This window comes from Pithys albifrons, chromosome 2 (assembly GCF_047495875.1).
Source record: "Pithys albifrons albifrons isolate INPA30051 chromosome 2, PitAlb_v1, whole genome shotgun sequence".
NCBI classification, from domain to species: domain Eukaryota; kingdom Metazoa; phylum Chordata; class Aves; order Passeriformes; family Thamnophilidae; genus Pithys; species Pithys albifrons.
The window spans coordinates 67,009,071-67,267,582 of NC_092459.1; the positions used below are offsets into that span (position 1 = coordinate 67,009,071).

Here is a 258,512-nt window from a genome sequence, read left to right on the forward strand (position 1 = left end):
AAGCACCATCTATCCCATAGTGAACAGAAGTTCAAACACTAAATGCATTTCCATCACTGACAGGAATTAAGAGTACGTGCATCACATATACACTGAACTTTCTTTTATGGCTGTACTAGATCAGGTGGTCTTCTCAGATCACATCTTTAACCTCATTTCTTCTAGAACATGTCGCAAATCCTATGAGGAAATTCTAAGCTTATTTCCAAAACACTCAAAGAACATCTGTCTCAATTCTACCATTTAACTGTAAGTTAACTGAATGGTCCTGCCTTGCAAAAATCAAAATTACCATACTAAACTAACTTACAACACCAACTTCATGACAGCAGCACTTCCCATATGCTTATGGAATTCCATGAGCACACAGGCTTGAAGTTTAGTTCAGGATAACACACAGAGTACTTGGAGTTCCTACATAACACAGTACTAAGCAAAAGAACTTTCACTGATATGAGTGATTTGATACTCCACTGATAAGACATACAAAGCCCTTCATCAGCAAGACAATAACTATACCTCACTTGAGAATATTTCATTAAAGTGTACCTAAACAAAGGAATTCCTGAAAAAGAAAACATGCAGAGTCTGTTTGTATTCAGAGAAGTCTGAAAGCTGGAAATACACCAAAACCCCCCAAGTTAAAGCACGTTCAGCACTTAATTGGACACTTTGCTGTACAGCGCCAAGCACAGCAAGTCATTCTCAACTGAATTTTCATAACCCTAATCCAGCTATTCCAGAAGAGTCATAAGAAAGGACACCCACACAAGATTTCTCACAGAGGGGTGGTTTCTAGACAGAAACATTCAGTACACCTTCAGTTCTGTTACTTGCCTCTAAGTCAGTATTCAAAAATCTTTCAACATGAGCAGGCCTTCTACTTCCCCTCCTCTGTCTGCTAGTCTTGCATGTCTCTGGCCAACATTATCCTTAAGTAAATTTTCTCTTATGAGGTTTATATTTAAACATGTGTGAACAGGAAGGATTCAGAAATTAAGTCAGAAGTCTTTCAGGTCTTCTTCATGCGTCTGTGGAAAAAGTCACATAACGGATTCTCCAACCCTGTCTAGGAGTTTTCTGACCTGCATCTCAGCAAAATTACAGCACTCCCATCTCCATATGAAGGCAGCTACTCCTGGAACCTTCATCACTGTATCAACTAGAAAATAACTTCAGAAAACTTACCAGTTTCTGAAAAAGGTCCGAGCTCCAAGTTCTGCATACATTTCTCATGCAGTTACTTATGTACATATTTTTTTACTCATAAGGTCTTTATAATGGTGAGTGAAAAAACCCCCACAGCTGGGGGCAGGTTATACCTAGATTGTCCTGCTTCCACCCTGTGATCACTCCTACTAGGCACATAGCTACGCAATTTTTTTCATGGTTTCTTTGCAAGAGTTTCCATTTTAATCCCTTCAAAATGTGTTGTGGGTAAGAACAAGTTGTTACAAGAAACCCTTGACTACCTTCAGAGATTACTGCCTCCAAGCTCTTCATATTTAGAAGAGACTCTGCAATGCAATTAGAGTACAGGTCTCTATGGCACAGAGTTGAATATAGATAGGAAATGGCAGAAGTTTTCTGCTTGCTCCCTACAGATTTTCAGGGATGCATTAACATTGCTTAAGGCTTGCTTTAGATCTTTTTTAAAAAATAAGTTAAATCACTCCATAATTAAAGAAACAAGTTAATGACCTAGTACACAGGAGCAACTTGGCAGCCTTATGACATGCCAGTGGCACAAGAGCAGACTGAGAATAACTGAAATATAGAGCTGTTTGAAACTAAGGGTTTTCACATGGAAGTACACTCTCTCACACACTGTAACGACCAGAATGCCTTTGAAAGTCAGCCACATCCACAGTTTCCTTCACGTTTTCCCATTTCTTATGCCTTTCTATAGGTAAGAGTAAGTTAACATTCTAAAGAACTTAGAAGTTTAACATCAATTCATATATCTAATACTCTTTTGTCTTCATAGAAAAGATGGGTTATTTAAGCTCTTCAACATAACATCTAGCCAAAATACTTATCTGATTTCTCCATTCTCTTGGGGACTACTATACACCTATAGTTAGGAGTTCAGATCTTCTCAAGGAGACAGACAAGAATTTAGCAACAAATTTGCCTGCTACAAGTCTTATCATTCAACTCCTGCAAGCAGGTAGAGCAGATTTAGAATACCAAAGTACAGTAACTTCCCTTCTGTTTGGCCAGTGTCATAGTCATGCTCTTCCAGTTAAAGCATTACTTCATTTGTAATAAATATTTTTACAAAGAAATTCTAATAATGTCCTGGAGGAAAGGTGCTATTACTCTGAAGTTAATTCAGAACTGCTCAGTCAAAGCTTTAAAACCAAATTTGTCTACCAGTAGCCATTAGTGACATTCTTCATGAGAAGCCAAGCTCAATCAGCCATCTACAACCTTTACCACTCCTGCCCTCCAGGAAGTTGCCTGTTCCTATAGGCTGATGTGAGTGACAGTGATAGTCAATGTGATCATAAAGCAGCAGCTAACACTACTCAGTTGCTGGTCTTATTAGATCAGATCAAAAGTTTCTATGATACAGAAAATCCTCCAAGTGTTCTTTCAGCATCATTTGACTGTTTCATCAATGTCCTACATACACCTCCTGAGCACACTGTGGTGAGTGTAGTATATTCATTAAAACAGCATGCTTGTAAAGTGGGAATCTCTAGCGTATTGAAAGAGACTATAAAACCACTTCTCTATCATTACAAATCCTTTGTTTTGCATCTCTTTCCCACAATGACTCATTCATATCTGGTATTTATTTTGCCAATCATTTATGCCTTTTGATCAAGGTGGTTAACCTGGTTCTAATTCTTTCAGATTTTATTCAGAAAGATATTCATCATTACTTCACACATTAAAATTAAAAAAAAAAAAGAAAAGAAAAAGAAAACAACAACCAAACAAACCCCCCAAGAGTAATACCTAAGGGTAGCTAAAGTTTATAAGTTTTGCTCCTGTATGAACATGCATGTAATCTGTTCAGGTTGGGGGAATACATCACAATATAAGCAAGGTAATTTGAAAGTGACTGATCAGTCGTACTTACAAGCTTTTTCATCTCCACTATTCAACAAGTTACAACCAGTGTCTAAACACTAAACTGCCTGAAGTCTGAAATATGTAAGTCTAGGCACAACAGTACCCTTCCTTCCCCTTCATGATTTCACATCCCCTCCCCTCTGATGCTACTGCAAAAATTTGCATTACTTTGTACCTTATAACAAGAAGGCTATTTTCACCAGAAAAATAAACCACAGGCAGTGTAACACTGTCATGCTCTATTTGATAGAATTATCTAATCATGAAAAAAACCCAGAACAACCAAACACCAAATCCAAAACACAAAACCCTCAGCTAGTGCAAGAATTTGAAGTCACCCAGAAACCTGCTGCATTCATCATTTTTCCTACAATCACATCAGAAGCCAGCAAAGTATCTGCGTTATGATCTTTAGCTGATGAATGAACTGCATGGTCAGTTTTTAATGACTTAGGTACAAAACCTTACATTGCAGCACCCAGCTCTTTAAGGAGAGCTTTTTATGATCAACTGTTATGTACTAGCTTTGATCTAGTGAAAAATAATCTCTTTCTATGCTTAAGGGTTGACTTTAATTAAGAAGCCTTTTTAAATGCATCAAAATCAATTCGGAATGCCAGCACTATACTGCTTGCAGGGAAGTCACATGTAACATTACTTACCATAAGATTCAGATCTCTTCAAGAGATCTAAAGCTGTTTGTCTGCATACACCAGCAGACAAAATTATCTACATGAGCTGTTGAAAGCCAGAAGACAGCTGGGCTGATGAGTTAAAAAAGAATGACTATCACATGCTCAGACACTGTGCTACACACTTTAATAAAGAATATGTTCTATGACTATATAGGAGCCATCTTCAACCTGGTTCTTTAACTAATATCTTCAATATAAATCTGTTAACACCCTCAGGTAGTTAGAAATATTCCTGATTGTATACGTAAACAGCTGCAGAACACAGTCCCAGGCCGAGGACTTCAGCAGTTTTAAGACCATCAAATAACCCTTATGGATACTAAAATCCTCTTTATTTTAACTATTAACCCTGAGATGTCAAGTGCTATAGGAGTCCAAATTGTTGCTCTCGCACTGGCTAAGCATAGCCCAATCAAAAATTACTAAGGCTAAGATTACTTCTCTTCTTGGTCTTTTTTTTTTGATTGGGGAAGAACCCCTAGCCCCTGGGAAACAAAACAGCCTAAACTGCCAGATTAGACTAAGAGTTTGGAGTGCAAATTGCAGAACAGTTGTATCTTCCTTTGTCATTTTTGCTAGGGAAAGACTATTCAGGAGTTTCACACAAAAGTACTATGAAATAAGAAAAATATTTCAGTGACAGGAAAAAATTTAATTTTTCAGTCTATTGGAACTATCAGCACAAGAGTCCAGAGATTTATTAGAAGCTCGTAACTCAAGTCTTCACTCAGCAGTGTCAAAAATACACTAAGGGCAATAATCAAGAGTGAAAAATACTGTCTTCTGGATCTCAAAATTGACACACAGATGTATTGATAGAACTTCCCAAAATGCAAATAGGTTCTGTCCAGACTTGGTTACAAGTTACAGCTAAGTTTCTGCACATCCTGTTGAACCAGATTGCTTTGGAAAAGCATACAGCCTATCCCAGTTTTAGTAACTAAGGACTAAGAAGTCAAATGCAAGCATGGCAGTCCGCCAAACCCCAGGATCCTGATAGTCTCCCTTCTTCAATCTCTGGAACCCCAAACTTGCTAAAATATACCCAGGGGATTGCAGCAGATTGTACTAATACTGTTAAATGATTTACAGAAAGTTAAAGCTCTATGAAAGGAGCACATTGGAAGAGAAAGCTTGCCAATATTTTACTTGCCTTTCAAATCAGCAATTAGAAAATATTTTCATTTGCCCTACAGGTCAGCAGCAGAAAGATCCATGGTGTGTCTCAGCATATGGCAGTGAGAAGCAGGCTTTTTAGTCTGAGGAATCGCATTTGTAGTGTTTTACAGCAGAAGGACCAGAAGGTGATGTACAGCTGGTCTGTCACAGGGCTACAGCAGCCACATGCTACACTTCCTCATTTCTGAGCTTCCTCTGATAGAGTTCATGGAAACAGTAAATACCATTTGTTTTCCTTGTGTCTTCTAGTAGCATAAGTTTAAGCACCAGGATTTGAAATACAGTCTACTTTTTCATATTCAAAATTGGATATATTCTGAACATGGTGGACAGGATGAAGAGAGTTGCAGGTTAACACCTGGGCTGCACACAACACTAGACATGCAGTATCAACCAAGGTGATGAAGAAGCTGATGGGACAGACCTTTTACAAGGCCACAGCCAAACAGATTGCTCTGTTGTATTTAACACTGCAGCATAAGCAAAGCTAACCACGGTATGTACACAGCTGGAGTCTGAAATGGTGATGTTAAAGAAGAGTTTTGAAGTTACATAGAGGAAAGGAATGATTCAGTTTAGACAAGTGAACAGGGATTTTCTGCTTCCATGTGCTCAGAGTACCTTTTTAATATACAAACTCATGATTTCAATGTAAAACTAAGCATAAGTTCTATTCCCTCATTCCACGTTTCAGGGACAAAGTTACTTTTAAATTAAGCAGGTGACTGCAAACATGCAAAATTTAGCATACTTCCTCCTATTTGAGTTACCTTTAACCTGTAAAGCATGTTTACTAAACATTACCTGCTTGGAAAAGTGATTTATTTCTTCTAGATACATTACAGAGCCATAACCATGAATAAATTGCAGCAGTAGCCATAACCAAGGCCACCAGCACCCGGACAAGCAGGTCAGGAGGAGCAGTATAAGCAGGAGCCCTCCGGGAGTCCTGGATCAGAGCAAAGCAGCTGTTTGAGGACTGTTACAAAACCCTGCGCCAAGCCAAGAGCTCCACAACATAAACTAACAGGAGCAGGCAAAGCCTCTAAAAAGTCAAAAACTTCACTCCCACATCAAGGCCTCCCTCTACTTATGCCTCAAAGGGAGGCAAGAGAGGTTGCAGGTAACAGGAGGAAGGAGAAAAACAAGGCAGACCTCACAGTCAAAACACACTTTCCGCTGCAGAGGCCGTGCTCCGGGCCCCGACAGCCGGACTGACAGGCCCCTCGGGGCTCACCCTGCAGGGAGAAGCCCGCCTCGTCCCCTACCTGCTATATCCCAGAGCTGCAGCCGCACCAGGGTCTTGCTGTCCCAATGGATGACTTTGAGCGCGAAATCCACGCCGATAGTGGCCCGGTAGTGCTGGGAGAACAGCTGGTGCACGTACCGCTTGATAATGCTGGTTTTACCCACGCCCAGCTCCCCGATCACCAGCACCTTGAAGAGATGCTCCCGGCACTCCGGCGCGCCGGAGCCCGCTCCTTCCCCGCCGGCCATCCTTGGCCCTCCCTCCCGTGGAGCAAGGCGGAGAGGCCGGGCTGCCGGGGCCGCGGCTCTCCCGCTTCGAAACTTTTCCAGACAGCAACTTTCCACCAACTTTCCCCGACCGGCTCCCCGCGGGGCCGGCCCTCGCCGGGAGGGGAAAACGGAGCTGAGACGGGAACCCCGGCCACCACCTGACTGCAGTCACAGGACACGGAAACTCCGCGGGCTTATACGAGCGCGGGGGAGGGCGGCGGGGAGGGGCAGGGGGAGGGACCCGGCTGGCCCCGCCGCGCCGGGACAGTGGAGAGGCCGGGGCACGGTCGGGTAGGAGGGTTGCTGTTGCTGTTGCTGTGTGTGCCCCTGCAGCTACGCTCTCGCCCACCTGGGAGAGCGGTGCGGGGCAGCGGCCGCGGCAGGAGCTGAGCCTCGAAGGAGCGCTCAGGCCGGGGAAGTTTAAGCTCCCTGTCCGTGCCATCCTCTGCCCCCTTCTAATGGTATTGGCAGCGAAGTTTTCTCCCACTGCAGGGTCTGAAAACACTCGTGTGGTCTCCCCGCTGTTCGGCAAAGCGTACTATGCAGAGAGGTCCGTGGGACCAGAAGGGCTTTATTAGAACGCATGGCAATCGTAGGGTTCCAGTGGCCCATGTTCGCACCCAGTCGCCTCTCCATGGTCAGGAGCCGGCTTGGGGCCCCGTGGGTGCGGGGTGTTGCACCCGCAGGACCTGCAGGAAGGGCTGGGGTTGGGCATGGGGAGGGAGGTGCTGAGCTCATCGTGTGCAAACAGGCAGCGGCGACGTAGCCTTGTGCGCAAAGGCTCAGGCAACCGAGGAAGAAAATCACCTTAACTGCAGGATTCCCAACAAACTCCTACAGCTAAATTTGCTTCCCTTCATTTCTTTAAATTGATCTAGTAAAATACTTTTTGTCACACTCTAGTTGTTTCAAAAATTATACCAGACATTATCACAGAATGGTCTGGGTTGGAAGAGACCTTAGAGATCAGCACATTCTAATCCCCCGGCCATGGGCAGGCACACGCTGCACTAGAGCAGGTTGCTCAAAGCCTCATCCAACCTGACTTTGTACACTTCTAGGGATGGGGCATCCACAGCTTCTCTGAAACAGACACATTGTTAGAACCCAACATAAAATAAGTTTCCTATCCTTTGGACCATGTAGCACCATGTATGCAGATTGTAGGTGTCCGGGAAAAAATATCGTTGTTAACATACTCTCCAAGTGAAACACACGAGCCCAGGTGTTTATGCTTGCAATAAGAAGATGTGTGTCTAAGTGGTACTGTTTCCATGCTGTGATACTTGTTTATCATATAAATGCTTTAGCAGAACTATTTTGTGCTGGAGAACAATGACAGCCACTCCAAAAGGGAAGTATTATACAGTTATCTGGACAGTGTGTGTGCACACAGGGTGGATGGAAAGCCAAGTGAACATCCAACTAGCAGTGAAGGGATGCCTCCAATGAGAAAGAAAGTAGTGGTTAAAATATATGGTAACTGATCTGTCAAACAATCATCAGTTATTCCTGATACTATAGACGTTTATTGCAATATGCTAATTTCTTTGCTATGCTTTAAATCAGTGACTTCAGTAAAATCACTCAAACTTCTTCATATGGTTTGGAGAATGCTTACTTCCATGTCATACAAAGATGGTGCATGCAGTGTAGATGGGAGCGGGTGAAGAGAACAGCTGTTTGGCAAAATAAGGCAAAACCTCCTTGCATTATTGGACAAAAACTTGTGTTTAGAGATTCTGAGATAATTTTGGTAATTTAAATTGTCATGCTATATTAGCTTCATCATAATTATTCCAATTAATATTTACTTTACTGCCAGTAATTACATCAGAATATAAACTAGGGAAAGTCTGTAACTCAAAATTAATTTTTTAATTGTTTTTATGGAGGATGGCAAGGGTAACACAGGTCCCTGTCAAGACATGGGTCAAACAAAAGACATTGTCATTAGTTGGGAGATTGAAGGTGGTTGTGAGGCTCTTATTTGATATTATAAAATGCTACTTTAAGCACTGTGGACTCTGGTAAACCTCTCTAACTGTGTCTAGTCTGATGTCTGTCTGTTTACACAGATGTGGTCCATTCAGACAGGGAATTTGTCTGGCATACACTGAAGATCTCTGCCAAAGTTTCACTTTTCTTGCAAAAAACAAGGTGGTATGGAATTGTCACACTTTCACGTAAGGGTGTTGCTGGGGTATAGTATGGATGCAGATGCTTTCTTCTTCAAGCTTACATGTAGTCTTTGTGCCTTCATTCCCTACCTCTCAAATGGCAATTACAGTACTTCCCTCCTTACAGGAAAGTTATGTTAATTGATTACTAGGCACATTCTGCCATTGTATGGCAGGGAGTGGAATGCTTACCTTTTCTACTTTCAGGCTTCTCATAAAATTAGAAACACAGATATTCTAGTTTTGGCTGGGATAGGGTTATCACATCAGACAACTAAGTGAACAATTGTACTATTGTTAGTACACTGAATAAAAGTACTTCAGGATACTTCAGGTTTGGTTTCAACAGCATAAAAGAAGCCTGTAGGTTAATTTCTTTTCTCATGTACTGATTTTGAGTTATTAGAACCAACCAAAGAAGTCAATAAAAGTTGTGATTTGTTCACAGAAGAGTCACTAAAGGAAATCAAGGGCAAAATATGACTGATAATTTGCCATGATTAATAGTTTGATCAGTACTAATTACATTGCATCATGCCAAACATACAGAACTAGATCTCTCCTAAACTAATAATTTGCCTTAATTTCATTAATATTAATTTTGTTCAAGCTGTCTGATGTCTGTGTGGAACAGCTTGGAAAAATTCAGTCATTTGCAGTCCTATCTCTCTGGTGCAGTGAAATCAATCATGGATGAGATTATAGAATAATCAACACCTGCCCAGTGCAGAGCAGGTTATCTTCATATTCTGAGCAAAATTTCAGTGTCACTTGGTCTTCTACTGGTATTTCTACTTTTTAACTGACTTCCTTTCGTCAGCTGCATGTCAACAAAACCCCTCTGTTGAACAAGGGCTGTTGACATTATGATATGGTAATTGGGATTACAACATTGTATTTTACGTTCAGTTGCCTGCACTGGGAGACCAGGAAAGGGTTATTTTGGGCCACATTGACTACCTTATCTGGTTGGTTGCCTACAAATAAGATACCTGCTTCATATTTCAAATATGAAATAAAAGCTATTTGGTTTGGGGTGGGGGGGTTTGTTGTTGTTGTTTTTTTTGTTGTGTGTTTGTTTTTTTTGTTTCTCTGCACTTGGAGGTCTCAGGAATGAGGAAGAGAAAATGTGTATCTTACAAAACAGGCTTTTGATATCCTCTCAACCTGAAGGATAAAGTTTGACCTGACTAATATCTATTTAGTTATTTTAATAGTTCCTGTTTCTTGGTATTGACTAGCCCATCCTTGGGTTTATTTTCTAAATTATCTCTTCATCCATATGTCAGAACTTTGTCTTCCAACTGCAGCTGAGTTCAAGGAACTGGCTGCTCACTGGAAATGCTTCAGAACTTTTAATAGACTAATGATCATTACACAACAAACACCAAAGGACTGATGAAATAGCTTAGCTTGTAAGACAACACTGTAGCTTCCTTTTTTTTCCTGATCCACCATGTCTTTTGTATCGCTCTTCCTTCAAGACTGTTTCTTCTAATCTTTCCCATGTTAGTCTCTCCTCCACTTCCTGTGTGGCACCATTTTGCCTTATCTCCCTTCTATTTTCATCATACCAACTGTAATTCTTCAGTAACAACTTCCCTTTTTTACCTTCTTTTTCTTTTCCCCCACCCCCTCCCGGCTTTTATTTCCTTTTCCCTCGAATGTTCTTCTTCACCTGACCTCTCTTTAGGCCTTTCATTTGTTTAACTTTTTTTTTTCCATGATTTCTTTCTTTCATACTCACCATCCTGTTCTTTTGAGCTTTTTCCCCCTCTGAAGTAATTGAGAGATTTTTCATGTTTCTACTTGCCAGCCTGTGGTGAGGAATGGACAGCAAGCAGCAGGTTTAGCCAGTTAGACCAGGAAAGCCGCAGTACATTATTCCCCAAATCAGAGGGATGCATTTCATTTACTCTTCCCTGTAGATGCATTTGAAGTGAAATTTCTAGCTGAAGGGGTGGTGTGAGTAGCTGAAAAAGGGAAAGAAGTACAACACATGCCAATTTCCCTGTGTGCATATGAGGAAGCACAGCTGTTTGGGCACTGTGACTGAGCAGATTTGCGTGCTATGTTATCCATCTCTATGTGCTTCTCTGATCTGGTGGAGGATGTACAGAACAATTCTTCTGCTCTACGTAGAGTTTCTCAAAAGTCAAGGGCAAGAAAAAAGTCTGTGTTGTAAAAGAATACTGTCACCACAAGCAGTGTACTGCTAGAGCAGCATAGGTGACCAATTGCTTTCACTTAACAGTGGTAAGAGAAATATCCCAAAGTACTGCTTTTGGTGAGAGTAACATAACAAACAATAGACACCAAGGTAAGAATGGAAGGCTGGGGATCTTTTGGAAAATGCTTCTATGGTCAAGTAAAACCTTGGACAACAAAGCATACACACAAGAGGACTGAATTGATGTTACTTGAAATTTATGTGTGAGTTTACAATCTAAAAATATATGGCTAAATTTTGCCCACTGAAAATATTCTCCATCAGTAGTATGAGAGTAACCATGAACAGAAAGCCAAGATTATATGTTAGTTTTAGCCTGCCTGGGGCTACACTTCCTGCAAGGCAATATGGTACACCATTGTTTCCTGACCACAAATTTAACTGAATTATGTGATCTTGAACATATATACACAGCCTACATATAGAACAGTTCTAGTGGTACTTGAAAGATGTGGTTGGAGAAATACAGATACTGTTTCTGTGTTGCTTGTAAAAGATATCTTAGATGCCTGCATGCAAAACTATTATTAGGCAACCATAAATATATATTAGAAAATCCAGAAAAATAAATATTAATTTTTATTAAAGACAGTAAAATAATAGTGTATATAGTGAAGTAACAGAAGAATCCTTGTGTGTGGAAGAGGAAAAGAAACCAGCCATGAAGAGATCATGTCAAATAGTGACATCTGCCAGGCTTGGGCAAATGTCTGGAGAGACCCCTGATGATCTCAGACAAAAGCTTCTTTCATAAGGCCTGATTGTCTTGCATAGACATAGGATAGTCTTCCTCAACTATCTCATCGGTAATCTATACAAGTAAATGATGAACTTGGACTGCTGTCTTCACATGGATATCAAGCTTACTTGTTCCCCAGTTACAGGCTTCCTGTTAAATAAATTCTGGACTGTATTTGTTTTATCATTATTTCTGTTCTTTTGAAAAGTATTTTATGCCTTTTTCAGTTTTCAGGAGGTGAATGGATACTATACTGCTGAGGTGCTGAGGCACTGAGAGACTCTCATCTTCTGGCTGTGACTGCAGCACATAAAGTAGGGGCAAGTGGTATTGCAAGCGCTAAAGATCTGCTGATCTCTTCCTTGAATTCTTCTAGTAAATCTACATCTGTGTAGAAAATGGACTGGGAGAAACAGCTTTTGAATTGTCTGCACTGAAAATACTTATTTTTCCCTCTTTACTTTTGAGAATGGTAAATTCTTTGCCTTCATTATCAGCACTCTGAAGAAAATAATAGTTCAATACTCTAGTATTGAACCAGAGGAATGAGCCCTAGGAGTGTTGTTGGCAGGCAGATTTGTGGCAAAATTGGTAAAGCATTAATGCTGGTCTGAAGACTGAGGGCCAGGAGCCAGGACAGCAATTGATTGGTATTCAGTTAAGCAAGATGGAATAGTTGTTAAAATACTGAGGAAATTATTCTGGTAAACTTTTTCTTCCTTTACTAGCTGCTGACTCCAGCTTGTACGTGGACTTTATTTCAAAACATTCCCCCAACACTTTTTCCCACATTCATTAGCCAGGCCCTCATTGTTCTCCCAAATACTCCCAAGCCATGTGCTAGGAAGGGAACAGAAGCTCTTACTTTCCAATCACTGTAATTCCATTTGATCTCTTCCACAAAGTCAGGGTCATTTTGTTCTCTCATCAGTATAGAAGACTAGACAATTACCTACATGGTGATGATTAACTAATAGCACCTATAACAAAATATGAAGGCTGTGAGTATCTGAAGGTGAGGAGAGGTGAAGGGATTTATTCTAGCAGCAAACTGTAGCATCTCCAGCTGGGTAAAGGCAGACTCTGCAGTAGGCACCAACCAGACATGAGCTGCCCTAGTGAAACAGTTTTGTGTTTTTTAAACATTTCTAAAATAGAAGCACTGGAAAGCAAGTCCTAATTATGCTTATGTTGAAAAGGTACCATAATGTTTTGTGTCATTCTTGTCTAAAATCCTTATCATTCTTAGCTTATCTTTGTTGAGAAGTGTACTTTTCCTGTACCACACAGCAGTATCTGCAGCTACGGAAGTATGACTAAAGATGTAACTTGGAAACATAGATACCAAATTACATAGATACTTAGAGTGACAAGAGTGAAAACTGGATACTATTGTAAATAAATCCACATTGATCCACACATTTCATTTTAATTAGTTAAAATTTATTTCATTTGTAGCCACCCTTTAAAGCAGCAGCATTTGTTGTATCGTATGTGTTGAGCAAAGTATGAAAATTGAAACAAAAAGCATTTTGTGCCCTTCTGTAAACTGTGTTACACTGAGTCCCCATTCTGCTTCCATATTTAAGCAAGTGTGGAAGTTCAGACACCATGAGTCATCCCATCCAGTCCACTTTTCAGAGGTCATTCATTTGCATGAACTTTCTCACATGCAGACAGCTTCTGATTTTTTTGTGGTGTGACACAGAATGGAAAATATCGATATTACAAACCTGGAAATACAGCTAATATGCATGTAAATATAAACATACATCACACTTATACTAATGTACAAAGGTTTGAGCTGAAAATCTAAATGGTATGTACTATATTCTTTGCTGCACAGTTTCACAGCAATGACAGGAGACATGAAGGTGCCCTGTCTCTGTTCCCATTCAAAAAGGCAAGTTTCTCTAACAAAGTTTATGAATGACACTAACGACACTTACTGTATTTTATGTTGACCTCAGTGCTACTCTGTGCCCTAAACAGACCATGAGCCCACCTAATGGAGCAGGTTATATTATGACAAAAATAAATAAGAGTTTCAATCTATTTCATGTGAAGATTATGATAGAATTTAGTTTGCAACTATGTGTCTTCTTTTGCAGCTGATTTTAACTGTGAATTGCTAAATTAATGTTTGAACTTAGGTGTCTAAAAGCATCCTGACCAATTTTAAGGTTTTTTTATGGATATGTGCAGTTTGATCTCTGTTACTCCTGTGTCAGGTTTCAAGATCCTGCTGCTGAGCATGGGAGTTCAAGCTTTTCGATCTAAAGAAAGGCTTTTTATATTTGACTTGTGACAGTAATTTTTTCCCAAAACATTTGTTATTGAGAAATGGCTGAACAGGTCTTGTTGACAAGTTTTGGAGCTTTTCAGCCTGAGGCCAACACCTGGCATAGATAAAGTTTGCTTAAGTTTCAAGCAGGCTAAGAAACAATAATGGAGATTCCCAGTCCTCATAACTGGGAAAGCAAGTAGCTTCCCCACCAATACTGTATCACTTTTTCCTCATTGCTCCTCTATTCTGTAGGTATTTGGGCAAAGGTTTTATAGGTATGGCCCTGGTCTCAACCATTAAAAAAGTTATTCTGTCTGTTTCCATAGTGGTGCATTCTCACCATCTGACATACTTTTTTCTTTAACCACCTTCAGATTTGATGCATCTGTGTCAGCAAAATGTATTTTGCTAAACAAAACAGTCAGATTTTTTCAATCATCATTTTTCAAGGGAAAGTGGGGAAATAGCATATCTAGAATACAAATACAGTCTGTGACTACTGTGACTGTGTGAGAATAAAGCTGGGTTTAATGTCCAATCATTTTACCTGTATTTGCAGATGGAACAGTCTTTAGGTTCATCATTCACTGGTTCATCGTTTCTTGTTTTGTGTTTGTGGTTTCTTGGTTCTTGTTTTCTTTGTTTTGTATTGGTTTTTTTTCTTTGAGATTTTTTGGGGGGTTGTTTGTTTCAGGATTTTTGTTTGGGTTTTTTTGTTGTTTTTTGTGTACATTCACAGAATTAGAGCAACCATTGAAGCCATTTTCTTTTTTGAGTGGGTTCTCCATCACGATGTTCCAGTTCTTGACCTGCCCCCGGCTGTATGTGCCTTTTTTTGCCAGGTCCTTCCTGAGGAGCAGCACTACTCAGTCCACGGAGAGCTGGCAGACAGGGAATTGGGGCTGAGCACTTTTGCCAGCTGGCTGATCAGCTGATGGACAAAGACAATAGCTTATCTATCCTTCCTCTGGTCAGGTCCCAAGACATTTTTTCCCTCAGACTGGTAAGACTCTTGGGTCAGTGCCAATTTTCGCCACTGTGCTGCTGTTCTATATACACTTTGCTCCTTTTTACTATAGGTATATATAATTTTTGAAACAATTTTACTTTAATTTCTGGTGATCATCAAATCCACCGCTGCCTGTTTTCTGCTTTGTTAGCAACAGCCAGTTAAACCTAAGCTACTGTTAGCTGGATCTAGCTAAGCTGCAGCTTTATTCCCTCTACCTCTACTCTGTGGAGACTTCATTGCCTACACATCTCTAAACTGTCTGAACAGAAAAGGAAATAGAATTCACTCTAGGCATGAGTCTCAGAAACTGAATGTCTGTGTTTATTGCTTTTGACTCTTCTAAAAAATAGCTGCAGGTGTTTTTGTCAGTATATAATTGCACACTTGTCCATACCTAATGTCTCAAAAGCCCAGGTTCATTGGGTTTTGCTTGTTTGCTTTTTTAATCTGTTGAACTCCATAGCTAGTGAGAAAGGTGAAGTAATTAAAGAAGTTGTTGAACCTTACCCATATGAAATGGTGATATTTGGAAACTTTTGCTAGCTGAATAACAATCAAGATGAACATTAGGATGTAAATGTTGCTAATTCCGTGAGCACCAATGAGCAAGGAAAGGAGCATCTGGCTTATTGTCTGCTATCAAGTTATACTAGAGATTATTAATGAGTGATTATTATTTGATAGTTTTCAAAGTACTGCCAAGAGAGTACATAAAACTGCCACTGGGTTACATATTTAGGCTCAGTATTGTTCTTTCAACTGGAGTACTTGGAGTGCAGTTACAATCTTTATCTCACTTTCCATCTCACCATGGTAACATGAGTTATGTACCAAATCTTTCTACTTCCAAGTGCTTCATTTTGTGAGCACAGTCTGTTTATGTCAGAGATATTATTTTCAGCCCGCACACTTTAGATCATTCAGAAGCAATTAATTCAGCACAGACATCTCACAGTCTCAGTCATGAAGAAAATTGTTGTAGCCTAAAATGAAGTGTTTCTACTGATATTCTATCAGTACCTATTTATGTTTCTTCAATACCTCTTTTTATTATTTTCTGCTATTTTCTCCTGGTATGACATTCTACTAAAGAAATTTAATTTCTCAAAAAATGTTTTTCAGATACTCTGTTACATTTACAAATCAGACACCATTAGTTTGTCTATAATTTAATTTATAAGAACAAAAACTACCTAACTACTTCAGAAATGTTGCAATCTGCAGTTTGTTCCCTTGTTTGTTTAATCTGATCCTCTAACTACTGATATTGATCTCAACAATTTTAAAGGTGTCTAATCTCTTTTGTCATAGAAATAATTCTTAAATGTTAATCTGGTCTCAAATATCCACACAACAAATTCAGTGGGATAAAGTATCATGGACCACGAAGCTCAAAGCCAGTCCTTTTTCTTGCTGTTGCAGCTCTGAGTTAGTGATTTGTCTCTGTGACAGAGATGCTAAGTTCTTCACACATAGCTTCCTGATGAAAGACATTTTCTTCCTAACAACAAGCTGCCTGGTTGTAGAGCTCAGGATTCATCTCTTCTGAGCTACTTTTGCATTTCCTTGCTCTCACAGAGGCAAGACACCAAAGAATCCAGTTTCTGGGAGAAGGAAATTCTCTTGTAGAGCATAGTTACAGATTACATGTACAGGAGTTCCATTTAGAACAGAAGGTGTTTATTTTAAATGTCCCAAAGCGACAGTTGACATTACTTCCTTTTGCTGGACCTCGCAAACACTTCCTGTCTTACATGTGATTGTATGTGTGCTACAGATCAGAGAGCTTTCCTTTCAAAATTGGTTCTCAGATGTGTATGAAGTTTTAACAACCATAAACAGTCTTTTCAAATAGCAGCTTGTCACACGACGTGTATGAATAGCAACCAAGGTTTTTTTTCTTTTTTTTTCTCCTAAATGAAAGCATTTCTTCCAGCAGCTTCTCATAACTACTTCAAAGAAGTGTTCTGAAGTCCTTTAGTTTTTTCCCCAGATGACCTACTAATCTGCTTTGTCCCTCCAGAAAATTACTCAAGATATTTGAAATTTGAGAAGTTTGACCAAAGAGCAATTTTGATTTTTTTAAACCAATAATGTATTTCAAGAGTCCTGATTTTTTTAATGATTATTTAGTTTATATCTCTTAACTACAGTGAAGATGTATTTATTAAGGGATGAGGCCTGGCACAAATTTAGTAATTTTTGAAAACTGCAAGACCGACAGAAACCTAATCTCAATCCAACACAGTACTTAGTGTCAAACACATGAATTAGTGTAGGAAAGCCGAGATTCCTGCTTCAAGCCTAACATGTTTAAGTGCCGTATCAAATGACTGCTGAGAGAGTCAAATCTACAGGTTACCTACACAGATGGGCCACATGCAGCAATGGGAGTTTCTCATTTGCTGGACTGAAGAACCCACCATCCACTGGTCTCTTTACCTCGTTCTTTAATATGCCAACAACTACTGCCCATTCTGCATAGTGCAAATTCTAACCATGTGGTTTGGTGCGTATTTTTCGTATGACTTTTTGCACAGTACAGGGGACTGGAACTGCCTTTTTACTTAATTAAGAAATAATGCTCCTCTTGAAAAGGCACATTTCAAAATTATAAAATGATGGAAATTACGCTCTCCATCCAGCTTTAATTTGGCACTGTGTATGTGCCAGTTCTTAATAGCACAACTATATTCTTTCTCTGTTCCCAGTTCCATTCATTGTAGTGCAGTATGCTTAGAGAATCCAATATCTGTTCCCTATTTTTATCCTTGTTGCTTAACTAGTGGCTACACCATGGAAAGAATGCAGAATGGTTTCTCTCCTCATGATCCTTTCTAGAGCATACTAGAGCACAATGGTGACCAATTGAATCATGAACTTTAATGATCATATGACTGCTATGAGATGACATGCATCGTTATCTCCATTTGATGTCTGTGGAAGTGGAACAAAATTCTCTCTGGAGGCCATGCAGGGAACCAATGCAGAACTGGAATTTGGAACCTAATCCAGTGCTCATTGTCTCTCTCAAACCACTTTCCTCCAGGAAGTGTCGAGCAGCCTCACGTCTCGTTGACTCTGCAATTTTGAATATTTCTCTTGCCTGTTTGCCATCACAGCACTGGTAATCTTAAAAAGCTCAACCAGAAAATAAAATCCCAAACAGATACAATTGTTCCTCCCATGAAGCAACAAGAACAAATGCTGCAATTAAACAAGCTTTCAATTACATGGTGAAACAAAATAAAACTGAATATTTTTGTTACCCTAATGCTCCCCCCTTCTCACTTCAAAACTCACATTTCTTCCTTTGACTTCTTCAGCATACCCACTGGGGAGATACAGCTTGTGCCTAGGGATAGCACAGAGCTACACTTGGGATGACTATCAGGCCAGAACTGGTGTGACCACTCATGGGCTGGCATACTGCTGCCCAACTGAATATGGGATGGACAGATTTCATCTGCTTTCCTCTGGTGGAATTTGGGCACATATCATAAATCCAATTCCTTACTTCTTTGGAAGTTATAAGGACTCAATTAAGGCTGGAAACCTCTTACGTATGACTGAAATGAATGAGCTTGTTCAACACCTGGTATGGGAGGGACTGATGGGCAAACGAACATGCATCTTTCCTTAGCAAACAAGAAGCCATATCCACTTCCTACAAAAAATTCTTAACAAGAGTAGGGTTTCTAGCTCTGAGAAGGCTCTTTCAGCCACCTTTAGATGACAGGTCTCACATATTTGCAGGAATAGTATCAGTAAAATATGTTTGCACAGGTAAATTAAAATTACTTTCTTTTATCTCTCATGTTGCTAAGCTTAGACCATAGAGTGCTACTGTTTTTCAGACACAAACAAGTATCTAAGTTGCTTTTTAAAAAATCCCTAGAGACTAAAAGCTCTACACTTTTATACAAGTGCCTGGGGTCATGTTTCTTTAGATTTTCTGGCAAAATATACATGTTGGTAAATATATTTTAGCTCAGTTGTGCTTGTTAGAGAATAAAGTTAATATATCCTATAAGATTCACTGTATGATAAATGCATAGTGATTGTTCATTTTTTTGCTAAAAAGTCTTCCTTGCTATGTTTGGAATGCATCTTTTTCAATAGAAATTCAGAAAATGGACTCATTTCCTGGGCTTGTCTAGAATGTACATTACTGGATAATTAACAAACTCTTAACCTTTTCAGAAACAGATAATGGGCCTTAATGTGGTAGATGCTACACAGAATTTTCAGATAAGACTTTAAAACCAGATCGCCTGTGCTTTGATTTGCAGACATTTTGGGCAACAGGGTTACATGCAAGGAAACTCTGGCCTTTAACAGAGATTGGCAGACACTGTAACAAGTCTGTATGAAACACATATTGTGCAGTCAAGTCTTCTGGATCTCCCAGTTCATCATGAACTAGCATGTGCATTTGCTATCTCTATCATGCTAGGCTCACTTCCAAATAGTTCATGATAATCAAAACATGCCACTGAATTATCAGAGAATTGAGTGCTTCTTGTGCCATTGTGCCACTGCTCAAAGTTTGGATGAGAACTCACCTTCTCTGCCTGCCCTAAGCTATCACTATATTACACCAGTGTTTTCTGTTTTGCATCCTCACTCCATGAGAACTCTGAACAGTTGTGAGAACAATCACCTGGGGGATTCTTGTATCTGGTATAATCTTAAAATTAAATACCTGAGTCATTGGTTTCTAAGTTGATGCAGACTATATATAAAGATTGAAACCAGAGATTGTAGAATATGTGTGGCATATAATTAAGTCTCTTTAATGACACCCACAAAGCTCTCTGTGGAGGAGCACCTCACAGCGGTGGAAATATTTGCAGTTACAAGGGGAAATTACTGTCATTGTAACCATCAAAAACTTGCAGCCAACTTGCATATAGAGAAGACACCAAGAAAGGCACTTCTACACTGTGAACTTCACAATCTAAACAAGGCCAATGGGCAATTTTAGCAGAATTATAAAGTTATGCTAACCTAAAGTAAACTGTCTATTAATCTATTTTGCTTTTTTTTGTATTTCACAAATGAATAAGACCTCACTCCCCTGAGTGAATTGGGCTCATGGATACAATATTAACAAAGGACTTCTAAAAAGGAAATGTTCCCAAAGCATTTAAGGAGCATATTATTTGGAAAGAGATCATGCAATAGACTTGGAAGCATTTGAAAACATTTCCACACAGCATGCCATGCTGCTAGGTTGTTATTCCATGAGAGCTCTCCTTATTTGCAGTGAAACAAATCCATTCTACAGCTAATGAACAGGATGTGGCTCTCCTTTGTTTTTACCTCTCCTTTCTTCTAGGAAGGACTAGCAGGACTAGGAATGACTTCTCTTGTTGAATTACAAGCATTGCTTGATGTATTCTTACTTGCTTGTCAATGAGTTTCTTGAATTGTTGGGCTGCTGTGAAATGTAATATGCAGACTGTGCATATAAGAAACTTCACACCAGAGGATCTAGTTTCATTATGTAATCATGCATTTCTACTCTGCAAGCTTTTGCTTGTACCCTCTATTTATCAGCTTTGTCACCCTTAAATTAAAAACAAGCCTGCAGGGACCTACTTGCATTTAATAATGATCCCAATAAGATGAGTCTCATAAAGTATAAGAAGTCTATAGTGTAAATTTTTCTCACATTTCCTTATTTCACTTGTTGGAACATGTAACTATTTGAATAAATCAATTGCTCCCTTAGTTCTAAAAAGTGATAATCCTTGTTCTTAATATAAAACTGCTTACACTACAATTTTCACCAAACAGCATGAAACATAAGGATAATATGTCTACTTTCAGAAGCACAAATCATTACTTGTATGGCTCAAGGCCACTGTTCTCACCAGGTTTTTTTTCACCCTTTTTGAAATTCACTGTAAGACCAGGTTATGATAATTTTTCATTCAGTGTCAGATTTTTTTCCAGTAATGTGACATCTTCTCACTATGACCTGATTTACAGAAGACTGAAACATCAATGATATATCTAATTATCGTGTTATTATTGCACATTGTCACTTTCTTACTTTTGTTTAAAGTTTTTGTGTGCATGTCCAGCTGTTGTGTTGTAGTCAAAAGGCAGGTAAGGAGAGAGCCATAATATTTCTCATTAGTTTTCATGTTAGAGGTCTCAGACAATGATAATTTTTCAAATATCTGAAACAGGTGAAAGCAAACCTTTGCCTAAGCATTAAGAAATGTAGGCAATTAGAATCTATTTTATAAAGTTCCAATTTCTGTGATACTTTTTTCCCCAAGAGCAAAATGATGTTTAGACAAAAAATAATTGTAACACTAAACACACTCCAGTTTTCTTCCATCTTTGCCATCTTTTTGCTGTCTTTTCTTCTACAAGTATTATGACAGCTTTTATCTTTTTGTAGAGGGTTTTGAGATCTTTTGAGTACAGAGTTCAGATTCTTTTTTCTATGTATTGGCAATTTGCACAAAGGGATATCCCCACCCTCATTAAAAAAGACACAAGACTTCCAAATAGGAGGAAGATTCTACTTTTATGATCAACTGTAGCAAAACCTACTCATTGTCAAAACCAACACATTTATAACTTCCTATTGTACGTGTGCAGACAAAAAGTGTTTCTTGTCCTTTGTTTTCTCACCATCACTTTTATGAATTTATTTGCACTGCACAGCAGTATAGGTTTTGGAGAGAGGAAGGATGCCAACATTTCTGTTTGATTAATGAAGACCTTTCCTAAACTATTATTCTCCCTCCCTGAGATTCTTGCCATTGACTAAAATAGGACAAGGATAAGTCCTAAAATGGGACCCCAAGGTCAACCATTGCTGGGCTAAACTGCACTCAGGATAGAAGTGTTTGAACTGAGCATTTCAACAAATCATTTGGCTTCTTAATGGGATAAGTTCTAGTTTCACACCAGTCAGGTCAAATACTTGACAATTATTCTGAGAATGACTAATCAATTACGGTTCCTCTTTTTACAGGCTGACTTAACTTTTACTGTGAGTTCCAAGGTTAAAGATGGATCTGAATCCTGAGAATGTGTGCAGACTGAATGCTGCTCCTTTGGCGGGTGCATCTAGCATGAGCTGCACAGGGTAACAGTGTCAGCTGGTGCTGCAAAGAGTTGTGTCACCTTACTGGATGACACTATGCAACCAGCCCCCCCTGGCAAATGTAACTGTACAGAGGGAAGGCAACTTTTGTCAGCTCTACTTACATTATCTGTGTGGCTGATGGAACCAGGCCTGCAGGGAAGCTATTCATATATGGTAACTTTCCACTCAGGAGCTTTGCAGAAAAAGCCTCGTTCTCAATTAAAAAAATTTTGGTGTTGCTTTTTCCATCAAAATCTGGATGTGTGAAACAATAAGGACTGACATGTCTAATCATGTATTCACAAAGTAATTTTTGTATACATCAAGCCATCTGTTCTGATAAGTTTTCCACCTATATGTCAATATTGAACAATTACCCCAGTTCTCTCTAGCCTTGCTGACATCTGCTTGTTCTGATACTGCTTCCCACAATGTAAATTAGTTACAGTGGTGGAGTCTTTGTAGTGCAAGCACAAGATCTTGCCGCACCACTCCCAAATGATAAAGGGTGTGTAAGACCAGCTCAGCTGCCTCCTCCCGGCCACATCTGGAGGGGAAGTCCGAGAAGCCAAGGCTGTAGCCCCTGGGTATCCTGTGGGAATGAGGCAGGAGCTGGAGTCAGTGTGGTGAGGAACTCTGAGCCCAGTGGGGCTCTGCCACACAAAGATGAGAGTCAGAGATCTAGATCAGGTCATTGCCTTTGGTTTGGACTCTCTGATTACTTAAATCTTTTGAATAAAATTACATACCGCTCAAAGTGAGAATAAATATTTGACCTTTTTTAATTTTTAGATTTCTCCTGGACTCAGAAAACACAACAAAAGTATTTTAGGAAGAGGATAAGGAGACAATGTGCCACGGGCACTTCAAAGTGAAAGGGAGAGCAAAGACATGACAAGAAACAAGTATCAGAAAAATGAAGCTGAGACTGTTTGAAAGAGGGGAGTGGCTGAAAGGATTTAATGGAGATGCAGACTGTAATCTAAAACCTATGTAGTCAGTCTTTGCACTGAGCACTGAGATAAAAATGCTTTGGATCATGACCAAAAAGACGAATTGTGTACCAGGTAACCCTCATCCAAAGTTTTTACACAGGCATTTTGATCCACTCAGTGAATAAGGTCACCCAGCAATATCCCTTCTGTTTTGGGAGTTTATTTTGCTACATACTGTGTGTGTCTTTTTCAGAATTCAAAAAATCCATTTTAGTCTACAGATACTCAGGAAATTTCAATGGACACCTTGAAGAGCTGTATCTCAGGTACAGTCAACAAATACAACACTTCACGACCAAGTCTGATTCATTCACATATGAGTTAGATTAATTTATATAAAACTATAGTGATGTACTTCTCCGGGGACACCCCCTTGTCGCGGGGGAGAGCTTGCGTGCCCTCATGAGGTTGAGAGCTATACTGGAGGTGGTTTGTGCCGCCGGTAGGGTCTCCCATGCCAGACAGGTCTCAGCTGAAGGGTCGGACAAAGTGTGTCCATGGGCAGGATGGGCTTGCTAGCCGTCTGGCAATCATCCTAGGAGAAGGACAACTCCAACCTCAAACCCGGGCAGATGGAGCTCGTTTAGCCCTGTAAGGCCATCCATCTAAGAGAAGGATACTCTAACCAAACCTACATCCTGAGGTTTTCGCTGTCACTATCCAAGCTCGCTAGGCCGTGGCAGATGAACCTTAGGAGTAAAGGGTGGGGCCATTTCTGCGCACACTGTGCCTCGCCTAAAAAATCCATTGTGCAGGCTTGAAGGGTTCACCCACATTGCAAAGCCCTGTAGCAACAGGTGAGGGTCGAAAACGGCAGGTGATAGGAAGCAGCTGGAAGCCGCAGACCCAACCCTGCATGCAGGCGGTTCAGGATATGGGTCATTAGAGACTTGACCCCAGAGATGACAGTTTCTTGCAGCAGCATCCTGAATGACAAAGCAGCCTTTTCTAGGGACAGCACTGCTTGCTCCACATGGAGAGGGGCCTAGCAAAGGTGGCCGAAACAAAGCTCATCTCCACACCCGGTTGGATAACCGCAGCCAACCGGCATCTTCCATGCAATCAAACAAAAACAAAGAGATTTCAAAGGCATACACCTGGCTGCAAAGGTGTGCTCAAACTAACACTCGCATGTTGGAACATCAGAACCATGCTTGATACTGGGGATAGTGGACATCCTGAGCGACATTCTGCTCTAATTGCCCACGAACTGTCACAGCTCAGCATTGACATTGCTGCTCTCAGTGAAGTTCGTCTTCATGAGGAAGGCAGCCTTAAAGAACATGGTGCTGGCTACACACTCTACTGGTCAGGCAAACCCAAAACCGAAAGACACCTTTCAGGAGTTGGCTTCATGATTAAAAACTCCATTGCCTCCAAACTTGAAAATCTGCCGACAGGTCATTCCAATCGCATTATGTCCTTACGCCTCCCTCTACACAACAAGCAACATGTTGTTCTTTTTAGCGTATATGCCCCAACTCTGCAAGCTGACCCAGCGGAAAAAGACAAATTCTACACAGACCTGCACCGCCTCACCCAAAATGTTCCTGCAGATGATAAGATCATAATCCTTGGTGACTTCAACACCAGAGTAGGTAAGAATTCTGAAGCCTGGAAAGGAGTCCTGGGCAAGCATGATGTTGGAAATTGCAATGACAACGGACGCCTCCTGCTAGAGTTTTGTGCAGAACAGCAGCTCACCATCACCAACACTATCTTTCAACAGAAAGACAGCCTGAAGACAACCTGGATGCATCCTTGATTCAAGCACTGGCACCTCATTGACTATATCTTAGTACAACAGAGAAATGTCAGTGATGTCCGTCATACTCGAGTGATGCTGAGTGCAGAATGTCAAACAGACCACCGCCTTGTCCGCTGCAAACTTAACCTCCACTTCAAGCCCAAACCTAAGAGAGGTGGCATTCCAAGGCGGAGGCTCCAAGTCAGCAATCTTCAAACAGCCACAGTGAGAGGCAGCTTCCAGGGAAACCTTCAAACTAGACTTAAAGATAATCCCATAGATCCCTCTCCTGAAGCGCTTTGGCAACATATTAAAAGTTGCATCCTGCAGTCCTCTGAAGAGTCCCTAGGTTTCTCCTCCAAGAAAAACAAAGACTGGTTTGATGAGAACAATCAAGAGATCCAGGAATTGCTGAAGAAGAAGAGAACTGCTCACCAAGCACACCTTGCTCAGCCATCTTGCCATATAAAAAAACCCGCCTTTCGTCTTGCATGCAGCAAGCTCCAACAGAAACTTCGAGACATCCAGAACAAATGGTGGCTCGACCTAGCAGAAAAGACACAACTATGCATAGATTTGGGTGACCAAAGAGGATTCTATGAGGCCCTGAAATCAGTATACGGACCCACACACCAGGTTCAAAGCCCCCTACTCAGTGCAGATGGTCAACTGCTTCTAACAGATAAAACCTCCATCCTGAACCGATGGTCTGAGCACTTTCAGACTCTCTTCAGTGCCATCCGTGTAGTCCAAGGCTCAGCAATTCAGCACATTACATAACAACCGGTGAAACATGAATTGGATGCAGCCCCTACTATGGGAGAGATACTCAAGGCCATACAACAGGTGAAACCTGGCAAGGCAGCTGGGGTTGATGAAATTCCACCTGAAATCTGGAAGCATGGAGGTCAAGCACTCCATGCCAAATTCCACGAGCTTGTTGTGCGTTGCTGGGAACAAGGGGAACTACCACCAGATCTCCGTGACGCAGTCATTACCACCCTGTACAAGAAGAAAGGAGAAAAATCAGACTGCTCAAATTACCGAGGTATTACTTTGCTCTCCATTGCTGGTAAAATCCTTGAAAGAATACTTCTGAACAGATTAGTACCCACTATTGCAGAAGATCTTCTACCTGAAAGCCAGTGTGGTTTCAGAGCCAATAGGAGCACCACAGACATGGTGTTTGTTCTCAGACAACTGCAAGAGAAGTGTAGGGAACAGAACAAAGGTCTCTATGTAACCTTCATTGACCTCACCAAAGCTTTCGACACTGTGAGCAGAAAAGGCCTGTGGCAGATCCTGGAACGTTTAGGATGTCCCCCCAAGTTCCTCAAAATGATCATCCTACTACATGAGGATCAGCGTGGACAAGTCAGATATGGTGATGCACTCTCTGAGCCCTTTCCAATAACCAATGGTGTGAAACAAGGTTGCGTTCTTGCACCAACTCTATTCACAATCTTCTTCAGCATGATGCTCCAAAGAGCCACAGCAGACCTCGATGAAGAAAACAGCATCTACATCCGATATCGTACCGATGGAAGACTCTTCAACCTAAGGTGACTGAAGGCCCACACCAAGACCCTGAATTACCTTGTCCGTGAGCTGCTTTTTGCTGATGATGCCGCTCTCGTTGCTCACACAGAAGCAGCTCTGCTTTGCAGAGGCTGCTGAGCTTTTTGGGCTGGAAGTCAGCCTGAAAAAGACGGAAGTTCTCTACCAACCTGCACCTCAAGAAGTCTTCCATCATCCTCACATCACCATAGGCAATTCAGAGCTTAAGTCAGTCCAGCAGTTCACCTATCTGGGAAGTATCATTTCCTCAGACGGTAAGATTGACAAAGAGATAGACAACAGGCTAGCAAATGCATACAAAGCCTTCAGAAAACTCCATAAAAGAGTCTGGTCCAATAAACACCTGAAGAAAAGTACAAAGATTAGTGTCTACAGAGCCATTGTACTGTCTACTATTTTATATGGGTCTGAATCCTGGGTCATCTACCGCCACCACATGCGGCTTCTCGAACGCTTCCATCAGCGCTGCCTCCATTCAATCCTAAACATCTACTGGTCTGATTATGTGACCAATGTGTCTGTTCTTGAACAGACAGGGGTCAGCAGTATCGAGGCCATGCTGTTGAGAACGCAGCTGCGCTGGGGAGGGCACGTCTCCAGGATGGAGGATCACCGCCTTCTGAAGATTGTGTTCTATAGTGAACTTGCCATTGGCTGCCGCAAGAGACGAGCCCCAAAGAAGAGATACAAGGACTCCCTGAAACAACACCTCAGCCTTGGCCATATTGACTGCCACCACTCTGGCCTCCAATCGGGATTCATGGAGACACACCATTCACGATGCTGCTGCTTCCTTTGAGAATGCACGGAGAGTCAGTCTTGAGGAGAAAAGACAACGCAGAAAGAACCGTTCCTTGCCAATGTCACCTAGGGAGACGTTCCGCTGTGCCTTTTGTGACCGGACCTGCCTATCCCGTATCGGCCTTTTTAGCCACCAGCACGCTTGCAGCAAGCGTGGGTAGTGCCCTTCTCAAATCTTCGCTCGCGAAGCCTAGCCATGAAGATGAAGTATAGTGATGTAACAAAGACTGCAGAGCAGGTCCAAAGAAAACTTAGGAGAATGCCACAGCTGTGTGTTGTAGCCACTGAAAGATGACAAGAGTATTCAAGGCTAGGCAGCACTTGTATATTTAGGTGAGCAGTGTATATATAAATGTCTTATGGTGCTCTTTTTAATGTTGCTGCTCTTACTTTTAAGAAGCTTACTGCTAAAGCTGCTATGGAAGATGCTAAGAAACTGCTTTTTTATCACTGGAAAGAATTTTAAAATTATTAAATAATGAAATATTGCTCTGAGCACAAAGAAGTCAGTTTAATAAGGAAGTATTCATATGTGATTGTAATTCCTTTCTTTCTTAACCTAAGGGAATCACAGTTTAATAAAGTGAGGACTCCATGCAGTTTAATGAAAACCAATATTACTAAAGCTTTACTTAGTTATGAAAATAAGGTCAATATAAAACAGTTTTAATCTGGAATGACACCCTCATAGGAGTAAAATGAAACTTTTACTCAGTTTTAAACATATTGAGAACCTCTCTAAAAATACTTTATCCTGCCTGTAATTATTAGGCAAGAAAAATAATATTTGGTTCCATTACAGTGATACTATATTAAGTCCAAGAGCATTTGGAGGATGGGCATTCCCTGTAATTCTTAAGCACAGTGAGGGGATTCTCTCCTCCAAGACACAAATAAAGAAACAGGATTATAAAGGATTGTTGTTCTCATTTGATAGAAGATAAACTGAACACCAGATGATGTTACTTACACAAAGTCAGGTATCAGCAGAGCAAACAGTGGTAAACTGGGTTTTCAATTCATTTCACATTGGATAACCTGAAAATTGTTGTCCATAAAAATACTAATACAAAGAAGATTTTTAAAAAGAGATTTTTGATATTCTGAATACTTAGAAAACTAAGTAGAAGGAATTTTAGTTAAAATACCTTTACATCATAAAGTCAAATTATTTAATTATCAGAACATTGAGAGAAGTATTAACACATACAGAACTAGGAGTTTCTTGAAAAAGATTGTATAAAACGCCTAGGGTTTGGGTGTGCTTGGTTCCCCCCCTCCCCCCTCCCCCCCTCCCCCCGCCAAGTATTTCTACTTGCTTTTTTCTCTTGGAACAAATAACCAAATAGTTAAACATACATGTGTTTAAAACATGGATATGTACTCCAATCAAATATTTTTGAAAAAAAGCCATGCCTTTTTGTAAAGAGGAGGTAAACTTCAGAGGTAGGAGCTAAATGCAGCACCAGTGCCATACTGACCCAGTTCAGTCCAAGGCTGTCTTACAACTCTGCCCTTTCAATTCTAAAGCTTTAATTACATTACCTTAAATTTGATAATATTAATTTTTGGACAGGAATGACTGAGAAGGTATTTAAGGAAAGGGTTTTGATTGGAAACTAACTAGTAGAAACTGTAAGAAATCAATGAAACATTTCCATATTGATGAAAATTTCATAAAAAAGTAGTTGCATCTACAGTAGTTTTTCTGTTCATGATCTGAATAATATCACTGATGTATAATTGCAAGGGAGTAAGTAGAGGCAATGTGATAGATTGGAGAACCTCTTGATTCAAACAGGACCTTAAATGAAGGTTTCTTGTATTTCTTCCTATTGCAATGTGACTTGTAGCCAAGGACTCATCTGGAAATTGATACATTTTGTATAAAAAAAATTCACACACCAAATGACTAGAGTTAAAAAATGTCTTGAACTTATCCTATACCAAGTCATATAGCTCAGTACACTATATGTACAGCTCAGAAGGAAGGAGATGGCATGCGTTATATGATGGATTTCAGCATGATACTCCTATATGCTGAGTTTTTCATCCAAATACCTTGTGGAGTTCATTCAACGTGAGAATATCTCTGTCAGTGCTTTCTGTGAGCAGCTCCTAACACCCACTCAAGATGAACCCTTGAACACACTGCAGCATCCTTTTGGAAAAGCAATAGAGGCTAGTTACGCTATAAAAACTAAAAAGACCACTGGCAGTGCTCCTTCTAGCTGAAAATACCAGGTACTTATGCAGAAGGGTATAAAAATCACAACAAAATCCAGTCTTTCCTCTAGCCTTGCCTGCTCTGGTGCTCACATGAACAGGGTGGGGTGCCAATGGCTGTGCTCCCCCAAGTTGGGAAAAGCACATTCCAGTCTGACCACTTGTAAATAATGCTGCCATGTACCTGCCTTCCAGTGCAATCACGTTCACATTATACCTGGCACAGAAACTGACTGCAATTTTATGTTTGGGTTGAAAACTTCATCATGCTGATAAGAACTGTAATGAGTTTAAGGGCACAGGAAGATCAGACAAGTTCCCGAGGGGACCATAGTGAACATTTCATCCAAGCACAAGGGAAAGCAGGAGGATCTGAGAGCTGTTTTTCCTCAACATCTGGTTGGTGCAGTCTGCTCCGTGCATAGCCCATCCACAGCTGTTGTGTACTGCTGCTCTCTTGTCTGTGTTGTCTCCTATCCGTGTCACATGCAAGGGATAATATGTTATGCCAAGCTTTTTTTTCCTGCACCTGCCTCCCTCTTTTATCTACGATGTCTCCTGAGTTCAGGAGCTTTGTATCAAGCTAGACACAATTTGAAGAACTCCAGCCTCGTTGCAAACTTTGGAATCCTGTAGTTTCAAGAACAGCAACAATAAAAATCAACAGTCTCCACAAAATAAAAGATTTACAGACTTTTAGGATAGAAGAGATTATTTTGTCAACTAGACTAGTGCCTATGTAGCATAGCACAGGTCACAGCACCCACTCGGTACTGAGGCCAGTAACCAATCCTGCCTGAGTGAGAAAGTAATCTGGTTTACTGAGTTGTTTCAGAAGCCTGGAAGAGCACTGAAGCATATACGTCCTCTCAGGAGGGAAGAAAGTTTCAAACCAGAGAGGACTGGAAATCTTGGAGCATAAGTAAGCAAAATCTATAGCACTTCCATCTGTCTGTCTGTCTTTTGTCTCCAGATGTCTGCCACTCTCTAGGTCATTCTGTCACCCTTGAGCTTGAAAATATGAAATTTAAAGACTATCGTTTTGAAATAAAAGTATGCAAATTATGTAGTACCTGAAACTTGGGCCAGTGCCTGAAAAGAGTATTAAGCAAACGACCATCTGTACAGCCTGATGAGTAATAACACTGAAGTGCTAATTTATGGTTTGGTGTTGCTATCTGCTGTGGTTTCCAGCAGGCTTTCTTTGAATTCTTTGCTGCAGCTGATACCTATTGTCATGTATTTTCTAAAAAAGGCCAAGGCTCAAGACTGAGCAGAATTCAATTTTGGTTTTGTGTATGGTGCTAAAATACACAGCAAACTCAAGAGTGTCATGTTCCTCCTACCACTCAAGTACAATCCTGTGTTCCATCTAGCATTTTTTACATTTCTTACATTTCTAAATTTTTACATTTCTTTAGTTTGTCAACCTCAAACTAATCAATTTCAAGGAATAAGGAACTTCCTGAGCTGATCTGTTAATATTTTTTCTTACGAAAGAGTAATTAAGGAAGATGCCATCTTGTTTTCTGGTGCATGCCTGGGAGGATCCTCCCAAACTATTCCTATGTATTGGTCAAATACCAGTATTTGACAGCAGCCATCCCCAAAGGCAATCCAAGTATGACTAGTTTTTGCTGGAAAGCAATTTTAACTGTAGATGTTCAAGCTGTGCCATACCAGTATGATTCAGGACCAGATACTTGATCTGATTTATGCTGTTAGGATCCCTGTAGCCACTGAGGCTCCTGCATACAGCAGCACACTTTGCGCTGGAGCTGCAGAAGTCTCTGCCCCTTCCTGCTGCACAGAAAGCTCTTGCAGCAGAAGGCTTTTGTCAGCCTGACACTTGGACCCAACTACTGTCCTTGTCACATATGCTGCATTTTGCAGACAGCCTGACTGCAACCAGTGTGCTCTGAACGCTGCTGACATGCTCCATGTAGTGGCTGTGGTGAATATGAACTGAATTTGAAAGTTCATACAGTACCACATATGGGTAAACCCTGTGCACTGGAGAAGAAGCAAGGCCTAACCCACATCACCTTTTCAACCTTCCTGTCAGAGAGACTTGTCAAGGAGAAGAGGTCTATAATGCTGAGCCACCTTCTCACCTGCAACTGGCTTTACCCTCACCCAAAATTTGGTGTGAATCTGAAAAGTCAGCTTCCAAACTCAAAAAGAAATTGTACTTTGGGTTAACATAGATGGAGGAAATATGATGAAGAGCAACAGCATGGACAAACTCAGATTTGTGGATTCCTCTAGTAGTCTTATGAAAGCAGACTGTATGCAAAATCTAATGGCCTTTTTTCTATCAAAAATCTGTTTGTTTTTTGTTTTTTTTTTTAACTTACCACTGTGTGCTCTTTAAATCATGTCTTATATTAGTCCTGTGTTTGGAATTACCTTTCAAAAAATACTGATATCATTAATAAAAATGACATTACAAACGTCAGTGTTAATTGTCTAATTTGATCTGTGACATTTGCATATTCATATTGCAGTCTGTTGAACTGACATCAGAAGGACAAAAGCTTTTGACAGCTGATTTTGCACAGCTTAGATACAAATGGTACTGTGCTTTATTAACTATCCAGTGAGATCTGTGCCTTTTTCAGTCCTCCTGGGAAATGTTGTCTTTTATGTAGCAGAAGCTCATTTCTGACTCCTTCCCTGTTTCTTTTTTTGTTTGTTTGTTTTGCTTTTTGTTGTTGTGGTTTCTTTTTTATCTAAACACTAAAATAGTGGAGTGGCTGAAATAAAAATTGCTTGAATTGTGGTTCAAATTACAGCACATAATTAAAGCACACTCACCTTTAGTGATTCTAGTATTAAAACATGTATTGGTAATAATTTTTTCTTTTACTGAATGTGTTTTTCAATTATTTAATCTAAATGACACCACTATTTTGAAAATTTACTTTTTAGACTAAAAATAGAATGCAAAATGTATTCCTCTCTACTCATTATGCTGTCTCTAGACAGGTCTTTTGATATATGACTCAGTATCTCACCATCAAGATCTTGTGGCAATTTGGAAATACAACCAACAGTAGCTGGGTGTTCCAGCAGTTCTAAGCTAATCTCCAAAAGAAATAACATCATCCTTCATTTTTGCAATAGCCTTGTGTTCAGTCTAGACTGGTCATTTATCTTGGTCCCAACAGGTGTTCTAGATAATACCCTGTCAATAGTGTCTTTATAAATCCCAATTTCAAAATGTGTACTCAAAGATCACAAACATCTTACAGCTTCTTATGTCTCCTAGATTTTATCAGAATTTCACCTTCTGCAAAATCTATACAGCCTGCCTTGGCACCAGCAGTGCAATCCTGTACATCCCAACCTGGACTGCTGTAAAATAGCATACTGCTTCTGCAGATGGTGAGAAAGATACATCAGGAGGCTGCCTTTAACACAAAATGTGGAGAAAGGAAACCACGGCACAGCAGGAAGATACAGAGCTTGGTAAGAAGGTTTGCCTACAGAGGATAAACTCAAAGCTTTCAAACTACAGCTTGCATCAGGTAGAGATAGGTGCAGATTAGTAGCCAAACCATTCTAAAACAAAACTCCCCTATAGTTTCTTCATGGAAAGTGGTGATAGCCCCTCAGTGCTGAGGGATATTCCATGTGGACAATTTTAAATGTGCTGAAAATTAATTTTCCTCAAATTAAGCAAGACACACTGTTCTGAGCATCTTTATCCAGAGAAACTAGCATGTACACACTCAAATTCTGAATAAATGTGTGGAGTTTCTCAATTAGACATTTTAATGGAGTAGCCAGTGCCCTACTTGGCCTAGAGGCATGGAGAATTCTCTTTCTTAATTATCTTTTCCTTTAATTCTTTAAGGTATGATGTGTCCTATGATATAAAAATGTGGTAATGTATCTGTGCAAGACACACAACTGGTTAGTACAGACTTCCTCTCTCTCTGTCTCATCCTGACTTATTGGCATGGAGCTTTTAATGAAATATGTATTCAGGAGGAAAAGATACTGCTTTGTCAGTTCCAGGTCCTACCCTCCTTCATTAAATCCCTGTTCTCTCTCCTAGGTTCATAAGTCAGACATTTAATAAACAATAGGAGGTGTTAAATCAATGGTCATGACCACCTGGACGCTTGCCGAGCTTCTGGGTTAGTTTCGTGTTATAGCCAAAGACTTGTTTTGATTAGTTACCACATTTAGTCACACTTACTATTTAGCTTCTTTATTACTAAGAGAAGAGCCATCCATGCCTTTAGAGAGTATCCCTTTGAGAGATATTTATGGTGTTCACTCCCTTTTTGGGAAAATAGGATTTTTCAGATGTGTCATAGGAAAATGGCACTAGAAACTGGGTAGTGGTAAAAGCAATAGTTGCCTTCAGAACAAGACCAGTAAATAAATATTAATTAATAAATTAATAAAATCCCAGCAAGTTTCCAGAATTACTAAAAACTAATAGCTGAAAAATGGGTTCACCTGTGCTTGCAGTTTCCCCGTTAGTCTAGGAAATAATGTGTTACAAGGTACATGGTGCCCTAAATCTAAAAAGAAGCTGTAAGTCTTTCTGGAAGAGGTGCCTCCTGTGCTGTGGCAGTAAGGCAGGAGATGTGCCTGGAACTTGAATTTTTATAGAATCTCATGCTGGCAAAGTTTCTGCAAGCTTCATGCCCAACATCAGCAACAGTTACTGAGGGATTGCCATCTTCTCTAAAGGCTTCATGCTTGTGCCAGTTTGAATCATTTAATATTATTTGAATAGGTCTTTAGACACATATTGAATATGTTTGTGTCTATGTGTGTTTGTGTACACGCACAGATATTTTTATCTTATTGAAGACTTAATACTTTGGCAGTCAGCTCTCAAGTGCTTTGGAGCACAGCCAAGATAATACTTTCTGAAATCATTTTGAAGTTCTTCTTTTTAGAACTGTGAAAATGCTTCAATTTTTTCACCTCAGACTATTTTTTTAAGAGGATACTGCCAGCTTTGTCAGCCTTGCATTATGTTTCACCAAGCATGCCTTGTGAATAACTCCAGATGAAAAGAGGTCTGGCATTTAACTTCAAGTGTACATTGGCATCCTATGGAGAGAATGTGCTCAGGGGTCCCCAGTGGATGACTAGGGTCTCTGTGTATCACTGTGGAATAACAAAAGACTAGCTGCTTGGTGACAATGTAAGACCACAGCATCTGATCAATGATCTTTTTATGAAAACTGTTGAATAGGAGTGATTTACCTGTGTCTCCCACTAACCCTGTAGACACAATGCTGATTAGATAGACCAGTCAAAATGGATTCATACAGAAGACACTATTTCTACCTTCCAATAACAGAAACCTTACTTAGGTTCAGGAACAATGAACTCTGTATTAATGGAATCCAAAAAAGTGTCAGGTTCACCATCTGGAGGATAAAAGTTTGCAATTCAGAGAGAATCACAAAATAAGAGAAGATAAGAAAGAAAGGAGCATTTAAGAAAAAGATGCAAGCTGTACCACAGCACTTATTGTTTCTTCCTGATTGTCCCGAGTGCCACCTGCTGTGTTCTTGCAAATAACATAAAATGCCTATCATCTATCATCTATCTATCTATCTATCTATCTATCTATCTATCTATCTATCTATCTATCTATCTATCTTACCTATCTATCTCTCCTACCTAATGGTAGATACATATATTTCTTTTAAGTTCAGGTGAGTGAAAGAGGGAAGAGATGGAATATTTCTAAGCTGATGAAAGGTTTACTAAAATATTTAAGAATTTTGACTTTTTATCCTTTATTTCCAATACATTGCTAAAGCTATAAGGAAATTGCCTAAGATAACCACAGTTTACAGCATTTTCTCTTTTGTTCTCATTTTTCTTCACTGAGGTGCTGGCCTGTCTTAACATGAGATGTTTTTTAACCCATTGTTGAACCATAGGTCTATTTGATTTTTTTTCTTTTCACATCACAGATGGGAAAGTGTTTTCTTACCATGGAGAAGCTCACTGAATTTTATTTCAGATGTGAGAAAGAAGAAGCTGGCAATACCAATTATCTGTCATTTGTTAATGATTTATTAGGGACTATTATGTTACATCTTACCTGCATTAGGTAAGTAGTGCCTTTTCACAAATAATGTGGATTAGGATTTAAAATATTAGAAATTTTTGGTGTTCTTATTAATCTATCTTTTATTTCACCAAAACAGAGACACCAGAGACCTGATGGCTCCTCTGTGAGGAGCAACTTATGCTCCCTTCCACAGAGTGTCTCATGAAACACCACAGCCCCACTGCACATGCACATAGTTAAACCAAAAAGAAGTGGACATGCTGTCAGGTGGAACAGGACTGGATGTGCGTGGCTGCCAATGTCTGTATTTGCAAGTAGCTATGGGAAACAAGGAGCTTCCTCAGTCTTTGTTCCAATTTTTTACATCCTTCCTTTTGTATCTTGCCCACTAACATCTGAGCACATGAAAATATAAAAGCTACTGCAGAATATTTTTTGCTAAATTGATAAAAACGGCCCTGTAAAGGGACAGAATATCAAAATTAACACTGCCTGGCAAAGGAAAATATCAGATTTCTTAGATGAACTGTAGCATAAGCAAAAAAAAAAGAAAAAGTGACTGCCTCTCACTTGATTAATTGTAGTGGCAACAAAAGCTGAAAATAACACCATTTATATTGTCAAGTGATTCCCAGATGAACAACTTTTCTTTCATTCAAATAGCATATAGTCACAATAAACATCAGAAGATAATGGATGCCTCTAGATTTTCAACCAGACAGACTTCTTGACAGTAGTTTGGAATTGCAAAAAATATGCTACTGAACAGGAATTAGAGCAGCAAAAGTGTTTTTCCTTTACTTCTGAATTTGGCTGATGGTCTACCACAACATGTGTTGCTGAAGAAAGTTACCTTGGCATTGCCATAAAGCTTTACAGCATCTCCTGCTGTAAAATTTTGTTTAAAGCTGCTTGAAACATTGTTAAGTTATTTGAGCTGTGATTTTCCAGCAATTTAACCAAATTCAAATTTTAAAAGGGAAAACAAAAGATTTTGTTTCACCTGTTTAAAAAAAAAATATATATATATATCCAACATCTTCTTTAACAAGCACTGAAATTCAGTCCGAATTTACTATGGGGATTAGGCCTGTGATGTGTCTGCCCAGGGGGTATGAGGTACTGGGCATGGAGGCTGAGACCCTCTCCTTGCAGCAGGGAAGTTGCAGGAGATCAGTGAGGAAGAGGACACATCTGATATGGAGATTACTTCTCTCAGAGTAAGCCAAAGATCCCAACACATGCTGTAAACTCACTGGCAAAGCGTCCCACTGTCCTGAAGCACTGGGCTATCTTGGGGGTGAGTACCCCTTATCACCACTCAGGTACTGTAGGGACTGTGCAACGAATCAACATAGCCCAGACTGTGAGCAGCAGCCACGAGACTGTTGCAACTCTGCTGCTGAGTGCAAATCCAATCTGTGTTTCAGCTTGAAAAAAAATGGTAAATTCTACTCATACTAATAATATTAACATGCACTGGCTGCAAATAACTTTGTTCTGTTCCTTTTGTGTAGACAAGTAAAGACAGCTTTAAAAGATGGGAGCAAACACCATTTTCCCATGGGCCATTTTTCTGTACAATAACAGGATGGACTTGTTTTAGGGATGAATCAGGTTCATGTGGTAAATGAAAATTATGTGGTAAATGAAAATCATATAGCAAATCAAGAGTGGGATTGAAAAACAGCATATGACTGTCTTTGATCAACTAAAACATTTGATTTTATTTCCAGCTTTGGGCAGTCCTATATGGTATCAAAGTAACAAAGCTGTGGTCTCATGTATGACTTCTACATAATATGTTATGTAAATTGATGTAGCTTGCCCAAAATAAGGAGTCACAGTTAATGGTGTGATCCTTTTCTCTCTCTCTCAGTTTTATATACAGCTTTGTGGGACTAAGTGTCCTCATGTCTCACAGGAGAGTTAGAACATTAATATGATTAATTTGAATGATTCTTAGTAAAGAGAGCCTTCTCACTTTCTCATCAGGGAAAAATAACAAAACATTGAGAAGCTACTCACTCTCTGAACACAGACCATCCCTCGCACTGAAAGAGAGGGAGAGCTGTAAATGGCAAATGGTTGTGTGGTGACATAATTGAAGACTTTGACCTAAGGAATGTCTAAAAAGAAATCCAAACTACAGATGAATAATCAGTCGTACTTTGGGCATTCCCTATTGCAAAATGCTACATTTGAGGCTAAATGGTACCAAGTGACATTAGAACAGGTTTTTATGTTCAATATGAGTATAAATAAATAATCATTACATAGAAAGAGGAGAATTATTTCTCTTTTTACTTAGTGCCTTAGATCCCCACTGTGCTACAGGATCTTTCCCTTTGAGCAATAGTTTTAAACATTTTTTTTCCAAAGGGCACCTAAATCCATTAGAAGTGAGATCAACAGCTCACATTTTATATATATGCTTAATATCTGGAGCTGTCATTAACTTCAGGAGATGAGAACAGAAACAGGCTATTTTTTTATTTAAATGTCAAAATAAGAACTTAGTGCTTAGCTTTAGGAAAATATTTGCAAATGTTGGTGTTAGTATATGATGTGTCAGCCTCCTCACCTGCCAAATGGGGAGGACAGTGCTACATCCTACACAAACACACTACATTACAGACAGGCTGACTCCACAATCATTTTATGCTCTGTAAAGCTCTAGGAGAGGCATGCTCATAGACTTGCAGAAGCCTTTGAAGAGCTGAAGTGTCTTCTACCAGGGTGAATAATGACATGAATCTCAGAGGCAGAAAGGACTTGGGGCTAAGCCGCTTAAGTGTAAATGCAGTATTCTGTAAGATGCCTATGCCATCAGTTTAAAAAAATTTCAGAAGTGCTTGTAACAGAGAGTGCAGATGTTCATGAGGCTTAAATGTTTCTTGACTAACTTTAGTGTTTCAGTGGGCATGAGAAGGTAAGTTTGTTGACTCCTTATTTTCCAGTGAAAGTGCTGCTTACAGGTAATTAAAAGGTGGACTCATATTTCTTAGTTATTGGGTTAAAATCACTAACCACCTTTTCTTTGTGGCTTGACATGATTGTCAATGACAAAGATTGGCCACAAAAACATTAACAGCTGTATGGTCTTATAAATATCAGGCTTTCTGTCAGCCTGACTCTTTTCCCCCAAGGAACAAGCTTCACACTGTTTCCTTCCATAGGGCAAATGTATTTCGGTCTTTTGTTGAAAATCACCTAGGGAAAGATACAATACAAACTGTAACTTCTTTAGGGGCATATGCAAAATAAAGGAAGCAAATCAAACCTAGTTTTCTGTTAAGAGCTCTTTTTCTTTGTCTGAACCTGGACAACTGCATAATAGCCACTCACAGCAGGTATGAGTTGCAAATAAGAGAAAGAGCTTTTGGAAAATTTAGTAAAACTGATCTGACTGGAGTATTAGCATCAGGTTTTAGCACACTATATTGGGTGTCCAGCTTTAGTCAGGCAACATGGAAACCCTACATCACTATATGTAGTTGCTTCTGTAGAAAACAAAACATGATGAAATACTTTAGGAAAAGTGCTCATAAACTGGAGAATCCTCTCCCTTTACTTCTTTAGGTCAGGTAGTCCATAACATGATCCCCAGCTGATGTGAGAGCTATGATGCAATTTTTTATAATATGGTAAACTAAATATTAAAATTAATATTTCACTGCCTATATCCTGTAATTTTTATATTAGAAACTGGATCCTGATTCCTCTATCCTGGTCATTTGACTTTAATCACCCTTGTGAAATTTTGGTGTTTGAGTACCACTTAAAATTTTTTTAAAAGGGTTCAGATTTTCTTGGAAAAGCAGAAGATGGAGAAGTCCTTGTCATGGAATTATTATGAGACTTCTCATTTCTTCATACTCTGCTAAGCATTACTCTTAGCCTTTGGCTTTGCCTAAAGCATTAGTAGAAAAATCATGAAATAACTTGTAGCATCTCAGCTATTAAATTCAGTAGTTGATACATCTCTTTTAAAAGTTAGCTCTTCTTTCTGAGTGTTGCATTTGTTGCCTGATGCAGCTTCTTCTCTTCTATGTTTTGCTTCTGTTGTCTTTTCCAGTGTGATCCACTGTGACAGTGGGTACAAAGAGAATTCTCAGCTGACAGGGATGTCTGAGCTTGGCCTGCTCAGGAACAAGAGATAAAGGTCTAACAGACAGTGCACTTCTTTCATCCAGCCCAGTCAGAATTCTGGATTTTCATTATTTAACCAGGATTTCATAGATGTCAGAGTGAAACAACTCACAGAAGCCAGTCCTGAAGCTTTATCTCCCTTTGTTTCTATCACTGTGTGCTGTGTATGCAACATGCACACCACTGGGTTTTGGCACTGTTGCTCGCCTTTCCCACCCAGGACTGTGACAGCAGACCACCCCTGACTCCTGCGCCCTCAGGGACAAGCATCAGTTTGATTTCAGCTGGCATTTTCCTTAAATGTCAGGTAAAATTGCATCCACAGAGACATCTGGAGCAAGCAAAAAATATAGCCAGAGTACTGCAACTCTCTGCAAGCTTTTTCCCCTGTGGAAACAGAGAAACCACTAGGAAGAGCTCAGGAAGGTCTGGAGGTGAAGGGAGGCTGAGACTCTGTGGGCTGTCCCAGACACTGCAGCAAGTCCTATGCTCACATAGGCACCATGACCTGAGTCCTTTGGAGGAAGATGTCCTTGCTCTTTTCAAAGCGCTTTGTCCCAAACTGGTCCCATATACATATTGATTGCATTGGCAAACAGACCTGTGAAACTCCTGTGGTCTCCATCTGACCTGACATTCTCAGACAGTGTGAAAGTGTGGGCTACTTGTCTACTGTGTACTTGGGAAACCCTCCTGTGGGTTGTGCCTGGCCTGTGTAAACCAGTGGATATCTGCCTGTAGCACGGAGAAGCCTTTGCACAGAAAAGTGTCTTTCTCCCATTTCTTCATTCAGACTTGCTCCTTTGTGTCACAGGTGACAAGTTGTTTATGACAGGAAGATGGGTCATGCATAATGGAAAGTCCTAGCAACTGAGCTGGGGAAGTAAGGTAAAAAGGTAAATATTGCTTATTGCAGTGTTTTCTGCCAGCTGTGTATTGTTCATGCTGCTGTGAACAGAGGTGCTGAGGCTCCCGGCAGCCACTAGAGCTCAGAGAGCTACTGCAGAAGGAAAACACAAGCAACACAAATGTCCCAAAGCAGTGTACTATGCAAAGCAGCTTTTGCTGCCTCGGTCCTAATCCTGCTTCTCTCTGCCATGGACAGGATGTGCCTTGCATTGAAGTTGCTGACACCTATCTTGAAAAGCACTATTAAGGAAAAAAAAAGGCTTGGAATGTTTTGGAAGTGGTGGGGAAAGGCCTGTGCACAGCAGCCACTGAAGGTGATGATACCTATCTTAAAAAAAACCCCAACCCAGCAATAAGAAGAAAAAGGTTCAGAGTGTTTTGCAAATGGTGTTATTACAAGCTGACAACACAGCACTATGCTGGAACTGAGCTCAAAGCCAGGATCAGAACTCAACACTGATTCATTTACTTTGAGGATTTCAGCACTTAAGGGCTTCAGCTTCTAAATTAGTGTCACACAGATGCACATGAAAATCCTGGCACAGATAATAATTTTGCTAGGTGTTCCAGACATTAAGCAGAAAAGAAAAAAAGCCCAACAACCCCAAACCAAGTCCACTCCCACAAAAAACTCCAAAAAAAAAAATCCAAACAATGCAGTTTAATTGTTCCATGTAAGTGTTCAAGCAAAATATGTAAAATACATCCCAGGAAAACACACTTGTTCTTGCCTCCTTCCCCAAATAAAATGATGCTCATTTTCAGTCCATTTTTAAGTCCAAAAGGCACATTAAAAAACTGCTATACTGTAAGTTTCTGAAAACATTGCTCAGATTCAGCTTCCATGAGAGACATCACTCACAGTGGTGGTATTAAAGCATTTTGCTTCGATAATTCTGCAGTTTTCTATTTTAGCGTTACATAAAAATAGTAGCTAAAGAATGAAGGGCCAGCTTTTCGGGTCTGTCAAAATGCAAATCACAGGAGATGTCACAACTTTGTCAGAAGGCAAACTCTAGCTGAAGCCTTTAGGGAAACACTGCTGTCTCCACAGCACAGACCAGCCTGCCTTTCATGCAAGATAAAGGCAAGTTACTCTCTTTTTTTTATACTCTTTCTTTGAGTCATTAAGGACAGTGAAGGCTACAGTGAGCCCTTAGTGCCACTGAGACCTCTGCGTGCCAGCAGCTCAGGAAGAAACAGTGGTTAAGTTTCTGGCAAGCACATGCTTGGGGGTTGCACACACAGCACAGGCATTGGGCAGCATGTGCTGCTGGACATTCTAGAGAACAATAGCTCATCACCCCCTGGATTATGACCATTGGGTTGGCAGGTCTGTTTAACTGTAGTGGGGGAGACCTCACCACAGGCTGTTGGAGGGGAGCAGGGGAAACAGCTCTAGTTAAACTGTTGACTTATTTCTAGGCCTTCCATGGCATTGAAATCCACATGCCAAGGTGATGCCTGCAGAGAAAGTTCATTGCAAAGATACTCTGTGTTAGGAACACAGGGAGTCAGAGGGAACTGACCAGAGACTCACCTGCCCTGAGCCAGTTCTCCAGGCAAGGTACCTTTCCAGCAAGGAAGTCTCGCAGATCTGTTCCTGGTTCAGACTCAGTGCAGCACAGGGAGGTAGGAGTCCCACACACCATACCATGGAGTGGGTGGGGGAATGGATCTCATGCCACCTACATATTGCACGGTGTGAAATAAATAAAGTGGGTGGATTGAATGTCATAGATGCATATCACTCCTAAATTCTTATCTGTCTGCACTGCTATCTGTGCCAGCTGCATCTCCACCTACCTGGAGGCCTTTTGGTTATGCAAACCCACAACTCACAGTGATATTTTGCTTCTGCAGAGATATATTGCTTATGCCCACTTTTGAAACTGAGGAGACAACAAATTACCTTACTTGGTACAAAAGACTGACCTCTCTCTGAGGTGGGGAGCAGTGGGATCTACTGAGACCTGGTAGTTTAATTAGCGAAGGCAAGGAACACCTTGATTGTTTTTTTGAGTTGGCTACAGTTTATCTGTAGCACTGGAAATGGCAGCTGGTCACTCCTGCTCTCTTTTACTATCTCTCTTTGTGAGCTTGAACGATTTGCTAAAATGTGAGTCGGGTCCAAATATGGGGCCTGTGGTAGTGCCATGCACTTGGCTGCATGACATTCCCTATCTTCCTTTTTGCTAATATCTGTGTTGGGAATCTTACACAGATAAAAATAGGCCTTGATATTCACTACAGCATCTGCTTCTCCTTCCCAGTGATTTGCAAAGACTTGCCAAGTGTCTAGTGACTCAATTATTTGGGAAAAAAAACACCACAACAATACAATCTGCAAAGCCACACTTATCCCACTCCCATGTAAGAAGGATTTTTAACAGCCACTCACACCATGTGTAGAACAGCTATTAGCAACTGCTTCTCTATTTTAACCCAAAGAGTAATGAATACAACTCCAGGGGCCCAATTTCCATTGCCTTTTTCCTTTGGTTGCCACTTACTCCATGGGAAGTGGATATGACACACTAACTTGGGTTCAGAAACCTGACTTACTGAGCAGAGTTTGGGTGGGCAGGCATGGGCTAGGCTGGTGGAGCTGCCAACACTGTCCTTGGCAGGAGGCTGGAGACTAAATCTCCAGTATGCTAAGATGCTTTGGTGCTCTGTGGTCCTGGTCCATTCATCCATTTGCCTAGTGTAAAGCTACTTTAGATGGGTTTTTTTATTAGCTTGTGCAACACTGCACTGGGTGCTCGGAAGAGGAGTAACAGTAATTGCTGTGTTGGCCTGAGGATGTTTTTGTAATTGAATGTACTTGGTCAGCAGAACCTTTATTAAGAAAAAGAATAAATTTTGAAAAAAAAAAAAAGGAGGGTTAAAAAAGAAACATCTCTATGAACAAAGAGACCAAACTTTTGGCACTTACCACCGATTCTCTGTATTCCAGCTGTGCAGTAGTTGTAGGTGAACTGAACCATCAGATGTGGGCTCTTGCAAGGCCAAATCAAATCCAAGGAGCCACTAGAAACAAGCCTATTCACAAGTGTAAAGAGAAAAAGAGCTAGATTCTCTATGTTTACTGCCACTTGTGACTGAAGACTTCAGCAGCACTTCAGGAAAAGCATGTCCCTGAGGCACACAATGGTTGAGGAGTCACCAAGAAGCCACAAGTGTCTATGAGTCACAGAGCAGGAGTCAAGAGTCCCAGTACTTTGCTCTGTACAAAAGCTGTAAAGGTAGGAGGCACAAAATGCTTGGGATGGATCAATGCCTATTACTTCTCGCTTATATTACTTCAAATATGCAAGAAAGCATATTTGAGTTTCCCAAATGGAAGAAGCAGACACCACCAAAGAAGGGCTGGCGTTTCCCCATGTCCTTGGGAAGCAAATTTTCCTGTAATTTCCCATTGAATTCTCTTTTACAAATTGTCAGCCTGAATAAATACCTATGGTGCTTATGATTTTTATTAGGAAGCCAAAATCCTGAGGTTTGTTCTACAAGCAAAAGTCCTCCAAACCTCCACCATTTCACTACATGCCACAATCTAATCAATACCTACCTCCATTTGAGTATCCCATCATCTCTTATTCATGATGCAGAAAATCTCTGGAACAATTAGTTACTGTACATAACTTTTTTCTACTCAGGAAATAAAAAATTAAAAATCTTAGCATTCTATTTTTAAATAATGAATAGAAAATATTTATTTTACAGCATTTTCAAGATCATTTTGACAAAAATGCATTTTCATCAAGCGTTTGACAGACCAAAAGGAAGAACTTTTACAGAAAGCTTCATAGCTCATACAACTGCATACACAAGGTGAGTTCTTGCTCTTTAGATATATTTACGTATGTGTATGTTTCCAGTTTTAACAATTACAAACTAAAAGCTAATATACTGAATTTCAAGAAAATGCCTACTTGTGATATAATTACATTGCAGTAATAAAATCAGTGCTTAATATGTTCAAAACACACAGATATGAAAACAGTATACTACCTTGCCCCATTGCCATCTCTTCATTGATACAGATCTATTATGTTTCTTTTTTTTATTTATTTCAATTCTTCAAAGACTGGCTTCCTAGTATCAGCTCTGTCTACTGACAACATATGTTTTTGGAAAAAGCACAGTGGATCTTATACTATGATTATTAGAAGATAGAATTCATTGTCAGTTTGGTGATCAGCAAAGAAAATCTGGTATTTTTTTCACTATCTTAATGGACAATCAGCATTTAAAAAAAAAAAAGAAACAAGAAACAAATATCCCCCTAAAAGCCCCAAACAGAAAAAAAAAATCAACAAACTGGCCCTCAGGCATATTCAGTTCATTATACAGACACCAATATAATGACAAAGATATAACCTTGTCTTTGGGAAAAGTCATTTCATGCTGCCCACATCAGGACTATGATAGTAATTGGCCACTAGTCATATAGAAAAGAGCAAACATTGTGAAAAGAGGATGAGGAAAAAAGACTCTATCTGGTTTTGAGCACCAGCTAAACCTTCCAATACCAATATTGTATAACCAAGGCAAAACTATGAGATTTGGGGCTTCAGAGAAGAACTTAATAACAGGACTTCTTAAAATTCAAGTGAAAAGCATGAAAAAGAATAGAATTATGTTGAATTTGGAAAAAAATCTGATATTCACATGGAGCATTGTTAAAATCAGGTTTTGCCACTGTATTAACAGGAAGAGATTCTTTTAAAATATTTTTGGATAAAAAGTATCTATGGGAGAGAACCTCAGCTGAATTCAGCAGCACAAGCAAATGTCGTAGCATCTAAAATCCTGACCTGCACATGTATAATAAGAACATTTATAAATAGGGTAATAACCATTATAATTAAGTTAAAGCCACAGCAATTAGACCTGGACTTTGATCATGCCAGTCATTAGGGACCTTTGGATTAGGTCCATCTCTAGGAAACACATGAAAGATAGAGGAGGAGGAATAATAAATGATTGAACTACAACTACATAGAAGTGATCTTTAGGGTGCTATATTGTATGTTAAATAGGAGAAGTGAAATCATATGGAAAGAACATGCAACTAAACATCATAATGAGTTTAAAGAACTGTCTATAACACAACCTGGGAGTTTATGCACACATTAAGCACTGATGAAATTTCCTGTCCTGATGTGATTTTATTTTTAACTATCTGAGGCAGTGAAATGGTTGAATTACTTTAATTACTTTTCCTGTCTCACCTGCAAGATTTCCAAAACAGACTTTTTTCTTTTTGTGTTTTCTTTTTCCTTTCTTTTTTTTTTTTTCTTTTTGGTTAACCACACTTGCTGCAAACATGTAAAATAACAAGTTCTCAGTGCACTGGTTTAGTAATAGCATATGTCTGCTTCATAAAATATCTGCAAAACAAAGCACCCTAAGATAAGGGTAACAGCTGTCTCAGCTTGTATATGAAAAAAGAATGCGTTAGCACAGCATACAAACCTCCAAAGATCTATCGAATATTTGTAACAACATGATATAAAAACATGATTTTAACATAAAAATATTCATAGTATATAAGACAATCTTCCAGTGGTAAGTTATTGGACATTACTCTTCACACATACCATATGTACGCATACAGATACGCAAACGTATGCTCACTCCACTCTCTTGTCTGGGGCCAGCTCTACAACGCCCAGTATGGAATTGCCTTTCTTTCAGGTTAGCACTTGTTACTCTAAGTATACAGCTATTTCGCAATGTATTTGATTCCAAAGTAACACAGAGGAATGATGCAATGACATGGCAAATTATGTTATTTTATGAAAAGATAGTCAGTAAATATTGTTCTGCTACAGGAAACATTGTGTAACAGTTTAGCCACATGGTTTGCAATCTTATACAAAAGGGCAGTTTTTCTAAGTCCTTGTCAGATTAAAGTCCTACAGTGAGGGCTTTCTTCAGAAACATCTTGATCATATTTCTCACTCAGTTTGCAATCCGCATTAAAAAAGCCCAGATCCCCCCGAAAGCAGCCTAGTGTGAAGAACAAATCATGCAGACAAAAGTCAGTAAGAGTCATGCGCTTTCACACTATCTCAGCTCCTCTCCCCCAAGACACATTCCACAGTTATGCCACCTGTAGAAACCAGGAAAAAATATTTATGCATATATGTCTCATATACAAGTAGCTTCGTTCCCCCTCACCACACTCCACCCTTCCAGCTCCTTGGGTATGTTGCTTCCATAGCAGACAGACAGCAGTCATGAGGTTGTGTTAATGACTTCTCCAGGTCACACTTCCCAGAGTTCTTTTCAAGCATTGCCAAGAGAGAGTGTGACAAAGTGTGATTTTATTTTTTTCCTGTGTCTTTATTAATTTTTTTTTTTTGCTATAGAAGTTGTCTCTTGGATTTGTGCTTTGTTATGGTTTCCTAACATTTTCCCAAAGTACATTATTTTTATTTTTAACAGATAGAGAATCTTGAGCCCTCAGAATGCATTATTATTTTCTTTTTGTTTCCTTTCAGTTATTTAAGTGCAGGATGAAATTTTTGCCCTGTCATTTGTGACTTTGTTCTCTGCTCTCACTGCCCACAGCCCTGGGAGACTTGTCTCCTAAAGTCCTCCCAGCGGGCAGCTGCCAAAGTCCTTCCTGCCTTGTTTCTTGCAGCATCTACAGGGTGGATGAGCTTTGCTTATAATCCCTCAGGATGACAGAGGCATAGGTCACATCTGGGGGTGTGCAGAGCACCGACTCTGAGACAGGGGAGCTGGGCACAGAGCTGCCCGAAACCACTGAATCCCGGAAAGGGGACGGGGGTGTCAGTGCCGGAGAGTCTTCCAGAGACAGTTTGCTGGTCACTGGCTCCTCGTCCTCCTCCTCCTCTGTGTTTTTCTCATACACATATCCCTGAATAAGCTTCACCTTCTCACTCTCTGCTTCCTCAGCTGGGGGCGACAGAGCCTCCTCGCTGAAGGCAGCCACCTGGAAAGGCTGCAGGGGTTGCTGCTGTGGTGGTGGTGGCTGGTAGGGGGACCGCACGCCGTTCCCTGAGCCGGGAGTGGGGAGGACAACATTGAAGTCAGGGATGCCGGTGGCAAATTTGTTGACTGCTCCTTGCAGCTGGTCCATGAGTGACTGTGACTGCAGGGGTGGGCTCTTGGGGGACTGCTCAGGCAAGAAGAGTTGGGTCTCTTCTGCTGTGGCCTGCAGCGGGGGGGTCGTTGCCACACGCCTGTGCACCACCATGGAGGGGCTGCTGGACTGGTTGAGGTGAAGGGGCTCTCTGTCTTCTTCCTCCACCACATTGTACAGAGTCTTACTGCTGATGTCGGTAAAAGTCAGGCTTTGACCGTGGTAGTCTTTAGTGAGGGGTTTGATCACCGCTGTCTGATTGCACCCTGTCTCCTGGTTCTTCACATGCACTGAGAGTCTGTGCCATGTATGTTCCCCTTTGGGATCTTGTCTTCCACCTGGTTCAGACCATGACACAGACTTTCCATTAGAACTATGAATAAAATAAAGATGGGTTTATTTGTATTTACATTACACAAACACAGGCAGTATAACAAACAAGTCTACAAAAATACTGATTGCTTTGCCTTATTAATAAGCCTCCCCCTCCAGGTCTTCGTGTCCTCCCAGAAAAACTGCATACGGAAACAACAGAGTCTTTTAACAGCAGCAATTACTTTGATTTTCATCCCAAAGTGATTACTTCCTGATGGATATCCATGTTAAAACCAGCCTGGAAAGGCTAGCCTGTGGGAAGGACTCTGGGAGGGCTGGCTGTGATTTGAGGACTTAAGCTATGTCCTTTTGAATCTAAGTTTGCTCACCCCACCTTGCAGGGGGGAAGGAAAAAACCGAGGGGGGGGAAAAGTCACAGAAAGAGCTTTAATTAAACCCGATTTAGAGCTTATAGGAAACATTTTCAAGCTGTTGGAAGAAAAACAACCCACAGTCATAGCCTTTGGCATACTGGGTAAAGAGAGGAATTCTTGCTAACCCCTCCTTTCCTTTTTATTTTCTCTCCCCCTTTTTCATTTAGGAACAGAATAGCTATCAGAGAAGTGAAGGACTCCTGGGGCCTCCATCAGGTAGGAGGCAAATGCACTTCTTCCTGGGTGATGATTATTTACAAACCAGGATAAAGCGCTGAGACTGAAAACAGTTGGTTTGTGTGGGTAGAGGAACAAGCAGCAACGTGACCATGGTGAGTCAAACCCTCCGACTCCTTGGACAGGCTGGGTCCCATCAAAACGCTGGGCAGTTTGGTTGAGTGAGGATCTGAGGGTCAGACCTGCCCCTGAGGAACTGTTGGTTTTTTTGCATTTCCTTGTGCCCCTTAAGGGAGCAGCACACAGAACAGGGTGGCAGCTTGTTAGCAGCTGGTGAGACAGGGAGCTGAGCACTGCTTAAGAGGATCAAGCAACTGCTTAATTGCAGGTCAGGCAGCAGCAATCATTGACAAATTATAATATACATCACCTGTGTGGAAAACAGAGGCAGAGAAAGTCTGAGATGATTTATTAGAAGCAGTCTTATCTCAGGGTTTTGTCCCTCAGGGGCCAGGAGCAAGCAAAGGATTCAATTTCAGACTCTGTGATTGCCCTACAGGTGGGAGCAGCCTCACCTCCAGGGGAGATAGCTTTCCTTTCAATATTGCAGCATTGTTCTAAGTATTTTGCTTTTTCTTGCTCAGATTTTAGCAGTTCTCTTTTTCAAGGAGTAAATAATTGCCAAATGAATTTTATTAAAAAAAAATTGACTGACTTTGTCATAGCTGGAAGAGACTGGTACAACACTGATAGTGTTGTAAATCTGTCAAAAAAAGAAAAGAAATGTCATGACATATGCCATGTTTCTGCTGAGCAGTAAATATTCCTGGAGAACAAAGTAAAATCTTTTGAGATTGATCCAAGCTGGAAAGTTCATCTCCAACTGCAGACTCCAAACCTGTGACTCACCACCTCTGTGGGAACTGGGGCACAAGAAAGGGCAATATAAAAAATTCATAGCTCCCCAAAGCATGTAGTGGGTAGGACCTGGAGTTGTTTGGATTTAGAGCTTTAACCTAGAAAGTAAAACAGACAAGTTTCCAGCTGAAGAATGAAAACTCTGTATTATAATGATCAATGAAAAGATAAGAATGAAGGTTTAGAAGCATTCCTTGATCAAAATGAGCCGTAGTATGACTTTTTTTTTAAAGTGCTATAGAGATAAGTAAATGAATGTAACTGTTGGGTGTGAAAGATTTTTAAAATAAAATTTTAACATGCCAAGATCTGCAAACTCCTTGCACAGAAACACATTTTGTCTGCTTTAACTTCAAAACAAGTCTCTTCTTGTAGAGAGGAAAATAAGTCAAGTGCTCTTATATTGTATTTTGCTGATGCTGTAGCTCAAAAATACCGCAAAGGACTTTTCTCCTTATCTGTTTATCTGCTGCCTTTTATGCTAAGTCCACTTCTGCATAATTTATTTCTTCATATCTAGTTCTGGTGCATCATCTCACTTTTAAATCCCTCCTCATGCCATCTGTTTAGTATCTATCTCATTTTGTTCCCAAGATTTTGTATTTTGCATCAAAGGCAAGCACTGCTATTTTAAGGAACACACTACCTCTGTCTTCAGATCTTGCTCCTATTTAGTTCATTTCCCTCTCCCTCACTCTGAAATGCTGCTCTTCTGACTTCTTTCTTCCATAGCACTCTCCATAATGTACTTAATTGAGCTCAAGTCAACAGCCGTGGTTAGACCATGCTGGGATTGCAATATCCAAACGTGAACAAACCACTTAATCAGTATTTATCTGTTACCAACTTGCTCTGTAACTCTCCGATTCTTGCACCAGCAAAGTTACAGCCTGGGATCCAGAGCATAGAGAATTACATCAACTTTGAGTCCTGTGTGCCTGAGACTGTCTTTTTTTTCCTTGACCATTTTATGCATAACAATCCCTAACTGATACCACTTGAATCAGAGTGATATGTGCTCTGATGAGGTTAACTTCTGGAACCCACAAGTTGGGAAATGGCTTCAGGTACAGTTCAACAAAGTGCTTGAGAAAGAGCCCTTCCAGTCAAAAGAGCAAGGGTAGTTTCTTGACCTGGTAGATTTTGTGCCCTGTTTCATCCCTTTAGGATGCTAGAGTGGTGATCTCCAAATGGCCATGAGCTGAGGGAGGATCTTAAGCTTGCTGAGATGAGGGATACAGTCATTTGGGCCAGGCCTGGTGATGTTATAGAAGATTTAGAGCATATGACATTTAACCAGAGGAAGAAGTTATAAGAGAAATAATAAATGTTACCATTCTTTCTTTGTCAGACTGATGCTTTGTCCCAACCTACCTCCTTGTAGTCACTGTAGTAACTGAAATGCCAGACTGGGGATACTGGGGTAACTTGGCAGTCCCTTCTGTGAAATACAATCTTAGTAATGAACGTAAAATGCAAACCAAGAAGAGCCTACCAACTTTTTCACCAAAAATTAAGTCCAAAAGAAACCCTAACTATCAGTGACCAGATGAGGTCAGTGTCAGGTACTGCTCAATTGGCAAATGATGCTCCCACGTTCACAGGGTGGGGACCCAGTTACAGACACCTGAGAGCTGGCTCCAGAATGCAGCATGCACAGGGCTGATCCTGAGTGCTGACACAGATCTGGCCAGCTTTTGGAGGCAGTGGGGATGCAGTTCAAAACTGCATTGGACAAAACTTTCTCATCCCACATAGCAGTTGCTGATGGATGCCATCTTAGGGACTGGTGGAGTAATTTCTTTCTGCCTTGCCCACAGAAAGGCAGTTAGCCAACTACAAGCTTTCTCCAACCCTGCAGCCACATAAGAAGTGGTAATGAGCCTGAGCAAAACTGTCCTGCTGCCACCTCGCTGTTCCCAGGGCCCAAGCTAACAAGCTTAAAATTTAAGGCTAGTACCTGCACTGCAGCACACTGCAGGTGCTTAGCTTATATCTCCAAGTTCTCTTCCATCATCATCTCCATTTCAGTAAGGCCATGAAATTTGATTAAAGGAGTGAGCTGATTTTAATCCAGGGTAGTGATATCTCCCTGTACTCAACAGCCCCTTGTCTCAGAGCTGCTGCAGCAAGTCCTGCCGCTCATTAGCAGAGCAAGCCACACTGGTTAGTGTGTTTCTGCAAGCCTAAGCTCTGAAGCATTGCTTCAAGGGACTCATCTCTTAAACCTAGGTTAGTCAAACTTGTCTACACTCTCTCATGAGTGAGGGAGCCATTGTGGACCGCAGCCCCTATCTAATGTATGCTCAGGATTTTTGCCTGATATTGTCACTGAAATGAAAAAGAATCACAAACTAATTTCAGCCTTAGTCCTTTTAAACTATAATCTCTGTCTTGCTGATAAGAGGAACTTAGAACAGTTCTCACAGCATGACTCCAATGCTTTCTCTGGTGCTGTATAATTAGAGCAAGGTTTAACCTCCCACTTGTGTTTCTGGAAATTTAAATTACTGAACTAAGTTTTCTTTGTTGCTCCCTGCCACCCCACACTCCCCCTTTTCTTTGGACGAAATTGCTGTGGGTATGGGACACAGTATTCTATGTAAATTAGAGTGCTGCTTTAAATGTATGATGGAAACCGCTACACAAAATATAGGAAAGCATAACCCTGTCATGCTGTCTCACCAAGGCAGAACCTGATGATACTTAGGGGTGTTGTGAGTGAACACAAGGCCAGAGCTGCCTTTCTAACTCTCTGTCTTGCCACTGGCTTATTTCAAGTAAATTTAACATATTCATCTCTTTCATAAGTTACTTAAATGCAAAAGTTAAATAGTACTTTATCTGAGTTACATATAGACTTTCTAATGTACGTTGACCCTACCAGTAACTGTTTTTCTGTTGTTGTTGTTTTCTCTTTTGTGTTTTTTTTTGTTTGGTTGGTTTTGTTGTTTGTTTGGGTTTTTTTAATTGAAATGTTAATATTATACAGCCTGTAAAGTGGATGCAGTAGTTATGTCTAGTTGAAGTACTGTATGATGTGATACAGGTTTCTATCCACAGGGTTTCCAGGTTGGGGTCAGAGCCTTGGGGCAGGATCAGAAGATGTCAGCCCCCCTCACCTCCATGTCCTGGTCACCTAGATGGGGAAAGCTGGAGCCAGGAGGAAGGGGGGGGGGGGGGGGCACATACTTTATGCTTGTGCTACCATGGAACTGGATTGCTGCTCAGCTCATACCTAGTCCTAGGGGCAGGGAAGTAATCCCAAATCCAACAGCTCAGATATAGCCAAATATCCCTAAATAGATTTTTTCACTTTGAGACAACAATAATATTTATATCCATAAGCACTTTCATAAACCCCTGTGAATTTAGGGGGCTGGGGGGTGGAGAGAGATGCTAATGTAGTTGAAGTTCAATGTAGCTGAAGTCTCACAAATTCAGCATATATCACAGGTGTTACTTGCTCGGCTCAGCTAAGGTGTGACAATGTTGCACTGATTATGAGTATGAAAGTCTGACTACTGATTATAATTACTACTCTAAATTTTTAGTCTCATCTAAAATATAAAAGCTATGTCACAATTCAGTTGTCTTTCTAATGATTAGTGAAAAAAATTTGGTTCACCTGTGTGTTCATTAGGTATTTTGAAAAATATTATCAAATAACTACTAATGTGTTGCTTTGAGAAAACATCTTAATCTAATAGATAATAAAGAGTTCAGGATAATAAAAAAATTGTCATGAACAGCAAGAAAATTCATCCAGTGTTGAAGAATGGAAGACAAGAAATCTGCAAATTAAAGTGAAATGGAAAAGCAGTCTTACTAGACACTAGCTTCTGTTTATTTTGTTGTAATTTATAAATAAACCCCACTAAATATTCAGAATTAATTCATCCTATTGAATCACTTCTGTAATTTTTTTAAGGATAATGAAGTTAATGTATGGAAAAGAATGGTGTAAATCATCACAGATTATCTGTTATCAATGGAGAAGTACATTTGTACTATCTGAAGATGTCTCATGCTGCACATTCAAATAAATTTATATGACAGTGCAGCCAATGATAATGTCTGAACTGAAGCATTTATTCTGAGAGGCTCAAAAAGGAGCACAGTTAATAGAATCTGAAAACTGAAAAGTACAATTCTTTGCACCAGGAGACCTGGAAAGCTTAGGAACATAGGAAGAAAGTGCTGGAATTAAATTCATTTAGAAAAAGTGTAGGTGGATGCAACTAAAGCAAAATAGTATGTAGGACTGAAAGGCTATGAAGATCAACAACCTTCAAAAAACATTACATCAAATGAAATGCTATGGAGCTGCTGTTGAATAACACTAATTAATGAACTTAGAATATAATAAAACCACAAAAATTGCCCATGAATTCTGTGTTCCCCACTCAAAAGCACTGCATTGTGGGACAGAGATCAGGAGGTCTTTCCTATGACTGCAAGATAGTTGGAGGTTTTTCTTTGCTTTCTGTAATCCTCTCTGGTTCTGATGGAAACTTCCTTGGGGCACCATGTTTTTTACCAGAAAGGTATTGATAAGCTGAAAGCTGTATACTGAACAGCAACAGAAAACACTGGGGCCAGAGAAAAGACTCAGATAAAACTAAAATAGCCACATATATTCAAGGTTTTTTTCAAACATCTCAAAGACATTACCACCAAGACTGGAGGGTATTTCATGTGGCATATAGATACACAACTGCGACCCCTAGATGAAGCTATAAAAGGGACAAATTACACTGAAGATCCATATTTCGTAGTCAATAGCTGTATCAGACCAGGAATAAATTCCTAATGTACAGAAAAGCCTTTTGCCCTGGATATTTGCTGCCAAAAAGTGTGCAGCCCTTGCAGAGGTAGCAGTCAAGGAGGTCTTTCTCCCACTATAACTTGCCAGATTCTCCGGTATACTTGAGAATAAAATAAACTCCCAACAGTTTGAACAGTTCTCAAAGAGCCATCAGACTTGCCTTAACATGCCAACATTTTGAGTGCAAACTTTACCCTGTTGCCACAGGAAGCTTAGTCATGAGGCCCCTTGTTTGTAATATACAGCTCTCCATAATATGCTGCAGCAGACAGAGCAGCCTGTAAAGCCTGTGGGTTTTTTGGGTGTAACTGAAAGTTTCCATGGTAACGAATGTGCAGCTTCAGAAGAAAAGAGCCCTGAAACTCAGAGCTGTTTCTTGAGTTTTTATATACGATAATGAAATTTTATTATTCTATATTTTCACAATTCTGTATTTAATCCTCTCCAGGATTATCAGGAGAATGGAGAATAACATTAGTGAAAAAAACCTGATGCTATGTATTGTGTGCATCAAAACACAAGACAGTTTCAAGACTCTACATCTAATTGCTTGTAAATGGAAAGTGAGGGAAACCATAGATGATTTCTAGCATGTTGCAATAGTGAAGCAGGGTTTTCCCAAGAAAACATGGATTTGCAAACTGCTGTAATTCTGGTGAATGAGACTGAGGCATGAGACCAGACAGTGGTATTGGGCAACTGGTAACATGACAGACACGCTTCTACTGCTCAAACTGGGCTTTGTGGCCATGGGGAGCTTGGGCAGCCGGTTGCAGATAGAGGACATGCCCTTCCTCAGGACATGGTACGCCACGGCCAGGGCTCTGAATGCGTCAGCCCTGGCTGAAGCAAGAAGGAAGCTTGATGGGTAAGGATGGGAAACCAAAATAACTTCATGCTCAGCAGGTCTGAAAAGTTCCACCACTTCTTAAAGCTTTTCTTATCCGGGCAGCTGCCACAAGCATTTGTAGTCCCATTGACTGGTTGAAGTCCCACCAGAGGTGTTTCTCAGGAACTCATGTGGATGGGGATTTTTTTCCCAAACTGAAAAAAAAAATCCCAAGCATTGTCATGCAAAAAGCAGGAGATTAAGCCTTCCATGTGCTCAGGAGTTTCACAGCTTGCACCCATGCTTTTTTGAAGAGAATCAGTTGTTGCATTCACCTTTGCCTCTTAATAATATGTCTGTGTTGGACTCCCATTTGAATTTCCAGACAGACAATTGGTGATCTGTGCCCTGGGAATCTGCAGCGCTTGTTCCAGTTCAGAAAAGAAGGGCATATTGTTCTGACTAGAAGCTAGTAACGAAGTGTTTGTACTGCTCCTTACACTGCCTGTGCATAGTTTGCCTTTCAGGGTGTCAAATCTGGTTGCTGCACAAGCCCTGTAAAAGTCATCTCTACTGCTCCAAATGTATGATGCACTTTATAGATTTCTTCTGATCTGCAAATCAGGGGGTAGATGTGATTGTACTAACACCACTGATAACTTTGCACAAATCTCACAGACTATCAGAGACATACACAGAGCTAGAATGCTTTGCACTGATTAGAGCAGAGGAACAGCATCTCTGGCTGTAGCCAGGCAGCACTGCTCAAACTGCTGTGTCAGTGGATCACAGGCGGCTTCCCACCTAGTCACTGCACAACCTTCCCTGGGGCAGGGAGCAGGACTGTTTCACATCTGCAGTTTATCAAATGGAAATGAGCAAAGATCTGGAAGAAATGAGGTGAGGCCTTTCAGTTTCTGGAACAGCAGCATGTTTTCTCCACTGTGTTTGTGTTTGTGTTTGTTCAGAGAGGGCAGCATTTGCACATCTTGCTTCTGAAAAGTTGAACTTTGCTATTGTTGATTGAATGCAGAATATGCAGAATTTGAACATCTTTCAAAAATTAGAAGAAAATTTTCTGCTATTATTTTAAGATACTGTTTGTTCCTAGGCCAAATCCTGATGGTTTTATTTTCATTTGCCTGCTCATGATTTCCCTGTTCTGCAAATCCCACCAAACAAGTTTTTTCTGTATTCCATCTGCTGGCTCTGCAGCCACAGTTCACTAAGTACAGTTAGCAAGAGCTGTGCACAGCAAAGGTGTCTTGCCAGGAGTCAGCCACTAGGCTGTTCTTTAAAGCATACAGGATAGTGTCATCTCTATGCAAAACTGTAAAAAAAGAAAAAAACCTGTTGGCTAAACAGAAAAGGAAGATAAAATTAGTACAAAAAAGAGGATGTATCTGGAAAGTTGTAGGCATTTAGAAATAAAAATTAAGGCTTAAAAAAGTGTAAAACCTGAAAAAATAGTCAATGTCTTCTTCATCACATCTGGACAATTAGTTTAAGGCATTGTCTGAAACAAGGGGACATAAACAAATTTCCCATCTTTAATGGCATGCACCACGTTTGTCCCATCATTATACATGATAAACCAATGAGGAAAAGAAAGCAAGGGGTAAAACCCCTCTTTGTCATGCAGCTTCTCTTACACATTCACAGCAGTGTGGGATTTTTCAAAGCTGCACATGTGCCGACGGACACTGGCTGGTGGGCGAGAACTCTGGCTGCCTCTTCCTAAAGATTGAAAAGAAAAAGACACCCAGTGAGTGGTTATACACTTGTGCACACATGGTGGCTATACCACTCAATAGGTGCCTGACCTACATCTGAGGGCTTTCCCATCTTTTCTCCTCATCACCTCAACTTCCACATAGATTTCTCCTTGGCTCCAGCACACTACTGTTTAAAACAGGTTTTCATGGTGTTCATTCCTGCTTCCTCTGCTGAGCCTTGATGTACTTTACATACCAGATGGCTAGGGCTGCTGTGCATCTAGCTGTCAGAGGGACTTTGCCCCTGGTATTTTCAACATAGGATGAAATGATGAAAAAGGAGCATCTGCCTTTCACATCTTATTTATGAAAGTATCACCAAAAGTTTTAGTTGGTGGAGTTTTTATTACATACTCAGCTGCTGCTTTTCCCTTTGTTTCTTATTCCCCTACTCTGTTTTTCTAAATGTTTCCTTTCTGTTACTTTTGGAGCTCTAGCTGAATAGTCATTAGCTTTCATTATATGTGATTTCACTATTGTACTTTATTTTTATGCAAGGAAACATTTGCCTTATTGAGGTAGACACAAAATGAATAGTCTCCTAAGCGCTCTATCTGCAATGGTAATTCAATACAGGATTGCAGATTGCAGTTTTGGCCATTAATGTAAGACAGTTTCCACTTCATTTTCTCCTCTTCCTTACCCTATCAAGCAGATACAAATTCTCATTTGTCTTTCCTAGTATCAATAAAAATAATATACACACACGTGTGTGTGCTTTGACAAAAATCTCTGGGGTTTTTTTGCACATGGAATGTATCAATGAATTTCTGCAAAACAAAAAGTCATTGTATTGCAAATAAAATGCAAGTCAAAATCGAGCATTTCTCACCATCACACAATCATAGTGCATGCTTGCCACACTTTTGTTTACCTTAAAACAACAGATTCATGGATGGTATGTGCATGTACTACATACTCAGTACAGCTGCTCATGAGCGAAACAAGCCATTCCTCTCCCTGCATACTAAAGCATGGGAGCACACATGGAATACATGCATGCCCATTTTGGAACAGTAGATGCCTTGAGATGACTTCTGAGTTATTATGAATAAAACACAAATAACACATTCTGCTGAGCAATTTTGCAAACCTACTCACTTTGAAGTCTATAGAATAATACTCTTTACCAGGTGTAATGAGATCTCTGAGATTTGAAAATTTAAAAGTGATTATGATTAGGAACTTAGCTACCATGCCCTCTCCTACACCGTATTAAAGTTACAGAGATCATTAAGCTTCTGATTAAATGGAATGTCCAACATTTCTACAGATTTCCAGGTTTTTTCATCAATGGAAAGAGTAAGAGCTTTCTATTCCATTTGTGCTTTTTATTTAGTCACATGAGGTAATTTTGCAAAACAAGTAGCAACATGCAGTTGATTATCTGAGAGAAAAATCCAGTTCTTAATGTATTTCACACACATGCAGTGCTGTATGCACAACAGAGGGCACACAGCCACAGAGAACCCTACTCGGGGACCCTGGAAAAGGTGCAAGACTTGTTTCAGAGCCCTCCTTGAGACTTGGGTCTTTCTGAGTCAATAGGCTTTGCCAGTCATCATCCGTCAGCTGCTGCAGTTGGCTGCCGCTTATGGCTTGCTTAGTTGCATCTGCTCTGTATTTCTTCTTATTAATATGTATCTCTGGAGTGAGTTCAGAGCATTTTGCTCTCCAAGCTTTGGACATTTTCAGGTCTTGTTATGAAATCCTGCTGAGTGAAAGGAAGAAAGAAACCTGCTTCCTCAAGCAGATTAAAATGCCTCAAAACATGTTCAAAATACAGCAAACTCTTGTCCTACTGTGACTGCAGTTGTGCTCCTCAGTGAAAATCAAACACAGATATTACATGTGATAGAGTACGCAACCCCCAAATGCCTGGCCAGGTTTGCATTCTGGAGGAGGCTGTTAAAATGCTGCCAAGCAGTGGTCTGCCTTTTGGTCAAGGTCAAGGGCTATCCACACATGGTGATACACAACATATATACACTACAGAAATCAGCTCTAAATCTCAACGTCCGTGCTTCAGTAGAATTGGATTTGGATTTACAGTGAAATTTAGATTTATAATTGCAAGAAATGTAGTGCATGAGTGGGTTTATTTTCAGTTAATTATTTTCCAATTATCAAATCATTGTTGACTGTATAAATAATAATAAATACTTTTGAAACATTCAACTTGAAGTATCCTTTTAGGCTGACTTTATCTTACTAGTAGTGTGTACTAATACTGCAGAGCTAGGATTTGGAATTAGTGCCCAGATATCTACATATTTCTTTTTTTCTTTTATTATTAATTATGTCAAGGTATGCCCTCTTCCCCCTCCCAGCCTTCCAGGCAGTGATGGCACTTCATGTACATTTCTCTGGTTATCAAAAAATTAGGTAGCCTGCCTGTCTTTACAATATGAGGATTAACGCGTCATTTTAGGGCTACTGTTCTCCAGGGTAACTCCTACTGAGTGATTATTTGTATCCTGAGCCCAGAGGCAGGATGGATCTTCTGTGTGTTTGAATAAGGAGCTGGCATACCATGATGAAAGTGTCTGAACTGCTTTATAACAAACCCCTGGGTGCACTAAGAGGGAGACTGGGAGAGGAAGCAGGGTGGCAGTGCAGACGGTTCCTGAAAGAAGTGCATTAATTGCTTTACTTTATGTTCTTTGAAGCAGAAAAATGCTTCCAGCTAGTCATTCAGATCAGGGTAGGTAACAGGCCTGTTGAAATCTGCAGTGAGGACTATAAAGAATCTGAAGCAAGAGTCATTCTTGCCACTATTTTTTCTCTTAAGGGTAAATGAATCATCCCATGAGGCAAACAGCTGTGTCAGGATTACAGGAAAGTGTAAATTGCTATCTTCAATGTTTTATATCTGAACAGCTGCGAAACTAGAAGCATTCACCTTCTGCTCTGAAATTACTCTCTGCTCAATCAAACTCCCCAAACGAAGGCAAACTGAATGAATTTGTCTGATGTCCACAAAAACTGAAGTGCAGTACACTGTGTTATCTGCTATCTGAAGCCACAGTCAGAGATCCTCCTTGCTAGATGTTTTCCAAGCTGTAAAACAATCTTTCACATTCCCCCAGCCAAAAAAAATACAGAATAACACAGTCCCAGATTTTATGCAATCTCATGTGAAACAGCTGACAAAGAAACAAGTTGGGGAGAAGATTCAAAAGAAGTGATGATAGAATCATGCTAATACTTGGAGTAATAGCCCTGAATCAACTCCTCATTTTTAAGAACATAGGTATAACCCTTAGTTTTAATACAGGAGAGGCCTAGTACCATGTGCCCATGCATACTGCCACACACTGAAGAGCAGCTACTGCTCCAGCACTCAGGCTGATTTCCCTGTGCACTTCCAAGGGACAGCTCAGAAACACCACAAACTTTCTGGCCTGCTTTTCACCTCCTCAGTCCTCTAGCAGTCTGCAAGATGGCTGGGGAGGTAAGCATACTTAGTCTCTCTGTAGATTCAGATCAGTAAGGTGTCCTACTCATCCCAAATCCTCTTGCCTTTCCAGTTGTAGCATCTTCCTAGGCAGAAGCACATTCCTCTTCAAATGTTTGTGGCCTTAAAAGGTCAGGTTTCAATGTATGGATGTCATGGCTGGATGAAAAGACAGCTACATATAAAGAAGCAGGCTATATCCTTTTCCTGGAGGACCAGGAGTTGAATTTTCAAAACCTTTTCTATAAGTCAGGATCTGAGAAGATTTCTAAGCCAATAGATGAAGTTGGGAAGGTGGACAGGTTTTCAGTACAAATTCATTTTTTAAAAAATAAGTCCTTCATTCCAGTCTAAATGATGGCTAGAAATAATTACTCTGTGTTTTAAATCAATGACGTTAATCAACGGCACAGTGGCAGGCTTTGGAGAGAAAGAAATCATTAAGAACTTTGGAGCAAAGAGCTGTACAAGTAGGAGGAAGGTTATAGGGTCATTCACCCCTGCCCAGCAGAGTGAGGCATGCCAATAATTATCATCAGTGGAGGACTGAGGAGCAGGAGGGATTTTATCACACACCCTCTCTGTCTGAGCATCTGCCAAAGAGGACAGGAGGGTCAAGATAACCAAGGAGAATACAGTACCAGAAGGATGCCCAGAAAGACCTGGCTCTAAGCTGCATGGTGAAGACACAGCAAAGGCCTTGAGTGCTTCAGGTCACCCCAGGGCAGCAGTAGCCAGCTGTGTATCTGGGGGAATGCTCTGGCCCTTCCTGGCTTCTCCCTTCTGTTGCTCTGCCCTCCCCTCTGTGTCAGCACAACCTGTGGTGCAATTGGTCAACCAAATGGCAGAAAATGTCATCTGGGTCACAACTATGCCAAAAAAGGATAGGGAAAAAAAAAACCCTATCAGTTCCCAGTTTGAGTTCACAGCATGGCTGTCCAGATTCTTTTCCCTGCATAGCTGAAGTGATGGCATGGGGTAAAGGAAGGCTTTGGGTATCACATCTGTCTTAGGGCAGCTTAAAGCATTTGTGGATTTACAGGCTATGATAGCCCAAAGTAGCTGCAAGCAAATCTCTTGGCTGTCTGGGATGGTAACAGAAGAGATTTTTGAGATAACTTATATAACACAAAGGATTAAGATACATGTATAGCCTTATGTTTCAGAGGTTTTGGGAAAAATAAAGAAGGAAGAACTGCTCACTGACTGGAGAACAGAAAGATGCCTGGGGCCATACTTTGTTCTCCACAAGAGCCTGTACTGCCCAGACATGTGAGCTCCCTCTGCACACACACGCAAGCCTCTGCTACATAATCTCCCACACAATTTCCCATTACACCCTGTGAGCCCAGGCTGTGTATGCAGGAGCCCCCAGGGACCCTTGTGCAGTTACTTGGTTGCCCAAAAGTCCTCACAGAATTAATCTGCCATCTGGGGTACAAGAGCCCAGGGCTCAGTAGAGTTAATGTCACCCAAACACCACATCTGCTCACTGGGCACGTTTTGCTGTTGTCTTGTGCTGCAGCTACACTTTCAAGTGTAGCTCCTTGTCAGTCTGCTCATGGTAGATAATCTCTCTGTCGGGATTTACACAAACTCTGGGATTTGCTTTTTTGGTTTGATTCTTTGTTTCTGGGATATGTTGCTGCTGGCTGGCTGGTTAGTTAACTTGTTTGGAGGGCTTTGGGATGCAAAGTCTGAGTAACATGGAGTAAGTCCCAATTTCCAAACAATTCTCTCTCTGATAATGCAAAGCTTGCAAGCCAGTCAAACCAGGCTAGACTGAACCATCTGAAGATTTAGCTCATGCCCGAAAAAGAAATGGGCAGATGACATTATAAACAAAAATAAATTTCATTGCAGTAGAGGGTAAGGCTAACAAGAACTTGAAGAAAGAAGGAGCAAACATTCTTGGATTTAATACACTAAGGATGAGGAAGAATTAATAGTGTTGGGTAAGGAGGAGGATATACTACCTAGAAGGCAGCTTGCAGATGGTCTCTTAAACTGCCCCTGTGATTCTGTGGGGCTGATCAGACTGAAACTGCAAACACCAGCACACCATCTACCAGTGGGGGGTTGCTGGAGTCAGATCAGGGGTTCTTTTTTTGCTAGTTTAAGATCAGCTTTGACATCTCCAGCTGTGGTATTGCAGCACAGCTGAGCTAATCTATTGATTTGCTGCTGAAAGGGTCAACTCTCATTCCTGCTCCCCAAGACAGAGGTATCAGGGACACCTTCTCTGGTGGTGATGTTAATGTTTATCAAACCTTGAGGTCTGGCTCAAGGAATTCAGCAGACAGTAATTAATCTTATTCTCTTTTTTCGTCTCTGTAAGGTTAATTTTACAGGGTGGAAGAAAGTCACATCTTGCACACCACAAAAGAACCACAGAACAGAGAAGTGGAAGCAGTTTAAGAAGAGATAAACTGAAGCAGTAAGCTAAAAAATGGTAAATTGTCTATAATGCAGTAACAAGAAACCTGGAACTTCTAATTTTCAAGTGGGGTTTAAACTGACAAATTGTGTGATTACTTTAAGCCTGCACAACTGTTTGCTGTTTACAGTGATAATGACTTTTAACCTATGCTTGTCAGGTGTGGGAGGCTGAATGCCAGAGCATATATATGCTCTGAAGAATTAGCTGACTTGTTATTTCAAAATTAAATAGTCTTTAACAACTTTAATGTGGAGGCAGATGTTCTTCTATCGATACAATATATTTTTCAACCCACACTTAAAGAGATTTCCTAGAGTCTTCTGGCATAGTGGATAATGTAACTTCTGAGGCTGGGCATGTTTATTAGTGACTATTTGAAAGTGCACATCTCTATGGAGTCTGTTCTGGAGATATCCACAGCTTGGTCTGGAAACCCTAAACAAAGATCTGGCAATGATGAACTTGCCCTATCAGAGTCCTTTGGATACAGAGCTGAGAATGGGGAGAACATAGGAGAAGGTGATCAGATCTCTGTTCTGAATGTGAATGGTTCTCAGTGTGTTTGGGACAGATGAAAAACAGTCTCATAAGATAGGAGAAAAAAGCATGCTACCTAAAAAAAATGAATCAAAGTCAAGTAGAAAGCAGAGATCTTGAAATTCCTTGATCTTCCCTTTATAAACTCTTAAATCATCAAGGACAAAAATGCAAGAAATCAAGTTGTTCTATTATACACATCTGTGGGACAGGCATTTAGCAAAAACTACATCCAGATTTTGGACTGAGTAGTGCACCAGAAGTTAACCTTTGCTTTGCCATATCCATTAGATCCATAATATCCATAAACAGGTATTTGTAAATGAATGTGTCTGAAGTTGAAGGTATTTTTAAAAAGATAGGCTTCTTCAGGTGCCTGGCTAGTGTGCTGTGTCCTGTCCCTGCTGCTGACAGCGTGGCTCAAAGGTGTGCAGGTTGTAGTCTCGCAAGGGCTAGTGCAGTCAGGGAGTGGTTCATGCTGTTGAAACCTATGCAAACTGAAACACCTGACTTTTGTTTCCAAAGTTTAGTAAAATTCCCATTGTCAAAAAGACTCCCAGCTCTGGAAGCACAAATGGGGGAGGGGCAGGAGACAGTTAACCTGAGCTATGAGGTAAGCTGGTGAGAAATTTTTCCAAATCCTTTCCAGGATACGGAAGTGGTGCACAGAGCATTCCCAAATTACAGTAATGGTTTCAGTCAGGATATTAAGGTCTTTGTGCCTTGTTGAGAGCAGCATCATCCCCAAAAATTGTTTTGAAGCACTCCACTGTCAGACCAAGAGAGGAATGTTCGGGCCTCTTCCCGTTGCACATAGAATGTATGTGCTAGTGTTATCCACCAAGACCTTTGCAGATAAATATGCTCTGGCATGGGAAAAGATTAAATAAATTATCAGCATTTCACATCAGTAACTTTGCACTAAATTACTGGGATGAATAAAAAATATTTTTAAGACATCTTAATTTGAGGAAAATAACAAAAACCAGTGTTAACTGTCCATAGATATATATAATACTCGTGCTGTTTTATAGCCTTGTCCTTATATAAAGAATATCAGAGATCTGCATGATATCCTTCAGTACCCTGATTTTTGTTCATGTCTAAATTAGCTCAAAGATGTATGCAGTCACAAAATAAACATTTGCAGAATATCATGTGTGTGTATTCTAGAAAGGATTTGTAAATGAATTATCATGTGATATGAAATGTCACAGCTCTGATTGCTTCTGCTGAAGGGAGTGAACAACAGAGGCATGGGATGAAACATCACACCTTTGAGGATAAGGAGTCTCAATGCATTCTTGACTTAAAAATATTAAAGTAGCTTTTAGGAAACTTGCATTTTAGCTCTTTATTTCATTTCCATTTTAAAATGCTGAGTTAAATAAATAAATGGCTGTTATATATTTAAAAATTATACTTCAGACCATCCCCCCTAAACATAGGATGGTTTCGTTATTTCCTTTTTCCTGAGTACATGCTTATGAGAGTTGAAATCTGACTTCTATATGTATTACAGAGAAATATCCAGGGGTTAGGTGCTTACCTGAATGCAACCTTTAACACCTCTTTATTTACCAGACACTCTTAAAAGGTGAAGCTTTCTTCCTTACTTTTCTCACAGAGACAATTCTAACCAAAACAACATGAGATTATAGTGCCAAGCAGATAAGCAACGCTTGCTTATCCCTACATGTGAACGCAATTGTTTGTATCACTCACCATTGAGTTGGTGTACTTCTGTAGCATCCTAATAAATAATGTATACAAATACTAAAATACAAGGAAGTGCAATAAGTGATCCAGTCAAGCAAGAAATTAAATTACAAGTGGTGTTGTTATTCCTGTGGTTTATGGGAAGAAAGATACTAGCTTTTCCCAGGGTTCTGTAGTACTGCCTTAGCATCCCCTCAGTCAGAAAGCAGAGATTATGGTACATAACTGTAAAGCTCCCCTCTGATGTGATGGTCTATCTCTGCATCAGCGTGCCTATGTATTGAGACTCATACAAAGCTTCCTGGTGCTACAGCAGTGCCCCTAAGCAAAGCAACATTTTGTGATTCAGCATCTTGACAGCAGCAAAACAAGAGCAGTTGTAAAGTGAAGGTTTCCGACAGCCCTTTGGTAAGAACTAGGCTGCCCTCAGAGACCATTCCTTGGATTTATGTCCTATCAAAATCCCCCGAGAGAACAAACTTATGTCTATACATGAAAAGAAAGTGGCAAAACTGCCCTGGACTGGGAACTTCTGTGAAAGAGAGGAAATTGCATAAAACCTTACACCGCAGCCCTTTCATTTAAAAAAGGACCATACACATAAAATATGACCCTAACTGGTGACAAAGAAGCAGAATTCTGGATGGGAGCCCAGGGTGCAGGCAATGTATACTGTAAACTTATTCAATATAACCTGGGTTTTGTCTGAGGGGAGTCTATCCCCACTGCTTTTACTGCAGAACCTCATAACTTTTCTAAGTTATTTCTCTTAAAGATAGTCTCAGGCTGCCTCTGTTTGGCCATGGAAGCAAACCCAGAGGACTAAGCCTGAACTGCCAGACCCCTTAGCATGTACTTGGCAAACATCCGAATCATATGGTACACCTGTCCCTGCTCCTTCTCAGCTTGCCCTAGAAGTGACATGTGATCAACACAGTTATGCATGTGCTGGGGCTCCCTTTAGCCGGTATAATTTGAAAGGAAAACTTCCCGTGCCTTATGTAACCATGCCCCTACTCATTAGAAGGATAAAAAAACCTCTCTAACACCAGATTAGTTATTTTGCACATATATGCATAGAGAGACATTTTGGTGTGCAATTTTGTATACACATATGCTATGCCCAGGTTTTGAATAAATACAATTTTTAGTAGCTATTTAAATTAGAAAGAATATAAGTGTGGAAGTGATATCTCAGTCTTTTACCTATTTTGCAATTTTTTGGTGTATGGGCCGGAACTGCATTATATATGCAACATAATCAAGTGCAAATTCAAGGCTGTGGAAGACAATATTACATATCATAGCTCAAATTTAATGGACAACCCTGCAGCAGGGCTAGAAGAGATTTCTATGGGATTGTTAAGTTTCAGACTCTCCTCTTATTTTGTGCTTTTTCCCAGTTCTTTAATATCAGTTCTAAGAGTCCCTTTGAAACCCTGTAATTGTCTTCTGGGTGTTTTAAATATTCACTTAAATCAATATACTGACAAGGACTGAAAAGCTTGACTGAGTTCTTTGCATTTTCTTGTGTGAATCTCACATCGCACACACAAGAGAACTGGGTGAGAACCGTCACATGTCAAAGTGCTATGTGTCTACAAAATCATTCAAGGTTTAAGACCAGTAAACAGCCCAGCAAAGTGAGCAAACATACCAACTGCTGAGAGAAAGATGTTTGGCATTAACACCTTCAGCTATCCTTTGTCAGGGTACAAGATGCTTTCCCAAAAATGCACTGCAACCTCAGAGAAGGGTGAAGGACTCCACTGAATAGAGAAGCTGGGCTGGCAGCAGGGAGGGCTGCAGTAGGGAGATGAATCAAGGCAGACTAGGGTGTCACCTGCCTTCCCCGTGACAGCTGTGTTACCAGGAAACCATACGAGAGATGACATATCTGCATCCACACTGCAAAGGAAGCAGATTCCTCCATGATATGCCTGAGGCAGATGCAAGGGTAAACCAGATGCCCAGTGCTTTTGGAGCCCCATGCCCTGATGGGGAGCCAGGAGCCTCAAAGCCATGGACCAACACAGTACCTTGTGCCCCTTGGTGCCACTGTTCTACAGAGTCAGCCCCAAAAACAGGGCATGGACATCAACATTTTATTGTTAGGACAATGTAGAGGTCAGATATAAACCAAGAGATTATTTAAATAATCCATCTAATCTGTCCTGCACAATTTTTTTCCCACTTTTTTCTCTTTTTTTTTTTTTTTTCATTTTAATCTTTGTATCACTTCCCACTTGCAGGAGCTGACATCCTTTCCATACTCTCTTTCCATCCTTTTCAAACACTTCCATAATAAGCCATTCCTCTCTGGGGTAAACCTTAGCAGGATGGCTGTGCAGGTCCAGCAGTTTTAAGGGTCTTCTTGAGTGTAACTTGGAATGAGATATTTTCCAAGGTCTGTAATGGTAAAAATAAAGGGCTGTCTTACTGTGTGTGCAATTCTACTGCAGGACATGAGTTTACCCACTGCATCAGTTTTCTAAATTGCAAAGTTGTTTCCTATTAGATTCAACAATTGTGTCTACTGTTTTGGCAATGCTGTAAGAAGATAAAACTGCACTAGATGGTAATCTGTGTAACAAGTATTTAAAGATAATTCTTATATGCTGCAGGTTAGGGGACACACTTCAGGACCACAGAAAATACTTGAATATATTGTAGATTTCTCACATTGAGCTCATGTCCCAAAGCACAGGAGTTAATATATTCTCTTTTATAAGAGAAGGTGCAATGGTGACCTGTTATTATGAGTCCTCCTTGCAATTTCCACTGTATTATCTTGTTTCAAATGTTTTGATGCATTTCAATGAGACAGAAAGAAATATTCCCTGGGTGGCTGGGCCAGGCTCAGATAGGTTGGTTTGGCTTAATTTCACATAATTTAGTCTGCAGAGATCAGGACAAAAGCCATTGTTTTACTTAAATAAAAAATGTTTCTATGTCTTCTGTTCCCTTTTCTCCATCCCACCCTTGCTTCCATAATCCCTGCTTAAAGACAGAGTACTGACTACATGAAGTAATAACATAAGAGTGAGAAGATGGAGTACTCCTAAGCATCTATTCCTATGACAGGGCACTCAGGTTGGATCAAGTGAGAGGCTGTGAAAGTTCTACATTTGAACAACTGCAGTTGAACATGCTGAACATTACTCTCTGTTTCTGGAAGCTCCAGCACTTGCAATGCTGCACTGTGCATTTGCCTCCTCCCACCACTACGAAAACCAGTGAAACAAAATGTCCTGCCTTCTGGATGTACTTGTGCTAAGAATTCCCTCACCCTATTTCACAGAAAGGGAGGCTTTGAAAATGATGGAGCTGAACAGCCCAAAAGTCTTCGTGGGCTGTGAGGTACCAGTGAGTGTGAGAAAAACATGGCTTGGCAGCACAGCTTGCTCAAGATGAAAAGGCAACTCATCAAGGCAGTTTAAATAGAAAGAGTAACTTAAGAATACCTGGAGATAATTTTATAACTGGCATAACAAAAAACCAAGTGGTTCCCTAAGCCATGCTAAGGGAACAGTTGTGTTACTAGAGGTTACTGAGAATTCTGATTCCCAGTTAAGAAACTATATGTAGGGATCCAGCACAGAGGGAGAAAGGACAAAGGACAGGAATAGGCTCTTGCAAAGGAAGCAGGGAGAAGGTACTAGGGGATATTAGGTTTTCTGAAAATTTTTATTGGAATAAAATAAAGCCATTTTGAGAGATCCTTGGCCCACATGACTGCCTGGACAGTGCTGAAAGTGGATGCCTGTGACAGCAGTCTAGAGGCATGGACTGCCAAACCATGTTAAAAAGATAAACTACATCTTTGGAAATATTTAAAATCAACTATTCATTTCTGAGGGCAGACAGCTCTCAGGAGGAAAAATAATTGAATGCAAATATATTAAATTTACAGGGGGGAAGAAGGTGGCCTATGCATGAATGTGAAGTCCTGGTCATTCAGTGAGTCTTGCTAGTTGACCTCCTATCAACTTAGATTTTGCTACAGAAGTTATATTGAGAACTAAATCTTTACTTACTCTGATTCAAAATGCAGTAAAATGGTGTCCAGACCTGGGATCTCAACCATAAATTTAAATTAATTTATATGTGACTACTGAGGCAGCAGCTAATCATCACTGCCAAACCTGGAGCTAATTACCCAATAGTGTAACATGAATTTTTACCCCTCCTGCAACACTGATCCTTCTCATGCTACTGCAGCCCACAAGAAGTGTGGGAGAACAGGTGAGCATTGGTGTGTAGGTCAATCTCTATTTGAATAGTGAGTGTACTACAGAAAAGCAACTCAGTAGACCTTCAGGCTTAAAGCTTGGCTTCAGTGTCCTGCACATTGAGTTGGGTCCATTTGAAGCAGTGACTGGGGAAGGTATTTCCTGAACCCTTATCAGAATTATCACCTTAAGTGTCACTGGATACTTTTTTTCTGCATGTAGTACAGAAAGGAGCACTGCCTCCTCAGGGAAGTGATCAAACAGATACTGTACAGGAGTGCTACTCTTCAAGCTCATTAACCCTTGCAGACTAAACATTTGTGGTCAGGAACAAGGCTAATGATCACAGCAAGATCCATCTCCAAAAGCTGCAGTCTTACAGCTAGGTTAAAAAAAATAGATTCAAAAGGCTTTCCTAACAAACGCTGCCATATCATCATCCTGTAACAGCTAGGATCTCATAATACCATCAAGCAGCAAACTAACAATAAATGTCCCCACAAAGCTTCAATAAAAGCAGCATATATCACTCTCTTTTCATCTCTCCTGGTGGAGCTGCTCTATTTTTCATATATATTTAAATATTCATTTGACAAGAGGGAAAAACTGACAGTTCCTTGGTACTGAAGACACTCACGAGGGATCTCTCAGACCCAGATTCAAGTTCTCTTGCAGAATAATACAAAGTATCTCTCTAGGATTTGCATCAGGATGTTTTTCCTCTGTTCCAAAACACTGCTGGATGAAAACAGAGGAAGAAGACTTCCTCTGGGACACTGCTTAGTCTAGTTATAGAGCATTCACCTGGGAAGTGAAGGAGATGCTCTTAACCTAATTGAGTGCTTTAACTATTGGGTGAAGTTCCCTCATGCTTTCCCAATGCCTTCATCTCTCCATGGGAAAAAAACAAAGTCCTCAATGCCCAGGGAGTATCCCTACCATTAAAGCCCAATTATGTGATACATTTTGAGTGGCTTTTCAGAGGGAAAACCTATTCCACTGGAGAATTTCCAACCAGCTCTACTGAAAACAATACCTGCTGTAATTGTTTGTAGTTTAATTAAATCAAAGTAAGTGAGAGTTCAAATCTTCAACTTCACATAGCATCTTAGGGGTGTAACAGAGCAGTAAAGGCAGTGTGCATTGTTATTTAAGTGAAGACCAGTGCTCCTAAGCAATTTATTTTCACTGAAATTCTGTTGGCAATGATGGGACAGACATTTTTCAGCAGGACTTTTCTAAGCTTTATATGAGCAGCAGGGTAGCAGAAGGTTTTGAATTGACTAAGAGATCCTGTTAATAGATCTCCCAGGTTAATTCTTTTGCTTTACTATGGGAAGGAGAAAGGAAGAGTGCCTTTGCTTACTCTGGTTCCTAAGCTATCCTAGTTAAACTAGCAGCACAACATTACATATGAGTATTTTATCAAGGCTTATATAAGTTAGACTTCCCTTTGTAAATGTAAAATAGTTTCTGTTTTTAATCTTATATTAACCCTATATCTGCATACCAATTTAATTTAGATGAATGCCACTTTTCTGTTTAGGAATTGGAATTCACTGGATTAAGCAAAGAGGTTTGACACAGAAAAAGAGATGAAAATTGAAAAGCAGAAATACAAACTTGGAAGAGAGAGAAGGAATAACAAGAAAATAGATGAAAAGTTGGTTTAAGACAGCTGGAAATCGGCTGGCCAGTTATAGACAGAAAAATGTGGCCATAGAGAGGGACAATTGAAGAATCTAGAAACAGAATGTGCACGCCGCCGTGAATCTGACTCACCGAGAAACTGGCAAATAAATCCCACACTTTGATAGGGAATGAAAAAAAAACCAACCCCAAAACCACCATAGAAAATCAGTCAGAAGACCATTCCTTTGAGCATTAAGCATGTGCCAGTAGTTTCAAGTTCTGTTTCAGGAAGAATCTGGCTACACATTTGAGCCACTTAGGTGCTTCAAAGGCTGCAGCAAATTCCACTTTTCCCTTTTTGGTTTCCTCAGTGACTCACACTTCTTTATCTGTATTAGCACAAAGTCCTCATAAGTTTTGCAATGGTCTCGGCTAGGAATTAAAACAACCTTCCAAAGCCCTGAAATTAGTTTTTGTTTTGCCTTGTGACTTTAGTTCCAAAGCTGTATGTTTGTACAGTAAACTGCTTTCTGTTCTTCGTGCCCATGTACAGGGAGTACACTGTCCTTCTCCATCAGCAAGCCCCTGCACCTCCGCTGGTTTAGGTGAAGAATACAACAGTAACTGCATGAGAGTTTTAGGTTAGAGGTTGGAATTTGGCTGTGAAGATATGAAGACTTAACCTGAGGAAAAAAAGCATATTACCTGATATTGAGCTTTGAGTTTAGAAAAGCAACTTAAAACTTTGTAGAGCTTTTTTTGCTTCATAACACTTATGCAAGCTCAATAGAGAGGTAAAAAAAAAATCTTACTAAATTTATGTAACAAATTGCTAAAAAGCTCAGGTAAACCCTGTTGTGTTTCAAAGGTGACAATATTGAGGAGAAACCTCAGGTTTTGAACAGGATGAAATATTTTCTCATATTAAGATGGTATTGTAATGTATATTGCATTCAGATATTTTAAATTCCTTTTCTTTTTTGTTTTGTTTTGGGATTTATTTTTTTTTGTAAAAGTAGAAGAACAGTGGGGACAACTGTAAGAATTAGTGGCTAAGTTTCTCATGATCTGTAATGCTCAAAAGTCCCTTTTTTTTCCTTTTTTTTGTCAGACATCATCTTAGAGACACCAACTATGTTAGCCAGAGATGACACTGCAGAGATATTGCACTAATTTCTAGCAGATATCTGAGTCTCCATCCAACTACCATAGAGTAGAGGAAGGTAGATCAGGCTCCATCTTTCTATTTAGATGGAATTCAGACTCTTGAGCTATAAAGATTTTTTGCCATATCTGTGCGGGGAGGCCTCCCAGAGCTGTTTGTCACTCCCTGGTCCCCCTCTCTGGCTCAGGAGCCGGCAGTCACATTGTGGCCTCCATGACATGGTGAGCTGTGTATTTGGGTCAGTTATGTCTCCATTTCCTTCTGTTCTCACCCCCTGTCTAGCAAAAAAATAAAATAGAAGTAGCATAAAGACAAAATTGCTCACAACATGGGTTTTCTACAGTATTACCTCCATCGTCAAGACAGATGAAAATCATTCTTATGCAAACTGAATCAAAACCAACTCGAGTGACTCAGATAAACCTACAGAACCCAAAACCCTGTGGAAATTACTGAATTTTACTTCTGTTTGGAAGCTCAGATGTGTAGGCGTCACTGGTGCTTTATTATTTTGATTTTTTTTTAATTGGGATAGAAATAGTCTAAGCTCATGTGCAGCCCTATGGTGCTTCTTTAAAGATTAAAAAGCAATAAGATAATAAAGAATGCAAATTTTCAGACAGCTCCTTACAGGAAGATACTGTTTGAAGTAACAGTTCTCTCTCCCCCTCTGCTGCATTTGTATTGCTTTTAATTATTAGCAAGGAAAATAACAGGTTCAATAGATGTGGATGTAAGTTCATTTTCACCATTAGTTGATTTCTGCAATTCCACACCAATGCTGGGTTTGAAACTTGTAGAAATTTACATTAATGGTGATTAAGAGCATGCTGTCATAATTCTGAGTATTAAGTAGAAAATAGTAGTAGTATGGAGGGTGATTTTTAATCACAATCATGAGAACTGTCACAAAACACTACCTTAAAAACTAATTCAATCCCCAGCTTTCACATACACAATTCCGGTGGCCTTGGACAAGTACATGTGATTTACAACCACTCAGACATAGATTTCTTTTTCTGTTTTCCAAAAGGCTACAATAGAACCTCAGTTTGAACATAATGCAGAACAACTGCACATCAGGGCATGAAATCCCTGTCACATGCACAGAGAGATGGAAGAAACTGCAAATGAGGCTTGGTTACTCTGCCACTGCCTGACCTGCCCCAGTGGTAGAGGGAGTGGTGTACAGGGCTGCCTTTAGAGCAGGAGAGAAGGTAATAAGCAACATGTCAGTATCCAACCAAAGCTTAGACCTAAAGGCTCATTTCCACCTTTTTTGCCAGGTGTGAGATGCAAAACTGTTACATACCTTACTATTCAGCAGACTACGGTCAACCAAGAGGGGATGGCAAAGAGAGGGACATACACAGATAAAAGTGTACCTGCAGTCAATCCACTTACTTTGGATTTCCAGCCCCTGGCTTCTTTCTCCGGAATATGTTGAGGAAAGTGTTGGATTTGCAAGGTGCCTTGCCATCCCCGACATGCATACGCACCACATCTGAGGTGGTGAAGGCACTGCGGACGTTTCTCTCAGGCTTGGCTATAATGATGTACATTTTAGGAGTGAACATGCACCCCAGTGCCACTGTCACGCTCAGGCTCACTGCAAAACAGGTGGTAATGATCTTGTAGTTGCTTCCAAAATAGATAGGCACAAAGGCCAGCCAGATAATACAAGTGGTATACATGGTGAATGCAATGTACTTGGCCTCGTTGAAGTTGGCAGGCACATTGCGAGTCTTGAAGGCATAGTATGTGCAGCTCATGATGAGGAGTCCATTGTAGCCCACAGGAGCCACGACACCTAGGTTGCTGGTGTTGCAGATAAGGTAAACTTCCTTGATGCTGGGGTAGGAGAGGATTGGCATGGGGGGCTCCAGGATGATCAGTGTGATCACCAGTGTCAGCTGCACACTGATCAAAATGGAGGCAATGACCACTTGAGCCCACGCACTCATGAAACGTGGCTTGCGGGTGCAGATCTTCTTTTTGCTGCCTGCCAGAATACGTGCAATGCGGTTGGTTTTGGTCACAAGGGCAGAATAGCACATGGCAGAGGACAGGCCCACCAGAAGGCGTTGGAGGTAGCAGGATGTCGTGGTGGGTTTAGCTATAAGGGTGAAAGGGCAGACATAACCCAGAAAGATGCCAGCAAGGATAATATAGCAGAGCTCCCGGCTGGAGGACTTGACAACGGGGGTGTCTCTGTAGAGCACAAAGATAAGGGTGACAAACATGGTGACCAGGATTCCCAGGCAGGAAAAGACCACAGCCACAATAGACTCTATATTGCTCCATTGGAGGTACTTTACAGGGATGGGTTCACAGCCTGCAGTGTACAGAAGAGAAACAGAGTGTTAGAAAGGTAGCTGCTTGAACAACTTTTTCCCTGTATGCCAATATAATCCAAACATTAACATATGTGTATGTGCTATGGGTTATTTAAGCCATTTTATAAAGGAGTGAACTGCAGCATGAGAAGTTTGGATGAAATATATTCAAAAAACAGCCATCAGTTTTGGATGTCTCAAACATTTGCTCATGATGATATAACTGGAAATGTGATTTAGAATTTTTTTTGTAATTTTTCTTAAGATACCTACTTACAAGCCCAGCATAACAAAGGCAAAGCTGGGAATGGAATCCAGATGAACTCAGCAGAATCCCTTCATTTCAGTCGGAAGGGATTGTTCGAATCAGAATGGGTAGCTTTTTGACCTCCTCAGATTAATTTATTTTAATCTTTACCAAAATCATTATATACATTATACATTTTTGTGAGAGTGACTTTATACATGATATAAATTAATTAGATATCTATGAACAGAAAAATGATAATAAATCCAAATTTGTAGTGGAACTATACCATGGATACTGTATCTTCTTAGTATATTTCTGCTTTGTTCATTTTTAGATTACCTGATTTTGACAAAACCCATGCTCATTGTGTTTCCACTATGCAATGCATTTTAATTCTCTTGAAAAAGTCAAAACCACAGACTATGCGTGCCTTCAAAAATAACTGGAAAGGCTATCCTCTGTGACTAGTACAGGCACGCAAACTTCGGTATCTGTTAAGATGGTAATTAACTGCTCTCTCCAACATGCAAGTTAAGAGTCTCTAGATACCTTCCTCACTGTGCTGAAGAAGTAATTCCAGCAGTAAGCATTACAGAGAAAATAAAATCCTTTGTGTTAATAAGATGTTATGGTTGTGAAGCTGTTACTGAAAACCTTCATTCTGGCATTTTCTAATTTCTCTTCTTGACTAAATGGTTCCAAAATGCTTTTAGCATGTTTCTTTATCCAAAGGAAAGTATCCATGTCCTCTTCTACTTCTTGTTTCTCTCCTTCTCCAGTTTTCCCTTGGACCCAGTTCACCTTTTGTGACTTTCCCCCACCTCTCAAGTATCTTTCCTCCCAGTCCCTTGCCATCCCCATCTCAGTTTGTCTTTGAGTTCATCTTTTTCTTAGCCACTTCCTCACACAGACGTCTCCATTAGAAACTGCTGATCCACCTTTTCACAGCCTCATCTGGCTGCTCATCAACTCTGCCTGTCTGAGTAGTAGGACAGAGCTGAGAAGAGCAGGGAAAAGGTGTTGATGTCAACAAGATTGTAAGAAATGCATTTTTTGTCTCTCAGTTTTGTTGCTAAATCTTAGCAAGGTCCCTGACACTATGATGGGGAAGTCATGCTCAGGCCCTTCTTCCACCATATGGAGTGTATCTGCAGAAACTGTCTGTGAACTAAAAGCCTCTGAGACCCACAGTTTGGCTTAATTCATGTGCCTCTTCCACAGGATGACACAAAATTACGAACTGGTAACTCTACTGTAACATAAAGTCTTTCCTTCCAAATAATAGAGGAGGAAGCAGAGGTAAGTGTCAGGGTGGAACAGTTTTACTGTAACCTCATTTTGAGAAACAGAAGGAGAACAAATTATTTTAGTTGAAATTAAAAAAAAAAATCAGCCCAAGGCAAAGTCCTGACATGGAAAATTTCTACTCAAACTTTTAATGTCTGCCAATGTCACAGGAACTGAAAGAAGGTCTTATAATTCTGTACACTTTGTCTCTAAGAATACCAGACTGATGACCACAGATATTGTTGTTACATATGCTTGTAAAATCAGAAATAATAGAAATTATAACAGTTGGAACTGGAGGTATTACTTTATAAAGAAAGGAATTATGTTCTGTTCAGTGTGGTCTGTTCAAGACCTAGATAGGTGAGGAAACATATACTTCCAGACAATAATTTTTTGTGAAATATGAAGGAAAAGTTTTTTAATAGAAGTGAGAAGCTCTGGCCATTGTACTCAGCAGCCCTGAGGGGAAGCTGACTCCTATAATTTAAAATAAGACTAAGGATCAGAAGCTCCTGCTAATTGGCTAATACATGTGAAGCCCTTCTTAAACAAGAACAAACAGTAAGTGTTGGAAGGGTTAAGTTTAAATATGGGGTTTAAGCTCAGTAACATCAAGACGTACTCACACTATTACATTTTAAACTATATTTTCAGAGCCTTAGCCCAGATCCAACATGGTAGTTAAGCCTATCATTTGCCTTAAGCTTATCCTGTGTAAGGCCTTAGAAATCTGTTTCATTAAATCAGTGTAATTCCTGTACACCAGCAAGCCCAAGAACCACATGTTATACAAACAGTGCAGAAAGTTTCCTACACTGCTTACTATCAGCAACAGTCAGTTGTCAGCACCTGTAAAGGTGGGTCATTGACCAGCTAGGAGAAAATGGGGTCTGGAACCTTGTTGAGACTGGGGAAGGATACCCAGGAAATTGTGTATGTATGACTTTAAAAAAGCAAACCAAACCAAAAAAAGTTCCCACAACAACTAACTCAAACTTCAAACAAAACAGAGAATTAGTGACAAAAGCTTCACAGTTAAAATTCTCTACTACAAAACTGTCTGACAGCTTTCATCTACTATTTTCCCTGCACTTTAACCATGAATAATTTCCAAGATCAGAAGACTAATTGATTATTTTATTATTATTATTATTCTATTCATAGTGCGAGGCTAGTAAGAGAATCTATGATGTTTTCTGAGGTCATTAACACATCCTAGGTAACTGATGGCCCCAAAACTTTATGACTAATTTCATAAATCTATAAAACTGTTATGCCTTGTTTTATTGCTTATTTAAGATGATTTATGTAAACTGGGTTTACAAGTTTGACATTCATCCTTCTTATTTTCTAGTACTATAAAAGATATATTTTCTCTTGGCACAAGGACTAAGGTACTGGCTTTACTGACTTTTTCAGGTCAGGTTTTCATCATTTGCGGTGAGAAATCCTTTGTGCCTGCTGACTCCACTGAACTCCTGTTTAGGGGAAGCAATCTTGAAAAAAATTGTTTACGTTCAAAAATAAAATTGAAATGTCAGGAAACGATTGCTCAGCAGCAGAGACTGATTTCAAGTGGAGAGAATGAGCACCTTGAAAAACATGTCATAGGAAATGGGTTAGTATGTGCTTCACGTTTCTTAAAGGGACTAAGGATTTTAGAGCCTCCATCTGTGATGCAAAATGGGACTAAAACTGTACGTGTTTAGCATTTAAGATTTAAGGCAAAGGGAAAACAATCTGAACTGTGAGATGTTACCGTCTGTGTCTAGATTACTGTCAGAGCATGAATACAACACATAAAATCAAGCTATAAAAAGACATTTTATGGGAGTCCTGGCAAGAAAAGAGAATTCCAAATTAAATTCAAGCAATGGTGACTCCCACCAAGTTCAGGAGCCAGAGTTCAGCTAGCTCAATCACCCTTTTCTAAGAATTAGGATGTCCTCAGCTTCTCTTCACAGCTTTGTACTTAGTACTACAGTTCACATAAATAAATTTCAGGGGTTAAAAATAAGATTTTTTTCCTCAGTAAGGCAGACTGAAGAATCTGTGCAGGAGCAGACTGCCATTTCAATGTTCTCCAGGAAACCAGTCAATGAGTATGCTGTCATTTGGCTGATGCTACTGTGATTTTAGAACAGCAGCAGTCCAGTCCCCTTGCTAAGAAACACAAATCAGCAGGTCATCTACTGATTTCATTAAAAGTTAATAGATTGCAACATGCCCCTGAGATTTTTTCCAGCACTGATGCTTTCTTCAACTCTTTTCACTAGTGCCTGTCAATTTGACATGACCCCTTTTGAGCTACTTTGAGCAGCTGGTAGCACTGAACCATATTTTTCAAATGTACATTGATCTCTCACTAGGTTCTTGTTCTGTCTTATTGATTAAAAAGAAGTCCCAATTTTCTTCCCTGAAGAGTAGATACAAACAATTCCGTGAAACTCCAAGATGAACAAAACCTTTTTGTCTATGGATATCTCCTTTAAATTAATGGACAGTGGTGTCCTGTGAGGTAGGAGTTAAATATGAGCTTTTCCAATAATCAGGGTATTTCTGTGCCTTTTCTAGTTTCTAGTAATACAAGATACTTTTCCAACACTGGGACCCTTATGGAAGTTTTCATGCACTCCTTTTCATACAACCCACTTACATGAATCTTGAAGGAACTAAATGATCACTGAGATTTTTATATCCTGACAAATCTGTTTGTACGTGCAGCTGCACAGCAGAGCAGGGCTGGGGCAGGTGTGGGACTGGGAGGATGGGAAAACTGAGTGAGAGTAATGGCATACAGACAGTTACTTACACATCTGGAACATGACCGTAGTTTATTTTCCATGGAAAACCAAGATAGACAATGGGGTCAAGTTTCCCACTTTATTGTGATTAATAATATATTTTTAGCTGGAGAAGTGGCCAGCTTTCCCTCTCAAAAGATCCTCTGAAAGCTCATTTGGCTTCAGGGACTAGCTTAAAGTACCTCTTGGAATGATTTAATCAAAGTTTGAGGACTTTATGTTAAATGTTGCAATAACATCTAGTTGCCAGAGAGACAAAGATATGATAAGTTGCACATTTGATCTTCAGCCAGGTGATCAGGTTGTTCTTCTGACTAAGAACCTTGCTCTGCTGAATACTGGCATCCAAGATTTGCAGAGGTGACATGGGGCAGAGGTGCCAGTAGTCTTTTACAGTGACACAAAGTAAATGATAAGGTCAGGGTTATGCTTCTCAATGTGTTATATCTATTTTCTTGGGGTAATGGTTGCTGCAAAATCCAGAGCAGGTGTGGAGGTTGACCTTGATAGGTACAAAATAAACAGAAAGATGCCATAGCATGCAACTCATCCAAAGCATATACACAAGGGAGACCAATTCTAGCTCTTTCCAGCCAGCCTTTCTCAGGATTTTGTTGAAATTCCTCTTGCTGGTGGGTACAGTGAGAATGTTCTTCATATGAACAGGATTCCAGTAATCAGTTACTGAATGGCCTGAAATCCCAAATAAACTATTACTAATTGCATGGTAGAATGATCAGAAAGAGTATCAAGTCAATATGACAAGAATGTACTGAACTCTTGTGATAGACACTGCTAAATTGCAGCAATGTTGCTGAGTTCATTAGAAGCCTTAACACTTTATTAATGGTTCTGCTAACTGAAGGGGAGGAACAGACTATGACATTTCTTCTTGGTAGAATTTTTTCTATCTTTACTATTGCTGCTGTTGCACTAAGCCAAAAGAAACAACACTTTTCAGTCACCCTAAACTGCACTGAAATTTGTGTCCAAGTATGTACCTTCAATATCTCTACATGCTGCCACCTTACTGTCCACCACAGAGCATTGTCCTAGTGCCCTGTAGGAGGGGAATGTGTTTGGAGGGACACATCCCTACCTGTCAGGTCAGCATTTGGCCACCAGCCAAGCTCACAGGCTTTACATGTGAATTCATCCTGAACAAATTCATTCTCCTTGCAAGCAGTGCAAATCCAGCAGCAGCTCACTTCTCCTTTCCTGATCACCTGCAATGCAAAATACATCCTCAGTTATAATCCTCTATAAGACAATAAAGAAGCCCCTCCAGCAGGCAGAGATCACATGTACTCTTTAAAATACGACAGGACTCCTGTGTATGGCACGTTTCAAACAGCTAAAAAACATGAATCATGACTTTGCATCCATCTCTGCATACTAAAATTTGTGTTTAGGAGTTCAAGGATAATCTCTGGGGACAGACAATTCTATTTTGTTTTGAGGAGAGCGGTTCTGAGTTAAAAGTACAAACAATTTTCCCTTTGGTACAGAAGAATGTTGTGTCATATTTTCAATCAGACTTGAGGCTCAGCCTGCAAGGTGGTTGAGGTTAGGACCACCTTGCTCAGCCCACACTTAATATCTATTGTATAGTAAAAAACAGTAAACAAAGTCAAAGTTTAGAACACAGAGTGATATACGTAAATATGTACATCTACACACAAGCACATTCACATACACATAAATTCCAATTTACATGGAAGTCTCTTTGTGGCTCATTACACAAGTGTAAACAGAATTTCAAATAAGAGCAAATTAAAAACGATACTGCTAAAAGGATGTATTGGGTCCTAGTAGAAAATAAAACCATCATTCAGTGACCAAGTGCATGCTTCAGAACTGCTCTTTTATACACAAATATCCCTGAAAGCTTTCTTTCTTCGCTGCAAATGCGGCTACCTGTAATGATCCAAAGCTGAAAAGATGTTTTCCTTGTCTTGACTCCTAATTTTGTTACCTTGAGATTGAAAGAAAGATTAAGGACACCTCCAGCTCACAGGGCTCTGACAAAAGTTCTGGCCCTGTTTGTCAGCAAGGAGGAATCCAGCCTTTTCTTCAAGATCTTCCTATCCAACTATATGCAGAAATAACCACAGTCATGAAATGAAAAATGTTTGTTTATTGAACACTGGCTTTGTGGGCTTTTTTCGTTAACATTTCCTCCTGCAGTCTGTGGAGAGAGTCCAACAGACTTCAGAGAGATGAAGCTGGCATTTTGTATGCATGGTGTTTATATATACACACATACACAAACTGCACAATCTCAAAACCAGGAAAAAGATGCTTTGGAGGGTGGTAAATACCAATCATGTATCTTCTCCAAGACTGTTGGATTATAACACTGCCTTTGCCAAATCATCAATCACTTATTGCTTAGAGTAGCAATATAGAAACAAAAAGCTGCAAATGTGCTTATTAAATGAAAATAGAAAGGCAGTTCTGATCTAAGGAGACTTTCCTCAACGAGTGTCTCACCATTTTAAACTTACTGCATCCATATCATTTTGATAGTGGTGGAACATGTCTTTATGTCATCTAGACATGACAGGTGGCAAATATTTGTAGCCTGATGCAAGTGCTACTGTTTGGTAAACACAGGGTGATTTCATTTGTGTTTCCTTACCTCCTATTGTGAACATGAGATACAAATAGATGCCTTTTTTTGTTTTGTTTTTGTTTTTTTTTGTTTCTTGGTTTTGGTTTGGTGTTTTTTTTTTTACTTTTCCTTGCAGGTGTTATTGCTGGAACAAAATACTGGATTCCCATGGGTCATGATATTTTCAGGATCAGCCCCCAAGTGAATCACAGCCACTGCATGTTGTAGGCAATGACTAAGTGAAAATCTTGTTCTCTCTTACTTAAGGTGAAATTCAAATCCTGTCACACAAGAAGATTCAGCATCCCTACAAAGGGTAAGTTTAGAAAACATGGTCCTGTATATGGGACCATTAAAGAAAGATGTGAATTTAGGAGCATTTCTGTAATTTTGGCTTTCCTGAAGAAAGGAGGTCCTATGCCTTGGCTTAAAAAGAAGCTTGCTTGGCTTTAAGGAAAAACACTGACTAGATATCCACATTTCTATAGCAGAAAGCAAGTGTCTGAGGCCCACCTTAATCTGACCCTTCAAGCAAGGCTCGCTGCACACCGATCGGACCATCCCACTCTTGTTCATCTGGATCCTGTAGTCGTCAATGTTAAGCACTCCCTCGTGCCAGGTCCCAATGAGGACATAGTCATAGCGGTTGGGCTCTATGTACTGCAGATTCATTATGTCATACCTGCAAGGGAAAAAAGAGAAAGTGAGTCACTGTCCTTCAACTCAAAGGACAAAATTTACCTTGCCCTACTCCCTCTGCCTCCAAATATTCATGGACCAGGGACGTAACACCAGGGACTTAAGTTTCACAGAAACACCAAATCCTGTAGGACTTGCAGCAGAATCATGGGAAATGACACCTCTGATTGCCACACAACTGCTAATTGTCTCCTCTGCTTGCTTGAAACTGTGAGTAAAAATTCTGTGTCTGGGAAGAGCTGCACATTGAAGACAACAAGCTTTGCTAAAGGTGCACCTGAAGAATAACCCTGGATGGTGTGTTTTCAAACCATTTTTCAACATACCTTTGCCATTTGTTTGGTGTCTGCATACAGTCTAGTTGTAGTATAGCCCTTCATGGGAGTTCTCAAGTAGAAATGCTCAAACTGAACTAGTTTGCCATAAGTTAACTACAAGTGCTAGTTCAAGTATTTTTTGTTACCCAGTCCAGTGAGATGGTCAGGCAAACTTAGCAGCTCAGTCACAAAATTTACTTCCATACCCTAGGCAAGTAAGAGAGAACTTCCCAAGGCTAAGGTAAGGGAAGCATAAGGAACTCCTGCAATAAACATCCAGCCTCCATCACTGCCTTCAATGTGTTGGACATGATGCATACACATTCCTTACAGTTTATTATTCTGTTCCTTCTTTTACCCACAGAATGTGGCTTGTTTCTTAGTAGGAAATAACTCAGAATGGAAGAATGAATATTTGAGTGTGCACAGAGAGGAAGAACCACAAAAGAGGCTGAACTTATTCCCTGGTCTCTTAAGATGAGAAGGGGGAGGGTTTTGTTTAAAGAAGGACAAGAGAAAAACTGCTGAGAACCAGAAATCAGTGCTGGAGTTGAAAATATTAAAGCATCTTCCATTTTCCAAGCCTGAGAGTTACTGTGTTGCTTTTCTTTACTGGGCTGTCTCAGGTTCTGGGATTATTATTTTTTTTTTAATATCGAGTATTGCTAATCTGTATGTGCTTAAGGAATGAAGGGTAAGGTAAGCAAGGTATGAGCCATAAATAAAACTGGGATGCTTGGTAGTGAGAGAAGAGAGACATCTATTTCTTTCTTATCAATTCTGAGGTTCAAACATGCAGAATTTCAACTCTCCTTGCAGTTCACAAAGGAAAGAAGTGTTAGAATCTCTCTCTAGACCTGGGGTTTTTTTTCTTAACTTCATCTTTGAGGGTCTCTCTAGTTAAAGATTATTTAAAGAAGTGCATATTTATAGCTGTAATTAGACCTCAGTCTTGCAAATATGTATGCTCAGATAATGCCGGTGCCACTGCAGAGCTCCTATGAACCACAGGTGAAAAGGGATTCCTGACACAGAGTTCAATGGAGATCTAACCAGGAGGCAGCTCCACTGATTGACATTTGGCTCCTAATAAAGGCATTGATTAGAAAAGGGGTAAATTTCAAATTTATTAGGGAAAAATAGCTTCTCATATCGCAGTTATTGTAATGGGAGAAGATGAAAAAAGGAATGCTGTTTCCAGACTTGTGAAGAATCAGGATAGCAAAAAGCAGTGACAGTCAGGCACTTCATAATGGAGACTCAGCAGACAGGAGTAAAACTCATCAGGAATGTACATGCCTCTACCTAGCAAGAAAAGTTTACTTGGATTTTAGTGTGACCTTGTACTAGACTGACACAAAATCAGTTACTCTGGGCTGGAAAATTAATTCAGGAATGGAAATAAAAGGATACTAAAACCTCACATTCCCTTAATGGAATTTTTGAGCCTGCACATATTGTTTTCCTTTTTACAAAAAATATATTACAAGGCACAAAGTGGCATTAATGCAATATCAATTAAGAGTTTCTTGTGTTTCCTTGAAATATTATTCCCTTTGCTATAGGTTATCTGTCAAAGAATAAAGTATGCAGACTAAAAGCTCTGACACAATTTTGTGTATGACAAGTTGTACAATGTTTGCAGCTTTGATATGCAGCTTGAATCTTAAGTGGTGAAAGTGTGGTCTAATACACTCGGTATATGGAGACGTGCTTAAGTTCTTTATCCTTTCCTTATTTTTCCTTAATGAAAAATTTCTGCTTTGAGCAAGTTCAGTGATAGAATACTTCCCTTCATCCCCTTGCTCACATATGTACAACTTAAAAAATTTTGGCCTGTGTCCATGGTAAGAATTATTATTCCAGAAGGAATGGATTTGACAAGAGCTGTGAAACTCTAAGAGAGCAAGGACCATGGAGGCAGCTGTATTTCACACACATATGGCAGCATTTACAGAAGCCATTAAGGCATTCTGCATGTAAGAAAATATACCCTTCTTTTAGTATAAGGGCATGGTCTTCAGTGTATTGGGAAACGGTGTGATCAAATAGGAGGTATCATATGAACAATCTACTTTTAAGCTGAGCCAGAATGTTAGTCAGCTGGCCACAGGCACACTCTTACTCTGATTTGTCTGAGATCGCTGAAGTTACATTTTTCCATAGCCATAATACCAGAGTGGTCGTGATGTTTGCTGTCCTGGAAGACAGAATGGAAAACAGCAATACCAAGCAATGCTGGGATTTAAATGGACAAAAAACGCACCCACAATCCAAACTCCAAAACAGCAATGCATATTTGAAAAAAAAAAGTACTTTACATACAAGTTTAAAGTATTTGCAGTTGATAATTTTGTCAAAGCTTTAGAGTTGGCAGAGTTGTCATGACTGAAGCCAGAACAGCTACTGGAAATTTTGAACCAGATAGATTTAGGTGGTCCTAAGTCCAAGTCTAGTTAAGGTAGAATTTTATTTAGGTGAAAGGTTTGTGAACCTCAACATTTCTGCACATATCAGAGGTCCATTCTAGGGGCTGAAAATTCTCCTGCTCAGTGTCACAAAGCATTTTATGTTCAAAGGTCTATACAAATTGTTTGTCCTAGAGAGGTAAGGTTCTTCATTCCTGCCACAAGGTAAAAGGAGACAATTACCCTAGAATAGATCAGAGCTAAAAATGTATTTGGCTGCTGCCCTTTGCATAGGCCCAGAGAAGGATATGGTATTGACTACTACATCCTTCACACCTTCTCCAGCCATTTCTGGAAATTCGAGTGATATGATTACTACAGAGAAAGGAAGCAGGAGCTACCCAATGAAAATAAAATGTGCAGCAATTTTACCAGCATCTTCTTAATGACAATATAGCAAGTGAGTATGGTTGAGTTTCCAGAGTTACAACCATGTCATTTTTCTTCAGAGGGAGTGCAGTCAGCTAAATGATTGAATTTGTGTCCTTCTGATAAAAGTCTGCATCACATTTCTGCATAAAAAAATCTTCAAAGAAAAGATTCTTCACAGAAGAAATGCACCTTTGAAAATGTACTTTGTGTTTTCTAATCTCATTTTGATAAAAGGTTGAAACTATAATCGAGCCTGAGATAGAAAAAGAGTTGAATCTAAACAAATGGTTAAGGTTTCATGAAGATGTAAGGGTTTCAAAACAGGAGATCAAGTGAGTGCCAGAGGAACATAACTATGTGCAACTGTATCTGCTCTACCCATGATGATTGCATGTGGGAGTCAATTGCTCAAAGAATCTCATAGATTTTGAGAATAAATTATGAAGAAGGTTGCTGCCAACCAAGAAGAAATATTAATTTATTCCACCTTGTGAAGTTCATTTTTTCATGTGATATGATGACAGGATATATAAAAATTTTTTCCACATTTGTGTGACATTCTTGCACTGGCATAGAAAAGCCAAAAAGCTAGGAAATTTCAGAGCAGAAAGTCTTTGCTATATTGAGCTGTTGCATGTAGTGTTTATCTTTTCATTTTGCTGAGATACCAAAACTCATTTGCATGTTGATACAGTGCTGTGGTCTCTTCACTGATCCACAAAGAGCCTTTTCATGTGAAGCTGTGGAAATGCTATAGCCTATCTGAAGTTAAATACAATTCTGTTAAACTACTGTTGGCATCCAAAGATCTGACAGACTGTACAGATCACATTTCATATACACATAGCCATTCTCTGATATGATATTGCCCATGTCATAAATGCCAAAGACTGTTCCAAACATAACAGAATGAATAACAAAAAGGTTAATTGGATTACCTTGCCCAAACTCGCTAGCTCCAGCTGTGAAAATATAAATGAGAAAAAACAAAAACAACAAAAACCCCCTACTTCAAATAACTCAAGAGAAATTAACCTTGCTGTAGATTAAAATGGAATAAACTCTACCATTCTGTTATACTCAGAGGAATATCCTGATATAAGCTCTCTTGTATTTTGAATTCAGGAACCGTTCAATTTAATTCTATGTTTGGTTCTGATAAGAGCTGTGGAAATGCTTTTGGGTTACAAAATAGTAAATAAGAATAGGGCTAAAATTGGAAAATTACATCTAAACATCAAACTGGATAACTAACAGACAGAAAATGCAATATAAGCAAAGCTGGAGTAATATTTTTATGGACACAAGTGGTGTGCAAAAAGCCTAAAGCTATACTACATAGTAATTTCTATCTATTTTCTAAATTATACATGCAAAGACTTGATTTATTCATTTGTGTCAATAAGTATGTGTTTGAGTGTAAGGGAATTGCTTGCCTTTGCTTTCAAAGTCTGACCTAGCTAATGTGTATATTTGACAAAAAAAAGTCTGAAGCATACAATGTTCAAAAAGAAGACCAATCTGACCAGCTTTTTATTATTGATTAAATGTAACAAACTGTTTGAATGCATATACTGTTTAAATATGACAGTAGAAATAAATATAACAGTATAGAAAAGAGCAAAATCCACAAAAAGGGTTGCAAGCAGAACCCTGGCAACTACAGGCCTGTCAGCCTGACCTCCGTGCCTGGCAGGGTTATGGAGCAGTTCATCCTGAGTGCAATCACACAGCACCTTCAGGGTGGACAAGGGATTAGACCCAGCCAGCATGGGTTTAGGAGGGGCAGGTCCTGTCTGACCAACCTGATCTCTTTTTACGCTCAGGTGACCCACCTGGTGGATGAGGGGAAGGCTGTGGATGTGGTCTATCTGGACTTCAGCAAGGCCTTTGACACTGTCTCCCATAATATACTCCTGGAAAAGCTGGTAGCCCATGGCCTGGACAACTGTACCCTCTCCTGGATTAGGAGCTGGCTGGAGGGTCGGGTCCAGAGAGTGCTGTTGAACAGAGCTGCATCCAGCTGGCGGCCAGTCACCAGTGGTGTTCCCCAGGGGTCTGTGTTGGGTCCAGTCCTGTTTAACATCTTGATGATTTGGATTAGGGGATTGAGTCCATCATCAGCAAATTTGCTGATGACACCAAGCTGGGAGGGAGTGTCGATCTGCTGGAAGGCAGGAGGGCTCTGCAGTGGATCTGGATAGACTTGAGAGATGGGCTGATTCCAATGGGATGAAGTTCAACAAGGCCAAGTGCCGGGTCCTGCACTTTGGCCACAACAACCCCCTGCAGCACTACAGGCTGGGCACAGAGTGGCTGGAGAGCAGCCAGGCAGAAAGGGACCTTGGAGTACTAATTGACAGGAAGCTCAACATGAGCCAACAGTGTGCCCAGGTGGCCAAGAAGGCCAAAGGGATCCTGTCCTGTATCAAAAATAGCGTGGCCAGCAGGACCAGGGAAGTGATCCTTCCCCTGTACTCTGCGTTGGCAAGGCCACACCTTGAGTACTGTGTTCAGTTCTGGGCCCCTCAGTTCAGAAAGGATATTGAGGTGCTGGAGCGAGTCCAGAGAAGAGCAACAAGACTGGTGAAGGGACTGGAGCACAAGCCCTATGGGGAGAGGCTGAGGGAGCTAGGGTTGTTTAGCCTGGAGAAGAGGAGGCTTAGAGGTGACCTCATCTCTGTCTATAACTACCTGAAGGGAAGTTCTAGCCAGTTGGGGGTTGGTCTCTTCTCCCAGGCACTCAGCAATAGGACAAGGGGGCATGGGCTTAAGCTCTGCCAGGGGAAATTTAAGTTGGATATCAGAAAAAAATTCTTTGCAGAGAGAGTAATCAGGCATTGGAATGGGCTGCCCACAGAGGTGGTGGATTCACCATACCTAGAGATTTTTAAACGCAGATTGGACGTGGCGCTGAGTGCCATGATCTGGTAAATGGACTAGAGTTGGACCAAGGGTTGGACTCGATGATCTTGGAGGTCTTTTCCAACCCAATCCATTCTATGATTCTATGATTCTATGATTCTAAAACATTGGCCAGTTTTCCCAGTAAACCTGATAATAGAAGAGTTGCTCTAAGACCACTCTGTCTCATGAATACTCTTTAAAGGCATGTGTCAGACTGTAAACTCTTATTTGTTCCAGAGCCCTCCCTTTGTGCAGTGTTGGCACTCAGATGCATTTATACAATGGGCCCAAAGATGGAGTGAGAGAGTCTTTTATATCACCTTAATAACTCAGTAGGAAAACTAACTTCAATAAAGTAACACCTGAGTATGTTTTAGTTAATAATGGATTTTGTACATCAGCAGGTGAAATAAATGTATTTATAAAAATACAAACAAACTTAAAAATCCATCTGTTAAAATAGTTTAACAGAATGCACAGAACTAAATGAAATGATCTCTGTCAGCCCACTTCCACAACAGAAACAAAGGTGACATCCAAGTCCACAAAGTTACTGTCTCACTGTTTGGGTACATGCTGTGTCTGATGGGGAGGGCTAGACAGTAGCAGCTACCACAGTTGGGGCCACACCCCAGAGGAGTGAAACACGGAAACTTCTGTCAAAAAACCCCAATTGTTTGTCCTGCTCTACTCAGACATCTTTAAACTCTGGGACTGAGCTGATTGCAGAGTGAAACAAGTTAAGGAGACCAAACAAGAGCCCACCAAGCAGAACTAGACAGTCTCTGAAGAGGTTTCAGCAGAGCTTCAGTTGGACAGGGATGTGCTCTACAGCCCTCCCTTCAAAACTGTGACAAGCAAATGCTTCCCTAAATTCCAGTGATTCTTATTAGACTTTATACATATTAAAACCCTGGTGCTGAGTCTCAGTCTTCCCTCATACACCAAAAGTGTGTGAGATACAAGGTTTGTCCTCTCCTGAAACACTAGAAATTTTATGGGCAATACTGTAGTTCCTGTCCCAATATTAAATGTAGCTATCAATATGTCATGTGTTACCAGTGTTATTCCTGGCCATTGGAAAGCCTGATCCTGATAGCTCCATTTATGTCTAACTTTATGTTAGCATGCTTTATGTTTCAGCAAAACAGCCAAAAAATTCTCCATCACCAAACCTGGTAACATTCCCACTTCCCAACCTCAACTTTAATTAGTTGAGATGAAACCTCTTTACCTTCCTGGTGCATCTCCCTTTTCATCAAACCAAACTTCTTCTCCAGAAACGCCAATGAATGAGGATTTGAGGAGGAACTCCAAGAGCTTGCTGCCATCAATTGGCTTCATAGCATCACAGAGTCCAACATGTCCAGGGCAGAGAGAATGATGCATATTTTGTAGTCCATGAGCCATAGCATATATAGCATTGATGACAAATCCCATTTTACTGTCCTGCACATAATTTTCTTCTAGGCTCTCATTGCCTACAATAATAAGAAAAAAGCATTGTTATAAACAAAGATGAAATAACATGAAAATGTGAAAAAGCAATGATATGTAAAAAGAGATTTCCTTATTTCTCTTATACCAAGAACAAGCCAGTGATTTTAATTAATTTCCTTCTCCCCACCCCTGACATCTTTAATTCATTGGATGTAAAATGCTTCATGAGAAAGCACTAGTTAAATGAAATTGTTAATTTTCATTTGTTATTCTTTTAATTTTTCCTTGTCATCCCACAATGCTATTTATGCTAAGAAAGGTTAAACAGCCCAGTATCAAAATTATACTTTTCAGCTGGAAGAATTTTTAAAAGCAATTTCCTTGTAAATTTGCCTTTTTGTTATATTCGAAGATTTTTTTAATCTTATGTTTTTGAGGGTCAAGATAGCAATGTCCCTTTCAGTGTTAATAAGTAAACAATATAAATCAGCATCACTTCCTGACTTATCAGAAATAATAATTTTAGTTAAAAGTAGTAGTAGATTTGCCAATTTGGTATTTCTATAGAAAGTCAAACAGAATTTGTAACACTGAAAGACTTTTCATGTAACTACACCCAGAGCAGACATTGGAGTCTCTGTCCACAGCTCAGAAACTGTGGCAGCAAAGGTTTTCACCACACATGTTTTACCTCCGATCTGCTGATGGGCCAGCACTGTCATGGAGTGCTGTTTGTGGCTGCACATCACATCAGCCCTTGGAGGGTCCTGGGCCATTCCCTGCTTCCCCTCACAAGCTCCTGAACCCTGCCAGCATCAACCCCAAGTCACTGCGGACAGGTGCTGTGTGGTGCCGAGGCAGCTGGAAGTAAGAAACCTCCTTGTTTTGTTTCTTTCCCCTTGAGTCATTCAATCACAATATGCTCCAAACTGCAAGATGCTTTTATCTGCAGGCCTCCCACGTTACTCGATGTTTAACAGGCACTGGCAATGCAGTCTCTGTCAAAGTAACACCTTGTCTACACCAGGGAAGTAGGATGTGTGAGAGACTAGGTGTTAACTGACACTTCTTGAATCCAGGTTGAAGAAGATATCTGTTGTTTTAGTATGAAGAAAAGCAGTAAAAATCTACAAGTTCACTGAAACTTTCAAGTTGAAAAAATAGTTCCTTACCCTAATGTTACCCTGTGATACAGCTTTCAAATCAAACCATGAAGACCATCTTTACATATATCCTTGGAAATGGCTCTGATTTGGTAGGTATTGTCAGGTTGTTTGCCCTGCAATTCAGAAATGTCATCTGGGAATTCATTAGGACAGCAGAGATCCCAAATGCAGGGATGTCTGGGTCTCAGTGCAACTGGACAAGAAAATCTTGCATCAGTAACTACTTTTCCAGATAAGCTGAACATACCAAAAAGTTGTGACGGTGAATTAAAAAAAGACTTGTGAAATAGCATAATCTGACTGAATGAGTTCATGTGCTTTTCACTGCCACACAGTCACCGTCGGCATCATCAAGCAAGGAACAACTGGAGAAGTTCTTCCCACGGGCAACATATCTACCACTTTCTTTGCAGGAAAAGATTCATAGGTCCTATTCAAATCATATGAAACCAGCACCATTCAGATCCATGTTCAGAAACACAGAAAGAAGAAAAACCTTATGTGCAAGTTGATCGATCATTCACCCAGGGAAGCAAAGAGTGTGCCAGTGCATATGTACCTTCCCTTATGTATGGTATAGCATAGATCTGTTGCTTCTATATGTTAATATGCACTGTCATTATACTATCTCTAGGTGTGTTTTATCTGCTGATTAGCCCACAGGATTAGCACACTGTGAATTTATCACTGATTCTGCCTTCTTGGAGATAGAAAATGAGTGTTCTCCATCCCTAAGAGAATGAGAGGCAGGCAGTACCTGGCCTTAGTGCAACACTCCTCTCTTTCTTGTGAAGCCTTTAGGCAGTGGGTTGTAAAAGTGATCACAAAATGACTGATCGTGCACTGCACTCACTATCTGCTGTTTTCTATCTTGGATGCTTCCTTTATTTCACAATTAGTTAAAAAAAAAAGAAAAAAAAAGAGTATAAACATCAGTAATACTTGCAGGAGATAACGATAGCATCCATATGCATTCCCTGAGGCAAGAATTCATGAGGCTGCTGGAGGCAGAAAACTAAATGTGACAGAACCTGCCAATGTTTAAAAAGAGGCCATTTCCCTCAAGTATGTATTAACTCAGCAAAACAAGCTTTGGTTGCTCAGATTTCAATATAGTATGCACACCTCCAAAGAGAATAAATATTTGATGGTGGGAGGGAGGATTTACTTTTGACTGTTTAGGAGTGAACATCCAGCTTACACTAAGACTCCAAGCATACAGTCCCACACTGCAGAGGTGACTGCCTTAATGTCACCTATAGAAGTAATTACATTGTAGTGGAAAGCAACATGTGAATCATTATATGGTAATGAATTATCTCAGATCAGTAATATAAATGTCCCTATGTGTAAATAGACACTTTTCAGTAAATTCAGCATGAGTAGCGATACTTTATCTAAATTTAACTTCCTAGAGTCATGATCCATTTTATTTTATTTTCATCATTTATTTTCATCAGTTATTGACATACTCATGCATTTGAACTTGCAAGAATTCACATAGGATGAGCAGTAAGAAATATGTGGGTTCTTAAAACTAATGAAATCATGTAATTATGTTCTACCAGAAACAAAACAGAGGCAATTAATGTTCAGTTAAGTTTTTATAGGGCACCTTTTTAATAAATGCAAGAACTTTACTATAATTGTTATGGAGCTTCTCTGTAAAGCTGTATTTTTCCTCAGTAGGTCTTTGAAATGTAACAAAGGGCAAAGTAGAACTCTGAACTGTGAAAATTTTATTTTTCCTTCCTCCCTCATATTTTGGAAAAAAATACCATTTATCTACAAATTTGAACACTAATGTTAATTAACATTAAAAATTGAAAATTATTTTGTTAGCTTCCCTTTTTTTCACACACACCCCTCCCCCCCATTTTAGCTTTTGTTAGCTTTCAGTAAGCAAAGAAAAAATTGTAAATCATGTGAGCACAGGATTAATTGAAGTCACTCAAATTTAGGCCATTACTTTTTTGAATGACCTTGAAGAATTCAGGTGTCCTAAATGTCACTTACTTATCTTTGCATTGGGTGTAATGCAAATCTTCCTCTCATAACTTAATTTTAACACTTTCTCAGTAGTCTGGGTCATTTTTTCTTATCACAGTTTTGATTTTAGTCTTTGTTTTTGTCAGTGAATCTTGAAGGGAGAGGGTATATACACACATACACTACTAAATGAAAAAGAAAAACCAAACCAAATCAACAAACAAAAAAACCCCATCAACCAGAAAAACCCCAAACACCACACCTTGGCTACACAGAACTGAAAAATGCTGCAAATACTGCTAAAAGTGAAATGCCCATGTACAGGGGGAATGAAGGAATGAAGAGAGGATAGGGACAGGACACATTTTCATGAAACTCACTTTGAATTTTTCCTTTTACCATAATGTGCCTCACAGCTAATTAATATTAGCTTCAGATAAATACTGAAAAGGACCTGAAGCAACCATGAATATAGTCTAGTGCTTTAGCTGTGAGGTCAGTGTGGAGCTAACAGTGTTCTGGTGAGCAGAGAGCATATTTTGCAAATCCACTTGACAAACTGAAATAAAGTATGCTATCAGAATTATGGTAAGGCATAAGTTAATTGTCATGTAAAAGCAAAGATAGGAGAAATCTGTTAATACTCAATTTGAAGGTAAGAACAGAGGATTATTCCTTCGCAGTCCTCAGAATGGCTAGGGAAGAAGAGTATTGTGATGGAAAGATTTGTAAAAACATTTTGGTTCGGGAATCTGATGAATACCTAGCCAGTTGGCAAATTTTGAATAAAAACATGCATTTGATAAAGAACACAGTCTGTTCACAGATGACTCTTGATTAGATTAAAAAGCAAAAATCTGTTGAGTCAAAGTGTTATATATTAAAATGTTTCATTTGGAATAGGCAAATAGTGTTATGGCTTGCTACTGTCCTCTGTTGAATATTTAAAGGAACAGAAAAATCGATTTTGGTGTCTTGGTCTAGTTAGTAATTGTTATGAGAACTGTCTTCTTTTCTAGTGGTCCCAGCAGAGGTATGAAGTATTAAAAATTGTATATACTGCTTTCTTTCTTTATAGTGGTTCTTCCCAGGAATGGCATGTTTTATTGGTAGGCCATACGAGATTTTAGTTTTGTTGCAAGCTACAATATGGTGGTGGTTACATTCAATATGAATGCTAATTTATGGAAAAAAATTATCCTGCAAGGACAATTTGGGCTAAATTTCATTGGGAAACTGAAGTAAAAGAAATTTCTCGTACTTTGGTTGCATACTTGAATTGCATGTGTAACAACTTGGCACAAAGCTATGCCAAAGAGTAAAGAGGGCTTCTCCTGAAAAAAACAGGTGGCAGAGCAGCTATGAACTGGTAAAGCAGTACCCAATCTAATAGCAATTGTCCATATACATCTGAAAAATTATAGAAGTGGGTTTCTTTCGCTCTCCTTCAATCCTAACATACACCACCTTAACCAAAGGGTGGTCAAACATTGAAAAAGGCTTCTTAAATGTGGTCAGTGCATCAAGCCTCTCTGTGTTTGAAGCCATTTGGACATTATAGGGCCCTTCCAACAGATCTGAATTAAGGAAACTCCAACAAAACAAAAGAACACCCAATGGCTCTGAGAAAAATTTCATCTGGCTCTGTACAAGTTTGTGTGGAGATGTGCTAGTGTCATCATGTGTCCTTGGAACACGATGGAAATCAAAATCTTACACTGGCTCGTGTACGGAAGACCTGACAAACTTTGACCACAACAAATTTGTGTTACAGGATCTTTCAAGGAGCAGGGCAGAAGGCCAACACGTTGAGCTGACCAGAAATTTTAAATCTGAGACCCTAAAAGTAAGAACTAAAGATTATTTGGAAATTAAATGACACGTGAAAGGTGATAACAAACTTAGTTTACAGTGATTTACAGTTTGCAGCAAGATTTTAGGATATTTGGCTACTTAGAAAAATTAGAGAATTTTATTTAGATGCTTGACTATTTAATTTTTTTTTCTTTGGATATATAGGAGAGAAAATGTAATCAACTCTACATTTCTGTTTTGTCACCATATTATTGATTTTTTTGTATTAATTTTATTTAGAAACATAGAATCACTTAGGTTGGAAAAGAATTTTGAGATCACTGAGTCCAACCCTTAACCTGACACTGCCAAGGCCACCACTAAACCGTGTCCCTAAGTGCCACAGGTACACATCTTTTAAATACCTCCAGCAATGGTGATTCAACCACTTCCCTGGGCAGCCTGTTCCAATGCTTGATGACTCTTTCAGTGAAGAAATTTTCCCTAATAGGAAAGGCATGTCAGGTGCATTTGACTCCCTCATCCAGGGCATTGATAACAGTCTTAAGCAGGACTTAAGGCCTGGGCAATCCCACTAGTAACCAGCTGCCAGCTAGATTTAATTTCATCTACCAACTGCTCTCTTGGCCTGGACATCCAGCCAATTTTCTACCCAGTGAGAAGTGCACCTGTCCAAGCCATGTGGACAACATCCACTGCCTTTCCCTCATCCACTTGGTGGGTCACCTGATCACAAAAGCAGACCAGGTAGGTCAAGCAGGACCTGCCTTTCACAAACCCATGCTGGCTGGGCCTGATCCCTTGGTTGTCCTGTATGTGCCATATGATGGCACTTAGGATAATCTATTCATTCCATAACCTTTCCGAGCATCAAGGTCAGGCTGGCAGGCTTTATAATTCCACAGATCCTCCTTCTGACCCTTCCTGTGAGCAGGTTTTACATTTGCTTACCTCCCATTGACTGGTACCACCCTAGTTATACAAGACTGCTGATAAATGAGGGAATGTGGCTTTGGGAGAACATCTACCAGCTCCCTCAGTACTCGAAGGTAGATCTTATCCTGCCCATAGACTTGTTGGCATCACTGACCTTTTCTCCTTGGACTATGGAGGCTTCATTCTGCTCCCTGTCCCTGTCTCCAGCTCAGGGGACTGGGTACCCCAAGAAGAACTGATCATACTATCAAAGACTGAGACAATGAAGGCATCAAGTACCTCAGCCTTTTCCTTCTCCTTTGTCACTATGATTCCCCCTGCATCCAACAAAAGATGAAGACTCCCCTTAGCCTTCCTTTTGTTTCTGATGTATTTATAGAAATAGACTTTACTGTCTTTTACAGCAGTAGCTAGATTCTGTCCTACTTGGGCTTTGGCCTTTCTACTTTCTGCCCTGCATGACCTCACAACATCCTTGTAGTCCTCCCGAGTTGCCTGCCCCTTCACCCAAGGGCTGTGAGTTCCAGCCAAAGACCTCTGTTCAGACAGGTTAGCCTTCTTCCCTGATGGCTTATCTTTCAACACATGGAAACATTTGACAATGGCTAATCCTCTGAACAACCATGCCAAACTAAGATTCTACGAAATAATTTTTGCAAAGGGTTTAATTTGTTTTAACTCATTTGCTATTACTGGTTCAGATATTTTACAGATATTTCCAGTTTACTCCCTCTTATATTCTATTTATAGCATCTTTTACATAATCTAACATCAAAGGTAACAAAAAATTATGTAACAATTTCATTTTAAGGTACTGCAAACTGAATGACACAGATTATAATGTCTCTAGATGTGATTAGTACAATGATGGTGTGTTCAAAACCTGTGCACTAAATGGCTTTTTCTCTCCATATCACTTTCTCAGAAACAAATGCATTTTGTTCAATAATATTGCATGGTTGAATGAAATCCTTACATCTTGATGGTATAAACAGACTTTTGTTCATGCTACTGTGCCCATTATGTCCACATATAAGTCATAGGCAACAAGTCAGTTATTCTATACAAAAATATCAAAAAACTCCCCTCTTCCAGCCCACAATCAAATATACAGTAAAAAGAATTTCTGAAGTTTTATTTTCATAAATAACAGCCTGTTTTCAGGGAAATTCAAGCTGAATGCCTATGAGGGAAAGGTCAGGAAATGCTTTTTGGTGACCAGAATAAGCAATTGTGAATCAGTGTCACAGGTGTCACTTGTCATGGGCTGTGTCAATGACTTTGCTGTCTATATGTGCAAGCTGCTGTGACTAACAACAATTGGTGGAAAAATTATTATGTGTGTATGTGTTTTGTGAGTCCAAAAGATGGTCAGAATAAAGGTAGGCTTTGTTTCCATCTCAATTAAAAAACATTTGTAGTTTCTGTGAGAGAGGATTAATAGGCTGAAAAAATTGTCAGAGACCATAATAAATGTTTTATTTAACTTACAACGAATGATCCCATCATGGTAAAATGTTTCTTTTATGACTTCTACTCCCAGAAAACCAGTTATTATACTGTTTTCAAACCAAAGAGGATGGCGTGTAATGGTTACCCCTTCACTTCCTGCTTTGATGTACCTATGCAACAGGGAGGCAAGTCCAAAAGGCAGCTAAATACAGGGAACCAGAGGAGGATAGTAGAGCTATCAGAAAGATACAAGATGAAACAGGTAACTCAATTCCCATTGTATGTGAACTATTTGTTTGACTGGATGAAGCTCCACTATTTGTCAGGTAAGGGTGAGGCAGGATGTACTATTTGAAAATAGGGATGTTTCCTTCATTGCCTCCTGAGCATCATCACCACTACACAGAAAATAGTGCATCTCTCTAGACAGAACTGCAAGTTGCTCTGCCCTTTGGCAAGAAGGGAGGAAGCAGAGCTTTCACAGGGGCATCTAAAAGGAAGGAATATCTTACAATATGCAGGTACACCAGAATTCAAAATATGCTGATAATCATTTGATGTCTTACAGTACTTATGAAGCAAAAAATGGAGTTATAGGGTTTCAGAATTCGTTTTCAGGATGTCATTAAATCAGAAAGGTTTTCTTCCATTCTTCAAATGGTTTTTATTTCCCCAAGCAAAGAGATTCAATTCATGCAATTACATTTGATGTATTTTTCCCCTGAAAAGCTAGGATACAATTACAGTTACCAGTTGAGACACCCTACTATTTTCATTCTGAGCATGGGGAAAATCTATGAGACTCCCACATACTACTGCTTTGTTACATCTCCTGAATGTTGCTTTTTAATTGGTATTAATGTACTTCTTATATATAACTGGAGAGAAGAGAAAGACATTCAAAAGCTGTGTGTTCAGCAACAGCTCCTCAAATATTTGCACTAGAATTCTCCAAGGCATTAATAGGATGGTGATTGTAGCAATATTTGTAGGCAAGGGGTTATTTATTTTCACTAGCAATGTTGGTCAAATCACTGATGAACTTTCTTCTCCTGGAATAAAATTGTTACAGAATTTAAAAGAATTTGTGGTTTGTTTGGTTGGTTTTTTACTTATTTTTACCAACATATCTTTCATAAATGTGAACTTAATGGCTAAAGGAAATCAAAACATGGATTCAAGGCACAGATTCTTCCCCATTTCAGATGTCTAACACCTAAACTGTGGAAGATTAGTCCCCCTTTTAGATATGCACCATCAGTGTTTTGTGGTTCTTTGTCTATTTTTATGAGGATGCCACTTTATTCCTCAGCGTTTGAAAGGAAGTGTCTTCCTTTTGTCTCTCCCTGTGTGTCAGAAGCAATGGGGAAAGATTATAATTAAATTTACTTTCTTGGTTCTCCATATCATGTTATATAAGCACATTAGGCTTTAAGAGCTTAGTGTCAAAGACTCTGGAATGAGTCTGGCGTACATAAATACAACAGTGCCACAGTGAAGCTGAAATATTATGAGGAAAATGAGCGCACAAGTCAGTGACTCACTCATTAAGCAGATGCAGAGGGAGCCTCAGAGTCCCTAGGCACAGGGCAAGAGAAAGGGGACTAAGCAGTGCTGCCAGCATTACACCAAGTCTGAATGCACAGGTCCAACCCATCCACCTTGCAATGTGGGAGCAAAACAATTGATCTCTGCTCTGTCATTTCCCAGTCTGCAAACTTTATTAAACAGACGCAGGAGTCTGAAGCTTGCTTTTCTCTCTGCCCTTTCTGCCTCTTCCCATGGACATTCAGACTCTCACACAATTATGACGCCAGGAAAAGCAGATTTAAGATGTAAATACCAATTGACAATGCACATAACTCATGCTTACAGTGTGGGAAATGATAAAGCTGTGTTCAAATATATCTTTGTCCAAGAGAGCAGAGGGAGCTTTCCTCTTGTGTCTCTTTTCTAACGACACAAAGAAGCTAAGCAGGGGATGAGAAGAATGCCATTTTCCTAAAGCTGGCTGCGGCTTCAAGTGAATGTGAAGACTGGGCATGCCTGATGTATGAGCATGACAGTGCAGGGATGAGCAGGCAGAGCACGTCTGGGTGAGATATTCCATATTCACAAACACTCCCAGCTGATGTGCATTGCTGCAGCCACTGTTTGCCTTCAGAAGAGGCTAGAGGGAAGCTGGAGACCTTTGTAACAGCTGCCAGTGTGATTTTACCAGAATTGCATCCCTGGAGCAGGAGGCAGCTGGGGGCAAAATAGGCCAGTGGTGGAGAAAAAGTTTTCTCCTTTCCCATAAATCTGCATTGCCTGCTCTGGGCTAGCAGTAGAAGAAAGGACTTGAAGGGAAATATCCTCCTGCAGCCCCTAAGGGCCATGGGCAGCTGTTGCATGCCAGCTACACCAGGAGAGCGCTGTCTCTGCCTGCACTGGGCTGCCCCTGCCAAGGTGTAGCTCTGTACCATCACAGACTCACAGTGCCCACAGATTATCCCCATGCACATACTAACTCCTACCATTGAGAACCAAAAGAAACTGATCACAGAGTTGAAGAGTTGCAAGAATACATGTCCATAGATGTACTTATGGCAGCGTGAAAAGGAGCAAGAAAGAAGCAGAGAAATTCCAGAAGTTAATGTAGAGGGGACACACTGTTAAATGCAGGTCTGGAGAGATCCACTTAGAGCAGATGGCTTCACAGAAGCTCATCAGCCTAATAAAACTTCTGTAGGGGATACAGTATGGCCTAAAGCTTCTGTGTTTCTTCCCACTTTGCTAAAATTCTTCATAAGAAATTATACTTATGAAAAACCCTAGGGTTTATGGCCCTATAAGGATGATATGCTGAGATTCTTTCTCTTCTAAACGAGCCTGTAAGCTAGCATTTCAAACCCCTTCTGTATATATGCACTATTAGCAGTTAAGGACTTGGCAGGAAATTTTAGCATTGCTTCACTTTGTTCCTAGCTTTTAGTGAAATAGTCATGATGAAATAGCTCTGCAGTGAAGACTGTTTTTTTAATGAAATAGAAATGGAAGGATCTACAAACTATAGCTGAGTGTGAGGTAAAGAAACACCCAGCTCACTTTAAAAAAAAAAAAAAAAAAGGAAAAAAAAAGAAAAAGTCCATACTTCTGATATTTGTATGTTTACTTCAGTGAGATCAGCTTCAGAAATACAATTCACAGAATGAAGCAACATATAACAAAAAACTATCAAAAGTGTTAAGTTTCAAGGTTATTGATTACCTCATTTTGGCTATCATTTAATTCCTGTCCTTGGGAATTAATAGACTAGAAAACAACAGAAGAAAATAAATGTCCCTATTTGAAATTAATCAGTTTCTGTATCTTGTACTCCCAGGCAAGTATCAGTACAAATGGTTTGAAAAGAAACATGACTTTATATTTATGAGCAATCATTCTCATGGCTGCATTCATACACCAAAGCAGAAGTATACGTAAAACTGCCATAAGACACACAAAATTATGAATGTTCATTATTATGCACCTTCTAATGAAGATGTTTGGAATTAACTCCATCATGAAGCAAGTAAGCTGGAAATGTAATTCACCTACTTGGTGATCATAAAAAATAGTCAATATTTGCCACTTCTAGCTTATGGAAGTGCATCCCTAATTAAAATACTCTGATCACCTATTGGAAGACTGATGGAACTGATTAGAAGTCACATGGAAATACAGCGGCTTATTGAAGTCAAATATCAAAACATAATACTCAAGACTTAAAACTAGAAATCAATAAAACTCTGACTGTGATTCTGAACTTGGGAGTACATGGTCAGAACAATTTAGGCCTTAAAAACATCTACTCTAATTCTGATAGTTAGAACATGACATTAAAATGACATGTTCATTCCAAAAAGAGAAAACATAGAAGATAATCTGAAGTGATTCTGTCATCTTTCTTAGAGACAGAGATTAATTATTATGAGAGCTTGATAAATAATTATTATGACTAGTTTGGTTTTCTTACATGCTGGACTGTGTACAATCTGTCTGCACAATGACCACAGCACATTCTATTACTTATTTGAAATTATTGTTTATTTTCTGTAGCAATATATCTTTCTCAGCTCCTATTTTAATTAGAAATTAAGAATTCATCTTAAAACCAGGAATAAAATATGCCATATGATTTTTTTATTTGATTGAATGATTTGTGTGCATAATCAGCACATGCTGATTTCAAATCTTAATCTAGTATTGGAAATCCATCTTCTTATTTCATTAGCTGACTAAAATGTAATGCTGACAAAGGCATTTGAAAGGTCAAGATTGGGCTTTGCCTTTAAAGGACATAGGCAACCACACAGTTATTTCAGTGGAAGATTCACAAAGAGGCTGAATGAAATGGAGGGCTTTTCCCCTGTCTTATGCTGGTCAGAAGCCACATTAATCTGGCATCATGATCCCCCAGTCCAAATTTAATGTATGACTATGATTCTTTTTTTTTTGTTTTGTTTTAATTATTTTCTCTTCTGTCTCCTTTCTTGGGAATATGACAGCAGGGAATTAAATTTGTTATTGTATGTTCTGTAGTTTTTTTCTGACAGTCACAGTTCAACAACAGGCTATCTGAGCCTCTCTCTCACAGACTCTGCAAGGTCCCACAACTGCCCATGCTCTCAAAGCCTCAGGCACCACTTTAATGCGATTATTATTTAATGCAGTTATTGTCACAGAGACCTGGGATGTGCCTGCTTCTCTTGCTTTGCTTTACAGCCTTCCTCCAGTGCCATCCTGGATCCTGACCAAGTCTGTGTAAGAACAGGATTCCACAGAACCCATTTTCTACATGACCTGAACTCCTGTGGAGAAACAATTAATAAGAAAGAAAATCCAACTTCCATTCTTCTGCTGTCCCTCAGGGAGTAACCTTGCTGCCTTATCTGAACCCTCAATTAAAGAAATATTTAGAACTACTATTCTTAACAGATCAGTTATTTGGAACAAGTCTAGCAGATAATAAGTTGCTGCTGCTGTTACACGAGACAAGAATGAATACAGTTAATATCAAATTCACTTACAAATGCAAATAAATACTTGCAGATTTTTATGTTATTTGGCTACCTTTAATCAAGCTTTTTCACTCTTAATAAAAAGAAAAAAAGTTGAGTCATGTACCCTTGCAGATACTCCATGGTAACACACAATGGTGGAAAATGAAAAGCACAGGAAGTAGGACTGATTAAATTTCAAGTTTTGTGCTTTTCATATGAAGCCTGAGACTTTATCTGAAAGAAAGAGACAGCTCAGTAATTGTCCTGCAGCTGTTAGAACATTAACCACCTTACAATGCTTAAATTAGGAACCTGAATACATATTCAGGCACCTAATTAATTGACTTGATTAATACTTGAACTTCTCTAGCTGCTGTTGACTTTCATGGGAATTATGGGAGATCAGTACCTTTAAAAATCAGGCCAATTTATCTAGGTCTCAGAGATGCACTTGAGGAGCCTAATTTTGAGCACCTTGATCAGAAAATGCTGGTTCAGAGTTGAAAATAACCAACCTTCATGTTAACAATAGAATGTATTCCCACTGAATGGGGCAAAGGAGTTAATAGAAATCTGTTGTCTGTATATGTTAAATATTTGGCACCAGCAAAACACCCAAAACTAATAGTCAGGGTCTTTAGATTAGAGTGAAAAAATATGATGAAGGTAATAAAATACACATATGCAGTTGCTTTCAAAGAATCCCCTGGCTTCCCAGGACCAAATGCAGATGCTGCAGCTGCTCTGGAGCTGAGGAGCAAATGGTCTCAGCCACACTAACCAGCTGCACCTTGTCATAATGTAAGAGTGCACTCAGCTTTTGGTGAAAGTAAGCATAGTTTTCAAATTTTTGTTAGAAGGATCCAAATATTCCCTTGTAACCCTTGCAATATGTAATTAATAGCAAAGACACAGATCACAAAGATTCACTTTATTTTCCCCTTAACTGGACGCCTGACCAGACCTATGTTCAATTACAATATCACAGAAATAAATCCATCTTAAAGCTGAACTAGGATTAGGATTTTCTGAAAAATGTCTGCATGAGGACAATGCCTCACTGATTGGCAGCAAACTAGAGCTAAGTAAATCAGAAGATGAAGTAAGTGGCCTTAATCTGTATTCATACATAAAATTCAGCACAGGCAGGATTCTTTCAGATTTAAAAGAATTTTAAAAACATTCATTTTGTCTCACCTTCTTTTTTGCTGGGTGTATCCAAATGTGACAATGCAGAAAATAGTAAAGTACTTGAGATCTCACAATAAAAATGGACCCTTGTGATGTCAACTTTTAAATAAAAAAGCAATAAGAAAAGCAGCAAAGTGGCCTTTGCAGAAAGTAGACAGTGCACTGCATAGCATGATGTGTAGAGTGCTGGTGCTTTGAAGAAAACAGCCCTGCTCTTCCATTCCTGCAGAGTCGAGCCTGAAGACAGAGCTAAATTAAAGGTTTGAACTTGCGGGTTCCTTCAAAGCTGCTTTCTACTATATGAATCTCAAAAATATCAGCTGAAGAAAACGTTTGGAAATCTTCTTGTCTAGTACTTTGCTATGCTACAGTGGCCCTCTGGTTCAGCCAGCTGCTTTTGTAATATTTCCCTAGCTCCCTCCACACTGGCAGACTTCTGCACTTCCCCAGACCTCCTGGTACAAGTGATAAAACAAAAGTCTACTCCAGCAGCACTGTTCTTCCAAGCACACAGCTTCCATCAGGTTCTTCTGCCTGTGGGTGCCAATACAGCTTATTCTGAGTAGGAAATTCTGTGTTTTGCATGGTTTAGGTCTTACCATTTAGGGTCATAATTTATAGTTCTTCACACCACTGCTTGCCCACAACCTCTTAAGAGGAACCCATTTATTGTAAAAACGCTACTTGGCTATTTTTCAGAAAATATCCTTGTGTAAGAGCATCTCTGGGTGGCAGCTAGAAATGGGGGGGAGGGGGTCTGTGCCTACGTGTTATAGCATCTAGTGCATCTCCTTTGCACCTATATTTGTGGGTAACACTGCCATTAATGACAACCTGTTAAATTGCAACTTGAGTTTAAAACTTTACACCTGTAGAGAATGAGGAAAATTAAGATATCATCTAATAAAAGATATGGGGGCCTGACAGAAGGCAGTTGCTCTTGTTTTCAGATCAGTTGCCTGTGTTACTTCATCTGATTTACTTAGTGGTTTGGTTAAACATTTATATCTACGCTAATTGTTCTGATGCACAACCTGCACAAACAATCAATTTCTGGGAATGAGTCAGTTAATTTTAACTGTGTGCTTTTGTTCTCACCACACTCCTGACAAAATTCAAATCATCTGTGGCAGTCTGAAGAGTCAGGAGTGCCTCTGCTTCCCCCTAGGCAGAGGAAACAGGAGCCCCAAGGGAGCACAATCCTCTTCCTTTGCAGCACCATCAGTTTATCCATGTAACAGAGAAGGCTGAATGTCACAAGCCTACACAAGGATCATTTTAATCCCAGGAGTGCAAACTTTTACTGTTAAAACACACAATGGAAAATATAGGTGTACATATTAGATTCAGAAAACTTTTGTCATATCCTGCTGTGGTGTGTATGTTTTCTGCAAACTGTCTTCTGTGCAGTTTTCAAAGGCATGTGTATATTGTTTTTTCCCTTTATTTCATGATGATCCCATTTTTTGTTATGGATGCCAAAAGAAAAAATAAATGCATTTTTATTGTGTATTGGTTGATATTCTGGTTTAAAAGTATTTTTGGAAATATAAAGTATTAGATAAATATATCTGGTTTCTTCCAAACATGGAAATAAAAAGCTAGAAGCAAATGAACAAAAAACTGGCCATAATGTCATCTCTGAATAATATGTATGATTCATTACAGATAGGCACATCATTAATCTTGCTCATCTGTAAGCCTTGAAAGCTGTCTGTAAGTTTGTCTGGAAAGAAAATGAGACTACAGCTCTCTTGTCTTATCTGCTGTAAAAAAGCCTTGACTAAGAAGTGTAGCAACTAGTGTTCTGTCAGAGATGTCCCTAGTAGGCTTCATTCTAGGTGTCCATGAAATTGTGATCAATTCTGATCACTAATGTGGAATGAATCCTGAGACCTAAGTATGTAAAGGGAATACAAAGCAGATGTTAGAGGCAAATCACAGGATAGATTAGGTAAATATATCGTGAAGAAATCATGGCATGTCTATAGCTTTATTACTTCCTCAAAAGCTTAAAAATACATGTCCTATACACCACAAAGGTGATTTACAAGCAGTGACTGACCTGACAGAGTGTACATCAGGCTGTTGTCTTATAATGAGTTTTTCTGAACTACTGTAGTGGAAGTAGTTCCTACTGTAGGTGCTTCTGCTGATGAAAAGTCTCATGGCACAAGTACTCGATGGGGAAGCCTAGAAGATGTTGAGATTAAAGGAATGTTCTCAGAGAAGCAACTACAAGCATGTCTGACACAGCAGACTGAGTCCTAATAATGTCTACTGAATCGAATTTGTCCAACTCCAAAACCAACTCAGATCAGCTCTCACTGGAAATACACTCACTCATTCAGAAATGTGAAGAAAAATCAAGTACACATCCTGGAGTGCTTTGTCCAGAAAAACAAACACGATGACAGGCATGAGCAGAGGCCCTGTAGATCTTCTAAAAAGATGTCATTATCTTCTGTCAGAAAAAAATTCCCAACAACTTCACTAAAATTATAAGGACTCTATGTTTGGATGAGATAAAACCAGTTACTTTTTAATAAATGAGTCATAATGATGGCAAAAACTTAGGGATGTTTTTCAAAGAAATCTTAACTAGAAGCAAACAAATCAAGCCAGATTCAGAACCACTTGCTGAAATTAATTGATTTAATAGCTTGGGTATAGTATTCCGCAGACATAAATATACTACTCCTGTACTTGAATTGCTATGTTCAAATAACACTGTACCACTCTTTTTGTTGCTTTGCGGGTCTCTGATATCTGAACCACCTCTGCATCATGCTCCACATCTCTTTCAGATTATGGCTATACCAAACAGAGTGAATGATCCAAAGTCATATAGTAACAAAATAATCTATATTCCGTGTCATATTTCTATCAAAAGTATCACTCTGCATTATATTTATCAAAGCATAAATACCTCTTGTGGAATTGTTAGTTTTCTTCACAAATTTTTTCTGCTATCTGTATGTTCTGCCCATGATTTGACAGGTTCTGGAATTTATGGTGGACATTCAGATCTACTCAGAGGTGAGGAAAATTTATGTCCTCTGAGTGAGTCTGCTGATGCAGAAAGGAGATGGGAAAAGATACAACTTCTTAGGACCAAATTTGACATAAGAATAGGGTGGATCTTTGGTAGGAATAAAGGTAAGCAGCATCATGGATTGTACAACAGTGCAACCAGTGATTGCAGCATGTGATTACCTCGCCACTACCACCATCTTTTACTTGGCACTCATCAGGCTGCATCTAGAATATTGCATGTGGTTTGTGAATCCCTAATACAGAAAGACACTGATAACCTGAACACATGCAGCAGAGGGCCATCAAGAAGATCTGGAGCTGCAGTCCTTGCTCCTTGAGGATAGACTGAAGGACCTGGGCTTGTTCAGTCTGAGGAAGAAATGGCTGCAGGCAAACCTTACAACAGCCCCTCGTACATATAGGGTGGTTATCAAGAAGAGAGAGACAAGTCCTTCATGGTGAAGCATGGTGGGGGGTAAGAAACAATGGGCATAACTTGAAACAAGAGAGGTTTAGACTGGAGATGGGGCCAAACTTTTTCACATTCAAGTTACCTAGAGACACTGCCACCCTGGAAGTTTTCAAGGCCCCAGTGAAAAAAGCTCAGATCAACCTGGTCCAAACTCATAACTTACCCTGCTTTGAGCAGCAGGTTAGACTACAATCTTGCTGAGCTACCTTCTAAACTGAGTAATCCTGTGATCCAGTGACTGCGGCTACACTTAGACTGCAATTCTCTTGGACTGAGGCAGGAATTCCCAGATAAAGCAATCCTTATGGCATGACCAAGGTATGAGTAAGCATCCTAAAAGGAACTTGGATTGTAGCCTCCTTTGAAATAAAAATCACCCACATTTCTTGTCCTTGTCTGCAACAAATTGATTCACTGTCAAATAATCCTTCTTCTCAAAGATCAGTTGAATTGATGAATGAAACATGAATTGCCCACTTTGTTCCACTTTGCTCTGTTGAAAAATGTCTGTGCTGATTGCCTGCCAATGTATTTTGTTGTCCCAGCAGAGGAACTGCTGTGAGCATAATCTGTTATTTGCATCAGTTCCATTACCAATTTCATAACTGTCTCTTGTGGTGCAGAGGAGGACTCATCCTACCTGGTTTACATAAACTACAGCCATTGTATTATCTGCCAGGAGGAGAATAAGGCTTTCTATAAAAGAGCAGTTAGAGCTCTGTACCGGTGTTTGCATTGCACTGAATTCTACACCATTTCTGTGTGGGTGTGATATGCATTTAATTCTGGCCTATCTGGGCTCATCAAGTCCAACAGAGATAGATTTGTCACTGTAGTTTTGTGGGGAAAAAACCACTTCCAACCACTTCCATTTGGCCTATTTCTATCAGATCACAGAGGAGAAAGCATCCCACAGAACTGCTGGAAAAATATCTGAACTCAATTGCCTGACACACACAGTCTGTCATCTAACCTTGCTGTCAGTGTGCAATCTTCAAAATGTGGAAACACTTACTTGGGGCAGTGCCTGAGGTTGTGTTCTAACAGAACTTAGCGTCAGGTCAGTCCTGAGTCAGATACCTCAAGCTCAGAAACAGCTCTTTTTTGTTAGTGTTAAAATGATCTACTTTGCTCTGACTTTTCACCTGAAAAACATGAAGAATGGTGTGAAGTTCTGAATTTCACCATCAGTCAGGTGCCCATGCAGAGTTGCAGGACATGCTTTGTTTCCTACAGACTATAATTACCTCATGGAATACATTGAAAGCACCTTAGTGGCATGGACAGTTTCAGAACAATTCTATATTGGAAGTGGTTTTGGCCTGCTGGATATCAAGGAAACTCTAGGAGAATTGCCATATACAAATATGTTTTTTGGCTGACTGGCAGGTACCCACCAAGCTGGTCTCTCACTCCACCTCCTCAACAGGACGGCAGAGAGAAAATAAAATTAAAAACTCATGGGTCAAGATAAAGGAAGTTTAATAAAGAAAAGCAAAGACCATGCATGGAAGCAAAGAAGAATGTATTCTCTCCCTCTGTCAGCAGATAATATTCAGTTACTTTCCTGGAAAGATGGCCTCAGTATGTAGCAGTTGCTTTGGAAGAAAAAAGCCTTAATAACAACTGCTCTCCCCCTACTCCTCATCCTTCTCACATCTTTTATTGCTGACCATGACATCATACAGTATGGAAACTTCAGTCAGTTTGGGTCAACTGCCCTGGCTATGCCCCCTCCCAGCCTCTTATCGACTCCCAACTGACCAGCTCTAGAGGGTGAGGAGATGGAGTGGAGAGAGCTTCAGTGCTGTATGAACCCTGCTCAGCAGTGCCCCCAAAGTGGTGTTACTAACACCTTTTTAGTTACCAATAGAAAGCACAGTACTGTGAGGGCTGCTACGGAGAAAGGTAATTCCATCCCAGCCAGAACCAATAAATCTACATTAAACAATTTCTATACTTGAGTCCTATTATGTCAATGAAGAATATCTCCTATAGCAGACAGAGAGAGAAAGAGGGAGGGAAAGAAAGGGGAACAGGAAAATAGACATTCCCTTATGAAAGGCATTTGGCTACACCATTGCAAAGAATGAGTCAAAAGTAGTTCCCAGTCATTTGCCTTCCACCCATGTGGCAAAAGTAAGTTATTTAAATTTTTCACGAAGCGATGATCCAAAGGAGCAGTCACTGCAAAACTTTTGATGGTTTTCTTCCCTTCCCAAGGATTTGCTCTACAACTATATAGTCCTAGTACATCCAGATAAGCTATTCTGAAAATGTGGCCAGCTGTTAGGCATCCCACAGACTTCACAGAGTAGCATGCACTTGAACTTGCTTCCTTCCAATAGTTCTTATGCCAGGTGGACTTTTTTCTCCCAAAATACCAATGTACATTCAGAGCATGTACATTCAGAGCTCGGTGTAACATGAGAATTTCTGAAGAACAACATCAGTCTTCTCAGGGGCCAAATGAGGGAATCCAAGCAGTAATTCCTGTCAACAAAGAATGAAGATTTCTAGGAACTAGCTTTCTTTTGCATTTTAGAAAGACTAAAATCCCAAACTAGTGCTGACTCAACAGTAACAGGGTGTGAAAAACTGGAAATGTAGCAGCTGTAATTGCTTGAGGAGAAGCCCTTGCCTATCTATGAATGATAAAAATTGATCTTAATATGCCAGTGGCAATTCTGAATAAATTACTCGGTAAAGTGATTAGATTGTATGTGAGCAAATTATAATGGACAGGCAGTAACTGAAGATTCTTCATTACAAACTTTGTAATTAAAATCCTTTTCAAAATGGATAGGTTTGAGTATTCTGAATATTTTTTTTAATAAGGTAGTCAAAAAACAATACTGCCTTTTCTATTTTTGTTTCTGCCTGCTCCTAGGCAACCCCTTGCTTGGTAACCACAATTGCACTATGCTTCCCTAGATATCACAAGAATTTTTGTCCTTGGTTTTCTTTTTCATTAGATAGTTTCTGGAGATGTTAGCTTTCCTGACATGAAAGATGAAGTTGAGCAGTGCTGCCTTCAAATCAATTCCTGTCTGTGCCAAAGTATGGATGTGCTTTGTTCGCAATAAGAGCTAGCAGTGCACTTCTGCAATATAGAACAGATTGGGATGCAGAGATAGTCACAATACATGCTAATAATGTGCATGGACTCCTGTGCATCCTCTGCAGAGGATCCAGGTTTTTCCATAATGCAGGGCTCAATATATCTTTTCACAGGAATATTGATGGAATACTTGAGGTAGGAGTAAAAGCTCTTAGATATGCTGGAGTTAAGGTGCTTGATACCACTGATAATTTTTCCAGGGTGATCTAGTAGCAGCAGCAGTACTTACATTTGTAGTTCTACAAAAACCCCAGAACTTCATCTATTTGCACTTTTAATGAGTTTCAAATATTAGTGCTTTTTATATATTGAGCATTGTGGATGCTCCCCTTCAAATTTGTGTATGTAGATACTTAGTGAAAGAAGGAAAAGGCAATTCAGACTCCAGGTTTCTTTGCAAAGATTTTGTGAAAAGGCCTGCCTCCAACTCTGTGAGAAGAGGGCAGTTTCTTGAACCTGTCATACTAGTCCTCCTTGGAGAGAAAGGCTCCACCAAAAAGCTTTGAACCTGCTGCTATTTGAAGTGGGTCTTAACCTTGCAGAAAAGTCGGAAAAAAAGATGCATGCAAAGAAAGCTCCGGTGGTGCCAGACAGTCGGAGTCAGATCTGTATAGTTAAAGAAAAATAAATACTGTATTGCAATGCCCCCAGTTTTCTGGGGAAGATGAAGATTTCTTAATTCTGTAGGTATGCTATTATTGGGAATAGATACCTTGCAATGCTGCCCTTTGCTGATTTGAAACATTTATGAACTTTTGAGTTGTGTGTGATGAGCCTGAGAGTTATCAGTGGTACACCACCAAATTTAAGAGCTGATTGCTTTTCAGCAAAGCCTTAGAAGTATCACACACATTGAAATTTCATACAAAAACCTACAGTTTTTAGACGAGGGAAAGGCACCTGAATGCCTAAATTGACACTTTTAGCTGTCAGAGTCTACCAAAGTAGACAAATGATTTTGTGTTTCATTAGTGTTATCAGAATGTAGTGGTCCCTGTCTCTGATACCTGATGCCTTGTGAAGCCCACAACACAGAGGAGGCATGGAATGATATCTCTTCAGACCTCCTCCAATGTCCAGCGGCTTCAACCCTGGCACTTGGTTTTCTTCCATAATTGTAATTGTTTTTTGGCTTAAGGACAATATTGGAGTCTAGAGCAATCACTATCTGAAAGCTCACCTACACATTTTGTGCAGAAGTGCCCCATCCTGGCCATTTTGAACTCCCCACCTGGTACTTGACTTTGATGCAGCAGATGAAGAAAAACTATGCCAGTTCAAACTCAAGTTTCCAGTTTCATAACCAAACAGAGACTGGATAACAAACTACCCATGTTTACAACAGCTGCTAAGATGTCTCAAAACTAGGCCTTTTTATAGAGTATCAGCCTAAAATTTATTAGTGTAAATGGAATCTTTTCTTACAAAAGAGGGCTGTGCATTTACACTGCATCAATGACTCAACACTCCTTAGCAATTTTTGCCCTTGTTGGCCTATATTAACTCCTTGGTCTGAGCTGAAGCAGTCTCAAAGCCAATTGAACGTATAGACCATAAATCAACATTTTGTTAAAGTCAGTCACAGTATTTTGTCTCAGCTGGGGGGAAACAAAAGTTTATGTGGAAAGGTACTTGTTAGGAAGTATTACTGATGGAGAAGGGGAGAAGTGGAAACTATGAAAATGCAGCTCAGGGAGCACATGAAGACCAACTGAGATTACAGCTAGGGAATAGAGGAGGTGGAGATGTAAAGAACAGGACAAAAATCCAGGAGAAGCCAGGGTTCACTAGTTTGGTTTCTAATGAAGTTCCTTACTATCAAGTATACTTTTTTGGCCAAAAAGGAAGTATTTACAAACTACAAAAAAAATATTTCCAAAAATTATTCAGTATGTATTTTACAGAAATGCAACCACATCTCACTCAATTTATTAATAAATTTAATCTTACTGAAATATTTTATTTTCTCAGATTCTGAATGGAAGAGAAAACTTGTCTATGCACAAATACACCTCCCTTGCTATGAGGTAAGACTTACCTCCTTCAGTAGGATAGTGTGTTTTTTATATCAGTGTTACATAGTGGAAATAAACTACAAATGTTTTAATGGGTTAAGAAAAGAAAGGATGAAGCAGATGACTGGCCAAATTTAAGACTCACCAATTTTCCTTAAAATTTTTTTCTGTCATAATATTTTCTGTGAATTTCCTGATTATTCAGTTGATCAGAAAAAGCAGACTTTGAGGGGGAAAAAGTACAAATTTCTTCCTATTTTTGTTAAAATTTAATGATTATTTATAGTTTACAAGTTGTATTACACAGTTGGATGCTTCTGACAGCCTTAGCATAGCCCTAAAATACAAAAAGATAACAAGTCACTCCATAACAGAGAAAAACTAAATTGAGTGAAAGCTGTGCAACCCATATCAGACATACCCCCACCAGAGTTGAGATTAAGATCTGTACTATTTGAGATTGGCACCTTTCATCATAAAAAAACCCCAAAAACAAAAACAAAAACACAAAACAAAACAAACAAAAACAAACAAACAAACAAAAACAACAAAAAAACCAAACCAGCAACAAAACCCCCCCCAAAAATACCATAAAAAACTCAAAGCAAAAAAACCCACACACACAAAAAAAAGCCCACAAGAGAAACCCCAAAACACTGTGAATCTAAGAAAAACTTTTGCCAGAGCACAGATTCAAAAACAGAAAAATAATTGCCAGATTACCAGTGCAGTTCTTCTGGAAGTTGGGATTCTCAAGTGGATGCCCCGGGATTCGGCACTGAAATCTATGTTGCCAGAACTCAGGAAACCAAGGATTGCGGGTGTTTGTGTCCAGACGCAGCTTCAGATAGTAGTCATCAAATGCCAAGACTTCAGGAGACTGCAGTTTGATAGTAATGCCTCCATTTGCTTCAGGTTCATAACCTTCAATGACTTCATCTCTGTCTGCCCAGCCGTCACTGGAAAGAAGCAAAAAACCATTATTACACAAAGACTGGAAGATTGTTTTGAAAAAGTAACCAGACAAATGCAGGCCAGCATCCTTGGAAGCTAGTGATTAAGGGGGAATTAAAAATGTAAAATTTAGGCAGAGAAACCAGAGTAATAGAGACTGGTAATGAGCAGTCTGACTGATTTCATGCAGAGTCCTCATTAACTCATCTAGAATAATGAGGGTTTATCCTTGTCCTTCTGGAAAGGTTATTGGGCATAGCTTGTGCTGTGATGTCTGAAGAGATTCTGCCTTATTCCCCCTGTCCTGTAAGGGGTGGAAACTGAGAAAATTAATGCTGATGGAAAGGAAACTGAGCCAAGATCCTGGATGTTTTGCAGAATAGACCTCAGCGTGCATGGATCTTACAGCGAGAAGAGCAATTAAACCAAACATAGAGTGAAAAATGCATTGTGTTGGAAGAGAATGGAATAAGAATACTTGACCGCACTAAAAAGAAAACCACATGCTATTCTCACACTACATGGGATTTGTGATAACATGCTTTCTTTTCCTCCTTTTTTTTTTAATTAACAAATAATGGCTTTCTATTCTATTTGTCTCTTTGTTCATATCTGAGATACTTTTAAAAACCTGAAAATAAAACTCTTTTTTAACAGGTTTGAACGAAGTCCATTGGGATTAGCATCTCAGTTTTAGTTTAGGTCCTTCAGTTCTTTTTTCTTCTTCTTTAGAAGTCCATTGATTTAGTGTCATTCTCAAGTTCTTATTATGGTCCCCTAAGAACAGGGCTATTACAGTCTAATTTAAGTTCAAATGTAAGTCAGCCATTGCTTAATTTTAAAATGCTGGGCATGTCATGAGAGAAATAGATTATTCTGGCACCTCAGATCTAGTTCCATGCACTCACAATCAAATCAGTGGCACTGCTTCTGTGAAAAGCAGACAGATGAAGCACTTCCAGCAGCAGAGAGCTCAAGATGAAAAATGCAGCTGATCACAAGAGAAGTCTCATATTCACCCAAAAGAGGATTGGATCCTGAATTTCAAATAGACTGAAAGAAGGTCTGTATTAGAAGTCTTACACACAGCCTTGAGAGGAGTGTTGTGGTGCAGATCATTACCAGTTGAGGGCATTTATGAGACCCAGCATAGATGTGCCTGGGACTCCACGATGGAAAACAGACAAGGTCTGAAGTAGCAAGCTCTGCCACAGTCCTAGTCAAACAGGTGTAAAGGGACTATGCACTGGACATGTGTGAGTCTTTGGTTCCCAGCCACCAGATTGAACAGCTGCCTGGTTTAGCTGGCATTCACATTAACTGCTGTATCTATGCTCTAGACACTGATAAAAAAGTGACAGTTCTCCATGAAAATACAGGAAAACCCATGTACTGAATGGTTTCCACATGGGAAACATGACCCAAGCCTCTATTACAGGAAGTTATTTCAGGTGTGGGACATCTGGCAGTGCATTGAGTGATCAACATGCCTTTCAACCTAGTATCAGGAACTTATAAAGCTATACTTGTAGATGGCACTACACAGCACTTTTGAGACAGGATTTTTTGTTTCCCCGTTTGACAGGGCCTTGCAGTAGAACTGTGCAAAATTTCTCACCTTTCCAACTAATAGCCAATGTCTTCATATAGCATGAGATACATGTTGCATTTCATATTTGGTTTGAAAGCAAAGAGCTGGGGGAGATGCAGGGTGTAGGTCATGGGAGGGAGACAGCAACTGCAGAAGAGTGCCAGAGTACCCAAAAGTGACTTCCTGTCAGGTTAAACCTGGCTACATCTGCTGGGTCACTTCTTCCCGCAGTGAGAAATGCAAGTTATGCAGATTCTTGTACTAACATAGCCCAAATGATAACCACCTGTCACAGACTGAGCCCTACAACTGCACTTGAACTGCCACAGGGTTGCACAGAATTCAAAAATCACGTTTTGTCCATCCCTGCTCCCTGCCCTGCTAGCCTGCCTTGAATTTTGGAGAGGGAAAAGAGCCACAGTTCAACGTCTGCATCTCCTCACTCCTCACTCATCTGTATTCTGAGGGCTAATAGTAAAATGTACTGTGCACTCTGACTGCTTCATGACAGACCAGAGCCCAGATAACATTGGGATGGATAACCCTACAAAGGTAAACCCATGAGAATTAACTTTCTGGATTTCACATTATTCAAGATGGAAATTGGCACCAGAGAAGTGAGAAAGATACAATATTTATTTTTTCTTATGTGGGGAAAAAATAAGCAAAAATCACTCTAACAGCACGAGTAATTGAGTCCTAATTGCATGATTACTTCATTATTTGTCACAATGTTTTTGCCTTTCAAACTGTAGACTTAAGCAGAAACATAAGCAAGTCAACAACATGAAGTAAATCAAGACTTTTTTACAAGACCTTCTTGAACAAAGCTAGTTTCTCTACTGCTTGGATTTCTTGCAGCCAGAAAATAGTTATTTATTTACCCTCACAATATGTTTGGCTTGGAAAAATTCCACATACACTCTGAAGGCAAAACAGAGCAAATCTACAAAGACAAGAGAAGGTTTATTTTTAATACTTTGAGGGCAACTTGTTGAAAAGTTCCCCTAAACTGAAACACAGATAGTCACCTAATGTTTCTTTGTCTTTTTCTGGCCCCAAATGTTTTTTATTCTCTCTTCAACTTCCTCAATTCTGTCTGATAAGTTTTGTCTTCAGCTAAATGTGAAGAAAAAACACTGGAAACAAAGAAAAACTGTTCATATGTGTTGAAGCTCATATGGGAGCTTTCTTCAACTGTCAGTAAAGCCAAAGAACCAAAGATAAGTCCTCTTGTCTCTTAGGGGATCCCTGCCATGCTGGCAGCTGCAGGCTGACTGAGCTGAAAGAAGCACTAAGGGGGCTGGGCAGTCCTACCAGCAGCTGTGGGAGGATTATTCGATATGTAAGACACTGTAATAATGTCTTTCTGTATTCTTTTTTGCTATTTATATAAATAAAAGATTGTCTAGAAATTGTACATTCTTAGTGCCTTGTGAATAAATGGATAGTGCTCCAGAAGATGATGTTTAAAAGCCTGACATTTCTATTGCTGGGCAATAGCATGACACTGAAGTCCAGATGACAATGTGCATGTCAGTGACAGAATCACAAGACCAATAGCTGATTCAACACAAAATTGAAATTTCATTTAAAAAAGGAAGCACATACTCTTCTTTTGTTGTCAGAATCAAGTACTTTCCACCTACTATCCTTCTTTCATCCTGCTAACTAGAAAGTAGCACCCCACATAGCACTTGTTCTTAACCCACCTTTCTGTGTACCTTCATTACAGATTTCAGGAGGTGGCCCAATATTCATTCCCCAAACTGCCTTCCCTGATAAGTGTCCATGTGTGTGACAATCTGGCCTTGAAACGTGCCAGGTATCTTCTGCAACAGTTGATCTGAAGCTCTATGAGGGGGTTTAAAGTGTGATGACAGAAACAGTGAGGGAGGGAAAAGCATGTGGGTGTCAAACTAGCAACAACTCTTTTTGCTCTTAGGAGAGAAAGAACTGCTTTTGTTATGGTTTTGTGATGTTTATCACAGTCAAAACGGTCACTGATACTCTGCAAGCTGCTCTTAGTCCAAGTCCCAGGCTGATGGCTGACATTCATGAAGTTAAATCCAAATTTCAGTATTTGGCCACAAACAAAAATCAAGCAGAAAGGGAAAAAGCCCAGGGTTACCTGATCCAGTGTCAGAATTCCTATTTCCAATTATCACAGACTGAGTTTGAAGAAACAAAGCTATTTTTTTCTCAATCATTTTACTGTTCTGCTTATATGTGACAATGGACATCACTGAATTGTGGCTTAAGCATTTTACTCTCCTTGTACTTTCTGAACAGTAGTCACATATATTCCTGTGACTGAAACACCAGGAGAGATGGAATGGGTTTCCAATTTCCTCTCATCTCCCAAACATGAACACTGTCAGCTGCTTTTCACAAGGGCTGATGAGACAACCAGCAATCAGCCTTTCTATTTTCATCTCCTCAGGGCTTAACTCTTAAGCTACGCAATAGCAGCTCTGCTCTGCTTCCTGGCACAGCAGTCAGAGAGTTACTACTCCAGATGCTTTTTCCAAAGAGGCAAACCCATAAAAGTAAATCTGCTATTGTTTGTGAGGACTGCTTGCCCTGTGATTACTATGGGAGGTAGCATCCTTTCACAGGTAAAGAAAATAAAACACCTTTGTTAGTCATGGACACAGACTGCCAGTTTGATCCCTGTGCACTTATAAGGTTTGATCTGAATGATCAAAGCTGTAGAGGGCAATTGATTTAGATTCCTCTGACTGGAGAGCTGCAACATCCTTTGCATTAGCTGAGGTAATGTTTTCTTAGGAAGTTTTCATTCATGATGAGATAATTTTTTTCTGCTGGGTTGAACAAGTCATAAAATAAAAGAAATTAAGAGCAAAAAGCCCTTTCTAAATGATAAATTATTTCTGCAATGATCTTTCTTCCTACAGTGGATATTCTTGTCATTATAAAACCAAATAAATCCATCACATTAACATGATTTCCATCTCTGTTTTAATTATTTTCTTTTGACAGGTTCTATTCCTGTGCAAGTGAATATTTTTATCCAGTTTGAATACAATGCTACATGTAGCTATATCTATGTACATTAGAAATACGAGTTTCAAATTTTCAACCTTCACAGTGGTTCCCTGCTTTTGTCCCATTTGGGCAGAGTAGCGGGGCATAAAGTGACCATAATTGTCACACAAGAGGATCAGAGCCTACATTCTTGCCTTCTCTCCCTTGCACAAAACCAAGGCCCCTGTCAGTATACCTCTCTTGTCACATCAATATACATTCCCGCAGAGCCCACTGCTGAATGCTTTCTTCCCATTGCTCTCAGGGCTGCCAGCTGGCCTGCTTTTATGGCAGACTTCTAACAGATTTAAATATGAGGACAGCACCACTCAGAGAATTCAACATTTAATAAAGTGCCATGACATTTTTTTATGTATGTCAGTATCTGTATTTTTAAGACAATTATTATATGCTGGATTATATTTTTTAAAGGCTCAAAATTTTACTTGGAGTCTGATTTTTGCAAAACCTCCTTTCTGTGTGGTAGTCAGACACTGGTTTTTTAGAGGCTCAGACACTACTTATATAGACACATTCCAAAATGCTACAAACCACTAAATAATGATAAGTAGCATTTAAATAATTTGCTATTTGGTTCTGATAAATGTCATTTGCCTGGATTTCCAGAGCTTGTCAGACTTGGAAGCCTGCTTTATGAAAGTCTTTTCTGACAGCTCACCACTGGAAAGTCTAGCGTGGATTCTCCTGTCTGCATGTACGAGTTGTATGATGTGATGACCTCCTGCCTGCTTTTCTGGCAGAATGGACAGAAGCTCAGGGCTTAGCATAAGACCAATGAAAAAGCACCACTGTGGCAGGTGAAATAATTTCATAGGCAAAAAAATCAGTGTTGTCACTTGCTATGATCACAGGTGACACAATCAGGCCTGGAGTTATTCACTAGCTGACTGCTTGGCTGCCCTCTTCTGGGAGTAAACTTTTAAAAAAATATTTATTTCACCAGCCTGATGTACCGGGAAGAAAAAAACACAATTACCTGATTGTGAAGGAGAATGAGCCTATTCTCTAGCAATAAGGAACACTGTTAAAGATATTCAGCATCTGTGTAATACATGCCTGAAACAGAAGGTGCCATGTAAAGAATCTTGAAACTGTCCAATAATCACAAGTCAGCAACTAGCAAAGTGACTTTCCTCCTTAGGCTTATTCATTGTCAGTCAGTCCCAGCAGTCACCAATGTGTCAGGTAAAAGGTGCTGACCATTACTGCTAACAAGCATTATTTCAAACAAGAGAAACAAAAGGCCATGTTTGCATTTACTCATTCAGCTAGTTCACCAGTACTACCTACTTGCATTGAAAGGTGGGAGAGCTTTCCTCAGTTGCCAACTATGAATTTTTAAAACACAGTTTTATTTTTACATATGTGACAAATCCCAGCAATGTTAGGAAAATATGCCCATAGCTATAGATAAGCCTGTTTTTCACTACTGGCAAGATCAGTCTGACAGTCTGTAAACTGTCATGCTATAACCCAAGGACTGCTGAGAACTGACTCATCTTAAAACTGGAAGAACCAAATTCACTAGATCTTTTCAGCTGAAAGGAGAATAAAAGGGTGATAACATAGAATGGCTTGCATTGAAAGGGACCTTAAAGGTCATCTGGTTACAAAACCCCTAAAAGGGCAAGGACACCTTCCACTAGACCAGGTTGCTCAGAGCTCCATCTAGCTTGGCCTGGAACACTCACAGGGATGGGGCATCCCCAGGTTCTCCAGGAAATCTGTTCCAGTGCTCACCACCCTCACAGTAAATAATTTCTTCCTAATATCTTATCTAAACCTACCCTTTCAGTTTAAGGACATTCTTACTTGTCCTATTACTACATGTCCTTGTAAAAAGTTCCTCTGCATGCTCTTGTAGGCCCCTTTAGGTACTGAGAGGTGCTATAGGCACTGAAGTCTTCTCTTCTCCAGGTTTAACAGCCCCAACTCGCTCAGCCTGTTTTCAAAGGAGAGGTGCTCTATCTCTCTAATCTTTTTGGTGGCGCTCTTCTGGACTTGCTCCAACAGGTCCAAGTCCTTCTTATGTTGTGGTACCCAGAACTGGACAGAGCACTCCAGAGGGGGTCTCACAAAAGCAGAGTAGATGGGGAAAATCATCTCCTTCAACAGGGGCCTCAGTGTAAGCCAGTGATGTTGCTTCTGTAGGCCTAGATGGAGGTAGGCAGAAGCCATCACCTTCCCAAGCTCCCTGCCTTTTGCAGCAGGCATCACAAGATACTGTGGGATTTCTTCCTGTTTCCTTTTCCCATGGACTGTGTTGGGCTCAATGGACCTTAAATTTCATCCAGCCTCTACATTTCTCCAGTTTGATAACTTCCATAGGTCAGACCTAACTAAAATCAGCTGAAAGCATCATGGGAGTATCAGTTCTGTGCACTGGAAGCACAAGGAGAAAACCACTGAAGCTCTTTGTGGGAGGGCAAAGTAAAGGGAAAGAGAAAACTGCTGCCTTGACAATCTCTCTCACACACAAGAGAAAGTGCAAGAGGAGCATTTGGTACCAGACTGTGAAGTTACAGGATTTAGACTCACAGCTCACACAGTGCTACTATGCCACTGTTGGTTGTAAACCTCTCACTGGACTATAGATTGAAGAACTTGTCAAACCTTGTCAGGACTTGGGCTGGATGTCTCTAGGGAGGATCAGTGTGACTGAGGAAGAAGTGGCATGATTCACCAGCTAACCTTGTTCCCTTTGAGACAGCTGTATGCAGCCATCATGGTTTCATCTCTAATGTGCTGCAGGAGGTGCTGTTTTCAGAGCGAAACTGAAAGATGAAGTGTAAAAGTCATTCCAAAGGCTACTTTCTGCACGTGCTTTGTCACATTTCTTAGTAAAATTTCTGTTCTTCTCAGGTTCTGCTTCATGACATCACATACACAACTTTTGACTTCCCAACCATGACTACTGAAGGCTCACAGTCAGTTCTTATATTTTACAGAAACAAAAAATACTGATAAAAGCTTACGTTTTGTATTTACTGAATCAGAGATTTTTCTTTTTTTTTTTTTGAATGAACAACACTGTAAAGAATCCAAGGTTGATAAATGAGAGCTCATTATGTTTCAAATTATTATGATTCACTTCTGTGTGAATGCTCAAAGTTTTTCCACTGTTCATTTAAAAAAATGTAGATTATAACCTTGTGGACCATGATGGATTGTATTTTGCAAATACATATTTACAAAGGTTTTAATTATCATATGCTGTGCATATATTTGCATGCAATTTACATAATGTAATTTAACTGCTTATCGTGCAGGCAATATCTTGGGGAGTCTTTACTGTGAAGATTCTTGATACGTTTGGCATGTGCAGCTTTTTTGTAAACGTAGTTGCTGCTTTTATGCAGGAAAGGTTTTACCACTCTCAAGGGTGCGCAGTGATGCATACCTTGGAAAATCAGCAATCATACATATATTATCTAAGGCAATAGTTGACTTTTCAAAAGGTGTGCATATGCTTTCACCACAGACTGACAAGTGGATTGAATCCTTGCTCTGAATATTTGAAATTCATAACATGAGGCATCATGAAAGCACAATATCTTGTGATATGTGAAACGAAAGTATGTGTGTAAAGAAGAGAATCAAATTTTAAACAAACACACAGTAGGAAACTTGAGTCTTAGCATTGGGCCTTATCTAAGGGGCTCCTTGGCTCCAACATGTACAGCCAAATCCAAGATTTTTATTGTCTTATTAATACACCCAAATCTGAAATCAGGTTTAGTTTTTCATCTCATCCCAGTTCCTGGGAACTTTTTTTTATCACCTTGATGTGGGTTTGCTTTGAATTATTTGCAAAAAGACTCCACTGCAGAGTGAATATGAATAGTAAAAGGTCATTCTTGCTGCGAAGAGCCCAACAGTAACTCCTTTTCAGGAAAATTTATGAATAATATAATTTCCACTGAAATATTCTCAAATTGTTCATTTGTAATAACATACTGATATGGAAAATATTAAATTCATACTATGCTTGTGAGTCTCCTAAGCACCTAAACCTTTCCAATAGGAAAATCAGGAAATGCTTTAAGGCTTTCATAGAATAAATATAATCATTAGACTTCAATAACCTACTAGCACAGCATATTGTGGCTGCAATAATGTGTGAACAGCTCATGAACTGCTAGCAAACCAAGAAATCAGTGAATAATTTGAATAATGAATTCACCTGATAATTAAACAATCTTTTAATGAACAGTTATTGAACATTAAACAATGCCTTGATTTTTTTTAATAATTGTCCTAGTTCAGCAGGAGGGACCAGCTAACCCTGTGTGGGGGTGATCAAAGCTGTGTATTCTACCCCCTCTATTCATTCCCCAAGGTCAATGGGCCATTAGCAGCAGCTGCCCAGGGAGCCATTATCACCTTCACACCCAGCCTGAGGGGGCGGAGCTGCTAACGGGCCATCAACAGCTCAACACCCCCTGGCTCCCAGAGTTAATCACCCATTGTGTGAGTCCCCGCCCAGGGGGAGGGACTGAGAGCTCCCTGAGGGTACATAAGGGGTGGGTAAGAAGACCTCGGGAGCTTCTCGTCGGATCCAGAGCAGCAGCAGGACCTTGACAGGAGATCACTGCTCTCGCCCAGACCACAGCCCTCGCCTGCACCAACAGGTTTTTCTTTTCCTTTTGCTCTGGACTTGGGGGAACCACAGGGGTCTCAGCACAAGGGCAAACAAACCCCCTTGGGTTTGTGCCCCAGGACACTGGGTTATACTGCTGGGGTTTTGTGAGTTGAAAGCAATTTCCCTTGTGTGTCAGTGTTGTTATTGTAATATTATTATTAAATTTTAGGTCTGACTTATAATCTCTCTTGTGGTGAGTTCATTTCCCCTGCTGGTTCACCTTTAAAGCAGCACAATAATACAATTTATTCTGGCAATTCTATTACACTTGACCAAAAGTAACAGTTACAGTGCATTTAAAAATGTATTAACGTATTATTGATCTACTCTTTTGCAATTATTGATGTCTTAAAGTCATAAATGTTTATTCATGTACCTATACACATATGAAATAAGAAATTTGAGCATAATCATCTCCTTGTCTAAACCAAACTTAGTTCTCCACCTGAGAACCTCTACGCCTTAAGTTTATGCAGTAGCTAGAAGAGCTACAGGAGGACAGTAGTAGCCTTTTGGGCATTTAGTTGTCTGGCATCCAGTCCATATTAAAACCAAACATGTCCAGGATATAACTGGAAATTATCAGCTTTCTTGCTCAGGGGAACCACTGAAATGTGCCATCTTGCTTAAAAGTACTTATTAAAGATTAGATCATTCAGTTTGTTCAGTGTTTTTTCTTCCAAGTATCTTTGACAGAGCTAGGATGGCAGATACACACTGATGGAAGGAAAAGGTCCACACAGTTGTCTGCTAGAGTGTAGAATTTTGACATTATTATACTGCATCTCACAGTAACCCTGCTTTGTAGCATGTGGGGCATGGAACAGCCATAGCAAGAAGCATACTTAAATACTGAGTTTGATTGTAGCAAAACCTGCCTACCTTCCTGAATATCTGGGGATTAGAAAAAGCACCTATTGAATCTTTTCTTTCTATTAAAAATTGATTAATATTGTGGATTTATCGGAATGTTGGAGAGAAAAACATAAGCAAAGATTTTCCAGAAGTCATAGGTTTTGGTTTAAGTTATGCTAATCAGAAAGAGATATTGAAGATTTTATGAAAAAAAGATAAAATTCACTAATTGGTTATAAATATTTACAAAAATTGTGAACAGATATACATTTAGAAGAGCAGTGTGAATTGCCAAAATCTAGCTCACACTAGACTTTTTCTTATAAGTACTTGAAACATCCTTAAAGTTACAGAAGTAAAATAGTTCCGTATACTTGTTTGTACGGTCAAGTCAACCTAAAACTAAGTAAATAAATGTTGAATAAACTATTGACATTTCATTAGACTAAATAGGAATACAAAAATACATCAAAGTCACAACTGAGAAGGCCTCCATTCTTCAAAGTGTCTAATTTACCAAATCACCAAATTAATACACAATATAATTCGATTAATTTCAAAATCGATGAAACAGATATTTATTCTGTGTTCATTCTGCACTTAGACTTAGAAGGCATCTGTTTTTCTTCTAAATCCCAAGTTGCACTTGAATTGGAAGATTTCTTCCCGGCAATATGTATGGATATTTTTTCTGATATCAGGTCGTTTTCTGCTGGAAACTCATCTTAACGCCCATCCTCCCCAGGAAATAATGGATCCTTTCCTTCTGATGTAAAAGCTACGCTTATACCCTTTATGCATGCATAAATACGTATATGGAGCAATTTAGGTTGGAAGAGATCTCTGGAGATCTCATAGCTCAGGAAGCTGTATGGTCCATGCAATTTCCCTTTGAGCAATTTCACAGAATCATAGAATCGATTGGGTTGGAAAATACCTCCGAGATCAAGTCCAACCCTTGGTCCAGCTCCAGTCCATTCACCAGATCATGGCACTCAGTGCCACGTCCAATCTCGTTTTGAAAACCTCCAGGGAAGGTGAATCCACCACCTCTCTGGGCAGCCCATTCCAATGCCTGATTACTCTCTCTGGAAAGAATTTTTTTCTGATCTCCAGCTTAAATTTCCCCTGGCAGAGCTTGAGCCCGTGCCCCCTTGTCCTATTGCTAAGTGCCTGGGCACATTTCTGTCATTTTCTTCAGGTCATTAGAGGAAGTAAAAATCATGTAACTAGGGAAACAACAAATCCTCTACTGTAAATTAAGACTTACACTTTTATTTAATAAGGTAAGCCTTGCTTTATATTTCATTAATCTATTGACCCCAGAAACAATCGAAGTGTTCCCAGCATCAAATTCTATTAATTAGTGATGATGGTACAACTTACTAATGGAAAACTGAAGCAAGCCTTTTAAAAATAGAACTGATTTTCTCCAGCTTTTGCACACAGTGTTGTGAAAGTGTGTAAGTTACCTTTCCTCCTACATGAGACAATGACAGAGAACTGTATTTCCTTCTTTCATGAATGCAGATGGAGAAGAACGTGTATGGACCAAGAGAAAATACATACTTGTTCAATGCTTAATGCAGTATTGGGATATGCAAAGAAAATCTGAAAGGCACTGTGCAGAAACTTTCCTTGAGTAAACTGGTGCATTTATGGGAACAGAAGGTGGAAGATTAAAAGCCAAATAGCATCAAGTAAAGATCAATATCAGGGGCCAGTTACTCCTTGAGGGCTGGGGAGCCAGGACCTGAGGGGGAACGTAGGGCAGGGCAGGGCAGGACAGGGCCTTGCCAGTCAGGGCTAGGTCCAACTGAGCCCAGCCCAGGAGAGCCAGGTGTCGTGGCCAGGTTCAGCCAAGAGTTGAGGAAACTGGGCCGAGTGTCCATCAAAGAGCTGACTGATGCCACAGCAGAAGTATCCTTTCTGTTTTCAGATTTTTTAATGATTTTTTTTTAAATCTCTTAAACAGAGACTGGAAACTGTTTTTGTAACATCTCTGTGCCACAAATACAATTGCTGTAGTCACCATAAACATGCAACACCAGTGCAGGAAGAAGAGAGAATTACCCTCATGACAAAAAACTGGACCAATTACCATTTCTTTATGATAAGAAAGAAAAGAAAATTCAAAACCATGGAGAAGATGACAAGTCTCTCCAGTGTTATTGCCTTTTACTCTATGGCTGAATGATATGCAAAAGGTTAAGAATCCATCTCAAAGAAACTACTCAAAGAAATCTATTCTACCTCTACCAACAAACTCGGAAAAAAAATTTAAACCTATGTGAATATATGTGAGCCAGAAAAAGAACATTATTTCTGTAGAAGCATTCAAAGTAAGAAATCCTTTCTTACAGTCATGCAATGAAATACCAACAAAACATACAGAATTCAAGGTAAGGCACATGCACACACATTGCTTTAAAAGAAAATAAAAAAGCCCACCCAAATGCAACAACAACAATGAAACATTCAAACAGAACAATGGGCAAAAAAAGAAAGGAAAATAGCCTTTTCAATAAAAGTACTGTTGTGGGACAAGCATAAGAACAGCAATCTGAAACTTTGAATATTTGTATACAGGGTCTGTTGCTCAAAAAAGAAGTCAGAAAACATGAAGGAATTAAAATTAATGGAGGATGCAGAGCCAGATAAAGAGCTCTACAGATTTTCTGTATTATATCCTGTGAGCTGTAAGTAAAGGAAGATTGCATAGTTGGTACTACCTCAGGAGAAACCTGGGATGTGATTAAAAGCCAAGCAAGCAGAGAGCTTTCAGCTGCTTGCTGCTGGTCTTAGAAAGGACAAAGGTCTGAGTTTTCCAGGGTGCCTTTTACCTTCTTCTGATGGCCACCTGTGCTTGGTCCTCTACCTTCCTCTTTACTCCATTTCTGGTGCATTAAAACTCCTTATTTCCCATCCCATTGAGAAATAAAGCATTTGGAGGCCTAATGTGCCCAGGCAAATGGCATGGACACAGGGGACAGTCCTCTAGAAACCTGAGCCTTGGGGAACCAGCAGTTCTCCATGGAGCAAATGTCTTATCCCTCATGAACACCATGGGATTAATTCTATATCCTCTAACTGTGGTTTGGTAACACTTATCGAGGGATGCAAAAGGAAATAAATGAGATTGTTCAGGATTAGTAAACATTGGTCAGTTAGAGAAACAAAGGAATATGAATACAGTATCAAGGTCACTATCATCATGGTCCTTCTCAGAAAGTCTGTGGCAGGCACAGCACGCAACAATTGGCAAAGAATGCAGATGTGAAGATATCTTGACAGTCTTTATGGAGAGTGTATAAATACAGATATATAAAACCACTGGCAATACAACAATTTTCTGAGTAACACTGTAACTGAGAATAGAGAGAAAGAAGAAAAATGACTAAATTCCTACAGAACAGCCAACGTTATTTGAAATATAAATAGCTCATAATCTATACAACACATATTAATCCTATTTCCAGTCATAAGAAAGGAAAAATATTTAACCTAATGCCCCATTTGAAAACATTTCAGGAAACAATGCTAATGGAAAGAACAGAAGAAAAGCATTTTTGATTCAGTATCTTTGTGAAATATCACATTATGTTTTTACTTAAAATGGAGTAAAAATATAGGTCTTCACCAAATTAACCATTTTTAAAATCAAAAATTCATTACTAATTAATTAGAAAGAGTCATATGTTTTAAAAATTTGGGCAGTAAACATCCCTCTGCAGTTGTTATTGAAGGAAGAAGGTGGAGTTAGGAGAGCTGTGCAGATATGAAGCCTATGTAACATGTATTTAGCAACAACAGGTATAAGTCAAAAGGGAATTTACATGCATGGGAATGAACTCTGTTTGCCAGTTTTCACCTGGTGACATCTGTACTCTAAGTTTTCCATGCTGCGATAAAGGGTCACACACTCTGTCCTGAACAGTGAGCCCCACTATGGCCAAGAAATCCTTTGTCGCTCCATCCTCTTCTCTTTCCCATCTGCTTGTCTGTTATATCCTCAGTTATTCTTCCTTTCTGCACTACATGACCTTCAGCCTTTCACACTGTCTAGCTAATGGGACTTAATTTCATGAAAGCCTCTAGATATTATCATGATTTAAGTCACAGAGAACATAAACCTTTTTAGCCACTAATTTTTGCATGTGAGATAGTATCCCTGCATGCACACCCAGTGATTGCACATTGAAAATTATTTTAACCCCTACTGAAGTACAGTAGAAGGATTCTGCATCAGTTAAAAAATTTAGCCGTGAAAGACTAGCATTCTATTAATAGGAACTACATAGTTTTGGAAGAGGAAGAGCAGAAGTATCCCTGGAAGACTGACCCAGCACAAAGAATGAAATCACTACAACAATGTTATTTATTTCCTTTGTTGCATTAGCATCAGGTTTAACTTTGCTACAAGCCATATGAACACCAGTAAAATATAAATATATGTTTGTGTTCTAAAGAATAATTTTTAAAATCTGTTTAACAAAATTAGAACTTGATCCAGTATTCATCAAGGAGAAGCTTGAACTCCCTAAAATGTAACTGGTAGTTACATAACACTTTTACTGTGAACCAATTTATCGCCTGGAAACTATAACTTTGCACAGAGAGTAGAAGGAAAACAGAAACTATGTTTTGATGATAGCAGTAAAGTATCACTCCCCAAAAAGCCTTCTGTCATATTCTAGTCCTATGTGTATATATTATATTTGTGTACCATATAATTTGCCAGCCAAGAAAACAGCAAGGTAACAAAGCAGGTGTGGTTTTGGTTGTTTGTTGTTTTTTTTTTTTTTGGGGGGGGGGGGCTGCAATTATCAGACAATGAAAGTAATAGCTACTAGCTACGTTTTTACTATCTTGGTGGGGAAGCCTCTATCTATCTTAGGACTTGAAATCCATGGACATCAATGAATTCCAGCTAAAGACTTTGTTGTCTAATATACAAAGAGAGCACAGGAGTGCCTTTTCAATGTCCAGAAATAGCAAAGATTATTTTTCAAAGTTTAACATAGAAGTGTGTGATGGGAATTGGTTTAATAAGACAATCTTTTAAAATGGCATATTCAGGAAATTCTTAGAGAAGTGCAGAACAGTATTCATTTGATAGGCTTCTCTGTAAAAATCTTTTTTTTTTCTCTTAAAAGAAAATAAAAATGAAAGTCAGGAAGCTCAATAGGGACAGATTTGATTTCTTCTTCTTTTTTGTTTTTGGTTGGGTTTTTTTTTAAATCAAATCCCAAGATCTAATTAACCACGCCTGAAGATTTTTGTTGTATTGAAACAGAAAATCATTTAAAGCCAATGAGCTCATTCAACAATAATGGAAATAGATACTATTGCTCCATTCTCCTTTCTGACACCACCTTTACCACATACTATCTCATCACTATAAACCAATTAACATTACCACATTGGTCATTAGCTGCTCTGCAAAGAACTGTATTGTTTTATTTATAAGAAGCAAAAACAAAATCAGGAAAAATTACTTCTTTACATTGCCTTAGATCCTGAGATGAGGAAAATGCCTATTGTACAACAGTAATTTCTTTTGCATCCCAGCTAATGCATGGTACTCAAAAACATGATGCTTCATCCTCAGAGGGGTTGCAGTGAGGCAGCATTTATTGTTGGCTGTTCACATCTTATTCAAGTAGATTATCACTGTGATTTTCATATTGCCATTAAGCCAAATATCTGATATAAAAGTGGAGGATGTGTAAAAATTGAGATATATTACAATGTACATTTTTTTCAGAGACTTTTACAGTCTTCATGGTTTACATATTTCATTCTTTGAAGCTTTCTTTGAAATCATAGGAATTAAACAATTGTTTTATGTTAAATGAATATGAAGATTCTTATGTTGACACATGCCTTCAGGAACTAGACTAGAACAGAAATAGAAAATAATTCATAAATCACAAAAATGGCTGCTCTACTCCCCCCCACCAAGGACAGAGAAACATACTTAAGCTAAGTGCAGACACAACACTAGGGCTGGGAGAAACCAGTGTTTCATTTCCCACTTTGCTGAAGTTAATTTTCCATAAAATCTATTCACAAAAAGCAGAAAATACTATTGCTAGACACACCTGATGCACAGTAGTGCATAAATACATATTATTACAATATAAAGGCATTCAAAATATAAACTTCTCATCTTTATAGTACAAAGCCCCTTGAGTTCTTTGAGTGGTCCTACAGACTCATGACAGTTTTGTAGCCCAGGAAGACAGGACACCAAAAACTCCTTGGTGTGTTACTAAGGCCTTAATTATTCAACTTTTAAATGGCAACTGCTTTGGGGCATGCATCTGAAACAGCCACTGAGTACTGGCATTACAAAAATAAAACAGTTTCCAACATCCCAAGAATGTCTGGGATAAAAAGTAAAAACAGAGCAAAGAGTAAAATTACTCATTTTCCCAAGCCGCAAAGAATATTCTGGTTTTTTTGATTCAAAAGAAGTCTTTGGAACCAAGAGTGCATCTGAGATTCAAAATCTAAAATAAGATGGAGGAAAGTAAGAGCAGAGGGAAATACTAATAATTATTGGTTTTACACTTCAAAACAGTGGGACCTGCTCACTGCTGCATGATGGAATGTTTATGATGAAAAATTGTTTCTAATTTCAAACTTTACGTTTACATAGAAATACACTCAGAATTCTTCTCATCCTCCCAGTTTACATGGACTTGTCAGAATCTTACAGTCCCCTTAACAATCTCCCTCTAGATATTTTTAGATTGTAATTTCTTTACATGCAAAACATAAATCTGAATCTTTCTTTTTGCTGTCTGGTTACCTCCTTGACATTATTTCTCTCTGTTCATTCTACATTTGATTTCTTTCTATTATATCAGCAGCTATATTTGCAATGTCCTTCAATACTTTTTGCATGTCTGTGTACCTTATCTTCATTTGTCTTGAGAAAGATTTAAACAGTAGCTAGTTTAGTAATTTTTAACCCATTGTTTTCTATCTTTATTTATGAGTTTACTTCCTTCATGCTATTTATTTTTTCTCATAGTAATTGTACAAGCCTTTTCATTTTTTCTTAACAAACCAGCTACCTCCTTCTATATATGTTGTGATTTCTTTACTTCATACATTGTTCTGGTGTGGCTTAATGTCATATCCTTCCACCTCAAATGCTCAAATAGCCAGCCTGAAAAAGTCATATTCTTCATTATGCACAGCACCTTATTGATATGCATTTCTCATAAACGTATTGAAATAACTGTTCTTGCAATTTATACTGCAAGTCCGTAGGAGAAGAAAAAAAAAACAGAAAAAAAAGATATTTCTTTGGGATTTCAGTACTTAATTTGAAATAAAGCAAATCAGAAGCAGCACTTCTAATACATATTTGATTTAATTTTCAGACACCTGTATATTACTTAGTACTTGAGAAGTGTGCACCTTTACTTAATAAAAACATTGAAAACTGGTTACCTATTTACTGTAGTGATTTCTTTCCTAACAGACCTTATGTTCCCCAGCTATACAGAGATCTCACTGCTCAGCTCTGCTCTGTCCCTGGTAGCTTGCCCAGTACCTGTCTTGGAGTTGGCAGGAAAAGTCACCAAGCCTCACTGAGTGCCAGGACACACTGTCATGTCACCCCCCTTTGGCTCAGAAGGAAGCCTGGACCTTCTCACTCACCATCCATTTCTCTTTCCCAAGAGAGACAGAAAGCAAGCTATGGGGTTTTGTGAAGTTGCCACGTACATGGCTATTTTATAGCACTTAGAGAAACTCAGGGATCAAGAGAAACAGAGAGAACAGAGATCAAGTACGTAGTGGCAAGGGAGACTGTCTTGGGCATAGTGATTACCCAGGTAAAGTCCTTTCCTTTTTACCTTATCTCTAGAGTTTGTGCCCTTGTGCATACCTAGCTGTGGGCAGCATAGTTCCTCTAGAAAAGACAAAAAACGCTGAGTACATTCTGGCACCTCTGACTACGTTATGAGGCTTGCTAGGCATGTCAAGGCAGGCAGTAGTCATGTGTGGTAGCTGCTGAATGCTGTTAGGACATGCAAGCACAGGGCACTGTGTGCATTGGTATCCTATGACTGATCAGTGACATCTCCAGCTCTGATGATGTTGGCTGCCACACAGATGTGTGTATAGCAGGAGGTTAAATCAGTGGCACTCCAATATATTGTAGGCCTGGTCTACAGTGTTTTGTCACTGTGTCTTTTGGAACACATGCTGGTTCCCTGCTATGGCTTTTGTCTGGGTTGTTCTTAAGTGTGTTTCCAAGGCTTCTCTGTTGCATATCAAGACCAGTTGCTTTCCAAATTTGCACTTGCTCCCAAGGTCTGGGTAACCTTGAAGGTGCTTGTAGGGACTTCATAATGCAACAACATCTTTGGGACAGTTTGTAACAGTAGACTATGAGGAGCACTCCAAACAACTGAATTAGAAACCAAAACACATAGTGGAAAAGTCCAGTAGAACTGAGAACTTATATTGGGAAGCTAAAGTAAGAGACTTTATCTGAAATTAAAAAAAAATAATACTATTTAATTGAAATCAGTAGGAACAAATATTTTGGCCCAAACTCAACTTAAAACATGCTGTGGCCAGCATGAGATGCAGAGACTGTATGTCATGAAACAGCCCAGAAAGGGTAACATAGAAGACCAGCTGTCCTTAATGGTATGTGTACACTGGCCATAGATCCTGTTCATTTACAAATCTCTAAGCCAGAAACAGGGACAGAAACTCTAAGAGAATCTCAACCATTTATTTAGAGAGAGAGATTAGAAATGGCTTCTGAATATGTACCACTAACATTGAAAGAAAATCTGCCTTATTGTTTCTGTTTAGATCTAAGAGAACGAAACATATTGAAAAAAAAAAAAGCCAGAAGTGACACAATTATCTTTAATTTAAATGTGTATCTGCCTTGCTTTTACTAATCTCCCCAGATAAGAGGAATTTAAGGCAAGCCATTTGCAAAGCACTATGCAGGAGGTAGTAGTCTCACAGGCTTTCTTTGGCTTAAATACACTCCTGAGAATTTTCACTAAGTGCTACATATTTCTTGAAGGAACTGAATCTATGGATATGTATATAGATGATGTTCTGACTTTTGAGAAAACAGCAGCAGAACATCATGGAATACTAAAAAGTACATTTGACAGGACTATAAAATAGGACCTAAATTATGCAACAAATGTAATGCCTCAGGCTCCAGAAAATGTTTGAAAGAAGGGCTAAAGAAGGCAGTAAATTCCAAGCTATTCCAGACTTCAAAGATGAAAAGACAAATAAGTGTGCATAGATGGTAAAATTCGTGCCAAGCTTGACAGTCTTTATTAGTAGCTGTCAAGCACTTAGAAAGAAGAGCACACAATGGTATTCAAGCTTGGACAAAGACTTTCAAAGCTTACAGGGTTAATACAGTTCCTAGTCTCTAGTATTTTGATACCAGTACAAAGACCTAGACATTTTCAGATCCTTTGGAAAATTGCTGAAGGATGGAATGTTTACCAAATAGGCTGAATACAGAGCACTTTTGAAATCAGTGTCCCTGTGCATTACTTTAGAGGAAGAGGGTAAGTGAACGAAGTTTTACAAGTTCACTTATGGAAAATTGGCAATACCAAGAACTAATCACATAAGATTTGTGCTCACGGCAAAGGTGGAAGTGGTTAAACATAACTCTGAAATAAGGCGGGGTTTTATCAATTCTAATTAAAATATTTGAAAATACATTGTAAACTAGGAAACATACTGATAGAGACTCTCAAGATGAATTCTCAAAAAGAAAGTTGTATTATTGCATATAGAAATAGTGACAAAAATTCTGCCTCAGAAAATATATTGTTGGATTATTATTTGTGTTACTATAAGGCTACATGGAGAAATTTGTTTCATTTTTTTCATGGGAAGAAGTAAAGATTCGCTTGCCACATATGTCCCAGAAATTGGTAGATCTTATCATGGTCTACCATCTGATAGGCAGAACTGGATTATGGATTTCAATATGTAACCTGACATGTTCCAGACATCTTTAATTGTATGCTCTGGTGGAAAATGCCATTAAAACATGCAAAAGGTTATTCACAGAAACTCTAGAAGAGATGTATGCTTACTGCTGAGGAATGTGTGAGAACCATCTCTAGAATGGTCTACCACTAGCTGATATTTAGTTTAACACAAAAAATCAAAATCAGACCTCCTTGGTTAGGAGGACTATGGAAGATAAAATTATTTCTGAATATAAAATGATACAAGGGAAGTATGACAAGAGTTCTAGGATACTAAAATTCTGGGAGCCTACAGGTACAGCCTGTATGCATAATAGCAATTGGTGGATACAAAGGGACTTTGACCTGTGAAACTGTGCTTTGTTCATCTTATACAAACTTAGAAACATACTTTCATAGGAAGCTTGATGCCATTGTTATTCTGATTTAGAAAAAAAAATAATAATGAGAGGAGAGGAGACAGAAATTACTTTTCCCTGAAAGCAAACTGGAAGTAGGATTGGATTGAAGAATAGTGGAAAATGGGGTCAAAGTCTGGTGTCCTTACAAGACCCACAAGAGGATGTAAGGCACTACTAAAACAACTTATTATTCTTCCTTATGACTCCTGTAAAGGAAAATTTAGGGTGAAATTAACTTCTGTTTCTTAAAAAAAAAAATAAAAAAGAAAAAAAAAAAGAAAAAAAAAAGAAAAATAGGAAATGAGGAATTTATCTACTGGCCCTTTGGGAGTAAAATAACAGAGAACAAAGTGTATGGCCTGAGACCATTAAATTCTAACTGTGGGTTCTGAGCAGAAAGCATGTTAGAGTTAGAAGAGAGCAAATCTGAATCCCCCTTTTTAATGCTCTTTTTATAGTGAAATTTAATAGGTAGAGTAATTCTGGTGATGAAGAGGTGACAAAGACAAGTTTCATCAATTACTGTCACCTTTTAGTTGCCAACTGCCAGTTGAGCCTGATTTGACCCAGTAGGTTCTTTTCTTCTCTAGTCCAGCGCAAAGAGAAAGTGTAAACACTCCCATGTTACTTTGTGCTGAAGCAGATGAGCTGTATTCAGGCAACATTGAAAATGGGAGAGAGTTTTAAGAACCAGTTTCTTGCTGTTTCTTAGTGATATCACTGCTTGTCTTCTAAGTAGTGTACTTACTTTTTGTCCTATTAATGTGGCACATCCGAACATCAACAGGGAAGATGATTGCCACTAAATATGTAATATAAAGCATATAATTTTGCATACAACTATAGCTGCAGAGACTTGGACTTTACTTGCAAGTAGATGTCTTATCCACAAGAGGTAGAACAATTGCCACCATATCAGCAATCTCCCCAACACCTGTGTACAACAAAGCTTCATTGGGTACATCAACTAAGCTTCATGTACGAGACATAATTGGCAGGGATCAGGTAGCTGTGGAAATGGGAATCTAGTTGGAGTCAAACAACTTCGCAATAATTATAATTCTCATTTAAAAATGCTGGGAGAGGAAGGACTCCCATGATCTGTGCAACAATATTTAACTCTGTATCCAACATGTAAACTGATTTCTCGCTTTGCTGGGACTAGACTCAATGAAAAGCTGCTGAAACTAAGTTACAGAATCATGTAGGAGCAGAAATTGTGTCAGGGCTTATATCTATGTACAAAATTGGATTTCTTTTAACTTTACAGTTTCAAAAGGTCCTTGACATGAAGATGAAACAATACACCAGGATGGTGGTAGTTCCTAACATTCAGCTGCACTCAACATTAACCTGCTGTCTAGTCTGCCTCTGCTCAGGACAGCCCAGTGCCAAGAGATAGCACAATGTAGAAAGCTGGTATTCAAAGACACTAAACAGACAGAGGGCCATATTACTATAGCTACTGCTAATCTGCTCTTTGGTCCAATCATGCATTTGAAATTCCTTTTGTACCCATAAGCATAAAATTTCCTTTGTGGAAAATATATGCTTAGGTTACCTAGGGGATACTGTGCTGATGCAAATCTGTGCAGAAGAGTAGAGACATTCCCTGGCAGGCTTTGTTTGTTTGCTGCTCCTTCAGCTATCAGCACGTGACTCAGAGGGGAGTTGGAGGCAGGGCTTGCTCGTTAGCAGGAGAGTGGGAAGGCTTTAAAAACCTCTCTAGGGAGCGCAAGCGACCTGGAGCGCGGCGAACAGGAGCGGGCAAACAGGGGCGTGGCACGGCAGTGAGGGCGTGGCACGGCAGTTTGCACGGCAGTTCGCACAGGCAGGGCATAAGCTTAGGTATTTCTGTGGCCTTTTTTTTTTTTCCTGTTTGTTTGTTTGTTTCTCTTTTCTACCTTTCCCCACAGCTCAAGGCAGTCATGCCTCCCAAAAAAATGAAAGCTGTTGCTCCTGTTACCAGTAGAGGGGTGTCAATACAGACAGACCCCTCTAAAAAGGATGCAGCCACTCAGGCCGCTGGCTGCATAGACTGTTTGAGCCTGAACCTACTACCAGAGGACAGTGTGAGAAGCCCCTGCATACGATGTGAGCAGGTGAACGTTTTGCTGGGTCTGGTGGCAGAGCTAAAGGAAGAGGTCGATAGGCTCAGAAACATAAGGGAGAGTGAAAGGGAAATTGACTGGTGGAGTCACACCCTTTCCACTCCTAAGGAAGCCCAGCAGGAGGTGGTGAAGCCCAGCCCCTCCTGCCATCGGGCAGACAGAACAGACCATAGGGATGGGGACGAATGGAAAAAGGTGCCTGGTCGTAGAGGCAAAAACACCCCCTCTCGACCCCTTTCACCTGCCAGGGTGCCCTTAAAAAACAGGTATATGGCCCTGGACTCGGACAGTGTGTTGGAGAACAGTCAGGAGGAGGATCTGTCTACAAGGTCTTCTGGTTACCCCCCAGTCTACCAGACGGGTTACAACTACAGGTAAGAGGAAAAAGAGAAGGGTTGTTGTAATCGGTGACTCCCTTTTGAGGGGAACTGAGGGCCCTCTATGTCGGCCAGACCCGTCCCACAGGAGAGTTTGCTGCATTCCCGGGGCCAGGGTGAGGGATGTTACCAAAAGACTTCCTAAGCTTATCCAACCCTCAGACTATTACCTGCTGTTGGTTGTCCAGGTTGGAAGTGATGACATTAATAAAAGGAGTACCAGAGTAATTAAAAAAGATTTCAAGGCACTGACCCGATGTCTTCATGGGACAGGAGCACAGGTAGTAATTGCCTCAGTTCCTGTGCTAGCTGGGATGAATGAGGAGAGGTTTAGGAAAGCCCAGCTTACCAATAGGTGGCTTAGGGGATGGTGCTATCGTCAAAATTTTGGGGTTTTTGATCATGGGGCAAACTCCGTGTTGCCCAGTCTTGTCAAAGCAGATGGACTTCATTTATCTAGGAAGGGCAAAAGAACTGTAGCCCATAAGTTGGAAGAGTTGGTTAGGAGGGCTTTAAACTAGGTTTGAAAGGGAAGGGTCGGCAACTGGGCTCTCCAGAGACAGGCCTAAAGGCTTAGAGCCCGAGTTGAGAATGAAATCAATGGCCCAGCTGAAGTGCATGTACACCAATGCACGCAGTATGCGAAACAAACAAGAGGAGCTGGAAGCCATAGTGCAGCAGGAAAACTATGACATAGTTGCTGTCACAGAAACGTGGTGGGATGACTCACATGACTGGAGTGCTGCTATGGGGTGCTACAAGCTCTTCAGAAAGGACAGACAGGGAAGGAGAGGTGGAGGGGTGGCTTTATATGTTAGAGAGTCTCTTGACTCTGTTGAAGTTGGGGTCAGCAGTGACAAGGTTGAGTGCCTGTGGGCCAGAATCAGGGGCAAGGCCAACAAGGCTGACACCCTTGTGGGAGTCTGTTACAGACCACCCAACCAGGATGATGAAGGAGATGAATTGTTCTACAAGCAGCTGGTGAATGTCTCAAAATCTCCAGCCCTTGTTCTTGTGGGTGACTTTAACCTGCCAGATATCTGCTGGGAGCTTCATACTGCAGAGAAGAGGCAGTCAAGGAGGTTCCTGGAGTGTATAGAGGACAATTTCCTTCATCAACTGGTAAATGAGCCTACCAGGGGTAAGGCCCCGCTAGACCTACTGTTTACAAACAGAGAGGGGTTGGTAGATGATCTAGTGGTTGGAGGCCGCCTGGGGCATAGTGACCATGAAATAATAGAATTCTCACTCCTCAGGGATGTAAGGCGAGCCACCATTAAAACCTCTACTTTGGACTTCCAGAGAGCAGATTTTGGCCTATTCAAAAACTGATTCAGAGCATACCCTGGGAAACAACCCTTAAAGGCAAGGGGGTCCAGGAAGGATGGACGAGTTTTAAGAAGGAAATTTTGAGTGCACAGCAACAGGCTGTCCCAGTGTGCCGAAAGGCCAGCCGGAGGGGAAGACGGCCAGCTTGGTTAAATAGGGAGATTATGAAAGAAATCAGGATAAAAAGAAAGTTTACAGACTATGGAAAAAAGGGCTGGCTACTTACGAAGAATTTACAGATAGAGCTCGGTCATGCAGGAAAAAATTAGGAAAAGAAAAGTGGAATTTGAAGTAAATTTGGCTATTTCAGTTAGGGTTAACAAAAAGTCCTTTTATAAATACATTAGTAACAAAAGGAGGGGCAAGGAAAACCTCCATTCTCTGTTGGACTTGGAGGGAAATATAGTTAAGGAAGATGAGGAGAAGGCTGAGGTACTTAACACCTACTTTGCCTCAGTTTTCACCAGTAAGACAGGTGGCCCTCAAGACAACTGGCCTCTGGAGCTGGTAGACAGGGAGAGGAAGCTGAATAGCCCTCCTGTATTCCAGGAGGAAATAGTGACTGACTTACTGAGCCAGCTGGATCCTAACAAGTCTATGGGACCAGATGGGATCCACCCCAGGGTGATGAAGGAGCTGGCAGAAGAGCTTGCCAAACCACTCTCCATCATCTTCCAACAGTCCTGGCTCTCTGGGGAGGTCCCAGATGATTGGAGGTTGGCCAATGTCACCCCAATCCACAAAAAGGGTTGCAAGCAGGACCCTGGCAACTACAGGCCTGTCAGCCTGACCTCCATGCCTGGCAGGGTTATGGAGCAGATCATCCTGAGTGCAATCACACAGGACCTTCAGGGTGGACAAGGGATTAGACCCAGCCAGCATGGGTTTAGGAGGGGCAGGTCCTGTCTGACCAACATGATCTCTTTTTACGCTCAGGTGACCCACCTGGTGGATGAGGGGAAGACTGTGGATGTGGTCTATCTGGACTTCAGCAAGGCCTTTGACACTGTCTCCCATAATATACTCCTGGAAAAGCTGGTAGCCCATGGCCTGGACAAGTGTACCCTCTCCTGGATTAAGAGCTGGCTGGAGGGTCGGGCCCAGAGAGTGCTGGTGAATGGAGATGCATCCAGCTGGCGGCCGGTCACCAGTGGTGTTCCCCAGGGGTCTGTATTGGGTCCAGTCCTGTTTAACATCTTTATTGATGATTTAGATGAGGGGATTGAGTCCATCATCAGCAAATTTGCTGATGACACCAAGCTGGGAGGGAGTGTCGATCTGCTGGAAGGCAGGAGGGCTCTGCAGAGGGATCTGGATAGACTTGAGAGATGGGCTGATTCCAATGGGATGAAGTTCAATAAGGCTAAATGCCAGATCCTGCACTTTGGCCACAACAACCCCCTGCAGCACTACAGGCTGGGCACAGAGTGGCTGGAGAGCAGCCAGCTAGAAAGGGACCTTGGAGTACTAATTGACAGGAAGCTCAACATGAGCCAACAGTGTGCCCAGGTGGCCAAGAAGGCCAAAGGGATCCTGTCCTGTATCAAAAATAGCGTGGCCAGCAGGACCAGGGAAGTGATCCTTCCCCTGAACTCTGCGTTGGTGAGGCCACACCTTGAGTACTGTGTTCAGTTCTGGGCCCCTCAGTTCAGAAAGGATATTGAGGTGCTGGAGCGAGTCCAGAGAAGAGCAACAAGGCTGGTGAAGGGACTGGAGCACAAGTCCTATGGGGAGAGGCTGAGGGAGCTGGGGTTGTTTAGCCTGGAGAAGAGGAGGCTCAGAGGTGACCTCATCACTGTCTATAACTACCTGAAGGGAAGTTCTAGCCAGGTGGCGGCTGGTCTCTTCTCCCAGGCACTCAGCAACAGGACAAGGGGGCACGGGCTTAAGCTCTGCCAGGGGAAATTTAAGTTGGAGATCAGAAAAAAATTCTTTCCAGAGAGTAATCAGGCATTGGAATGGGCTGCCCAGAGCGGTGGTGGATTCACCATCCCTAGAGATTTTTAAACGCAGATTGGACGTGGCGCTGAGTGCCATGATCTAGTAAATGGACTAGAGTTGGACCAAGGGTTGGACTCGATGATCTTGGAGGTCTTTTCCAACCCAATCCATTCTATGATTCTATGATACAATTATAGATCTTAAAAAAAGTTCAATCCCCCTCCTGAAGAACTACATCAGCTCTTGTAATAAGAAAGAATAAAAATGAGAATGATAAAACCAGCTAGACCTCAGAATATGGAAGAGTGTGTTATCTTGCAAAACCAAGAGAAGAATCCAGGTCAGTGATACTTGTGCCATCATGAAAAATAGCAACCAGATACACAAAAAGGGGGAGAGTGAAAAAAAGGTTTACTGGGCAGTGTCAGAATGATTAAATGTCAAAAAACCACGCAGTCTTCATGAAAGATCAGTGATAAAAATACCATTCCATACAGGTTGAAAATAGCAGAATACCCTTACAGGAATAAGTGTCCCACTTTTCGGAATGTGACCTGTAGGATGAATTACTAAAATCTTAGCATAGGTAAATGAATATTAGAAAGACAGCATGTAGCTATAAGTGAGTACATACTGGACTAAAAAGCTTAAAATACATGACTGAGGAGACTCACAGGATAAGTCATAATCCATTTAAAAAGCTTTAGATGTGAAAGGACAGCAGTAACAAGAAGAATATCTAAAAAGTGGTGCTATATTTAAAGACAGATGACATATACAGGAAATTAAGAGAAAGTAACTCTCTTCCAGCATTTTTGTTCCCTTAGAAGTAAAATTCAAAGACAGTTTGTGACACTTAAAAAGATTGGGTAAAAGTTGTAGCAGCATATGAAAGGAAGGCAATCACAAAAAAAAAAAAAAAAGGAAAAGGAAAAAAGGAAAAAGAAGAAAAATAACAAACAAAAAAACAGAAACAAACAAAACCCAATCAAACAAAAAACAACAAACCCACACCACCAAAAAACAAAAAAAATCCCCAAATAAGTCTGGTTGTGGATTGAAACTAAATTCATTTAATTTCCTGAATTCATGGTTTGAGCCACTCCGTAGCTATACTTCCAGATCTTTCATAGATGTGCACATTTCTTCTAATCACAGGTTTTTATAGTCCTATAGTGTTAGCAAACCTAATCAGCCCATTCCCTCCTTCAGCTGAATCTTCCAAAGCTTGTTTGGACCAGAAAGAGCTTGCCTAATTCACTTCTGCTGCTTTTCAGGGGACAGTTCTGAGTTCACTGTCTCAGAGATGTCCATGATCCTGTAAGAAAACCAAAATTTTTTTCCTGGAGGCTGGAAAAGACTAACCAACTCCTAATTATGGTTTTAAAGAAGCAGAGCATTGTGTTTTTAATCTGAAGAATAACACAAATTATAAACAATTGATTACTAAATCTGGAATTAAGGAATTTAAACCATAGCTGTATTATGTTTTCTTAGCAGGAATTCTAGGCGAAGGAAGATAAAACAAACCCTCTGAGAGGAGAAAAAGGAACTACTGTGCCCTGCCCAGACCCAGGAAGCATTACATTAGGTTATGAAGTACTGCATATGTACTTAAATCTAGTCACTGAAATGTGAAATTGAATAGGAGGCATGCTTGAGAAGAAAAGATTCCTGACAGAAACATTTAAACAGTCTGGACTAAGTACTCGATGCGTGTATGTTACCGGCTATATATGTTTAGCTGAATGAATTTAAAACACATAGAGCACCCACGCAGGTTTTTCTAAGATGCTGGGGCACCATATGATTATTCATTTACTCATCTTTAAATGAAACTAAATTCCCAGAAAGCAAATGTGTGAGATCTTGCTAGAGACAGCTTTAGTGTTCCTTCTATTCCCTTCCTTCATTTATTCCTGGATAGAATCTCACACTGGACCCATTTCTGAAAAGCTGTAGTAATCACTTTGCTGAGTGATGCAGGAAATCACTACGAGTTTTAAGACTGCACAGTCAAGGATAAAGCCTTGTCTGACACACCAAGGACCAAGCAGGAAATAGCTGATATACATGGCAGTTCACTAAAATCTCTGTTAGCTACATGGAAAAAACCTACTAAATTTATGAAAGGTAATAGCAACAGAGTTTGAGGGTTCTGTAACACAGTATTTCCTTTAGACTTAAGTCTACCAAGATAATGCAAATATTATAATCCAGGTATCAAAGCCTTATGAGAGGAAAAGGAACTTTTCAGAATCTATTCCTAGGTTTGGTGGTAAATATACAAAAATGAGTGTTCTTTTCTGACATATTCAGATTATAAGCAGGATTGTAGAGACATGCAAATAATTAATCAGTTAAACTTACTGACCACTTCCAACTTGAAAAGCACAAAGATATGTGACAATTATTTAAGCCGAAATACTTTACCAACTCCTACTCAAAAATCAATTGGAAATGCATCTTCTGAATTCCTTTTCTTGATAAAACCAACTCTCTATATCTGAGACATTGACATAACACAGCTGAGAGTTATTTCTGCAAAAAAACAACATAGAGAAAACATCTATAGGTCTAAGGTGAGAAACACCAGTCAGCTATTTGGAACACAACTACAGAAGGCCATTTCTAGTCTTTGTAAATTTTAAGATCAATCTGAGGTTCATAGAAGACCAAGGTAAAGATTTTAAAACAGTGTTAATGTGTTAAGACAGTCAAGTGTTGCTGAGATTTTTCAGATATTGCCATTTTGTGTAATTTGGGTTTTATAAACAACGTCATCACAAAGACCAGATAAAGATAAAATTGCCTGGATCTCACCCTTTCATAAAAAAATGAGTGATAACCAACTGACAGTCACTTTTAACCATCAGGAATCTCACTTTGCAACTCTTAATATCACAGAGAATAGTCAAACAGAACTGGTAAATGCAAGATTTCCAAATATGATTACACTAATAACACATGAAAAGGAAAAGCCACACATATACTTAAAAATTAGTAATTGTCATTTCTGCTTTAATGTTAGAAGACCATAGGACACCCATAGCTTAACACAAAGGAAGCTTGCCATCTGAATCCATAGTAATAAAACCACAATGTGACAGAATTAGAGAAATTGTGACTAATATTATTTTTAATGCTGTATAGGTGAACCTGATAGCACCATCAAGAAGCAAAGGAGAGGAACATACCAAAATACAGTGAATACAGTGTTCTTAGCAAACTGCAAAATAGAACAAGGATCTCAGAACTTCAGATTCATCCAAACTATTTCAAGTACATGAAATGAAAGGGATGCAAATAAACCATAAACCAAACTGGATTATAAAAATAGTGGTCTAAAGCCATATCAAGAAGATACCACCTGCAAGAAGTGGAAAACAAGTGATTTTCCAACACATTAAGTATTAATGGAAAGAAGAAACCAAAGAAAACCAGTATTATCCTTTCCAGATGGTAACTATGTATTTCCAATTTACAGTAAAAAGTCCACCATCCTTTATGCTTTGCTGCTCTTTTTTGTCTTTGATGGTCATTTCAATAAGAGTTTATGAAAAAAAGATTTTCCTGTTCAGTATGCTTGCCTGGGTATGTGTGCCTAGGGATTTCATGCAGTGTAATGTATGTATAGACATGTAGTAGCTGGCATGTATGAAGAAAGCTAGTGAGTGAAATAGAAAAATATAACAACGTTTGCTGAATTTATCAAGCTGTAAACAGGGCAAAATTCTTGTGATTACATATTTCAAGTGGTCTCCAAATGGCACCTCCTAAAAGTTCACCAGATCACAAGTGCATCAGTATTAGGAATCAAGCTTTACTTAATCCTCTGCTGACTGCTTTTCTGGCCGCGTTGCTGCTGCTGCCTGCCTTGGATTTGCTTCTGGTTGCTCGTACTTTTCTGCTTCTTGGACGGGGAACACAGGGGAAAGAGACGGATTCCATCTGAAAGCCCACTGCTCGTCTGTCTCGCTGGAGAGGGACTGAAACTCACTCTGCAGCCAGCGGGGTTGTGACATGGACACTTAAGTATAACTTTTCCTCCCGGAGGAAAACCTGCTGGGTTTTTGTTGTTGTTTCGTGTTTTTTTGCTTGTTTTTGGGTTTTTTGTGGTGTTGGGGAAGTGGGTTGCACTAGTCTGTATATATATATATAGCAGTTATCCTTCTTGTATTAAAATTCCTTTTCTTAAATTTGATAAAGAGTGGTGTGATTATCGTGGAGGAGGCCCCTCCCCCGCTTGTGGGTAAACATTTTGGTTTTTTTTCCCCTCAAACCAAGACAACTGCATGTTATCTCCTCTTGTGAAACCGTATCAGGCAAGAAATAAATCAAGGATTTGAACACGGCTTTGATGATTCATATATCTTTCTACTCCTGCATAGTTATGCTCCAGATCCTTTTCATGCTATCATTATTTTTCCACTGATAAGTAAGGATCCTCATAACAAGAAATCAGGCCAAGTATATGCAGGCCAGCATAAATAAGTATACAACATTGAATATGTAGATTTGCCCATATTCCATGGGGAATCCATTTGATCCTCACATATAATCATTTGATGAATAACATCAATTTTGACAGTTCAGAAAATTAAAATGGAAAGCCCACATACAATTAAAATATGTATTTGATATCTGATCTTTGCTCAAGTTTTTCATGAAGGAAATGCCTCCAGAAGTGCTGACAGGCATTGATATGCTTGGTGAAAGGTTTAGGTAGTACCTAATCCAAACCTTGACAGATACAGTGAGTGATGTTAGGTTGGGTTTTGCTTTATTTCGATATTAATTGGGCAGAGAGATTGCTCCATGATGGAATTATTAACTAAGTATCCTTACATATAAGTGCATTAATTTGGACTTATGCAACATACTGTCATATGTTGCCTCCTAAGGGTCCCGTCCAGCCTTAAATACACAGCCTGCCTACAGTCATATGTTCCCTACAAGAAGACAGGTCCTACATAAATGCAGGTTCTCTTAGCCCTCTTCAGCGCTTCACTTCATTGAAGGGCACCTACCATTCTCAGTTCTATTTAGCTTTTTTTATTTCTTTGCTCATATCAATAGATGTCTTGAAAGCTTTCAGCCACAGCGTAGAAGAAAAGTTCAGCGCTGACTGCCACAGATGACAAGAAAGAATAAGCTTGCAAGATATAAATGAAATGAAATGGTAAAACACTGCTGTGCAAAAGTAAAATGCAGGTCTTAAGCTCAGGAGATTTAGTTTCATGTTCTGAAATAGACATGAAAATTCTCTAGGAAGTCTCAGTGAGATATTGGCTCGTTATCCATGTGACAAATACATTGGAAAGAAAGTACTGCTTAGGGTATAGCAATTAGGAAAAGAATAGTGTTGGGTTTTATTTGTTTTCTTCTTTTTACTTCCTTTTCATTGTTGAATTTTGATTCTCTTTGAATATAAGCAAACATTTTCTTCAATCCTTTATGTAGGGTTATAAGGCTTTTTTATCACCCCAGGGTGGGTAATGCAATTGGGGCCTATCTCATTCAGATCAAACCTGACTACTATGGGTGCTAATGAGCAGATTCATCTTTTTAATGGGACATGCATGTTGGAACAGTCCATGAGATTAGGAACTTTGCTTTCAGATTTTTCTGTACAGCATCTACTGATGCCTTACCACCATTTTCTGTGGCTTTGTTTGTCCTTATTGAGTAAAACATTTGCCTTAGTAAATGACTTCAAAATACATATCATGACTAAGCTGATAAATTTGCCTGACAACTTGACCAACTCATACAAAATAATTATTAATTAATAATGTCCAGAAATATTATTCTGGTTCTCTATATTGATTACTACAGGCTGTTTGCTTGACTTTTTTGCTATGTACTTCTACTTCCTCAACACAAACTTATAGCTGCTAGTCCTGACTCACAGTATTATCATGAAAAGAAAATCAAATTCCAGCTGCTTTCACCAATAGGGAGGTATTGAAGGAAGGGATCCAACAGGAAATTATAAATGATAAGTAAATACCTTGGACATACTTCTTATGGCTATGATAAAGAAACTGGATCTCAGGTGAGATGCATAAGTGAAATCATTAGAAAACCAGTATTTATTGCTTTTTTCTCTTTGTTTTCAGACAAAGTTTAAAAAAATCCAAGCACTTTCTGCATTTAAATGGTGACTATGTCAGCTTCCAGACACAATAATCAGCTTCAGAGTTTCTTTAACTTTTTCCTAAGCAAAATATTGATGCTATCCAACAGTACACTCAATACCTAACACTGACAATATGCACGCATTTTTAACTCTGGTAAACATTTGAAGTGGATAAAAGTCAGGGAAGAATACAATTATCAGGCTGAAATGCTTATGTTCCACTTAGAAAAAGCTGAAGATTTTTTCCCTCACACTTCTTTTTCATATGGTAATGGCCACAAACCAACTCTTGCAAACAACAGTATCAAAATGCAGCAATGTAAATAGCCTATTGTCTGGCAAATAGGGTTCATCCCATATTTATCATTCAGTCTATAGGGATGGATTTTCAAAATAACACTTAGAAAGTAAAGAGAAATAAAGCTATTGTGCTACAGTAGAAATCAGCAGGAGTCAAGGAGCTGATATCTTGGGCACTACTTTAAAAATATTGAAGTGAGCATCAAATGACTAGGAAGTACTGGTATCTGGCAAAGGATCTGGATTTCAAGGTTATTGAGACAGCATGAGTTCTCACCACAATAAATTAGAATGGGCAATATCAGAGATAAACCAGTGCAATAGCCAGTCTGCAAAATTAGTTCCCTGGATGATCGCCAAAATGTGAACTCGTTCCTCTATGAACTGCCCTTGCCACACAGCAATCAAATGACTAAAACACACAACACTCTTATAGTCTCTGCAGTGGTCTTTGTGAGTCAGAATCAATTTATCAAATGGGATAAATGTACAGAACCATATAGCAGATAAGTAGGAATTCTGGATAATACCAGTAGAGAGAGGTATTGATTCCTGGTTAATACTTTCTTTATCCAGGGTAAGAAAAATCTGAAGTCCCAGGAAGAGTTAAAGAGTGATTTCCAAGGACAACTTACCATTGTGAACTACTGTTACATGAAAAACTGGAGATTAGTTCTTTTTTATGCAGGAGACAGAAGCATGAAGCACATCCCTCTGCTTCAATTTGGACATGTTGAAAACAGAGATGGTCCTGCAGTTGTGGGGAGATTGCTTCTCCCTTGAAATACTCTCATTGCACATACTGGCAAATACTATAATGCATGAGAAATAAACAATAGTAAGCAATAATGAAGCTCAAGAGCACCTGCAGAATACCTCTCATACAAGGTCTGAAAGTGCTACATAACAAGAAATAAATAATTACTCTGGGTGAAGTCCTGTAATATAAGGAAAATCATTATGCCCTGTCTACCTGTGCCACGAAGAACTTCATTTTTCTATTAGCTCTTTGAACACATTCGTCATAGCAATGCTGGAATCTATGAACTATGTGGCTTGGATAGTCGTTTTCTAGACAACTGTCCTCAAGAGAAAATTAGATACCTGTTTTGGACAGGTGTTCTTCCCTCCTTTATACAAGTCATGATTTTTAAAAATTGATTAGCAATAACCCATAGCAGAGGAAAACTTAATGGCACAGTAGCATCTAATCACAAGCAAATGCTAAAGAGCATGAGAAGATATTGGACCAGATTCAAAGTTCACGTGAGTTTTTCTATTCATTTGAGAGAGGTCTGGAACAGCATGAGAAGCAGCCTAGAACTAGTGAATAGATTACATAGTTACTGGTAAAGTGTAAGGAATGAAGCAAAAAAAAAAAAAAACAAAAGCATGGAAAGTTGGAAGTTAAGGTAAAAATACCATAATCTCCCAATAACTATCACTTAAAAAGTGGATGTATTTATCTCACATGTTCCCTCTTTTAACAACTGTTGAATGCAAAAATAAAAGCTGAATACTAAAACAAAAAGATGTGCTAATTGACAATGTGTCACAGCTGCAACTGGAATTGCACCCTATATCAATACATTTAAGAGTTTGAAAATAGTACCATAAATGTATATTTCTATGGAGTCCTGTTGCAGAATTTGCTTTAAGCACTGTTATTTATTGCCATAGAAAATTTTAAACACATAACAAACCATGAATACAGAGACATCATTTAATGTGAGGATGAATAGTTGTTACTTCTGATATTGGTCTAATCATGCAGATAACCTCCACAAAGGCAGGTTTTATAGCCCTGCAGAGACTTGCTGATTTCAGTGGTTTCTCTACAGACCTATTCAATAGATCACTATTACATTACAAGTTCAGGTCTGCACTCAGCAGAATATTAAGACCACACTTAAATCCATTCATAGTTATCAGAGCACTCAACTTTAGGCATGTCCTCAAGTCCCTCCAGAATCAATATGACTTAAATGTTTTACTGTGTGTAGATATTCCAATTGAGACATTGGTTGGGTAGGTCAGCACCTCATTCCTCTTCTGTAGCTAGGAATATGGAATATTTACAGTGACTCATACTACTATTAAAATGCTGGATATGGTTAAAAAATTGTCAGATTGTGTTTGTCCTAATACTTTTTACCTTCAAAAAGGTTTGTTGGAAACAAGTCTAATACAGCGTTTCCATGGTCTTTTTCACAGGACTTGAGTATGATAAATTTGTTATTGCATTGTCATGTTTGACAAATTTGCTAGAAACAAGTGGAAAGATGATTCATTTATTTTCACTGTCCACTTCAAAATAAATACCAGCTCTCAAAATTTCTTCAGACAAATGTACATGGAAATAATGAAAGATAAATATAAAATAGGATGTTTTAAGCTGATTCAATAGTAATTTACACTTTCAAACTAGAGTAATTTTTCTGAGAACTATAGAATACCTGAGCCTGGAAATAGAGTGCCATTAGGACTGTTAACCTGAAAGTGTTTCCTATATCTCAAAAAATACTGAACTAGATAAAAAGGTGAAATATTTTCATTTGTCATGATCCCTTTTGACAAGGTTGTTAGATAAAATTTTGCCCACATAATGTCTTTAAAATATGTGCCTCCAAATCCAGTAGTTGAAAGAAGGCAGCATTATTTCTATTCATAAGAGAGTATACAAAACAGACCTCAAAATTTTCAAAACAAATAACCCCAAACTTCTATAAAATGAAAAAGTCTTTCAGACTAATATGATTCTGTTATAAATTGAATAAAACTGTGGGGCAAAGTAAAATAACTGTCCTTTGTGCATAACAAATGTCAAAAGCAGTTATCTTCTGTTGTGTAATCAGATAGCTGAAGTCTCTACAAAAATCAGTTGTATCAGTCACAGCACAAAACAAAGGTCAGTTTTACCTCTTTTCACCCTTAAACCTTTCCAGTGAACAGTTGCCACTCCTAAAATCCATATCAGTATTTCAATGTCTCTTTTTAGTTTTATAACACTTTATTTAGAGTTGTTAGTGTTTTGATTATGTTTTGATAGTACATCAGCTGCAGTAGTAGTCGCAGTATAAATTACCCAGAACTACAAGTTGCCCAATACTGTTACAACACCTTAACATAGTGTCTGGAACAGTTGAAATACCTAGGGGAAAAGTATTGAAATAGCTAAGTCCCATAAGAGTTAAAGCAGTTAAATGTTCTCATCTTCACATGTCTGCATCTGAAGGAAACACAAGGAATCCATACTATAAGCACTTACCAGCAGCAAGAAGGAAATCCCACCAGCATCTCATCATATGTTGCTAAGTGGGTATCTGCTATTGCTGTTTCACCTTCCACAGAACAAAGGGGTAACTTTCAGTGAAATATTCACAAAATATTCTTATAATTTTGACAAAAACCATTTTAGTTGGTTTTTTTCCAGGTTAGTAGATTGCATTTACACATTAAGGCAATGACCTTCGCACAGTGTTTGCAAAGCAAGGAACAGTGTACAGACTGCAAAGGATACAGTCCCTGTGATTAGCTTCTTACCCCTGCAACCTTCAATGTAGTTAATTACCAGCTTTGTAGTCTGCAGGTAGAGTTGAAGTTCAGGCTCTGTTCTCTAGAGCAGTAGCTAGGTGTTTATTAGCAGCACTGATGGTAACAGGAATGCTCCAATGCTTATGGCAGCCTTACCAGAATTGTAGAAAATCTAACTGGGATAAAATCAGTCTCAGTTGTTGAAAATTAGATAATACCAGTTGATTTAATGCTCAAAAAGAAAGACTAAGCTTCATGTTTACTAATTATTTTTAATATAGAACTGGCAACACTGAAACCTTTTAAAAACAAAACACCAAAACAACCTTAAAGCTATTATGAGCTTCCTGTGAATTTAACTATGTGACTTAAATTCCCAAAGACGTTTTTAAAATTTTTTACTAGTGTTATAACTCATAGGAAGAAATTAAATGATTGATAGAGGAAATTGTAAAAAGGTTATTCTTAATTCCAACCCTTCACATTAGCAAGACTGTACAGCTGTGAAAGGTGCCATTCAACAGTTTTTAATCCATATATATACTATGAAGAATACGGGACACTTAAATTGCTTTTGTGCTGTTGACACCAGGAGGGCAAGTAAGCACAGAGCTTTCTGGGTGCTTGAAGGCAGCTTGCTGACAGATTGTCACATAATCTCAAATATTTTATCAGGTCCAAGACTGGATTCATCACCATTGTTATTTGTCATGGGTAGGAGAAGTCATTTGGAGAAGGCATCCATGACATCAATAGCAGGCTTGAGACTTTCTGCAAAACTCAGTTCAACTTGAAGTGATTGCAAAAAACCCCAATCTTCATGACCCTTGACAGAAACAAAAGGAGGTACCAATATAGCAATGTGCTTTTGCTTCTTGCATTTTACAGACAAAATCTTGTCTCAAGACAAAAGTGCAATGAGCTATGTCCATCTGGTCCCTCTGGCCTAAGGTAATGTTAGACTTAAAATATGCCAAATGGAGGCCATGAACCTCTTAGCTTCAATGCTGAACCACATGGCAAAAGCGATCCAACAGAGCACTAAAATCTGTGCAGTTCTGTATGCCTTTCTCTTGTGGAAAAGAGAGCAAGCAGAATGGATAATAAACTCAAATTAAGGAATTGTCAATTGGAAGCAAAATGAAACAAGTCTCTTTTAGTCCCTTCCAATCTTTGTATTTAGTTATCTTTTTCCTAGTAGTAGAAAGACTCACTCATTCAAAACCATTGTATTTGAAGAGCTCACTTTTCAGTCAGCCCAGAATGGCTAAGAACTTGCCAGGAGCTGTAATAAGCTCCCTTCCAACTGAAATACACTTCTAGGATGCAATAGACAGTTTTAATTGTACACAGAAACACTATACAGCAGTTTAAAAGAGAAAACAGAGAAGGAAAATTATAATGACAAAATTCCAAAGGCATATGATAGAATTGCACAAAATGTTGCGGTTCATGTAGGGCGTTCAAAGGAGAATCCATGGACTATGTAAAGGCTTAATCCACTGCATGGAATAGCAGAGAAGTGGTAGATCAGAACATAAATCTGTGACACTTAAAGCTCCACACCTGAACTCCCAGTTCCTGGACTGTCTTCAGATTTCAAGGCTCTGGTGAATGTCCTGCTTGTGTCTGACTGTGGAGGGGGAAATGCCTAGAATTGACCTTAACAGCTATCTTTGGTCCTTCTGATCTGCCTCTTGGAAAAGCAAAACACCACATATTAACATTTGTGGCTCATATTCTGATGTCTCCACAAAGTACAGGATTAAATCACCACAGCGACAAGACTGGATACAGGAATTTTGTGTGTACACACACTTCTATCTTGACAAGTTCTCTGTTGGCGTACATGGGTTCATTGGCAATTCCATAGTCTGACACTTTTCTCACATTATGTACATATCTACTTGTATTTCCATCTAAAACTCTACTAAAAAATTTCACATGCCAGAAAACATGTGAAACTATGAGAGAAGCAGTTCCATACCACAGGTGGCTCCCAGCCATCTCCCTTGTAGCACCCTGGAATGTTCAAGGTGCTTAGATTGGCTGTTGCAAAGAAAAAAAAATTAGCGCACTTATACCTTCCAGAAGGAGTTGTGATTCACAGCATTTCTTGGAGACTGGGGTGAAATTTTCTTCTGTTTGACTGGAAAATTATCAACACTTTTCTGCTTCCACTCTCAAACTTGTGGTAAGCAAGTACATTTAGGAAGAAAAAACAATCCTCCTTCACTGACCTGAGCATGTTGTTCTGCAATACTAGCAGGTTGCTGCACTCTGAATATGACTTTTAAGGAGACACTTTGTGGTACCAAAAATGTGTTGAGAACTGGAATAGTGGGTCTTCTGTATGCCTGTTATTTGAATTTTATTTTGAGGGCTGGAAAGGGTGGGTTCATTGCGGTTCAGAGTCAGCCCACCAAAACTAAATGTAGGTTGCTTGGCAACTGCTTTTAAAGAGTGTTATTTGCTCTCAAAGAGACAAGCTGTTATTTCTTGCCTTTTAAAACAAAAACATAAAGGAAGAAAAAATATAACAAAAAAATAGAGAGAGAGAAAAAGAAAAAAGATACTTACTTCACCAGCTAATAGTGTAAATGGCTTCTTTATATGCCTATGGTGGTAACACGCAAGGTCTTCCTTGTCACCACCATATGATTTCCAGCAGAGAACATGTAGCAAAGTTGGTTTTTTACAAGAAGTGCAATCAAGTGGAACTGACATCTCATACTAACTCAGAAAAATAAATTGCATGCAAGACAATGTATCTCACAGGGGGATAAAAAAAAAAAGGACCTGTTAGAGACCAAGGTCAAATCAGCCCAAAATTTTCTTTTTTTTAAAAGTTCTTGCCAGCAGCCTCTTGGGTAAAAGCAGTAATGACCCTTCTGCATATCCACCACCACCACCCTCCACTCCCTGCCACATGTTTCATCCTCAGTTTTTAAGAGACTGTGAAGAGGCACAGTGCTCAGCACCACTTGAACACCCAGCCCACAGAGCTCACAGTGCAGCCACAGAGTAGAATTAGGTCATCCTGAGTATAAGTACCCCCTCAGGTCCAGCACACTCAGGCCTAGCAGAGGGCTCTCCACAAAAGGCAGGATCACTGGGCTCCCTGAGGAGGACAGCCCACCGTCTGGAAACCTTTTGCACCCTTTCATACATCCTTGGTACCCACTCCTTACTTACACATCTATTTCAACACAATAAAAATATCCCAAGTGTGAGCAGTGTATAGGGCATTTTTTCTCCATCATTCCTGCAAGCATTGCTGTGGAGATGACCCTAACCCTGCCACAGCAGACACAAACAATATGCAAGTAATGCATTTAAAGGAGCATCTATGTTGTCTGCCTCAAGCCATAGTCTGATTACAGCAGTAGAAATTTCTGGCTTCATTTAAAGTGTAGTAGATGGATAAACTTGCTTTCTAGATTCTCTTTTTAAAAACTCCAAAAGGCTGTATATGAGTTAAGAGGAATTCTAGAAATGAAGGGAAGATACTAAAGTGCAAACATGCTTTCAAATATTTCTATTAAAATTCATCTCTTTTCACTTTTTGTCATCTTTGGCCTTTTCTATAAATATTAATTACTTGAAGGTCCAGTAGCTTCCTACTTTAGTGAGCAGTAATCAATAAGGATGTGTCCTAATTCTATTCAACATCAAGAAGAAAAATTTTAAAGCAGAAAAAAAACTTTTCAGGAATATCATAAAACTTAAGGCATTTTTTTCAGTAAAACTTATTTGTTTCTAAATCTTATTAAAAGCAAAATGCTGGATGCAGAAGAGGACTTAGATACTATTGCAAAGATGCCTATGTATGATTAGGACACTTGCCAGAGGAAGACATATTTGGCATGTCACCCCTCCCAATTCAGGGCAGGAATATGAAATGCTGTTTAGGATGCTGCCACATATATTAAGAAATTTCATGACCATGATGTCCAGGTGTTAAAAAGATAAACTACTTTTCAATAAATTACCTTTACATGCTTGAATGATCTCAGACCTAGGGGCAGTTAAACAATGCTTGGGAAGAAGAATGTACTACTGATGGCGGACAAAAAGAATGCAGAATTTACAGTCCAAAAAGATATTTGGCAGAATTTCCAAGTTAAGGGAGAAACTAAAAAAGCCAACTCAGCAACTGTGCTGAAATCAGCTCCAGCTGGATAAAGGTAATTCTGGCAGGGGGAGATTTCAGCCACCAACTCACAGAACATCAAAAGAAATCCACTGACTTAAAAGAATAGAAAGACCGAGCATGTGAAATAACACAAGAAGCAAGGGAATCATTTAACTAATAGAGGATAATAATAAGAGAACTATGTAACTTGGAGCCAATGAACATTAATGCCTTTGTTTGCTAAAACGTAGTGAAAAGTTTTGGTAGTTGTCCTGGCTTGGTGAATATGTCCCTCAGCATCCCTTTCTGTGCTGAATTGGAAATAAACCAAATACCTCTAGTGCATGTGGATCAACTTCTTGCACACAGGATGAAAGAACCTATTTTGGGATAACCATGGTAGCTCTTTGCATTTTTATTTTTTCTTCTTTTTAACTCACACTGTCTATAATGTTCAGCTGAACATTATAAATTTTCACTGAGTCAATGAGATTTGCCATAAAGGCTGGTAATCATGACTGCACATCAGGCTCCCTTACAATAATTATTTTGAGTGTTTATACAAAGTGTAACGATCTCCACAGGAGAGCGTGAAATGCTGGGCCACTACATCGCCTCTAGAACACAATATCCTGGTTTTCGGACTGCCAAATTTCATCCCAAACAGAGACAAAATGTCCAGCAGAACAATGAAGGACTTTGTTTCCCATCCTTTCTTAACATATGTAGAAGCAGTCTGGTTAACCCTAGACGACTGATCTGATGACTGGATTATCAATACCCTTATCAGTTCATTCTAGCTAACTCTGTGAATGGTGTCCAAATCCCCAAACGCTTTATTCAACATGAAATTATCAACCATATTTAGGCAAAACTTAAACCTAAATTTTGGGTTGACTGAAACCAGTCTTTCCTGTGTGTTATTCACTGCTTACAATTTGCTGAACCCTAGAAGTAGTGGTCCTCATTTGTGGTTTGTACCTAACACCCATGCTATTTGGACGGATTAAAAATGAACCGTAAATCATCGCTGGCAGTTGTTAGTACTACTGTCATAGCTACACCATCTCAACCATATAGTAAGAACCCTGATGACTATTTGGTTTGTGAAGGCTGGACTACTTTCTTTTGACAAAAAAATGAGTATGCTAATTTCACTATTATTATACTTTCATCATTGCTACATTAATGGTGAAGAATTTGTGAAACACTAATCTTTGTGTCATCCCTTTTGCTCAAATTATGCCCAACAAAATGAGACCTGAAACTGAAGTCCAGAAAAACAAAGAAGCGATGACTTCTCAAGACAAAATTGTCACAAGTCTGTAGGTTCCATCACTTCCATCTGCCTCCCTTTTCTTCCTTAACAGGTATACAACATCTTAAAAGTGCTTTAGCTGAATTCTCCATGCTTTGGTTTTGTGCAGACGACGAGCATTATGTTGCATCATTAATATCGTCGATTACTTAGCTATGCAAAAAGACAAATAGCATACAGAAAACAGGCACACTGAAGGAACAATAAAGCAATTCAAATGTATTTGGTTTGTGCAGTTTGGGTTGCAGCTTGGCATGACAGAGTGTGTGGTTTATAAAACAAGCATACTTATTTCTCTTGGAGGAAAATTTATGGAGGGCAGCAGTCCCATTCAGACTACAGAGGCTAACATTTCCATAGAAAGCATTTAAGGTACAGGTGTGTCCTCAACCAGCCTTCTGCTCAAGGATGTGTGTATATATATATGTGTGTGTATATATATATATATATATATATATATATATGCTCAAGGATACATATTCTGCTCTGAGCAATAGTCAACTGTCTTAATGGTAAGAGTCAAATATAGGAAGAACAAATAGAAAGGAGAACCAATAAAAATTGAGTAAATACAGTAGCAAACCTTGAAATTGCAGGCCATAGTTCAAATATACTAGCAAGAAGATGAGCTATGCAGCAGTTTAACATTCTTCATACTGAGAGATAACTAGAGGTTAATAATAATCAGGTTTCTGTCAAGAATACCCCTTGCAGATGGTGAGAGTTCCCAAGCCAAAACACAACTAGCTCAGCTAGACTTCTGAATGATTAAGTCTCTTGAAACCACTGCATGAGCAGAGGTGTCAGATTTCATTTCATCTACCCTACTTTGAGTATTGTGCATCATCAAGCATATCATGTGTTGCACCAGAGAATATCTGAAAAAATATAAAGAGTATCTAACAGTATTACCAAAAAACACCCAATCTAAAACATGTAATCTTACTCCAGAAGGATGTAATTTTTTTTGTTTGTTTGTTGGGCTTGTCATTCAGAAACTACTTGTTAGAGCTCACTCTATAGATGAATGTCTCATGTGACTACAAGAGGTAGCAGCAAAGATAGATGCACTGAGTTATATAGGCTGTGATCCTATACAATTTTATCATTACTGTGGCTATGAAATCCAGCAGTAGTAGCATTTGAAAAGTTCAACTTGTCATGGATACTGTTAATAGTGCAGAATCTGTAATCACCTCAGCCAACTTTTCATTTGTTGGGGTGTTATGCAAGAACTTGATTATTGTAGCAGACATTAGGAAAATATAGTGGCAGATACACATCAGATGGGCAGCTGAGGAGCTGGCCAGCTGCCAGGTCTCTCCACCCAGCAGTGATAAAGTAGCAATGATGCCCCAGTTCAATTTTGTTTTAATCTAAAGCAATATACAAGGGAATATGCAGAGAAGTAATGAACTGCTTTTGTTTCCATGCAAGTCATAACTTGTCAATAAAGCCAGCAATGTTTCCTCAGTGTGGTCCTCATGTTAGTGAATCTGGCATGAGGCACCTTAGTCCCCAGACAAGTATTTTCCCCATAAAACTCTCAATAATATTAGAAAGTGTAGTATGTGCAGTGGTTACTTTTCCAATTATTGCCAGAATCAGCTTGAATAGCTTTTCCCCAGAGCTGGAATTAGAGTAAATATGCATCTCTTTAGACTGCTCTGTCCCCTATAGCACATGTGTGTTATAACAAAGTCCACATTCAGAGCACTGATAGTGGCTATTTAAATTCTGTACTGCAGAAGAAAAGATAAAAGGAATGAAAACCATCAACGTAGTGATTTTGAGCTATAAAGGCAGTTATAAAGTTAGTATCTGAATGTTGTCAGCTGAGGTGCAACCATCCCTTGTTGGGTGCTTGAAGGTCCTTGGTTCCTGAACTAATAGACCAGGAGTCCACAATCTGGTCCTCTCAGAGGGCACCTGCTGCAGGCTTCTCTAGGCAGGCAGAAGGCATTTGAATGGCAGGACCTAATTAAGCAGGGGCATCATTCACCTTTGCACACTACGCTACTGGTAACGCTGTTCACACATTGAAACTGGGTTTCACTTTGTTTGTCAAGCAATTTGAAAGGCTCATATTCCTTCTCAGGTGTGTCTCGAGCCATTGGTGAAGCCTCAGCTTGACTGAAGTGTAGAAAAGAAGTTAAAAAGAAGAGTATACAGTGAAGTCTGCTTCTACAGCCTGGAATTAGGCTACAAGGTCAGGGGAAAGACTTGTCGCTTTCACTCGCTGTTTCCATGATTATTCATTTTACTTTTTTTTTCCCCCAGCAAAGAATGAAACAAGTCAGGAAATTCTTAGTTAAAACTATTCAGCATTGAACTTCCCAATTGCCTATTCACTAAAGCAGAGAAAGAAAATCATAAAAATTATGGAACTCTCTACCATGAGATTTCAGGCACCTTCTTAGGAAGTAGAAAATATGCCTGGAGTAGGATTTGTTTTTTTCCTCAAAACTAAGATTACAGAATGGTATTCATTTGATCTTCCATAACATAGGTGTGACTTTTTTTCCTTTTTTTCCATTCTCCTTAGGGAGTGATTTTTGTTTGTTTAAAAACAACAATTATCTCTCAAGTGGCATCACCAATCAACTTTTGGAGTTTCCTTAGTTCAATAGCAATACAAAATAACATTACAAAATACCATCTTTGATATTACAATATGACCTCAATATGCACTACATGTCAGCTTCAAAATATTTACATTTATATAAATTTACTAATTACCTTCAGTTTACTTAACCCTCTTCCAGAGGTACAACTGTTAGCAAACACATGCTGCACTACCTCAGCCATTCCATCTGAGACTTAAATAAAGAAATTATGTTTTAAAATGCTTTTGATATTTGTATAACATTCAGACTTTATATTAGAGATTTTTTTAGTGAAGTGCCATCCCTGACTGTAAGCAGGCAGTTGAATTTGTCATCTTTCCAGTAACAGCCTATACTGAGCCCAGTTTTGTACTTCAGTACAAAGTAAAAGATTCTAATTAGCATTAGCTGTTAATAATGGAAAAACACATGTGCTGAAAAAAGATCCTTGAATCAACAGTACGCATGAGTTATGTGGTAGGGGTGTGGAGAGAGGCTGACTGAAGCCTGAGCTGATCAGATCCTTTGAAATGGGCCAGCTCTCTTGTGGTCACCTTGAATATAAATATAAGCCAAGTAAGCTGGTTCCAGTCTCCCAGGCTAGTGTTTCCTCAGACCACTGCCACAAGGATGGGACTTTCAGCTGCTGGACCAGACTAGGCAACACCCCTAGAGGAAGTTTTCCTCTTTGCTATCTGTTTTGTGGATTTATTTTCTTTCCTGCAGTCTTCCATTCTAGATCAGAAACTTTCACCAATTTTCAGCATGAAACAGGTCCATGTGAACCCTCTCCAGACTTCCCATAGTAAAGTGGACAATAATATGCTTGAGTGAAAGCACCTAGATTTGCAAAGTATCTTTAGAGAAATCTGAATCAAAATTAACTACTTGGAAAAGCACTTGCCTTCCATCAGCCTGAAGCATCTTTCACAGAAAGCGATTGCTGCTGGGTTTCTCTTCCTGCCTGGAAAACGTTGCTGAAATGCTCAGAGAAACAGAATTTCTCCTGTTTCAGATCCCCACTGTAAAGTTAATTGCTGGAAATACTGTTAGGTGATACAGCAAAAGGACCATACTAGTTTTCCTTTACCGTAATTTTTGCCTTTCCAGGATGAGCCATTAGAGAACATCCTGCTTCTGTTTCTCTTTTCAAGGATTTCTCCTGTTGACAGGAACATTTGCATGAGAATACAGAGCAGGCACTGACTGACACTGTGTTGAAGTTTATAAAACTATCAAATTATGTTAGATTACAGTAAATGTCATTGACATACAGGAACATAACATGTTCACTGAATCTTCTGCACTATTAAGTTTGAATATTTATTGAAAACTAATTAAAGATAGTATATCAGTCTCTTCAAAATTAGGCGTTTTGTTTTGTTTTGTTTGTGTAGAGAAGGGAAAACTAAAATTTAAACTATTGTGGCAGGTGACATCTCATCAGTTTTGTCCCATCTCATGTTTCTAATGCAGACAGGTTTGAGAGTACACTAAAAATGTATTAAAGTGATGAGGGCATTATGTCTCATTCTGCGTTATTATAACCTGTAAACAAATACACTTATGCCTATGGACATTATGATGTGAGCAAAACTTAAAAATAATGGATCTAATAGTAATAAAAAGCTAAATTTTTTAAATCTATTTTTTGTCAAAATGTCATATGGCTAAATATCAAAACCCATACTATACACAAGAATGACCTGCAAATATCACAGCAACAAACAATTCCTATTTCTGGTCAGTGTAAAAGTGGTAGGTAAAATTCAGGATGCAGTGAAAGAAAGACTTCTCCTATATTTTTGCATAAATGTAAAAGGAACTGGAAAAATACACATGCCGCCTACTGACTACAAACCATTTGATCCAAATATGGTGACAGACTCATGGAGGACGAACACACAGGTAACTTTAGTATTTTTCCCTTGGGAAGTATTTTTCCCTTCTGAAGGTGGATGAAGTCCCTCAGCAAATGACATTTTAAAGTTGTTTCCATCTAAAAATGAAGTATAGATTGAGAATGTAGAGATATCTATTTGGGACCAAGCATTCATGAATTGATACAAAGCCCTATAATAACATACAGAAGGAATGCGAGCTGCCTGTCTCATTGAATGAGCCCCAGTCAGTTCAGGGAACAGGCAGGTGTACTGGTAAGGTTATATAATACATAAAAGTGTGTGAAAAGAGCATTTACTAAGAGAAGCAGTGTCAAAGGCAGGATGGCACAGCCTTCTAATGATGTGGATATTGGTAAAACCCAGATAAATGGCAGGTGTCAAACATTGTGGGTAAGAAGGGATAATAATCAAATTTAAAAAAAAAAAAAAAAGGGAACAAAAAGGTTATACAGATTCATTTGAATGAAGATTAAGACCACGATTTAAACAGCAAGGGAGAACAAACGATGTTACTAATACTTTTATTGCCTCTGCTTTCAATAAAGGATTAGTCAGTGCTGACCACATTTTTTAACAGAAGGAAACAAGAGAAGTTGGCACCAAATAGAGAAGCTCCTGGAGCTGTAGGATAAACTATAGATATTGCTTTTACAAGGTGAGATAAAATTTTTCTTTAGTACAAAGAAATGAATAGAGGCAGTCTCTGCACTACTAAAAGCTGTCTTGAAGACCCCATGAAAGAACGTGGGAAGTCTTGAGGGACTGAAAAAGGAAGAACACACCTCATTTCAAAAGGAGGAGAAAAAAAAGAGAATTTAGGGAATTACAGAACTGTCAAACTGACTTGTAACCCCAAAAGACATTGAATCAAATTATTAAATGTACTGAATAATCCAAAGGTGTTTGTTGAGAATTGTGTGACATACTGTTTATTATTATTATTAACTGTAGTTCAAACTGGAAACAAGAAAATGGGTCTGTAATTTATGGCTCTCCCAAACTGAGAAGGATTGATCACACACTGGAAAGCAGAATCAGAATCCAAAGTCATCCTGGAAAAATAAAAATAAGTATGCTAACAACAAACTGGAAGTAACATAGCCAGGGAGAAATTGAAAGTCAGAATAATAAACTGAGGAGGCACAGAAATATTTGCAAAGGGACCTCATGAATATTAAGTGAATAACAAACTGAAAATAAAACAACAATATCAAGTGATAGAACAAAACTTCCCAGGACATATTTATTGACATGTTGTATGTAAGACATTTACAAATAATTACTGCAGTCTACCTGCTCCTTCTAACACTCTAACCAAAGTATTCACTCAGACAAGATCATAATGTTAAGAAGTGTCAAAAAGTCTTGTATTCCAGGGCAGAGCAAGTGGAAAAATATAAATTATTTTCTATGAGCAAAGGCTAAAGGTAACGGTTTACTTGATCTGCTGAAAACTAAGGATTAGCAATATCCAGTATGTAAAATCTGCTAGTGAAAGTGTAGAGCAGAATTTTGTTCATGTCCAGAGAGGAAATCAGAAGTAGCCAGATTAATTTCTGTGGTATACATGAGGTATTAGAAAAATCCTTTTAAGGTGTTAAAAGAAAATTAACTTGGAAACCCATGTAATTCCTTTCACTGGAGGTTTCTAAGCACCACCACATAAAAGTACATCAGAGAACACTTACTTTAACTTTATAAGTCTAAAGAAAAGGACCAGGTGGTTCCTCATCCATTTCAGCACTATATTTCAGCTCTTTCAAGGACGAGATTTCCTTTGTCATTTTGCTTTTCTGCTTCTGGCTTAAGATAATGTGAGGAAATGGATGAAAAACTATGAAAAAATAATTCTGTAATTGTTATGCTCAGTTTTTCACAAACAAGGATTGATTTTGATCTCAGTTTTGAGGAATGAAACATCCATGAAACCAAGACCTGTTCAACATCTTCACTGTGTAAAGACAATGGAAATTATACAGTTTTAATAGTGATATCTAACTACTTAATTTGGAAACTTGTAAATCAGCAGCTCTTAAAAGTAATAATATAAGAAATTCTTTGGGTGGCTCTTTAATCTCTTCCTTTAAGTCTAATGAGATTCATGGTAAAAGAAGATAAATCTGCAACAGGTTCCACTGGTAATGCCAAAAGATAAAAATTTGTATTCTTTTCATTTTGAAATGAGTGAATGCTCACCACCTAGGTTATTCAACATTTCCTAAAATTTCCCTGCCAGAGATTTACCAATTGCATTTAAGTTCTTAAATATTAAACAGCCTTATGGAAGATTAGGAATGATTTCCAGAACGTTTCAATCAATGAACTTCAATAAGCCTACAAATATATATTTGTATATATATATTCAGAGGTCATTGCATTTTAATATTTTGACACATTTTTATAACAACATGTGGTTGTTAACTTTCATTTTGCAGTATTTATGTTCAGGTTACTTAATATAATACAAATCAGTCTAAGTGCATGGAACAGAACAACTGGGGACTGCAACACCTTTCACTTTTCAAAATCTTTTTTTCTTCAGGTAAAGAAAGCTTCAATGCCACAAATATTGTTATGAGTCAAATTTTTTGTAAATGTTAGAGTTTTGAGAGTAACAAAACTTATACAAGTGCTATAATTTTCATACAAGTAGTTTTAAATATAATAGACCTGATTGTACAGACTTACAAAGCAACTTTGCTATTTTGATCCTCTCACTTAAAAACAGCACGTATTTTCCCCTCTTTTTTCTGTTTGGCTTTAGTTTTGGTGAAGGTTTGGTTTGGGGTTTTTTGGTGTATGTTGCTTTTTATTGTTTGTTTGTCAGGGTGCTTCATGCCTTATCATTTGCTCTTCATTTAAAATCTGAGGGACTGCCCAAAGAATAATGATAAACAGTTTACTCAGCATAATATAAGTATTACAGAGTCCTTCAGAAGGGAAAAAATCCATATTCACTAACAACCCTGGAGAGAAGGTCAAGTGCTTACTAATGAAAGTTGAAAATTATAACAAAATAGAAGTAGTCATGCGTACTAATGAAGGTAAAAAAAAATAAGACAAAGAAAACCAGAGTTATTAAAACATGAATAGGAAGAAGCAGTGCAGAATAAAGTTGGTAATATATTTACAGAAGGAAAAAAAAAAGGATTTTTAAAAGGATACAGCATTCCAAAACTTAACAGTAATTTTAAAACTAGAGATCTGCAAAGAAGAAATACAGGTGAAACTGGAAATGCAGGACAAATTCCCCATCACCAGTGGGAATTTCATCACTGACTATAAAAGTTTATGACAACCAAGAAATCACTGGATTAATATGCTTTATATGGAAAGAAGTCACAGTTTCAGAGCAGGCAGAAAGATTTTAGAATATTCTGCTTCAGCTCTAATTAGATCCATTCCTGAATCTCTGACTTTTGACCTTATCACCAGAAAGACCAAAGAACTGAAGAACAGTGGGAAGAACTGGAGGAATAGAGTAAACCCCACAAACTGGCTTTGGGGATTTTTAAAACATCCTTGATCCTTACTTCTCTTGTCCACTTGTAAACATTGTAGATACACATTGCCTCCTCACACCTTTCTCTGTAGTTTTTATCAAAATGGCATTTCCAATATAAACTGTTATGGATGTTGCAAATTATGAGCTTTCACATTATATGATTAAATATTTGAAGTAGAGAGAATTTCTGGAAGTAGGAATTGCGGGATATCACTAATAGTTATGAGTTAACAGAAACACATCTTCTAGCTTGTTTTGGTTTATGAACATGTAGGAAATACTACATGTTATGGACATCTGTTGCGCATGTCTTTTCATGACTTTAGATATTGACAGAGAGCAGAATAAGAAAGCTTACATGAAAAAAATCTTCAAGCAATACAGACCACAGGAATAAAATAGCATATCAATATTTCTGTGTTTTAATCCAAAATACTGAAATGTTCACTTGTACACTTAACATTTGTAGAATCACACCTGATTTACCAATGTCATTAACTCTGCTCCAAAATATCCGACTGCACACACAGAAATTTCTGGCACAGGTGAGCAAGTCCCATCTCTAGAGGAATTTTTTTTTTTTTCAGAATGGGGCAGATTTGCAAGATGTTCACTGTGTCAATGAAAATTTCCAAGTACAGGAAACGTCTCTCATTTGAATTTGCTCTCTGACTCATAAAACCTTTGAACTGGGATTTCTAGTATAACAAGCCACTTAAAGGGAGACAAAGGCTCATCATCCTGAGCATAGATACCCATATATACTCATATATCAGCATCTCTCCCTGTATCCCATGGAGACAAACGCATAAAGAATCTTCTAGAAGACAGACAGTATCTTTAGCTGAAACTGTAAGACCAATATAGACAATTCATTCTGTGGCTGCCAAATACTGAAGGCATGTTGAGCTTTATCCTCAAGCTTACAGTGCTGCTAACAGTTGGCTCTGGTGCTTTGCCAGAGAAATGTGTTATTAAATTGCTGAAGCAATTATGAGGACAAAATCAAAATATTGGTACTAGGAATAATATGCCTCTTACCTATTTTCAGCTTAAGGTGAGTTAAGCTAAGTGCACTTCAGCAAGCATAATTGACTTTATTTAGGGTAAAATACCCAGTTTCAAACAAATACTATGTGAAAAGTAGTAGAAGACATGAGATATACTGTAAGGGATGAAACCCTAATGATATTTGAGCAACCTAGGAGGAAGCAGGGGAGCTTTAATTAGATAATATTTAAAGTTCCTTCCAGCCCAAACCATCTGTGATTCTAAGATGATGTTTCTTTCTGTGGTTTCAGGATCATGCTGGAAGTAGCAGTTCTTTGACTTCGAGAGGCTAAAGCAAAGTTATCATTTAGATCTTGAGAACACAGTGTTTAGCATGTCAACATTTCTTTGGTGCCTTAGTCCCCATACTAAGTCCATTTCAATTCTCACCTTTATTTTGCTGCTCTCATTCTTCAGGATTCATTTCACATCTGCTCACAGAGCTCAAGTCCTAATTCAGCTGCTGCTTAACTTGGCCATGTGTCTCTGTTTTCACAAAAACCTATCTGTGGCTTGACAAGTGCACAGGACAAATAACAGCATTCTCAGGCTACAGAAAATAAGGAAGTTCTCTGTCTGTCCTATGACTTAGATAAGAAAACTGTAATTTTACTGATATAACATCTTCTCTGTGTGCCATCTCCATTCTTCTGGTTACTTGCTATATAATGGCTTTTTTTTTCACTGAAGACTGAGTTCTTTTATTTGCACTTTGCCATTCCTGTTAGTAATTCTTTTCCCTTCAAACTAATGTAATAATGAGAATGTTGGGACAATCATAAAGAAAAATTCTAAATCATAATGGCAGGGTGTAGAGGGCAGCAGTTGCTGCATTCAATATTAAGAGAAATAAACCAAGGCAGAACTAGAACAAGCAGTTAAAGAGTCAAGGCAGGACTAGGGAAAGACACTGAAGAGTCAAGCTGAAGGAAACTGCTGACTTGGACCCAGGATTAGAGCAGAAGCAAAGAACTGTGGCAACAAGGCAAGTGCAAAGCAGAGACCAAAGACGGGAATAAAGAAAAGGCAATATCAGGAAGTCCAAAAATGGAAGAAAGGAAAGAGGGCTGACACATTGCAGTGGTCAGAGGATAGCCTGTGTACCACCTTGCATCAGAACTTGTTAAAATCTTCTTCTCTGGGAGAGTCAACAGAAATACAAGATGACAAGTGAAGAGCTCACATTTCTTCTCCCACCACGAAAGAAACTAGAATCCTTTGAATGATGGGGACAGAAAATCCGTCCAAATAGGAGCCACACATCAATTACAGTTACCAAGCAAGCTAAGAGTACCACTGACTAATCAGAAATTTTTTTTCTAGAAATGAAGATACAAATGGAAGGTGTGTCTGGAAGAGTCAAATAGACTTTGTTCATAAACTCCAACATTTTTCTTAATAGATTTATGGAAAGAGCTGAGAAAAAGATTCTAATTTTTCAGATACAGAACTGTAGGCATAGTGCAGTGAACAACTCCTACCAGAAGGACTGAAACTTTGTCTGTGTCTCTGTTTGAAAATGGAAACTCGCAGATATCCAGCCCAGTGAAAACCATATCTGAGAGTAAGATATAACTAATTACAAAATCCATAATTTGGTTACAAAATCCATAATTTGGACAAAGAAGGAAGTATTCCTATGAGAAGTGTTATGCAGCTTTTCTATACAAATTCAACAGAAAAATATTCAATCAATTTGATAATTAATAAAGCATAATAAATGTTGTTTGAAATTTTGACTGACTCTTTGTACTTGCCCATTGACTTTTGGAGAATAATTCAAGGAAAATGATAGTTCTTTCCAAAATTTGGAGATAAACCAAGTCCTTTCTTTCAAGCCTAGCCAGAAGACAATATGAAACAGCAACTATTGTACCAAGTGTTGGGCTTGTACGTCATTCAGAGAGCTCCACTCTACAACGCCAGCTAGATGCAGGTGTGCCAATGACTCAGTTTGAGTAATTATTTTCAGCTAAAAAAGTACAAGTATCTCAAAATTTACACCTAGTACCACAGAAAGTTTTTCAACTACAAATAGAAAAACATATTTTCAGTAGTTTTCTACATTGTACATTCTTGAAAATAACTGAGTTTGGCAACAAAGACTTTCTCCCTCTTTTAAATTATCACATGTGGTTCTTATTTTGCCAGTTAGGTATGAGTCCTTTTCTTCTCTGTAGCAAATTGTTGAAGAAGGTGGCAACATTATTCATACTAGCAATTAGATGATTTAATGTTTATCTGTATTCACTATTTGCAATAAGGTGATATGCATTTTAGCTGGTTGTTGGGCAAGGACATCATTACTGGCCCATTACAGTTGCTATAGAAACACAACTGGGTTTTTCATAGGCCAGACAACTGAAAAGCTTTAGAGATCGGCTTGTTTCTAGTTTTGACACATGGCTTGTCAGCTTAAGTGTAAGCTTTTACTACTATAGAATAGAATCAGCAAAGACTCAATTATCTGTATCTTAGGAAGAATTGATTTGGTAAGGTCACTATTAAATGATTGGTTTTTTCCTGAAGTTCAACCCATATTAAACAGATCATGATGCCAGCTAGGGAAGGACTTACTCAAGTGAACTCAGTACTTGTGGGCATCATCACACTGGCTTAAAATAAAAAGTCCAGCGTCTGATGGTTTATACCACTCCATCATATTTACATTTAGATGCTATTGGCTACATGCACAATTTCTAATTGCTTAAAAACCCCAAGCAAACAAGTAAGCACTCAGATGGATATACTCCTGTTTAAATCTCACATGAAAATATCCAAGAGATCCTTGTGGTTTCAAGTTTGCCACTACAACCTGAAATTCTGTAAAGCTCACATTGTGTATGCCCTGGAGTTACACTCCCTGAACATGCCATGTTTTTTGAGTGTGCAACATTGATTATTTGCGGGTCAGAAGAAAAGACACAATAAAGATACTGCAAGACCTGGGTTGACCCCTTTTAAGATATGTTCGTAATGGAAATCACACTTTATGCTTCCATGGTTAGGTGTATAAATTGTTATCACAGTTATGAGAGAAGGCAATTGTACGGATTTCAAAATTTAGCTTTGACTTACGTAGGTAAATTCAGAAACACAAAAGTCCTCTTTCAAGGAAAATAACGCTATACTAAGTTAACGGGGGGTTGATTTTGGTTTTTTTTTTTGTTTGCTATTTTGTAGGAAACAGCTCTTTAAATTTTAAAAGTTGTTTTGAAAGGAGAAATTAAGACTCTGTGCTTTAATAGAAGGTCTAAAAGCATCATTTCACCACTGTAAATCTTTCAAAAAAATCTTCCAGAAACACTTTCATTAAACCAAATTGCAACCTATATTCCATATATTGTAGTATATGCTACAGGATCTCAATATACATATACTGATTGTGATTCAGTTTCGCAGCATGAAACTTTAATTTCTGTGTGTACAAGGAGGTATGGTTTTTTATATACCTATATGTGAGTTAGATGCCAAAGTTACAATTAAAATGATAATTTAATAAAATACAACAGATGGGGCTTCAGGCAGCATGTGTCTTTTTAGAGGACTGGACTGGTTTTTAGATTGCCTTGACTTGCTCTCCACTAATTATCAGTCACATGATATCTCAGTCACATGGCATACACCCAAATTGAGCCACTTAAGTTTAGGTGTCTTCATCATCATGGCTAGGCTTCGCGAACAGAGATTTGAGAAGGGCACTACCCACACTTGCTGCAAGCGTGCTGGTGGCTAAAAAGGCCGATACAGGATAGGCAGGTCTGGTCACAAAAGGCACAGCGGAACGTTGCGCTAGGTGACATTGGCAAGGAATGGTTCTTTCAGCACTGTCTTTTCTCCTCAAGAATGACTCTCCGTCATTCTCAAAGGAAGCAGCAGCGTCGTGAATCCATGAATCCCGATTGGAGGCCAGAGTGGACCATTGGTGGCAGTCAATATGGCCAAGGCTGAGGTGTTGTTTCAGGGAGTCCTTGTATCTCTTCTTCGGGGCTCCTCTCTTGCGGCAGCCGGTGGCAAGTTCACCATAGAGCACAACCTTTGGAAGGCAGTGATCCTCCATCCTGGAGACGTGCCCTGCCCAGTGCAGCTGCGTTCTCATCAGCATGGCCTCGATACTGCTGACCCCTGCCTGTTCAAGAACAGACACATTGGTCACGTAATCAGACCACTGGATCTTTAGGATTGAACGGAGGCAGCGCTGATGGAAGCGTTCGAGAAGCCGCAGGTGGTGGCAGTAGATGACCCAGGATTCAGACCCATATAAAAGAGTAGACAGAACAATGGCTCTGTAGACACTGACCTTTGTACTTTTCTTCAGGTGTTTATTGGACCAGACTCTTTTATGGAGTTTTCCGAAGACTCCTTATGCCTTTGCTAGCCTGTTGTCTACCTCTTTGTCAATCTTACCGTCTGAGGAAATGATACTTCCCAGATAGGTGAACTGCTGGACTGACTTAAGCTCTGAATTGCCTATGGTGATGTGAGGATTATAGAAGACTTCTTGAGGTGCAGGTTGGTAGAGAACTTCCGTCTTCTTCAGGCTGACTTCCAGCCCAAAAAGCTCAGCAGCCTCTGCAAAGCAGGATGTCAAGTGCTGCAGAGCTGCTTCTGTGTGAGCAACGACGGCGGCATCATCAGCAAAAAGCAGCTCACGGACAAGGTGATTCAGGATCTTGGTGTGGGCCTTCAGTTGCCTTAGGTTGAAGAGGCTTCCATCGGTACGACATTGGATGTAGATGCCGTTTTCTTCATCGAGGTCTGCTGTGGCTCTTTGGAGCATCATGCTGAAGAAGATTGTGAATAGAGTTGGTGCAAGAACGCAACCTTGTTTCACACCATTGGTTATTGGAAAGGGCTCAGAGAGTGCATCGCCATATCTGACTTGTCCACGCTGATCCTCATGTAGCAGGATGATCATTTTGAGGAACTTGGGGGGACATCCTAAACGTTCCAAGATCTGCCACAGGCCTTTTCTGCTCACAGTGTCGAAAGCTTTGATGAGGTCAACAAAGGTTACATAGAGACCTTTGTTCTGTTCCCTACACTTCTCTTGCAGTTGTCTGAGAACAAACCCATGTCTGTAGTGCTCCTATTGGCTCTGAAACCACACTGGCTTTCAGGTAGAAGATCTTCTGCAATAGTGGGTACTAATCTGTTCAGAAGTATTCTTGCAAGGATTTTACCAGCAATGGAGAGCAAAGTAATACCTCGGTAATTTGAGCAGTCTGATTTTTCTCCTTTCTTCTTGTACAGGATGATGATGACTGCATCACGAAGATCTGGTGATAGTTCCCCTTGTTCCCAGCAACGCACAACAAGCTCGTGGAATTTGGCATGGAGTGCTTGACCTCCATGCTTCCAGATTTCAAGTGGAATTCCATCAACCCCAGCTGCCTTGCCAGGTTTCACCTGTTGTATGGCTTTAAGCGTCTCTCCCATAGCAGGGGCTGCATCCAATTCATGTTTCACCAGTTGTTGTGTAATGTGCTGAATTGCTGAGCCTTGGACTACACGGTTGGCACTGAAGAGAGTCTGAAAGTGCTCAGACCATCGGTTCAGGATGGAGGTTTTATCTGTTAGAAGCAGTTGACCATCTGCACTGAGTAGGGGGCTTTGAACCTGGTGTGTGGGTCCATACACTGCTTTCAGGGCCTCATAGAATCCTCTTTGGTCACCCAAATCTGCGCATAGTTGTGTTTTTTCTGCTAGGTCGAGCCACCATTTGTTCTGGATGTCTCGAAGTTTCTGTTGGAGCTTGCTGCATGCAAGACGAAAGGCGGCTTTTTTTATATGGCAAGATGGCTGAGCAAAGTGTGCTTGGTGAGCAGTTCTCTTCTTCTTCAGCAATTCCTGGATCTCTTGATTGTTCTCATCAAACCAGTCTTTGTTTTTCTTGGAGGAGAAACCTAGGGAATCTTCAGAGGACTGCAGGATGCAACTTTTAATATGTTGCCAAAGCGCTTCAGGAGAGGGATCTATGGGATTATCTTTAAGTCTAGTTTGAAGGTTTCCCTGGAAGCTGTCTCTCACTGTGGCTGTTTGAAGATTGCTGACTTGGAGCCTCTGCCTTGGAATGCCGCCTCTCTTAGGTTTGGGCTTGAAGTGGAGGTTAAGTTTGCAGCGCACAAGGCGGTGGTCTGTTTGACATTCTGCACTCAGCATCACTCGAGTATGACGGACATCACTGACATTTCTCTGTTGTACTAAGATATAGTCAATGAGGTGCCAGTGCTTGGATCGAGGATGCATCCAGGTTGTCTTCAGGCTGTCTTTCTGTTGAAAGATAGTGTTGGTGATGGTGAGCTGCCATTCTGCGCAAAACTCTAGCAGGAGGCGTCCGTTGTTGTTGCAGTTTCCAACATCATGCTTGCCCAGGACTCCTTTACAGGCTTCAGAATTCTTACCTACTCTGGCGTTGAAGTCACCAAGGATTATGATCTTATCATCTGCAGGAACATTTTGGGTGAGGCAGCGCAGGTCTGTGTAGAATTTGTCTTTTTCCGCTGGGTCAGCTTGCAGAGTTGGGGCATATACGCTAAAGAGAACAACATGTTGCTTGTTGTGTAGAGGGAGGCGTAAGGACATAATGCGATCGGAATGACCTGTTGGCAGATTTTCAAGTTTGGAGGCAATGGAGTTTTTAATCATGAAGCCAACTCCTGAAAGGTGTCTTTCGGTTTTGGGTTTGCCTGACCAGTAGAGTGTGTAGCCAGCACCATGTTCTTTAAGGCTGCCTTCCTCATGAAGACGAACTTCACTGAGAGCAGCAATGTCAATGTTGAGCTGTGACAGTTCGTGGGCAATTAGAGCAGAACACTCAGGACCGTCCACTATCCTCAGTACCAAGCATGGTTCTGATGTTTCAACATGCGAGTGTTAGTTTGAGCACACCTTTGCAGGCAGGTGTATGCCTTTGAAATCTCTTTGTTTTTGTTTGACTGCATGGAAGACGCCGGCTGGCCGCAGTTATCCAACTGGGTGTGGAGATGAGCTTTGTTTAGGCCACCTTTGCTAGGCCCCTCTCCGTGTGGAGCAAGCAGTGCTGTCCCTAGAAAAGGCTGCTTGGTCATTCAGGATGCTGCTGCAAGAGACTGTCATCTCCGGGGTCAAGTCTCTAATGACCCATATCCTGAACCGCCTGCATGCAGGGTTGGGTCTGTGGCTTCCAGCTGCTTCCTATCACCTGCCATTTTCGACCCTCACCTGTCACTACAGGGCTCTGCAATGTGGGTGAACCCTTCAAGCCTGCGCAATGGATTTTTTAGGCAAGGCACAGTGTGCGCAGAAATGGCCCCACCCTTTACTCCTAAGGTTTATCTGCCACAGCCTAGCAAGCTTGGACAGTGACAGCGAAAACCTCAGGATGTAGGTTTGGTTAAATTATCCTTCTCTTAGATGGATGGCCTTACAGGCCAAACGAGCTCCATCTGCCCGGGTTTGGGGTTGGAGTTGTCCTTCTCCTAGGATGGTTGCCAGATGGCTAGCGAGCCCATCCTGCCCGTGGACACACTTTGTCTGACCCTTCAGCTGAGACCTGTCTGGCATGGGAGACCCTACTGGCAGCACAAACCACCTCCAGTATAGCTCTCAACCTCATGAGGGCACGCAAGCTTCTCCCCCGCGACAAGGGGTGTCCCCCGAGAAGTTAGGTGTCTTAATCCGCAGATTAATCTCAAGCATATTTCTGAAAAATAGGGTGTAATCATTACATATTAAAATAATACAATAAGGTGGGCAGTTGTGAAGGCAGTAGGAGCAAACATAGGTGCTATAATTTGACTACTATTCCTCCCTTACAAAGTAATGCATTATGTTTTCATCTGGAAAAACAAAACTTGGCTTTCAGTATATGAAACTCCAGGTTTGTATGGAAAATGTGTAAAAGAGCCTTGGCCGTGGTCTCCTGTAATGGAGTGAACTTAATATCAGGGATGGATTTACTGAGCAAAGTATTAACTCGACTGTGCTATTAAAGACATTCTTGTCAAGGAAGCTACTGGAAAGACTTCTTGCCCTTACATGCCCCCTCTAACAGCCCTGACTCAACCAAAAACACATTTACAGACTATTCTGAATTGGAAGGGACCAAATTCTGGACCTATGCAGGACACACCAAGGATGATGTCATGTGACAGTATTGTCCAAATGCTTCTTGAACTCTGTGAGTCTTGGTGCTGTGACCACTTCCCAGGGGGGCCTGTTACAGTGCCCAACCAACCTCTGGGTGAAGAGCCTTTTCCTGGCATCTAAACTAAACCTCCCCTGACTCACACTGCTAACTCATTTTCAGCTTGCCGTTGACCAGTACCCCCAGGTCCCTTCCTGCATCACTGCTCTCCAGCCTTCTGTTCCTTAATCTATACATACAAGCAGCATTGCCCCATCCCAGGTGCAGATCTGACACTTGCCCTTGTTAAATTTTATTTTCTTCGACAGCTTCATTCAATTTAAAAAAGGTGTAAAACCAAGTACAATGCATTTTAAACTTTTGCACCATAATGACATTCAAACTCACTTTTTTCCTAGAACAAGCATTAAACATATTTGCCAAGTGCATATTTCTTTTCTAAGGAAGTAATACAGCTCCAATGTAGACACTGCCTTTTATCTGTTCCAGAAATGGATCCTAAACCCACAGGAAACATTCAGTAATTACAAGCAACAACCAACCTAGCACATCTGCACTATCTTTATTTAGCTCAGTAATGTTGAAAGGCTAATTTCCTTTTGTAGTACCAGGTTTAACCACTCCAGTTTGAGACTGAGTGAGCAGCATTACATTTCTTTAACCACTGAGCTACCAGAAAGGAACTTATCAGCATTTGCAAATTAAAAAAAAAAATGTATTACAGTACAATTTGCATGCACGTGTAGTAGTCCTTAGTAAACCATTAAGGTTTAAACCATTCTTCAAAATGAAACAGGAAATTATGTCTCTTGCTTAAGGAGATTATATATGAATTTTTATTTAAATAAATGCAAATAAAAACCCCTACACTCAGTCTATTGGTGACGTGTTCTTATGTTGAAGAACAATTACATGAATGTTTCCACTGAAGTCATCAGGCCAACTGGCTGAGTAAGAGACAGACCATGTAATTTAATGTTTCTTCCTTTTTTTTTTTGACAGTAATACAAGTAAAGTCTGTTGGCTAGTAATCTATCAGACTCACCTATGATAAAAATGAACAATATAAGCAGTTTTTGTTAGACACCAAAAATGATAAATTTTTGGAAATCTAAGTGCTAACCAAGAAGGGTTTAGAGAAAATGTCAACTCACATGTGATTGCAGTGATGCCACCCCTACACATTTACTATTGCATTTAAGCAATGCTATCTCCTAAAATGAGTAACACAGAATAGCTTAGTGGCCAACAGTGAAAAATAATTCATTCTCCTTTAAGAAACCTTTTGCAAAACGTACTTCCTCTCCAGTTTAATTAAAGCCATCCAAATCTCAATCTTTGCTTTTTATTTGTTCACATCATTTATTTAATGCTTAAATCTTTTATTTATACAGGGTTGTGCAGGTAATTTATTTATAACAGAGGTTATTTATCTGGTCTCGTGGGAAATTGTGCATGAGGCCATTTGTCTCCATTGACAGCTCAACCAAATTCATCCAGATCCCACCCAAATGCTATCAGCTTCTGAGCTGTGACCTTAATCATAGAACTTAACCTTTTCTTTTAAAAAGGGTTAAAAGAGGGCTCCAACTCAGATGGTGCCACTAGTTATACCATGTTCTGTAAATGTGTGTTGACCATTTGTCATTTTCAAATGACAGATTTGTTAATTCCCATTACTTACACTAAAAATTTTGTTATGGGCTAAAGGAACACACTTTCTATGCAAACCTAAGAATTTATTGGCAGTTTAATTAGTCCTAACTGCCTGATTCATTTAATTTTAATCAAATTGCCAAGATAATAGAATTTTATTACATACATAATATCGTGTAAAATGTAGTATTATGCCTTACATATAAATAATTTTACACATATCAAATTATATATATATCCAAAATGTCATGTCTTTGATGTTTCATTAACCTTCTTGAGGTCAAAAGCTTGGGTGGGGCGAGGTGGGGGGGAGGAGCAGGATGAGAGGATGGAGAAGAGGGGAGAAAAGAAGAACAACATTTAGTATCCAGAGAATCTTTCCAGAAGGGCAGCAATGCAGATGGTTTCCTCCTCCTCACATAGAGCAATTTTTATATTTGCTAACATGCTCTACCCCTTCCTTCTTAATTGGTCAACAAATCCAAAGAGCAAGTCAATTTACTCTGTGTGTGTATTTTTATATATATAATTATATTAGCACTCTTGTTTAAATCTGTCTCAAGCATAACAAAGTTGCCAAGGTTACATTCTTTCAGTGGTCACTGGTAGCTGTTTATTGCACTGGGGTCTCCAGATATCAATATACACCTGTGTCTTTAAGATCTCTGTCTGTCACCCCATGCCTTTACTCCTCTGTGCTGCAGTTTATTCTAGCCCTACAGGTAGTTCATTTCACATGCAATTAACACTTTTGATTATGTACTACTTGCAGAAATAACAATAAGGATCACAATCACACAATCATAGGGAGCTAAATAAAAACCAAAATAAGTAGGTAATAGTCACCTGGTCATTAGATAAGTTGTGCTGCAACCTAAAACTAATCTCCAGGAAGGGCAAGATAGAGCCTAGCAGAAAAGCTGTGGCCTATTACAAGCAATAATGCTCTCAAATTTACTGGGCTACAGGGTTACTTATGTCATCTGAAGGGACAAAAATAAACTTAGCTAGTGGTTTCTAGGTCAGAAAAAAACAGCAACTAATTTCTACCACAAAAGTGCATCTGGACTCTACCCCTGAACACCATAGGTGAGATAAAGCTTGAATTAAGTCTACTGAGGTTGAGTTATGTACCCATGTAAGATCCAGGAAATGAGGTAAGGGTCACACCTACGTAGTGATACACACAAGGATGTCTAGTTGACTACGTTATACTTCAGAGTAACAAGTTGCACATGTATAATATTTTCAAGCACACCCCAGTCTTTCACTAACCCTTTTTGACCCATCTGCTCAGCTGAAAAATCCAACAGACCAAATTCCAAAGGAAATGTCATTAAAATGATTTTGAAGCCTAGCTTCAGAAATGTCAAAGACAATTTGCTCTTCTAATAATCTATTTGGTCTCACAGAATCACCATGACCCCAAACTGTTTTTTTTTAGCTGCAAGATGGCACTTAAATGATGTATAAGTTTTCATTCTACAGTGTGACAGGTAAGATTTATAATTTTTCATGCAAAGCTTTTCTTATCTTGATCACTACACACTGACATAATCATGTGATTTCTTTCATATATGAGTTCTTCCCTCCTGCTCTTTCACTACTTTCCATCTACATCCATCTCTATTTTCATTGTTTACATATAAAATTTTAAAACAAGCCCACACTAGGCTAGGGCTGGGATTAAAATATTTATGAAGGTTGTATAGGTGTCATGAAAACCAAAAAAGGAAGCTGTGATTTGTATATACACCAAGTTGCTAAGCAAAGAAGCACGTTTTCCATTACAGACTGCATGACTGCAGGGAAGATTTAGGTGAGATGCAATCCTTACAGAAAGGAAACCCATAGGCCATCAGGTAAGAATAATTTACTATAAATTACATGAAAGCTTTCTGTTTGAATGCAGGAGAACCTGGTTAAAAAAAAAAAAAACAAACAACAAAAAACCCCCAAGCACCAAACAAGAGAAAAGGAGAGAGAAAGTTTCCACTGCCAAAGCCTCCAACTTATTATATCAAATTGTTCCATTCATACCACATGTAAGAACCAGTATATTTTCCTGTTTTGGTATTGTATTTTATAATACAGGATTTCACAGGAGTTTATCTTATGAAAAGTGAATAGGAAGCCAAAATTATTGAGAGGAAAAGTCCTTCATATCCAAGGCATATATGTCTTGCAGATTTGAGCTTTTGACCAAACTGTTGGTATGGCAACAAAAAACATTCATGGCTCAAAGACAGAATTGACAGTGTAGGATATATTGTGTATCCGCGTTCAAAAATATGTTTTGAAGCTTCTGTTCCTTGACTAGTTTTAAAAGGCAGATACTCTTTGATACATATTTTCCCAGCCAAATAGATCTAATAAAATTCTTCCAAAAAATGATTGTAAATTTGTTACCACTCCCTCAAGATCAGTAAGGAAAAACATAGTTTGCCAATCAGTCTCCAATAATTTAAGTTGCTCATGTTTGTGAACGGAATTTATATATTGTTTTTGCTTCCCTGCTTGACAGTTTCCAAAATTTCACTGCAAAAGATTATGACATTAAAATAACAACATATGAGGCACAACACAAATACAGATACATTGTAAATGTAAATATATAATTTTAAGTATTAAACAAGAATGTTATCAACAAAAACCAGCTTTATCTCAAAATAGTATCTCTTAGAGCCTGACATGCAAAATCCTTTTCATGTAATAAAGCAAAAGGCTTATCTGGGTGTTCTGAGATGTATGATACATGAGGGAGTCATCTCCATGCTTCATTCATCTATCTAGCTTCTCATCCTTGTCTTCAAAATGCTGAGCTAAAAGATGTGGAAAATGTCATTGAGGTACCATTTAGGCCTCTCACACAAAAGAACATTCTGCATTTTATTGATCATAGCTGTACCAAGAGCACATACTGATGTGCTTAGGATCTTGTACTCATTTTTGCCACACAGAATTAAAAGGCTTATCTCTCCGATTCACTCCGCATGATCATCTCAGTCAACAGCACCCATTAGTCCTGAGCAGAGGGTATCCATCACCCTGCTTGGCTAAAATTATACTGTCACACTTTTAATTGTACAAAAGGCTGGTGCCATCTGGGTCACTATCTTTTTTTTGTTGATTCACAAGAGCAGTTGCAAACATAAAATAACGAGCTCAACTTCTGAGTTCTATTGATAGGATGAATAGACACATAAATCTGTGAGGTGCTTCTATTGTGTCCTTGTATGCTGGTAAAATGAATCCCAAAGTTGTCAGCTACACTTGTTACAGAAACAACTAAACATCATTCCTGCATTGTGTTTTTACTAGAAGCTAATTTCACTTTTTGCTTTGGCATTATCAATACCACAAAAGGTAAGTTATGTTCATCACACATCATCATTCACTGTCCAGTTCCTGTTTGTTCAATGTGAAGATGCTTCACTGCTGTTACTAATGCCTATTAGATCAAAAAGTAAATGTGAATTTGCTTCATAGGCTACTCTACAATTGGAAACATTGCAAGAAAACTGGCAAAAGATGTAGTTTGTGGTACTTGGCAAAATACCACAGTGTGTGAAGGCAAAGCATCTTCAGAGAAAACAAACAGATGAACAACAGCCATTTCATCACTTCTTGAATTCATTAGCTCAAAGGAATTTAATTCCAGCTCCTGTATAGGCTCAGTGTAGCAGAACATATGTGTGCATCTATGCTTTCTAGCAAATTTTCTGCTGGTTTCTACCTTAAGCATCAGTTGACACTAAACTCTACAATTTAGCCAAATGCTTAACTACAACTCTGTGATACAAGACCTCTTGCTTTACTACATCATGTTTTAACCTTATGCCATAGTGAGTGGACACTATTTCTAGGAAGTCAGCAAATCTCATTCATTGTGGCAAAGGTCATATTTTCTATTTTGAACCAAGTCACATCTGTCACCTCAATTTGGCCAAGGCTGTTACTGTACTTGACTTCACTTTATGTCAGTCTGTATGCTCAGCAATCAATCTGCTTCAGATTTCACAGGCCTTACTAAGGTATTCAAATACCAGCTGTAAAAGAAAGAAATATCCAACTTTATTTAAGAGTTAAAAGTGTTTTCAAACAAGACCAGTATCTACTTGTTTGAGTCCAAATGAAATACTGGAAAGCTGAAGGAAATTATATGTGCAATGTTGTCTTACATGAAAGAACTATATCACTTTTATCATTTCTTGTATCCTCTTTACACCAGAATTCACTGCATTTTTCAGATCACAGTAATGAATTCTTTTCCTATAGGATATTCATACCAAGTCATTTACACCAGTTTATTTCAGTAACAAATGAATTCCAGAAGTACCACAACTAACAAAACACTGATTACTGTCTTATTGTTTTCTGCATTTCTACACAGCCCCTCAGACCATCAACTTGCTACTTCTTTTCTTTGACCTCAGACTCAGCACAAGTCCCTCTGGCCCCACCTATGCTGACTGGCTAGGAGTCAGAAGAGGGAACTTTAGTTCCCAACTGAGCTAAAGAACACTGCTTTGGGGTTTTCCCTCTGCACAGATGTCAATTGTGGCAAGACTGATACAAACATTAATTCTGAAGAACTTTACTTACCTGCCAAATATGTTTGAAGTTGGCCAAGAGACTTGCTACTTATCATAGGCTACCTTGTAGGCTTGCAGATGGCCTGGTTATATAGGGTGTTTTTTTCAGTAGAGGTTGGGGTAGGACAAAGTCAACATCAGCTGAATTCATTTAGTTCCACATTCATTTTTAGAACTAAAATTTTAATAACTAAGAATTCAGATGTTCATCTCTTCCAGCTTTAGTTTTTTTCCAGTAGAAAGTGTGATTGTCCACAAAGTAAAAGTTATACTACATTATTAAAGAATGCACTCAGAAGTTCTATTTCTTTCCCCATCTTCTCTCCTTTTCCCCTTGTGAAAGGAAAATGTTAAGTTTAACAGCATTCCAGCAAGACTGTGAAATAAGGATTCAGCAGGCTTCGAAATGCAATCATTCTTGTTAATGATATCTCCCAGATTCTTAAGCTTCCTCAGAACACAGTCAACTCCTCCTAATATTAGTAGTAGTATTTAAAGAAAAATCCATGCTAATTTTTTTAATTATTTTTTATATCTTACCTTTATCCAGAATTTTATCCCTTTACAGAATTATTTGACATAGTATTTCTTATTTTTGACTGATGGTGCATTTTTTTTTGCCAATACTGGATACTTACCTCAATTCAGACCCAAGTTGTGTATCTACATCTTTTCTTCAGCTCCACATTTTTTTCCTTTGATGACGAGTTTTAAATCAGCAACACAACCGCCACACAAAAACATATGACTGAGAAACACAAGCATTTATATGAGACAGTAATCTCAGTGCTTTAAAATAATTTCTTTTTAAAAAATATCAGTATCCATAAGAACTGGATAGTTTATAGAAAAAGTGATGATATGTGAACACTTCTATCAGTATTCAGGTCCAGCCATACAACCGAAAGTAAAAACTTGGTGAGTAGATCACCATACTAATGAGGGTCTGTTATTGAGTGTTTATTGATGTGAATCCAGTTTCTCAAAAATAAATTAAAAAGTGGTCCACTGGAATATAAATTTAGCTGACCTATCATTTGGTATCATTACTCAGGAGATCAAAGACAGTTGTCCACTTTCATTGGGAGCATGATATTGCTGGGTGTTGCAAATATCTGTTCAGGCTATAAAGGATGCAGATTTCTGGTGTTTTCTCCTTAGTATGCTACATGAAAACTAATTTTGGTTTGTTTTTTTTTTATTTTTTACAAAAATAATTTTAAAAATTTATGAATATAGCTAGATGGAACACATTTTTCCCTCGTGATCTTCCTTATATAAATGAAATACTGTTTGACTTTCAGCATACTTTAACTTCAGGACAACTGAGGGAAATATACAGTCACAACCAGTATTCCCAGATAACACCTGAACACAGAGATCTTCTAATCTATAAAAGAACAGCAAAGCATTAACAGATTAATTCTTACAACCCTCCTACAGAGAAACAAATACAAGAAAGCATTACTATGCCCATTCCACAGATTTCAAAAAGATCAGGCATTTGCAGGAGTGGCTTGTTCAGGGCCACAAGGTAGAAATAATAATAAGCCTATCAAGCTTTATCTAAAGGTGACAATTTCTCTCCCAAGGCTAAAACAAAATACACTACCCAATCTGAACCGAGAAAAATAAGTCAAAGAGAAGTAGTGCTACAATCCTTACCCTCTGAGGAAAAATAGGCCAATAATGTAGCCCATGGCCTGATACAGGTAGAGTCATTGAAGATTATGCTTCAAAACATACTGGGAAAAAAAAGAACAGGTGTTCGTGCTGATGGGAACAAGGACAAAATCCAACACTTACTTCATGATTTTATGTTTCAAATCCTATGGTTCTAAATCTTCTAAAAGTCCACTGTGCTAGAAATGTTAAGGAGTCATTCAAAAGCATTCAGTATTAATGCAGTAGTAACTGACCACATACACAAAATTCAGGATTCATATAGTTTGTCTCAGGACTCAGTTGGGTCTCAAATAATAGAAATCGTGTCTGCCACAGCCTTTTAACTTTTTAAGCAAGTAGAAGCCACAGAATGTCAATATATCCCCCCAAAAGTCTCTAAATAATGTGTATTCTGATGTATTAAAAGATTTTAAAAAGTAATTTGATTGTATACATTGTCCATCACCTATGTAAGTGCTCTACACTGCCATAACTGAAATACTTGCCAGACTGCAAGTTATAAAGATTCTTTTTTTTTTAATGAATCTAACATGCATTTAGCCAGTGGCTATTCCTGAATTTTGGTCTGCAAATCATGGTAAATAGTCATTACTTTACCATAACCTACCATGATAACTGTCACAGTTTTTGACTCTGTGTCTGTATCCCCAGCAAGGAGTTGAATTCCTTCCCTTAACACATCCACTATGCCATCCCTCACCACATTTATGCCAAATAGATTCTCTGGGCTCAGTGAGCCTTGCATCAGGTTCTGCTTCTACCTGATGGTCTGGTGAAAAGGGACAGTTAAAGAACAGCTGATGCAGAATAACAGCAACTACAGTAAAAACTGATAGTTATCCAAACCTCAGTGCTTGAGATTCTGACAGGTTCACTTCATTATTAGAATACTTTAATTACTATACACTCTCTGATTTTCTCTCTGCTGCTCTTCTTGGCACATTGGAAAAAGAATGTGAAAATAAGTGTTAATTCACCTTATAAATTAACACATACACAACAGGGAAGACTTATTTGAATATTTTTGGTTTGAGTAACTTCATAACACTTGAAAAACCTATCTCTAGTCTCAAAGCTACATTAAATTACCACCCAGTAAGAATCTTATTTAAAGTATTGCAGTCATAATGCGTCTGTCTGTCAGTGAACAGAGTTCCTTGTTTTGATACAACAGTGAAGTGTGTCAGCTGGTAATCAAGAAAGTGGTTAGCAAGACTTTCTTACTTGCATTGAATCCTAACAGAGACAGGAGGTGTCTGATGAGAGACAAATCAAATAAGAAGATGATGGAAGAAAGGAAATTCAGCAGAGCAGAAGCCCTAAGCCAAGAACTTAAAGGAAACCTATCCCCAGGGATGTTGAACAGTTCAGAAATCTCTCCTACACCACTAAAATCCAGGCTAGCATGACACTGATTAAATGAAAAAAGAAGGGAGAAGTGCTGGCTTCTCTTCTCAAGGTAAAAGAAAATTATTCAGAAGTGTTTGTGAGCCAGCCATATGGGCCTGCCAAATGTATCTTCTGGCTCTAGCAGTGCAAAGACGACTGTGCATTGTGTCCTGCTGAGAAACACAAAACAGGGACAAGGAGACCTTACTTGCAAGATGTGGGACCTGGAAAGACTCTCCTTGGCACCTGAGCCATTAATATTTAAAATGGCACCAGCAGGTTTTACGCAAATGGAAATCTGGAATATACAATTATACACTAAGAAAAATTTTCTATTAAAAAAAGAAAATAAAAGCAAATGTTCACTGTTTTACAGATTCTGAATGGTAAAATTTGTAATATCGGGGGCCTTCGGAAATGGTTGCTGTTAACTACAAAGAGATGACACTGATATTATGCTGTCTTTGCTGTAAATATCACCTTTAGTTCCTCAAAATACAGGGCTGCTATTTACATGTTTGTTGGAGCCAAGCTTCCACTTCTCCCATAAGTCAGAGCAGAAGATTACTTAATTACATACTTTTATGAAAGCAAATCACTGATTCACGTCTTTGTTTCAAAATATATCACTCTCTCATCTAGCTGTATCAAACGCATTAAGAGTGCCTAGTCTGTATGCTGGTGTAAATGAAAAGTACTTAATCTAATTTTCTAGTACAAACAATAGATTCAGGAACTTAGTCATATTTTAAGTTGAAAAGTTAGGACACTGTTCTTAATTTGAAATGTGTATTCATACCAAGCTGTTTGCCAGCGCAAAGCCAAATTGCTTTTCTATTATAACAAATATGGTATCAGCCCTTAACTTTGATATAAATAAAAACCTAACCATAAATCTATGTCCTGTTTTCTCTCTACAATAGCCCCAAGATTCCCTTTGACACTCAATCTCTTTGAGAAACTTCAAATACTAAATTTTTTAAGCCAGTATAAAAATACAAATATTGAATTGAGGGAATGTTTAATACAGTACATTAACAACAGGTTCCATCTGTACAGGCTTGTGAGCTTCAGGTGAACTGTAGATTTTAACATGAGAGACACAGGCTTTTAACATAAGAGAAACCAGTTGTTCTCTGCCACTCAACACAAACCAAAAAGGAATCCTGAGGTTGCCCAAGGTCCCAGAGATACACCAAGGTCTCAAGGGATTCCCCCTCTATGTTATGTGAGGACAGAAAAGCCTCCAAGCACTTCGGTCCTAGCTCTGAATGATCACTTCTTCAATCACCGCCTGGGGGTCAGTAGTCCCCACCCCATCAGTAGCAAGAAAGAGGCTCACTGGAGACTACTTCGGGGCTTTCTTTCCCTGAAAAAGGGAAAGCCCTAAGATTCTTCACTTTTTAGTTGAAGAGTCCCATATTCATCTTTTTTTTCAGGGACTGTCAAGTATAACTTCACCTCCTAGAGATCCTTGCATCTTTGAGAAAAATACCAAACTATTCCCATGTCACAACTAAGTGGAAAGTCATCCAGAACAAAAATGCCTCAAAATCATAAATCTACCTTCTTTATATTAACAAGAGCTTGTGTGCCACTTCTAATGGTATGAAAGGTATGAAAACTATATAAGCACATCTTTTTCACCTTTAAACAGGTGTTGTTAAGGGGCATGAAAATGTAGACAATAGGAAATATATGACTGGAGAAATGACAAGGAAGCATATATTAAGTGGCCACTTTCTAGCTTCTGAAGGTTTGGCTAGGCATTCTATTAATGCAAATTTATCTGCTGGCTAACAAATATTTTGGTGCACAGCCTTGTCTTTGCCCTCTCAAGACATCATCAGCCTTTTTGGCCACAGGATACAATCTGGAAATTCTAACAAACTGTGAAGTTTCAATGGAAGACTAGTATTTAAAGCATGAGACAAAAATGGAACTTAAACAAAACCTTATATATAGCATAGAATGAGTAAATGAGTAACAATGATACACAACAGACTCTTACAACAAGGAAAATACATGACAGCTGGATGACATATTTGATTATACAGAGAATATAACAGAAAGAAAAAGATTAGATCAAAATCACATTCTGTGTTGAAAAACAATAAAAAAATAGATGGCCTATACATTACAAATAACTGTCACCTCAATTACCTGAATTCAGAAACAAAATTACAAATAAAATCTTGCTGCACCAACAGATGAAGACCAAGGCATAAATGCAGATCCAAAGCCAGGGGAACACTGTTTTCAGAGACCTCAACACATTATCACTGATATATAATTGTGTGACTCTCCTCCATGACTACATACATGTTATTTTAAACAATGTGTATAAATATACCTAATGGCTTTTTGAACAAACCAATTTTTTGATCTTTGTGACTGGCTAGTCTCAGTTTACTTCTTGTTTCTGAATCTTCTTCCCTTCTATGCTGTACAGACACCTTAATTAGTATATAATTAGAGCCAACATAAAAATATTGACTAACTTTCCTCATTCACTGCTACCTACTTAATGCTATCCCTTGCTGCTTCTTAAATGGTAGTATAATTTTATTTCTCACATTTTATACTTGTCAAAACCTATTTAGTAGTCCAGAATACAAGGCTAAATTTTAAGTGCATATTATTCGAATAATAATTTAAAAACAGAGCCTAATTTAAGTTTGCTATCTTTTTTAAGCAAATCTATGCAGACCAAGAACATTGTCTCTGCCCTTGTTCATATAGCCTGAATAAGAAATCTGAGGGCAAAAGTGGGAAGCCCACACAGGAGGAATCACCACATTTCCTGAGAGACTGAAGTGATGCAGGATAAAAACTCACACCAAAAGATTACCTCCAGCTCTCATTTATTTTACCAGGGACACCTCTGTTAGCCAGGGTATGTTGGCACAGGATCATTTTCTGTCCTGAAAAGCAGAAGTGCTTCACAGAAAAGCTGTTTCTTTCTGTATAAATGCCTTCAAACTTGCTTGTCCAATGCTGGAATTTCCAGAAATCTCTTGCATGAGTTGAGATATGTGTTACCTCTGCAGCCAGTGGAATAGGGGAGCAGGGAAACAGTTGGACACACAGGGAGACAGGTGCTTTCAGAGGTCGTCTTAGCCATCTGTAGAAAGCCCAGGGTGACTGCTCCCTTTCCCCTGGTACTGCAGGAAGAGCCTAACCTCTAAAAGAAGGACTGTGAACCTAAACAACCTCCTATCTAACCCTCTCCTCCGTTTGATGATAGAGCATTTCATATAACGGATCTTCTCTGTTGCAGTGCATGTCTGCAGCTATTTGCTAGGAAGCTGTTTAGGGAGTGTTCATTCTGTGTTCCCATGCATGTATTTTTATTGTTATTGATAAGAGAAGCCAGCAGCTAAGTTGCATTACTCTACTTCCTAAGGCCAGAAGCTTCGTATTTTGCAGAGAACTGCTTTATGCTATTACAGAAAACTTCCCTTGGGCATTTTGGCCCAAGATGTCTTCTAGATAGATTTGAGATCTTCTAGATAGCTCTAGATCACCAAGTTCTGTAAGGATAAGGGGAAAAGTTGACCTCAAGTAAGGATTTTGAAGCCAACTCATTCTATCAGGAGCTAAAAAATCTCCCAAAAAACAAACAAACAAACAGATGATGATTTTGATGTGCTCAGGATATCCCATGATGCTGAGAAGGCATGTTGCAGTACCCTGTACTCCTGAGGACCTGAGTCTATATATAACTTATATTGTGTTTGTGTAGTTCACAGAATAAAAATTAAAGAAAATGGAGCTCTGTATTTCTAGGATTATCCATGAGAACAGAATGGAGTCTCAGACTACTGAAAATAGTGGGAGATTTTGATTTGTGGAGTCACTGTCAGATAGTATTTCAAAAGCATTAGTAAACTAAAGAAATGTATGAATAATAGATCTGCTGGAAATTACACTTATGGGGAGATCGAAATTATTCACCAATTTGGAAAGGATGGAGGGCTAAATATTATAACAGTTTATTTTGACATTCTCTAGAAGAAATAGTTTCAAATATTTTCAAAATAGAAACATTCTGACTTTTTACTTTCAAACAGCATGTTTGTTTTGAAATTGACACAAGATTGCTCTGAATTTAACAAAAATGTTCAGGTTGGCAAAGAATACTTTTTTTTCTTCCTGCTAAGAAAGGAAAACAAACAAATTCATTAAAAGTTGTTTCAGGTTGTTATAAGCAATGCCTTCAGAATGTTTACTTCAGCTACTAAACTTTCAAAAAGATGACAAAAATTGATCGTTCCCGCAGATCTTTGAAAAACCAGCAGGGGCAAAAAACAAATGTAGGAGCATACTTTTCAAAGACCCTGGTCCTAAGGTTTGTTTTCCCTTGTCTACCACCCACTGCAGCATAAATTGACTTGCTATGTTATAAACCCAAAATAAGCACATACATTTCACCTTGAGTACTGCACAGCTGTTTCTCCCTCTGTATGTTAGTCCCTACCATTTAGCTCCCCATATACTCGATAATAGTCAATAAACCCTGACTCCAAGAGGGATGCAAATCACTACCTACCTCAGGGGGGGCTTTCAGTTACACAGCCAGGCTCCTTCTGCTGCTCAGTCTGAAAATTTGGGGCAGTTCCATTTAAATCGAACCCATTTAAATGGATCCCAGAGCTTTATATTAAGTTACATACAACATGTAATAATGCAGCCAATATAACAGTTGATGTGTTTTTTTTTTTTTGGATTCAATTTATTCTTATAATGTCTCTACAATTTCAGCTTTCACTGGGCTGCAGATTCAGGCATTAACAATGTATGAAGTTTATTTTAGAGGCTGCCAGAAGCAGAGAGCTGGAGAATTTGGATAGATAAGGAGCAGGTACATAAAACTCTCCTTGCCTTGGGACTCAAAGTGATTTGAGGTTAACAAGAAAAGTAAATTTTAATCTGGTAAAACACCTGACAATGAAAAAGCAACTCTTAGATCACAAAGCCCAGTTCTGCAGTGGGAATTGCACTCCCAAAATCATAGATTACAAGGAACTCTGAGTATAATGATGAGCTCACAAATTTTCTGTAATCCAAGGATTCTGACTTAAGTAAAATTTTGGTTTTTAAAAGAGAGAGATTCTATACTACAACTCTCATTGGCTCAAGCCAGCAAAAGGAGGAGCATGACTTGAGGTAGGTCTCCATCATTTTGCAGAATCTGTTTCTGGATCTCTGAAAGGGAAACTGAAGCTATTATCAGTGTGCCAATACAGTCTAAAAGAACCATAACACTCTGACAGACTCTTTCTCCTCCAGTCTCCCAGCCAACCCCCTTCCGTGATCATCAGGACACATGACATAGCTGCTCATGCTGATCCTGAACACCTCCACTTATGCACTGAGGTCATGGCCCCCATGGAACACCAAAGTAGGGGTTTATTAAGTACATATGATTTATTCCCCTCTTCTGCTTGGTGTCTGGTCTTACCTCTAAATTCTTTCATAAGATGTTTTTCTTCAGTTTTAAAATACTTTTACTACTTGCATGCATTGCAGTTGTAATCATAAACCCAGTTATGAGCTGAGGTCACCCTTCTGTGTATGGCACTTTATGAACCTAAAAGATTGCCCCTTCCCCAAAGCATTTGTAGCCTGCAGAACCTTAAAACCAGTGCCTTTAGTTAAAAAAACGGCATGAGGACAAACATGATGTTATGTCTAAAATGATGAAAATTAATCCGTGTATACTCCTATTCCCTTTTCTGTTAGAAAGGCTTGATTCAATTAAAAGCCAGCAAATGTAAAATACAAAGAAGACATCCTCATATTCAGACTAATGTAGGGAACTCTGAGATGCCACTTCATTTTTTCTCAAAATAAATAGCTTAAGAAGCTTTAAACAAGAACAAGACATTAACAAACACAACAGCTGTAATTTCCATACCAAGGATGAAAATTATGAGGAATGTCAATCATTTGGCTTGAAACAAACCAACCAGAGAGCAAATACTCCCAGGGGATGTTTCTTCATAGAGAAGAAAAAAAAAACAAAGTAAAATAACTAATTTGAATCACAAGTGCTAGATGTTCACCACTGACAAATACAATCCTAGAACACATGGATATATTCCTTTTTTACAGATGAGCACTTTGTATCAGAAAGCTATTTTCATTTCACACTTCCTTTAACAACACTGGTGTCCAGAGGGCTATGCACGATTCACAACACCATAAAAACAGAGTTCAGCCCTTGCTGTTTTACTGGAAAGGTTCAGTTCAACAGAAGCATGCTTGTATCAAATCCTGATGGGCTAGCGGGCCAACACTCTCTCCCATTTGGAATCATAATTCTGCTTGATTCATGTATCTTAAAACACCTCAAGCTGGATCAGAAAAAAATAGTCACTGCTTGAACTGAAAACTCTTCCACTCTCCATCTCTGTCTTATGTACAGAGTCTTATAATTCATACTCTCCCACTTACCCATTTTATTTTTCTTCTTCCTACAATGTTTCTTTTTCACATTGTAGCATCACCTCTTCTCCTTGCTTAGCCTTTTATATGTCCCCCTTCTTAATTCTGCTTACATCTCTCTACAACTGCAACTCTTACCCCACTGGAGTAGTAGGTTGTGCAATTACATGAAACATCTTCCTGTCTAAGAAGTTTCCCCACTAGTGTAATGGCAAACAGAAAAAAGGAATCAGTCATACTTGGACACAGAGCTCTGGAGAGAAATCATTGTACTCTATCAGCCTCGCTTTCTGTTCTCAAGCTTGCCAGAGAGACAGTTCCGAGTTTCTTGTGAACACTTTAAACTCTCTGTTCTCATTTTGGGTTCATTTAACATACATTGTAATCACTCTGCTGAGACAAATTAATTTGAGATGCATGCAGATTAACTCATCTAGTTTTGTAATCTAGTTGTTCCACTGGAAATCAGTCTGGGCACAGGCCTTAGCAGTGGTACTTTCAGCAGACTTCAGGGTCTGGTTTGTTGGCTCACACTGTTACCTCAGAGAGTAATCATATTTGCTCAGTTCGCAACTCTGAAAATGGTCAACTGTCAGCCTTCAAAGTCAGAACTCTGACCTAGTTTTCCTCTTTATACCATTGCCTAGCCTCAGAACTTAATTCTAAAATTCTGATGATAACATGTAAGACCAAATTCAAGTCAATATCCTTTACAGTATTTCAGATCTGTAAAGGCTACAGTGATTAATATCATAACAAATACTTCATAGTGTATTTTTAAGTGGAAATGAGGCAAAGGCCCATCAAGAACAGTTGAAAATAACAAAAGGACCAGTCTCACAGAGCTGCATACTTTTTTTGACTGCTATTGGACACCCCCAAAAGAGGATACATCATTCCTAAAATGTTAGGTTTATTTAATTATAACTTTGGCTGTAACAAACTGATCTGCCTAACAAAAGGAATAAGCAGATGAGGCAAAGAGCTGTGAAATTAACCTGTTCCTCAAGTAGCTCTGCAATATAGAATTTTCAAGAGCAACTTCTGCTTATCTCCATTTTTGATTGAGAAAATACTAAAGCTCATGACTTCACAGAGAGAAAATTAAGCCAACAGTGCAGACTTTTTACTACAAAAAATACCAGGTGCTGAAGAGTTCAGTATGTTATAATTGGCAAGACAGATAAGACTCAGGTAAATGTGGCAGAAAGACCAAGAAGGGATGCATGACGATGCAAGGAACTGAAGAATGCAAGTCACACATAACAACAAGGAGGTAACTAAAATTGTATATTCTAAGATGCACTAGACAAAGAGCAAAGAAAATTTATAGATTTCCCATTAGAAATAGCAACTCACAATGGTTCAATCTCCTGTGAGAAATCAGCAGAAACCATATCTGTAGTCATATTCGTGTTGTCATATCTGCACACAGAAGTTCTTAAGTCTCACCTTTAGGCTTCCCTAATCTGTATGGTAACATGCAAGGCCTCTTCCAAATAATGCCTTCTTTGGATTGAAACCAAAGAGTTTTATTCCGCAAAGCAGAGAAAAATACTGTATTCCATTTCTTCTAAACTAAACAACAGTAGTATATTTTGCTTTCTAGATCTGACTTGTATTTCATCCCTCTAGTCTTTTCCTCAAGGAAAGTCAAGAGAAAAAACATCAACTCATTGTCCACAGAACGAATAAATACAGCCAAATCACCAGCATGGAAAATAACTGCATAAGCCCTAGGTACTAAACCTTACCCACAAATAGCTCATAGTGAATAATACATACAGTTTAAAGTCAGTTAAAATAAGTGCCAGGTCAGTTATCAGGCAGCAGTGAATTTGCAAGGCTTTGAAACAAAATTCTCTTTTTGATTCTCCCTCTCTGAGATACAAATGACTGAACTAAGACGCAGATAGTAATGACTGAAGGGAAATGTGGTCAAGAGCTGGCCAGTTCCACAGTCTTTCAGTTCTACATCAACACTGACTGACAGTGCTGAAGAGCCATCTTGGACTTTATGAAATGAGCTCTTGACATGAGTGGGTCCTAAAGAACTACTGCTCCTCAGAAATCAAAAGAATTTGTCCTGGATGAAAATTTCAGGAGAAAACTACTGACTGTGGACCTACCAACATGGGTCAATTGCCTTGATACTGGTTTAACTTCAGCTTTTGAGACTTTATGTATTTGGCTGCCAGATTACAGCATTTCCATGACCTAAAATTTCCACATTGTATGTTCACACAGATGCTTCAGGGCTAGCCTCCCTTCAGATGAATTCAGCTCCTCAAACTGCCGAAAGGTGTACACATTTTCCAGCCTTGGGAGAGTAGCAGGGGTTAAGAGCACTCAGGAAAGTAAAGAAAAAGAAATCAACAAAAACCAGGTAGCTTATGGAAACATATGGTCTTTCCCCACAACATCCTTACCCTGCTCTTGATTTTACCTTCTCTGGTCAATGAGCCAAAGACTATGAACAAGCAGTAAATTGCTGCACTGAAAATGCAACCAGGTAATTATGCACAGGTGCTTTCAAGGTTTTCAGTTATTGCTTTCCCAGATGCAGTAGAAAGATGTTTAAATTGCAACCTAAATGATTTTTATTTTGATGTGTTTTTCCCTTGATGTGTATGAACACAGATCAGATAATTCCCATTAACTTCAGTCAATAACTTACCCCTAATATCAACATTTTTGTAGTGATCCAAAGACTGGAACTGTTACTAGAAGTGATAGCATATATTCTGTATACTATATAGCGTATATATGCTGAGAGGTGTAAAACTATTATATACACTGGTAGGGGAAAAACTATTTTTATACCAAGACTTGACAGGAAACAAAAATAATTCTTCTCAGATAATAGAGAGTAAAATATTCCAGGAACAACTAATTTTCAAATTCTGTTTTTCATAAAAAAATAGTGATTAATTTGCTTCTTAGAATTAAGAAATTAAACCTGACATAAAATTACAGAGTTTTATATTTGGAGGGAGGGGTTTGTTCATGTTTTTACCAGAACTACTTTAAGATTAATTTCTACTCAAGCACTAAAAAGATCTAGAAATCAACTCTAGAAATTACTAAGTTAGGGTCTTGTTCTAACTGTTTTTAGTAAAAAAAATAATCTCCTTTCGTTCTTAACCATATATAAAGAATTCCACCTAACAGACAAGCCTGAAAAAATCTGGCCCTACATAAGTTATGCAAAGACCTTAAAGCAGCATTATTCAATATGATTCATTCACATAAAAGTACAGCATATTATTCCAGGTGAGCAGCAGCCATTCAGCTCTTGGTTTCTACAATGGCATAATAAAACATGTACTGCCTAAGAAATTATCCATCAGCAACACATCAGCACTACATAATAATTCAATCATTCTAACATCCACATTAGTTCATAGAGAACAAGCAGATATTGAACTGTTACAGTTTTTCAGTGTTGAAAGACTGTAGAATATTTAGAGCTAAATCATTTCTTTCAAGGTTGTTCCTTCCTTGCATTCTGTTGAACATTACTAGCTTAGGTAAGTTACCTTGTAGAATCCATGCCAAGACAATTTGAAAACACTGAACCAAGTCATAGCTTTTCTTTGCTATGTAAGAAGCATAACAGCCTTACAATCACAGAAGTTTTTACCAGAAATCTAGAAACCTGAGGGGTTTGGCTCCACAAATTTTACTATAGTGAAGCTCAAGTATCCCATTTTGTAATGCACTTCAAGTTACTTTTGTTTCCTCTATTCCTTGCTAATCCAGTAACTTAAGCAAGACAGAATTCATTTGCTTTGATGATCAATTGCACTACACATCCAAAACCAGGGAAGTCCCAGTCCCTTTTTTCCCATCTCAATACAATAATTTATGAAAAAGGTACATAAGTGACTGTCATTAAAAAGTGTACATTGCCACCCCATTTTCATGTCATTTTCATTAAAAACACTGAGTGTATACACAGAAATATCTAAGGGTTAATACATGTTTCTAAAATTAATTCTGTGTGCCAATATGAAAGGGAGCTTTGATTATATACTAAACCAAGATTGACCCATGTCGCATAGAAACAAGAAGTGAAAAGAAAAAACAACCCAACATTTAACCATTGCTCACTGGAACACATAAATCCTATATTATCATTAAAAAAATAGGTACCTTCTTGTATTTTGTCTCTGTGTAAATGAACATTGTTTCTATTACTAAGATCAGCATGGCAATGCTCTCTAAAATCCCAGATAAGTAAGGCTTAATCTTATATCTAATACATCATCACTGCCAACAAGCAGCCAATGGTTATTGGTGAGCTCTAAATGCAAACTACAGAGAAACTTAAATAATAGACAGTTCTACTCAAATATATGCCTATTTAATTGACAATCCACATGCAATCCCACTTTAACATGGATTGATGTTATTGTAGGCTAGAGGGTAAACAAAACATGCTTGTTCAGAGTCTTCTTGTATCATGTAATGCTGTTTTCACCCACACTGATCATAAATTCTCATCATAGTAAACAGGTGTTAGACTGCAACTACAAATTGAATCTTGAAGAATAGCATATAAATATTTTGAGAGACATGTTTAGGATTTCATACTTTAAAATTAGCAATGGATCCTATCACCAGCCTTGATAATGTTCAAGAATTGGTCTACTGTTGACACATAGGACTACCTTAATTGACAATATGTTGTTTAACTTCCAGCTTCAGTTAGACCTTCAAAATAATTGACTATTGATAATTATTTCAGCCTTTCACAAAATCTACCTCAACTTTCATCCTGCAATTTAAATCCAGACACCACTAAATCTCTGACTACATCTGAACACCTATTTAAACACAGTCTTTCACTAACTTGGAGTGTCAACAAGAATCATGGCTCGGTTTCACGAACGAAGATTTGAGAAGGGCACTACCCACGCTTGCTGCAAGCGTGCTGGTGGCTAAAAAGGCCGATATGGGATAGGCAGGTCCGGTCACAAAAGGCACAGCGGAACGTCTCCCTAGGTGACATTGGCAAGGAACGGTTCTTTCTGCGTTGTCTTTTCTCCTCAAGACTGACTCTCCGTGCATTCTCAAAGGAAGCAGCAGCGTCGTGAATGGTGTGTCTCCATGAATCCCGATTGGAGGCCAGAGTGGACCACTGGTGGCAGTCAATATGGCCAAGGCTGAGGTGTTGTTTCAGGGAGTCCTTGTGTCTCTTCTTTGGGGCTCCTCTCTTGCGGCAGCCAGTGGCAAGTTCAACATAGAGCACAATCTTCGGAAGGCGGTGATCCTCCATCCTGGAGACGTGCCCTGCCCAGTGCAGCTGCGTTCTCATCAGCATGGCCTCGATACTGCTGACCCCTGCCTGTTCAAGAACAGACACATTGGTCACGTAATCAGACCAGTGGATGTTTAGGATTGAACAGAGGCAGCACTGATGGAAGCGTTCGAGAAGCCGCAGGTGGTGGCGGTAGATGACCCAGGATTCAGACCCATATAAAAGAGTAGACAGTACAATGGCTCTGTAGACACTGATCTTTGTACTTTTCTTCAGGTGTTTATTGGACCAGACTCTTTTATGGAGTTTTCCGAAGACTCCTTATGCCTTTGCTAGCCTGTTGTCTACCTCTTTGTCAATCTTACCGTCTGAGGAAATGATACTTCCCAGATAGGTGAACTGCTGGACTGACTTAAGCTCTGAATTGCCTATGGTGATGTGAGGATGATGGAAGACTTCTTGAGGTGCAGGTTGGTAGAGAACTTCCATCTTCTTCAGGCTGACTTCCAGCCCAAAAAGCTCAGCAGCCTCTGCAAAGCAGGATGTTAAGCGCTGCAGAGCTGCTTCTGTGTGAGCAACGAGGGGGCATCATCAGCAAAAAGCAGCTCACGGACAAGGTGATTCAGGGTCTTGGTGTGGGCCTTCAGTTGCCTTAGGTTGAAGAGGCTTCCATCGGTACAATATCGGATGTAGATGCCGTTTTCTTCATCGAGGTCTGCTGTGGCTCTTTGGAGCATCATGCTGAAGAAGATTGTGAATAGAGTTGGTGCAAGAACGCAACCTTGTTTCACACCATTGGTTATTGGAAAGGGCTCAGAGAGTGCATCGCCATATCTGACTTGTCCACGCTGATCCTCATGTAGCAGGATGATCATTTTGAGGAACTTGGGGGGACATCCTAACCGTTCCAAGATCTGCCACAGGCCTTTTCTGCTCACAGTGTCGAAAGCTTTGGTGAGGTCAACAAAGGTTACATAGAGACCTTTGTTCTGTTCCCTACACTTCTCTTGCAGTTGTCTGAGAACAAACACCATGTCTGTGGTGCTCCTATTGGCTCTGAAACCACACTGGCTTTCAGGTAGAAGATCTTCTGCAATAGTGGGTACTAATCTGTTCAGAAGTATTCTTGCAAAGATTTTACCAGCAATGGAGAGCAAAGTAATACCTCGGTAATTTGAGCAGTCCGATTTTTCTCCTTTCTTCTTGTACAGGGTGATGATGACTGCATCACGAAGATCTGGTGGTAGTTCCCCTTGTTCCCAGCAACGCACAACAAGCTCGTGGAATTTGGCATGGAGTGCTTGACCTCCATGCTTCCAGATTTCAAGTGGAATTCCATCAACCCCAGCTGCCTTGCCAGGTTTCACCTGCTGTATGGCCTTGAGTATCTCTCCCATAGTAGGGGCTGCATCCAATTCATGTTTCACCGGTTGTTGTGTAATGTGCTGAATTGCTGAGCCTTGGACTACACGGTTGGCACTGAAGAGAGTCTGAAAGTGCTCAGACCATCAGTTCAGGATGGAGGTTTTATCTGTTAGAAGCAGTTGACCATCTGCACTGAGTAGGGGGCTTTGAACCTGGTGTGTGGGTCCATACACTGCTTTCAGGGCCTCATAGAATCCTTTTTGATCACCCAAATCTGTGCATAGTTGTGTTTTTTCTGCTAGGTCGAGCCACCATTTGTTCTGGATGTCTCGAAGTTTCTGTTGGAGCTTACTGCATTCAAGACGAAAGGCGGCTTTTTTTATATGGCAAGATGGCTGAGCAAGGTGTGCTTGGTGAGCAGTTCTCTTCTTCAGCAATTCCTGGATCTCTTGATTGTTCTCATCAAACCAGTCTTTGTTTTTCTTGGAGGAGAACCCTAGGGACTCTTCAGAGGACTGCAGGATGCAACTTTTAATATGTTGCCAAAGCACTTCAGGAGAGGGATCTATGGGATTATCTTTAAGTCTAGTTTGAAGGTTTCCCTGAAAGCTGTCTCTCAGTGTGGCTGTTTGAAGATTGCTGACTTGGAGCCTCCGCCTTGGAATGCCACCTCTCTTAGGTTTGGGCTTGAAGTGGAGGTTAAGTTTGCAGCGCACAAGGCGGTGGTCTGTTTGACATTCTGCACTCGGCATCACTCGAGTATGACGGACATGACTGACATTTCTCTGTTGTACTAAGATTAGTCAATGAGGTGCCAGTGCTTGGATCGAGGATGCATCCAAGTTGTCTTCAGGCTGTCTTTCTGTTGAAAGATAGTGTTGGTGATGGTGAGCTGCCGATCTGCACAAAACTCTAGCAGGAGGCGTCCATTGTTGTTGCAGTTTCCAACATCATGCTTGCCCAGGACTCCTTTACAGGCTTCAGAATTCTTACCTACTCGGGTGTTGAAGTCACCAAGGATTATGATCTTATCATCTGCAGGAACATTTTGGGTGAGGCGGTGCAGGTCTGTGTAGAATTTGTCTTTTTCCGCTGGGTCAGCTTGGAGAGTTGGGGCATATACGCTAAAGAGAACAACATGTTGCTTGTTGTGTAGAGGGAGGCGTAAGGACATAATGTGATCGGAATGACCTGTTGGCAGATTTTCAAGTTTGGAGGCAATGTAGTTTTTAATCATGAAGCCAACTCCTGAAAGGTGTCTTTTGGTTTTGGGTTTGCCTGACCAGTAGAGTGTGTAGCCAGCACCATGTTCTTTAAGGCTGCCTTCCTCATGAAGACGAACTTCACTGAGAGCAGCAATTTCAATGTTGAGCTGTGACAGTTCGCAGGCAATTAGAGCAGAACGACGCTCAGGACATCCACTATCCCCAGTATCAAGCATGGTTCTGATGTTCCAACATGCGAGTGTTAGTTTGAGCACACCTTTGCAGGCAGGTGTATGCCTTTGAAATCTCTTTGTTTTTGTTTGACCGCATGGAAGATGCCAGTTGGCCGCGGTTATCCAACCGGATGTGGAGATGAGCTTTGTTTAGGCCACCTTTGCTAGGCCCCTCTCCGTGTGGAACAAGCAGTACTGTCCCTAGAAAAGGCTGCTTGGTCATTCAGGATGCTGTCGCAAGAGACTGTCATCTCCGGGGTCAAGTCTCTAATGACCCATATCCTGAACCGCCTGCATGCAGGGTTGGGTCTGTGGCTTCCAGCTGCTTCCTATCACCTGCCATTTTCAACCCTTGCCTGTCGCTACAGGGCTTTGCAATGTGAGTGAACCCTTCAAGCCTGCGCAATGAATTTTTTAGGTGAGGCACAGTGTGCGCAGAAATGGCCCCACCCTTTACTCCTAAGGTTCATCTGCCACGGCCTAGTGAGCTTGGACAGTGACAGCAAATACCTCAGGATGTAGGTTTGGTTAGAGTATCCTTCTCTTAGATGGATGGCCTTACAGGGCTAAGCGAGCTCCATCTGCCCAGGTTTGGGGTTGGAGTTGTCCTTCTCCTAGGATGGTTGCCAGACGGCTAGCGAGCCCATCCTGCCCATGGACACACTTTGTCTGACCCTTCAGCTGAGACCTGTCTGGCATGGGAGACCCTACTGGCAGCACAAACCACCTCCAGCATAGCTCTCAACCTCATGAGGGCACACAAGCTTCTCCCCCACGACAAGGGGGTGTCCCCGGAGAAGTAAAGAAGAATAGATTCATGAATAACAATCATTCCAGGCATCTTTGGCTATGGAGGTGCCAGAAAGATAAAACAGTCCTTTTCCTGCTGTAAAATGCATGAAAAGTAAAGCTTTTGTTCTTAAATTACTATTTTTCTTTTTTTTTTCTTGCCCCACCATGTCAGTTGTGTTGTCATCTTTACTTTGGACTTTCAAGCGACTAAGTTTTACCACTCAGTGCCCTCTCAGAAAAACAGCCTATGGTGTATACTAGTGGCTTGGGTTCTATCATATACATTTGGCAATGTTGGATTACTGCCAGTTTTCTTAACACCACATTTCCAATTACAGCAGGATGGTACCATGAGCAACACTGTCATATCTACTATTTCTGTCAATTTTGCAAGGCTCAAACCTACCCTAGATAATCTAGACTAGCACAAGGCAGCATTTTTTCCCTTTGACAACATAGTGTTGGTTCTTACTGATATCTTTTTAATCTCTTATGTACTTAAAAATAACTGATGACTTTAATTTTTTTAACAAAGTTAAACACAACACCCTTGCAAAACATTTCAAAACCATTGGGAAAACGTGGATATTTCTCATTGATTTTTCATAACTAAGGGGCAACGCCAGTGGCTAATGAAGTCATTGTGCATTGGAGAATAAAGTACAGCATCTTCCTTTCAGCTAGTCTAACTTAAAAGAACAGTAATATCCTTTGATAGTCATCTTGCTTATTGTTGTAGTTTGGAATTATTATGTAAATTCTCTCCCCTGCCACTAGCTGCCCATGCCAGCAGTTAACAAAAGAAGTAGTTAACTGCTGGTCACTAGGATGGGGGCAGGTTTGTCTCTTCTGTTTTTGGGGATATTTTTCTTTTCTTAGCTCGGCGGAATGCGGGAGCCATGGCTGCCGAGGAGGGAAGCTGCTCGGCTGGCACTGCTGGGGCTTCTGGCTGAGACGCTGTTTTTCTCCTCACCGTGGCTGTCTCTCCTGGTTCCTGCATCTGGGATCCCGGGCCTCTGTTCCAGCCTCACCACCACCTGCACCGTCACGGCCTGCCCGCCCCATCTGGGACAGTGACTGGGGAGAGAGAGGTGTGCAGCTGCGTTTGCAGGACACGTGGTGGTTCCCCACTTTCAGCTTTGTTTTTCCTTCATCTGGGACAAGAGACACAGAGTTCATCTGGGAGCTCACCACTTGTCTGTCTTGCTGGAGAGGGACTGGGAATTACTGGGAACTCACTCTGCAGCCAGCCGGACTGTGACATTTGACACTGCTTAAGTATAACTTTCCTCCTGCAGGAAAACCTGCTGAGTTTTGTTGGGTTTTTTTTCTTTCTCTTGTGGTGTTGGGGAAGCGGTTTGCACTAGTCTGTTTATATATAGCAGTTAAGAACAGTTATCCTTCTTGTATTAAATTCCTTTTTTTTTCCCTTAAATTTTATAAAGAGTGGCGTGATTATTGTGGAGAACCCCCATCCCCGGCTTGTGGGTAAACATTTTGGGTTTTTTCCCCTCAAACCTAGACACTTATAAAGAATACCCCAGTCTAACAATGGAATATTCTCAGTCATTTTGCACGTAATGCATGAGCCACTGGCACGAGGGACTCCTCTGAGATGAAGAGACAGGCAGTCTTCTTAGCCACATATCAAAGGTGGTATTTGTGATGTCAGAATGGAATGAAAGTAAAAAATAAATACATGACATCGTGTTTTTGGCAGTGCAACCTATATCATCTGTACTGGGTAGCCTTGATCAGCAGCCAAATGCTCACCCAGTCACTTGCCTACTACCATACTCAACAGGACAAAGGTAGGAAATAGGGTGAAAGTTCTCACAGGTTCAAATAAAGATAGGGCAATTGCTTAACAGATACCATCATAGGCAAAAGAGACTCAATATAGGGCAAATTAAGACAATTTAATGCCAATTAAATTAGAATTGAGTTGTGAGAAACTTCTGCCACTTCCTCCTCCCTGCCTTAACCATAGTGTCCTCAAATGTAGAGGCCCGCCTTCCTCTGCCACAATGGAGCTGAGCAAAGGTTCAGCAGTCTCAGTGCTAGGGTCTGACAGATCTAATTCAGGCACATGAGGCACTTCTGTCAAGTGTTGTACCAATTCAGTGGTATTACATCTCTTCAGGTGTAAAATCCCAGTCTTTGGAAGGTGATAACTGCCCTAGGCAGCTGCCAAAATCCTCCCACACACTCTGTTGCTCAGGGATTGACTACATCAGGGTATGTTCCTCTGTCAACTTGTCAACAAGTTGTTTACTCTTACACTTGGATGCAACCAAGTTCCACCTATCCAGCAATGACAGATAATAAGACCAAACACCTAAACTGATAATGCCTTCTCAATATTTTAGAAAGTGTGAAGTCAAACACCAAAACCACCTTTATTAACATTGGCTTTTTAAGGAGGGCAGTCAGGAAAAATTTCATCATATTATGCATTCCAAAAGTACTCTCATCCTTTACTAAATGGGTTTTATTAGATATGTAAAAAGGACTGACATCCTCTGTAATGCACTGGGTTGACAGCAGAGAATCCAAACATGTCTTCACTGCCAAGCATTCAAACTTTCAAGAGAGGTCACCCTACCAACACTTACAATTCTACAACAGCCCATGTAGCAATATTTAAATGGAGAGCATAAAACATTGGAAAGCCTATGGAAATAAAGCTGTACATGGTCCATACAAAGTGTTATACTGAAAAAGTGTTAAAGTGAAAAAGCATGCGCACTAATATATCCTTTTCTTCTGAAAGTTTCTCATACTTTTGTACACACCATTGCATGTAGGAGTTAAGAGACTGTGAAAGAGCCTTTTCATTTCTGACTATCTAAAAGTGTCTCTTCTCCAGCAATCTCACTCTTCTCCAGCAATCTCAGAGTACCTCAAAACTGGGTATTTCAATTGTGTTTTTCATTTCCTTTGCATTACCCACATAGATGCTGAAAAGTCAGTTACATGCCTTGTCTTCATGCGTCATCCTAAACATTATATAGGAAATTCATCCATCTTGCAAGATTTTCTCACAAAATCTAATTGATATTTATTAAGTAATATAAAACCCAGTGACCTGCATAAACACTATTAGACACATGATGTTGAGTATCTTCCTAGATAATCTCTTTACATCAAAACTAATTTTTCCTAAAAGAGCTATGACCTGAACTCCCTTGTGAGTACAGTTTTCTTAAACTTTTTGCCTCCGCTTACTCCAGTATTATCCTAATATTTTTATATAAAAAGCCATGATTATTTTTTTCCCTTTCATTATCAGTGACACTTAAGATTTCAAGTCATCATATAGATTTATAGATACCATAATTTAATAAATTTTCTCACTGAATTCTTCACTACATTTGAACATTTCAAAACATCTGCCTTTCTGCCTCAAGCAAGATTGTAACCTATTCTATTGTCCTGAACATTAATTAGAGCTTCCCTCCAGATTCAGAAAGAGGAATTCTCTTCCTTCTCACTAACACAACAGATTCTGACTTCCAGTAGCAAAAGAGACTGAACTTCAGATTAAACTGAAGTCAAATTTAGTTCCCAGCTCTCTTTCTGATACCTTGAACTTGGTTAAGCTAAGCTGTTCCTCTCTGCTTTGATCAATAGCAATAGTGAGGATGTAGCAGGAAGAGAGTTATTTAGCCAGGTGTTCCTTTGCAAATGCTTCCTCTTTATAGTGAGTCAGAGCACAGTATGGGTTTGGTAAAATATGGCTGATAATAAACCTGTGGGTAAATTAAAGGCTTTGTTTAGCTCACTTGCAAAAAATCTTGATTTCACATTCACTCACACTTCCCTCAATTAAAAGAATGTTCTTAAAAGGCTTTTGATTTTTTGCTTAGCTGGGTACTTGAACAAAAAAGATTAAACAGCACATCAGAGTAATGTTAATGTATGCCTTAGTTTGTGCTTGTATACAGATGACCAAATTCATAGCATTGCAGTTTCACTGCAACTTACTTATTCATAAGTTTGATTTGCCATTTAAAAAAAAAAATCACTTAATGAGGACAATTCAAAGAAAATTTCTTTTCTTTTAGTTCTGCAGGCATAAAAAAAACATGTGCAAGGCCCATAATACCATTTCAACCAGCTATGAGGCACAATCCAGACTGTGCAAAGCAATAACCAGCCTATTTAACAATTGGCACAACACACCCAGCCCTGAAAGGGAGTCTCCCATACTCAATTACCACCATGAAAGAAGGGTATGTAAAAATCTGCCTGAAAAAATATATTGTGATTTCCAAACAAGTTCCATTATTAACTTTAGTAGGTGAGCCTTCCTGGGAAAAAGCTCAGGACAACACTGCTGGGCAGATTCTAAGACAAAAGAACTGAACTACACAGAGTAGCTTAATGTTTGGTAAAGGCTTGTAGTCAAAATTTCAAGCTGAAATGTTCCACACATCTAAGGAGTAAGGAATCAAATAAGTGGCTTAAAAGGAAACTAAGGTTTGTACTACCAAATTGAGGTGGAAGTCAGGTTTCAAAATAAGAACTATGACAAAATGGAAGCATGGATAGACTATATGCAATACAACTAAAATGACCACATTTCAGTGAATACCTACAAAGATAAACTGTAATAGAAAAAAGCAAGCATTCTTATTTTAATAAAAGCAGGCTTTATCTGTCCAACACTTCTGCACTGTTACTCTGGTAATATAAAAACACACACACATCCTCATTGAGCCATCAGCAAGTTTGATGTTTTAAAACCAAGCAAGTCTTCATAATACCAATGCCCAAGCTTTTGACAGCAATGATCAGAAGACAATGTGCAACTGAGAATGCTAGATTGTAATCATAAGACTGGAAAAAAGTTCAAGTAATCAAAATCATTCGATAATGTGGGCTTGCAAATTATCAGGAGACATCTTTAGTTAAACACATGAAATTTTGTCATATGTCACACTTCCAGATCACATTCAGAAACTAGAATCCTTCACTCCCTACTTTGGTTCTAAAGTCTACCCATGAAGCATTCTACTAGAATGTGCAAAACTACAAAACCACTAATGTCATACATCCATATGAAAGAGTCAGTAATTAGCATTTACTTCGGTAAAAGCTAACACCACCGATTAGGTTTGCATACATAGTCACATCCCTTTTCCTGAGATCTACCATCATGGCACATTTTTCATTCATTAGACAACTTAAATAGGGAAATTATAGGTAACTTAAGCTGCACAGTTCTGAAATCAAATGCCTGCCTGCAGAATGAGAGGGAGAGGAGAAGCAGAGAAATTCCACTCAGAGTCTTACCTTCCAATTAGTAGGAACTCCCCAAGCACTCCCAGACGTCTCATGGCAATGAGGATCCCCCTCACTGTCATTCCCTCACAGAAGCAAACCACCACTCGAGCCTTGGGTAACCTTTCTCGCAGCTTGCGGAGCAGGCGATCAAAGCTCTTTTCCCCAGCGTTGCTGTAGATCTTGTCAGAGTGAGCAATGCAGAGACCCTCTTGGGCAGCCAGCTCTTTGAAGGCTTCCATTCCACTTTCCCCATAATTTCCTGTTAAAAAAAAATTAAAAATTATTCTATCATGCATTTAACCAATTAAGGGGGCTGTGATGGGAAAAGGATAGTTTTTCTCCCCAAAAATCAACTGCCATTAGCAGAAGAAAGAGCAAAGGAGACCCATCAAAGTGAACATATTCACAGCTCAGCGGAACAGGATATCCATGTATCAGTAGGTCTTAACTCACCTGGAGACTGCAAGCTTCTTTTCTTACATTGATTTAACAATGGGTATTAAAGGCAAACAAGGCATGGATAGGTAGAAAAGGGGGTAAAGGCAGATCACACAGTGAGAATAAACTTTTATTAGCATTTCTACAGAAAAAAAAAAAGACAGTTGTGCCAGAAAAACAGTCATAGTATAGAGAAAAAAGGATTCGGTTACAAACCATACAGCACCATAGTCAGTTTATGCTCATAAAAGTAAATGAAAGATGGATCTAAATTTAAACACACTGATCTAGTAACATTCTGACTGCCTCATACTAATTGGACTGACCAGTGTTCATGACCGGTAATATTTAGACTTGATATCTCTCTTAGAATATGAGACCTTGTATTGGAATCAACTTCAGAAATAACCCTTCCTAAAACAGAAATACTTGAACCGCATGGCCCAAACAATATAAAAACTGATTCTCAAATTCACTTCTATTTCTACACTTAGGAAGCCAAATCAACAGCTTTACAAAACTCAAACTGCCTTCAGCTATGGAGAAATTGAAATCCCAAGTTTTCTTTGAATATTTCATGCTTGCCGTGAGCAAAGGATTTATGATCAACATCCATAAGGCAAGAGGAACAGATGGATTGCAAAATACATACCTATTAACAGTAACAAGAAACATTCAAAAAAAAGAAACATTAATGTGATGCTACCCACATTTATAATGTTTCCTTAATTTATTGAGAGAGTAACATCAGATACATTGATGCCTTCTAGACCCAGATCTTTTTGAGCAAGGAGTGACTGAAGAGGTCCCTCTTCCTTGTTTATAGCAACAGTTTGAAATAGCAAACTGCAAAGAGGAAGGGTTCTGAGTCAGCCTAAATTCCTTCACACACACACACAATAAGTCAAACCAAAACTCCTCAAAAGGTATAACCATCAGAAAGAACATTCAGCAAGAGACAGTTCAGGCATAAGTGCACTTTTACAGAAACATGGGTCATTTACCACTGATCAGACACATTATGACTGTCATATTCATGCTAGACTGCAGATCTAGTGTCCAAACAAAACTGAAATTCCCCATCCCTTTGCACTGAACTGCCCTAGTTTCTTACAAATTTGAAGCACGGCAGAATGGCCTCTTTTCTAACCTGTGAGTCAACATCCGATTCAGCAATCAGGTCAGTCTGCTTTTATTTTTCTGTGAGCCAGACATACTCCAGAGCAGGAGTAATGCCATTGCTCTGCATGACTGCAGCAAGGAGAGAAGAAAGGAAGAGCTGTGCCTGGCAGGAACACATTACCAAGCAGCCCACCCTGCAGGCTCAGCACTGCAGCCCCATCCCATGACCCTGTACTTGGGTAAACACTGTGGCCTTGTACAGGGCTCATCATATGCTGAGAAGGAGGCAGATAGAGGCCTTTCCAGGTATTTAAAGGCTGTAACCTGGACCCATGAAGGGATTTACTGCACAGCAGTACGGTTTGAGCTGTGCTGCTTTGATGACTCGCCTCAGGTCCCAGAATGAGGCAGAACAACCTCATCACTGACTTGCCGTTAGCAAGCACCTCATGCATCAAAAGGTAATTAGCATCTATTTCCCAGTTTCACAGAGAACTTTGTTCAACACAGACTCATTTGAAACCAGTGGGATTATTCTTAAAGTCTTACTTAGGGCAAGATGGTGGACTAAACTGAATTTTATTAGATGTTTAGGCAATGAATATTAGAAAGTAAATGTAGTAAATTTCCTACCTAAACATTAAGGCACTATGGGATTTTGTCATACATCAGTGCACCACTAATTCTGCTATAGTTAAAGTTAATGATTTCAAGAAATAAAATGTTAAATCTGCTTGGAATGATTTTTCTCAGCTTTAATTTTGATGAAATAAGAATTGCCTCAGTCACACCTGTCCCAACAGTACAATAGCCTACCAAAATACACACTAGGAGAAAGACTTGTCTATTAATCCAGTAAGTGTGATAGGGAGTTTAGGAGGAGAACAGCTAATTACGATCAAGAATAACATGGGCACAAGATGAAAAAAACAAAACACAAGGCAGAAAATCAGCAGCTGAAAATGAAAGATTTCTAATTGTTATATGAAACTAGTGCAACAGCTTTGCAATAGCAGCACAAAGAAATCTGATGTTAGACTGGAGCTTGCTTAGCTCACAAGAGCTTAATAGAAAGTAAATGTCTGCAACAGCAAGAGATGAGACTTGCTGGCCCAGGAGGTCCTCTTAAAGTCGTTTGCCATGCTCCCAGAGCAAGACATCCTGTGCATCTTTCCCCTCCAGGGGAAAGGATCAGGGGAAAAAAATGAACGTGTGACAGATGTTGCATGCATTGTTCAATGCCCTCAGCTACCAGGGTATGCGCAATATAAGGGCATATATAGAATAAAAAAACCAATTAATTCTGTGCAACAACCAAGAACACAGCCATCTATATCAGCTTGGTGGGTACATCCATTTCAACCCACACATGGGAAAGAGCTGAGAGGAGAAAACCTGTAATGAAATAAATCTGTGTGTGAGTGCAGTCAGTAAAGAGTTACAACAGGGCCCCAGGCTGATGACCTTTCTTCCTCTGAAAGAGCCACTGAAGAAAAGTTACAAGCTTATCTGCAACTGCCTTTTGCTGTCAGGATCAGCAATGAAAAGCAAGAGAACTTATTATTTTGAGGCTACAAACAACTAATTTTCTTTCTGACCCCTACCCAAAACTACATGGGCCAGTAATATAATTTGGGCCACACAGCACTTCGCAAATTTTTAACAATTTCTTTTGAGCCCTGTTCAACTTCTACCAAATTCAAAAAAGCCCAGATATTTTCCTTATACGCTTCAAGCAGAATCTATACAGCAGCATAAAGGTAAATTCGAAACCTGTCGCATCTCCAACTTCACCAAGAGGATTGCTGTAACACTTTTCCTCTGAGTGCCAAAGAAAGGGTGGCTTCAACACTCCAAAAATTCTAGATAAGGCCATTTCTGAGAGGGATCCACATATGTAAAAATGCTGCTGAGATACATGCAGTGGCAACTATTCTTACTCATTGCATTCTATGCATTAAATATCTTGAAAAACCATTAAAATACTGTAGTAAAAATCAAAGATGCTGATCAAGAGAAGACATACAAAAGAAGCTAACAAGAAGTCAACTGAATACATTGCCCCTCTGCATCAGTAAATATTAAATTTGTGCCACAGCCATAGCACTATTGCTTGTATTAACACTTGAGTAGCAGGAGGAGCAGAACCCATAAGCTCCATCTAAAAGATTTATATTTTTTTTTCTTTTAATTATAGTAGTTTGGAAAATTAGCCCCCATTCTCTTTGTCAAGAGAACCATTTATTTTTTATTTATGGAATGAAACAGAAGCAACTCTCCAATGAGGTACTTAGGAGGATCTTGGAGATTGTGTTCCTAAGGAATGCATAGAATGGCTGTGTACGTCTTCCCAAGCCACATGACAGTGTGTTAAGATTTTGGTGGGCTTAGAAACAAAATAATGTGACCTGCATAAATTTATGTCTGATTTCATTCAAGGATAGAGATTATTTATGTGAGAACATAAAGGAAATGTATGCTGAAGAGATCATTTCCTTGAAATATGGGCTAATACCTGCAAAAAAAAAAATCTTAAAGAAGACCATAATGCTGAAGAGGAAGACAGACTGCTTTTTTCACTCTGCTTTCAGAGGCAATAGGATATAACAACTACTATTTTAAAATCCTTTTAGAGGAATACCTACAAAACCAACAAAATCCACAGCAGAGAACTGCCTGGAAGAATGCTCCAGTGGACTTAAATGACAAAAATCAGGGAGCAGGAATTACTTCATGTACCTGGGCCATGAGCAATCTCTTCAGTTGAGATCACCTATTCCTCACCATTAGGGACTAATTAACTGCATTTATTCCTCTGAACCACAGCAACCACAACCTAGATCAGAGGTGAATTCACCAAAAAAACCCATACAACCTGCAAGCACACAGCAAAGGCAATGCACTGATAATGCAACCACAAATTAGAGCTTCACACAGGGTACTACAGAAGGAAATCACACTGCGAGAAGATCCCCCTTTTTCAAAATAACAACTAAGAAACTATTCTTTGTACTCTTCTTTCCCCTCTCATCATTATGATCTGTTTTTTCACCTCTCCTCAGCTTGTAGGTTGCAGGAGTATAAAGTTGGTTTCAGCGTTCAGTATTGAGTCACTATAAGACATTTTTTCAGCTAATTAACTGCTTTTTTGGCAGAGAGAAAAATCAGATGAGAACAAGAGTTCTGCATGACCTAATAGCAAGGAGTAACTACTCAAACACTTCACTACTGAGAAGGCAGGTTATTTGAGAAGAGCAAAACATGCACACAGTCTGATTATCAATTTACTTCCTGACATACTTGAATAACTAATTTGTAAAAACTAGTGATGGTATTTAACATGACGGTAACCGCAGAGTGGTCAAATACAAGTCTGAGAAGACTGGAAAGTTTTGGACCACTGAACAGAAAAGGCAAAGAGAGTGCCTGTTTTCTCTCTTATGCTATGCTTCCCTATGCCACAGGAGAGCCTTTGAATAGGGGCAGTTAATGTGGGGAAAAAAAAAAGAGTTATCTAACAATATATTTTTTATCAGTTTAACCATATCAAATAACCACATATATACTCTTAGTCCATTGCAAGCTAAAAAAGTTCATCCATCATATTTAAACTAGTATGTTAGTAGCAAGCTGGGATCACATAAATAATCAGCTAATGTATCTCAGATGACCACTTCCTAACCTGTTATAATTCAACCACTTACATCTGTTTGCCCATACCTTTGATTGGGAGAGTTAAAAGGAGTAAAAATAAAAGTCCATATTTATTCCCTGAATGCAACAGGCTGACAAAAATAAAAGAAAAGTTGTAGGAATTGATTTGCCAATGTGTGTTATTTTGGTCAGTCCCAAGCATAAACACTACACTCCCAAGCTGGAACACATCTTGCAGGGCCATTGAACTGACCATTCACCCCTCTGCCAGACTTTGTCACTGTGAAAAGGGCAAAGATCCAACACTTCCATGTTTCCCCAGACTATCTTTTTCAAGGTCATCACACTTATGTCAGGAGGGGCTACATTTTACCAGTTATCAATTATACCAAGTAGGATTTGTGTTTCATTTTTTGGTAAGCTCTCTTTACTTAATGTTGACTTCACTACTTAAAGCCCTTTACTGCGCAATTTCTTGTCAGAGTTCATATAGCTTTCTCAGCATAATTTTCTTCCTTCACTGAACATATCTCATATCAAGTTTTTTTAAAGGACAACTTCAAAGCAGGCAAGTTAGGCTATGAGAACACTTCACAAACTCTAAAAGACTGGCTATTATAAGAAGAATTCTGTATAGACATAGGTTTTAATCCTGTTACCAGTCAAAACAAAACAGCAGAGTAAATATCAAAAGAAAAAACTTCACTTGATCTACAATCCCAGACTAATCGTAGAGTTTAAAAGGATAATCTTTACCACTTATTTCACTCTCAGTGGTTTGCTGAAAAAGAAGCAAACCAAAACCTGCTTCACAAAGAAAACTGAAGCGGCTATCTCAATTTTTCTGAGTACAATGTCTTTAAAGAAGAGAAAAACAAGTCTTGAAAACATTGGTCTCTAAGGACAGTTGAATACAGGTTGAACACCACAGACACTGACTACAAATTTTCCTCTCCTAAGGACCAGCTGGATTTTTCTGTGCTCCCTGTTGCTTAGATTGAGTCCAGCTACTCATCTCCTCAGTTTTAAAGTTGCTTTTAGAATGCTATTGCCCACAGGTATCCAAAATCTCCTTACCACCATGAATTTGCCTCCCAGACCAACTCATGACTCTGTGCAAGTCTGCATATCTCGAATGTTTCCCTACCTATTTTAATTTTACATAGCTGGAGAAACTTTGTATTGAATGGAGGCCTCACTGTCCTTTAGTTAATGGGAAGAAAATCCACTATTGGAAATTGCAAGAGCACTGTAAACACTGTCTTCATTTAAGGTACCTTAGCAAAGTTTTCTGGACTCACCAGATTTCCAAGCAACTGCACTATAGCTTTACAAATACTAGAAATAAATGTTAAATGAATGAATTGAGTCATCTTTGGTACACTACAGATCTCAGCCATCTGTGCTTACAGCATATTATCTACAGGCCCTTCCAGAAGGGCAGAAAGTGAGCTGTTGAGGCCAGACTAGTCTTTTTCTGTTTTCTGATGTCAAGTAAAACTGAGTGCCAAGGAAAAAATAGGAACAGAAACTGAAAGTGTGAATTAGATTATTTTTAGACATTAAACAATACACTATTCCTAACATAAACCAGCTTTTTAGAGAAATACGATCATATTTCAAATAAGAAAATTCACATGATTTTATTAAACTAAGTTACTTTTTGTAATTACGCACAAAGTACATAAATTTTGCCAAACAGCTTACCATCATGATGTGTTACCTCAGCAAAGAAGACCAAGACAAAGGTAAAGAATCTCTGCTACTGAGTAACACAATAGCATTTAAGGCTTCACCCTGAAAGCAGCAGGTGCATCATCTTAAACAACTAATTGATGCCTTTGTCAGAAATACAGGCACAGGTGAAGTTAGTCTGAAGTAATGAGACTATTAGTGCTAAATGACACTTCCTTAATAAGAGAAATGCCAAACTGTGATCTCATATCAGTTTTTTTCCCTAAATATATTCCAAGCATACACCCAATGGTTATTTATTATGTTTTTAACAAGTTGTAGATTTTTATATTCTAGCAAAACTATTTCAGCTCCAAACCTTGCTGACACATAGTGTTGTAACAAATTCACTTGTTGAACTTAGTCTTTCTGTTCTTGACTTATCAATAATGAAGTGCTAGTTTTCTTCAGAAAGTATTAAAATAATGTAATGATACCTAACATTAACTGTTGGTTGGTTCTGGTGGTTGGCATTGATTGAACAAAGTGTCATAATTTCTTCTTATGTTTCTTGATGAGTTTGGAAAAAGGAAACATAAGAATAAATTTTCTACTCTTATGATTTGTTTTTAAGCTTGCTGTGAATATTAAAGTTAGTAGAATCATTTACAAAAATAGTAATAGAAAGAATACCCAGAAGGGACATCAAAGTAGGAAGACAATATTTTTTAATATGAGCAGACATTTCAAGAAGAAGGAATGAAGTGTATGCTCATGCTTTGGCAGTTGGGTTAGCTCAGATCCAAGCACAGGATTTAAAATCTCCAGCGATCAAAGATCATGCATACAAGTAACCTACTATGAATGAGAGTTTGAACATAAAAGTCTAATGGAGTTATCTGGTTTCTGAGTCTGCTGGCAGTGAGCAATTAATTTCTGACCTTCCCTACAATTTTTAGACTTAAAGGTGACTATTACATTTTTGTGAATCAAGATACTCACATTAACTCACTAATTATATGTTTTCATGGGCTGGCACTTAGAGAGGCCAAGCATCATGAAATGCTCCAAAAAGAGTCAGCAAGACTGTGAACAGTTCATGATGACCTGCATATATCAATGGCTTTATGAGAAATATGGAAAGTATGTTAGAAATGAGATTACTTTTTGAAGTGTATTTTTTACTTGTTTTCTAATTAACAAAAAGTTAGTGTCAAAACTATTCCCACTGATCTGAGAATTCAGTGGCTACATTATCAGATGTTTATTAACTTCTAAGAGATACAAGTGAAATATTAAATTTTATTCTTTACAGACTGTTAACACACATCATTGAAAGAAATACCCAAAAAGCTACTGACCTGAAGTACAGAGCTATATGTGCATGACCTTTAGGAGAATTTTGGCTTATGTACAATTTTTAGACATAAATACTTTCTATTTATGTAAGCCACAGCTCTGGGTGTGAATTATATCACATTTGGAATGATATCTAAGTAATAAATCTTGCCCTTCTCTCTAAAAAGCTATACCTAACCATAGCTTATCCATCACCAGAGAAACTGTTCATCTCCTTGGAATAAATTACTGGTGTTTGTGCCAAATCAGAAAAAAAACTTTTTGATGTATACTTTTTCAAATCCCTGGATATTGTAGTTTTATTATTCAGAAGAATACTGTATTGTTTTAGAAATAACTACATTTTAATTTGAATGTGCTTAAGAAAAACAATTGCTGCCTTGACTTACAAGCCCATTAAAAATTTTGATGGAAATAAATACATTTTCCTAATATTATTTGAACTGTCCACTCTCTCTCACAGCCTACTTTTAATTTTAACTATTATCATGAACCATTTGTAATCAACTTTATCATCACACCTGGAAGAAACTCAGAGTAACATATTAAACAATTCTTGGATTGATACAAAAAGAAAGAAAGAAATCCAGAAAGGTTTAGATGCTGAGTCTGAAGGCTAAAGGTAAGGACCAAACCAACATTTTTTATAATTTAAGAAAAAGGCCTGGCGAAATAGAATTGGAATACATAACCAAAAAAAGAAATGTATCTAAACACAAGTGTTTCATTTTTATAGAACTGACATTTTCAAAAAGATTGAATTTAATGCTATTTTTTTTCAGTAATACCCCCTTCAAAAAGCATTTAGTCAAAATATTTCCAATCAGCTCTAAGTTGAAGACCCAGTTCTGTAAACACTGTCACAGATGGTGACTTGAATACTCACCGTGATGCTTTAAAAGACTTAGAGCAGAAAAGTCAGATACATACCACAATTGTTTCTAGGTTTCAAGACTGACAGAAATAAATTTTTTAAAAAATCAAATCTTAATTTTGAATAGTTCTCTCAATAATAAAGTTAAGGAGAGATACTCATGCCAGCATTTCCAATTGAGTTCATAACATCAAGGATTAACACAATATGAATGTTTGATTTACACTATGTTAAAAGGCATATCTGCTGCTGGATGGTGAAAAATTTGAAACATCTTTCCCCCAAAGTTACTGTAATATCTGCAGATGAAGAAGTGAGTTAATGCCGAGAATGCTATTACAGGAAATTAATGTAAAAGCTGGATTACCACAAGCAAAGAACAAGTTAGTAGTTTACTTTTTCTAGCTCCCACAGAGGTATAATAAAAGAGTGAACTGGAGAATGACAGGCTTGTGAGATAGAAAAAATTGGCTAATGGAAATAGGGGAAAGTGATAAGCCTGAACTCTTAAGATATCGAGCTACTGCATACCAGCTAAGGAGGGCAGCATGTCTGCATGAGTGCAGCTTTGCCAGGCTGCACCCCAGGGGTGACACCTGGGACAGCCTGAGTCCTCCCACACCTGCACCCCTGCCCATGTCCAGGAATGTTCCCAAGTCACCTACCAAGATCCTGGACCAAATGGGGGAGGCCTTAGAATTGTATGGGGAGGCCCTTGCAATGCTCCTGATGTGTTTCTTAACACATTATGCTTCCTTGGGAAGGTGTAGGCAGTGCTGCCACCCAGGTCTGTGAAATGGCTCATTGGAGGGAAAAGAGGAGGACCCTTTGCTGCATTTAAAAAAAAGACAATTCACAGACATAGACAAAAATATTGGGTTTTTTCCCAGACATTGCAGACATTGCAGTTTTGCTTCCTCCACACCCACAGCCTGTGGCTTACAGATAGCTCCTGAGGAATGACTTCTGGGGACTCACAAACTGTACAGTCATCCAGAAGGTCCCAGCAGCCTTCTGTCCCTAGCTCAAAACAATCTGAACCCACGTGTGCCATCCCTTCATGGCTTCATCTGCTCTTGTCCTCAAATAAATGTTCCTGGAAAGATGTGCTGGGGAAAGGGAAACTGCCCACAAAATAATCACAGCCTGTAGCAGGGAAGCTGGACACAGTCCTGCTAGCTCCTTGGTGCTCTCTTTTCCCAAATAGTACCTGTAAGGGACAAGAGAAACAAGGCACCAGTGAAGCGGCAAGTGGAGAGGGCATTGGTGCCATGCCCTGGACAGAGGGCAGAGCTGGCAGAGCAGGGATGCTGGCCCTGCAAGGGGCTCCTGGCACCCTAGCAGTTGTGCTGCCTTAGCCCCCGAGGGCACTGAAGGCAGGGAAGGCACCTCTGCCAGGCTCTGTCCCAGTTACTGAGAGGAGAACTCAGCATGAGAAGGAGATGGAGAGCACAGGGAGGTGACCGACCTCAGATGACAGGATGTCAGGTGTGAAATGGAGGGAGAGAGGCCAAGAAGGTTGAACACATCCAAAACCTTTGGCTACTGATGGCAAGACAGCCCTGCTTGCACAATTTGCTATATACAAGCTCTCCAGGAATGTTGTCATTAATTGCTGCCAAAGCAGGCTGTGAGGTGGTACACTGTGAGGCAGACTTGGGTGGCCTGCTGGCCTCAGCTTTGGCATTTTTCTGGCAGTGAAGAAATAAAGCTTTTGGCCTTGACAGTGCCCCAAGGGCATGGCTGGCTCTGGTCTCACAGCTCAGAGCCAGGAAAAATCAATCTGCGTCTGTGTAGATGTGATTTCGGCCAAAACATTATGGGGGACTCCTCAGGCAGACTCTGCGGTTGCTTCAGCACTGTGAAACAGCAAAGACCACTGTATGCCAGGAGTTTTGATAAGGATATTTATCAAGGGTTTAGAGGAACAATGGAACTTTTCAGGGATGTTTGGCATTTCTACCTTGACTGAATCAATAAAAGACAACATGGATGCCTCTTGATCTTGTGACATGTATGGTAGGTATGATCTGCACACTGAAATACTCCATATATTTCTCTCCAGCAACAAATCTATTTTTGACAAGGAATATGGCACTTCTACCACTGGGAGTGTTAGAAAATCAGTCCCTGAAGCTCTGACTGTGCACCATGAGGGTAAGATCCAAAAGCACGAGACACTACAAGTTCCATTTTGGAGTTTGTGCTGGTTTCAGCTGCGGTAGAGTTAATTTTCTTCACAGTGGTAGTATGGAGCTATATTTTGGATTTGTGCTGAACACAGGGTTGATAATACAGAGAAGTTTTTGTTATTGCTGAGCAGGGCTCACACAGAGCTAAGGCCTTTTCTGCTTTTTGTACTGACACACTGGCAAGGAAATTGGGTTTGCATCGAAGATTGCAAGGGAGAGGTGACCACAGCTGACCAGAGGGTTATTCCAAACCACATGACATCATGCTCTGTATATAAAATAGGGGGAAGATGGAGGAAGGGTGGGACATTTGGAGTGTAAGCATTTGTTTTCCCAAGTAGCCATGTCATGGGGCCCTGCTGTCTTGTGGAAGGAAGGCTGAGCACCTGCCTGCTCATGGGAAGCAGTGAATGGATTCATTGCTTTGCTTTATTTGTGTGTGCAGCTTTTGCTCTCCCCTTTAAACTGTCTTTATCTCAACCCATAAGTTCCCTAGCTTTTACCCTTAAAATTCTCCCCTGGATATTGCTGGTAGGACAGTAAGAAAATGGCTGTGTGGGGCTTGGTTACTGGCTGAGGTTAAACCATAACAACGTTGTGTAACCCCACATCACTAACGTGCCTCTTGTATGAAATAACAGAATGTTCAGTGACTAGATGTAAGCAATATTGAGTGAGAAGATACTGGATCCTTCACATGTATAGAATGTTTCAGGCCACATATCATCTGCTTCTTGTGTTTAGTCCAAATACAAATGAGAGAATTGGTGTTGATACAAAAACACATCTGAGATCAAAAAATAAACAAATTTGCAGTTTCTAATTATATTGGACACTTTAATTTCTTTTTTTTTCCTCATGTAGGCTGAAAAGTTCACTTTCTATTTTAATTAATTTAATTACCGTTAACCTTTAGAAGCACAAATTAGTATTAAACATAGGTATTAAATAGGCCAAGTGTCAAAATAAATAAAAAACTTATAACATCAAGCTCGTAAAAGGTTCATAAAACTGTTAAATTGTTGGAGAGGAGAAATGGGTATTCTTAGAGGAAAAAAATTAACAGGTCACAGGTTACTGCAAATTCCATATACCGCTGAGGTTTCACATAAATTCTTTCTCCCTGAACAATGCATTTCTGACATTTCAAAGGAGCCCTGTTAGTCCTTTATATGAGTCCCACATAATCTCCTATCTTCCACAGTAAGCAAGTTTTTTTTTTATTTTGTGATAGTTACTACAGAACAAAGATTTCAGCAAGATAACTTAGAAAATCTTGAGGCTTCCCATGCTGTTGTAGAAAGAAAATAACTAGGAGATATACAGGGCACATACCACTTTGGATGGCTCTGATACTTCCCTTTTATTAATTGTAAATATTTGCACTATTTTTCATGCAACTGACTAGTTTGTTTTTATGGTTTGCATGCACTTGTCTTTTGAGAAACTGATCATGATGCAATGATCTTAAAGGACACCTTTGTCTTAGCCTGTTTTGAGGAACTGTCTCCTATTAGACTCTATGATTAAATTGGGTGAAGAGAGTGGTGTTTCTGTATGCAATTGTATACAGAAACAAAACCACAGCTGCTTGCAATAGGGAACTTTGGGGCACCTGTGAGTCTGCAGTGCATGAGAGTAGGGATGCTCAGGGACTGGACAGATCCCACTTACATGTTAGGAGAATCAGACAGTGCAGAAAGTATTTAGCTGTCATCAGCAGCAGGATTTCTCTGTTCCTAAAATGCTTCTATATTTTTCACCATCCAGGTGTTCAATAAAAGTGAATGGTGTTTTTATTTAAAATATGGTCTGAATACAAATTGTTTTGTATCTCCTTTCAAACTGTGTGAGCCTCAATGGTAATATAGAAATTAGCCTATGTTCATTTCCTCTGGTGCAATCAGGATCCAGCTCAAGACTTCCTGATTGCACAGTTAAAACATTAGTGGGGAAGGGAGGGAGAAAAGACTGCCAGTGAAAAATAAAACCATACACAAACTGTTGTCACAGATTTCAGCCCATTTCCTTTATAGATTCAGTTTAAACCCCTCTAGGATGCTTACCTAGAAAAATAAGGAGATAAGAAACTCTCTCATATATGCAATATGCACAACTTCAATGAGCAATGCAAAGCAACTCATTCCAAGCTGTTGCTCTCTCAAATGGACAGAGACTGGAAGAAGCCCACCAAAGAGTCTAGATTGACTCTATTTGTTAATGCAATGGCCTCTGCCACTGCCACTGCAGCCCCTTACTGGAGGAGGAGTACTGTGAATGTGGTTTTTATGCATCTGAGATGCAGAAAGGCTGCTGCTGAAATGTCAGCCTGATGACAGGACTAATGGTACAACAGTGAGCAAGCTCATTCCTGAAAAATCACTGGCAACAAAGAACCTGCAAATTAGGGACAGAATTTGTAGGAATTTATAGTGCATTTGTTAGATTTTTCTATAGTCATCCCTCCTACATAACAACAATTAGGTGTTGTATTTAATGTGTATGAGATTATGGATCTAAGAGTAGCTTTATCCTTAAAAATATATCCCACATTGCTATGGTATTTTCAAAGGAACTGCAGTCTTATCCTATACATCTGTCCGGGTTTAATATAAACAGAAAAGCATATGGTTCTGCATATTAAGATACTATGAGAAGGAGAGGCTTTAGGCAGACCTCAGTTTTCAGCTTTGCTAACATGACTATTTATAAGCTGTCAGAAAGCACATTAAAAGACAGAGTGAGGGCAAAAATCTACTCTGTCTGAGGATGTAGATTTCACTGATTGAATCTGGGGCTGCATACATAAACACTTGCTAAAACAGAACAGGGACTTAGGGCTTATATTTTTGACGATTTTAAAAACGCCATTCCAATTTGATGCAGAGAAAGGCCAAGGGATAAAAGTCATGTTAAGTTCATAATTTTAATAAATATCATGAACACTTATCTTCCAACTTTGGCCTTTCTTGGTTCCAATATTCCTCTATATATTCTTGGTGCCTGTTGTCCATACAGATGCAAGGGGACTGTATTACCAGGACAGATACAGCAGTATAGTGGGGCCTTGTTCAAAAGTAAATATGTGTAGTTGATAAGGCCTGCTCATAGGCTTTTGGGAACCTAAGAGATAAATTGGTTATTTCTTCTGAGATTAATTTTAAAAATCCTTCAGTGTACAGAATGAGAAAATCTAATGGCAGTATAAAAAATCCAGAAATTGTTACTGAACTCTGGAGGACCATCAAATACATCTTATTAACGACTTAAAGAGCCAAGGCAAGATGACCAAAGAATCAGAAAAGACAAATGGCCCTGCAAGGAGCTGTTAAAGTCTGCTAAAGGTCAGCTGAAGTGAAAGATATATCACTGTATTCTCTTTTGTGACCCTTGTACAGGCTATTCACTTAAGAGTTGAACTTGATCCTTGTGGGTCTCTTCCAACTCAGAATTCTAATTCTGTGAAAAGGCTTTATTCTGGCTGATAATTGGTATAGTATTTTTGCTTTAGGATTTCCATTTTTACCTAAATAGTTTGCCTGCTCTAATCTTAAGCCAGTCCTTTCTGAGAAATTTCAAGCTCTTATTAACTCAAAACCAAATATGGTGTCACTTTAAAAAATGTCTGAAATTATGTGAACTGAATATCTATTGGCTTTATTTTTCAAATACATAGGGTCAAGTGAATGATTGCTGAAAAAAAATGTGGTTTGCAGGCTTATACAATGCTTCTGAGAATTCTTACAATACAGAATGACATTATTTCCAAACTATCTTATTGCATCTTCCTTAGCAAACAAAGTGGGCATATCAAACAACTAAGACATGCAAAAAACAAAATGAAGAGATTATAGAGGAAACAAAACAGGATCTGATAAAAAATGCAAATCATTAGTCTGCTAGAGGTACATTTAACTTCTTATTTAAAGACAGAATTTAAAGACAGTACTTTAAATATATCATCTGACACTTTACTGCAATTATAAAAAGGAAAAGCAGACAAACTTTATTTACTGAATTAACATACAGGAACCTTCTGAAATAATCTATTACATAGCAGTCTGCAGCCAAATAATCTGTATCTGATGATTTTTTTCGTCCTCTCTGTTTACTAAGATTTTTCCATCATTCAGTTGTGAGCAAAAAACCATTCTCAGAAAGACAACTGAGTAGCAAGGTTCTCAATGACACCGGGACCACGTTTGATGGCACATTGTTAATACAGCTGTCTGGGGAGAATCATCTACCTTCCTTTAAGCATTCATTGACCTTTTCACTACTGCAGTGGCTTTGCAAATTTATGTCCTCTTCTGCTTGCTAAAGGTAGTTATGGTTGATGCTTTCCTTGTAATCACTTTTATTCAGTGAGCATAAGAGAAGCCTCATCATAATAGCTGAAGAAAGGTGAGGAAAAACAGGGCCTTTACCTGGACTAAAACCCTGTTGTGATGAGTTCTGTTTGGAATTTCTCAGCTGCAGATTACAGTCTATCTTCATAACCAGTAAACAATCATGAGTAATAAGTACATCTGAAATACCTCTGCAATATCTTGTTGGAACAATAACTGCCAGCCTTGCTTTCAACCCTACATCCCAAAGAGAGCTGTAACTGAAGTTTTATAGAAAAGCAACTTGCAAAAGTTCCCCCACCCCAGCACTCCATCTTCTGTTAAATTTGATCAACAGTTATAATAAAATGTTTGCATTTCCAATGAAAAACTCCAACTTGAGACAGAAAAAGCTCTTTACAAGGTCATACTATAAAATGTCGCCTCACATATTGCCTGGGAATAGAGGTTAGATGCAACAGTTTTCATTAGCAATGTTATTCAGATTAATTATTTCACTTTGCTTACAGTCTACAAAGCTAATGAATGGGTCCGCGGTTTTTATAAGTAGATGTTTGCCTATAACAAAAAGTATCAGTGATCAAAGATAAATGGATTCACGAAAAAAGAAATCCAAATCTGAATTATCTATTATATATTATCACAGTGCTACAGAAAAAAATATGGAACATCATTTCCTGAATTGCATCCACTTTAGTCACATTTTGTTATAGATGTCAGGTCTGTCAGAATATCATCTGTCAAAATGAATTAGTGGAAAATTTAGTACTTCACTTTTAACGAAAAATAATGTAATGGCATTTCAATTTTCCTTCTTCCTCGTGTTAGCACTTGATAAATGCTCTCCCCAGCACTGCTGCTCTCCTGACATGATGCCTGCACTCTAATCTAACAAATCTGAAGAAATGCAAAGGCAGAAATCTTTCTAGTTTTCCTAACATTTCTTGAGACCTCTTCAAGCTATTTTTGTCTTAACAACTTAATTTGAGTGGATTAGTTGGGGCTATTTTCTTCCTTCCTACATAATGTTTTTTTGAGTGAATATCTGTATTAAGAGAGATTGATGAAATCAAAACAATGGCAGTGATAAACATCTGAAGCACTTCTCTATGCTCATGTATGTAAATATAACAAGAAAGGGATGAACTATTTATAGTCTCTTACCAATGGGGTGCTATGAATTTTTTTAAATCTCAAATTACCATTTTTCTTTCTTTTCTCATAGAATTGAAATGTCATAACACTACTCTGGAAATAGGCAGTTCCCCTGAGACAATTGCTGTGCTTACCATCCTTGAGAAACAAAACATGGCTGTCTTCAATACAAACCCCAACTACAGGCACTACTAAATCCACACCAATGACTCAAGCAGCCCAAATGTTGACTGGGCAACCTTTCTGAGCAACCCCATCAGAGATTTGCCATCTTTTGAACATGCAGCACCACCATCCATCTGCTACACAGGGAGCTCTCTAGCTGGAGCTGACCCAAAGTTTGTCAAAAGCATAAGCAGTAGGAAGAGGGGTCCTGCCATGCAGGGCTGGGTGAAAGCTCTGGAGCAGCAAGTTAACCACTCCTGGCAAATGCTGAGTTGTGGAGGCCATGGCCTGACAGCTACTCTTGAGAGCTGTCACTCCCATAGCAGCACCTCCTGCCTCATGTGTCGTCTCTTGCCCTTAATGACACCAACTGTCCCTGCCTGCCAGAGCAAGCACAGGCAAACTGAAGAAAAGAAAGACAGAAAAGGACACTGATAGAGGATAATGATGAGAGAGAGGTCAGTTCTTGAAGGGATTCTGGAGAATAGAAAGAAGAATTTAATAAGCTTTTACTTTCTGTATTTTGGGAAAGAGATAATATATACATACCCAAAGATGATGATGGTGTTGGTGGTGATGATGAATGGTAATTTCCCTTCCCAGCTCAGAAGGAAATCAAGTGACAGCTCCAAAAGGCAGGCATTTTTGAATGGATGTGTTCAGATAACTTCTGACAAAAGTTGCTAATGAGGTCTCTGAACAACAAGAAACAATTTTCAATCGCTTTTGGAGGTTGAAAAGGGCCAGAAGACTGCAACAAAGACAGCGTTGTGAAATACTTCAAAAGGATATGTGAGTTAACCTGAGTAATTTCAGGTCTGTCAGCCTGACATCCATTTTGGGCAAAACAACTCAGGACCATGACTTGTGTAGGAAAAAAATTAAGGGAATGGGGCAATGTAAGAGTTGCCAACTATGTGTGTGTGGAAACTGGATCTTTCCAATTCAGTTATCCAAAATATCTTTTATCATTGGATTTACAAGCTTGGTTATCAAAAGTAATAATGTCGATGCAGTACAGTTAGATACCCACAGGAAGTCTACCTTCATTTTGCATGGCATTTTGACTATGAACCTGGAATGTTAAGAATCAATATTTCATACATAAAATAGATTAAAGTCTGGTTGGTAGGTTTCAACATATACATGCAGTAACGGAATAGTAATTGAATGGGAGTCTCTTTACTGTGTCCCATAAGGATCTGTTCTTAGATTTTTTTACGGCTTAACATTAATCAGTGACCTGAAAAACAACAACAACAACAACAAAAAACCAAAAATACAAAATCATTACCAGTAACATTTGCAATTGATAGAAAGATTGGAAGACAAGTTACTAATGCAGCCTGATTCAGGTAAATCAGTAAACTTGACATAGAAATATGCACTTAAACACACACAAAATTTTAAACTCTCAGGAACTAAAAATGCCTCACATATGGGATTCCATCAAGGGATGCAATTACTGATTTGGTAATTATAATAGATAAGCACTGAAGGTTATGTTGTGGCTAAAAAAGAATAGCATTGGAGTTTAGTTATATAAATGTATGATGTAATAAGAAAGAGATCATGCCACCTTAATTCTATTTCACAGCATTATGACTGATTCTGCACTAATATCCAGTATTACAAGATACTAGAAAAATTATTAAGTCTCAAAGAGTAGATATCAAGATCATGAAAGACGGGAAGATGTGACTTAAAGGGAATTATACAAGGCCACAGTCTCCTCACACCAAAACCAACCAACCAACCAACCAAACAAACAAACAAACAAACAAAAAATCTTCAATGCAACATTCAAAAGCAAAACATTAACCAGCTTATAATTGTAGAATTAAATTACAGAACAACATTCCAAGAGAACTATTGGTATTAAGGAACTTACCAGGATGGATATTAAGAAGAGTTAAGTGCACACATACAATTATACAATGGAAGGAGTCCTTGAAGAAAATGCTTGGAGAATAATGTGCTTTTTGCATTGGACTGTGTTTTGGGAAATTTTTGCTAAAGGATTACTAAAGCAAGACCTCTGTCTCTACTCTGCATTTCCAAAATATGTCTCCTATTTCAAAACAGATGAAGTTCTAGTAACACTACAGCTTTTACAACATTTGGGAATATCTTAAAATATGGAGAAACTAAAACTGAAGTGTATGAAATGTCATTTATCTGTAAAAAAGTCCTATGCTTTGTCAGCAGAGTCAGTCACACAGATACTCAGGCTACTTAAGCACAAAGCATGCAACCTAGGAACTGTCCATTAGAGTGCTCTAGGCTGTAAATCTAGATTAAATAATTTCACACTTCCAAGCCCTTGACTGGCAGTTTGAAATGCTAATGCCATTATCTCTAAGGTATTAGTTGGGAAAACTTCAGTATGATGTTACAAACTCAATGAGGCTTCTGCAGACATAAAAGTTCAAATCAAGCAGATCAGCATTTAGAGCACTCATCAGAGAAGTGGGCAATATAGCTTCAATTTCAACATGAGAGGGTAAGAAAATATATCTTTCACACACACAGGAGAGTGACTTAATCACTGAATACAGTGCTTCTTGAGCTGGACTCCACTGGATCTGGCAGCACTGAAGTGAACTTTGCTCACAGCAGCCTGTAAGGGGCTGTGCCTTGAATTTGCAGTAAATTTGGATTTGCTCTTGTTCTTCCTGTTTTCTCTCATGGTCCCATTGGTCCAGAGTGGGGAGAAGTGAGCAAGTAGCTGTGTGGATGGTTGGCCACTGGTCAGGGTCATGTCACCACTTGGAATAACAAACAGATAAAAAGTTCTTTTAAAATACAGCAGTGTAACATTCAACAGTAATCTCCAAAAAATGGTATTCTCAACTCCTCAGAGGGTAAGTTGATCCACAATCTCTTCAGTTAATGTGATCAGTGAGACACCACATAAAATAAGAACCACTACCATGTTTTTCTCCCTGGTTCTTAATAAGAGTGTCCCAAGATAAAACATTTTTTAATGTTGAAATAATTTCTTTTTGGTTGTCCTAAGCACTTTTCCGTAATGAATACACAAATGAATCACCTGTCTAAAGCTGAGGTGCAGCCAACCACCATTTCAAGACGAGTTAGGATTAGATTAAAATGTTTTGGGTTTTTTTGTTTCCTTCATTTAACTGTGACACATATTTGGATCTATCTTGTCTACTAACTGGATCTACTTCTAATTAGTAGTGAAGAAGAACTCCTTGCTACACAGAGAACTTAAATGCTCTGAAACAAATCAAGGTTGCAGAAATCAAGGGTAAAATATCTGTGCTTGCAGGTGTGCACCACATCTCCCCTCTTGTTCATTAAAATATGTGCTTTTGGCTACTAGTACTCCTGGTTGCAGTATAGAGAACATCTTTTCCCTTTATTCTAAGAAACAATAGCCTTTGTCATCACAAAGATAATTAGTAGCAGCATAAAGCCATGAAGCAATCCTTTATAAAGATTTACATTTTTAGAATGTATCCCTGAAATTTTTACACATAAAAATAAAGCAAACTGAAGAAATATTGGTTCATTAATAAGATGCATAGGCTTTTTCTCAAGTTCCCTTTTTTATAAGCCTCTTTCTTCATATACATGTACATTTTGCTCACATGCATGTACATCTGCATTGAAATGGTGTAATAATTATAACCAAAACTTCTTCCTACAGGAACCAATGGCAAATCTTCAAGGGACATCAATGGAATCATGCTGAAAGTGAATTTTATTCTTAGATTAAAATAACCTAGAATAATAAAATGCTAATTATGATCTAATTGTAATGACTACAAAGCCTTTTTAAAATTCTCTGCGTGTCTGAAAGCCAAGCTTGCAGGTCAGCTCGGACAATTTTTTTCAAATGCACTTCCTTATGACTAAGGACAGGATCATCAATTCTGTATGGTTCAGAGATGCTTACACCTAGCTGTTCAAATTACTGAAACATGGTGGGTTATGTTAAACACATGAAAAGAACAGTCCTGAAGAAGAGTGATTTGGCAATATGTGAGTGCTGTTCCAGAAAGCAATACCTTCTGAAAACAATGAATAGTCAACTGAGCTTTTCAGAGACTGTTCTAAGTATAAATCCAGATTCTGAGATACAGACCTGGGGGATGGAGTTGTAGGAAAGACCAGGAACCTACATACAGAAAGGTATAGGCTGTGATTATTATGGTATGGGATGATGAGATCTGAAGTCAGAGACAGAGCCAGTGAGATTTCTGTAGAAGGTTTCTCTCTTTGGAAGGTGCTGATTCAGTGAAAGCACATGATTCTACAGTCACAGAATCACAGAATCACAGACTATTCTGAGTTGGAAGGGACCCACAAGGATCATCGAGTCCAACTCTTAAACAAGAATCTTTTAATTTCAACAAATGAAAATTCAAATTTCTTTCCAAAACATGGCAGTCCAGTTCTGTTTCATGGCAGTTCCCAGAGACCTTCTGCATGCTGCTGGCTACAAAATGAAACCTGCCTACTAAGAAATGAAACGCACAAAGAGCTTCTTCTACATATCATATCTCTCTCTATTTTTTTTTAATTTCTCTTTCAAAACTATTGTGTATTCTGAGTTTCAAGTTACTATTTGTTAGTGTCTAGAAAATTTGAGGTAGCATCCTTGGAAGTTAAAGTTTGTACTGATATAAGGAGGCTGGCAATGCCAAAAAGCCAATAGTCCTTCAGATCAGAAGTCTTTGTGTGATGCAGACACAGAAATAGATCCTTTTTTTTTTCTGCTTTGCCTGTTATTTACCTGCATGTATTATAACAAAAGAGCTGTCTGAGTTTGTGAATTAAAGTACATACAAATTTTCGCTCTAAAATTATTCATTATAAAAGAGGGAGAAAAAAATCCAGGTGATAGTTACCATTGTGCAATCCAGTAGAGCAAATGAGTAATTAAAGCAAAACAAATAAAATGCTCAAAAATAAATCCTGATTCTTATGTGGGTAAATACAATGAAGTTTCAACACTCAGTTAGCTCCCTAGTTACCTTGATCTTCTCTCCATAAAATTAGAAAATAATTAGAAATTAGAAAGCCAACCTAATCAGATATTCCAACACTCCACTTTAATTTAAGATAATGACTTTTAAGTTTTACTTGTCATTTCAAAGCAGCACACCGAAATTCCTACCCTTTTTCTCCATCAGGCTGCAACCTGTCTTTATTTAAGCCAATCACCGGCTTTCATAATCTAAAAGTCTAAGGCTCTCTGACTAGCCTAACCCACCACATAGATCTTTATAAGGCCTATAAATGTCTGCTCTATCAGTAGAAAGCCTGTCTTTAATGTGAGATAAGCACATCATGCCTCATCTGGTAAGGTACTGGGCATTGCTGTGATGTGAACTATCCCCAGAAAGTGTATTGTCTAAGTGTGTGGCTAGTTCTTGCCCTCCATAACTCAAGTGCTTAAAGTTAAGTTATCGTTCACATGCCTTTTGGGATCACTCAAGAGTATTCTGCACCTTACAGGATTATCACACAGAATCAGGCATACGGCTAAGTTTCAGTCAATAGCTCCTATTGACTTCTTTAAAGCCAGATCATAGTTCTGAATAGAGATGTATTACCAGAATTTTGAAGAGAATTTCATTATTCATGTGTCCTCAGGATATGAACTATAAAAAGCAGTGATGTGACTTTGCATATTAGTGGTACCAGCACATTTCTGTTTCACACTTCACAGAAAACAACACAGCTATCACAAAAGTAAAAAGCAATATTTCACATATATTTGGTCTCAGTAGAAAAGTCACAAGTAGGTGCGACAAGAACAATGAGTTTTCAAACATGGCTACACTCTAAATAGCCCTGTAAAATGACATTAAAATGTTCATGGTATGAAGGGAGAACATTCTAACATGCTGGTTGGGCTCCGAAACAACAAAAAAATATTTTCTTTGTTAAAATTAAAGCAGATATTCAAAAATTCACCTCTGAATTAATTTCTAGAAAATCTGCTGTGTAAAAAGGTTAATCAACCAAGCTATCAACTTTTTTTCTCCCACTGTGGTTTTTTTTATTTAGCTAGTTTGCATGGGCTGTCACATGAATTAAATCATTTTAGGTACAAAGTGGTATTCTAATTAATGAGACCACTGGAAAATGTCATGACATCCTTTTAGAATACTTGCTGATTTCTTCAGTACAGGGGCCCACATTTATGTCACAAGAGAATAAGTGCAGCGTAAAATCCCCATGAAACTGAAAATGTCTCCCAAGCAAATACAACCAGTAGGAAATAAAGGGCTCTGTAATCTAAAGGATGAAATGCATTATAAGCACCAACTGCTGGTGAGAGGACAAATACTGACTTAAAATACTGCATGCAAACTGAAACAGTGGGCAGAATTTGACTGAGGGGATTATTCTGTCCTGAGTTTCTCTTCCTCTACAATCAGTATCCACAACAAAGGATACTTTGGACGTTCCTGTGCAACTGAACAAGCACTATAATATTAACCTACTCTTTAAATTAAACATTTTTATTGCCTCCTTCCATAATCAAAACTATCAATAAATGAACAAGACTTAATGACAGCTCTTATTATCTGGCACCTGCATTATTCCATCCACTTCATCTCCCAGTTTACTGTGTCCAATGAGATACATTTTAAATAACATTGTCCTGGAACATCTGCAGCTAATTTTGATTGGACAATGTCAAAAGTCTGAAAACATATCACTTTTCTTAGTCATTTGTCCCAGTGGTTAATCACTGACACAGGTGAAAATGTTTATCTTTTTTTCTAATTGGAATTTGTTGGCTTACCAGCAATCAGTGTTTGTTGTGCATTTAACTATTCGGATACAGAGCTCTATAGTTCCCAGTGTCTTTATTTCCTTGGAGAAAATGGGACATTTTTAGTAAATCAAGCTGTATCTCTCTGAAAAAACAGGGAGACTAAGCCAGTTTACATTCCTGCTAATAGGCAGATTTTCCAGCCCTCAAATAATTTAGAGTTTTATCCCTCTTGTCAGTATTTTAATACAGATTTTTAAATGTTGACAGCAGAACAGAACAAAGAATAGCAAAATTAATAACAATAACTCCTAGACCGAGGTGAAGTTTTTGCTCTCTCAAGGCTGACATTAGCTTTTATTTTCTGTTGAGATTTTTTGATGTAGTTCATCTATAACCATAAAGTGTATTTAGGACTTCTTTCAGGGACATAATTCTCACAATATAATCTTCACACACAATATGAAAGTTGTATATGTGCTTTATTCCTGCATTTATGGTTGACGTTTGACTGTATTGGCATGTATTTTCTTAGATTGTGCCTATCTTACTGAGAGATCTGAATCTTCCCTTTTCTCACAATTTCACAAATTTGCATGTCCTGTCAGTAATTATGCTTTGCATATCATTGATAAAGACAGTGGGGCATTAGACCCTTTGTCAAGCTCCGCGCATAATCTTATTTGATGGTCACACTTTACTTGCTGAGATCAGTATGCTTAGTTTAAATTTATGGGACATTTGTTTCTTGATACTGGATAGTGCTTTTAAAATAAAAATATCCTATAATACTAATTCAGTGCCTTAACAGAAATCGAAGATATTTTATCTGCAGTGTTATCTGCAGCTACCAAGTTTGCATTTTCATCAGGGAACAAAATCAGGCTTGTTTGAGAAGATCTATTTTTTGTGGAGTCACGCTGATTTGTTTTAATTTAATTACAATTTTTGTCAGCTGAAATCTGAATCACCGTCCTATTATTTTTCTGGGGATTGCTGTCTTGGTAGCCAGAGATGTCTGGCATAGCTCGTTTGTCTTTTGCATTTGAATTTTTGGCATAACTCAGCACTGTCCATTTTGGCTGTTCCATAATAAATTGAAATCAATATGCATTGCCTCATTCAACTTCACATCAGTTTTGCACATTACTCACTCCATGCTACTTTTCCTATATCCTTGTCCTGTACCTTTGCAGTATGCCAACATTGAAGGCCACCACTGAGGCATGGTTAGGGTATCTCTTTCTGAGGTCAGTGACAAATCCATGAGGAACTTCTGGAAAACCTCCATGTTATTGTAATTTCACTTCCATGTTGGCCCTGTGTGGAAATGAGAAGTGTTTCTACCTCTGGGCAACTGACACTGCCACTCTGTCACTTGGTATGCCCAGACTGAGGTGCCAGATGTTGGTGCCCTGGTCAAACTTGGCAATGAACAAAGAATGTTCCACCTGAAAGAGGAAGGCTAAGCCTATTTACAAGAGTAAACAGTGACACCTCTGTCGCAATTGTAGTTCCTTGAGGGTAGAAGGGAACAAGAAAGGACAAAGTCATACCCAGATTGCCAGGGCTGCTGTCTGGCTTGTTCACACTTCTTAAAATCTTGTACACTTTTGATCTGGTAGAACAACTGTCACAGCTCAGCACTTTGCATCATATAGCTGATAGCTTAGTTTTTAATATGATCCTGAATGAGATTATCCTTCCAGGGAAATGGCCTGGCAAATAAGGGCATCCTCCAAAAGAATATTGCTGGTCCTGTAACCCATTCTGAACAGTTCAACAGGAGTGAATTTTTACTTTCCATTCTCTCAAATCATCCTAGAATTTCTCAATGCTCATAATACAGCCTTCTTTAACAGTACTATCAATATTCAGCTACACATATTTGCTGATTTGGCAAGAGACTGAGATTTACTCATGCGGAGCTTGCAGTCAGAGAAATACATTCCCATTAGAAGGATCACCAACTTTCAATACCTAGCACAAACTTCTACATGTCAAATTTCCATTTGCTAAAGCCTCTCTACAACACTATGTGGATAAGAAAGGCTTATATAAATAAGCTTGAAAGGTTTTCTCCTGACAATTAATTACAAATTTATCTTTTATATTCTGCTCCACATAAGAAAAGACATTCAATGTTCAATGGAGCCTGGCCAGACACTTTAAGAAAGTACCTATGAACACTTATTCAGATTTCAAATAGCTGTCACTTCAACAATATTCATGCCTGGTTCTTATTGCTGTTTGCCAGGATGAATTTTGTTTAAACAAATATTTGGGAAATTACTACCTTGTACAAATCCATTTGTATCCACAGATGGAAAAGGATGAAAGTTACTGGTCAAACAACTGACTGCACTTAAGAAAATGAAAGTTTGCTTCTCAAATTATTTGCAAACAGAAACAAATGTTAAATACAATGGGGAGCTTGTATGAGAAGAACTAGATTCAGCCTTCTTCTAGTTAGATGGAAAAACTATGTATCTGAATACCCTCTAATATCTATGCAAATCCAACAAACACAGTTTGCTTTCAAATAATTTCACACTACTTTCAATTAACTATGAGACTCACCTGGGTGTGGCATTCACAAACCTTGTAGATTTTTACAGCTTTCTGAGGAATGTCAGCTCTATAACCTGAAAAGACAACATCTGATGGCCATACTGAGCCCCATTCAGGATCCACTGGACTCAACAGAGGACCATCGACTAACTTCAGTGAGCATTAGGTCAAGGGCCTTACAACTATACTTGTCTGCTGCACAGTATAGGACATGACCTTCTCTGCTCTGTCTACGAGAACTGCCAAATGCCTATCCTTACAACATCCCTATCAAATTCCAAAGGCATTTATAAATTGTTGATAGCTGTTAACATAATTCAGATATCCTTTAAGAAATTAATTTTTTAAAAGTTTTGAGAGAGATAATGAATGAAAATTGTTCAAACAAAGGACTGTGGCACTGTATAGCAAAGAATATGACTTTTCAGTCAAGTGAAATATCTGTCACACTGAGTTTTTGATGGGCACAAGCCACCTAGGCAGCAGGTCAGCACAAGAGGAAAGGACAGTTTGTGCTGCACAGTACTTTTCATTAAAAAGCTCTCCACGTGTCACGAAACATTATTAACACACTGTGGCACTGCATGTAGTACTGCAGCCCATAGGTTAGATAATGGAAAAGGAAGGCAAATCTTACGTACTGTGTATTGATTTCTTTTTCATGTGTGTTACTCATTTGCTCATTGAACTCACAAAAGAAGGAACTCTTGTTTAGTCTTGAGCCATATACAGTGTTAAGACCTAATTATCCAAAAAGTAGTCTGTAATTGTGACTGTACCGTAGTGATACTTGGATAGAAAAATACTGCATGTGAAATAAAATATTAGTAAAAGTAATACTTAGTTTAAATCAAAATAAATTATATAAAAATGAGAAAGATAATTTCAAGGACATTAAAAGGAGCAGCCAAAAGAGTGAAATGCTAACAAATCACATAGAGAGTACTCAAAAATACATGAGAGGCTGAGAGCCAAAGCTCCAAAAGGATCAAAAAAAGCTGGCATTATAAAGCAGAAAAGTAATTTTCCTAATGCTATTAAATTTTTTTTTAAAGAAAAATAAATAAAAATAAAACAAAAGCTTTAAAAAGTCTAAGTTGTGCTCTAACGGGGGAATCCAAACATAGTATACCTTTACAATTGAAATACAAAACCACAATAAAACAAGATGAAACAATTCTGAGACATAAAGGCATAGAATCTAATAATCTACCATTCTTCAAATATTTCAGAAATGGGAAACTTGCCTGATATTCAGTGATAACCAATTATATACAAAGAGCACTCAGGGAAGATAAAACCACAACAGAAAAGTTAAATTAATTCTCTCAGTCTGCATAGCCTGTGAAGGCGGATAGGATGGTTCTCATACAAAGGTCATTCCTTATGTAAGATAGGACTAAATTATTGTCTCAGAGTGTCAACAGAATGTATTTTATAATAAATCCATAAGATGGAATTTAACCAATTGTCAACATCAGCTAATTTTCTGTTGTGGCATGCTAGGTCACCAGTTAGTGTCCTTAACACCAAAACAAGCAGTAAAGTGGAAAAAGTAATTTTATATTTTCACATATCAGCTTTCACTTTTAACTGAATTTATAGAGAGTACAGAGGCATAGCGGGTAATCTAGTGAACAACGGACATAATATTTCTGCAGACTTTAGATATTCCTGTGTAAAGCTAATCGGTAGGAACAATAACAAAACAGTATTAAGGCACAAATAAATAAATACGCCATATCAGGGAAAAACAAATATAGCTTTTCTGAGAAGATACTTACCTCAGAAGCTAATTAGACTTTTTTACTGGAGCAGGTAACCGTACGAAGGATAAAATCACTATAGAGTACTTAGAATTTAAGAAAGATTTTTATGAGATTACTTATTAAAAGCTCTGAGAGAAATAGTGGTGACTCAGGATATGACAGAAGGTCCTGGATTAATAATTGGCTAACAGATAGGAAACAAAGTGTAGGAAATAAATTTGGTGTTAATAAATTAAAAGCAACACACATGAGGAAAATTCTGTGTGTAATGGCCTCAGAAATAAGCTTTACCATTTAAGAAGAAGGCTTTTTGGTAATCTTAAGATATTTTCTGACAACATCCATTCTTTGCATGGTGGTAGCTAAAAAGGTAACGGACTATTGAAATTTTATCAGCAAAGGTCTGAAAGCAATACTGAAATTGTTATTTCACCAGTAAGTTTAACCATGGCACACCCCACCCCCTCAAATACTGAATAGTGCTCTGTTTCCCCACATTTCATATTAGAATAAGAAGTACAGAATAATTATTAGGATTAACAAAAGATGAGTAGTTTTGTATGACTGTATAAAGGTAATGCAGTTACCAAAGAATAGATTTAAGTAAATAACAGGAGACATTTGTTCACACAATACATCATTAATTTATGGAACTGAGGAAGAACACCTCTACTCGGAGGGTTACTAAGCACTGGAGCAGACTGTAGAGTATCTTTCTCTAGAGATTTTCAAAACCCATCTAGACAAAATCCTGAGTAACATGCTCTAGTGGACCCTTCTTGAGCAGGCAAGTTGAGGCAAAATGACATCCAGTGGTCCCTTCTAACCTTACCCATTCTGTGATTCTGTGTGATTCTGTGATACTGCAGAGACTGAAGCATGAATAATGCAAAGTTGGATTAGAAAAACTCCTAAAGGAAAGATTCATTTATGGCTGGTAGCCCTAGAACTTCAGAAGTTGCTACAGACTGGAGCTGTGAAGGTATGCTCTGTACATGTCCAGCTCTTGCTTCTTTTAATATTCACACCGCTCTTGAAGGTTCAGTACAGCAGTCTCATTACTTTAATTTTTACTTCCTTTTTGCAGCCAAAGACAGTTTAGGGTTTTCACATAAAACAATTACTGTGAGGAACCCTTATATATGCAATATTCTTAGGCATTATACTTCTTATATGCTATTTATCTACAGTGTGAGGTATTCTTGTTGGGACAGGGTTTTAATAAATAGATCTTACTCTCTGAGTGTTTCTTATCTGGTGAAGAATTAAGGCTGACATAAACTCAGTTGACTTCAGTGACTTTATGCTGCTCTAGGACTCATGAATAGCCACTTCTGGGCACTCCTTTGGACTGAACAGAAACTGGGACCACAGCACAACAGACAGCACTGGCTACAACAGCTTCAAAGAGCACAAGACTCCTGCCACACCTCTGAACAGACACTTTGCAATGGCAAACCCGATCTGGAAGTTTCTATTTAAGGTGTACATTAATAGCAATAATAGTAATCATAGCAGTATTAGTGTTTGAGAAAAGAGGTAGTCTGAAAAATTAGCCAGCAAAACTGAGTTGATTACCCACTGGATGGCATTTGTTCTTTGCACACCTCTCTCCAACCATCTCTGTTGATATCCCTTAGCATTCCTTAGATATCTAAAGGTGAAGGGACAGTTTCTATAGGTGCAATGTGATTGTAGCTTATGTCCAACAAATTCCTCACCCTCCAGTTCAGACTGCCAGCACAGGTGTTAATTACTGCCATCTGTGACAGTGGCTTACGCTGCGAACACACCTGCCACCCAGAAGATACACTGAAATCCCCTCTTCATTTGGTATGGGTCAGCAAGTTAGTAATGACTTTGATCAGTATTTTTCTGGGCTGCATGTGGCAGGTGCAATGCTTCTGGTCTCCCACTACAGTTATCAGCTCACTAATCCATCAGACCCCTGAAATATCTTTCTCAATGGGTGACATTAGTTCTAGTTATATGATTTTACTCCACATGGCTCTTTCTTTTCTGTCTGAGAAACCTCAGTACAACCACCTTCATGTTATGAACCATGTGTTCAAAGGAATTCTTTAGAGGTCTTTTCACATAGCTTTTTGAGAAACCCAAGTTCATTTAACATTTTTAAAGGAAACTCACAGAACTCAACAAGAATTGTGGGACATAAAAATCTGAGAGCAAGGGAATAATGCAGAGAAAAATAGTAGCAAAACACAAGTGAACCCATGGTGCTGACTGATAAATATCAACTCCAGCAGTATTGCTGAGGATGCAAGCACAGGAGTTCGATGAGTCTTTTGAGATGACTTAACTCATGCAACTGCCAGCTGTGTTGTTGAAAAGCTATATTATTTTTGAATTTAGAAGTACTGCAAAGAAATGTGTTTTCAAGAAGGAATTTCTTTTGATCTCTGTTGGTGTTTGTCACCAAAAATAATTTTGTCCATATCAATCTGTGTAAATGATTCTCCCAGAACCTTCTAATTAATATAATTTCTGCATCCAATGAAGGGAATATTTTAGTTCTTGTTTGTTTTGAAACTAATTTCTCCTTAGAACATATACCTCTCATTTTTTCCTGTCACAGAGCCTCTGAAGTGGTTAGAGAAGGTAGTTAAATGCAGAAAAAAATATTTGAGATATGTATTTGTGAACACACATCTCAGCACAATTCATACCTCTTCATGAGGTTAACATTTAAGTGCATTTTTGTAATTGTTAGTACCTATAGAAATATTCATACACTTTGAAATTTCAAACATTTGAATTTAAATTCCTGTTCTCTGTTTCCTGAAAATAATTTTATCAAAAAGTATTAATCATTTAGTGACACCATAATATTAATAACAGAACATCATTAGAAATGCCTGATGATAAAATAAACACAATTGTATGAAAATTATTCCTTTGAGGTATTTGATCAATATAGCCCCACTTATCCTTGAACAGAAGTATTATCTTCTGGCACATCTAAAGCTATTTTAGTGGGTACTACTGAAGGAACTTATTTCCTGTGAAATTTACAATAAAATGCAGGACTTGCTCCCTTCCACCCTCTTTCCAACATTTATAGTATGTTACAACAAAGGATAGTGGGCAGCAGTCAGGTTTTCAAAAATCGTTGTGAAGATAATCTACTTACCATCTACTTTGATCTGAAAGTTGGACCATCTGCTTGATGATAGCTCACTTTAAGCCTTATACTCAAGAAAAAGAAATAGCCTGGCAATACAAATCTGAGAAAATTTGATTAAGACCAGAAACATCTCACTGTTCTCTAACTAATTTCTAAACAATCCAAATTCAGTGCAATTAACTTAATCATTCCATTTCCAAAGTTCCTTCTGCAAAAGGAGGATGTTAAACTGTTGCAGTGGAAATTTCATTTATAGAGGGTCATTTGTACATTGAAGTGTAAGTGTGGTCCATAAATTGCAAACAGCACTCAAACATCTACTCTGCACGTTTAGATTTTGTTTTCACAGAATCAAAAATCATATAAGGCAAACAGACATGCAATGATTTAAATGAAAAGCCAGGCACAGGCACTAAGTACTCATTTCTTTATTCAGAAGTGATGTACTTAGAAGATGAGGTGACAAAAAGATCTCTTATGCCATCATCTCTCCTGCTCCATGTATAAGAGGAACAGCTAAAAGTGAGGGATTTAATGCAGACTTCTTCTTGGTCAAAAGACAGAGTGCAGGTGTGTTTTGGCTTTTGGAAGTCAGTGTAACCTACAGCAACCTCACAACCATTCTTAATTTTCTGGTGGCAACCCTATCAACTTCTGTGCCTTCAGCATGAAAGAAGCACAGCAGTGGTACCTGCTGTCCCTTGCCATGCTCAGGAGGCAGCCCAAGGGCTCTTCTCCAGCCAAGGAAGAAAGAGCCTCCTGTAATTCTTCAACATTACCAAATAATCAGTGACTGCTTTAATGACAATAATACCTGACTCTGAGGTTATTTTGCTAAAGACCAGAATACGTCATTTGGAAAGTGACCCTTAGCAAGCATAGCTCCTTCTGCCCTTATCATGCTCAGGGTTGTGCCCAACTTAACACGTGTTTTTTGATGCCTTTGGGCACAGTAAGCTGTTACTCAGAGTCAAGCATCTACTTAAGTGCATTTGAAGATAATTTCATGACTTCCAAGCCTAAGAGCTGGAACACAGGCATGCCAAGAACTCCAACACTGAATTATCTTTGAAGAAAACTTAAAAAAATAAGAGCCTTGAGAATGCCTTGCATCTACTATACAGTCACACAGCCTACTGCAGGCAAATGCACAGATTTCTTACATCCTGTAATAACTGCTGCCCACTCTGGAAAAAATTCACTCTCATGATGTGCAAGTGTCCTTAACAGAGACACATAGTAAAATAACCAAACTTAGTAATTCCCCTTTCTTCATTCTTTAATGTGGAGTTGCATGCATTGATTTTAATCTAAAAACAGAAATGTACTATGTGGGCCTTTGAAAACACATTTTATTCACTAAGTGAGAAGTTTTTACACAAGCGCAGTGTTTATACTTCTTAATAAAAAAACCACTGTGAAAAACCCCTGACAGGTCTGGCACACCTCCATGCAACTTCATGTACTAGAATGTAGAGACTGAATATAGTTAAAAGTCAACACTAATAAATAATTATATTAACACATGAAGAATAAACTTCCATGTGAAATGTAAACTACTTAAAGTCATCATCCTACATGAGTGACTTCTTTATGTTCTTTCTCATGGTATGCATAGGCTTCACGTTAAGTAACATGGGTCAAAATTTTTGTAATATTTATTTCTGATGATAATTAAAGATATAATTGTCTACACTGGTATTGTTTTGGACATTCAAATAACTTCAGCTAGACTACAGGAGTAGAGGAAGGGTAAACAGACAAGTTGCATGGTTCAGGCTGGGAAAGAGCTTGTCTCTCTGGGCTGTTTCTGTGATCCTGCTCTGGGTCAGTGAGGACTGAGGACCACGGCTCACTGATGGAGGCAGTCAGTCAGCTCAGTGGTCTCATTGCATCCCCTTGTGGTTGGGCACCTCAAGAGCTGAGCATTGTTCACCCTCATGAGAATCAGGGGTTGGGTAAGAACTAAGCAGCTTTCCTGCTCTGGAGAGGGGATCAGGCTGGATCTGGAGTACCCAGAAGCAAAAGAATTAACTTCTTTGCAGTGTCAACCAGTGCATTTCCTAGAAACATGCCCATTTCTCACAGTCCCTGCTGAAGAGATTCTCCAACCTGTGATACCCTAGAATTTCTCCCAGCACAGTTTGCAGCCCACCATAAAGACAGTGTAGAGGCCTATGAGTAATTGTGGAGGAGGAATGTTTCTGACTACACTTTCTCCCTGTATTTCCAAACATAGCATGGATGGAGCAGCTCCTGTTCACACAGACTATTATTCAGAGTGGCTCTGTATTGTCTGTGAAGAATGATCTCACCTTTAACAAACCAGCAAGCAGGTCTCTCACAGTGAATGCATGGGATTTGAAACAACAGAAATGTAACAATTTACACCAAAGTTCATGACTACTAATTTCACTTTAAATAGAAAAACAAAAACAAAAACTAGAAGTCTTTGGAATCTACCCAAAAGCAGTTAGGTGGAGGGTTAATAACTTGTCTTTCCAGAAAGATACACATACCTTCAAGCTTGCCACATATTTCCAGTGAAACATGTGGCTTGAATCTAACAATAAAGGAATGGTAGATACCGAAGAATAATAACTAAAAAAGAAAATATGAATCCAAGCTTTGTGATCTGCAAAATTCTTGTGACCTTTCCTAAAATGAGAGTGTTGCCTTGTGGGCTACTCCTGTTTTCAAAAGTATCACTTCAAAATCTATAAATATCTTGCAACAATTATTTTTCTTTAGTCAGTAACATATCCATAAAAATAGGAATCTCATTAAAATTTTTCAGAAGCAATGATTGGAATTGCTATTTATAGTGATCTTTTTTAAAATGAACCTTCAGAAGGTGTTGTCTTTTTCACAAGAGGTAAGGCCCACTAATGTTAAGGAGAGTGGGAGAGAGGGAGTCTGCCCCGTGAGGCAGTTCCTCAGGCACAGTGAGTTAGCATAGCTCCCCGAAGTGCCTTGAAGGGAGTCATGACTATGTACATCACCGAAGAATTTACCCGAAGAGTAATTTCACCAAAGAGTTTCATGTTTATTTGTCATCTGGGCCTTCCACAAGATCTAATCGTATCTGTCAACAATAGAGGATCTTGATAGCTCATTTCCGACTCTTAGTAGTTCATTTTCTCATCTGAACAGGGCATAAATGAACTGCAAATGTCAGGTCATTTCTTCATGCTCTTATTTCTCCCCAAACCCCCTCAAATTGCAGCACTTTCTGTTTTAGGTGTCTAGATCAATCCAATTCCCTTTTGAATGTTGTAAATACGCAATTCTTCCTGGAGATTCTTTTATTTATTCTTCACAGTATATGTTCCTATCTCTTTTTACTTAGTCATCTCTGTGAGAATGAAAGGTGTGGAGTCAGCTCAGTAACCAGATGGAATCATAAATCAAATCCATACAAGAGATACACTCAGATAAACAGAATAGTTGCAAATCTATAACAATAATGTGGTCAGCTTTACAAATTTGTACTTAAAAATCCCATTTAGAGGACTGTAACTGGACTACAAGATTACCACAATAATATATCACATGAGTTCTTTTTCTATCAAATGCAATTTCTTCTGCAATTTATGTTGGCCCACCTAACCTGGTTATAAACCAACGACCCCATTTTGAAATGCCCTCACTATATTTTTCTTTTTATATTTAAAATTAAGAAAACCTGTTGACTATGAACAGATTGTACAGAGTAGTATCTTTTACTATTGCTCAAGCTGCATGTAAACACCCTTGCCCAGACTTCCTGACAGGCTGCCCACCCTTTCCCACGGGACCTGGTTTTTCGGTGGCTGCCTGGACTGCGGTGGAATTTTCAGATTTGTTTCCTCTCTGTTTGCAGTCCCGGGAAATCAGTTCACATGCAGCAAAGCCAACAGCTAGTCCAAGAGTCCTCGCTGAGCCCTGACTGCGTTTTGCCAAACTTCCCGCGATGGAAGCGATCGAGCGCGTCAGCCCCACGGACCCATCAGCCCCAGGGGCAGCCTCCGGACCCGCCGCGGCCCAGCGGGAGCGGCTGTTCGCCCCCGATATAGCTGCTCACATCGGTTATTTTTTGTTTAGAAACACTGCGACTGGGGGCGGAGATGGGACCGCCGGGAAGATGCCCGATCTCCTGCGGGCTTTCCTGCGCCGCCGAGCCCGCAGCCGGGGGGCTTCTCCGCGCCTCCGGAGCTGTAGCCCCGCAGCCCCGGAGCTGTACCTCCGCACCCCCACACATTTCTCCCCGTTCACCTCACGGTCTCCCCGGGTGGCAGCGCCCGGCACTGCCCTGGGGCGGAGCCGCCCCGGCGGGGTCCCTGCGGGTGACCCAGCCCCGGCGCGTCCTTGCGGAGCCGCCGAGGAGGGCGCAGCGCGCCGGAGACGGCCCGGGGCGGGCTGTGGGCTGCCCCATACCCACCTTCCGTGTGAACGGCGGAGACGTAGGTCCAGTTGTAACGCTTGACGATGTCAAGCATGGCCCTGGCTTGCAGCGTGTCGGAGGGGACCACCCTGAGGAAGTACTTGTACAGCGTTTTGTCGCTCAGGTCGATGCTCGTGGCGGAGTAAGCGATCTGAGGGATGTCGAAGAGCTGGAGTAGATTTTGAACCTGGATAGCAACTGAGCTGGAGCCGGGGCCGATGACCCCCGCGATGGGCTTTTTCACTCTGGTCTGGGGCTGGGGCTGAGACTCGGAAATGCAGCGGGTGCCCCCGTCCTTGTCGTCCCTGATGGAGATGAGGGAGTCCCGTATGAACTCGATACTCTGCTCCAGGGCCACAGAAGAATGCCAGCAAGAGTCTCGGATCTCGCTGCCCAGGGTGATGTTAGGTAACAGGACAGGGTCGGCGTTAATTTTATCCAAGGTGTGAAACATGGCTTCGACTCTCTGGATGCCGTATTGCTCCCGGATTTCCCCACACTTCCTCTCGGGCACTTTCTCAGCTGGCGGCTGGTGATGGACAGAGAAGAGGGCCCCGATGATGACATCCCCGTCCATCCGAGCCACCGACCGCTGTGAGGAGGCGGCAGAGAGAAGCACCTTCCGCCCAGCACTCCTGGGCAGCACATCCATCTCCAGAAGCAGAGCAGGGAAAAAGACCAGCAGCACACCAATCATTTTGTTGCACGATGTCATCCAGACCCAGATTACGAATTTCATGGGGTCTTCTTGCCTGCACATGGTTTAAGCACATGTAGGAAATGGCATCTGCTTCCACCCGACGACACCCAAGTTGCTCCAAATACCATCACAACGAAGTTTCACAGTATCACTCTCGAAGGTGCTAAGACAGCCGTCATCCTAGTGACTTTTAACCTGGTGGCATAGAAATAGGTGAGAAAATGGGCTAACTGGGAAATTGATGTCAAATCAAAGCTCGATAAAGTAACCCCTCGCAGTTCGAGATGACTACTTTCACAAATGCCCAGGGAAATTTGCTTCCACAAGCCTCTGAAAAGGAAGTTTCAAGAAGGATTAAAACATGTATTTATTGGCCTTGATATACGATTATGCATATTCACATAAGTTGAATTTCTACGATCCTTTTTGCATCTGCTTTTCAAGCCAAGGTGGCTACTTCACACACCTCCAGCCAGCACACACCCTCTCCGCCCCCGGGAAGTTTAGGAAGTTTCAGGAGGTAGGCAGCTCGTTAGAGAAGAGCCCCAGCCCAGCCCTAGAGGCTCCAGCCCTGAAAGCAGGGTGACAAGCGCTCCTCCCTTCGCATTCTGACTACCTGAAGGCATTTTCTCAGCTTAGAATTTCTTTCCTCAATACATAATGCGAATGAAAAGACAAAGCGAACAGTCTGCTCTACCAGCCACGGGAAATGTCATTTAAAGGTCAGCGAAGGGAGGAAGAAAGGAACCACTTTACATTAACTTTTCTATGTGTAGAGGACAAAACCGTAATTCAACCAGGGATACACACACGAAAGCAGGTGAAAATACATTTTAGTTACTAAGGCAACGGCGGGCAAAGTCCTGATGTGCCTTACGGGCACGCCTGCCGTGCAGACAGGCTTCGGGCGGGGAGCGGCGGCGAGCCACTCGGCAGGGCTGGTGGGCTTGAGACTCGCGGCCGGGCCAAGTCCCTGTTGCACGACGAGCCCTCAGCACCCGGGACAGCGCCCGGCAGACTGGGCAGCGGCCGAACCGCTGGCCCTGGCCCCGTAGCCCCCTGTTCCATTGTCGGCCGCCCCGCTGCCCCCCTGTCCTGCTGTCCAGGCACCCCGCTGACTCGGTGCTCCAGCGTCTCGCTGTCCCGGTCGCGCCACCGCTGGCTCGGCCGCCCGCCAGCGCCGCGGGGCGCTTCCCCAAAACTTCTGCCCCTCGCCCGGTGCTGCTGGCGCGGTGTCCCCGCACGCACACCCGCACACACCCGTACACACCCCCCGAGGCGCGGAGACCGCCGCGGCACGCACCGCCCCGGGCTGGCCGCCGCTCCCCGTCCCTCCCCGGCGGCGGGCAGGGATGCCGGGGCCGGCGGGCGGCGCGGGGGGCTGGAGACGGTCCCGAGGAAGGCGGTGCTCTGAGGGGAGCCGCCGTCCTGGCTATGTGTCCGCACCCGCAGGCGGGCAGAGCCGCCTGAAGCCGTCTTCCGCGGGCAGCCCCCAGCCCGGCTCCCCAGTGCCTTTTGCCTGCCCTGCCTGCCACACGGGCAGCCCCTCGGCTGAGCCCCGCGGTCCGTTCGGAGGGTCACCCCTGACACGTACCTGGCCGGGTGAGGCAGTGGCTCCCTGCCTGCTGGGAGCGGGCATTGGCGGCTCTCCGGCCGCCCCGAGCTGGTGCGCTGGCGGCGGGGCGACGGCTGTGGGCTGGGCGCGGGTGCCCTCTGTCTTCAGCACCGCTCTACCGCAAGGAAAAAAACAGGTCATCCCGGGCTCATCCATTATCTCATGCAGAAGGATCAGTCATTTTTTCCCCCTCCTTAATTTCTTCGGTTATTGTCTTGTAAACGAGTAAGGAAGTATCACCCGGAGCACACTGCCGCTGCAGGGGAGGTGTTGGCTCTCACCTCCCGCGGCTCTTACTTCATTATTTTCTTGCCTCAATTAGCAAGAGCAAGAGTTAAAGCAAGAGGCTGCTGCTCGAAGGAGACCCAGACCACGCTCGGGAGACCCGAGACGGTGAAATGTGCCGGTCTGCCTTCACGGGCAGGATTTCGCTATTAAAATAAATATTTATAGTGGGGGAGAAAAAAATACTGCAACAAGATAAATCACCTGTGAGGATAAAGGCATAAAGGCATTGAGATTGCGGTTTTCAGGTCAAGATGAACCTAAATGAAGCACGTGAGAGGCATGCCAGATTAAAATAATACCAGATTGAATAATCATAATTCAGACGACCTGCTTGCATCCCTAACACAGGTCTCGGGTGTTTTACTTGACTGTATGAAAGTTAAAGTTAGATTACCTCCCCACTGGGAACTCTATAGATATTTGCCCTACTTTTGAAAGAAAAAAGCAAGGACAAACATTTAACTATTGCTCATTCAGATAAGGGTTGGTAGTGAATGCTGCCTCAGGGGCATCTTCTCCCTGTGTCCATGTCTGCACTTCTTTTACTGCCACACAACTGGTTATTTGCCTGCATTGTGTGTTTATCCAAGAGGTATGTTCATTATGGAGGACCCAGCCCAGGGGTTTGCTGGTGCCCCCTTTGCTGCAAGTCATTCAAGGAGGGAACCAGGACCAGAGGGGCTGCCTGCCCTGTGCCTCCAGGCATAAAGTTCCCCAGGGTCAGCCTGGGACAGTTCTGCCAGAACCAGGCCTGGAGGGACATCCAGATGTGCACAAAAAGGGGGAACAAATTCTCCTTCATCCCTGCATTAAAGATTAAACTTCAGTCTCTGTCCTTGACACAACAAACCTGCAACATGCCAGCAAAATATTCCAATGGTTAAATTTTGGTTTGCTCCTTTGGCTTTGGCAAGGAAATAATTTGCAAATACTCCTTTTGGTTCTTCCCAATATATAGCACCCTGTAGTCTTCATCCCCTCTAACCTGGTATTCACAAAGACAGTAGGTCTTTGTGCTGAGGCTCATGCATGGCTGTCACACAAAGCTGTTCTCCCTCCTGCAGTGGTCTGAGTTTTGCTGAGATAGGAGAGCAGGTCACCAAGTCCTCATGCCCAGCCACGGCTGAAAATGCTGCCTCTGTGACCCCTGCAACAGCAGGTGGGAGTAGGTGGGAACTGGCAGAAGTCTGGGCTCATAAGAAGATATCTGGCATATCAAGAGACTTTAGTAAAGGCTAGGGAAAGAGCACTGGGATTGCAGTGGCTTCAATCTTTCCTGGCCGTTATGGGGGAAACAAAGGCCTTTCCCATGTGGAAGTAGCACCCTGCTGTCTCTGTCCCCTCGAAGAGGCCAGAGTCATCCCACTGACTTTTGTCCTTGAATCCTATGTCCTGATCCTACTGTGGTCCACAGACCTACCACTATTCCCCTCAGAAACAGCCCATGTCCCCAGTTTTACCACCTTCCCAAATTTCTTAACATAGAGTATATTTATCATCTAGTAACCATTGTTGAAGGCACTACACAGGACTACATTTTTTGCAGAGATATGAGCTGGTATTAGACAAGAAGGGAATCAGGGCAAAAACAGAGCAGAGCTGGAACCGGCTTCTAAGCAGTGTTTGCTTTCCATGGGAAATTATCTGATGTTAAATATTTTGCCTTTGTGAAACAGAGAAAAATTAACAATTTTCATATTCCTGTGTAACACAATTTAAAAATCACTTGGAGGTTGATTTAAACACTATTTTGATGGCATCCAAAGTGGTTTGTTCTGTTTTCTTTTTAAACATTTTATACACGTTTTCCTTCAGATAAAATAATCATTCACTTAAAATTGATGTTCTATTCCAGTATTTCTTTTTAAAAAATTGTTTTCCTACTCCTGCTCTATGAAAATTACCTCTTTCAACACAAAATTTTCTACTGAAAAAGTTCTAGTCAGATGCAATGAAAAAGGTCAGTGCATTGTAGAAACTGTTTTGAAAGGGGAGTCTTTTGGTGTAGCAATGGATGAAGCTTAGAAACCTGGTTTGCTGAAATCCCACTTTTGGTTTCCCAAATACAACACCTCCCTTCTCTACTTCATACCAGTAGAGACAAGTCAAATTGACTGTCAACTTTTGCAAACTCTCGAGCTAAATTATTGGGCAGATCTGAAGCTATTCTGCAAGGATCAATGCTGCTAAAATTATACAATTTTCTTCTGCCTTGGAAACAAGTAGAAAGCTCATGTGTTCCTGCCTGAAGTAAGTTGAAATATATACCAGCTATGTAATAAATTGTCTACATCCTTTTCATTCTGCTCACTCAGCTGCTTTCCTTTCATGATTTACAAAAGCCACCTGCTATATATAAACAGTGTGCATGCAAAACATGCATAGGTAGCCCTCTGTAGTAGATATTGAACTATTTGCTCATGAACAAAGATTTAGAATCATCATCATCATCATCTAGCAGGCTCATTTAGACAAAACAGGGATTTTAATCTTATTAATATATTCATTATATTTTCTCCTTTTCTCTTAGCAAAGTAAACATTTCCCATAGGTTTTTGTTTAAAACATGTGCCAGCTACAGCTTTGTTTTTATCCCCATTCTTATATTTAAGTTTGTAAGTCACCCTATATGTAAGAAACAAAGCAACAGCATTTTTAACTATTTTGATTATTTACACTTATTTGCTGCAACTGCTAGGAAATGAACGTTAATGGATCGATGTCAGTACATATGGAGCTTCATAAAGGTCTGATTGCTCAGCTTTTCCTTGTACTAGTAGATCCGTTAAAATGAAATAGGATTAACTCATGAAATTTAGGCTTCACTTCTGAGATACTTAGAAACTAGCAATAGCTTCTACACACACCTATGTTTTATAGGGATACTCTCCTCTTCACTTCTTTTTTTTCTGATGTATATAGACACCCAAGGATCCCCAGAAATTTGAAAGCTTCTTTTGCTAGCCATCAAACACCCTCTTGTCCCCTGTCTCAAATCACATTATCTTGAGTACATTTTACAGACTTAGATGATTTTACATCCTTTTAAAATAACCAGAATTCCTCCTCTATGATTTAGTGAGGAGAAAAGTGTCTGCCTGGTTATGATTTCAAATGTCTTTCAAACAAGTGTGAGATCCAAATCAATGTAAAATTCAGCATTCATGGATGTCTCGTAAATTTTTTCACTCTCTAAGGATTATAGACTCCATGAAGAGATGAATAGGCCAGATTTATTTAGACATTCAGCAGTTATCATCTCTAGTTAACAAAACTTTTAATAAGCTAAGATTAATTCTTTCTAGTTTTAAAAATAAGTAACTGATTGTTTTTATAACTCAATATTTAAAAGGCAGAAATTCTTCATGACAACTGCTAAGGGGAGAGATTGGAAGCACACAGTCCAGAAGACACAGGACCTGATCTCTCCTCAAGGGAAATTCTTTTTTTTTTCCCCACAAACCTCCAAGCAATGACACACAATAGCCAAAAGCACCTGGTTTCTACTCCTTAGAGAGAGGGCACATGGCTCAAAGCTTGGAGGTTTCCTGACCACCTGTTCTTGTGAAATACAATGACAAATTTTGGTAATCTGATGTCAATGGAAATGCTTCCAAAGACTGAATGAGGAGCCAGCTGAATGTCTTCTTTGCTAAACAACATGACTGTTCAGTCCTGGATAATATTTCAAATCATTCCTGTATTTATATCTTAACTGAAAAAATGTACTTAGGGTGCCCTCTAGGCCAAAATGCTACGCAATATTTACAACATCCTTTTACACACACCAATTGTATCCAGCTCATCTAATTTTGATATAACTCCCCTGCCCTGAAATCCCCTGTTTTCCCTGAAATCATCCCCTAAGACACAACCTGAGTAAATACATAAATCTGTGCTGGGACTTGCATACCAATAAGCTTGTGCTGCATCAGGCCAAAAAGGAAAGTGCAATTCAAAGTTAAAGGTCCACAGTTCCTGAGCTTCAGACTCTCATTTTAAAATCCACAGACTTCTAATTTATTTTGGAAATGTCAGTCTGAATCACTCTGGCTGAACTCACCAGACAGGGACTTATATAAGTGTGAAGAGAAAGACAGTATCTTGGATGTATGGGATTTAGTACAGATTAACAAGACAGGTCTACTAAATTAGATTGTAACTAACAGGACAAGGAATTTAATAAGAAGTCACCATGCCTTATGGAGACAGATTTGGTACTCTGTTTGTGGGAAATATAGCAGCTAAAGCATCCACTAGCCAAATTTACTAGTGATTTTCAAGGACAGCTCTGTGTAAAGCCATCTGCAGGAATTCAGTCTGGTACCACAGAAAACTGGTAACACCTACATATGGAAAGGAAGTCCTTGCCGTGTAGATGAGGGGAAAATGTTCCTGCTCCTTCCTGCCATCTCAGTTTTCAGACTGGAGCTGTCGGCGTGAAAGACCTTATGCTGCAGATTGCAGTTACAAAAGAAAGAAATAACTTGTAAAGTTCAAAAGTTTACTCAGACTGTACAATGTATCAACATATCTCTGCACTGCTCAGAAAGAAACCTGCACGTACCTAGTAATCTCTGAGATTTTATCAACAACTACAATTAACGCTGAAGAAAACATTTCTATATTTACTGGTTATTAATTTCCCCACATATAGCCCTCCTGGATAATTTGTAAAATGAAAAGAACTAAAAAAAATCCATATTAAAAATTACAAATATCAGAGATAGAAAAAGCTAGCAGTCTTTCCAGAATGTGAATCTTTTGCACATGACTAAAGAATCAAAGGAAGTTTTAGAAATACCAGTTTAGCAATCAAACCATGTCAAATCCCTGCCATATGTTAAAGAATCTTTCCAATGCTCCAAAAAAAAAAAATCCCAGATCTGAACTTTAATATGTTGAATACCTCCAAAGGTTAACTTTCCCATTTACAGTCTATCACTGTTTATGCAACACTCTAAACAGGATACTTTATCAGCTTCCATAAATAGCTATTTTTGAAGTCTGCCATAGCAAATAAAGAATGGAGGAGCTGAATACCTTAAATACTAGTAGAACTTTTTGGTGACCTTTAGTTGAAATGACCTCATTTTCTACCCTGCACCTTCTTTATGCATTTTAAATTGTTAGAGATAGATGGAAAGGATTTCTTAAAATCACTTCCAGCAGATTGGTTGGCTTTTATTCACTTTGTTCTCCATATACCTGACTGTAAATGAAGTCAGCAATGTCAGCTAGGATAATTGCAAGTCCTATTGTTCTAGTTTCACAATCGTTATTTTCATTACTTTTCCAAATGTAGGTATGTGACACAATAGTGTACATCATTGCATAGTTACTCAGTAAAACAGTGTAAACCTGTGCAGGTTTTGGCTGAGGTAGAGATAATTATTCTCACAGAACCTACAATGGGGGCCTGTTTTTGATATGTGCTGGAAGCAGAGCTGATAACACAGGGATGTTTTTGTTATTGCTGAGCAGGGCTTAGACAGAGTAAAGGCCTTTTCTGCCTCTCATCCCACCCCACCAGTGAGTGGATTAGGGGAGCACAATGATTTGGGAGGGTACACAGATGGGACAGCTGACCCCAACTGAACAAAGGGATGTTCCATGCCATACAGCATCATGCTAATTGTATAGAGCTGGAGGAAGAAGGAGGAAGGGGTGACATGTGGAGTGACAGTGTTTGTCTTTCAAAGTAATCATCACATGTGATGGAGCCCTGCTTTTTTGGGGAAGGCTGAACACTTGCCTGCCCATGGGAAGTAGTGAATGAATTCCTTGTTTTGCTTTGCTTGTGGGCTCAGCTTTTGCTTTCCTTATTAAACAGCCTTTATCTCAACCCAAGAGTTTCTACTCTTCGATACCCTCCCTCATCTCACCTCGGGTGAGCAAACAGTTGTATGGAGCCCAGTTGCCAGCTGGGGTTAAACCATTGCAAAGTTACATGTTTTAAAGGGGCTTTGAAGAAATTGTGTTTTTCCAAATTGATCTATGGTTTGAGATACATTGAGCTGCAGAGATGTACATTAGTGAATTTAAAGGGTTGAGATGCCATGGCTTTGCTCTCGTTCAGATTATATTGGTCTTACCCAGTTTATATAGTTTATAAGCACTATGGAGTGAGCAAAGTGAGTGAATGGGTGCATAGATGGAAGGAAACCTGGTTTAGATTCATATTATGTTGAATGAGAGGTAAAGAGGTATTAGCAATGCTCTGACTCCCACAAACAGCTATAGAAAAATACTATATACTGAAGGGGGAAAAGGGAACAGAGATGTATTTTTATTGCACCGCTTACATATTTATATCTGTACAGTTTATTTGCTTTTCATGGTCTGAAGCCAATGGTTCATTTAAGGAAACATGACATAAAATACTAGGTAATACTGTATTTTTTGTAGTACGTAGCTATTACTTAAAGCAAGACATGCACAAGAATCCAATACCCAGAAATGGCACGAGGATGTGGTGCATAAACTTTTGCTCCTCCAATTATTTGCAAATTACTTGATGTATTTGTTCAAAACATTGATGCAGAAAAGCATAGCACCTACAAAATGAGAGGATAGTTCGGAGCATTGTAAAAAAATAGTTCTCGCTATGTGTTTATACATCTTTTGTCATGTTTTGTACTATAATCAAAACAAAAACAGTATCAGAGTACATATGTTTCTTTTAAGTACTTATTTATAGTCATCATGAGGAATTGCCTTGATAACAGAATTTGCACACAGACTTTATCATTTTGACTTTCTATCCAAGCAATGCATTTCTGGAAGCATTTCATTACTTCAGAATCTATTTGAATCATTGTTGTAACTTTTTCCTCTCACTTCCCTGACACTGTACTGCTGTGTCTCTGATGACACATTAATTGTTTTTTTCTCTGTGATTTCCTTCTGGTGAAGTGGCTGCACCATCTCACTGGCCACTTGCCACTTCAGGGATGTCAAGACCATGATCTTCACTGGGGTTCCTGGCTTCTCAGCAGCTTGCTACAACTGGTTGTCTTTTAGGGGTGTTTCAATTCCCATTATCCCAGTTCCTCCAGAAGCAGACATTCTTGTTCTTGTGCACTAATGCAACTGCGTTTGACTTAACACTGGATTTGTCATAAAAACTGCCTTTATTAAGGCAGGAAAACAAACATCAAGTGTTACACCACCATCTGTTATAAAATGGTTGAGATCCAGCTGATCCAGAAGCTTGAATTCATTGACTGTGAATGCCTGTCCTTAGTAAGTACATTCCAATGCTTTCTATCTTGCATTTGCATCAGCTATTTGCCTTTTGTAACCCTTTCTCTAACTACGTAATATTTCATTTATATATCCAGTTCACTTATGATTAATGTCTCATGTTTGGTTCATGCATTTGATAACGGAGCTTCATACACCATATTTGGATGTTTGCCCTTCTGCCTATCTTCCTTACACACTGTTATAATTTTTTGTCTCTTGCTGAGCAAAGCATAGTTACAAGGCACTAACAGATCCTGATTTTCTATAAACAAATAAGTAACAGTGTTCTGAAATACCAGACCCTCTTATGTGCTTGGAGATTAAGAATGTGCCTAAACCCATCATTTATTTAAAAAAAACCCAACTATCTGTAGCCATGGGGCTGAATTGAAAATGATCAAAGAGGAAGGCCAGAAGCAATGAAGAGAACTCAGAAAAGTACCTCACTCAATAAAGAACAATTTTATCTTTTTTGTCTAAGGAAATAAGGCCAGCTTGTTAACTGTGCCTACTGCCTCCACAGTGCTTCCTTACAAAGTACCAATATATTCAGTCTGTGATTAGAGGGGAAAAAATCATTGAAATTTGAAGTTTTGAAGGTAAATAGAGTTGTCAAGTTTTTGAAGTCAATAGTTAACTAGAAGAAGTGGACTGACACTGGAAGAGAAACAGCTGAAATTCTTCACTATGAGGGTGGTGAGGCACTGAACGGGTTGTCCAGAGAAGCTGTGGACTGTGGATGTCCCACCCCTGGCAGTGTTCAAGACCAGGTTGGTGGGACTTTGAGCATTCTAGTCTGCCATGGGGCAGGGGTCTTGGAACTAGGAGATCCCTTCCAACCCAAACCATTCTATGATTCTCTGAAATAACCAAGCAGTTGCAGCCAGGTGCCCAGGCAGCACAGCTCTGAGCCAGCTGCACTATTGGGTGTCTCTGCCCTGGGGAGGTACAACCGCGTACTCAAGATAGGTGATTTTTAGAGGTGGAAAATGGAACAGTCATTAGGCTGGCTGATTATTAGTTTTGTGTAGGAAAGTGGGATCCTCATGGAACCACTATTCCCCTCATGTATGTAAATCATGTGCATAAGTTATTAATTATAACTCACAAGGGAATTCTTGAAACTTGGTTAGCAATGAATAGATGAAGGGACAGGAAGAATATGTGGCTGAGGTGCTGCTTTCTTCTACTGTAAATAATGGGCACAGGCAGTCGAGATTTGCTTCATTAAATTAAGAGTACTCACTAAAGGGAAAACTTCTAAATAGCAGTTAGTCGTATTGTTTAGAGAATCTCCACACATTCGTGATGATTTTTATAAAACGGTGCGTCCTCATGGTGTTCAAATTATCTGTACAAGTCTGTTATGTAAGCACATAATTATTTCATACCATAGCCTTTATTTTTATTCTAGAGAATACTTTCTTGATAACTATAGTATGTACCTGTTTTTGTAGCATATGCTTGTTTTTGTTTTCCTTTTTCTTAGCAACAGCTTCTAAAAAGGCTGTTTTCATCATCACTCCACTTTTTATTTACCTGCAAACCACAAGTCCCCAGTAAATTAACCCAAACCAGCTCGACTGATTTGTCAGATACTGCCACTACTGTAATAGAAAGCTATTGATTTCCACATCTTTATTAAAATTCAACTGAAACATGCTAGTGCTGCATATAAGCACCTTAATTCCTATTATGTTTCTGATTTATAAATGGCACCTGCACTTAGTTTATCTGTTTTTATCTTCCTTTTATTTTTCTCTAAATTCCAGACACTGTCAACAAGGTAGACAAATCTGCACATCATTCTTTCTTCTTACCCTCCTTTACCAGACAACGTAGTATGTTCCACTCAAATAATTTATACAACATTTTCAGCTTATTTTCAAAATCATCCTTAAATTTGATTCTTCAGCCTAAACCTATGTGAAAAGTCTTCCCCATTTGCTTTAATTTTGTGGCTACATATAAATAGACTGATAAACACATGTATAGAACTTAATCCCAAAGAATATTTGGACATATGCTCCACACTCATTTAACACAGCTTTTAAGTTTGTGCCCTGATTTTTCTTTTTAGAAATTGAGGAGGAGGGTAAGGAGAGCAATTCAGGGATATGTGATTAGAAGACTGCCTTCAGCTTCGATTGTATAGTTCAGTTTTAATTTTGTTCATTCATTTCTAACACAGCAAAAGTAAAGATAAAAGTAAAATAAAAAAAGTCTGCCCCATAAACATTCAGAGGAACTGCTAATCAGTGAAGCAAAGACCACACATGTGTTCCATGTATCACAGCTATGCTTCCCACCTCTGTATATACTTTCTCATTCAAGACTTTCACACCTGAAGAGACAGGAATCCTGGGCTGTTTGTTGCTGAAAGGAAGACCTAATGCTGTAAGGCCAGATTTTACAGCAGCTCTTTGAAGTTGCAGGGTATGTGAGAGACTGTGGAAGAGCTCTAAGGGGTGTTAAAAACAGTCTCTTTAACATTTCACTGTTGTAAATTGTACTTTTTGGATTATGAGATTAAACTGCCTTATTTCTTTGCCCATTTTAACTATCTTGGTTGAAGATAGGAAATGTGGGTGAGAGAAAGCTGTTATTCAGTTGGATTCTGTTTTTAATTTCAGTGTGGATAATGTATTCAGAAACCCTTACTTTGAAGGCAATCTGCATTCAATGCTGTTAAAAAGTATCAAATCTTTATACAGTTTATGGGATAATTTTGATTAGATGCAGTTTTTACTTTGTGAACAGAATCATACAATACCTACACTAATTATGGTAATTGTGTGTTGGAAGTTGGTTATTCAGGAGAAAGCTATTTATTTAGCATATAATACTTTAGGGCTATGAGATAAGGAAGAGTTTGCAGTTGAAAAACAAACAATAAGGACTGTTCAAGAGCAGCTTGTTCTTATGTTAGTTTGCATTACAAATATCTTAAAGATCGCTCAGGTTGACGCTATTTTGCTAACTTCACCAGAATCCCTCATAAATGCAAGGCATGAATGGGGAAGAATCAGGTTGACTCGCTAGGGAACCACCTTGCCTGTGCAGAAGCAGATGTGAAAGTGGCAATAGCCTGTGAAAGGTGGCACTAAAATGTCAAACCACCACACTCTTGTTGAGTAAACCAAACTCAAGCTGGAAGAATATTGGCTGGGTCCAACCAGGCACAAGTGGGCCAGACCGTCCTAGAAAAGCACTTCAGTCACAAGAAGCTGGGACAAAAAAATAATCTAGAAGGGTTTTCTTGGTGTAAATTCTACCTCTATTTCCCTTCTCAAATTACACTGTTTATTTGGCTTAAGAACAAGGAGCAAAATTTTGAAACAATGCCAGCACATGCAGATAATTCTTCTGGAGTTACCAGGATAGCAATGCAAAATCAAATTTGGCATCCAGGGTTACTTTTGGTGGATAAAGTAACAACAAACAATAATAATGTAATGGTTAAAAATAATGGTAAGAGGCTGGCTCTATTCAAATAACTTTGCATGACTAGTAATGTCTGTCTTCGGGTCTTCTGACATCACAGTCATTAACAACACACTGACCTGTGCCCAGAGCTGGACCCAGCCTGGGGCAGCAGCGAGTGCAGGATACTCACCTGACTCTTCTCTTCATAAGCTTCCACAAGCAGCTGCACGTGGCACTGTCACATCTGGTCATTTGGCTTAAAAACGGATAATATGGGTATTTCCCACCAAGTTAATCTTTTCTGGAAAGTTTCAAACGCAGTTTCCAAGCACAGATAAAAGGAAAAACCACCCCTGGCCTGTGGTAGAAGCACCATTGTTGCTCTCCTTGCAGATCAGACATTACAGGGCTCCCTGGTGGCTGGTGGTGGAAGGGGGTCTCCACAGGTCTCCTACAGGGCAGGGCCTGGCAGACAGGGTCTATCCCATCTCCCCAGCCCTGGGAGGGTGACCAAGAAGGGACAGTCACGGCTGGTGGTGGTCTCAGGGCCCTGGCCAAAATACACTAATTTACACTTTGGGCAGGAGCCAGAACTGTTGCAAAATTGCTAAGTCATAAACAAGATGCTTGTCAAGTCAGAAGATACGCATTCCTTGTTTTGCTGATATCTCTACACACAACACTGTAGTATTGTTACTCATATCCTCTAACACCTTAATCATTTATCACTTTCCATCTGTGCTGCAGATCCAGGACTTCATCAATTAAGAACATCTACAGGACTATAACCACCCCAGGAGAATATTTTTTGTAACATTTTTGTATTCTGTTCTTATTGCTTAAAGAAACAAACTGAAGCTAATGAACAGTAATACTTTGTTGCAAAAAAAAAAAAAAAAAGGAAAATATTTATTTTGTTCTGACCCTGTTACTTTCTCTCACAATCATTTTTCAAATAAAAGCCTGTTCTCTCATCTCTTTGCAGCTTCTAATTACCTCCTCAACTAAAACGGTTCACTTTTACTCAAGCAGGGTTGTGAGATGTAATATTTCATTGCTTTATTGTGTGACGAGGTGGGGTTTTTTATCTTGAGACTATGTTCAGTGATGCACAGTCATTTCTGCTGACTCATTTCCCCAGTCAGAGAATGTGGATGCTACCAAGCCCAGCTAAGAAGCCTGAACAATCCTGTGGTATGCAGATGGCACACCATGTAGGAAAATGCTTTAGAACAAAAGAAGTCAAAAAAACCCCTCAGAGCACTGAAAGCATGAAAGAGATTGAGCTGAAGCATGGTTTATTATTGAAATTTGTGTACAAATTTTGGAACTATAGTTTTACTTGACAGATTATGCACCTACCCCATTGAGAGCACAGTAGACACGGAATTATTTTTTATTATTGTTTTACAGATAGAACACAATCCATACAGCTGGGTTTGGTTGAATGAGGAAGGGCAAAGTAGAAAGCAATGACAAGAGAATATATGCAGATATTGGAGATTAAAGAAAAAACTATTAAAATTCAATTACAAATTTCTGTAATTAGAAGAGGTGACTATGCATAGATCTACCAAAATACTTAAATTGCTTGCACCCCTTGTGCTAGTTATAAATCATGAACCAGAGCTGCTCGTTTACATGGGCTGTTCCAGAAGTCCTCACTAGGTTGGGCTTGCTGCAGTCCTATGTAAGAAAACACAACCACATGCATTTGGAACCCAAACTAACTTCTCATTGTTCACTGCTCTTTGCATTTCTAAATTTTAGGCCAAAGGCATGCACAAACATAGTTTGATTAATAAGCCTATGTGTATGTATTATTGTAAATACAATGACATTTCTATCCAGAGAAAATATTCTCTCTCATCAGTTAAGGTTGCTGCCTTAGTGAGTTAATGCCCCCAGGCCAAAGTAAAATGTCAGCTCAGAGATGATTCAGGCACCTCTCTACTACAGACTTGCTCCAGACACCCCAGTGTCCCACATGGCAAGGGGTGTAGGGGCTTTTAGTGTCTTAACATTTCTCCCTGAATGCAGCATCACCTTTGTACTACCACACTTGGGCCTCTCCTGTTCCAGATTTATGTGTCTTTCAGAGAACAGTTATAAGAGACCAGGTCCCATTAGCAGCAGAAAACAGCCAGTTCTGCTGCCCAGCTGAGAGCTGCTGTGCTGTAATTCCCTTGTGGCACAGTGTCGCATAGTATCTCTCATATACTGCAGCTAGAAATGTCCCTGTGTCTTCTACCAGAAATGCTATCTGGTACTAACAACTTCCAGATAAGGTGCAACTATCCTGAAGCACTGGGCAGTTCACTGGCAGTTTTGTGGTATCTGCTTGGATGTTTCATGCCCTGTGCAGTCTGTGATTCAGCACTGCAGCCCAGACCCAGAGTAAATGCTGGGCAGTGCAGAGTGCACAGCCTACCTCCTGTGAAATCTGCTGCTTTTTCTGAGTCAGGTAATAATCCAAGTCAGCTCGAAGGTGAATTTTGTACAGATAATTAAATACTCCTCTAAAGAGAATGATTATTAACCTTCTGCCATGAAGCTACATCAATCTTCATGAACTAATTTTAACATCAAACTTTGTTAAACTTGAAGAAAACATCTGTGGAGGCAGATTTCATCTGTGTTAAATAAATACATTGCTTTGTGGCTTGAGTGCTGCAGGTCTTTCTGTATTTCTAACTTTATAAATCAAAGAAATAATATCCCTGATGAAGTTCATATTTTCTTTGACAGAAAATAAAAAACTGCATCTCACTTCTTTATGAGGAAAGTGGCCAAAATAAAATTGTTTCAGAACACTGCATATTTTAATTTCAAATTCAATTTGATTTGTCTTTTTATCCATAGTACAGAACATAGATAAGAATTTTGCAAGAAGTTTTGATTTCCTGAATTTTTATATTATAGTCAGTTATGAATTCAAATCCTCTCTTGTCAGTGTGAAAACCAAGATTTTTCACTCCCAAGAAATATATCTTTACCAGATAACATCTGAAATGTCTCTTTGTTGTGTGCATACTTCAGCTGTCCTCCAAGGTACTGTGCCATGTATTATGTTACCAATGTATATTTTGAGTCTAAATTTCCAGATGCGTTTACAGATTTTATTATAAACATTTTATTTACTTAATTCCAGTTTTACTAGAGGGCTTGTTTTTTTCTCAGGAACTGCAAACTTTTCCTTTATGCATTTTTGCTTATAAAAGGAATATTAAAGCAATGAAAACACCTTATTCAGGTATATATTTAAATAACTCCAAGAACTGGATTCCAAACCCTACATAGTAACTCTAGACGGTGTCCTAGATGCAATGACATGGTTATTTTTTTCCCCTGCTCTATATTTAGATAGTCTTTTTAACTGTCCTTTTCTCTTGGAAAAAGGGAGATGGGCTAAACTCCCACCAGTGACTGATCAGCTGCTACTGTCAGTCCTGAGGTCAGGTGTACCACCTGGTTTTCCCAAAAGCAGCACGTAGCTCAGCTAAGTGGCAGATGGACAAGGGTGTACAAGAATTGTGCATACACGTGAGCTGAGACAGATGGTCTGAAGAGTGTTATTCTGTGGAGATTAGATAGATTCTCCTGGGAGATGTTAAGAGGTAGAAGGGCACAAGTGATGTGTTGGAAACAGCTGAAGACTTGAAGAAGTCAAAAAAGGGAGACTTGCAATCCTGTGGCTTCATGGTTTTGTTTGCATGCTAGGAAGTTAGCTTACTGGCTCACATGTTAGCTGCTGGCACACAATAACACTCTTTGTGGCTCTCCAAAAAATATTTAGATCCTCTACTCTTTTGCCCAAAGCAGTATCATGCACTGCAGAGGGTAGCAATTTTATGATTACACTTTCAAAGTCTCACTATGATAGCTATTTTAAAACACCAAACACTACAGAAGTTGGATAGAGCTGAACCTACACAAATAATTTCCATCAGGGCACAGAATGCTGATCATGATTTCATTCATCCAGAATAGACTGAAAGGTTATTATGCCTCCACTGGTGTCCATCTTTCTATTTTTCATATGGTGACTTTTATCAAGAGAGCTCAAAAAATTCTTCCTGCAAGTTAACTACCTGATTAACACACTTGTTTGCTGAGGCACAGTTAGCTCTTCAGCATAACATAAAATCATTGTAGTGCAGGGAATATTGTCTATCTGCCCTTGGTTTTGTTTGCTACAACCATTCAAATTTTCTGCCATAATCAAGCTGGATACAAAATGCAATTTTGATTTTCTTTAGAAAACTTTTACCTGTCTTTGCAACTAAAATATTGGTGAAAAAGACTCTAAAATACCAGGATGACTAACATGTTGTTTTCTCCATCCTCCCTCAAAAAAGAAATCCTTTGCAAAGTAGCATGTTTCCTCATATTATTTGCTTACTCTTTCAGGGATTTAATAGTTGCCGCCAAGAGCATAGAGGAATTTTTATCCATAGGTAAGGGAGGCTGTGTTCCCAAGCATGGTCAAAAAAAATCGCATGGTCCCATTTTATGTCATATTCTCTTTTCTTTATACTATTCCTTTTTATTTTGTTATATTAAATGGCAATTATCTTCTTTTATGTATTGAAGTTCTTTAGAACAGGAGAGAAATTACTAGGTACTAATCACTAGGATCCTTACTCATTAACTGCTGGATAGAAATGGGCATTTTTCCACCTGGTCTCAACCTTTATTTTAAAATACAGGTTTGCAATCATCTAGAAAGAAAAGCAAACTCCTTGAGACAAAGGATGGACACAAGGGGTGGAGATGGCTTTGAATTCTTTCAAGAAATGTCTTAAACACACATAAATGAGGCAACAGGCAAGATAACAGACAGGTGTTCCATGAGATATGGTGAAAGGATTTCCATCACATATGTACCTAAGACATTTTCATGAGATGTGTGAATGGCATGCTGAGGGGAAGGATGGATGACCCTTATCGCTGCAATCAGTCAAGTGTGACAGGGAGTGATGCTAAGGTGTCCTGGTTCTGTTCTGCCCTTTCACTAGACATGGTCTTTGCAATCCTTCTCTTTGTTACTTTACATATCCCTTGTTTACATATCAATTGGTGGCCCCCACCCATGTCTATGGCAGCAGCAGAGTCTCACCTCCACTTCTTCCAATATTATAAACTGGCATTTGAAATCCTCCATGACTGAGAACACAACTGTTTTACAGACAAGTCAATGGGCTTGCTCTTTTCTCTAGCACAAAGCAAGGACACTCCTTTGGTAAGATTTGTGCCTCTTACTCTGTCAGAGTATACCCAAGAACTTCAGGATGAGAGCCCCTTATACACCAAAGAGCCATTTTGGCTGGCCCACCACTGGATCAAGGACTAGTGATTTCTCTCTCTCCCCTTCCTCTTTTGCTTTTCTTTCTCTCTCTCCTTTTTTTCCCACCATCCTCTCTTTCATATTGCAAGGTTTACTAATATAGCCTTTTGCTAACCTTGTGCCTTCATCATTTGATCAACAAATGTGACGTTTTCTTCAAATAAAAGCATTATTAAAGGACCTCTAGTGTTGTTTCACTGCACCTCTAGCCAACAGTATTTTCAAATCTGAGTCAACTTCTTGTGTTAAAAAAATCATAAGAGATACTGTCTCTTGGCCCAATCAGTGGTCAGGAACAGCCAGGAAGTGACTTCTCAGCTTTAAGCCAGAAGAGGTTCGAGTAATGTCAAGACAATGGCTACCTGTGAGCAGCCAGATCTTGACTGCTACCCTGTTATCTCCTCCTTCCCTTAGTAGGAGGATCATGACAAGGTTGTTTATCATGAAAACTAGTAAAAATACTTCATACTGAATGGCAGTGAGAAAAAAAGAGAGGCTCAGACATATGTCATCATGCAGAACAGACATTCGCCATGCCACTGTGTTTCCCCTCTTCTGAAAGTAGAAAGGTTCCTTTCTTGTTTACTAGTTTTTATGATATGCAGATGAGAAAATAAAGTTGTTTCACAAGTGGTTTACATTAAAAGTCTTTAAAAGCCACCATCACGACCAAAGAAAACAGAAATCCCAACCCAGGAGAGGGAATCATTAATAGGAGGCATGCACAATATAGAAATAGAAAAGGACAATAGCTAAAGGACAAAGGCCGTTAAGAGATTCAGAGCCCTGTGAAGAGGACAGAGGTCACTGAGACAAGAATTGTTGTCTGCTATTTCTATAAGGATTGCTGAAGTGTTATGATCTTCTCTCTTGTTTCCCATTGCTAGCAGAGCCCAGACTTCATCAAGAGAAGGGTGAGCAGCAGTCACTTGTGAGACTTTCTCACAGTATCAGGTTGTCAACAGCAGGTGCAGGACACTTGCATGAAGAGTCACACCTTTGAAGTCCCATGTTGGGGCACTCTAAGCTGCCCCAGACTGATAGTGTGTCATATTCACAGCCTCTCATCTCAGCAACCATAATGGGAGTTGCTGTCCTTGGCCTGTCCTGACTCCTATCATCAAGTTTAGGATAAGAAAATGTTCACATCTTGCAATATAAACCTGGATGCCATTCCTTTAAATGGAACTGCCTACCTAGGCATATGTCTGCATACCAGGAGGGAGTGAAACAAGGTTGCTTCATAACTTCCTAGAGAAGCAGGTAACTTCAGCTGCTCACTTTCTTGTGGATTCAATCAAAAGGCATCCTTGCCTGTATCAGCAATAATGTGGCCAGCAGGACCACAGAACTGATCGCCCTCTGTACTTGGCACTGGTGAGGCCATACCTGAAGTACTGTGCCCAGTTTTGGGCCCCTCACTTTAGGAAGGACATTGAGGTGCTGGAGCAAGTCCAGAGAAGGGCAATGAGGCTGGTGAAGGGGCTGAACCACAATTACGAGGAGCAGCTGAGGGAGCTGGGGCTGTTTAGCCTGGAGAAGAGAAGGCTCGAGGGTGACCTTATTACCCTCTACCATTACCTGAGAGGAAGGTGTAGCCAGGTGGGTGTTGGTCTCTTCTCACAGGCAACTAGGGACAGGATGGGAAGACATAGTCTCAAGCTGCACCAGAGGATGTTCAGGTTGAATAGTAGGAGGAGTTTCTTCATCGAAAGGGTGATTAGACACTGAAATGGACTGCCCAGAGATGTGGTGGAGTCATTATCCTGAAGGTGTTTAAGGAAAGACTGGACATGACACTTGGAGTCATGGTCTGGTTGACATGGTGGAGTTCAGTCATCGATTGGACTTGATGATCTCAGAAGTCTTCTTTAGCCTATCAGAAGGGAAGTTCTAGCCAGGTGGGGGCTGGTCTCTTCTCCCAGGCACTCAGCAATAGGACAAGGGGGCACGGGCTCAAGCTCTGCCAGGGGAAATTTAAGTTGGAGATCAGAAAAAAATTCTTTACAGAGCGAGTAATCAGGCATTGAAATGGGCTGCCCAGAGAGGTGGTGGATTCACCATCTCTGGAGAATTTTAAACACAAATTGGACGTGGCACTGAGTGCCATGATCTGGTGAATGGACTAGAGTTGGATCAAGGGTTGGACTTGATGATCTCGGAGGTCTTTTCCAACCCAATTGATTCTATAATTCTAATGGATTCTGTGACACCATACCAGCTACATCCTCAAAGACACATACGTAAATAAAAGAACTCCATTTAAGAAAATTTTAAAAAGAAGGGTTTTTTAATAAGATTTGCGTGTTAGGAGGGAGACAGAAAGCCCCCCAAGGCAAGTCCAAGCCACTGCCTTGGCATCCTTTCAGCCACTTTACAAGAGGATTAAGTAATTCTGCAGTTTTTACGGAAGCGAGATTTGCCGCTAAAAATGGATTGGCCTGATTTTGCCTCCCTGCAGTGCCAAAGTGAAACCCACTCTCTAAATCTTGTCAATGCCTTATCAGCCTTTCGCGTGTCCTCTCTCTCCTCGCAAGTGTTACACCCACAGAATCACAGGATGGGTCAGGCTGCAAGGGACGCCAGTGGGTCCCCTGGTCCCACCTCCCTGCTC

The 258,512-nt window shown here is 39.4% G+C and overlaps 2 protein-coding genes across 2 annotated transcripts in view; both read right to left on the minus strand.

Annotated features, from left to right (window-relative positions):
• RAB32 (RAB32, member RAS oncogene family) overlaps nt 1–6,662 on the minus strand; it is a 21,982-nt gene extending 15,320 nt beyond the window's left edge. The window contains exon 1 of the mRNA XM_071549371.1: nt 6,227–6,662. Coding sequence (XP_071405472.1) covers nt 6,227–6,455 — 229 coding nt within the window. The 5' untranslated portion in view covers nt 6,456–6,662. The remainder of the gene's footprint in view (nt 1–6,226) is intronic.
• Nucleotides 6,663–44,266: 37,604 nt separating this feature from the next.
• Nucleotides 44,267–239,656, minus strand: GRM1 (glutamate metabotropic receptor 1). Its single transcript, XM_071549372.1, has 9 exons — nt 239,569–239,656; nt 237,272–238,169; nt 201,637–201,886; nt 112,523–112,758; nt 89,377–89,623; nt 81,893–82,061; nt 79,865–79,991; nt 73,490–74,420; nt 44,267–48,000 (listed from the first exon to the last, which is right to left on the minus strand). Exons 2-9 carry the CDS (start codon nt 238,032–238,034, stop codon nt 47,166–47,168), a joined length of 3,558 nt encoding a protein of 1,185 aa, XP_071405473.1. The 5' UTR covers nt 238,035–238,169; nt 239,569–239,656; the 3' UTR covers nt 44,267–47,165.
• Between the last annotated feature and the right edge of the window lie 18,856 nt (nt 239,657–258,512).

Excerpts from the sequence above, each read along its gene's own strand:
- GRM1 (XM_071549372.1), bottom strand. The coding sequence starts at position 238,034 with ATGTGCAGGCAAGAAGACCCCATGAAATTCGTAATCTGGGTCTGGATG. Across the intron at positions 201,887-237,271 it reads CTCCGCCGTTCACACGGAAG|GAAATTATGGGGAAAGTGGA; the intron begins GTGGGTATGGGG and ends TTTTTTTAACAG. Across the intron at positions 74,421-79,864 it reads GCCAAATGCTGACCTGACAG|GCTGTGAACCCATCCCTGTA; the intron begins GTAGGGATGTGT and ends TGTACACTGCAG.